At 50.0% G+C, this 283341-nt stretch overlaps 5 protein-coding genes, 1 non-coding gene and 1 pseudogene across 20 annotated transcripts; 4 read left to right on the top strand and 3 right to left on the bottom strand.

Moving 5' to 3' along the window:
• The first annotated feature begins 3600 nt into the window (after positions 1-3600).
• Positions 3601-7507, top strand: LOC100969563 (TIMELESS-interacting protein-like; annotated as a pseudogene).
• Positions 7508-52648: 45141 nt separating this feature from the next.
• On the bottom strand, positions 52649-73791 carry MMP15 (matrix metallopeptidase 15). Its single transcript, XM_003823712.6, has 10 exons — positions 73016-73791; positions 61939-62087; positions 61165-61293; positions 59359-59666; positions 58843-59004; positions 57671-57924; positions 57172-57310; positions 56181-56331; positions 55914-56029; positions 52649-54544 (listed from the first exon to the last, which is right to left on the bottom strand). The coding sequence occupies exons 1-10, from the start codon at positions 73175-73177 to the stop codon at positions 54105-54107; spliced, it is 2010 nt and encodes a 669-aa protein (XP_003823760.3). The 5' UTR covers positions 73178-73791; the 3' UTR covers positions 52649-54104.
• A 4174-nt stretch (positions 73792-77965) lies between these two features.
• USB1 (U6 snRNA biogenesis phosphodiesterase 1) lies at positions 77966-100776 on the bottom strand. 2 transcript variants are annotated; one of them, XM_063598028.1, is made up of 7 exons: positions 100600-100776; positions 99542-99708; positions 89387-89570; positions 85233-85286; positions 82133-82238; positions 80512-80595; positions 77966-79423 (listed from the first exon to the last, which is right to left on the bottom strand). In XM_063598028.1, exons 1-7 carry the CDS (start codon positions 100656-100658, stop codon positions 79319-79321), a joined length of 759 nt encoding a protein of 252 aa, XP_063454098.1. In that variant the 5' UTR covers positions 100659-100776; the 3' UTR covers positions 77966-79318. The 2 variants fall into 2 exon arrangements, with proteins under 2 accessions (XP_063454098.1, XP_003823762.4); XM_003823714.5 differs by having other exon boundaries at positions 100607-100746.
• Positions 100777-100789: 13 nt separating this feature from the next.
• ZNF319 (zinc finger protein 319) lies at positions 100790-107500 on the top strand. 4 transcript variants are annotated; one of them, XM_055100785.2, is made up of 3 exons: positions 100790-101057; positions 102525-102697; positions 103654-107500. In XM_055100785.2, exon 3 carries the CDS (start codon positions 103911-103913, stop codon positions 105657-105659), a length of 1749 nt encoding a protein of 582 aa, XP_054956760.1. In that variant the 5' UTR covers positions 100790-101057; positions 102525-102697; positions 103654-103910; the 3' UTR covers positions 105660-107500. The 4 variants fall into 4 exon arrangements, with proteins under 4 accessions (XP_054956760.1, XP_034796185.1, XP_034796184.1 ...); XM_034940294.4 differs by lacking the exon at positions 100790-101057 and adding an exon at positions 101514-101789; XM_034940293.3 differs by lacking the exon at positions 100790-101057 and adding an exon at positions 101518-101789 and having other exon boundaries at positions 102520-102697.
• A 5244-nt stretch (positions 107501-112744) lies between these two features.
• Positions 112745-125850, bottom strand: SPMIP8 (sperm microtubule inner protein 8). The gene is made up of 8 exons (XM_003823717.4): positions 125606-125850; positions 124197-124421; positions 117889-117950; positions 117443-117617; positions 117006-117067; positions 116726-116790; positions 116331-116363; positions 112745-114858 (listed from the first exon to the last, which is right to left on the bottom strand). The coding sequence occupies exons 1-8, from the start codon at positions 125766-125768 to the stop codon at positions 114828-114830; spliced, it is 816 nt and encodes a 271-aa protein (XP_003823765.1). The 5' UTR covers positions 125769-125850; the 3' UTR covers positions 112745-114827.
• Positions 125777-222687, top strand: CNGB1 (cyclic nucleotide gated channel subunit beta 1). 11 transcript variants are annotated; one of them, XM_055100784.2, is made up of 34 exons: positions 125777-126938; positions 127025-127181; positions 134941-135107; positions 137704-137761; positions 138046-138118; positions 139184-139274; positions 139376-139406; positions 139638-139683; positions 141313-141388; positions 141699-141747; positions 142164-142341; positions 143711-143786; positions 144882-144918; positions 151755-151914; positions 152858-152944; positions 161988-162075; positions 162721-162883; positions 170440-170602; positions 178960-179067; positions 181892-182049; positions 183181-183336; positions 184947-185155; positions 186244-186294; positions 187087-187173; positions 189431-189495; positions 190540-190662; positions 197557-197698; positions 198451-198610; positions 200815-200912; positions 201005-201088; positions 204554-204672; positions 204925-205071; positions 214383-214602; positions 218069-222687. In XM_055100784.2, exons 3-34 carry the CDS (start codon positions 134949-134951, stop codon positions 218360-218362), a joined length of 3756 nt encoding a protein of 1251 aa, XP_054956759.2. In that variant the 5' UTR covers positions 125777-126938; positions 127025-127181; positions 134941-134948; the 3' UTR covers positions 218363-222687. The 11 variants fall into 11 exon arrangements, with proteins under 11 accessions (XP_054956759.2, XP_054956751.2, XP_054956756.2 ...); XM_055100782.3 differs by lacking the exons at positions 151755-151914; positions 152858-152944; positions 161988-162075; ... (16 more) ...; positions 214383-214602; positions 218069-222687 and adding exons at positions 131061-131180; positions 146914-147607 and having other exon boundaries at positions 125824-126211; positions 126665-126938; XM_055100783.3 differs by lacking the exons at positions 151755-151914; positions 152858-152944; positions 161988-162075; ... (16 more) ...; positions 214383-214602; positions 218069-222687 and adding exons at positions 131061-131180; positions 146914-147607 and having other exon boundaries at positions 125835-126211; positions 126796-126938.
• A 48990-nt stretch (positions 222688-271677) lies between these two features.
• LOC112437497 (U6 spliceosomal RNA) lies at positions 271678-271784 on the top strand. The gene has a single exon (XR_003026095.1). It is a non-coding gene; the product is annotated as a U6 spliceosomal RNA (small nuclear RNA).
• The last annotated feature ends 11557 nt before the right edge of the window (positions 271785-283341 follow it).

The following is a 283341-nucleotide window of genomic DNA, read 5'->3' as shown; positions in this document are numbered from 1 at the left end:
TGGTAAAGTGGGCACAGCTCCCCTCACTGGCCCCTGTGCCACTGGCAACAGTGGAGAAGGAAAAGAGGTCCCTGAGACTGAGGCTGGGCTGCTGGGGGAGGGTAGTGTCTCTCCTCGTAAGGGGCTGGCTAGGCAAGGGTGGTGATTGTCCCCCTCTTCCAGGCAGGCCCTGCCCAACACCTTCTTCCGTCCAGAAGGCAGGCTTAGTGGAGGCCTTACACCTCTGATGGCGCAGGATCATTGCAGGGCAATGAACCAATGGATGTGCCCTTCTGAGTGGGAAAAACCAAGTGGCTCAGTGGCTCAGCCCTTCCTTTCAGGGCGTGATGACTTGGAATAAACCTGGCTCCAGTGCTTACCAACCTGAGCTCTGAGACCTGAGGATGTGACATGAACCTCACTGTGCTTTCCTGTTTCACAGAAATGGGAATAACAGCCACGTGCACCTTCCTAGGGCATGGCGGGGATTCACTGATAGCAGATGGAACAGGCTTGAGGCAGGAGTCAGTCCACAGTGAGTGTTGTCATGGTAACTGTAGTTGTCATTGTCTTAGGGTCCTCATGTGGTCCTTGTGGTTGGCCTCCTTCTTGGGCCCCCAACTGTGTCTCAGCTGCATAGAAGGGTTTTATGGCGAGGAGAGGAGAAATGAAGAAATCTTCACCAGGTGGGAAGACTGAGGCTCCTAGAAACGTGGGGAGGAGAGAAGAGTCTCCCTGGACTGTCTGCCCCGGGAGGGCAGGGCTGCATCTGTTTCTTCCCTGCTGGATCCCCTGCCCCCAGGACAGTGCCTGGCACAGGGATGAAAGAATGAGTGGATTTCTGAGTGAATCACCCTGGGGTGTGGACCTGCCCTGGGCTGCTGGCTGAAGACGATTGCATGATGATCTCCTGGGCTGGCCAGTGCCAGGCCATGGCTGTTGGATTCCTCTCTCTGGAATTTGAAGAGGAAAATAGAGATGAAGAAGAGGTGAGCCGCGGGGGCTCTGGAGCAGAAGTGAGAAAGAGTCTGATGAGCAGAGGGTGGAGTAGGCCTGTCCAAGGGGAGGCCACACACAGGGCGAGAGTGGCAGCTCCTGCCCCTCTCAGTCTCCCTTCCAGCTCCCCAGCACCTGGAGTGGCCAGAGGAGGGAGTGGGAGAGGAGGGAGTTGCACCTGCTCTCATCCTGGAGCCCCCCCACCGTGAGTGTCCATTCCTTGTTGTTCACTGGTCCCCTCAGTGAGCAAACAGTGAGCCACTGCTGTGTACTGGCTGTGCTGCTAGGATCTGGGGCTGAGCCATGGGCCCTGCAGAGTAGCTTTCCTGTTGAGTGGGAGTCCAGAGAGGGGCTTGTAACCCCACCTTCATGGGGGCAGGTGAGAGGAAAGAGGGAGCGCTTCTCGGAGGAAGCCATGTCTACTGTCTGCACTGAGAGCTGAGGGATGGGTACAAGCTGACCAGGGAAAGGAGATGAAACACATTTCTAGGCAAAAGAAACACCATGGACAAAGGCCTGGAGGAGCCGGGTGCTGTAGCTCGTGCCTTTAATCCCAACACTTTGGGAGGCCAAGGCAGGTGGATCACTTTAGCTCAGGAGTTCGAGACCAGCCTGGGCAACATGGTGAAACCCCATCTCTACAAAAAATAAAATAATTAGCTGGATGTGGTGGCATGCCTGTAGTCCCAGCTATTTGGGAGGCTGAGGCGGGAAGATCACTTGAGCCTGGGAGGTCAAGGCTGCATAAGCAGTGATCACGCCACTGCACTCCAGCCTTGGTGACAGAGCAAGACCCTGTCTCAAAAAAAAAAAAAAAAAAGAAAAGAAAAGAAAAGAAAAGAAAGAAAAAAGAAACGAAAAGGCCTGGACCTGGAGAGGCTGGAGACAGCCTGGCCAGTTTGAGGGAACTGCAAGAAGTTCCTGTGGCTGGAGCAACGGGTGGGTGGGGGCTGGTGAGAGCTCGGGTGAAACGGGGCAATGAATGGTGTCCCCACTCTGGGGTCAGAGCCTGCCTGTGCCAGAGGGTCCAACCCAACAGCACAAGGGGCGGATGCACCTGAGTGAGTTGTCTTCAGGGCAGAGCCAAGGGCCAGGCCCAGCTGGGCCCCATCTCCAGCCCTTCCACTAGCTGGCCGTGCAGCCCCTGGCCGCTCAGTGCTGCCCCCTGTGGCGATTTCCCCATCTGCACCGGGAAGGGGCTGCCTTGCTGTTCTCTGAAGCCCTGTTCTTGGCTCAGAGGGGCCCTTTGGGCACTGTGGGGGCTGCCGGGGGATGGGGGTGGCAGGATGGAGGGGGCCATGCCAAGTAGTCTGAGAGAAGGGGGTAGGTAGCCCCCAAGGGGGCACCAAGCTTGGCCTTTGTAAGGAAATCCCCTTTTCCAGGGGCCAGTGCAGTCCAGTCAGCTGCTGTCAGCATCACTCTAGACCCTTCCATGGGCTTGGGAGAGATGAATTCCACATGGCTCCTGGCCTGGGTGGCTTTGCTCTTCCCCAGGGAGACCCTCCCCACCCATGGAGGAGGACCTGGGCCCCCTGCCTGGCTTTTCAGGGGAGGCTGACTCATGGCCTTGGCGGCCCCTGGCTCAGCCTTTTCCTCCAGCTTTGGGGGAGTGGGGCAGGGGTGAGCTCTTTTCTGGCATTCCCATTCCTCACTTCCTGCCTGCTTCCAGCCTTGGCAGCGGGGCAGGGGTGACATTTATGCCTGCAGCTTTGCAGCTCAGGTCCTGGGAGCCCCTTCCTGTACACTCTCACCTGTTCCTCACAGATGCACCTGCTGGACAGGTGGTACTGTCCTTTTTGACAGATGAGGTGCTGAGGTTGCAGAGAGTCGAAGCCTGGCCTGCTGGTACGAAGCTTGGTAGTGTCAGGCTTGCAGGGGTGAGGTTGGGGAGGGATGCGGCTGCTCTCCTGTTCTCCTAGGAAGGGAAGGTTGCAGGCTGGGCTCTGCCTGAGGACCTGGGGTTGGGATCCTTTCACCCTGCAAGGGAGGGATTGGGTGGTCCTGAACTTCAGAGCTGCCTCTGATAGGCATCCTTGGGAACATTCCTTAAGGGACAAGCCCTTCTATCTTTGGAGCCTAGCCAGGCAGGGGGGCGTGGTGTGTGTGGGTGGCTGTCACCAGGGAGGTAGGAAGCACATTGGTGAAAGCCATGTGGGGTGGGGGGGCAGACAGCCCCATATCTGAATCCCAATTCTAGCTCTTCCTCACTGTGTAACTTGGGAAACATCCTTCAGTTCCCAGAGCCTTTGTCTGTAAATGAATCACTGTGCCTCCATCTCGGGGTGGGAGAAAGGATTAATTAAACAACATGATCTATTTGTTAATTCAGACAAATGTTCACTGGGAACCCACTGGATGTCAGGCCCTGGGACATGAAATAAGTGAATGGAGGTTCCCTCATTGAACTTCTAGATGGGGGATGAGCGGCTAGGCACGATCTATGATATGGTAGGCTGGAAGGTGATAGGGCAATGGAAAGAGCCAGGAGGGAGCATATGTTGGGGAGTGGGCTGAGCAGGCCCCTTTGAGAAGGTAATGAGCAACTCCAACATCTCAGAGAATAGTATTCTAAGTAGAAAAAACAGCATTTGCAAAGTCCCTGGGGGTGGGCATGTGCCAGCTGATTCAAGAAACAGAGAAAAAGTCCATTGCAGTGGCACATGCCTGTAGTCCCTGCTACTCAGGAGGCTGAGGTGGGAGGATCACTTGAGCCTGGGAATTCGAGGCTGCAGTGAGCTGTGATTGTGCCACTGCACTCCAGTAAGACTCTGTCTCTTAAAAACAAAAACAAAAACAAACAGCACGGATGAACGTGGTGGCTCATGCCTGTAATCCCAGCACTTTGGGAGGCTGAGGTGGGAGGATTGGTTGAGCTCAGGAGTTTAAGACCAGCCTGGGCAACATAGTGAGACACCATCTTTAGAAAAAAACACAAACAACGAAACATAGTGGGTGAGGGGAGCGTAGGTGAGAAGGAGGTGGGGTGGGCATCGCCTCCTGTGTGACCAGTTCTATAAGGAACTCACTCTGCAGTAGCTGCTGAGAGACCAGGGCCGGTTTGGACCCAGGCACAGGAAGTCTAACTCCACTACTACATGCTGCGGGGGGCGTGTCCTCTCTCATTTCCTGCTGTCAGATGGCCTCTTCCTCAGGTCTTAAGGCTCAGAGGCCTCCCCAGCCATGGCCTGTGACCTCACCCGGACAGAGTCCCCCCAGCTGTCTGCCACCACCCCCAACTTGGGGAGGGCTCTGTGTCAGCCCTGGCCAGACTCGGGGAGCCTTACAAAGAGTCCTTTCACCAGAGGTCATCCTGGGGGGACCAGGAGGCGAGTGGTGCCCTTCTGCCTGTGGGCATAAAGACCCCCTTTCTCTTCTGCAGCACCGGCTCCTTCTGGCAGGGGAAGCAACCGAGTGCAGGGAGATTATCGTCCTTCTCTTTCAGTGTATGGGCAAGATGGTCGAGACAACGGTGGAGACTACAGGCTACCAGCCTTGGACTGCCTGCGGGGTGGCCCAACCAGCAGCGGCGCTTCTGCCTCAGGGAGTGCCCCACAGCAAACAGCCCAGCACCCATGGGTCTAGGGGTGCCTGCCTAGGATCCTGGGACAGGAGATAAGCCTCCCCAGCCGGGGTGTGAAGGGGTTGGGCTTGTAATGTCAGAGACCTCCCCAGCTCTGCTCTTCTGGGGTTCCACATCGGTGGCCTCTTCTTGGCTCTGTTAGGGATTCCTCCTGGCCAGTCTTTACCTGGATTTTTAAATTATTATTTATTTATTTATTTTTAGAAACAGGGTCTCTCTCTGTTGCCCACGCTGGAGTACAATGATCATAGCTTACTGCAACCTCCACCTCCCGGGCTCAAGCGATCCTTCTACCTCACCCTCCCGAGAAGCTGGGACTACAGGTGTGCACCAGCACACACAGTTAATTTTTTTTTTCTTTTTTCTTTTTGGTAGGGATGAGGCTTGCTATGTTGCCCAGGCTGGACCCGAACTCCTGGCCTCAAGTGATCTTCCTGCCTCAGCCTCCCAAAGCACCGAGGTTGCAGGCATGAGTCACAGAGCCTGGCCTTTACTTGGATTTCTTACTTCTAACCTGGGCCAAGTCCCTCACACTGCAGTGTGACATTCTATGCTGGACAGGGACCTGCCCTTGGAGGGAAGCAGGCAGGAAACGGGGAGCACAGAGGGACAACCCAGTGGCTATTGAGAGGGGAAGCTCATGGTCCGCCGAGTTGCCTGGGACAGAGTGTGTGCCTATGACAGGGGTGAGAGGAGGGACAGGGCTTCCTAGGCAGAGCAGGCAGCATGTGCAGAGGCCCTGGGGAGGCCAGGCCCTACCACAGACATGCGGGAGTGATGAGGATGCTTGGCTGGGTGGGGAGGGGCCAACAGGTCTTCCTCCAGAGCAGGGGCTTTATCCAGAAAGCACCAAGCCCTCACCCAAGGTCCCATGTCGGCCCTTAGGAGGTGATTTTTGGGGAAGATGGGAGCCAGGAGCAGGGGCAGGAAGAAAGCAGCCAGCGGGGACCTGGGGAAGAGGAGGAGGTGGATGAGCCTGGCCAGTAATGGGTCCAAGGGTTGAGTCAAGTGACCAGCTCAGGATGAACCCTGGGTTCTGACTTGAGCAATGGAGGGGGCTGGAGGAGACACCAGTGGGGCTGGGAGCACTTGGGGAGGAGCAGGGTGGGTGGGGGGTAGTCTGAGGAGCTGGTGGAACAACTTGGGGAGATGCCCGCAGGATGGGTATAAGGCTACGAGTGCTGGAGAGCCTGGGGAGAGAATGGGATGAGGGTGGGAGGAAAGGAGGAGGAAAAGTAAGGGGAGTTGGAGGAAAGGAGAGAGAGAGAAGAGAGCAAGAAAGAAAAGGAGAGGTTGGGCGCAGTGGCTCATGTCTGTAATCCCAGCACTTTGGGAGGCTGAGGTGGGCAGATCACGAGGTCAGGAGTTTGAGACCAGCCTGCCCAACATAATGAAACCTCGTCTCTACTAAAACTACAAAACTTAGCCGGGCATGGTGGCGCACACCTGTAATCGCAGCTACTTGGAAGGCTAAGGCAGGAGAATCGCCTGAACCTGGGAGGCGGAGGTTGCAGTGAGCCGAGATTATGCCATTGCACTCCAGCCTGGGAGACGCAGCAAGACTCTGTCTCAAAAAAAAAAAAAAAAAAAAAAAGAAGCAATGGAGAAAGTGAAGGAAAGTGAGGCCAGGCGTAGTGGCTCAAGCCTGTAATCCCAGTACTTTGGGAGGCCAAGGCAGGCAGATTGCAAGGTCAGGAGTTTGAGACCAGCTTGGCTGATGTGGTGAAACCCTGTCTCTACTAAAAAATACAAAAATAAGCTGGGTGTGGCGGCGGCAGTCTGTAGTTCCAGCTACTCGGGAGGCTGAGGCAGGAAAATCGCTTGAACCTGGAAGGCGGAGGTTGCAGTGAGCCAAGATTGCACCATTGCACTCCAGCCTGGGCGACAGAGTGAGACACAAGACTCTGTCTCCAAAAAAACAAACAAACAAACAAACAAACAAACAAAAAAAACCAAAGGGGAAAGTGTGGTGAAAGTGAGAACCCTGGAGCTCTACACTGTGGCCCCTGCTTTCTGCGTGAGAGGAGAAGATGCTAGAACCACAGGAGAATGGCATGATTGACCTACCTGATTATGAGCATGTAGAAGATGAAACTTTTCCTCCATTCCCACCTCCAATCTCTCCAGAGAGACAAGATGTTGAAGGGGCTGAACCTGATGAAGAGTCAGGAAGCAGAGTCCCGTACCTCCAAAGAGAACAGTTAAAAGAAGTATACCCAAGCTGGATGCTCAGATATTAATTTCAGAGAGAGGACTTCCAGCCTTAAGGCATGTATTTGATAACGCAAAATTCAAAGGTAAAGGTCATGAGGCTGAAGATTTGAAGACTCTAATCAGACACATGGAGCACTGGGCACACAGGTTCTTCCCTAAACTGCAGTTTGAGGATTCTATTGACAGAGTTGAGTACCTGGGAAATGAAAAGGAAGTTCAGGCTTGTTTAAAACAAATTCGACTTGATCTCCCTATTTTACCTGAAGATTTTATTAGCAAGAATGATGAAGTTGTGGAAAATAATGGACATGATGTAACCGCTACTGAATTAGATCCCTTTCTGACAAACTCATCTGAAAGTGAGATATTTGCTTCTGAGTCAAGTAGAAGCCTAACAGAAGAGCAACAACAAAAAATTGAGAGAAATAAACAACTGGCTTTAGAAAGAAGGCAGGCAAAGCTGCTAAGTAATAGTCCCTAGGAAATGATACCTTAATGAATGCACCCAGGGCATAGACAGTTGAGGTTAATGCTGATGAGGATCAAAAGGAGGAATCAATTGCATTAAGGGAAAACATGCTAGACAATCCATGCAATGATGCTCCTGCTAATACTTTAAATGAAGCAGAGGAATTAAAATTAGAGGACACACTGCTGGATCAGTCTTTCACAAATGTGCAACAGTAACTTAAAGCTTCATCCAGAAATGTTACTGAATGCTACATGAGTTTCCATTAAGATAAGATGTATCTGTTAGCTCACCATCCTGCAAGCTTGGTGTTACTATGTTTTTTGGGGGGGGGGTTTGTTTTTTTGTTTTTTTGAGATGGAGTTTCCCTCTTGTTACCCAGGCTGGAGTGAAATGGTACCATCTCTGCTCACTGCAGCCGCCACCTCCCTGGTTCAAGCGATTCTCCTGCATCAGTCTCCTGAGTAGCTAGGATTACAGGCGTCTGCCACCATGCCTGGCTAATTTTTTATATTTTTAATAGAGATGGGGTTTCACTATGTTGGTCAAGCTGGTCTCAAACTCCTGACCTCAGGTGACCCACCTGCCTCAGCCTCCCAAAGTGCTGGGATTACAGGCGTGAACCACCGTGCCTGGCCATATTTTTTCTTCTTTGAGTGAAAATCCTTAGGTAGTAAAACTTTTACAGATTCTTGTTTAAAATCTGGTATTTGTTTATAATTATGCTTGTCACTTAAGTGAGATCTATTTATTCTCTTTAGTGTTTGTTTTTATATAGATATGACTTTATAAAATGATTAGGGCCAGGCGTGGTGGATCACGCCTGTAATCCCAGCACTTTGGGAGGCCAAGGCGGGCAGATCACTAGGTTAGGAGATCGAGACCATCCTGGCTAACACGGTGAAATCCCATCTCTACTAAAAATACAAAAAATTAGCCGGGCCCGGTGGTGGGTGTGGTGGCGGGTGCCTGTAGTCCCAGCTACTCAAGAGGCTGAGGCAGGAGAATGGTGTGAACCCAGGAGGCAGAGCTTGCAGCGAGCCGAGATCGCGCCACTGCACTTCAGACTGGGTGACAGAGCGAGACTCTGTCCCCCCTCCAAAAAATAAAAAATAAAAATAAAATGATTAGTAGGTAATAAGCAGTTTCTGCTGATGATTTATCATTGAATGCCTTGTTTTCACTAAGTCTGAGGTTTTGTTTGTTTGTTTGTTTGTTTAGATGGAGTCTCACTCTGTTGCCCAGGCTGGAGTGCAGTGGTGAAATCTCGGCTCACTGCAACCTCTGCCTCCGGGTTGAAGCGATTCTCCTGCCTCAGCCTCTCAAGTAGCTGGGATTATAGGCACGAGTCACCACGCCCAGCTACTTTTTTTTTTTTTGTATTTTTTTTATTATTATACTTTAAGTTCTAGGGTACATGTGCACAACGTGCAGATTTGTTACATATGTATACGTGTGCCATGTTGGTGTGCTGCACCCATTAACTCGTCATTTACATTAGGTATATCTCCTAATGCTATCCCTCCCCGCTACCCAACCCCACAACAGGCCCTGGTGTGTGATGTTCCCCATCTTGTGTCCAAGTGTTCTCATTGTTCAATTCCCACCTATGAATGAGAACATGCGGTGTTTGGTTTTCTGTCCTTGTGATAGTTTGCTCAGAATGATGGTTTCCAGGTTCATCCCTGTCCCTACAAAGGACATGAACTCATCTTTTTTTATGGTTGCATAGTATTCCATGGTGTATACGTGCCACATTTTCTTAATCCAGTCTACCATTGATGGACATTTGGGTTGGTTCCAAGTCTTTGCTATTGTGAATAGTGCTGCATTAAACATACATGTGCATGTGTCTTTATAGCAGCATGATTTATAATCCTTTGGGTATATACCCAGTAATGGGATGGCTGGGTCAAATGGTATTTTTGGTTCTAGATCCTTGAGGAATCGCCACACTGTCTTCCACAATGGTTGAACTAGTTTACAGTCCCACCAACAGTGTAAAAGTGTTCCTATTTCTCCACATCCTCTCCAGCAGTTGTCGTATCCTGAGTTTTTAATGATCACCATTCTAACTGGTGTGAGATGGTATCTCATTGTGGTTTTGATTTGCATTTCTCTGATGGCCAGTGATGATGAGCATTTTTTCATGTGTCTATTGGCTGCATAAATGTCTTCTTTTGAGAAGTGTCTGTTCATATACTTTGCCCACTTTTTGATGGGGTTGTTTGACTTTTTTATTGTAAATTTGTTTAAGTTCTTTGTAGATTCTGGATATTTGCCCTTTGTCAGATGGGTAGATTGCAAAAATTTTCTCCCATTCTGTAGGTTGCCTGTTCACTCTGATGGTAGTTTCTTTTGCTGTGCAGAAGCTCTTTAGTTTCATTAGATCCCATCTGTCAATTTTGGCTTTTGTTGCCATTGCTTTTGGTGTTTTAGTCATGAAGTCCTTGCCCATGCCTATGGCCTGAATGGTATTGCCTAGGTTTTCTTCTAGGGTTTTTTATGGCTTTAGGTCTAACATTTAAGTCTTTAATCCATCTTGAATTAATTTTTGTATAAGGTGTAAGGACAGGATCCAGTTTCAGCTTTCTACTTATGGCTTGCCAGTTTTCCCAGCACCATTTATTAAATAGGGAATCCTTTCCCCATTGCTTGTTTTTGTCAGGTTTGTCAAAGATCAGATGGTTGTAGATGTGTGGTATTATTTCTGAGTCCTCTGTTCTGTTCCATTGGTCTGTATCTCTGTTTTGGTACCAGTACCATGCTGTTTTGGTTACTGTAGCCTTGTAGTATAGTTTGAAGTCAGGTAGCGTGATGCCTCCAGCTTTGGTCTTTTGGCTTAGGATTGTCTTGGCAATGCACACGCCCAGCTAATTTTTGTATTTTTAGTAGACACGGGGTTTCGCCATGTTGGCTGGGCTAGTCTCGAACTCCTGACCTCAGGTGAGCCACCCGCCTCGGTCTCCCAAAGTGCTAGGATTACAGGCATGAGGCACTGTGCCCAGTGTTTTGGTTTTTACTGCTGCTTGCAGAGCAGGGTTAACCCATGGACAGTGTGCCCAGAGTAGCCTGGGTGAAGTTTTAAGATGTACATGTATATTAAATATTAATGGCTGGCACGGTGGCTCACACCTGCAATCCCAGCACTTTAGGAGGCTGAGGCGGTTGGATCATGAAATCAGGAGATCGAGACCATCCTGGGTAACACGGTGAAACCTCGTCTCTACTAAAAATACAAAAAATTAGCTGGGCGTGGTGGTGGGCGCCTGTAATCCCAGCTACTCAGGAGGCTGAGGCAGGAGAATGGCATGAACCCGGGAGGCGGAGCTTGCAGTGAGCCAAGATCGTGCCAATGTACTCCAGCCTGGGCAACAGGGTGAGACTCCGTCTCAAAAAAAAAGTGGGGATGAGCTACAGCCAGGAGACCTGGTTGGATACAGCAGGAAGTTCTCGATTAAACAGCAGAGCATGGGCTGGGTGCCGTGGCTCACGCCTGTACTCACACTCATCCCAGCACTTTGGGAGGTTGAGGCAGGAGGATTGCTTGAGCCCATGAGTTTAAGACCAGCTTGGGCAACATAATGAGATCCTGTCTCTACAAAAATAAAATAAAATAAGCAGCAGAACAGTCCCATAGGGAAGGGGCCTCCTCCTAGGAGCCCTGGCCTTACCCGAGGGAAGGGACTGGCCACCATGGCCTCTCAAAGGGCACAGGCTGCATGGTGTTTCTCGGGGTTGATGGAACCCCATGGGGAAGGTGGGTTTTCTGCTCTGCACCTCAGTTTCCCTCCATAAGGCAGAGTTGTGGTTAGTGGCCTGGGTTCAATGACAGGGCAGGGTGGGGGCTCTGTAGCCCAAGCGTGGCTGGCGATGTCGCGCGTGTCCATGTCCAGGTGGGCCCTGGGGCCTCCTCCTCCCCACCCCCAGCCTTTGTTCCAGGAAAGGCAGGAAAAGGCAGCTGGAGGAGAGGGGTGGAGGGCTGGAGCCCGCGGAATGTTTCCAGGGAAAAAGTGATCCTTCCACAGAACAGCCAGCCAGTGCCACCTCCCCTACTCCACCCCACTCCCACCCTTCCCCCTCCCGCCGCCGCCTCCATTTCTTCTTCCCTCACTTTCTGGCAGAAGGAGCCCAGCAGCTGGAAAAACCATGCTCTGCTCCCAGCTCCCATCCTTAGCACTGCCCAACCCCAGGTGCCTGCAGGCGGGGCGGGGGTGCGTGAGGGTGTATGTGTGCAAATGTATGAGTGTGTGTGTGTGAATGTGTGAGTATGTGTGTTTGAGAGTGTGTGTATGAGTGTGTGCATGCGTGAGAGTGAGTAAATGTGTGTGAGTGAATGTGTGTGTATGTGAGTGAATGTGTGTGGTGTGTGCATGATTGTGTGTGCATGTGTGTGAGAATGTGTGCATATGTGAGCATGTTTGTGTGTGCACGTGCAGTGTAGTTTGTGTGTGCAGTTGCGTGTGTGCATGGGTGTGACAGTATGAGCGTGCATGTGTGAACATGTTTGTGTGTACGTGTGTTCGAGTGAGGGTGCATATGTGTTCGAGTGTAAGTGCATGTGTTCGAGTATGTGCGTGTTCATGTGAGTGTGCATGTGTGTTTGAGTGTGCATGTGTGTTCGAGTGTGCACGTGTGTGTTCAAGTGTGATTATGCGTGTGTGTGAATGTTAGTGTGTGTGTATGTGTACCTGTGTGTGTGTGTTCAAATGCGAGGGTACGTGTGTGAGTGTGAATGTGTGTTAGGGTATGCATGTGTACGTGTTTGAGTGTGAATGTGTGTTAGAGTGAGTATGCATGTGCACGAGGTGTGAGTGCATGTGTTTGAGTGTGCATGTGTGTATGAGTGCGTGTGTGTTCAAGTGTGATTGTGCATTTGAGTGAATGTGTTAGTGTGTGTACGTGTGTTCAAGTGTTTGTGTTCGAGTGTGAGTGTGCATGTGGGTGTTTGAGTGTGAATGTGTGTTCGAGTGTGAGTATCCATGTGTAAGTGTGAGTGTGTTTGTGTGAATGTGTGTTCGAGTGAGTGTGCATGTTTGAGTGTGAGTGTGCGTGTGTGAATGTGTGTTCGAGTGTGAGTGCATTTATTTGAGTGTGAGTGTACATGTGTTTGTGAGTGTGTGTGAGTGTACGTGTGTTTGTGAGTGTGCATGTGTGTTTGAGTGTGAGTGTGCGTGTGTGAGTGTGCATGTGCACGCATGGCTGCCGCTGACGTAACCCAGGTGCATGTGAGGACATGGGAGTAGCGTGGCCATCACCTGTAGTCGTGGATGCTGGAGAGAAGCAGGGTGTATAAACGGGGAAAGAAACCGGCCTGAATCGACCCCCTGGAGCCTCAGTTTTGCCACCTGCATGTGGGGTGGCACTGGCCCTGCTTCCCTACGGCTGATGTGTCACAGAGAAGCCAACGTGGAAAGGGGCAGGAACATGTCTCGGTTCTCTTAGCTACCAATTGCGCTCATAGCAACCTTCGAGGCAGGTGCTGCTATTGTCCCCGCATCCCACGTGGGGAGCCCGAGGCTCAGGGGTGTAAAGTGGCTTGCAGCTGGCAAGTAGCTGACTTGAGACCAGAACCCAGGTCTGCCTCACTTCAGGGCATCTCCCCCAACCCTGTGCTGTTGCCCCACGTCACACCGAGGCCTGGCCCCCTCATCCTCCCTCCAGGCTCTGGGACTCAGTTCCTGTCCCCTGGGCAACTAGCTGCTCCTCCTCTGCCTGTAGGACCTGAGGCCCTTCCTTGCCTCAGGGATGTTCAGCAGGTTGTCCCAGGCCAAAGAATCCTATCAAGTCACCTGGTCCAACCCCTTGTCATTCATTTGGTGAGCCTGAGGCCCCAGGCCTAGTGCTTAAGGTTGCAAAGCACATCCGGCCAGAGCTGGGGCTCCAGCCCCCTGCCTGGTGGTCCAGGAATGGGCTGTTTTCCTCTCTTCCTTCTCCCAGGCAGATTGGCTCGTGGAGGGGCTATCAGCACAGACACACCCCTCTTCCTCTCTCTCCTCCGCCGTCCCCAAGCCCCACCGCCATTTCCCTGCCCTCCTTAAATGAGGGGCTCAGCTGCAAGGAGAAGCTGAGGTTTCCGGACATCCCTCCCTGCCCCTGGGCATGGATCCCTGTTCGGATTCATGGATCCCACAGGCTGCTCAGAGGGACTCAGGCCTTCCCCAGTGCTCATCTCTGCCCGCTCCTCCCAGTATAAACACCACGGTTAATAATGTATATTTGCCCAGGGGCACGCAGCCTCTCAACAGCAAGCCCATAACTTCCAACCAGCGCCACACGGAAGGTGTCAGAGGACCACCGGGACATTAGTGCCTGCGCCTGACACCGGCCTCACGGGCCAGCACGCCCCAGGTGGGCCAGCCTCACTGCCTCACACGGCCACAGCAGGTCCACCTACATTTATGGTGTATGGTTGTAAAAATGGGTGACCCAGAAAAACTCCTTTTAGACTATTTTGAAACTTCTAATGTTGAGGCTCCTGCATACACCGTCTTCTATCGTGTAAACCTAGGTACCTGAAACCAGCCCCCTGGTTGGTCTGGCTGGAGGCCAACCCAGCACCACTAGGGGTTGGGGGGATGCTGGGCCAGCAGGAAGTGGCAAGAACAGTGGTGCCCAAGGGCCAGGTGCGATGGCTAACGCCTGTAATCTCAGCACTTTGGGAGGCTGAGGCGGGCGGATCACGAGGTCAGGAGTTCGAGACCAGCCTGGCCAACAGAGCGAAACCCATCTCTACTAAAAATACAAAAAAAAAAAAAAAAAAAAAAATCAGCCAGACGTGGTGGCAGGTGCCTGTAATTCCAGCTACTCAGGAGGCTGAGGCAGAAAAATCGCTTGAACCTGGGAGGTGGAGGTTGCAGTGAGCCGAGATTGCTTCATTGCACTCCAGCCTGGCAACAGTGCGAGACTCGGTGCAAGCCCATATGACAACCGGCTAGCACCACACAGATTGTGTCAGAGGATGCTGGGCGGTTGCTGCCCCTGTCCGACACCGGCCTCACAGGCCAGCACGCCCCAGGTGGGCCGGCCTCACCACCTCGCGTGGCCACAGCAGGGCTATCTACCTTTGCAGTGTATGGTTGTAAAAATGGGTGACTCAGAAAAAAGCCTTTTAAACTATTTTGAAACTTCTAATATTGAGGCTCCTGCATCCACATAGTCTTCTATGGTGTAAACCCTAAAGCTGTCACTGGGGTGGGAAACGGAGCTGAGCAGTCCCAGGGCTGAGCCAGTCTGGGGAGGCTTCCAGGAGGAGGGGTTCTAGGGAGCTGTGTGCCAGTCTAGAGGTGACTTTTTTAGGGATGATGCCTAAGGCAGGGAGGGGAGTGGAAGGTGGCTGGGGCGGGGGAAAGATCCCAAACCAGAACATCTGCCCAGAGGCCCACCGCCTTCCCAGAGCCTGCTGGACACCCAGCCAGGCTGGCCAGCACAACCAAGGGCTGGGAGGATGGGACGCAGCCACAAGATGAGGCCCCAGGCTTGCTGGGAAGGTACTAGGGTGGAAGGGGGCCTCCACCAGCCACAGAGTCAGCCAATACTGTAACTGCCCAAGGGGTCCACCTTGCCTGCTGCCTAGACAGAGCTGACTGCAACAGAGAAAGAGTAATTCACGCAGAGCCAGCTGTGCGGGAGATCAGGGTTTTATTATTACTCAAATCAGTCTCCCCGAGCATTAGGGAAGCAGAGTTCTTAAGGATAACTTGGTGGGTGGGGGGAAGCCAGTGAGCCAGGAGTGCTGATTGGTCAGGGATGAAATCACAGCAATCAGATCAGATGAGCCAGTTTATTGATCTGGGTGGTGCCAATTGATCCATCAAGTGCAGAGTCTGCAAAATATCTCAAGCACTGAGCAGATTAGGGAAGGTCAGAATCTTGTCAGAATCTCCAGCTGCGTGACTCCTAAACCATAATTTCTAATCTTGTGGCTAATGTTAGTCCTACAAAGGCAATCTAGTCCCCAGGCGAGAAGGAGGTCTGTTTTGGGAAAGTGCTGTTACCGTCTTTGTTTAAACTATAAACTATGAACTAACTTTCTCCCAAAGTTAGTTCAGCCTACGCCCAGAAATGAACAAGGACAGCTTGGAGATTAGAAGCAAGATGGAGTCAGTTAAGTTGGATCTGTTTCACTGTCTCAGTCATAATTTTGCAAAGGTAGTTTCAATAGCAGCCCAGAAGCTGTTGCCCTCCCTGGACTCAGCTTAGCTTATCAGACGCTAAACTCTGTGCTTTCTGGTGCCCAGTCTGAGCTCTGCGGACACCATACCTGCCCTGGGGAGTTGACACTCGGTGGGGACATGGACACTGCCCCCATCTCCCCGGGTTGGTGCCGACTTCCCTTAGCCGCTGCAGCTGTGAGCTGCCAGGAGCTAGACGCTCTCCAGAGGACGCCTTTGGCTGATGGGATCCATGCTACTGGACCTGCCCAGGAGGTTATGAGCGATGGTTGAAGGCCAGCAGTGTGGGTTGGGTGGGGGTGCGGGGTGGGGGTGTAGAGCAACCCAGTCCCCTTGCCTCTTGATTTCACAGCCTCTTTGGTGCCATTGGTGCCCTGAAACTCCCCTTCATATCAGGCTGGGGCAAGATTTCTCCCAAAATCACATCTTGGCCCAGCCCTGCTCTGCTTCTCACTCTCACAGGTTTCTTGAGATCTCAGTAAAACTCCTACACAAGATTTCCCATCTCTGGCTCTGCTTCTGGGGAGCTTGATGCCCACAGACTTGGCAATCTCTCCCACTGAATGTACATCAGAGATGGGAGGGAGTGGCCGGGCGCGGTGGCTCATGCCTGTAATCCCAGCACTTTGGGAGGCCAAGGCGGGTGGATCACGAGGTCAGGAGATCGAGACCATCCTGGCTAACATGGTGAAACCCTGTCTCTACTAAAAATACAAAAAAAATTAGCTGGGCATGGTGGCGGGCGTCTGTAGTCCCAGCTACTCAGGAGGCTGAGGCACCAGGATGGCGTGAACCCGGGAGGCGGAGCTTGCAGTGAGCCAAAATCACGCCATTACACTCCAGCCTGGGTAACTGAGCAAGACTCGGTCTCAAAAAAAAAGAGATGCGGGGGGGCGGGGGAGTGTGGCCCAATCTTGAGGGCACAGGAAAGCCTCCCAGAAAAGGTGACATTTGAATTGGGGTCTTGAAGGTTCAGTAAGAATTGCCCAGTTGGCTGGTCCAAGTCCAGTGGTGTTTACAACTAATCGATCACAACCAGTAGCAGATTTCTTTTTCCTTCTCTACTCTCACTGCTTCACCTGACCAGCTTTAAAAAAAAAAAAAAAAAAAAAAAGGGCCAGGTGCGGTGGTTCACGCCTGTAATCCCAGCACTTTGGGAGGCTGAGGCGGGTGGATCACCTGAGGTTGGGAGTTCAAGACCAGTCTGACCAACATGAAGAAACCCCATCTCTACTAAAAATACAAAATTAGCTGGGCTTGGTGGCTCATGCCTGTAATCCCAGCTACTCAGGAGGCTGAGGCAGGAGAATCACTTGAACCCCAAAGGCGGAGGTTGCGGTGAGCCGAGATCGCACCATTGCACTCCAGCCTGGGCAACAAAAGCAAAACTCCAGCTCAAAAAAAAAAAAAAAAAAAAAAAAAAAAAAAAATGGAATTGCTCAGTTGAAAGTTGCCTGCTGCATTAGATAAAGCTGCCTGCTGTAATTGCTGAAGATGAGGGGAAGGAAGGTTAGGAAAAGGGGCAGCCTGAGCAAAGGGCCTGAGGCAGGGAGAGGCAGGGCACAGACAGGAAGAGATTGGACCTGTGGCTGGAGGGCAGGGATATGGAAGGGAGGCAGGAGATGAGATTAGAAAGGAATTTAGGCTGGGCACTGTGGCTCAAGCCAGTAATCCCAGCACTTTGGGAGGCTGAGGTGGGTGGATCACTTAAGGCCAAGAGTTGAGATGAGCTTGGTCAACATAGTGAAACCCTGTCTCTACTAAAAAATACAAAAATTAGACCGGGCATGGTGGCTCACACCTGTAATCCCAGCACTTTGGGAGGCTGAGGTGGGTGGATCACTTGAGGTCAGGAGTTTGAGACCAGCCTGGCCAACATGGCGAAACCCCATCTCTACTAAAAATACAAAAATCTGCCAGGTGTGTGTCAGCCTGTAGTCCTAGCTACTTGGGAGGCTAAGGCAGGAGAATTGCTTGAACCAGGGAGGTGGAGGTTGCAGTGAGCCAAGATCATGCCACTGCACTCCAGCCTGGGTGACAGAGCGAGACTCTGTCTCAAAAATAAGGAAAGAAAGGAATTTAGTGCCAGCACAGAGAGAGAATGCCTGTCACCATGTAAGCCAGGGGCTGTGAGTTCACACCACCCACCACCCCTCTGTCTTGCACACACAGACAGTCACGGCTGATGGACCGTCACACTCTTTCTTGTAGAGCCCAGACAGAGCCTCAGAAGCCTCAACGTTTCACCTTGGCAGGTTCTATCTACTGATGGAATTACCACATGAGGTGACACCCATTGACTATCCCTGCCCCGGGCCAAGCCCAGGCTGGACCTGTGAGATGTGGGCTGAGTCCTGAGGCCTCCTGAGTACAGTAGGGGTCTCCCTGGGGAAGCAACCATTGTGGCCCATAAATAGGTTAGGCGGTCAGGAAACGGGAAATCCTGAAACACAATAAGCCCTGCTGCGCAGGGGTTTCCTCCGGGCCGAGGGCCGGACTGAGGATGCTTCTTGGGCCAAAAGCCTTGCTGAAGCAAGACTCCTGTTTGCTGGCCCCAGGCACTGGCTCTTCCCGCGGCTCTCAGGGGGACTCAAGGCCCAGCCTCACCCCACCCAGCCCAGCGAGGGCAGCTCAGGACAGCTCAGGATGAGCCAGGACAGGCAGTGTTCCACTGAGGGGACAGCGATTATCCGCCCGGCTCCCAGCTGAGCCCTGGCACTAGGCGCTGGTGGGGGCTGCCGCCGTAGCCAGGTGGGGGCCAGGGAATGGATGAACCCCCTCCAGGGTCAGTGAGTGCTTCTGCCAGGCCTTCCAAGCCCAGGGGCCTGCACACCTCTAATATCTGTGTCTGTGGACCTGTCTCCAACCAGGGCTCCCCAAGGGCACAGTAAGCCCCAAGCTGACCCTCCCTGGACCCCAACAACAGAGACATAATGTAGTCCCTCTATAGAGAACCAGGTAGCCTGTAAAACTATGCTCTAGAAAAATTCTATTAAGTAGGCAAGTAATAAAACACAAAATCCTATAGGATCCCAATGCTGTTAAAATGCAAACAGCAGGCCGGGCGCGGTGGCTCACGCCTATAATCCCAGCACTTTGGGAGGCCGAGGTGGGCAGATCACAAGGTCAGGAGTTCAAGACCAGCCTGGCCAATATGGTGAAACCCTGACTGTACTAAAAAATACCAAAAAAATTAGCCGGGCTTGGTGGCAAATGCCTGTAATCCCAGCTATTCAGGAGGCTGAGGCAGAAGAATTGCTTGAATCTGGGAGGCAGAGGTTGCAATGAGCCGAGATGACGCCACTGCATTCCAGCCTGGATGACAGAGTGAGACTCCATCTCAAAAAAAGAAAAAAATAATACAAACAGCAATCTGTGTTCGTGTGTGTCCACATGCATGTGCATGGAAAAGGCAGGAAGGAGAAGCGTCACATGTCAAGGTGGTGGGGATTTTTATTTTCTTCTTTGTGCTTTTCTGGACTTCCTAAATTTTCTACAGTGAACTTTGTAATCATTTAAAAAAAGGGGGAAAAAAAAAGGCTGAGTGTGGTGAGGTGCGCCTGTAGTCCTGGCTACTTGGGAGGCTGAGGTGGGAGGATCACTTGAGCCCAGGAGATAGAGGCTGCAGTGAGCTACGATCATGCTACTGCATTCCAGCCTGAGCAACAGAGCAAGAGTGTCTCGTAAAAAAAAAAAAAAAAAAAAAAAATTAAGTTTTTAAAGAAAAAAAACAACACCCAGATCCTACAGTACCTGTTTTCTTTTAAGTACCACGTTTACAAAGAATTTTTAAAGCAGCAGGGAAATAAATACTGATAGAAACTGTAACACTGAGGGGAAAACAGGATGCGACATTGTATACATGGTATGTAAAGCAGGGGATGCTCAGGACAGGAGGGGACAGGAAGGAAGCGCACAAGATTAGAGCTGCTGACTTTAGTGGGGCTATCGCCACAGGCCCCGTCATCTATAGTATAGGACAATGCCCACACCCTTGCATACACTGCATACCACTAGTTTTTAACAGTTTTGGCAGTCCAGTGCATGGAACATAGTGTCTTGTAATTTGCACGTCCTTGATCACTGAGCCTCGTGTTTCTTCTCAATGCTTCATTATGAAAATTTTCAGCATATAGAAAAGTGGAAAGAATTGTACAATGGGCCAGGCGCAGTGGGTCACACCTGTAATCTCAGCACTTTGGGAGGCTGAGGCAGGTGGATTATGTGAGCCCACAAGTTCGAGACCAGCATGGGCAATGTGGCAAAGCCCTGTCTCTACTAAAAACACAAAAAATTAGCCAGGAGTGGTGGCGTGTGCCTGTAGTCCCAGCTACTAGGGAGGCTGCGGTAGGAGAATCATCTGAGCCTGGGGAGTCGAGGCTGCAGTGAGCTGTGATCACACCACTGCACTCCAGCCTGGGCGATGGGAGTGAGACTCTGTCTCAAAAAAAAAAAAAAAAATTGTACAGTGAACACCCATCTACCCACCATATGGGTTCTGCAATTAATATTTTACTAGACTTGCTTCAGCACATATCTATCTATCCATCCATGACTACTTTTTAAATGTATATTTCACTGTAAATTACAGACATCAGACACTTCATCCCTAAACACTTGGGCATGCGTATTATTCACTAGAATTGAATATTTGTTCATAGTTCTTCCCCCACCCCAGGTAAAATTTACATATGATAATATAACAATTTTTTTTCTTTTTTCTTTTTTTTTGAGACGGGCTCTCACTATGTTGCCCAGGTTGGTCTCGAACTCTTGGCCTCAAGCAATCCTCCCACCTTGGCTTCCCAAAGTGCTGGGATTACAGGCATGAGTCACCACACCTCGTCTGGTAATGTAACAATCTTAAGTGTGTTATTTGATTAGTGATGACAAATGCATACACCTGTGTAACCCAGTTCCCTATCATGATATAGAACGTGACCCCCAGAAAACTGCATCCCCATCACCTGCTACCTAGTCAATATCTAACCCTCCACTCTCCTGAGGCAAGCAGGAATGCCTGATTGCTCTTACGTTTTCATCATAGATTAGTTTTGCCTATTCTGAAACTTCCTATAAATGGAATCATGCCACTTGTGCCTGCTTGTGTCTGGCTTCTTTCATTCAACATTATGTCTGTGAGGTTTACCCATTTGTGATAGTCATTGCAATAATTAACTACTATTGTTAAACAGTGTTTCACTGTATAGATAGACCATTGTTTATTCATTCTCTTGTCGATGGACACCTAGTCTGCTTACATTTTTACTTATTATTAATAAAGCTGCTATAAGCACATTCATATACAAGTCTTTTTGTGAGCACGTTTTTGTATCTCTTGGAATGCAATTTCTCTAGGAATGTAATTGAGCCAGCCTCTTTTCTTTTTTTTTTTTTTTGAGACAGAGTCTCACTGTGTTGCCCAGGCTGGAGTGCAGTGGCGCGATCTCGGCTCACTGCAAGCTCCGCCTCCCGGGTTCACGCCATTCTCCTGCCTCAGCCTCCTGAGTAGCTGGGACCACAGGAACCTGCCACCACGCCCGGCTAATTTTTTTGTATTTTAATAGAGACGGGGTTTCACCGTGTTAGCCAGGATGGTCTCGATCTCCTGACCTCGTGATCTGCCCACCTCAGCCTCCCAAAGTGCTGGGATTACAGGCATGAACCACCGCGCCCAGCCGAGCCAGCCTCTTTTCATGTTTGTTAGACACTTGACTTTCTTTTTCTTTTACCTATTTTTTTTTCTTATTGATTTGTAGGAGCTCTTTGATTGTTAGTGTTGGACCGTAAGGATGCAAAAGAAAAAATCTTAAGGCATAGCCCCTGCCCTCGGGAGCATCCATGGTTTAGCAGGGTAGACAGACGGGGAAGTAACTGGGATGTGATGGGATGGCTGCTGTGTGCTCATTTATTCCTTTGTTTATTTAAGCTGAAAGTCCAACTGTGTCACTCATCTGCCGCACCTCACTCCAGGTAAAAGCCAACAAGGTTCTACAGGATCTCACATCATCTGGTCCCTGGCAGCCCCTCTGACCTCACTCCCGCCACTGTCCCCGTTCAATCAGCTCCAGCTGCTGTGGCTCCTTGCTTTTCCATAACTCACCAAGCACAATCCCTGCCTCAGGGCCTCTGGCCGTGCCAGTCCCTCTTCCTGGAACATTCCTCACCACAGAGCCACATTATTTTCTTCCTGTATTAGTCTCCCACGGCTGCCATAACAAATGACACAAACGTGGTGGCTCAAACAAAAGAATTTCATTCTCGTACAGTTCTGGAGGCCAGAGGTCCAAAATCACTCCCCTTCCAAAGGCTCCAAGGGAGAATTCCAGCATCTTCCAGCTTCTGGTGGCTCCATGTTCCTTGGCTTATGGCTGCCTCTGTCTTCACATGGCCCTCTCCTCTCCATCTGTCTTCCTTTGTGTGTTTCTTATAATGATACTTGTCGTTGGATTAGGGTCCACCCGGATAATCTACCATCTAGAGATCCTTAACTGCAAGAACTCTTTTCCCAAAGAAGGTTACATTCACAGATTTTGGGGACTAGGACACTGACATATCTTTTTGGGGGCCACCATCCAACCCACCACAGTCCATTCTCAAGTGCCCCCAAATTCATGAGTGAAATACATTGACCCCATCACAACATCCCCTAAGTCTCCATCCATTAGTTTGTTGTTGTTGTTGTTGTTTTCAGATGAAGTTTCACTCTTGTTTCCCAGGCTGGAGTGTGGTGGCATGATCTCAGCTCACTACAAACTCCACCTCCCAGGTTCGAGTGATTCTCCTGCCTCAGCCTCCTAAGTAGCTGAGATTACAGGCACGTGCCACCATACCCAGCTAATTTTTGTATTCATAGTAGTGACGGGGTTTCACCATGTTGGCCAGGCTGGTCTCAAACTTCTGACCTCAGGTGATCCACCAGCCTTGGCCTCCCAAACTGCTGGGATTACGGGCGTGAGCCACCACATGCGGGCCCATTACAGTATTAACTCAAAATCCAAAATTTCATCTAAAGATAATTATCTCAAAAAAGTCCCATATCTCATTAGGAAATTAGGAATGGGTGAGAACTGGGATATGTTCCATCCTAAGGCAAAATTCCTCTCCACCTATGGACGTATGAAACTAGGAAAAAAATTACATGCTTCCAAAATATCATGGGGGACAGGCATAGGACAGATATTTCCATTCCAAAATGGAGAAAGCAGAGGGATTATATGGGTTATGAGTCCCAAGCAAGTCCAAAATCCATCAGGTCCAATTCCGATAGGTTCCAAGGCCTGAGGATGATTCTCTTTGGCTCAATGATCCACTCTCAGCAGCCCTGTCCAGCCCAGTTGTTGTCTGTAGAATTTTGCAGGTCCGATAGCCTTCTTTCATTTTGTCTTGTCTCCATCCCTTTTGGTCTAAGCTGGCAGTGTTTCTGCTGGTATAATACTTTCAAAAACCTTGTGGGTCTCCCATGTATTTAACAGGGATTCATGCCATTAGACAAGAGGCACCTCCACGTATATTTCCTGGTTGAGTTCATCTCTATTTTATCCCTGGCTTCTGTGAAAATGATTGAGTAAATCCATGCATAAGTCACACACCTAATCTCTTCAGCACAAAGTTGTCTAGATATATTTTTGTTTCTCTCTCCACAGCATGCTTTTCCAACAGTAAATTTCCTCATTTTAACATCCTTTGCAATCTGGATAGGCCAAGAAAACTTTAAATCCACAAGCACTGGTTCCTTTTTGCTTAACAGTTCCTTCCTCAGTTTATTTCCTTCATCTCTTATTTTACTATAAGCCACAAAGAGAAATCAGGCCATACCTTTAACACTTTGCTTGGAATTCTCCTCACTAAATATCTAAGTTCATTGCTTAACAAGTTCTACTTTCCACACAACAGTGAAACACACTTCAGCCAAGTTTTCTGTCACCATATAACCAGGATCTCCTTTTCTCCAGTTTTCAATAACATGTTCCTCATTTCTTAGCTGGGCACAGTGGCTCTTGCCTGTAATCCCAGCACTTAGGGAGGCCAAGGTGGGAAGATTGCTTGAGGCCAGGAGTTCAAGACCAGCCTGGGCAAAATAGGGAGACTCCCTCTACAAAAAAAAAAAAAATTAGCCAGGCATGGTGGTTTGTGCCTGTAGTCCCAGCTACTCAGGAGGCCGAGGTGGGAGGATTGCTTGAGCCGAGGAGGTTGAGGCTGCAGTGAGCTGCGATTACACCACTGCACTCCAGCCTGGGCAACAGAGCAAGACTCTGTCTCAAAAATAAAACAAAACAAAACAGAACAAAACCATGTTCCTCTTTTCCTTCTGAACTCTCACCAGAAATGCCTTTAATGTTCATATTTCTACCAACATTCTGTTCATAACTATATATTATTTAAGTTTATGGAAGTTTTCTCTTCCATGCTCCTAATTTCCTTCTGAGCCCTTAACATCAGCATCTGTTTTTTTTTTTTTTTTTTTGAGATAGAGTCTAGCTCTGGCACCCAGGATGGAGTGTAGTGGCTCCATCTCAGCTCACTGCAACCTTCACCTCCCAGGTTCAAGTGATTCTCCTACCTCAGCCTCCCGAGTAGCTGGGATTACAGGCACCCACCACCATGCCCAGCTAATTTTTTGTATTTTTAGTAGAGACGGGGTTTCACCGTGTTGGTCAGGCTGGTCTTGAACTCCTGACCTTGTGGTCTGCCCACCTCGGCCTCCCAAAGTGCTGGGATTACAAGTGTGAGCCACTGCGCCCACCCAGCATCTTTATTTATTTATTTTTATTTTATTTTATTTTGGAGACAAAGTCTCACTCTGTCGCCCAGGCTGGAGTGCAGTGGCGCGATATCAGCCTCTGCCTCAGCCTCCCCAGTAGCTGGGATTACATGCGCCCCCACCATGCCTGGCTAATTTTTGTATTTTTAGTAGAGATGGGGTTTCACCATGTTGGCCAGGCTGGTCTCAAACTCCTGACCTCAAGTGATCCGCCCGCCTCAGGCTCCCACAGTGCTGAGATTATAGGCATGAGCCACCGCACCCAGCCAACATCAGCATCTTTAATATCTCTATCATCTATCTATCTATCTATCTATCTATCTATCTATCTATCTATCTATATTTTTTTTACCAACAGTCTACTCAAGGCAATGTAGGCTTTTTTCTATTATGTACCTCCAAATTCTTCCAGCCTCTACCCATTATCCAATTCCAAAGCTATTTCCTCATTTTAGGTATTTGTTACAGCAGCAACCCACGCCTAGTACCGAAATCCATATTTGTTTCCAGGACTGTGCTGTGGTTGGGTATGGTTTATTTGGCCCTGCCTAGTCTCATCTTGAAATCTGATCCCTAATGCTGGAGGTAGGGTCTGGTGGGAGGTGTTTGGATCACAGGGGTGGATCCCTCGTAAATGGCTTGGTGCCATTCTTTTTTTTTTTTTTTTTTTGAGACGGAGTCTTGCTCTGTTGCCCAGGCTGGAGTGCAGTAGCGCGATCTCGGCTCACTGCAAACTCCGCCTCCTGGGTTCATGCCATTCTCCCACCTCAGCCTCCTGAGTAGCTGGGACTACAGGTGCCCTCCACCACGCCCGGCTAATTTTTTTGTGTTTTTAATAGAGACGGGGTTTCACTGTGTTAACCAGGATGGTCTCGATCTCCTGACCTCGTGATCCTCTCATCTTGGCCTCCCAAAGTGCTGGGATTACAGGCGTGAGCCACTGCGCCCGGCCTGGCTTGGTGCCATTCTCATGGAAGTGGGTGAGTTCTCACTCAGTTCCCATGAGAAGCAGTTGTTGAGAAGAGCTGGGCACCTCCTCCTCTTTTTCTCCATTTCACTTTCACCATGTGATCGCTGTATGCTGGCTCCCCTTAGCCTTCTGCCATAAGTGGAAGCAGCACAAAGCTCTCCCCAGAAGCTGAGCAGAGGCCGGCGCCATGCTTCTGGTACAGCCTGCAGAACTGTCAGCCTAATAAAACTCTTTTCTCAATAAATTACCCAGCCTCAGGTAATCCCCTATGGCCACACAAAGGGACTAAGACAGGCTGCCATGTCAAACTACCACAAACTTGGTGACTTAAGAACAGAAATTTATTCTCAGTTTTGGAGCCCCAAATTCCTAGATCAAAGGACACACTTCCTCTGAAGTCTAGGGGAGAATAATTCCTTGTCCCTTCCAGCTTTAGGTGGCTCCAAGTGTTCCTTGGCTTGTGGCTGCATCACTTCAATCTCTGCCTCCATCTTCACCTGGTCTTCGCCTTTCTGTGTATCTCCGTGTGTGTGGTGGTTTTTTGTTTTGTTTTTGTTTTTGTTTTTAAAGACGCAGTCTTGCTCTGTTGCCCAGGCTGGAGTGCAGTGCTGTGATCTCAGCTCACTGCAACCTCCGCCTCCTGGGTTCAAGCGATTCTCATGCCTCAGCCTCCTGAGTAGCTGGGACTACAGGTGTGCACCACCATGCCTGGCTAATTTTTGTATTTTTAGTACAGTCGGGGTTTCACCATGTTGGCCACGCTGGTGTCGAACTCCTGACCTCAAGTGATCACCTGCCTCGGCCTCCTTACAGGCGTGAGCCACCATGCCCACCCCTCTGTGTGTTTTTCTTGTAAGATACTTGTCATTGGACTTAGGGCCCACTTGGATAATCCTGGATGATCTCATCTTGAGATCCTTAATGACATCTTCAAAGACCTTTTGTTAAATAAGGTTACATTCATAGGTTTTGGGTAATAGGATGTGGATGCATCTTTTCAGGGCCACCGTTCAACCCACTACACTTCCTAATCTCCTGCAGGCCTTTACTCAAAGATGACCTTCTAAGGAAGACTTTCCCTGATCACATTATTTATTTATTTATTTATTTATTTATTTATTTATTTATTTTGAGATGGAGTCTCACTCAGTCTGTTGTCCAGGCTGGAGCACAGTGACACGATCTTGGCTCACTGCGGCCTCTGTCTCCCAGGTTCAAATGATTCTGCCTCAGCCTCCCAAGTAGCTGGGATTACAGGCACCCACCACCATGACTGGCTAATTTTTTTTTTCTTTTTTTGAGATGGAGTCTTGCTCTGCTGCCCAGGCTGGAGTACAGTGGCACGATCTCAGCTCACTGCACCCCGGAGGCAACCTCCACCTCCTGGATTCATGCTATTCTCCTGCCTCAGCCTCTCGAGTAGCTGGGACTACAGGCATCAGCCACCACGCCCAGCTAATTTTTGTGTTTTTAGTAGAGATGGGGTTTCACCATGTTAGCCAGGCTGGCTTGAACTCCTGACCTCAGGCAATCCACCCACCTTGGCCTCCCAAACTGTTGGGCCTCCGAGTAGCTGGGACTACAGGTGTGCACCACCATGCCCAGCTAATTTTTGTATTTTTAGTAGAGATGGGGTTTCACCATGTTAGCCAGGCTGGTCTGGAACTCTTGACCTGAGGCAATCCACCTGAGGCAATCCTCCCAAAGTGTTGGGATTATTTTCAGTAGAGATTGAGTTTCACCATGTTGGCCAGGCTACTTGAAATCCTGAGCTCAAGTGACCTGCCCACCTCGGCCTTCCAAAGTGCTGGGATTACAGGCATGAGCCACTGTGTGGCCAACCACATTATTTCAAAGCATACCCTCCCTCCACATTCCAGCCCTCCCTGTCTATATTAGTTTGTTATCATGCTTCTAATAAAGACATACCTGAGGCTCGGTAATTTATAAAGGAAAGAGGTTTAATAGACTCACAGTTCCACATGGCTGGGGAGGCCTCACAATCATGGTGGAAGGTGATGGAAGAATAAAGGCACGTCTTACATGGTGGCAGGCAAAAAGAATGAGAAGCAAGTGAAAGGGGTTTCCCCTTATAAAACCATGAGACTTTGTGAGACTTATTCACTACCACGAGAACAGTATGGGGGAAACCGCCCCCATGATTCGATTATCTCCCACTGGATCCTTCCCACAACAGGTGGGAATTATAAGAGCTACAATTCAAGATGAGATTTGGGTGGGGACACAGCCAAACCATATCACTGTCCTCTCTCCTTGCTCGATTTTTCTCAGTAACACTTACTCTCAGGCACACCATGTGTAGTTCACTGATGTATTGATTTTTACGTCTGTTTCCCTACTAGAATATAAACTCCATGAAAATAGATTTTCTCTGTGTTGTTCTTTGCTGTATTCCCAATGCACAAAACAGTCCTGGGAACACAGAAGACATTCAGTAAATAAAAAGAAGCAAGAAATAAATGACTGATCATAGTGAGTGCCAAGTTCTGCGTTAAATAAAAGGATACAAACAATGCAGTAGGAACACAAAGGAGGGATCAGTGGTTCTGGTTCTGTTTGGGTGTCTTGTCTAGGTAGGCATCACAAAGAGGACATATCTGAGCTGAGTCAACTGGGAATGGGGAGTGTTGGGGCTCTCCAGAGGCAAGAAGAGCAGAACCAAGATCCAGAGTGTGTCTGGAGAGGATGAGGAGGCTGCTGCCACTGGCCAATGGCCTGTAGAGAAAGGAGAGAAAAGGGAAGGAATGGTGCAGGTAAGGTAGGGGCCTCTTTGGCCTATGGGCTGCCAGTCTCCCCAGGCTTTGCTGCTGTGAACCTCCATGATGGGGGAGAACATCCAAGTCTGGGCACCTCCCAGTAGGAGATGCAGTTTGGTGATTCTTCCTCAAAAATATCTGAAAAAGGGAAGCCCCACAATTACTCTCAGTGACCACATATGTCAAGGTGCCTTGGTGCACTGGTCAGCCCTCTATTGGTTGCAAGCAACTGAAGCCCAACTCAAACTGACTTAAGTTTAAAAGGGCACTTATTGGTCCTGGTATCTGAACAGTGGCGAGGTAGATCTCACTTTAGGCCTAAGTGCATCCAGGTTTCAGTGTCACCAGTAATCCATCTCACTTCCCCTGCAGGAACTCTCAGGCAGGCCACATCTCCAACATGCACACCGCTCAGCCAGGTGGGATGGCATCCAGCAGCTCTGAATCCACAAGCCCATCAGAAAACCACCTTTCTGGCTGGGCCCGGTGGCTCACGCCTGTAATCCCAGCACTTTGGGAGGCCTAGGCGGGTGGATCATCTGAGGTCAGGAGTTCGAGACCAGCCTGATCAACATGGTGAAACCCCATCTCTACTAAAAATACAAATATTAGCTGGGCATGGTGGTGGGCACCTGTAATCCCAGCTACTCAGGAGGCTGAGGCGGGAGAATCGCTTGAACCCAGGAGGTGGAGGTTGCAGTGAGCCAAGATTGCGCCATTGCAAAGTTAGCATTGATGGGGCACAGCAACCTTGGGTCATGCGGTCATCTCTGAACCAATCACTGTAGCCAGCAGGGTGGAATCTGCTGATTGGCCAGGCCTGGATCATGTGACCAGCCTTGCATCTGAGAGGTCAAGCCAACCCTTCCCCCACCCAAGGGGACTGAAAACTGAGCATGGCTTTGATTCCTCCAAGGAAAATCCAGGTACTGGTATGAGAAGAAGGCAGGATGGGTTCTGGAAAGCCATGAGCCAGAAACAGCTCTTGTCACTGGGCCTGTGGCTAATGTGAAATGATTTGCTGGAACACACTTTCCTATACCAGCTGGCTCTCTCATTCACTCAAGAAGACACACTGGGGAGACATGATTTTAGGGTGTGGCAGATGCAGTCAGGCCCCTGCCTTTACTGGCCCAGGTGTGCTGGCCCAACTCCCAAATGCCAGCTCCTGCATTTCTTTTTATTTATATTTATTTATTTAGAGACAGAGTTTCACTCTGTCACCCAGGCTGGAGTGCAGTGGCGTGATCTCGGCTCACTGCAACCTCCACCTCCCGGATTCAAGTGATTCTCTTGCCTCAGCCTCCTGGGTAGCTGGGACTACAGGCCTGTGACACCAAGGCCAGCTAATTTTTGTATTTTTTGTAGAGATGGAGGTTTGCTGTGTTGGCCAGGCTGGCCTTGAACTCCTGACCTCAAGTGATCTGCCTGCCTCAGACTCTCAGAGTGCTGGGATTACCGGCATGAGCCACCACGCCCAGCCACATATATACTTTAAAATCACATATTAGGTAAAACTTTAGAAATGTAGCTTTGTCCCCTCTGTCATATTCCATTAAATGAGTATGTCTACATTGTACATGACTCTCTGCACATGCATCTGCCTCTCTTCGTCATTGTCACTGTGCTCACTGTCTGAGTGTCTCTCAGCTTTCCAGTGTCACTGCCATCTAAATGTTTGTAACACCTAAGATGCTGTCCCTGGAAATTTAACACAAGTCACAATTATCTACTTGCAAAATATTACATCCTGCAGGTATATTTCATTTTTTTCATATATACAAACCATTTGATGAATTTTCACAAATAGAACCCATTCTGTGGGCGAGGTGGCTCACGCCTGTAATCTCAGCACTTTGGGAGGCCAAGACGGGTGGATCACCTGAGGTCAGAAGTTCAGGACCAGCCTGGCCAATATGATGAAACCCCGTCTCTATTAAAAATACAAAAATTAGCTGGGTGTGGTGGTGCACGCCTGTAATCCCAGCTACTTGGGAGGCTGAGGCAGGAGAATCGCTTGAACCCAGGAGGTGGAGATTGCAGTGAGCCGAGATCACCCCACTTCACTCCAGCCGGGATAACAAGAGCAAAACTCCGTCTCAAAAAACATACAAAAAAAAAAAAAAAAACAAACAACCAACCAAACAACCAACAAAAAAGAACCCATTCATTTGACCAGCACCCAGATCAAGAAACAGAACATGAGGCCAGGTGCGGTGGCTCACGCCTGTAATCCCAGCACTTTGGGAGGCCAAGGCAGGTGGATCACGAGGTCAGGAGATCGAGACCATCCTGGCTAATACAGTGAAACGCCGTCTCTGCTAAAAATACAAAAAAATTAGCCAGGCGTGGTGGCGGCGCCTGTAGTCCCAGCTACTCGGGAGGCTGAGGCAGGAGAATGGCGTGAACCCGGGAGGCGGAGCTTGCAGTGAGCTGAGACTGCGCCACTGCACTCCAGCCTGGGGGACAGTGTGAGACTCCTCCTCAAAAAAAAAAAAAAAAAAAAGAAACAGAACATGCCCAGTTCACCAGAATGCCCCTCATGCTCCTCCTGGTCACTATCCCCCACCACAAGGAGAAACACTGTCTTTACTTCCAACATCGCTGGTTGGTTTGGCCTGTTGTTGTTTTTCCATTTTGACTTCATTTCTTTCTCTTTCATTCTCCTTTCTGTCTTCCCCTTTCCTTCCTTCCTTCTTTCCTTCCTTCCTTCCCTCCCCTCCCTACCTCCCTCCCTTTCCTTCCTTCCTTCCTTCTCTCTTTCTATTTTTCTCTCTTTCTCTTTTTTTTGAGACAGGGCCTCACTCTGTTGCCCAGACTGGAGTGCAGTGGCGTGATCTCATCTCCAACTCCTGATCTCAGGTGATCCATCCACCTGGGTCCCACAAAGTGCTGGGATTATAGGTGTGAGCCACGCCCGGCCTTGACTTCATTTCTTTCTTTATGATATAAAGTTTTGTTTTGTTTCTTTTCTTTTCTTTCTTTTTTTTTTTTTTGAGACAGAGTCTTGCTCTGTCGCCCAGGCTGGAGGGCAGTGGTGCGATCTCGGCTCACTGCAAGCTCTGCGTCCCGGGTTCAGGCCATTCTCCTGCCTTAGCCTCCCGAGTAGCTGGGACTACAGGCGCCGCCACCACGCCCAGCTAATTTTTTGTATTTTTAGTACAGACGGGGTTTCACCATGTTAGCCAGGTTAGTCTCGATCTCCTGACCTCGTGATCCGCCCGCCTTGGCCTCCCAAAGTGCTGGGATTACAGGCGTGGGCCACCGTGCCCGTCCTTGTTTTTCTTTATTTTTTGTTTTTACATAGGTTTCTCTTAAAAGATGTTTTACATTGTGGTTTTTATATATTTTTAAAGTTGCAATTTTATCCATTTTTAGAGTGAATTTAGTGGTGTTAATTTCGTTCATAATGTTTTACAACCATCACCATTTCCAAAGCTTTAAATCACCCTAGAGACTCTAACCATAAAGCAATAACTCCTTATTTCTCCATAATCCCAACCCCTGGGAACTTCCAATCTCCTTTCTATCTCCATGAATTTTCCTATTCTAATTAATTTTTTTTTTTTTTTTTTTGTAGAGATATGGTTTCACCATGTTGCCCAGGCTGGTCTTGAACTCCTGGACTCAATTGATCCACCTGCCTCGGCCTCCCAAAGTGCTGAGATTACAGGCATGAGCCACCACACAGGCTGAATTCACCTATTCTAGGTAGTTCTCACAATATTTGTTCTTTTGTGTCTGGTGTATCTCCCTCAGCATAATGTTTTCAAGGTTCATCCATGTCGCAGCATGTATCAGAACTTCATCACTTTTATGGCTGAATCATATTCCATTGTATAGCTAGATCACATTTTATCTGTTCATCTGTTCATGGACACTTGGACTGTTTTTACCTTTTACCTAATTTAGTCTGTTTTTTGTTTGTTTGTTTTGAGTTTGTTTGTTTGTTTGCTCTGTCACCCAGGCTGGAGTGTAGTTGCATGATCTTGGCTCACTGCAACCTCCGCCTCCCAGGTTCAAGCGATTCTCCTGCCTCAGCCTCCTGAGTAGCTGGGATTACAGGAACCTGCCACCATGCCTGGCTAATTTTTGTATTTTTAGTAGAGATGGGGTTTCACCATGTTGGTCAAGCTGGTCTCGAACTCCTGGCCTGAAGTGATCCACCCGGCTTGGCCTCCCAAAGTGCTGGGATTGACAGGCGTGAGACACTATGCCTGGCCTAAAGTACCACTTTCAAAGTAATCTTGAAAGGACTTGTTTACAGTGTTGTTTAACACTTGGAATTGTGAAGTCATATCCCCAGGAAAAATTACTAAATCTGCATTAAATTTGCCTCTTTTTCACCCCAACTAATTCTTTTGGATGACTGCCATAAACATCCCAAATTAAAATTCTCTGAGGTCATTTCAGGCTATTGTGTCTTCCCCAAATAGTACTTCCTTGTTTAAAATGATCAGAAAACATCAGGTAATGCAAGACCTTTTATGAGAACTCGTACATACAGGGACTCTATCTTTTCTGAGTAATTATTTTGGAAGCGGAAAAAAAAGCATGCCTAATATTCAGGAATAGCGGGTCTGTACAGAAGTATTTGTTGTTCCATTGTTGTAATAGAAAACAATTGGAAATGCCCAAATATCCTAATTGAGTTATTTGATTCAATGGAATACTAAAGGGCAATTTAACAAAATCAAGGTGAATTTCTGCATAAGACTATAGACTTAAGAACTATGCATCTCTTTTTGTATATACACAATCTATTTGGAAGGAATTGTAGTCAGTGATGGGAAGGGGAGGGGTTGCTGTGGTGGGAGGGAGAGTTACCCAGCTTTGCAGATAATTTGGGGCTTTCAAAACATGTTTTTACCCACATACATTTATTATTTATTCCAAAAAAAAACTAATTTAAAATGTAAGACTGGACATGGTGGCTTATGCCTTAATCTCAGCACTTTGGGAGGTCAAGGCAGGAGGATCGCTTGAGCCCAGGAGTTTGAGACCAGCCTGGGCAAGAAAGTGAGCCCTCATCTCTACAAAAAAATTTTTAAAAATTAGCCAGGCATGGTGGCATGTGCCGGTAGTCCCAGCTTCCTGGGAGGCTGAGGTGGGAGGATCGACTGAGCCCAGGACTTCAAGACCACAGTGAGCTGTGATCATGCTGCTGCACCCTAGCCTGGGTTACACAGGGAGACCCTGTCTCAAAAGTTTTTTTTTTTTTAATTATGAAATGTAGGCATTTGAAAAAGAATTAAAATTTTCATCCCAAGAATTGTATGCAATCATTTTGTCTAAGCCCTTAATGGTTCCCCTCAAAGCTGTCAAAATTTTCCCCTGCCCCCTACTATTGGGATAAGGACTAAGGAGAGGGGGTAACCACAGTGGGTGTCTCCTTTGGGGGCTCTATTCTCAGCAATGGGAGGACCCCTGTGTGACAAACTCAGGGCTCACTTCTCCATGAGGCCCAGCAGGCCCAGTGCCTAGGGCCTACAATATTTCTAGGAACCCACAAACATGTTGTAATTTTTTTTTTTTTTTGGAGACTGAGTCTCGCTTTATCACCCAGGCTGGAGTGCAATGGTATGATCTCGGTTCACTGGAAACTCCGCCTCCCTGGCTCAAGCGATTCTCCTGCCAAGTGGCTGGAATTATAGGCACACATTACCATGCCTGGCTAATTTTTGTATTTTTAGTAGAGACAGGGTTTCACCATGTTGGCCAAGCTGGTCTCGAGTCCCTGACCCCAAGTGATCTGTCCACCTCGGCCTCCCAAAGGGCGGGGATTATAGGCATGAGCCACCACTGTGCCCAGCCTGTAAGTTTTTTTAGTCAGCTAAAAAAAAAATCCAGCCGGGCACAGTGGCACATGCCTGTAATCCCAGCACTTTGGGAGGCCGAGGCAGGCGGATTACGAGGTCAAGCAATCAAGACCATCCTGGCCAACATGGTGAAACCCCGTCTCTACTAAAAATAAAAAAATTAGCTGGGCATGGTGGCGCACGCCTGTAGTCCCAGTTACTCAGGAGGCTGAGGCAGGAGAATTGCTTGAACCCAGAAGGCGGAGGTTGCAGTGAGTGAACCAAGATTGCGCCACTGCACTCCAGCTTGGTGATAGAATGAGACTCTGTCTCAAAAAAAAAACAAAACAAAACAAGAAAGAATCCAATCCAGCCTGTAATTTTTTTTTTTTTTTTTGAGACAGAATGTCTTGTTCTGTCACCCAGGCTGGAGTGCAGTGGCACGATCTTGGCTCACTACAACTTTCGCCTCCCAGTTTCAAGCGATTATCCTGGTTCAGCCCCCTGGTAGCTGGGATTACAGGAACGCACCACCATGTCCAGAGAATTTTTGTATTTTTAGTAGAGACAAAGTTTCACCATGTTGGCCAAGCTGGTCTTGAACTCCTGACCTCAAATCATCCACCTGCCTTGGCTTCCCAAAGTGCTGGGATTACAGATGTGAGCCACTGTGCCTGGCCTGGGTTGTATTTGTTTTGATATCAACACAGTTATAACATATAATTTTGTTTGTATATGCATACAAAAATTATACAAATTGTAAATATGTATATATATATATATATTTTTTTTTTTAATTTGAGACAGAGTCTCGCTCTGTCACCCAGGCTAGAGTGCAGTGGCATGATCTTGGCTCACTGCAACCTCCACCTCCCAGGTTCAAGTGATTCTCCTGCCTCAGCCTTTCGGGTAGCTGGGACTACAAGGTGCCCACCACCACACCCGGCTAATTTTTTTTTGTATTTTTAGTAGAGACGGGGTTTCACCATGTTAGCCAGGATGGTCTCGATCTCCTGACCTCGTAATCTGCCCGCCTCGGCCTCCCAAAGTGCTGGGATTACAGGCGTGAGCCACCACGCCTGGCTGTAGATATTTATAATTTAAAAATTATACAATTATATATATAACATATATTACATATATTTGTAATTTTTTTTTCACAAAAAGGGCTCATGAAGACAAAATGGCCTAGAAAATCATAATGTGGTTCATGGGCAAATTTTTCTGCAAAGAGACAGATAATAAATTTTCAGACTTGGGAGCCAGATGGTCTCTGCTGCAACTCAGCTCTGCCCTTGTAGCAGAAAGCTGCTATAGACAATACACAAATGGGTGGGAGTGATTGTGCTTCAATAAAACTTTATAAAAGCAGACGACCGGTTGTGGTGACTCACGCCTGTAATCCCAGCACTTTGGGAGGCCGAGGTGGGCGGATCATGAGGTCAAGAGATTGAGACCAGCCTGGCCAACATGGTGAAACCCCGTCTTTACTAAAAATACAAAAATTAGCTGGGCGTGGTGGCGCGTGCCCGTATTCCCAGCTACTCGGGAGGCTGAGACAGGAGAATCGCTTGACCCGGGAGGCAGAGGTTGCAGTGAGCCGAGATCACACCACTGCACTCCAGCCTGGGTGACAGAGTGAGACTCCGTCTCAAAAAAAAAAAAAATTGATAAAATAAATTAATTAAAAATAAAAATAAAAAAATAAAAGCAGACAGTGGGCCCAGTTTGGTCAGAGGGCCATAGTTTGCAGCCTCTGCAGCTGGTACTCAGTAAATGCCAACACAGTATTTGCTGAATGCATGAAGGAACTGGAGAGAGGTTGATCCCTGTCCGGTGGCTGAGTTAGGGGAGGGAGGAGAATAACAGGGAGTGGCTACTGGGCTGGCGGTCAGTTTTCTTTGTGTTTCTTCAGCCCCTAATTTGCTCTGTGACCTTGGGCAAGCTGTCGCCCCTTGGTGGGCCTCAGCCTCTGTCTGTGGGATGAGGGCAGCACCTCTCATTTGCTGGACTGTGTGAAGGGGATGAAATGTCATGAGGATGTGGAAGTGCTTGGAATAGAAAGAGGAGATTCCCTGTCGGCAGCACAGGGCAGGAACTGCCCGCTTCCTGGAGGCCTGACAGCCTGGGGAATGTCAATTTGGCAGAGGAAAGAAGGGGGTGGGGGCAGCCAACACTGTGACCCGAAACGCAAACAGTCCCCAGAGAGGGGCCGAAACTCTCAGGTTGGTGAAAACACCCTTGTCAGGTTTCTATCCTGCCTCTGAGCAGGACAGGGGAAGGTGCCTGGTGCCCCAGTGTGAGGACTGTTGATTGGCCTGGACACCCGCTTAAAGCTGGAGTTTGCTTCTCAGCAGCCAGAGTCCCAGCCCCATGGAGGAAGGCCCATGTCCCCATCTCACCACAGGGCCACCAGATGACCTGGTCAGGCAAGCTGTATTGTGACCTGGACGGGCAATCTGGAAGCATGTATTGAAACTGACAACACACCAATGTCAGGTGTATTACTTAGATTCCTGGCAAGGTACACAATTCACTCCAGGTGGGCCAAATAAACAGTAGAGTTTTCATGACTTGTGTGGTGTAGACAGCGTCACCAGACCCTGCAAAGGTTGTCAAGGTACCCCCCCCCGCAATAAGCACAACGGGGTGCCATTGTCACCCCAGGCTTAGAGGGCAAGTGGAGGGGAGACCCCAGTGGGAGCTGCAGCTGGCTGTGGGCTAGGGTCTGCCTGCTTGGAGCTGTACTCATGGAAGGCACAGCCACTGCCAGACTCCACAGGGAAGCAGTGATGACCTCCCTCTCCAGCCTTCCAGTCTCCTGCCGGCACTTCCCACTGGTAGAACCCAACAGAAGCCAGAGGGCAAGGGAGCTGGCAGGAAAATGCAGCCTACAGGGGCCAGGCCTCCAGGATGGTGGAGCAGAGCGGAGATGCACGCAGGGATGTAAATGGAAAAAAAAACTAGAGAAAGGCGCTTAAGAATGCATGAGGAGGCGCAGACAGGAAGATTACTTGTACCACTGTCTGTAACGGTAACAGGAGCAACCAATCAGTGAAAGGAATTGTTTGAAAAAACGATTACACCCAAAACTGTGTCAGTCAGGATAGACAAGGTTAAACTGCAGAAACAACTTAACTCTGATATCTCCATGGTGTAACACACAAAGTTGTATTTAGCTCAGGCTATGTATCCAGCTCAGGCTGAGGCATTCTCTATCTCATAATGACCCACCATCTCAACAAGAGGCTTTAGGGATAAGGAGACGGAAAAAGCCTCAGGGGAAGAGGAGGGGCTTGAAACTCGCCTTTCTTTTGTGTGTGTGTGTGTGTGTGTGTGTGTGTGTGTGTGTGTGTGTGACGGAGTCTCGCTGTGTCGCCCAGGCTGCATGGAGTACAGTGGTGCAATCTGGGCTCACTACAAGCTCCACCTCCTGGGTTCACGCCATTCTCCTGCCTCAGCCTCCCAGTAACTGGGATTACAGGCACCCGCCACCACACCTGGCTAATTTATTTTTATTTTTATTTTTTTTTGAGACAGAGCCTCGCTGTGTCACCCAGGCTGGAGTGCAGTGGTGCAGTCTCAGCTCACTGCAAGCTCCGCCTTCCGGGCTCACGCCATTCTCCTGCCTCAGCCTCCTGAGTAGCTGGGACTACAGGCACCCGCCACCACGCCTGGCTTGTTTTTTGTATTTTTACTAGAGGCGGGGTTTCACCGTGTTAGCCAGGATGGTCTCAATCTCCTGACCTCATGATCCACCCGTCTCAGCCTCCCAAAGTGCTGGGATTACAGGTGTGAGCCACCGCACCCGGCCTAATTTTTTTGTATTTTTAGTAGAGACGGGGTTTCACCGTGTGTTAGCCAGGATGGTCTCGATCTCCTGATCTCGTGATCCACCTGCCTTGGCCTCCCAAAGTGCTGGGATTACAGGCATGAGCCACCGTGCCTGGCCATAAATTTGCCTTTCTTTTAACTGCCTTTCACTAGAAGCGACCCTTGTCACTTCTGCTAGTAGCCCATTGGCCAGATGTAGTCATTTAGCCCCCTACAAAGGAGGTGGGATGCCTTCCTGTGTACTCAGGGAGTACCTTTATCCCTTTGCTACCTTTATCCCTGGTAATCTATTGCACAAAACAGGTAGCAGCTAAAAACAATAAGGTAGGGGCTGGACATGGTGGCTCACCCTGTAATCACAACACTTTGGGAGGCCGAGGCAGGTAGATCTCCTGAGGTCAGGAGTTCAAGACCAGCCTGGCCAAGATGGTGAAACTCTGTCTCTACTAAAAGTATAAAAATTAGCTGGGTGTGGTGGTGCACACCTGTAATCCCAGCCACTCAGGAGGCTGAGGCAGGAGAATTGCTTGAACCCGGGAGGCGGAGGTTGCAGTAAGCCAAGATCATGCCACTGCACTCCAGCTTGGTGAGAGAGTGAGACTCTATCTCAAAACAAACAACAACAAATACAACGAGGTAGATCTTTAGGTGCTGACATAGAAAGATATCCAGAATAAAATATTGGGTGAAAAGATAAGTTGCAGAACACTGCACACGATGATAACATTTCTGTTAAGCAAAAAATTCAGTCACAAAACAAATGCTATGTACGTTATGAATATATAGATACATAATATTTAGTGAATAGACAGGGTCTGGAATGATGTATTGCAAACTGAAAAACGGGTTACTTCTGGTGAGTGAAAGGGGATCTGGGTTTCAGCCTTCTCTGTAATGTATTAACTTTATTTATTTTTATTTACTTTTATTTTTTTGAGACGGAGTCTCACTGTGTTGCCCAGACTGGTGTGCAGTGGCAAAATTTTGGCTCACTGCAACCTCTGTCTCCTGGGTTCAAGTGATTCTTCTGCATCATCCCCCTGCATAGCTGGGATTACAGGCGCCCACCACCAGGCCTGGCTAATATTTGTATTTTCACTAGAGACGGGGTTTCGCCATCTTGGCCAGGCTGGTCTCGAACTCCTGACCTCAAGTGATCCACCCGCCTCAGCCTCCCACAGTGCTGGGATTACAGGCATGAGCCACCGCATCCAGCCTCTGTAATGTCTTCACTTTAGACACACAGAATGTATGCATATACTGCACTTGAGTAAGGAAGAGTGGCAGGTGCACCCTCCTCGGGGCCAGAGACCAAGTCTGAATCTAACTCTGCCACTCACTTTCTGAGTGACCCTGGGAAAGTCATGGGCCCCTTTTGGATCTCAGTTTGCCCAATTAGGAAAGTGGACCAGGTGCTCTCGAAGGCCCCTTTCCACTTAGAGCCCCCATGGTGCTCATTTCCCATCTCCTCTCCCCTCTGTCCTCTGTTAGTCGCCAGCAGAGCCTTCCTGCCCTAGTGGCCACTTGGCATCACACACAGCCCAAGCACCAAGCACCACTGTAAGACTGTCTGGGATGGGCCTTCACCTGGCCCACTCCTGCAGGGCCCTGGAGTCTCCCTCCCTCCCAGTCTCTCTCCTTGGCTGTTCAGGGAGTCAGCCCCAATCAGGGCTGTGCTGCACGCTTCTGAAAATGCAGGTGGAGCCAGGCGCGGTGGCTCACGCCTGTAATCCCAGCACTTTGGGAGGCTGAGGCGAGCAGATCACAAGGTCAGGAGATCGAGACCATCCTGGCTAACACGGTGAAACCCTGTGTCTACTAAAAAATAAAAAAATTAGCCAGGCGTGGTGGCGGGCACCTGTAGTCCCAGCTACTCGGGAGGCTGAGGCAGGAGAATGGCGTGAACCCGGGAGGCGGAGTTTGCAGTGAGCCGAGATCGCGCCACTGCACTCCAGCCTGGGCGACAGAGCAAGACTTCGTCTCAAAAAAAAAAAAAAAAGAAAATGCAGGTGGGAGTGGCTGGGGGCTGGCACAGCCTTGAAGACCCTGAGTACTCTGGCCTAACTTTACATGTCCCAAAGTGCCTCTGATACACCCATAGCATGAGCACTGGGTCACATGCAGCCAGGCTGCAGATTCCCCATTTAGTCCTGCCGCCACGCACTGATGTGCGCCATTCTTCTACCCGTCTTGCTTTTCTCCTTAACCTTCCAGATCCTTCCACCCTGTAAGACTCAGGCCAACTTGACAGCCTGAAGCACAGATTGACTGCCCTGAAGCACAGATTGACTGCCCTGAGAACTTTGGTCTTCAGTTACATCTATACTTATCAGTCTTTTTGTTTTATTTAGATATATATATATATCAAAGTATTTATGCTGTCTCGTTCCATGAAAGAATTGAAGCATCATTTTGCTGATATGTCTGTATGAAAGGCCTAATTATAACTAAAAAATTGAAACAAGTGGACTTTTTCCGTAGTAAAAGCAGCAAAAGCACATTATTAATAGTTTGGAAAAGATCAAAGAGAGAAGAAAAGCCGCCCATTATCCCAGCGCATCTAATACAAAATCTAACGCTGCCAGCAATTTTTCTTCCCAATCTTTATCCTGCTCATTTGCACTTTAAAGACCACCATTGCTCAATTTCTAGCCTGCTTTTTTTGCTTAAAGTTGTATCAAATTTATTTCCATGTTGTTGCATGAACTAATTCCAGAATCACCATCTAAAAATTGTTGTATGGGGTCGGGCAAGGTGGCTCATGCCTGTAATCCCGGCACTTTGGGAGGCTGAGGCTGGTGGATCACCTGAGATCAGGAGTTCAAGACCAGCCTGGCCAATATGGTGAAACCCTGTTAATACAAAAATTAGCCGGGCATGATGGCAGGTGCCTATAATCCCAGCTACTTGGGAGGCTGAGGCGGGAGAATTGCTTGAACCTGAGAGGTGGGGGTTGCAGTGAGCCAAGATCATGCCATTGCACACAAGCCTAGGTGATAGAGTGAGTCTCCATCTCAAAAATAAATAAATAAATAAATATTATTGTATGGTATTTCTTCCCCCCCCCCTTTTTTTTTTGAGACAGGGTCTCACTCTGTTGCCCAGGCTGGAGTGCAGGTGGCACAGTCACGGCTCACTGCAGCCTCAACCTCCCAGGCTCAAGTAATCCTCCCACCTCAGCCTACTGAGTAGCTGGCACTACAGGCGTGAGCCACCACACCCAGCTAATTTTTGTAGAGATGAGGTTTCACCATGTTGCTGAAGCTGGTCTCTAACTCCTGGGCTCAAGTGATCTACCTGCCTCGGCCTCCCAAAGTGCTGGGATTACAGGGGTAAGCCACCGCACCCGACCTGTGGTATATTTCATCAAAGAATATGCTGCAACTTGTTTAGCCAGTGTCCCATTATTGGGCTGGTGGCTTCCAGTTACTGCCGTTGCAAATAAAGCTGAATGAACAGTTTGGTACACAAAGTTTTTCCCATGTTTTGGAAATATGCTTTCTTAATATTGATTTCTAAACTCTGCAGGATTGGCTTATGAAACTGAACAAGACGTGTTTGCAAAGCTGTTTGTTAACTTGCAAGTTCACATGGGTGCTGGGGAGAGTGGATGCAGTTGCATGTTGTGTAACTCGGCAGACCCCAGTGGGCAAGGCAATGTGGCTGGAATGGGAGTTTCTGCACTTCTAGAGCCCTAGCTCTGATGCTAACTTGCTATGTGACCTGGGACAGGTCTGTTGCCCTCCTTGAGCCTCAGACTTGGGTGACGAAATGCAAGGATCTGATTAAGTGACGATTGCATTTTGTATTTTTTTCAGTTACAAATTACAGAAATTCCAACTCAACCCTTTGGATTGACTAAAGAGATGGTATTTATTGGCTCTTGCAAATGTGTAAGGGATGTTGACTTCAGGTCTGGCTGTATCCAGGGGCTGAGACAATGTCATCTTTCTGTCTTGTGCCTCTGTTCTTTTGTGTGGTGCTCATTTTAAGATAGACAAAGGCCAGAGATGACTTGTACCACTGCCCACCCCTGGTAGGAATAGATTTGGGGATAGGGAACTGACTCCACCTGGGCCCCATCTGCCCCTGAGGCTGAGGAGAGAGGCAACCTTTCTGCAACTCATGAACTCAGAGTTGAAGGAGTGGCAGCTCCAAGAGTAAAATCAAGGTGTGTAGCCAAGAGATGGGAAGATGGGTGCTGGGCAGCCAGTGGAACCTCATGTCTGCACATACTTAAGCCCATCTTTTCACTGATTCTTAGCACCATTGGGATCCTCATCTTATACACAGGAAGCAGAGGCTGAAAGCTCAAGTAAGTTGCACAAACAGAGCTGGACTCTGACCCAGGATTTCTGAGACCTGATCCAGGACTTAGTCGGATTCACCCACTGCCTCTTCTCTGATGCTCCTTTAATGTCTGAAGCCTGCTCCTGCAGCCCTGCACCACCTTGAACTGACTGCTGGCATAGGCATGCGTGCATGCAGCAAGCCTCCTAATCACATTCTGTGCCCCCCTCCTGTTATCTGGGGACAAGGAGAGGACAGCTCATCCCCACCCCAGGAAACAAAGCTCTGCTTTCAGGAGCCCATTCCTCCACGGGAGGCATCTGCACACAGAGCCAGTTGTCTGCAGAATGCCTTCCCCTCCACTAGAAACTGAATAAGAGGCTGTGGTAGGAAATTGGGGGTAGGGGCAGAGAAAGAGCCCTATAGACACCAGGAGGGCATAGAGGAAGGGACAGGCTCTCTCACGTAATGAATGAAGTTGACAGAGGGTTCTCACTGGAGCCAGCATGGTTCCAGAGAACTGACCGAACTGACCAGAGCCAATACCCATTCTTGTCTGTGCCTCAGTTTCCCTATCTGTACATGTTGCACAAGCAGCCCAGAAGCTTGGCCTAAGAACTTTCTAGCCCTAAAATTCATTGAGTAATAAACGGTCAATTTCTTCACACTAGAGAGAATGCTTACAAATCAATAAGAAGAAACATCCCAAAAGGCAATTGGGCAATGGTGATGAGTAGGCCATTATCCCCTCCCCCTACCAAAAAACCCCCCAAAACCCTCAAACCGAAAAGGGTTAACAACGAACATAGGCAAAAATGTTCAGATTCAGTGGTAATCAAAGAACTGCAAATAAAGCCAACAAAGCATTATTTTTAGCAGTCTCACCAATTATGTTGATAAAGGTGATCTCACAGCTAGTGGAGAGGATAGGCACTCAGCCACTTCAGGGAGGAATAGAAACAGGTGCTATTTTCTTCCTGGGAGTAATTTGTTGGTATTAAGCCTTGGGACGCTGTGGGCTGGCAATTCCGCTTCTCGGACTCTCTCTGAAGGCAAGGATTGTGGGTGTTTGCAAAAGTCATTTAGCAAAACAAAAACAATGTATCCTTTTTTTTTTTTTTTGAGACCAATTCTTGCTCTGTCACCCAGGCTGGAGTGCAGTGGTGTGATCTCGGCTCACTGCAACCTCTGCCTCTGGAGTTCAAATGATTTTCGTGCCTCAGCCTCCCGAGTAGCTGGGATTACAGGTGTGTGCCCCCAAGCCCAGCTGATTTTTGTATTTTTAATAGAGACAGGGTTTCACCATGTTGGCCAGGATGGTCTCGAACTCCTGACCTCAAGTGATCCGCCCGCCGTGGCCTCCCAAAGTGTTGGGATTACAGGCGTGAGCCACCACACCTGGCCAGGATGTGCAGGATGTGTTATTAAAATTATGAATCAGGGCTGGGCGCGGTGGCTCACGCCTATAATCCCAGCACTTTGGGAGGCCAAGGTGGGCGGATCATGAGGTCAGGAGATTGAGACCATCCTGGCTAGGACAGTGAAACCCCGTCTCTACTAAAAATGCAAAAAATTAGCCGGGCGTGATGGCGGGCGCCTGTAGTCCCAGCTGATCCGGAGGCTGAGAGAGGAGAATGGCGTGGACCCAGGAGGCGGAGCTTGCAGTGATCTCACTGCCGAGATCATGCCACTGCACTCCAGCCTGCGCGACAGAGCGAGACTCCGTCTCAAAAAAAAAAAAAAATTATGAATCAAATCATGTCAGCTTCCCCCTGCCCCTTAGAATACTCCCAGGGTTTCTCTTCATCAGGCTTAGAACAACTCCGACTCTACCACATAGCCTGGTCCTGCTCCCTTCCTCCCACCTCCACCCCCTTCACCCACTGTCTGTCTCCTTTCTGGTCCTCAAACCAGAAAGGCCAGGCCTGGTCTAGCCTCAGGATCTTTGTGCTTGCTCCTCCCTCTGCCTGGAATGCTCACCTCCCTAGAATGTGACCTCAGTAAGGAGGGTCTCTATGTTTTTTGTTTTGTTTTGTTTTTTTCTGAGATGGAGTTTCACTCTTGTTGCCCAGGCTGGAGTGCAATGGCGCGATCTTGGCTCACCGCAACCTCCGCCTCCCGGGTTCAAGGGATTCTCCTGCCTCAGCCTCCCAAGTAGCTGGGATTATAGGCATGTGCCACCATGGCCAGCTAATTTCTGTATTTTTAATAGAGACGGGGTTTCGCCATGTTGGCCAGGCTGGTCTCGAGCTCCTGACCTCAGGTTATCCACCCATCTGAGCCTCCCAAAGTGCTGAGATTACAGGCGTGAGCCACTGCGCCTGGCCGAGGGTCTCTATGTTATTCACTGCTAGACCCCTGGTCTGACCCCCGACATCAGTAGATGTTCACTGAATACATGAAAGGTTAAGAGCATGAGCTTTGGGGTCAGAAGCAGGTGTGGGCTTGAGTCCCAGTTCCAGCACTGGTTAGCTGTGTGGCCTTGTGTAAGTTCCTTCACCTCTCTGAGCCTTGGGCTCCTCTGCTGTGAAGTACAAGCAGAAGAACTCCCTCAACGGGGATGTGCAAGCATATCAAGTCTGGTACAGTGTGACCCTGGAGGATCATTTGTGATAATTACAGGCCTCTCTGAATTTTATCTGTAATTGTGCTGCCATGGATTGAGGAACTCCAGGCATCCATAGAGTGCATCCACCAAAAGGATGTAGTAGGAAATGATCTACGGGCCGGGCGCGGTGGCTCAGCACTGTAGGAGGCCGAGGTGGGTGGATCCCTTGAGCCCAGGAGTTTGACACCAGCCTGGCCAACATGATGAAACCCTGTCTCTAAAAAAATTACAAAAATTAGCCAGGCATGTTGGCGTGCATCTGTAATCCCAGCTACTCAGGAGGCTGAGCTGAGAGGATCGCTTGAGCCCAGGAGGTGGAGGTTGCAGTCAGCCGAGATCGCACAACTGCACTCCAGCCTGGGAGACAGAGTTAAAGTATACAGTGAGTCCTTAACGTTGCCAATAGGTTCCTGGAAACTGAGACTTTAAGTGAAAGGAGGAACTACATGCTATAGGAACTTAACTCTTGTTTATACCAATTAACCTACGGTAAAATTGGTTTTGTTATACATTCTGTTGTTTCCGCTTAACAGTTGAAGTTTCCAAGAACCTATCAACGACGTTAAGTGAAGACTCACCACACTGTTTACTCGCGTATTTTATCATCATGGGCATATGATGCATGCTCATAAAAATTCAAGCAATGAATCAAATACAAAGTGAAAGTCTCCTACATCCCACAATTTCTCATCCAAATTTCATGCTATATTAAATGAAAAAGGCAGGTTAAAAAAACCCCAATATGCACAGTACAAACTGACATAAACAATAAAATATGGCTGGGCGCAGTGGCTCACGTCTGTAATCCCAGAACTTTGGGAGGCCGAGGTCAGGAGTTTGAGACCAGCCTGGCCAATATGGTGACACCCTGTCTCTACTAAAAATACAGAAATTAGCTGGGTGTGGTGACATGCACCTGTAGTCCCAGCTACTCAGGAGGCTGAGGCAGAAGAATCGCTTGAACCCAGGAGGCGGAGGTTGCAGTGAGCCGAGATGGTGCCACTGCATGCCAGCCTGGGTGACAGAGCGAGACTCTCTCTCTCTGTCTCTCTCTCTATATATATACATTAGTATATCCTCATAAGGAAAAGCCTGGAGGATTTACATTAAAGTGTCAAGGATGTTTGGTGGGAGAGTAGAGATTGCTCGCATTTTTCATGGTCTTTTTTGCCTTTTCTTTTTTGAGACGGGGGGTCTTGCTGTGTTGCCCAGGCTGGAGTGCAGTGGCGCAATCACAGCTCACCACAAACTCAAACTCCTGGACTCATGTGATTCTCCCACTGTGGCCTCCTGAGTAGCTGGGACTACAGACACATGCCATCATGCCCAGCTAATTTAAAATATTTTTTTTTTTGTAGAGATGGCGTTTTGCCATGTTGCTCAGGCTGGTCTCGAACACCTAGGCTCAAGGGTTCCTCCCGCCTCAGCCTCCCTTAGTGCTGGGATTACAGGCATGAGTCATGCCTGGCCATTTCTGGCTTTTTTGTGGCTTCCTCACTGTCTGTGGTGGCTGACCACGTATTTCTTTATGTAATCTGAAAAAGCCCATGTGGCCGGGCGCGGTGGCTCACGCCTGTAATCCCGGCACTTTGGGAGGCCGAGGCGGGCGGATCACGAGGTCAGGAGATCGAGACCACCCTGACTAACATGGTGAAACCCTGTCTCTACTGAAAATACAAAAAAATGAGCCTGGCGTGATGGCGGCAGGCGCCTGTAGTCCCAGCTACCCGGAGGCTGAGGCAGGAGAATGGCGTAAACCCGGGAGGCGGAGCTTGCAGTGAGCGGAGATCACACCACCACACTCCAGCCTGCGAGACAGAGCGAGACTCCGTCTCAAAACAAACAAACAAAAAAGCCCACGTAACAGTTAACTTGATGTCTCCTGCCTCGCCCCACCCCCTACCTTCCACCCTTTGTCTACTTGATCCCCAGGGCCTCTTGCGAAGAGCAACTGTGGGGTTGTGCCAGAGACCCCAGAGGGAACCCTGGTTCTCAGTATACTTTTGACGGATGAAGAGATGGGCGCCTTGTGGTCCTGGAGTTTGGCAAGCTCCTGAGGAGTCTTAGGTGGCCAATAAAAATGCCTGAAGGGAGGCATGAATTTGGAACTCAAGCTACCCTAGGACATCGTCAAGGCAAAAATTTAAAAACCAAACCAAACTGGGGCCAGGCATGGTGGCTCACACCTGTAATCCCAGCAATTTGGGAGGCTGAGGCGGGCAGATAACTTGAGGTCAGGAGGTCAAGACCAGTCTGGCCAACATGGTAAACCCCTGTCTCTACTAAAAATACAAAAAAAAAAAAAAAAAAAAAGAAACAAAGAAAATTAGCCAGGTGGGCATGGTGGCGTGTGACTGTAGTCACAGCTACGCGGGAGGCTGAGGCAGGATAATCACTCGAACCTGGGAGGTGGAGGCTGCAGTGAGCCGAGATCGTGCCACTGCACCCCAGCCTGGGCAATAGAGTGAGACTCCATCTCAAACAAACAAACAAAAAACAAACAAACAAACAAAAAAACTAACAAAAAAACTAAACCAAACCAGAACCTGACAGCTCACACTGGCTTCAGAAAGTGAGTTGATCAGTACATGAAACTGCAAAGTCGGGCCACGAGCCTTTAGGCACGGCTGGATCCAGGTGCTCAGATGATCCCTTTCCACAGCTCTGTGCCACTTCAAGGCTTAGTTTTCTTCTGTACTGGCTTCGCTCCGGGGCAGGCTCTCTCCCTGTGGGGGCAAGATGACCTGTCAAGGGCTCCAGGCTCACATCCCAGGAGCTCAGCAATCCCAGTGGACACAGGTTTCTCTCTCCCAGGGGCTCCAGGAAAAGTCCCAGGGAGGCCCTGATGGGCTAGGCTTGGGTTTCCTCCCTACCCCTGCACCAGGCACTCGGGGGCTGCTGGCTGGTCCTGGGGCACAAGCCCATCCAGCCACCACTGGGTGAGCAGTCAGCTCTGCCAGAGTCCATGCACTGAGAGGGAGGGGGGGGTTGTTCTTACAGGACAACGCAGGGGCCACTGGCAGAGGGAGGGGAGGCCAAGCAGAGCTCCTCCTCACTAGCCGCTGGAAACTCGTGCTCCAGGAAGCACAGGACTGCCCTTTATCAGGAAAGCTGAATTAATCACAACCCACTGCCCTTGGTTCTGCAGAAGAACAGATGAGGGGGGGTCCTCCATGGGGGGGGGGAGGTCGGGGGTGGGGGGGTAAGATAGGGGAGGGTGGGAGGAGAGTCCTGCCTGGGGATCAGAAGACACAGTTCAAACAGTAGGTGACTATGGCCTCATCAACCCCCTCTCCAGGCCTCAGTATCCCCATTTGTAAAGAGACATTGATTAGGCTGGAGTCTACAGGTTGTAGGATAGTGCTGCGTCACTGGCTCAGAGGAATTCCTTCCCTCCTTCCTTCCTTCCTTCCTTCCTTCTTCCTTCCCTCCCTCCGGCCTTCCTTCCTTCTTTATTCCCTCCCTCCCTCCCACCTTCCCTTCCTCCCTTCCTTCTTTCCTTCCTCCCTCCCTTTCTCCTTCTTTCCCTTCTTCCTTCTTTCCTTCCCTCTCTCTCTCCCTCCCTTTCTCCTTCTTTCCCTTCTTCCTTCTTTCCTTCCCTCTCTCTCTCCCTCCCTTCCTTTCTTCCTCCTTCCTTTCCTCTCTCTCTCCCTCCCTTCCTTTCTTCCTCCTTCCTTTCTTCCACCAAAAATGAAATTCTAAGCCCCCTCCCCCCAGTCATCTGAATGGGCTCCCTCCTTTTGGCCAAAGGCACTCCAAAGTTAACCTGAAAAACTGCTAGAGGCCATGATGGAAAGGGTGGGGGGGTCGGACATGCCTCCTTATACCCTTTTCCCTTTTGGAATTCAGGAAAAGCCAACCAGCATTTAGCATCAACACAGATCTCAAGTCTGATTAAAAAAAAAAAAGTTTACAATCCACTGTCTCGGAAAGCCTGCTACCTGGAGGCTTCATCTGCATGATGAAACCTTGGTTTCCACAACCATTTATTGCAACCCAGACATTCCTTTCTATAGATAATAACTCTTTCAACAAATTGCCAAGCAGTAAAATTTAAAATCTATGTATAACTTGGAAGCCCCCACTTTGAGCTGTCTTGCCTTTCTGGACCAAACTGACGTTTATCTTAACTGTATTTGATTGATGTTTCATGTCTCCCCAAAATGCATACAACTAAGCTGTGCCCTGACCACTTTGGGCACATGTTCTCAGGGTCTCCTGAGAGCTGTGTCACAGGCCATTGGTCACTCATATTTGGCTCAGAATAAATCTCTTTCAAATATTTTTAGTTTGACTTTTTTTTTTTTAAGACAGTCTTGCTCTGTCGCGTAGGCTGGAGTGCAGTGGTGAGATCTGGGCTAGCTGCAACCTCCGCCTCCTAGGTTCAAGCAATTCTCCTTGCCTCAGCCTCCTGAGCAGCTGGGATTACAGGCGCCTACCACCACACCCGGCTAATTTTTGTATTTTTAGTAGAGACTGGGTTTTACCACGTTGGCCAGACTGGTCTTGAACTCCTGACCTCAGGTGATCCACCTGCCTCGGCCTCCCAAAGTGCTGGGATTACAGGCGTGAGCCACCATGCCCAGCCTTTCTCTCTCTCTCTTTTTTTTTTTTTTTTTTTTAAGAGTCGAGGTCTTGCTCTGTCACTCAAGCTGGAGTGCAATGGCATGGTCATAGTTCACTGTAGCCTCGAATTCCTGCCTCAACCTCCTGAGTAGCTGGGACTACAGGCATGCACCACCTTGCCCTGTTTCTGAACAGTTTTAAATGGAATCCAGTTGATCCCATTAAGAAATCATGCTGTGACCCGTGTGGAGAGGGGAGTAATATTATTTGTCCAAGAGAGGCCTCTGAGCTTGACTGTCAGTGGAGGGGAGTTGCAAGGCTATTTCTGGCGAAGACTGGAGTGGGTGAAAGACGTGGGGATGGGAGGTGTCAGAGGTGCTTGGAGAGGAAACCTGAGCTTGGGGCTTGGAGCCCAGAGTCTGGGAAGAAGGGCAAGTGCTTCGGTGAGGGAGGAGCTGGGGCAGGGCAGCCCTGTCCCCAGGGCCCAGTGGGGTGAGGCCTCGGCAGCTGGGAGGGAAGCGGGTGGGACAGGAATGTCACTCTTCCCAGGCACCTGTCCTCAGGCTGGCCGACCTGTGACCCCATCCCACAGGCAGGAAACAGACACCACCCCAGTGCCTACCAGGTACCTGCACTTAGAGTAAGGATATTGGTAATGAACCATCGAGAGCCTTTCACAAGCCAGGAGCTGTTGTACGTGTTCCTAAGCATCAGCTCCACCAAGCCACATGATGGAATAGGCATGCCTGCGTGCCCATTGTACGGGTGGGGAATCAGCTTAGTGAGGTGGAGGTACTTGCCCAAGGACGCACCCCCACCCTGAGTGATGGAGCCATGGTCAGTGTCTGGGTGCCTGGAACAAGGGGCAGGCTGGGCTAGAGCTGAGGAGATCCATGTGCTGTGGAGCCAGAGGCAGAAGGAAACAACCGCCTTGAGGAAGGCAGGCAGGAAGCTGGGAGGCGGAAGCCACACACTGGGTCTTGAAGGGTCTATGCCATTTGCACAGGATGAGATGTACAGGGAAAAGTTTTCCAGGGGAGGGAACGGTGTAAGGAAAGGCATAGAGGCAGGCAAGTGCAGGGGACATTTGAGACAGGGCGAGAAGCCTGGCAGGGGCCTCTGCCAGCACTTTGTGGGTCATGAGGCCACTTGAGAAGTCAGCTGAGGGTGGAACTGCTGCGTCTTGAAAGTGCTGTGAGGCTTAAAATCCCCGGCATTTACCGAGGTAGCCGAGGGGGGCTGTCCCCTACCTCCCTGTGTGGTTCCTCAAATTGTCAAGGGTAAGGAAGAAAGTCTGGGAGCTGAAGTCCCCAGAGGCAGGGCTGGAGGGTGTGGAGGGGCTCCTCTGGGACCTACATGCAGGACCCCACTGTGGCCTGGGCACTGTGGATGCGCAGGAAGCCGGCATTCCTTCCCGTGAGCCGGAGGAGAATGGCCTCTGTGTGAGCCACAACAAAAAGGCTTTTCTGCCAAGTTGAAGGGGGAGAAAGCAGCCAATTCAGCCCCTGCCCCGGCCTGAAAGAAGGCTCTGTTGGTGGCCCTGGGGTCTTCGATGCATAGAATGTGCGGGGAGGAAGGCTGATGGGCAGGGGCCACCTTGCCCCTGTCCCGATGCTCCGGCAGCACCAGGGTCGGGTAGAGCTGGACTGTGGTGCAAGTTGGTCCAGCTGGGTCCTAATCCTGGCATGGCCATTTCCTAGCTGTGTGACCTTGGCCAAGTCACTTCACCTGAGCCTCTGTTCTCCTGAGTAAAATGTAGATGGGGAGCTTGTGAGCCTTGGGGTCACAATCACACATTTAGCACGTGCCCAGTGCCAGGCCCTTGCCTGCAAGGTTGCCAACACCTTGCAGCCACCCAGCAACCTCTGTCCACCTCCCACAGGCTGCAGCACCAGGGCTCAGGCACTGGATGTTTTAGACTCTAAAACTCCAAGCTTTGCAAATGCAGGAAAATAAAGTTGTAAGGAAACATGTCAAATTGTCAACACAGGCTGAGAGATTATGGCAACTGAGACTTTTCTTCTTTTTGCTTATCTTTAATGTCTTAGTTTTTGCAGCTGGGAATTAGTAAAAATGTAAAGGAAAAAAGGGTGCTGAGGGAATGGGGGCTGTGAGGGGCCCAAGGTGAGTTTAGGTTACAGTCACATTAAAAAACAAACAAACAAAAAAACGATTTAAAGGTGCAGGCTCCTGTTTAATCCTGGGGAGAAGGGACGGGGGTTAGGCCTCAGGCAGGCCTGGGATCTGGGCTCTCTGGACGTGGGGGAGTCAGGGCCTAGCTGCCCCGCCCACCCTTCCTCATGCAAAGCCCCCCCGCAAGGATAGATAGGGCTCTCGCAAGGATAGATAGGACTCTCGGATGGGCCGTGCCTTCAGCCACTGGGCCTCTGAGATTTTAGCAGCAAGCTTGGGGGAGGAAGCCTCTTTAGGCAGTTTCCTGAGGAGCTGAGGCCTCTGCCAACTCTCTCCCCTGGCCTTGGCTCTGAGGAAGGGCTTGACTCAAGGCCTTTCAAACTCTCCTCTCATCCCTGGGCCCCGACACTGCCCTCCACCTGCCCGGCGACCTCTGGGCTTTTGGGGGACCCTAGGGACTCAGGTAGGAGGCAGACCCGGGAGGGACCCCGTGGCTTCTGCCACAGGAAAGCTGACAAGATGGCGGCTGCTTGGAATCCCCCCTGCTGCCACCAAGGCCCCTGTGGTGGGGGAGCTCACCGGCTGTTTCCTAGATGAGCCTGAGAGGCCTTCGAGGTTTCCAAGGGCCAGCACTTCCTACTCTCCCCAGCCAGTTTCAACACAAAGAGAGGAAGGGGCGGGACGGGATGGGACTGGTTGTGGGAGTGGGAGCTGGGCCTGGAACAGGCGGAACGACCCTGCCTGAGGACTTGCAGAGGCCTGGCCTGCTCCGTGGTGGGGGTGCGACCCCTACTGCAGCAAATCATCACTTTCCTGAGGGCTCAGGCTAGTACCTAAGAGGCTTGGCCACGAGCATGGATGTGGGGGCTAAGGAGGACCTCCCGGGTCCACAGCCATGCTCAGACTCAAGGGACGGTGACACCTCAGTCTCCTGCCCTCCTGGGGTATCACTTGCACCCTGCACAGGCCTGGGTGGGATTTTCTGCTTCTCAAAGATGAAAGGGCAGGTCTTGGGTGCCTGCCACTCTGAGCAGCATGTGTGGGGAAGGGAACCTTTGGAATGAAAGTGCCACCATTTCCCATCTCTCTCTGTGCCTGGCTCTGGGCTCCCGTCAGTGCTCAGAACCCAGCCTGGGAGGACTGGCCTGGCTCTTCCTCCACTCCTAGACGGGGAGGGCTTGTGGCAAACTCAGTTGTCTTTTCTCAGCAGGAACAAACGGCAAACTAACTCCATGCTCCCTCCCTGCCCCACCCCGGCAGGGTGACCCCAGGTGCCCTGCCTCTCCCTCTTCTGGACTCTTGAGGGCAGCCCTAAGCTCTGCCCCTCCCAGGGCATAGTTTCCAAGAGCCATCGGGAAGGAGCCCCCATGGAATTGGAACAAGGTCTCCTTGGCATTGAGGTCAAGCCCCCTAACCCTAGCATGGGCTGGACCCCCACCACCTGCACGCCCTTCCAGCTGGAGGCTCCAGCCCAAGGCCTTACAAACAAGGACACATTTGCCGGCTGTACAATTTATTCAGTGCACATTATTTACAGAAATAAATGTATGGGGGTGGACACGGAACCCCCGCAGCCCCACCCCTTAGCTGGCTCTCCGGTTCTGCAGGGGGCAGAAGCTGCCGGACCCGCACTTGGTGCCAGTGCACAAGAAACCACTCGCAGAGGCCAGCAGAATCCTTCCCCCTCAAAGTGCCTTGGGGATCCTGGGTGGCAGACTCCACTCGCTCAGGGCCATGGGGAAGCAGAGCCAGCTGTACAGTACCATTTCCCACAGCAGCCACGGCCTCCTGCTTGCTTTGGGAAGGAAAAGAGGAAGGAGGCATCTGTCCTCAGGGCTGAGCGCAGGAGGGCAGCCTCTTAGGCCACAAAGGGCTCCTTCATGGGGTTCACAGTCTGATGCGCGGCTGGCCTATCCCCACCAGTGTCTCTCCTCCCAGGACCCTGGGGGCACAGGGAGCTGGAGGGGAGGAACCCCTCATGCCCAGTGCTGGACATTGTGGGCACCCATTCACGGCCATCCACTGCCCAGGCCTAGGCACCCACCAGCCCCCTCTCCCTGGGGCTCAGGACACTGGCAGCTGAAGCCCAAAGGAGCTGGAGCTCAGACCCCTGAGGCTAGTGGTGTGAGTCGGAGAGGGAGGGAGGAGGCACAGGGAAGGAACAGAGGGTTCTAGCTCAGGGAGGCATCTCTGCCAGGGGCGAGGCTGCTGCTTCCCTGGGGAGAGGGGCCCTGGCAGACTCCCTTTGGTCCGTGGTGAGGCAGGCCCAGGGCCCTTTCTCCAGAGAGGGAAGGAGGTGTGGGCCCAAGGGGAGGTGGGAGCTGGGAGCTGCTGCCGGGGGTGGGCTGGGTTCTCTGGCACAAGGAGCCAGGGTCACTGAGGCTGTCAGAAGTGGACTGGGAAGTCCACTGGATTGGGAAGGAACCAAGCCTCAACGGGGACTCAAGGGCCACGGCCCACCTCCCTTCCAAGGTCCCCTTTGGCCTGGGGCTGCCCCTGGGTGGAAGGCTCTTCCTAAGGCCCAGAGAGACTCACTTGGGAAGGAGGGGACCGGGGGGCCAGACAGTCTCCAACTGGGCAAAGAGAGCCTGGCAGTTACAGCCCTGGGGTTCAGGCTGAGGAGGTGCTGCTCTTCCAATGTGGGCCTCTGCCCCTCTGCTCCCCTGGCTGTGGCCAAGCCAGAGGACGATGGGGGCCTAATTCCCTGTCTGGAGCAGAACTACATTTAGAAAATTCTAAACACCCTGCCCCAGTCGGGGAAACAGAAACAAATGGTCAAGTAAGGTGCCAAAAACAAAACAAAACAAACACCTGGACATAAATAATGAGGGCGGGGCAGACAGGGTGTGTGAGGGCTGAGAGGGGCCCCTACCTGGGGGCGGAGGGAGCCCCTGGGAGCCATCTCAGAACCACAGGCGCCCCCTGAGCACCGTTAGCAGGAGCGCTGGGTGGTCAGACCCACTCCTGCAGCGAGCGCTTGCAGTAGAGCAGGACGCGTGGCGCACCCTTGCGCTGCATCTGCACCAGCGCGTAGGTGAGGCCCAGGACGCAGAGCAGCAGCAGCAGTGGCACCAGCACCATCACCACGTTCACCGTCCGTGCCACCTCCTCCATCTGCACCACCACGCGGCTGCCCCCGTCCTTGTTGACCCCGGCCCCAAAGTCCCCATCCCCATCCCCCACGTCACCCTCTGCGCTGTCCGCCCCGGGCTCTGCACCCCCGTGGGGGTTGAAGGGCGGCCGGGCCACGTCGGGCCATCGGGGGCCTGGCTCCACGTGCTCCTGGCAGCCCATGAAGTCCCGCAGGATGGACTTGGGGTAGCCGGGCTCCATCCGCAGGCGCTCATTGTCGAATTTCCAGTATTTGGTGCCCTTGTAGAAGTAGGTGTAGGCTGCAGGGGCAAGGAGGCCAGAGTGGCTTCAGGTTGAGCCGAACCACCAGTGAGAACCATCAAAGGCCAGGACATGCTGAGGGCTTCAAAACACCCTTCTTCTCATTTGCTTCCCTGAGTATTTTCAAATCTGCCCCTTCTCAACTTGCAGGAGCCAGACTGAGGCTCAGAGGGCTTTGGGCTAAGGGTACGACTAGAACCCTGGGCTTCCTGACCAGACTGACATTAGCTGGGGCAGGGCCTGGAAGGGTCCTATAGCCTGCTGGGTTGGGGGCTGCAGTCAGGGATCCTGCTGCCCCTTCCCAGAACTGGCTTCACCTCACACCACAGAGGTTCGGGGTCTTGCTCAAGGCCACACAGCACCCCGCAGTTGTTCTAGAGCGGAAGGAACCTGGTGCTGCCTTGGGCTGGCTCTCTGGCCTTGGGCACCTTGCCAGCATCCCATCAATACCAGGCAGGGCCAGGTTTCAATCAAGGGGTGAGCACAAGAGATCAGAGCGGCTGCAGAGTGCCAAGCTCACATACAGAAGCTGCGTAACTGGCCTGAGCACTGGCAAAGCAGGCAAGGTCCTCCCTGAGTCACCCAGGCTGGAGTATAGTGGCGCGATCACAGCTCACTGCAGCCTTGACCTCCCAGACTCAAGTAATCCTCCGACCGCAGCCTCCTAAATAACTGGGACTATAGGTGCAAGTCACCACACCTGGCTGATTTAAAATTGTTTTTGTAGAGATAGAGTCTCACTATGTTATTCAGGCTGGTCTCGAACTCCTGGACTCAAGCGATCCTCTCGCATCGGCCTCTCCAAGAGCTGGGATTACAGGCGTGAGCCACTACACCTGGCTGGTTTTTCTTAAATGCACTAGACACCTTGCTAGAGAAACAGAAGAGGCACAGCTCCCTGTCTCTTGGTTATAATGACAGAGACAGGGCTTTCCTTGTAGGTAGATGAGTGATGCCCTGGGAGGATTTTCACCCCTAACACTCTGAGCCAAGCCTGCCCCACTCAGGCTCAAGGCTCCCCTGGGATTGCCTGGACTCTGTGGGCATCAGGGCAGTTCCAAGCTCCAGCTCCGGACGCAGGCAGGACTGGCCTGGAATCCTGACTCCGCACCTTCCTGGCTGTGGAATTTGGGGCACTCTGCTCAAGCTCTCTGGTTTATTAGTTTGCCTGTCTGTAAAAAGGGAATTTTAACTATGCAGGAAGGACCAGGGTGTCAAGCTAGGTAAGCTCCCAGCCCAGAGCGTGACACAGCGTGTCACCCATACACACCATCACAGTGCTGGGTGACCTTGGGCAAGCCCTGCCCTGTGGTGTGTGTAGCAGGGGATATTAGGTGCTGGGCAAACTGGGAGGGGCTGGCCAGGTACCTGCGTCATTGCTCAGGAAGGCCCCTTTAGGGGAGGCAGGGATCCCCTGCCAGACACTGATGGGCTTGGGGTACCCAGGGTCTCCACGCTGTGTCTCCTCGTTGAAGCGCCAGTACCTGTGAACAAAAGCACCAGGCTGTGGACCTAGAGATCCTGCTTGGGCCAGGACCCATTCCCCACAGGCAGTGTATTCTTTCTGGGTAGGCCTGAGGTTGAGGGGGGCCTAGCTGGGGCCTTCTCCCCTTAGGGGAGGGATGCACTGCTCACCTGTCCTCTTGGAAGAAGAAGGTGTGGCCTGTGGGCTCCCACCAGATGGCCGTGTCAATGCGGTCATAGGGGATGCCCAGGCCATAGCTGGTCAGCGGCTGTGGGTAGCCGGGCTCCAGGTTCGCTTCTCGAAAGAGCCAGTAGCGGTCACCTACAGGAGGGGTGGCAGGCACAGTGAGGTCAGGCCTGGGGCTGAGGGGTGTGTGCGGGAAAAGAATGCTCTTCTGGGCCCACAAAATCACACTCACACCCCTCTACATATTCAAGACAACATACAATGAGGTCACCCGCGCATCACACGCTGCACTCATGGATACCTGAGGCACACTTGTTCCCATGAGCAAGAGTCACCCGCTCACACCCATACACGCCACATGCCACTCACAGCCCTCGCTTCCATGTGCACATCCACCCCCGCACATATAGTTCTTGTATGGGGAGGGGGCTGCCTGGCCTCTGGGTCTGGGGGCTGTGTCCCTGGAGCACACCTGCAGCCCTCACAGTGTGTGGCCCAGGGCTCCCTGCTTTTAGTTTGGGGCCAGCCCTGTCCTCAGGGAGCTCCTGCCTCACTGAAGCTCAGGACAGTGGGGTTAGAGCCCTGGTGGATCCATCACAGGGCGCTGCCCTGCAAGACCTCGTCTCTGCAGACAGACCACAGAAATCTGGCCCCGGAGTGGGCTGGGGGCACCCGTTCTTATGAGGATGGGGCTGCAGGAGGCAAAGAGGCAAGGACAGAGGGAAGCAGGGCTGAGCCCTGTGCTGCACAAGGTGGCCAGGCACTTCCGGGTTGCAGGTCCAACCCTGCCTCCAGCCTCTATCTTCCTCCCGTCCTGCCTTGCTGCCGTGTCCTCATCCTCCCAGAGTGAGCCCACAGTGGGGGCACAGGACCAGACATGCAATGCAACCCTTCACCTCCTCTTCTCTCAGATCCAGCAGGGTCAGAGGTCATGGCAGGAGGCGTGCCCAACCCTCTAACCCTACCTCTGCTCACCTTTGAAAAAGACAAAACGACCGTCTTGGCGCTCGTAGGCAGCACTGATGTCACCGGGCAGACCACGCCAGAAGTGCCCGATGGGCATGGGATAGTTGTCCAGGACGCGGTTGTGCCGGACTCGCCAGAACCAGCGGCCCTGGGGAGGGCATGGTATGAGCGGGCAGCGCAGGCAAGCTGCCTTGGCTGGGAGAGGTGCCATCCTCAAACCACCCCTTCCCAGGTGAGGGTGGGCCCAAGGGGAGGACACTGAGATACTGAGGCAGGCAGTGGCTTGGAAAGCCAGGGCTACACAGAAACAGAGCCCTGAGCTGGGGAGCTGGCACCAGGGCTTGCTGTGTGACCCTGGGCAAGTCCCTCAACCTCTTGGGCTGGATTCCTCGCCATCTAGAGCTGAGGGCTTAATGGCTCCCCCGGGCCTGCTGAGTGAGGGTGGGACAGGGGGCCCAGAGCAGCCAGGGAAAAGGCTCAGGGACAGGCATGGGAGGCGGGGCCAGACCTTGAACACGAACATCTCCCCGCGAAGCATGGCCACTGTGTCAAAGTCCCCGTCGCAGATGTTGGGGCCATACTGGTCGGGCCGCTCTGTGGCTCGGGGCTGGACTGGGGGGCCCGGCTTTGGGGGCCGCTCTGGCTTCCCACCTGGGGGTGGTGGCTGGGGAGGCCGGGGCGGCCGGTGGTCAGGCCGGCCTGGCCGCTGTGGCGTCACAGTGGGGAGAGGCTGGGTAGGCTGTGGCTGACCGTCTGGGGTACCTGCAGAGAGGCAGGGGTTCAGAAGTGAGGTCTGTGTTCCTACTCAGAACCCTGGGCCCCGGGGCCCCCAGCACAGGCCCACCCAGGCGGAAAGTAAAATCCTGTCCATCTACAGCAGACCCCTCCCCAACACCTGCCTCCATCCTCGGTGGGACCTGGGTCCTCCTCCTTCTAGCCCCTCCTCGACCTCCCCACACTGACCTTGGGTCACTGTGCTCCTGAGGGTGTCTGCCTGCATGTCCCCTTGGGGACATTCCCCTTGGGATGTCAGCCTGCTCCAGCAGAGGCTCCAGGCCCTGGCTTCAGGCGTTTTGGACTCTGCATTTCCAAGTTGCTGGGGATGCAGCAAGGGGTGCCCATCAAGTGCCCAGCACGGCAGGAGCTGCCAGCCCCGAGGAGGGCTCGGTGTGGGCACCGAGTGCAGGCCTTGGCCCACCGAACTGGCCCAGGGGACCTCACTGCTGGAGACTTTCTCGGGTGGGCCCTGGGTGGGGGGGTGGCACTTCCTCAAAGCCACTGGGAAGTGACAAACCAGCAGCACTGTGGACAGAGCTGTGACAGGCTCAGGCTGGGAGTGACGGTGGGAGGGGGCGGGTCCTGGGATCCCCCAGGCACTTGTGGTCTAGTAAGAATACTGCCAAGGGTGAGGAGGAGAGGAGGGTCATGAAGAACCTGTGTCCCTTCAAGGCCTCTAGCCTGCAGCCACAGCCTCGAGTGAGGCCCAGGCCCTGGAGGCAGCCTGCCCTGGGTTTCATTTCCAGTACCACCATTTATTCCCCAAATGATGTGGGCAAGTCACTAATCCTCACTGAGCCTTGGGTTCCTCATCTACAAAATGGGGATGGCAGCAATGCCTACTCCTCATTGGCCAGGGACTTGAGAGCGGCATGCAGAGCCCGCTGGTCACAGCCCACGCACCGTAGAGCTGCTGGATGCCACGGAGATCGTCCTCGGGCAGCTTGAAGTTGTCGATGTCCTTCCACTGGTAGAACGGCGCCATGATGGCATTGGGGTTGCTGGAGTGCTCCAGCCCCAGCGCGTGGCCCAGCTCATGCACTGCCACCAGGAAGAGGTTGTTTCCTTTTGGGGAGAGAAGGAGGGCAGCACAGTCAGCTGTGGCCAGTCCCAGGACCCAATCACCCTGGACCCTCCAGGCTGAGGCTGCCAGAGAGCCTGCCCTTGCTTCCCTCTTGGAAGAGGCTGAGCTCTTTCGGCCTACAACAACCCCATCTGAGAAATGGGTACAATCATCCTTTCTCGCCTCCCCTTGGAGATGGTGGGACAACAGACTGAAATTGAGTGTAGTGATCCGGAGACAAACACAGGGGAACTCTCTCCTCCCAGCCCCGCGGCTGCTGAACCCACTCAGCAGGGTGTTGTTGCCCAGCTCCGGGGCCACCTGCCCTGCCCCTCACCCTGGCCAGCTGTCCTCACCATGCAGGTCAGTGCTGGAGAAGGTCCAGGGCTCATCTGCGTCAAAATGGGTGTCCCCGCCTAGGCCGGGGCCAGGGAAATAGGCGTGGGCCAGAAAGCCACCGGTGCCATCAAACGGCGAGCTGTCGCCATGGAAGCCAGAGGCAAAGAGTACCATGATGTCGGCCTCCTTCTGTCGCCGCAGCCGGATGTCCTCATAGGGCACCTCCTGGAAGACCAGGGGCGTGGCCTGCTCCCACACGCGGAAGGCCCTGCGCACCGCCTCCATCGAGTGGTACCAGCCCAACTTTTCCGTGTAGTTCTGGATGCTGGGGGTGGGTGGGAGATGAGTGAGCGGATGCAGGGCCAAGGGCCTACTATCCTCTGCTGGCATGTTCCCAAGAGTGCACGCAAGGTCACCAACAAGCCCGTCATTATCAATTGGCAGTTTGCTTTGATGTAAATCATAATTTGAATTTGTCAAATCCAGGAGATCATGAAGATATCATTAAATTAAGATTGCATTGTGGCAAATAAACTGATTTTAAGTAAGAGAGACATTAAGTAAACTAAAATACAGGTGCTATGTGGCTGGGGGAAAGACCTAGAAAATGGGATGCAAATGAGTGGTTTGGGAAACAGGCTGAGCAGTTCTCAATGTTGAGCTCCAGGGTCAGGCAGACCTGAGTTCAAGGCCTGGCTCTAACAGTATCTGTGTGACCTTGGGTAAGTGACTCTCTGATTTCCAGTTTCTTTCTTTCTTTCTTTTTGAGATGGAGTCTTCCTCTGTCACCTGGGCTGGAGTGCAGTGGCGCAATCTCGGCTCACTGCAACCTCCACCTCCCGGGTTCAAGTGAGTCTCCTGCCTCGGCCTCCCAAGTAGCTGGGATTACAGGCATGCACCACCACACCTGGCTAACTTTGTATTTTTAGTAGAGACGGGGTTTTTCCATGTTGGTCAGGCTGGTTTCGAACTCTCGACCTCAGCTGATCCACCCACTTTGGCCTCCCAAAGTGCTGGGATTACAGGTGTGAGCCACTATGCCTGGCCGATTTCCAGTTTATCTGTTAAGTTAGAAAAGAGTGTGTGTGTGTGTGTGTGTGTGTGTGTGTGGTACTTTCTTCACAGGGTTCCAGTGAGGATTAGAGGAAGTAAGTTGTAGCCAGAGACTGCATTTGATGACGTATGGTGAGGCCTGCTCTTACCTATATAAATCAGATTCAGCTCTGTGTGCTAGACATTAAACCTGAAGGGAATATTTTAGCTGGTTGGACCTTGAATTCACTCTGGGGGCTTGAGGTCTAAGTGACCATGGGAACCACTCTTCCTTGGGAGATGGAGCTTGGAGTCAGGACAGAGCCAGACTGGAACAAGAAGGGGAGCCCTTGGGGACAACCACATGGCTCAAGGCACCCTTGGCTGGAGGGTTTTCTTGCTCAAGAACTCAGCAAAAAGGATGAGGGCCCCTGATCCAAGGATTCTGCAGGTGACTTGCTGTCTGTTCACTTGATGGATGCCTGGATTCCTGCACCCCAGCCATCCCCCATCCCTTGCCGCAGTCTGTGCTGGGGCAGTAGCCCAGCTGTGCCCAGTGAGGCCAGCCCCTGCCTGCAGGGAGGTGGGGGGTGGGGGAGGACAGGGTGGAAGTAGCTTGAAGTGTCCTGACCTTCCCTCGAGGGAGACTGCCTGGCGTGTGTGGCTGGTCTCATCAGCGTGAAAGCGGGCTGGACTGTTAAGGCTGGGCGCCGAGGTGGGCTCTGGGAAAGGAGGCCTGAGGCTCGGCCTGCCGAGGGGCAGATGCTTCCCTGGGCAGCTGAGCCCCCTACCTAAAGGTCAGATGGTGGTTGTTCCACTTCCTCCCGGTGAGGGCGTAGCGCTTCCGCCGCCGCCGCAGGTTGGCTTTCACTCGTACCCCGAACTGGTCTGGCACCCCACAGCGGGGCCGCTTCATCCACCTGGGACATGGACACAGAGGGGTGAGCACGGAGCCTCCCCTCCACACACCTGCCTGTTCTGGCACTGCCACTTCCGCCACTTCCGGGCTTCCCAGCCGCCCCTCCTATGACACAGTGGGGATGGGGGACTGTCAGCTTCAACTTCCAGTAAAATGGGCAAAATGCCTGTATTGGAAGACTGAGTGCCCAGGAGTGGTTCAGTCAAGGTGAGCCCTTCTCTCCTTATCACCCAGTAATGGAGGGTTCGCTCAAGGCCTTCTGTCCTGGATACGTTATGCTCTGTGCATTGTTTTCAGGGACATGGCTTTAGGTCATGTCACTTGTTAGATTCATAGCCATGCCTAGCTACGATTTCCCTTCCACAGCTCCTGTACTGTACCTCCACACTCCCCTGGCCATGTCAGACATCACTAATCAATCACTGTGCTTCTTACTGCTAAGACCTGGATTCTGCCCCTGGAGCTTTCTCAATACAAGGCTTTGGGCAGCCACTCCAACCAATCAGAAGTGACATGGAGGATCAAACCATTTGGCATCTCTTATCTAGGCCACTCTTTTCTGGAAACTCCACATGCTGAGCCCTCTTGAGAGCAGGCCAGATGGAAGGCAGGTGCCTGTGGGGTCTGGATGGTGGGGGGAACTCACTCCTTGGTCTCTTCGTCGAGCACACCAGTGACTGGGATCCCGTAGAAGCGCTGCATCTCTGCAAGGGCCGAGGCCAAGATCTGGGCGGAACGCATGGTGGACATATGGCGGCTGGGCTGGGGCAGGTAGCCATAAAGCCGCAGCCAGTTCTGCAAAGAAGCCGCAACTCTGTCAGTAGGTCCTGGCACTGCTACCTCCAAACATGCACAGCCTGTGCCGACCACTTCCCACCACCTCCACCACCGCTGCTCTATCTGAGCCGTCATCACCTCCTGCCCAGGTGACCGTGTGAGCCTCAGCACCCTCCTCACATAAGAGCCAGAACAAAGGCCAGGTCAGGTCTGGTCAATCCTCTGCTTAGAACCCTCTGAAGATTTCCCATTGCAAAGGAAAAGCCATTTGTACAAGAGCCACAAGGCCCTCACTGTCACCCCACCTTAGCTGGACCTCACCACCATCCACCCCAGCTGGGCATGCTCCTGCCGCAGGGCCTTTGCACTTCCTGCCTCTGCTGCCTGATGCACTCTCCCGCCAGACAACTGTGTGGCTTTCATCCTCATTTTCTTCAGGTCGCTGTTTCAATACCACCTTATCTAAGAGGTCTTCTCTGACACGTTAAAAAGGCCCCATCAGCTATACCCTGCACCCCCTCCTTCCTCCCATGCTTATCACCCATCTGATGCACTGTATATTTCAATTAGGTGTTTGCTATTTGTCTTCCCCCATTAGGACAGAAGCTGTGTCCACAGTAGCTGACAACTGCACTAGCCCCTCTGGGGTGGGCCCCTACCAGGCCAAGGACCCAAAAGGATTCAGGACCTCTTGAGGCCTCACTCTTTGGCACTGCTCCCCAAAGACCTTAAATCTCCTGGAAGGAGTGGACAGATGCAGGTACCCATCCAGGCTCAAGGGCAGGACAGAAGCCTGAAGCCCAGTCCCTGCTCTGCTACAAACTCTTTATTCTCCCTGGGCCCCAGCTTCCTCACCTATAGAATGGGGAACCATGGGCTGTTGAGGGGTGAGGTTTGAGGAAAACAGCCTTGGAAAAAGCTGGTACACAATGGGTGTGCCCTTCCCTTTCTAGGGCTTGCTTGGCAAGTCTTCTCATCCATCCACCACCCACCCTGCCAGATGTTTCTGAACACCCTCTGTGCCAGCTGGGGGCCATGGGAGGACTAGGCTGAGGCATCCTGGCCTTCAGGAACTTACAGTCTCCCTGGGAGACCCAACACACCTATAAAACAAGGAACCCACACCCCACAGGTTGCACGGCCAAGCCAGAGGGCAGAGCCAGGCCGAGCTGTGGTAGAGAGGGGATTCTGCCCTGCCTGCTTCATGTCCTCAAGCCCTCAAGAGCACGGTGACCGCCATGGGAGGCAGTGAGCAGAGGCCAGGGGCTGCCCTGGACCTTGGACACTGCAAGTGTCTGTGTCTGACTTGTCTGGGTCTCTGGGGGTCTCCAGAGTGAGAAGCCCTTAAGGCTGGCACTCTGAGTGCTCTGGGAGGTGAGGGCTGCACCCCGAGGGCCCAGGCAGCAGGGCAGTAGCTGGACACGGTGGTTGCTTTAGGCTGACAGCCATATTGGCTGGCCAGATCACACTCACATATCTGCCTGCCACCAGTGTTACATCTAATACCTCAGGCACCTGCTTTCTGGTACCATCCACCAGCCCAGCCCTGGCACCCGGCCAGGTCCCTGGTGTGGCTGGGCAGGCCAGCTCAGTGGTACCCAGGCTGCCAATAGACGGAGCAGCTGCTGACCCAAGGAGAGGCAGCATGGAGAAGCTGCCAGGGTCGCAGACTGGATGCGCAGCCACAGCTTTGAGGCCTCTCAGGACCCGGGAAACAGCCCCAGAGCAATGAGGTGGAAATGCAGAGCTGAGAAACCACCACCAGCTCTGGGGACAGGTGGAGCTAGGCAGACCCTGGCTTGGCTATTTCCGAGGTGTCACTCCACCTCCTTATCTCTCAGTCGGTCATCAGTAAAAGGGGGGTTGCACCACGACCTGCCTCATCTCCTGGGTTCCTGTGAGGAGGAATCGTAAAGTGCACGCTAGTGCCTGACACCACCCTGGGCAGCAGATGGTGCTCGACAAACATGCAAATGACAGAGACCAGAGGCCTGTGTGGTTGTCCCTGGGGCAGGCAGCCTTCGGCCTCCTTGACCCATCATTGACCAAGAGGGCTGATGGGTCTGGACTTCCCAAGACTGGTGATGGGCCAGGCTCCACCAGGACCCCAGAGTGGAGGGAGGCAGGAGGCCCCTAGGGCCCCTCCACTAGCACTCCGCACCTCTGGCCCAGGGCACATTCCCACAGCTCAATAAGATACTGGCAATGTCGTGGGTACCCTCCCTGTTCTTCCCAAGCACGGGAAACCTCTCCCAAGGCTCCTGTGCTGGAAGGTGTGGAGCAGCAGATCCACCATCCTTAAAGGACAATTTCCCTGAAGGTGCTTAGGGAGATCTAGAAGGCGAGGCCATGATGCTCAGCCAGCTCTAACGGCAAAGGGAATGCAGCTGGAGGCCGGGGGAGTGGCGGGGGACTGGCTGCCGGCAGATGAGGGCACCTCTACATCACCTATTTGCATAAGGTAAAAATATCTCTGGGAGCGCAATCATGGGCCATGGAGGGGCTGATTAGCGGTATCTGCGGAGCGACAGGAGGGGAGGGTGGGGGAGGATCAGGCTGGGGCCCTGGGGAGGAAAGCGAGGGAGCTGGCCTGTCTGCAGTGAAGAGCTCCAGAGACTGGCAGAGGGGCCCCTTCAACCCCGGGGCCAGCTCAGGGGCTGCCAGGAGGGTCCCAAGGGCACTATGGACCCTCCACACAGAGAAACAGTATTGAGTTCCAGGGAAGTCAAGAGCTTCCATCTCGCTATCAGCCAAGCTTGAACCCTCAGCCACCTGGGGTGAAGAGCCAGAGGCTGAGGATGGGGGCACCCCTTGGGCAGTGATTGGGGAAGCTGGGGGGTGGTAGGCAGAAACACGGCCTTGGCGCAGACCACCCAAACCTCTGGATAACAAGGCGAAGCTGACAGAGCGTGCCTGACCGGTGAAAGTGTGCTCAGGGTGGCTGAACGCCAAGTGCCCAAAAATCTGCCCGGGTGGCAGCAATACCACCCATAGGACTGTGAGCTTCCTCCTTTCCCCAGGGTCCAGGAAGAAGTTTCCTGGCACCTTCCTGCCACACTAAGTGGGACAAGCTCAGGGGAACACAGGAGGGAAGAGACAGCAGGGGGCGGGGACGCGGGGGTGGGCCAGAGGTGCTGCTGCCTCCAGGTGGGCAGCGTGGGGAGCTTGCTGAACTGCTCTGCTGCCACTGGGCAAAAGGCGCAGATGAGTCCCTAGGTCATGACTCGCAATCCCAGTGTTCAAGCCCTTGCTGCTCCTCCTGGTGACTGTAAAAACTGTCCCTAATACAAGGAATCTCTTCCTGTCACCTAGAGTCACAGGTGGGGTGAGCCAAGCGGGTGAAGCTTTGCTTCTCAAGTGAGGAAACTGAGGCTCAGAAAGTCTTGTAAGTGGCAGAGTAGGGCAGAATTTGAAGCAGGACTTGGTTTCTTCTGCCACCAAGGCCACTGTCCAATGGGAGGGAAGGAGGGCTCTGGGGCCATGAGGGCCCCTCCCTTCTGCAGCTTCAGGTGTGGGCTGCTGTGGGGGGCACCTGCCACTGTGGTTCTCTCAGCCATTTCTTTTCTTTTTTTGAGACGGAGTCTCGCTCTGTCACCCAGGATGGAGTGCAGTGGCATGATCTTGGTTCACTGCAACTTCTGCCTCCTGAGTTCAAGCAATTCTTCTGCCTCAGCCTCCTGAGTAGCTGGGACTGCAGGCATGCGCCACCATTCCCAGCTAATTTTTCTATTTTTGGTAGAGACACAGTTTCACTATAGTGGCCAGGCTGGTCTCGAACTCCTGACCTCAGGTGATCCGCCTGCCTTGGCCTCCCAAATTGCTGGGATTACAGGCGGAGCCACCACGCCTGGCCGATTTCTTTCTTGACTTCCAGACCCCATCCCATTAGTATTTATTGACACTTCAGGTAAGTGGCAAGGAGATATGGGCCACCAGGAGTCAGAAGGGGGGTTCCTGACCCCTGGCACACAGGAGAGGTCATAACCGCAGCACCTGAGTCTGGCATGGGCCAGCCACCCATTCCAGCCCCCACTGAATGCTCACAGCCACTCCTGAAGGGTAGATTTGTGACCATTCCCATAATACAGACGGCAAGGTTCAGAGATAGTGAGTGCCTCACCCAGGGTCCCAGAGCTGATCTGGGCTGGAGCTGGGGCTATCGGACCAGGCTGCTTCTGAAGTATCACCAGCTCCTCTTAGCCTCAGGCTGGGGACACTGGACCTTTCTCAGGAGCAGTGCCCAGCACAGCACGGGGAAGGGTGCCTAATCCTCCCCACACCCAACATCTCTGGCCGGGTCTGGGCGCTGGGCCATCTCAGTCCACCCTCCCCCACTGGCTGCCGAGAGGGTTGGTGTAAGAAGCCACTAGATCAATACTGTGCAGTGAGCAGCCGCCGCGGTGGGGGAGTGGGAGTGGGGTGGGGGAGGGGGCAAGCGTCTGCTGCAGCCGCCCCAGCCGGCCCTTCCAGCTCCTCCAGCACTCAGATCTGTGGAGCTGGCTGGCAGCCCCCTCCCCGGGGCCCTTATCAGACCCCAGGCGATAAGGACACTTTCTACTGGGCTCTGCTTTGTCTCTGTCACCCAGGTTCTGTCTGCAATCTGAGCAGACCCAGGCAGAGTTGCCCAGCCAGGCACAAAAGAAGCCTTGTCAAGGCTGCCAGCGATGGATCCGGCCCCCGGACCTTTTGTGGCCTTGTGAGGTCCTTACCATGCCCATCTCCCCTACCCTATAGTCTTGGTATGGAGGGCTCTAGGGAGCAGGCCAAGGCTGTGCCAAGCTCTGTACTCCCAGCCACTAGGCACAGAGCCTGTGCTGAATGGGACGAGTCCTGGAGGAGCCAGGGAGCTTGCAGAAGGCAGAGTGCACACTCCAGGCCCACAGGGCCCACCTGGATCAGCGGACCTGAGCCAAGAGTCCATTCACCAGCTGGGTGGCCCCAATACCACCAAGCCCAGCCACCCGCCAGGCCTCCACGGACTACAGCTGGCCAAAAACTCATCAGCCTGTATCCTGCAGACAGGGGGCGCTCACTGCCACTCAAGGCCCCCCATTCTCTCTCTGGACAGCAAGGACTGTTAGCTCTTCCTCAGGCTGAGCGGAAGTCAGCCCCCGAAGGCTGCCCCTTGGTCCTGACTGCTAGTCCACACAACAGGCCTCCCAGCAACGGAAGACGGCTAGGATAACTTTTCTGAGCCTTAGTTCCCTCCTCTGCAAAATAGGGCCAAGATCATCACTCCAACCCACCAAGCAGCGTTGAGAGCGCTGATGGCGCAACTACCCCCAAGGCCAGTAAAGAAAGGTGGCATGGGCAGGGCATGGCAGCTCACGCCTATAATTCCAGCACTTTGGGAGGCCGAGGCGGGCAGATCACGAGGTCAGGAGACTGAGACAATCTGGCTAACACAGTGAAACCCTGTCTCTACTAAAAATACAAAAAATTAGCCAGGTGTGGTGGCGGCGCCTGTAGTCCCAGCTACTCGGGTGGCTGAAGCAGGAGAATCGCCTGAACCCGGGAGGCGGAGGTTGCAGTGAGCCGAGATCACGCCACTGCACTCCAGCCTGGGCCACAAGAGCGAGACTCTGTCTCAAAAAAAAAAAAAAAAAAAAAAAAGGCGGCATCGAGCCAGGTCATCCTTGGTGGATTGCTCACTACCTTTAGAGGCAGCATGGTCCACATTTCAGCAGTTCTAGGACACACATGCTTAGTTTGGGATTAAATCTGCTCCCTCCCATGGGTCTTAAAGCGAGTTGCAGGTGGGGGCTGGGACTCTGGGTGGTGGGGAAGTCCAGCAGGAGAAGCAGGAAGGAGGAAGACGTCTTGAGGTCTGACCACTTCTTTACCCAGCAGCCTTCCAGCCTGCCCCACACTCCTTAACTTGGAGGAAAAAACAACCGGGTTCCCTGGCCAGTGGGCGGGGTGAAGAGGCCTCTGTTAGCCAGGAGTTTCGGGCCTGGCTGGGGGCCCGGCCTTGGGTCCTCACCTGGAAACCTCCCTGCAGGTGCTGCCTCCTAGACGGGGCTGTCCACAGGGCAGAGCTTGGGTGGCTGGACAGATGGGGACAAGGCTGGGTGGGCCGGGGGAGGGCTTTTGGCTCACACAGCTCAGGCAGCCCTGGCTCCACCTCAGAAACCTCTTTCCTACCTGGATCGGGCCCAGCAGAATTCTGCCTGGTGGAATTTCCACAGGATGGCACCCTAGGCTCTGACCTGTAGCCTTCAACCCCGCATGGGGGTTGGGAACTTGGGCTCCAGGCCAGACTGAGCTGGGTTCAAATCCAAGCTCTGCCACTCCCTGGCTATGGAATGCGGGGGTCATTTCTCTCAACTCACAGTATTAGTTTCCTCTTTTGTAGATTGAGTAATGACAGCATCTACACTTGAAGGGTTAATACAAGGATTAAATGTGAAAACGCTTACAAAACATCCCTAGTCTGTGTCCACAACAGACACAAGTATGTTGAAGGTGCTCAAAAATAACACCTGCGCCTCCTTAGGCCCCCTGTGCCAGGCATTGTGCATAGCGTTTAGTGTTTTGCACATAAATGCAATGAATCTCCCCGTAACTCCATCAAGCAGATAGACCATTGCTATTCCCTTTTTATAGAGATCCTGAAGTTCATACAGATTCAGCGACTTGCCCAACAGTAAATGCCATTCGCTTCTGTCACTGTTTTGCACTATTTTGCCAGGGAGGCTCTGGACACAGGGTGTAGGCCACCGTGTTGTGCACTATGTATCAAGTGCCATGCTCAGAAACACTGAACGTGGAGCTGGACTCTCACCCCTACAGGGTGACAGTCACTCCTAGGGGAAGGACAAGGCAGTGCCAGTGCCCTGGAGAGGTGATCTAGACCTTGGCCTGCATCACCATCGGCCGATGGCAGCAGGATGGGGGGCATCTCCAGGGGCTGGCTAATGGCTGGTACCAGGGGCTTATCCACCTGTCCTGACACTGGAGGCTGAGTTGGGTCTCTTCCCACTTTTTCTTCCATTCCCACGAGGGCCATGGGATTAGGGAAGAGGCATCCCTCTTTGCCTCTGGGATCCAGGCCCAGCTCCATGGCCTCTGGTCTCAGGAATCCCTGGAACCTGTGTCTGACTGTGGAGCAGCCCTATCTGAGCCGTCACTCAGGGCTGTCCAGCCAGATGGTGCCTACTGTGTCTCAGGTCTGGAGCATTCAGCCACCTTCAGGGTCCCGGTCCTCACACTCAATGGTGGGCTTCTCCCAGGACCCTCTTTGTAAAGGAGAAAGATAGCAGCAGAGTCCACAACCCCTCTCTGTCTTTGCTGACTCAGAAAACACATCTCCAGGACCAAAGCATTGCTCCTGCTGGAGTGTCCAAGACAGGGAGCCACCTAAGCCTTGGGATGATATGGAGGATACCCATTCTGATTTGATCTGGAAAGTAGTGGTTCTCATAGTGACCACCACAGCTAGCCTGAGGCAGAGGTCAAACTCCCAGCAGGGCAGAAGTGATGATGGAAGGGAACATCTGGACCAAACAACAAAAGGGCCACAGAGGGACAGCAGAACAAACCGCTCGGCAGGGAGGGGCTTTTCCACGCCTGCAGTGTAGCCATCCTGAATGGGCATAAGAGATAGCAGTGGGCACTGGGCTTTTGGGGAAAGTCTTCTTTTGGGGGTGGGGATAGCGTGTATTTCCATGTTGCTCCTCTCCACATTCATGGATATCTTTTAAGTATCAACATCCCTTGGGGTGGGGCAAAGGAGGTATTTATGTTCAGAGGTCACAATGGGAAGGTCAGGCCAATACACTGCTCAGACAAGGAGCTTACACTGGGCTGTTCTCTGCAAGGAGACAGATGACTGGCTGGACCCAAGGGCAGCCCCAACTTGGAAACATGGCAAGGGCTGGGTGTGAAGGGCATGGCCCAATGAGATCTAGGTCCCTGGCTGTGCCAATCAGACCAGTTCTCTCTGGGTCTTGACAGAGCATGGAGAGGAGTGATTTACTACTAGCAAGAAAACAGAGTAAAAAGCAGAGACAAGAGGGGAGGGGGAGAAGATTCAGCTTCTGCAGATTCCCAATGACAAGGCCCCGCTATTAACTCCCTTTTCTTAGCTGGTGGGCACAGATGGCATCTGTAGTTTTGCTCTGTTTAAAAGAAAGAGGGGACCAGTGGGGCCCCCCCGGAGCCAGGATGGAAGTGCTAGTAGAGACTGAAGCGCAGGAAGCCCAAGACTGTGGCTCACCTGAAGGTCAAAATGGTAATTCACGCTGACCCCCTCCCAACGCCCCCACCCCCGCTGCCTGATCTACTCAGTGGCTGGGTAGGGGCTAGGAAGATACTCGTGGGCCTGTTCAGGAAAGGCGGGTGGATCTGTTTTGGTGGTGGTGGCACCACCCCTGTGAACTCTGGCAGCCTGAGTCACCTCCACAGAGCAGGCTGAGGACCTGAATTGTGCCTGGGAGGAGGGGGTAGGGGGAGGCAGGTGAGGTAAGAGCTCCCCTGCTGAACCTGGAGACTCTCAGCCCTGCAGGGCAGGAACAACAGTGAGCACCTCAGCCAGGTGGGGATCTGGCCCGGAATGGCTACAGACTGGGATTGGACATCCAAGGGAGAATGTGGGATAGGACATGGCAGCTCAGTAGTGGGCTAGGGCCTGGCAGGTTGCAGGTGTTTGTCAGTTCCTAGCACATGCCAGGCTCCTTGATGTCTCAGCCTTGTGAAAGTCCTGTGGCTTCCACCCTGGGAGGGAAGAGAGGAAGTGGAGAGAGGCTGGCCTTGGCTCAACTGCCAAGCTGCTCTGAGAAGGTCCCAGCCGTGACCCTACTGGAGGCCTGAGGCTGTGTGGATGCTGGGGTGAGGATGAGAGAGCCAGCCCTTCTCCAAGGAAGGGAGGCTCAACACAGGGTGTAGGCCAGGCCCAGGAGTCTGAGGCCACAGCCCCCGGCAGATGGGCTGGCTGCTGAGGCCATTTGACTCTTTGGGCCCACATGTGGCCAGACCTGATGGGACCCTAGAAGCAGCCTGTACCCAAAGCCAACTGTAGGAGCTGGGACACTCCACCTGTCTCTAGCCCTCTATCTGCATGGCTGCCAACATTCAAGGCTCCTTAAACCTTCCGGGGTCTCTTCCAGTCACTGCCCAGGTCCAACCCAAGTGTTTCCCCAGGAGTAGGGCTCCAGGACAGTCACAACCTCCAGATCAGGAGCACGGTTTGTGATAATGCAACCATGGCTTCTTCCCTGGCGGCATCGAGCTGTGGGCACTCCCTGAGCTGGGGAGTTGGGGTAGGGGTGAGATGGAACTGGAAAAGCAGAAGAGAGAGAGAGTGAAGCCCCTCCAACTACAGGTCCCTGCACCCCTGAGCTCCTGGCCAGCTAGGATGCCATTAGCAATGCACGGCCATTGAATTCCATCACTGCTTCCTATGTATAGACGCCATCCCTAAGTAGATTAGAAACTCAATGGTGGGACTGTGACTTGAAATTCTTTGGCACTCCAGCCCAGAGTGGCAGGTGGGCCCAAATGGCACTCTCCGCCCAGTACTTGGGTCACAGGCTGAGGGATAATCCTCACCAACAGGAGCCCCCTAAAGCTCCTCCTGCCTGTGTGAATGGGGTGGGGGAGGGTGGCCAGACTGGGTCGGGGCGGGGCTCCTATCCTGCCTCCCACCAGGGCCTGGCTCCTCCTTCAGCTCTCCCTGGCCAGGCCAGGGAGGGAGGGCAGAGCAGGTGGGGAAATGGCTGGGAGGTGTAACTCGAGCCCAGGAGGAATTCCCTGCCCTTCCTCTATGCTTTTATTAAAGTAGGGCGGGGAAGGGCAAGCTTCCATCGGAAAAATCTCCCAGGCAGCCCGGAGAGGTGGGAAAGCCGCCGTGGGCCAGGGAGGGAGCACCAGCCCAGCTGCAAATAGAAACGGCGCTCAGGCCCGCAGCCCGGGCAGCCCAAGGGCACCAAGGCCTGAGCACCGTTCAGAAGCGGCTCCGGGGTGGTTCTTTCTCCCTACTCCCCGCCCAATTCCTCTCCCCGCCTATCTGGGGCAGGGCGCAGGTCTTAGAAGTCGGGGAAGAGTGGACCCTGCTCTTGCTCTGGGGCAAGAAAGCTGGCGCCTTCGGTGTCCTCGCTCGGGAGACACCATGGAGCTGGGGCGCTGGCTGGACTCGGCTCTAGCCGGGATGTCGCGCCTGGTCACCCGCGGGACCCATCCAGAGCGGGGCCCCAGGAGGGACGCCAAGCGGGCTCCTAGCGAAGAGAGGCGCGGGGTCCACCCTCTCCAATCCAGGGCTTCGGCGTAGGGGCGCTGTTGGGAGGAAGCGCTGTGGGAGGCAGGGTCCGTCCTTAGGACCCCGCCCGGGCGTGCCTAGGCTTCCTCGCAAGAGCGCAGAAAGTCGCCAAAGCGCCCCCGCAACCCGAGTCCGCTGCCTCAGCTGTTTGCACCCATCCCCCCGCCTCCATCCCGGCCCGCCGTGCGCGGCTCGGTATCACCCAGACGGGAGGCCACCTGGGCAGGAGCGCAGTTGCCCAGCCGCCCAGCTCCTGCTCCGCCTGTGGCTGTCCCCGAGAGCAGCCCCCTCCCCACTCGCAAAGAGCGCCACTGCGCGCCAGCCGGGCTCTCGAGGAATCGGCTGCCCTGGAGGGAAGGAAGGAGGGGAGGCAAGGGCTGGGGGCGGCGGAAGCGGCTCCCGGGACACAGGCTGAATGTAAGGGGGTCGGGGTGGGGGCTCAGTGCCCAGAACAGGGCTGTAGGAGTAGCGGGGAGGAGCGAGGCCCTGCGCCCTCCAGGGTTTGGGAAGAGGTGCGCTGCAGAGGGCGAGCTGGGGAGGGGCAGACTGCCAAGTCCGCTTTCTTCCCCGCCACGGCCCAGAACAGGGGGCGCGTCTCCGCTCCCTCCACCTCCAAGTCCCAGCCTGCGGACGTGGCGCCTCTCCCTCCAAGCCCCCAGCCCGCAGCCAAAGGGCAGGGCGGGGGTCTTACCTCGGCATGGACCTCCGCGTCTTCGGCCGCTACGCCAAGGCCCAGGCAGCCCAGAAGCACCAGGAGCAGCGGCAGCAGTCGCGGCCGCGCCGCCTCCTCCCGGTCGCCGAGGACGCTGCCCGTCCAGCCCGGCCGTCCGGGCGCGCTCCGGTCGCTGCCCATGCTCTCGGCGCCCAGCCCAGCTCGGAACACTGCACGCCGGATCCTCGCACGCGCCTTGGAAACTTGCGACGCTCCCTGGCTCCTGGCCCGGCAGGCGCGCCGCGGACCTCGGGCTCCCGGTCCCCGCCGGAGCCGCCTAGGTCGCCTCGGCAAATTCCCAAGCCCGAGGAGAAGCGGGCAGGTCAGGTCCAGGAGCTCGGAACCAGCCGGCGGGAAAGGGGGCCGGCCGGAGCTGCCCCCGGCGAGGTTCCGCAGCCTCGGCGCCCAGCGCCTGGGGCCCGGCTCCCGAGAGCGAGCGCAACTCCGGAGCCTTTGTCTGGCTCAGCGCTCCGGCCGCCCGGTCCCGCGGCGCCCCCTGCGCGCCCAGCTCCCTCTGTCCATGCCCGGGGCCGGGCGCTGCCCGGAGCGCGCGCCTCCTGCACGGGGATTCTGCTCGCCGCCGCGCCCGACCGGGCCCGGGTCCCCAAGCAGTCCCGGGAGGAGGCGCAGGGAGCCGACCTGAGAGAGCGAGCGAGAGAGCGAGCGAGAGAGCGAGCGAGCCAGCCAGCCAAGGAGCGGGCGCCCGACGTCCCCGGCGAGTTCAGCGCGGCTCCGGGCGCTCCCAGCCCTCCTCCCCGCGCGCCGCGGCCGCCGCGCTCTTAAAGGGCCAGTGTGCTCCCAGTGCGCGGACCCGGGCGGGGACCGGGGGCGGTGCCCCAGCCGCAGGCTTCTCACAAGCAGGTGCGGGCGGCCGAGGCCCGACAGGTGGGCGGTCCGTTTACGCTTCCCAGACGGCAGGAAACCTCTCCAGCCCACCCCGCGTCACTCCCAACCCAGCGCCTAGGGGGCGGGGGTGACCTCCAACGCGACCCCCCGCGGAGGGAGGAGGCAGGGAAGGCGTGGTCTCCCCGCCTGGGAAGAATGAAGACTCCTCCCTCTCATACCTGGTGGGGGATACCGAGGCCTAGGCGGACGGGAAGGAGGTCTTAGGGGAGGGATCAAAGAGTCGTTTTAGGCATATATATATATATATATATATATATATGTGTGTGTGTATATATATGTGTATATATATGGATATTTGTCAGCCTGAAACCTCTTTTCAAAAGCCGCAGGGTGTCTCTGGCCATTGAATAACTTTCCTCAGTAGCAAAGTGAGGGTTTTGTGCGCGTCGAGGGCGCGTTGCGGCGGACAAGGGGCAGGTTTAGGAGGGACACGGTTCAAGTTCCGCGTCCGCCCCTTAGCTGCCGCTTGCACGTGGGCAAATTAATCTCTCCGAGCCTCCATGTTCTTATCGGGAACGTGGGGCAAAGAGTTGGGGTGAGGGCGAGGTAAGGCTTCCGGTTCCTGGCCTGGCGCAATAGGTGCCCAAGCACTTTGGCCACTGGCTGGTGCGAGTGAAGTGCGACAGTGCGGCCGGAGTCGGCGCGGGGCGGGTGGACACACCTCCCCGCGAAGCTTAACGAGCTGGATTTCATTCTATTCCGGAAGCAGCTTGAGGTCGGGGCGGGGTGGATTCAGGAGGCCAGAGCTGGGAGGCCCGGGTCGAAGGTCCACCGAGACCCGGGGACCAGGCCAAGGGCAGCCCTGGCGCGGCGGACTGGCCGGCGTGGTCAGTGGGTGAGGGTTGCAGGCAGGAGGGCGGAGACCGAAGATAAACTATTCCTTATCTTCAGACCCGGAAATGGAAGCCGTCCTCACCTGAGGGCGGTTTTCTCTAGAGCAGGCCCTCGGGGCACCCTAGCCGGCCTCACCTCCCGGAAACTGGAAATCAGGAGACCTGGCAGAGTGCCTTAGAGAGGGCGCGTTTGAACCCTCCTGGGATGTCCTTGGGGAAAGGAAGTCGGAGTTTAGAGAAAGGAACCGGGCAATTTTATCATTTCCACGGACTCACTTCTCTGTGGGATCCTTCATCTGGGAAGTGGGTTTCTAAATTCTCCACTTCGAAATTTGCTTTTGGGAAATGTGCAGTGGTCTTCAGACACGGACAACGGGGTTGTCCTTGTTTAACCGACCACGTTGCACTCTTTCATGATATTTAGTCCCGATTAGCCTATTTTAAAAAGTTTGGGGCTAGGTAAAGTGGCTCAAGCCTGTAATCCCAGCACTTTGGGAGACCGAAGTGGGAGGATTGCTTTAGCCCAGGAGTTCAAGACCAGCCTGGGCAACATGACAAGACCCCATCTGTACAAAGAATACAAAAATTAGCCAGGTGTGGTGGTGTACGTCTGTAAGCCCAGCTACTTGGGAGGCTGAGGTGGGAGGATCACTTGAACCCAGGAGGTTGAGGATGCAGTGAGCTATGGTCATGCCGCTGCCCTTCAACCCGGCTGTCAGAGCGAGACACTGTCTCAGAAAAAAAGAAAAAAAGAAAAAAAAAGTTGGGGTTTAAGGGGCTAGCTGTTAGTGAGAGGAGCCCAGGAATGAGTGGAGCAACGTTCTTTGAGGCCTGGGTCGGTCAAGTCTGGTGATTTTCTCTCTGTTGGAGGTTCCTCTCTTGGGATCCAATAATGCCTTAAGGAAATGACATCCCCTGTGACCAGATCTTGAAGCTCCCAATTATTGGTTCTGGCTCCTATAGGTACTTTGGGAGTCCAAGGTGGATTTGCATCTACATCCAACCCAAGATAGCTGGGTTTCTACTGGGTCTGGACAGCACCCAAAGCCCGAAAGGACTAGTCAGTGGGACTGAGATGTGTGAACTGCAGCCCTGCCATCAAGTAGCTTTAAACCTTATCCATATTTTGCCAATACCGTTTCATCTATGCCCTGACACCCCCGCCCACCACCACACACCTTTTTTTCTTGGTCTTTTGAATGAAAGCCCAGACATGGTGTTTCAGAGCAGTTTCATTTAGAGGTCCCGATGTGGTGTGAGGGATTGTAAAAAGCTCTGGATCAGAAGCCAGGTCCCTGGGTTTTTTGCCTCAGCTGTAATTTACTGGGCAATCCGAGCAAGTTATTCCCCTCTTTGGGTTTGTTTCCTCATTTGCAAAAGGAGAGTTCTGAGGTCGTAGGGGAGGTCTCCTGTTCAGTGAAGGAAAGTAGCTGTGGGATGGAACTAGGCCCAGGACACCCCCTCCCCCAGCTCTCCCCTCCAGGGGCCCCTCGGGCGATGCACCCACCCGACCCACCATCAAAGGTGAAGCAGGCCTTGGGACTCTTGGTGCCAAGACAAGGAATAAACAAACAAGCCAAGGTAATTTCCCTCTCCCTTGGAAACAAAGCTGGGGTGGTCTGGAGAGGCGCTGGAGAGTGCCAGGTGGAAATCAGCCAAACAGGCGTGAGATGATTTCCCTGCCCTGCGGGGAACATCTGAGGACACCGAGGCCAGATGTGTTGATTTTGTACTCTCCCTGGTGTGATAAAATCCTCATCAAGAGCATTTCTTTGGGCCAGCCTGCCTGGGGGGGACCGCAGCCTTCTCTGGTCTTCCCTCTGTCTCCAGAGTTGTCTCCCATGTTTCTCCTCTTATGGAGAATCTCCTGTTATGGAAGAGCCCTGGCTGCTTCTGCACTGTCAGCGGGAGCGCTCGCTCAACGGGCTTACTCTGCTCCAGAGGCACACTCAGTGTCTGGGTGCCCGCCAAGCTCCTGCCGCCAGCCTCCTCCTCAGGCCCAGCCTGCCCACCCCTCCCCCTCAGCGAGACTCCTGCTTCCTTCCTCCATTGCCACCTTCCATTCTCCATTGAGGAGCCAGTTATTGATCTTGGCCCATTTCTCAAAGTTGCTGCACTCAAATTCCATCCTCAGCACAGACAGACTCCCCAGCCACATCCTCCCCCAGGGGAATGGCCCAGTCCCTCTTCCTGGGCTTGTTGATGGAGGCCCTACCTCACACCTGCCCCCCTCCCAATAGGAGCCAGTACCCAAGTCTGGGGAAGTACCATGTTGAGGATGGGGATTCTTCTCTGTGCTCCCTGCCTGCTCAGCCCTGCTGTGAGCACCCAGAGGGTAGACCTAGTCTGGTTCACCAAGTGCCCAGTTCAGGGCCTGGCACAGGGCAGGTGTCAGTTAAGTGCAGGCTGCACAGCCAGAGTTGCCATGTTGCTTGCAAGCCAGAAAGTATGCCCGGCATCCTCCTCCTCTCCAGAAGAACCAGACTAATGATGAGTCGGAGTCAGCAGATCAATGCAGTGGGGAGCAGGAACAAGGCACAGAATGTGCCTGTGTCTTTCAGTGCAGTGGCTGGGAGGCTGCCCCTTTCAGGAAAGGTGGGGTTGCAGGGGCCACCATGGGAGACTGGGCAACAGGCCCCTCTCCCCACACCTTTCCCTGAAGCCCTATGTCCCCACCCAGATGCCAGGCCTGACCACGAGGTGGTGTGCAGGGCTGGATCAGGGCCACCCCAGCACAGGACCTGAGGTTAGGGCTGAGTACGGCCCTATTTCTCATGCAAGCAAGTCACTTAACCTGTTCTTATAACAGAGGACTAGACATTCCCACCCTGTTTACCTTTCAGGGGATACTGGGAGGAAGACACGAGAAGGTTCTGGGAAGTGCTCAGTGTCACAGCAGTATAAGGCTTCAATGTCTGCCTATGTGGGTGAGGGATGAGGGTGGTGACCCCTGCCACCTAGCTCCAGGCTAGATGTGCTATGTGAGAACTCTGTGTGTACACCTGGCAGGCTGGGTGACCCCTCCCTACCCTTATTTTACTGAAGCATCATTAATGCCTCTCAAGGCCATCTTGGAAGTCACAGCAGAGACTTCCAAGAATCCTCCCAAACTGTGAGACACAGCTGGACAGGGTAGGGGAAGGTGACAGTCATCTTTTCACTGGGTTAAATACAAGTAGTCCAAAAAGGATCCAAAATAAAAAATGCAATTTTTATTTGTTGAACATAATTTAAAACTGTAAAAAGATTTCTCTGTCCATCACCAGAAATCCAGAAGACACCTGAAGAGGACTGACTGTTTCTTTGCCACGGGGAAGGTGTGATGAAAAAATTAAAATCCCATGCATCCCTGGCCCTTCCTCCACGTTGCCCCTCAGAATGCCTGCAGCTGCAGCAGGCAGGAGGCAGCAGGAGAACCCGGGCTGTGGAAGGCCCCTCTGCCTCTCTGGGAAAGCTGCTGGGGAAGCCAGAGGTCACAGTGCATTGGAGGCCTGGCTTTCAGCCACTGGCCAGGCCAAAATGAAACATCTGCTCAAGTCTCCCCAGGCACCTTGCTGGGGGTGAGTGGGAGAAAGAAGTGGAGAAAACTGATGCTGGACCACAAGTTATCACCCTGTACCTTGGCTTTGAAGTGGCCCCTGCTGGTACAGGAGCAGGGTGAGAGTAAAAGTAAATAAATAAAAGCAACATGCTTCAAGGAGAGAGGGTGACAGACCCACTGAAGCACCCCGTGTCCTGGCTTGACCAGGGATAAGCCAGGGCGTGATGATTTAAAACACTCTGATCTGAGGCCAATGGCATCAAAATACAAATTGCTGAAGTGGGAGAGGAAGTGAAGGGCTGTTTGTTAGGGGGACTACGGTGGAGATTCTGGTGAGTGTGGGTGGGCTCGCCAGTGACCCCAATATTTTCTTTGTGTAACAACCAGAGTAAGCATTAGGATGCCCAGGCTGCCCTCTACTGGCAGTTTCTGGGAAGGACCACAACAGCAGCGCCCAACCTGCAACCCACAACAGCCGAGACAGGAGAGAGAGAAGAAAGGAAGAGAGAGAGAGGAGAGGAAGAGAGAGAGGAGAGGAAGAGATAGAGGAGGGGAAGAGACAGAGGACAGGAAGAGAGAGAGGAGGGGAAGAGAGACAGGAAGGGAAGAGAGGAGAGGAAGAGAGAGGAGAGGAAGAGAGGAGGGGAGGAGAGACAGGAGGGGTAGAGAGAGGAGAGGAAGAGAGAGAGGAGAGGAAGAGAGAGGAGAGGAAGAGAGAGAGGAGGGGAGGAGAGACAGGAGGGGAAGAGAGAGGAGAGGAGAGGAAGAGAGGAGAGGAAGAGAGGAGAGAAAGAGAGGAGAAGAGAGAGAAAGAAGAGGAAGAGAAAGAGAGAGAGAATATCAGCACTCAGGGAGGATGAGGAGTGGCTACACCTCCTGCCAGGTTGAAGGCATGGCTGGGGCCTCCTACTGGGAGGCTAGAAGCATCTCCATCGATTTTAGCAGGTTCCTCCATCTCAGCCTGGTCTGCAGAGGGCCCTGGAGGAGGAAGGCCTCTGGTGCTCACTTCAAAGGCATCGAGAAGAACTTGTTCCCAGACTTGCAGCGGACTTGCTCAGTGTGCACGCGCAGCAGCACCTCAGCATCTTCAAACCCATCCACGATTGCCTTAAAACAGCAGCCAGGGGAGGACAGTCACATTAAGGGGCATCTGGGACCCACAGGGCACTGCAAACAAAACCAGCTCACCCAAATTCAGAGGCTGGGCGAGGCTGAGGCTGCAGGCTCCAGGCTCTGCATTGGTGATCTTGTCTGATCACTTCTGTAATCTCTGAGGTTGGTCCTATCATCTCAACTTTACAGATGAGGACACAGATGCTCAGAGCCCTGGATCACAGAAACCAATAAAACCAGGCCTGGGACCCAGGTCTGCCGGAGCCCAAACTAGAGCTCTTTGCCACCGCCAGCAACATCAGGCCAAGAGCAAGGTGGCTCCTTAACGAGGGACCACAGCTGCATCCAGCCTGCACATGTTTGGTTTGGCTTGCAAAATGTTTTTTAAACATCCAAATTAGTTGCTGACATTTGAAAACTGACAGATTACATGTAAAAATCTAGGTTTCTGGCTTCTCTTATGAAGCAGAAGTGCTGGCAAATCTAGGCCAATCTTCCCGCATGGCCACGCTCCCTACTGTCTCCCCATCCAGGGCTGGAGTATCAGCCGCCGCTTACCACTTCATGTAACTTGCTGGTTCTCCTCCAAGGGCGCAGACGGGAAAGTGGAATCTTTCAGCTACTTATCAAAATTTGATAGACTCTGGGGGCTGGATGTTCCTTACCCCTGGTACATTTCACCCATTTTCAGTGCCAGGCCCAAGCCTCTGACCTCTGGGCAAGTGGCTAGGACTTCAGGGAAAGCCTGCAGCCTCCTCGCAGATCAGTGTTCTAGGGCAGTGCTCCCTAGAACTGTAATGTGCACACAAATCCCCAGAGATCTTGTTAAAATGTAATTCTGATTTCTTAGGTCTTGGTGGGGGTGGGGGCAAAGATCTGTATTGTTAATAAGCTTCAGGTGACACTGAAGCTGCTGGTCCAGGGGCCACACCTTGAGTCACAAGGGAAGGGGTTGGGGTCTCCTGCCATGTCATTTGTTTCCCAGGGATTCAGGTTTGGGTGCCTCATCCTCCCCCTCTCCAGCATCTGTCCTGTCATTTCTGGAGTTCAGCGCCCTCTGTGCTCCCGCCCTGGAAATTTACCTGTAGTTCCTGCAGGCACTGCCCCTCCAGCTGGAGACGTGCATCACCCAAACACCAGGCCAGGCTGAGGTGGAAAGAAGGATCCTGGGGAGGGAAACGAGAGGCAGGCAGTCACCCGGACGCCTTGGCAGGCCCTGCCATCACAGCAGGTCTGTGACAGAGCTGTCGTGACATCCCTGCTGGATCCCTGGCCTGCCCAGTGGGAGACAAGATACTCAGTGTTGATCCCAAGCACCCTCCACAGACAGACAAAACAGCACAGGACTGGTCCTTGCTATGGACTGAATCGTGTCACCTCCCCCAAATTCATGTAGCCCTAACCCCCAATGTGATAGTATGTAAAGATGGGGCCTTTGAGGGGTAATTAGGGTTAGATGAGGCCACGAGGGCAGGACCCTCATGATTAGTGCCCTTTAATCACAGAGAGCTTGGGCACTGCTCTCTCTCTGTAGCCCCCAACCCCTGCCCCGCCATGTGAAGGTGGCCATCTATAAGCCAGGAAGAACCCTCACCAGAAACCAACCACGCTTGGCCGGGTGCAGTGGCTCACACCTGTAATCCTAGCACTTTGAGAGGCCAAGGCAGGCAGATCACCTGAGGTCAGGAGTTTGAGACCAGCCTGGCCAACATGGTGAAACCCCGTCTCTACTAAAAATACAAAAATTAGCTGGGCGTGGTGTTGTACACATGTGGTCCCAGCCACTTGGGAGACTGAGGCAGAATTGCTTGAACCTGGGAGGCGGAGGTTGCAGGGAGCTGAGATTGCACCACTGCACTCCAGCATGGGCGACAGAGTAAGACTCTGTCTCCAAAAAAAAAAAAAAAAAAAAAAAAGACATCAACCATGCTGTCACCTTGATCTTGGACTTCTAGCCTCCAGAACTGTGCAAAAATAAATTTCTGTTATTTAGGCCACCCAGTCCATGGTATTTTGTTATGACAGCCTGAGCTAAGACAGTCGTATTCACAGAGGCTTTCCCTGAAGTATCATAGAGGGTCATTACATCTGTGACGTGAAAGAAAATCCACCCTCTATTCTGATCTAGGACATTCCAGTATACACCATACTTTTCAGATGACATGAACAAAATCCCCAAAGTCTCAAGTTTTGAAGCAACAATAATTGTCTCCATTCAAATTCATACTTATCTCCCTCAGCACGGTTTAAAAACATATATCAAATAAAATGAATGGCCCTTCAAAGCCCTGATAGTCGACTTAGAGTCCAAGTGCCCTTGGAGGGCCTGGGCAAGGTGCAGGAAGGTGTGTGAAGCTACAACTCTTCTCTGAGGGTCAATCTGACCAAAAATTATTAGGGACATCTACTTAAAAAATGTGAAAACAACATGGGAACATTATGGAGCAGAAGGTACAAATCTTGGGCGTATTTAGGATATAAAGCAAGATTTCTAAGAAATGTTGGACTTTGGGTGGGCTGCATCTGACTACACCTCAAAGCCCTCACCTCCCGAGGTGTGCATCCTCAGAAGGCTGGCATTCGGAGCACTGACACGGGAGGTTCTGAAGGGTCTTCGGTTTGCCTCTTACGAGGGCTTCTTTAAAGACAGTTTTATTCTCGTTAGAAATGGGTCAATGGAGAAGCAGCAGCCCCATTCATTACCTGGTAGAAAGTGGTGAGGTTGAATTCCTCCATGACTCTGTCCACCTCTGAAACCAGGTCCAGGAACTGGGCATGCCCTGAAGTGACCTCAAGCCCAATAAAGGTCCTGGGGAGAGGAAGACAACGCAGGCATGAGATGTAGCCTCTGAGAACACAGCCATCTGCGCAGCCGAGCAGGAGCCAGGCAGAAGGCCAAGAGGCCTGGGCCGTGGGTCTCACCGTCTCCCTGGTACACTCGCTTTCCTGCTCCATGAGCCAACTCTCTCAGTCCTCAGATTCTCTGTCTGTAAATCTTCCTTTCCCAGTTCTCACCCACACAGCTCTCCTCCCTTCTCTGGATCTAATAACCCTTCCAGGAACGCCTTCACCCACCACTGCCAAGTCACAAACCCAGAAGCTTCTGCACCCCCATTCTCCATCATCATTCCAATTGCAAACGACTCCTGTCCTCAAGGAGGCCTCTTCTCGAGGACTTTGCTCCCAGGCATCTGCCACGCCTCCCACAAGCACTCAGGCATGCTCTCTCATCTTTAAAAACTCTCCCCTGAACCCACGGTTTCAGCACGTCCCCATCCCATTCTCAGTGAAACTTCTCAAAAAGACGATTTGTCCACCATCACTATCTCTTTCTCACCTCCCATCTTCAACCCACTTTGCTGGGAGTCCTCTTGTCAAAGTTGCCAACAACCTCCACATTACCAAATCCAAGGGACACTTCGCTGTCCGCCTTGTACGCACCCAGCAGTATCTCACACAGTGGACTCTTCCCTCCTTGAAACCCTTTTCTCTCTTGGCTCCCAAGACATCACCTGCCACGCAGTCCTGGTTTAATCCTGCCTCCTGTCTCCCGGTTCAGTGTCCTCTGCCACCCTCTCTCCTCTCCAGCCTCCCCGTGGTGAAGATCACTGGATCTTCTCCATCTGCACTCTCCAGGAGGCTGATCTCACCCAGCCCCACTTCCCACACAGGCCAACACTGCCCACATTTCTATCTCCAGCTGGTCCCTCTCCTGAACACCCAGTTGTATATGTGACATTTCCACCTAGGGGTCCAATAGACAGCAAAACCTAGCAGGTACAAACAAACAGGTACAAAGCAGAACTTTTGCTTTTCATCCCACCAGTGTCTCTTATCACAGAAAACGGGGCCAGTTGTTCTAGCCTCAAACCCAGGAATCAATGTTCGTCTTCCCCTTGCTTCACATAAATCCAACCCATTGGTAATTTGGTTGCTTCTGCCTCTAGTGTATCTCCAATGCGTCCACCTCTTGGTCTTCCATGGCCATCACCCTAATCTAGGCCACCAATGGTCCCTCACCTGGACAATGACACCTGGCTCCTCTCTGGTTTCCCTGCATCCACTTTTGCTCCCTTCTATCTTGCCCCCAGACTCCATGGCCACAGACACACCACTAGCCAGACTGACATCCCCAGATATAGATCAGGTCATGCCTCTCCTCTGTTGAAATCCCTCCAATGGCTTCCATTATACTGAAAATTCAAACTCCTTACTTGAGCTTGCAGCCCCTGGATGGGCTAACCCTACCCATCTCATCTCCTATCATTCTCCCTCGTGCTTTCTGGGGTCTGCCTCACTGGCCTCCTCAAACATGCTGAAATCTTCCCTGCCTCGGAGTCACTTAGTTTGCTATGTCCTCTGCTTGAAGCTCTTGCAACAGCTCTTCCCAAGGCTGGCTTCTCATTCTCAGGTCACCATCAAATGCCATCTCCCTGGCCACTTCCCTGGTACCCTCCTGGACTACCCACTCCTGACCATCATATCACACCACAGTTATTAACAAACACTCTCATTACTTGTTTATTATCTGTCTCCCCTCTGAATATGAGATTGAAAAGAGCAGGGGCTGTGTCTACCTCTTCACTGATGAATCCTTAGTGTACAGCAAATGCCTGGCACAAGTGGGTGCTTAACAAACTTGTGCAGCATGGAATAAATGAACGAATAAATGAGGCCCCTTTCAGAAGTGCTCAGAGAAGGTGGCCCAGTGAGTGCATCAGACAGGGAGGCTCGCTTTGAAGGCAGGATAATCATTTCTTCTTATGTTCATCTAACACTTTAATACTTTTAACTTTTCAAAGGCCTTGGGGCTCATTTGAGCCTTACAACTGCCCAACAGTGGATGTTGGGAGGCGTGTGCCAGTGTGAAAATGAAAGGTCACAGAGATGAAGACACGGACTAAACACCACAACTGGGATGGAGCTGGGCAGAAACAGGTTTTCTGACTTTCACAGGTTTTCACTAAACCAAGATGCTTCTCTCAATCTCTGGGCACCACCCCCCTACATGCTCCTCCAGTCATTATTTATTTATTTATTTATTTATTTTTGAGACAGAGTTTCACTCTTGTCACCCAGGATAGAGTGCAGTGGCGTGATCTTGGCTCACTGCAACCTCCACCTCTAGGGTTCAAGCGATTCTCCTGCCTCAGCCTCTCGAGTAGCTGGGATTACAGGCGCCTGCCACCACACCCAGCTAATTTTTTGTATTTTTAGTAGAGACGGGGTTTCGCCATGTCAGGCAGGCTGGTCTTGAACTCCTGACCTCAGGTGATCTGCCCACCTTGGCCTCTCAAAGTGCTGGGATTACAAGCGTGAGCCACTGCACCTGGCCTTTTATTTTTTTGAGACAGGGTCTCACTCTGTTGCCCAGGCTGGAGTGCAGTGGTGCAATCTTGGCTCACTGCAGCCTCGACCTCCAGGGCTCAAGCGATCCTCCCATCTCAGCCTCCCAAGTAGCTGGAACTACAGGCACACACTACCATGCTCAGCTAATTTTTGTATTTTTCACAGAGACAGGGTTTGGCCATGTTGCCCAGGCTGGTCTGGAACTCCTGAGCTCAAGCTATCCACCTGCTTCAGCCTCCCAAAGTGCTGGAATTACAGGCATGTGCTACTGTGCCTGGGATCTCCCAGTTATTTTTCTTAAAGAAAGGTTCAGATTTGGGGATAGCTGCCTTTATAGTCATAGAGTTGGTTAAAAGCAAACAAAAAATGGGACAAACAAGTCCAGAAACAAAGCACTCAATTTTTGCACCAAAGAATCTTCCTCTGATGGTGATTGGGGGTTGGGAGGACCCACCTGGTTTTCTCTTGATTGGTGTAAATCTTTACCTGGTTGGCAGTAAAGAAGAATCTGAAATTTAGAAGACCATATTTCAGGAAAAATCGTAAGAAAAAAAGCAGAAAAAATAGCTTATGTTAAAAAAAAACAGCACTTTGAAAATATAGTTAACTCATTTTGCACTTCATATTATCACCCCATTATGCAGGTGGTATACTGAACCTTAAACATTAGAGCTGGACAAGACCTTAAAATCACCCAGCCCGAGTAACACACAACATCATCCAGGTGCTAGTAAAAATTTTACTTTGTTAATAGCAGTTCATTTCGATAAACAATTTGAGACTATCTCAACTTCACTGATGGGAACTGAGGAAGCCTTATTGATCAAGTAGGTGATAATGGACCACTTAACAGCTGATTCATTTCTTGCAGTTTTTAAAATAGATGACTCCGATTTCATCTAAGCAATCACGACAACATTTCTTCGTGTGTCAGGGCTGAGCTCAAGCCTTTGCACACTCTGTTTCTCGAATCCTCACACAACTCTGTGAGCAGGCCTACAATTATGCCCATTTTACAGACAAAGAAACAGAGGCATGGTGAAGCTGAATTTGGTGAGCCAGGATTGGAACAGTCAGTCTGCCTGTTTCCAGAGTCCTTGTTGTCACCTATGACGCTTTCGTGAGGGGAATAGGTCTGTTGGTGTGAAGTCGAGACAGATGCCCCCACCCACCCACCCCTCAGATCAATAACACGGGAAGAGTCAGGCTCAGCTAGGTAAGTGCTTTGACTTGGACTGGTTCTGTCCTTTATTCTCTGAGACACTAGCAATCTCACCATGGAAAGTCTCCTCACAGAAACAGATCATTTTACAGCCCCAGGCCAAGGGTCTCACCCCCATCTGAGGGAACATAATATACCAGCATGCTGGGTAGAGCCTCACAATCTGCCCAAGGGCAAAAGTCAGTCAGCCAACTCTCTGCCTCTGGAGAAAACGTAAGGGATCACAGAACCACCAGGAGCTTGGTTAAGTGCAGCTTTTAGGAAGAGTTCTCAAGGTGTCTCCCAAACATCCTGGAGTGGACACTGGATGTCTGTGCCCAACCAAAACTCCTTCTCCTGGTAACCTCGTGTTGCAGGATGGCTCTCCACCCCTACTCCAGAGGCAGGCTGCCCAGGCCTGGCCAAACAGAGCTTAGCATTTCCTCAGTCACAGCAACAGAATCAGGGGTGCACCGCCCACTCTTGGTCACCTTAGGCTCAACCAGATGATCAAAGTTGAACAGACCACACCTGCCCGGGCTTCACTCATGACACAGATCCTTTCCTCAGAGGGAACCAGCCCAGGGGTCCAGGTGCTGTTTTCTAGTCTCTCAGTGAGCAAGGGAACCAGCCACATATACATCCCACAGGGATCAGTATTTCTTGCAATGGACTTTAGGCAGAGTTTTCCTAAGTCCCAGCAAGGGACTCGTGCCCAGTTAAGGAACCACTGTATGCAAGGGAGCCCAGGCCGTGACTTCCCTGGAGGGGTGCAGTTCATGCTGTCTTCCTAGCACAAGTGCAGTGTGCCAGTCATCAGCACTAACATAGCCGCTCTCCTCCTTTATCCAGGGGCAGAGCTTCCGCAGGATAAGGGAAGCACTCTCTGTGGAAGGGGGAAGGGCCTGTTAACTCTTTACTCCCAAAGAAAGCACACAGGAGACGGGTCAGACCAGGCAGTCATTCCTGTGACTTGTGCTGAAGCCAATCAGAGAGGGAGGCTGTCTTTCCAGGCTGGTACACCATTAGCCGGGAGATGCGGTGGCTTCGTCATTGTGACAAAGGAAGGGGACAGAGCTGAGATGGTGAACAGTCTGCCTGTGGTGGTGACAGTCAGGTGCCATCTGATATCTTGTCACCCCAGTCCACTCATGCATGAGCCAGTGCTACCTCTGAATCTTTTAGTTATACCAGCCTATAAATTTCTCTTTGGTTTAAGCCACTTTGGGTTGGGCTTCTGGCACCTGTGGTTAAGAGAGTCCTGATAATATACAATCAATCAACTTGATAATGACAATCCAAAGAGGGGGAGGGCTGGACTAGGTTGAGAGATGAGTTTCATTCCTTATTCCCTGGCCAAGTGTCTGGATTGGGACAAATCCTGTCCTCCTCTGGCCCTCAGAAGGGGTTCAGCTAACTGAGCAGTTTCCTAGTTGGGCAGTGACATCCTATGGAATTCCTGGGCCTATGGCCCCCTGAACTGTGGGAACGGGGCTTTGGCTAGAAGACTGTTTATTTCTGTGTTACACAGCCACACATCAGGCTTTTGTGCAACACCTCATTTGAAAAAAGGCTCTGGTAATAAAGGCAGGGTCAGAAAACCATCAGCTGGGTGGCTTCTTAGGCTCCTTCTAGTATCAACAGTAGAGGATCCAGAAAGCTATTCTCTGGGCTCCCTCATTCCCGCTCCATGACTCAACAAGCATCTATTTGATGTCTACTGTGAGCAGAGCACTTGGAAAAAAGCTGTGGGGCAATTCAGAGAGAAGCCACAGTCCTGGCCTGGAGGAACGTGGGCTCCAGGAAGGAAGATGGACACAGGAATGACTGCATATGAGGGTGAGTGAAATGACCACCAGGGGTAAAGAACCACAGGACCAACTGATCTCTGGACGGAGGGGTCACCTGTGAAACAACCACAGGACCGACTGATCTCTGGACAGAGGGGTCACCTGTGAAACAACCACAGGACCGACTGATCTCTGGACGGGGGGATTCTGCAGGATATGCCAACCGGGAGAGCCTCAGTGAAAGAGCAGGGTTTTGATCTGGACCAGTCTAGCAGGAGATGCATTTCTGGTAGGAAAAGAGTTATGAAATAATCCAATAGGTAAGGGGAAAAAAAAAGCCCCAGGCTGGCAGACTTAAAACCAGAAGTGGGGTCTGGTACTAACCCTTCACCCAAGTGGTGTGCTGAGGGCACCCATGATCTCCTTTCACCCCCATAGGCCCCCAGTGAGGTAGCTCCCACCATTACCATGACCTGTTTGACCTATCACTGTGAAATGATAACATATGTGTTGGTCTCAGCCTCCAGTTCCTGACACAGAGATCCTAAAACCTGTGTCATTTCCTAAGCAGCAGGGGTGCTAGGAGCATCTTTTGTTCTATTATCTGGTCTGTGATCCTGGCTCCTGACACAGAGCTCCTAAATCCTTTGGAATTTCCTGGGTGACAGGGGCATCTTTGGTTCCAATGAGGCAATGAGGTCCTGGATGGGGGCTGATCACAGAAAGAGCAAGGCATGATTAGAAGCTGGGAACTTTCAACCCCACCCCCTACCCTCCTGGTATGGGAGGGAAGCTAGAGACTGAGTTAATAATCCATCATGCCTATGTGATGAAGCCTCCGTAAAAATTTGGAACTACAGGGTTTGAGGAGCTTCCCTTGGTGAATAAGAACGCACCCATGTGCTGGGAGGGTGGCTCACTCCCAACTCCACAGGGTCAGAAGCTCCCATGCTCGGGACCCTTCCAGACCTCACCCTACCTATCTCTTCATCTGGCTGTTCATGTGTATCCTTTAACATATCCTTTGTAATAAACTGGCGACCTAGTAAGTGGACTGTTTGCCTGAATTCTGTGAGCCATTCTAGCAAATGATCAAACCTGAGGAGAGGGTCCACAGAACCTCTGATTTGTAGTGAAATCAGACAGATGTTGTGGGTAACCTGAGAGCTCAACACTGCAGATGGTGTCTGACATGGAGCACAGTCTTGTGGGACTGAGTCCTTAACCTATGAAGTCTGCACTAACCCTGGGTTATTAGTGTCAGAATTAAGTTCGATTATAGGACACCCAGTGGGTGTCTGGAGAGTTGGATAATTTGTTGGTGTGGAAAAAAACTCGACACATCTGGTCACAGAAGTGCTGGAAGTACTGAGCAAGAGCTTACAGAAAAACAGCTGGCTTTTCCTACAGAGCAGATACGGCATCAGGGGTGTCAAGAGCTTCCACGGCATGCCCAAGGTCACGGAGGATGAGAAGTAGAGCAGGCAGCCCCAGGAGAGGGGCCGTGTTCTATCTTTAGGTCTGCCTGCCTGCTGGGGTAATGCCCGCAGTAGCTCAGGAGAGGAGGAGAAGCCATGGAGGGGAGGGAGCGGAGAGGCAGAGGGAAGAAGCACTCACCTGTGGAAGGAGGTCATACGGGCTTTCAGAGCCTGCACGAAGGGGAGGATCCAGTGGTGGCGCAGAACCACACTCTGGGACAGGCTGAGGTGGAACGCCTCCATCCTTACCAGCCGGGGGACATATGTCTGGGCATGGGGCAGCAACACATCAAGCAGATCCAGGAACTCCTCCTTGGCTTCATCTGGAGGGGAGGAGTAAAGAGGGCGGGCCGTTCTCTCAGCCAAGGTGCCATGGCTGAATGAAGAAGCCCAGAAGGCAGAGGGAGGTCCTTATTACTCTGGGTTTGGGGAGAAAATTACTTGGACAGCAGCCTATGTCTATGTCTTCTAATATAATTTTATTTTCATTTATTTATTTATTTATTTATTTATTTATTATTATTATTTTTTTTTTGAGAAGGAGTCTTGCTCTGTCGCCCAGGCTGGAGTGCAGTGGTGCAATCTCGGCTCACTGCAAGCTCCGTTTCCCGGGTTCACGCCATTCTCCTGCCTCAGCCTCCCGAGTAGCTGGGACTACGGGCGCCCGCCATCACGCCTGGATAATATTTTTTTTTGTATTTTTAGTAGAGACGGGGTTTCACCGTGTTAGCCAGGATGGTCTCGATCTCCTGACCTCGTGATCCGCCCGCCTCGGCCTCCCAAAGTGCTGGGATTACAGGCGTGAGCCACTGCGCCCAGCCTCCAGTTTTTCTTAACAAGGTCTACCCTCAGGAGAAACTTACTGAATTACAGCCTAACCTGAAAGTGTTTTATCAGACTCTTAACTGACCTGGGGGAAGTGAAATACCAAACTGCAGCACCTTCTGGCCATCCTGTCCCACCTAGGAGGGGGAAAATTCTGAGAAGCGTGTGGGAAGTTCCCAGTCCAGAAGAACCGGCTCACCAAAAGATTGACACCCAATCATAGGACTACAGAAGGATTCTTGTCCCCCACCACCTCACCACCACATTCATACAGGCCTGTTTACCACAGTTCCTTTTACATAGTACTTCATGTCCAGCTATCGAGGAAAAATTACAAGACATACTAAAGGGCAAAAATACAATCTGAAGAAAAATAGTAAGCATCAGAACCCCTTAAATATAAAAGACTAGAAACCATACAATGTCTGATCTCAGGCCACAATGAAATTAGACTAAAAGTCTATAACAGAAATGTAGCTGGAAAATCCCCAAATACTTGGAGATTAAACAACACACTTCTAAATAACACACGGATCAAAGAAGAAATCTCCAGAAAACTTTATAAATATTTTGAACAAAATAAAAATGAAAACATAACTTATCAAAACTTGTGGAATGCAGCAAAAGGTGCTTAGAAGAATATTTATAGCATCAAATGCATATATTAGAAAAGAAGATCTAGGCCGGGTATGGTGGCTCATGCCTGTAATTCCAGCACTTTGGGAGGCTGAGGCAGGTGGATCACTGGAGGTCAGGAGTTCGAGACCAGCCTGACCAATATGGTGACACCCCGTCTCTACTAAAAATACAAAAATAACTGGGCACGGTGGTGCGTGCCTATAGTCCTAGCTACTTGGGAGGCTGAGACAGGAGAACCACTTGAACCTGGGAGGCGGAAGTTGCAGTGAGCTGAGATTGCGCCACTGTACTCCAGCTTGGGTGACAGATCGAGGCTCCCTCACAAAAAAAAAAGAAAAAGAAAAAGAAAAAGATCTAAAGTCAATCATCTGAGTTTCATCTTAGGAAAGTAGAAAAACAACAGCAAATTTAATCCAAAGTAAGCAGAAGTAAAGAAATAATTAAAATTAGAGCAGAAATCAATAAAATTGAAGACAAGAAATCAATAAAGAAAATCAATAAAACCAAAAGCTGGTTGTTTGAAAAGATCAGTAAATCAACAAGTTTCTAGCCAGGCTAAGAAAAATAGAGAGGGCACACAAATTACTAAAATCAGGAATGAAAGATGGGACATCATTACAGATCCCATGGATAATAAAAGGATAATCAAAGAATACTATGAATAACTTTATGTCCACAAATTTGATAACCTAGATGAACTGGAACAATTCCTTGAAAGACCCGATCTGCTAAAACTCACAAAAGAAGAAATAATCTAAATATGCCTAAATCTATTAAACAAATTGAATTATTATTATTATTTTTTTGAGACAGAGTCTCACTCTTTTGCCCAGGATGGAGTACGGTGGTGCAATCTCGGTTCACTGCAACCTCCACCTCCCAGGTTCAAGCGATTCTCCTGCCTCAGTCTCCCGAGTAGCTGGGATTAACAGGCACCCGCCACCAAGCATGGCTAATTTTTTTGTATTTTTTTAGTAAAGACAGGGTTTCACCATGTTGCCCAGGCTGGTCTCAAACTCAGGCAATCTGCCCGTGTTGGCCTCCCAAAGTGCTGGATGACAGGCGTGAGCCACTGCACCCAGCCTGAATAAATAAATAATTACCTTCCGGCTGGGCTCTGTGGCTCACACCTGTCATCCCAGCACTTTGGGAGGCCAAGGCGGGTGGTTCACCGGAGGTCAGGAGTTTGAGAACAGCCTGGCCAACATGGCGAAACTGTGTCTTTACTAAAAATACAAAAATTAGCCAGGCGTGGTGGTAGGTGCCTGTAATCCCAGCTACTCATGAGGCTGAGGCAGGAGAATAGCTTGAACCTGGGAGGCAGAGGTTGCAGTGAGCCGAGATCATGCCAGTGCACTCCATCCTGGGCAACAGAGTGAGACTCTGTCTCCGAAAAACAAACAAACAAACAAACAAACAAACAAAAATTACCTTCCAAAACAGAAGGCACCAGGCCCAGATGGGTTCGGTTCACTAGAGAATCCCACCAAACATTTAAGGAAAAAATTAAACCAATTATCTGTAATCTTTCAGAAGACAAAAGCAGAGAGAATACTTCCTGACTTATTCCACGAGGCCAGCATTATCCTCATACCAATACCAGAAAAAGACATTACGAGAAAACTACAGACCCATATCTCTCATGGACAGAGATGCAAGATTTTCAAGAAAATATTAGCAAATTGAATACAACAACATATAAAGAGAATAATGCTCCACAACTAAATGGGATTTATCCCAGGTATTCAAAGCAGGCTCAACATTCAAAAATCAATTAATGTAATCCATCCAATCAATAGGCTAAAGGAGAAAAATCAAATGATCCTATCAATAAATACAGAAAAAGTATTTGACAAAATCCAATGCCCATTCAAGATAAAAACTCTCAGAAAACTAGGAATAGAGGGGAACTTTGTTAACTTGATAGAGAATGTCTAAAAATACCTATAGCTAACTGATAGGAAACTCCAAAGCTTTCCCATTAAGATCAGGAACAAGGTAATGATGCCTCCTCTCACTATTGCTTTTCAACTCATACTGGAAGTCCTAGCTAATGCAATAAGACAAGAAAAGGAAATAAAAGGTATACAGATTGGCAAAGAAGAAATAAGCCTGTTTTTCTTTTTTTTTTCCCCAAGACAGAGTCTTGCTCTGTTGCCCAGGCTGGAGTGCAGTGGTGCACTCTCCGCTCACTGCAACCTCCACCTCCTGGGTTCAAGCAATTCTCCTGCCTCAGCCTTCTGAGTAGCTGGGATTACAGGCATGCGCCACCATGCCCAGCTAATTTTTGTATTTTTAGTAGAGATGGGGTTTCGCCATGTTGGCCAGGCTGGTCTTGAACTCCTGACCTTGTGATCTGCCCGCCTTGGCCTCCCAAAGTGCTGGGATTACAGGTGTGAGCCACTGTGTCCGTTTTTTTTTTTTTTTTTTTTGAAACGAGGTTTCGCTCTTGTTGACCAGGCTGGAGTGCAATGGTGCAATCTTGGCTCACTGCAACCATTGCCTCCTGGGTTCAAGTGATTCTCCTACCTCAGCCTCCCAAGTAGCTGGGACTACAGGCATGTCCCACCACGGCTGGCTAATTTTGTATTTTTAGTAGAAATGGGGTTTCTCCATGTTGGTCAGGCTGGTCTTGAACTCCCAACCTCAGGTAATCTGTCCACCTTGACCTCCCAAAGTGCTGGGATTACAGGTGTGAGCCACCACACCCAGAGTGTTTTTCTTCATAGATGACATGATTGTCTACAGAGAAAATCCAAAAGAACTAACAAAAAAAATTTCCTGGAAGTAATAAATGATATAGCAAGGTTGCAGTGTACAAAGTTAACATACAAAAGTCAACTTCTGTATATTTGCTTTCCTATACACCAGTAACGAACAAGTAGGATTTGAAATTAAAGATACAGGGTTTACCTTAGCACCACCAGCAAAATGAAATACTTAAGTATAAATCTAACAAAATAAGTATAAGATCTATATGAGGAAAACTATAAAACTCTGATGAAAGAAATCAAAGAAGAACTAAGTAAGTGGAGAGATGTTGTGGGTGGCAAGCCATCCAGGTGCCGAGGCAAGAGACCGAGGGCACGAGTTGTTCCAATATAATAAAATATATAAAACAACAAGAGTTATACTAGATCTAGATCATAGACATGATTATATATGAATATCATTAATCATTAGTTTGTAGCAATTACTCTTTATTCCAATATTATAATAATCCTCGCTCTATAATCATAACCTAGGAAAAACCAGGCCATACAGAGATAGGAGCTGAGGGGACACAGTGAGAAGTGACCAGAAGACAAGAGTGCGAGCCCTCTGTCATGCCCGGACAGGGCCACCAGAGGGCTCCTTGGTCTAGCAGTAATGCCAGCGTCTGGGAAGATGCCCGTTGCCAAGCGGACCGTGGTCTAGCAGTAGCGTCAGTGCCAAGGGAAAACACCCGCTACTTAGCAGACCGGGAAAGGGAGTCTCCCTTTCCCCAGGGTAGTTTAGAGAAGACTCTGCTCCTCCACCTCTTGTGGAGGGCCTAACATCAGTTAGGCCCGCCCGCAGTTATCCGGAGGCCTAACCATCTCCCTGTGATGCTGTGCTTCAGTGGTCATGCTCCTAGTCTGCCTTCACACCTGTACACCTGGCTCTGCCTTTTAGCTAGCAGTAGCAAAATTAGTGAAAGTACTAAAAGTCTCTGATATGCAGAAATAATGGCGTAAGCTGTCCTCTCTCTCTCCCTCTCTCTCTCTGCCTCAGCTGCCAGGCAGGCAAGGGCCCCCGTCCAAGTGGCGTGACTCACGTAACCTTGTCAATCATTGGAGATGGCTCACACTCCTTACCCTGACCCTTTGTCTTGTATCCAATAAATATCAGCGCAGCCTGGCATTCGAGGCCACTACCGGTCTCTGTGTCTTGGTGGTAGTGGTCCCCCGGGCCCAGCTGTCTTTTCTCTTATCTCTTTGTCTTGTGTCTTTATTTCTACAATCTCTCGTCTCCGCACACGGGGAGAAAACCCACCGACCCAGTGGGGCTGGACCCTACAAGATATTCTATGTTTATAGACAGAAAGATTCAATATTGTAAAGATGTCAGTTCCTCCCAATTTGATCTACAGATTCAATACAATCCCAGTCAAAATCTCAGCAAGTTATTTTGTGATACTGACAAACGGATTCTAAGGTGTACATGGAGAGGTAAAAAACCAAAACAGGCCAAGTGCTGTGGCTCATCCCTGTAATCCAAGCACTTTGGGAGGCTGAGGCCAGAGGATTGCTTGAGCTCAGGAATTCAAGACCAGCTTGGGCAATATAGTGAGACCCTATCTCTAAAAAAAACCAAAAAAACCCCCCAAAAAACCCAGAATAGTCAACACACTACTGAAGGAGAAGAACAAAGTTGGAGGACTGAAACTACCCAACTTCGAGACTTAACTATGTAAAGTTACAGCAATCAAAACAGTTCACCAATGGTATTGGTGAACAAATAGATGAATGGAACAGAATTGAGAACCCAGAAATAGACCCACATCAATACAGTCAACCGATCTTTGGCAAAGGAGCAAAAGCAATACAATGTGAAAAGGAGAGTCTTTTCAACCAATGGTGCTGGAATAACTGGATATCCATATATAAGAAAAGCAATCTAGACACAGACCTTCCACCTTTCACAAAAATTAACTCAAAATGGACACAGAACTAAATGTAAAATGCAAAACTGTAAGATTCCTGAAAGATAACATAGGAGAAAAATGTAGATGATCTTGGGTTTGGTGACAACTTTTTAGATATGACACCAAAGGCAAGATCCATGAAAGAAATAATTGATAAGCTGGACTTCATTAAACTTAAAAACTTCTGCTCTGTGAAGGAAAACGTCAAGAGAATGAAAAGACAAGCGACTGGCTGGGAAAAAAATGTATTTGCAAAAGACGTATCTGATAAAGGACTATTATTTCAAATATAAAGAACTCTTAAAACTCAATATTTTAAGACCCAATATTAGACCCACATCATAATATTAAATAAACAAAAATGATTAAAATTTATTAATAAACAAAAATGACTAATATTAATAAACAAAAATGATTAAAAAGTGGGCAAAAGACCTTAACAGACACCTCACTGAGGAAGATACACAGATGGCAAAAAGCATTGAAAAGATGATCTGGATCATATGTCATCAGGGAGATGCAAATTAGCAGACAACAGTGACATATTACTACACACCTATTAGAATGGCTAAACTCCAGAACACTGTCAATACCAAATGCTGGTGAGGATGTGGAGCAACAGGTACTCTTATTCTTTGCTGATGGGAAGCAAAATGGTACAACCACTGTTGAAGACAGTTTGGTGGCTTCTTACAAAACTAAACATACTCTTATCATAAAATCCAGCAATTACATTCCTTGGTTTTTGCCCAAAGGAGTTAATGTCCAGGCCAGGTGTGGTGGCTCACGCCTGTACTCTCAGCACTTTGGGAGGCCAAGGTGGGTGGATCACGAGGTCAGGAGTTCGAGACCAGCCTGGCCAATATGGTGAAACAGCATCTCTACTAAAAATACAAAAATTAGCCGGGCGTGGTGGTGCGCGCCTGTGGTCCCAGCTGCTCGGGAGGCTGAGGCAGAGGAGTTGCTTGAACCTGGGAGGCGGAGGTTGTGGTGAGCTGAGATCGTGCCACTGCACTCCAGCCTGGGCGACAGAGTGAGACTCCGTCTCAAACAAAACAAAACAAAACAAAAAAAACTTATGTCTATACAAAAACCCACACATGGATATCTGTATTATGATGTGGGTCTATTTCTGGGTTCTCAATTCTGTTCCATTCATCTATTTGTTCATCAATACCACACTGTTTTGATTGCTTTATTCATAATTTCCAAAATTTGGAAGCAATCAAAATGTCCTTCAGTAAGTGAATGAATAAACTGTGGTACTTCCAGACAATGGAATATTATTCAGCAATAAAAACAAGTGAGCTATCAAGCCATGACGAGACATGGAGGAACCTTAAATGCATCTTACTAAGTGAACGAAGCCAATCTGAAAATGCTACATACTGTATGCTTCTAAACATATGACATTCTGGAAAAGGCAAAACTGCCGCCACGGTAAACAGAGCAGTGGCTGCCACGAGTTAAAAGGAGGGAAGGATGAATAGGCAGGGCACAGAGGATTCTTAGGGCAGTGGAACTACTTTGCATGGTCCTATAATGGTGGACGCATGTCTTTATAGTATTGCCCAAACTCACAGAACATACAACACCAAGAGTGAATCCTAATGTAAACTATGGACTTTAGGTGATTATGATGTGTCAATGTAGGTTCATCAATTGTGACAAATGTACCAATCTGGTGGGGGGTAATTGATAAAAAGAGAGACTACACCTGTGTGGGGGCATGGGGTATAGAGGAAATCTCTGTACCTTCTGCTCAATTTTGCTGTGAATCTAAAACTACTTTAAAGAATAAGGTTGAGGCTGGGCACGATGGCTGATGCCTGTAATCCTAGCACTTTGGGAGGCTGAGGTGGGTAGATTGGCTGAACTCAGGAGTTTGAGACCAGCCTGGGCAACATGGTGAAACCCCATCTCCACTAAAATACAAAAAATTAGCTGGGCATGGTGGTGCGTGCCTGTAGTCCCAGCTACTCAGGAGGCTGAGGCAGGAGAATCGCTTGAACCTGGAAGGCAGAGATAGCAGTTAGCCAAGATTGTGCCACTGCACTCCAGCCTGGGCGACAGAGCAAGACTCTGTCTCAAACGAACAAATAAATTAAGTCTATTAAGACAAAAAAAAGTTTAAAAAAATGCAAAGGAAAAAGCAGAAGCCCCTGAAATTCTGTCACCTAAAGCAATGGTCTCTAAACTACTGTGATCACACAGCCCATTAGTAGAACAAGTTTGTACGTATATGCTAATAAAAATATATTTATAAATTACAAGTGTGTGCTACTCTGTAAAACTGTGTTATAAAATGTGCACTCTCAAAAACAGAAATCTAAAAAGATGAGATAAAAAGAAATACATTTAAAAGTTCTAACAATTTTCTCCTACATCCTAAAGTATGGGATCATCTTGACCTCTCCCCTAGGGGCATATACCCACTTTCAACACCAACTCCTCTAGAGATAAAGACTGTTAAACTTTGGTGCCTATTTCCATATGCATATACTAATTTATATATCTTATTTGTTTAAAAAAAAGAGAGAGTATACCATTTAAACAGTTCTGGAGCTAGTTTCTACATATAACATTACATGTTGGACATCTTTCCCCTCAGTATAGAGAGGTCAAGTTCATTATTATAGCTCCATAGTAATCTATTAATCAGAATAGATTAGCATTTCTCTAATCAGTCTACTATTGATAGACATTTAGCATGATTCCAATTTTTCACAAAGAACACCACAATGACCACCCTTGTATGTTCACATATTATTTGTTTTTTTACCAAATATGTGACTGCAGCTGCATGATTAACAGAGTCTTCTCAGCCGGGCGTGGTGGCTCACGCCTGTAATCCCAACACTTTGGGAGGCTGAAGCGGGTGGATCACCTAAGGTCAGCAGTTCGAGACCAGCCTGGCCAACATGGTTAAACACTGTCTCTACTAAAAATACAAAAATAAGCCAGGCGTGGTGGTGGGCACCTGTAATCCCAGCTATTTGGGAGGTTGAGGCAGGAGAATCGCTTGAACCCGGGAGGTGCAGGTTGCAGTGAGCCGAGATCGCGCCATTGCACTCCAGCTGGGCGACAAGAGCAAAATTCCGTCTCAAAAAACAGACAAACAAACAAAAAAACACCAGAGTCTTCTCACACCCAGCATCCTATTCAATTTGCCCAAATCCCCTGGTGGATAGGCAGCAGAGAGAATCATCTCATACTCCTTGTGCAGATGGGGAAATGGAGGTTTCAAGACCTAAACTTACTCTGTGTACTTTGCTAAGAACTTAACATAGATTATCTGATTTAATCTTCATGAAAGTCCTAGAAGACTGGTATTACTACTCTCCCCATTTTATCTATTTATTGATTTTTATTTTATTTTATTTGAGATGGAGTCTCACTCTGTCACCCAGGCTGGAGTGCAGTGGAGCGATCTTGGCACACCACAGTCTCTACCTCCCAGGGTCAGTCAATCCGCCTACCTCAGCCTCTCAAGTAGTGGGAACCATAGGCGTGTGCCACCACACCTGGCTAATTTTTTTGTATTTTTGGTAGAAACAGGGTTTCTACCTGTTGCCGAGGCTGGTCTCAAACGCCTGGGCTCAAGTGATCTGCCTGCCTCCGCTTCCCAAAGTGCTGGGACTATAGATGTGAGCCACCTGGCCTAGCCAGTGCTACCCCCATTTTAGATTTGAAGAAACTGAAGCTCTGAGAAGTCTAGTATCTTATAAAGGGCACCCAGAGTAGTGGGCAGCGGAGTGAGGTCTGACTCTGAAGCCTGGGCATTTTTTGTCTGCCACCTGCTGATCAGAGCTAGGGTGGGATTTGAACCTTGCACACCCAGCGTACCCAGGGCCCTCTCAGAAATAAAGTGCCTGGCATGACCTTGACACCCTGCTCCAGATTCTCCTTTAGTCACCTCCTCATGAACAGGGAGAATATTATACCCAGAGTTAATACATATTTTAGGCTACGAATTCAAAACCAAGACGACAGAAAAATCCCCAGTTCTTGAAACCTGCTCTTTCTCTGCTAAGTCAATGACTTTCCCACCACCAGTGTTAGAGGTTTCTGGTTTCTTCCTTCTAGTTGGGGCCAGATTCTGCCCTTCATGAGGCACCTACGGGTCTTTGGGTCTTGGCAACTTGCCTTTCACACATCACTCACATGGTACATAGATGTGGGTGGCCCAGTTGCCTCGCTCGTGGGGGAAGGTGCGCACCCGTCCCCCGTGTTTTGTGCTGTCATCTTCAGGCCCCTCCTCGGTGCCCGGGAACATGTTCAGCACACTGTCAGGTACTGGAAATCTCTGCCTGGGAAGGGGGCTCTGGCCACTGCAAAAGAAAAAAAGAAAAATGAGTACATTTATCCTGTTAGCATTCTCTACCTTTGTATATACCACAAAAGTTGTAACCCCTTATATATGGTGGCTCTGAGTGTGTGTTTCCAGCCTGGTGCTGGAAGCAGCTTCTAGATAGCGAAATTGTTTCTCCAGTATTGTCTCATGGGGGTCTCCAACTCTGGGGCACAAGGTCCCCATGGGAAACAACAGGGCATGCAACAATGTGGTTCAGGGGTCACATTTCCAAGCTGGACAGGCTGCAGCTGGAGTAGCACTTTCTAGCTCTATGACCTTGGGCAAGTCATGTCCCCTTTCTGGGCCTCAAATGCCTCATCTGAAAGTATATGTCTACCTGATAGAGCAATTGTGGGATCAACTGAGCTACTGCTTGTAAAGCACTCAGCAAAGATAAGGCCTAGCATTTAAGAATCTAAGCCCCAGGAAGTAAGGCCGACGGTTTTGTTCACCACTGAATTACCAGACCCCAGCCTGGCAGGGAGTGGGTGCTCAGTGAATATTTACTGGATGAATGAAAAGGCTCTCCCTACGCTTTAGCAAGTATTACTATCGCAATTGTATTCAAATCAGGAAACGGACCTAGGATGGTACAGGGATGTGTGCCAGGCGATAGAGTGGGCCAGCGCGAGGCTGGACCCGAACCCAGGTCTGACCTCCCAACTTGGCCCTAGCCAGGTGGGGCCACTCTGGAGCTTTGTCTGGGGTCGGGGGTGGGGGGTATATCTTCTGGATCCTCCTTTCTTCCTGCGTCCCCTTTTCCTTCCCAGAGCCGCCCCGCATCCTCCCTCCCCACTCCACCCCCAGACATTCGGGTCCCATCTGGCTCTAGGGTGAATGCGCGCGCCCTCCGGAGAGACTTCCTCACTCCTCACCGACGGTGGCTCCCATCCCCCGGCCTGGTCCGCATCCCGTCCTCGGACTCATCCTCGGAGCCGCTGCTGCTGTAGCCCACCAGGGGCGCCGCGCTCATGGGGCCTCATCCAAGACCACCAGAGCAGGTCCACCAGCAACCTCAACCGGCACCCGGAGTTCCGCTGTGCCGGAAGCGCCCTCCCAGGGGCGGGGCCTGGGCTGGCACCGCCTCCGGGCGGAGCCGGGAGGGGCGGAACCCGGCAGGACAGTGGTGAAGATTCAGCCCACCGACTCCACGCTGCCTGCCGGCTGCACACGCGGATCTGGTCACCTGCAGCCTCCCGGCACCCCGCTGGGACCTCCCCAGCCTTCGTGTACCCATTTCACATATCGCTCAGGGCCCTCACCTTTCTGCCCGCTGCTCTGTCTGCAGCCACCCGGGACCAGACATACCAGACACGACAGTCCCGGGTCAGCGCACTAGACCCAGCGGAGACCCCTGCCTGCCCCGAGCCCGGCCAGGATCAGAGGTCCTGGAGCCCCCTCCTCAAACCAGCCCAAAGTCCAAGCCCCTAAAAGCCAAGCTGAGCAGTTAGGGGCGGATCAATTGTGGCAGACCAGAGCCTCTAGGAGGCCCCTCCTCTCCTGCGCAGAGCCGGGCCGAGGGCGGTCACCCGGAGCCCCCTCCCCTAAGCCCGAGCGGGGTGGCCGGAAGCAGAGCGCCCTTCCTCGGTTAGTCGAGGCGCCCAGGCCTGGCGACTCGAAAACCGCCCGGAGCACCCGGCTTGTCCGACCTGGCCCGGCCACGGGGTCCCCGGCAGGGGGCGGCCTCGCTCCGCGCCGCCCGCTCCTCCCGCATTCGCCGCCGCCGCCCGGGATGCCGCTCCTCCCCCGGCCCCGCCTCCCTGGCCCCCGCGCCGCCCGCCCGTCCGCCCGTCTCCGCAAGGCCATCGGTCCGTCCGCCCGCCCTCCCGGCGCTCCTCGCCCCGGCCCCGCTACTCCGGCAGCGCGCGTCGCTTCCTCCGTTCCGGCCGCCGCTAGCCCGTCCCCCGCCCCCGGTCCGGCCGCAGCCGCTACGCGAGGCCGGGGATTGGCAGCGCGCGTAGGCCGCGCCGCCGCGGATGGAGCCGGAATAAAGGGGCGGCCGAGAGAGCAGCTGGTCGCCGCTCGCCCCGCGCCTGCCCTGCAGGCGGCCTGGAGCAGGTGAGCGGCGGGGCGCCCGGGGCCGCATCTGGGGGCCACCCCCGCGCCCGCCGCACCCCTTCCTCTGCCGGCCCGGCCGCCCCCCCGCGCCCCTCCGCCGCGACCTAGCGGCCTCTTGAGCTTCTGGGCGGCCCAGGCCGGGCCTCGAGGCGCAGCCGCGTCCTGGGCCCGGCCTGTAGCCCTGGGGCCTTTCTCCAGCCCGGCCGCCCTCGGGGCTCGCCCTCGGGTCGCAGCGCCCGGGCCATCCCGGACGAGGGCTGACAGGACGCAGCCCAGCTGGGCCTGCAGGCAGGGCCGGCGGGAGGTGATCGGCTTTCATTCGGTTTCTCAGGGAGGAGGAAGAGACGGGGTGGGGCGCAGGTGGGGGGCCTCCCCTGCCTCTCCTTGCCTCCTCTCTCCCCTTTGCGGAGTGATCACAGAGGCTTCCTGGCTGCACCTTGCTGCAGGAGGGCCAGGGTGGGCAGGGGGTGCTGCAGACCAAGCCAGGGGACACTGTCTGACAGCCATTCATGCCAGAAAAAGCAAACAAAACAGTGGGTTGGCACAGCGGACCTACAGGCGCTCAGAGAAGCCCACCTTCCCCCTCTCTGTCCCGAGAAGGCTTAGAGTGGTACCTGCTTGCTCAAGCAACCTGCTGCCTCCACCCAGAGCAGCCGCTCCTCTCCTCCCTCCCTTCCGGAAGATGCTGAGGATGACAGCTTTTAGCCTGACTCTTACATTTCTTTGGCAGAGCAGTTAGAGGCCAGACTGTCCTGTGAAGGCTTCTCCTTCCTTCTTCCTCTGCTCAGGAGAAAACTTACAAACTTTTAAATGTAAGAGGCAGATGAGCTGGGAACCTGGAAGTGGGTTGCATCTGACTCTGAAAGTTCCTCCCTCTCGCTGGCATTACCTTATGCTGCCACAAAGTGGTGAGTTAGAGATTTGCCTGGGCTGGGTGGGCTTTACCTTCCAACAATTACCCAGAACTTTATACGCTTGGAGTAAGGGAATGGAGTTGTCTCTAGAGAGGTGATGAGAAATGCTCTATGGTTAGCATGCTGCATCCTGCATTGCCAAGGCAGACCAGGGCAGTTTCTTACATTTTCCTGCAGGCCTTGACACTATGAGATTCAGAGGATTTAGGACTTTGTGTGTGTGTGTGTGTGTGAGTTCTGGGAGAGAACCAGAGTGAGGAAGTTCTGCTGTGTGGACATCAAGCCTGGGTGGTTCTGTGGCCCTCTCATCTAGCCCCCATCACCTATGGGCTCTGGTTCCCGTAGGGCCACCCATCCTGTCACGCGGAGAGAGAATGGGCCTGTGGTCAGGGATAGTTGAAGGGGTGTGGTCAGTCCCTCATAGGTGAGAGTTTTTGAAATGGTCCTTGATTCCACGTAGTTGTCCTAAATATTGACTGTCAGAGGCCATTTGCCACTGGGCTCTCAGACCTGGGAGGTCTGGCCTCCTTAGCTCTAAGTGGTGTGGCCCGTATTGAGACTCAGGGTAGCAACAAGAGAGGAGCCGTGGGCCTTAAGGAGGATTCTGTATTGTAGGCAGATAACCCCGGACTCTCACCTGTGAGTCTCAGCTAAAGGGTTGGCAGGAAGCTGGAGGGGACTTGTGGAGGCTGGGATGTCCTGGCCCAGGGGCGGGGCACTGAGGTGGGTGGGGGTGGAGGCCGCTGCCATTTCCTCTGCCTGGAGGAGCTGAGCTGGCTGCAGACCTCTCTGATTGCCTAAGAAGGGAGGAGTCCTGCAGCCCTGAGCACCTCTGCCTTCCCCGATGTGTGGTTTGTGATGGTGTGGTGAGTGCGGGCAGGACAGGGAGAGGGCCCAGGAAACTGCTGCTTGTTCCTTCCTCGAGCTCATACTTTCTCTCTTCTCTACAGAACGGATCACTGGGGAAGACAGAGTCTCCCCGGCACTGCTGGGACCCTCCCTTGAAGAGCCCCCATGTCCTGTAGGCAGAGCCTTGTAGTCTGTCCGCTTGGTTACTGACTCGGGCTGTCTGACCAGCCCCTCTTCTGTGCCTTGTCTGAGGTCCTTGTCCATCTCTGTGATCGGGCAGCTTCTCTCTCTGGATTGGGTCACGTGAAGCGGGAAACTGAAGCCATTACTCTCCAAACCCTGTTTCATCTTCCCAAGCATGTCGGAAAGCTGGCAACAGCCGCCACAGACGCAGCCGCAGCAGCCACAGCCACCGCAGCCTCAGCACCATGCAGAGCCACCGCCAGCCCTGGCAGAGCACACGCTGCCTCCGGGCACGGCGGAGAACCCCCTGGGCTGTGCCGTCTATGGCATCCTCCTGCAGCCAGACCCCGGCCTGCAGCCCCCACAACACGCACCCCTGCAGGCAGCAGGAGAGCCAGGCCCCAAATGTGGCGTGTGTGGTCACGACCTGGCGCACCTGTCCAGTCCGCATGAGCACCAGTGTCTGGCGGGCCATGACCGCTCATTCCAGTGCACACAGTGTCTCAAGATCTTCCACCAGGCCACTGACCTGCTGGAGCACCAGTGCGTGCAGGCTGAGCAGAAGCCCTTCGTCTGTGGGGTCTGCAAGATGGGCTTCTCACTACTCACCTCACTGGCACAGCACCACAGCTCCCACAGTGGCCTGGTGAAGTGTTCCATCTGTGAAAAGACCTACAAGCCAGCTGAGGCAGCGGAGCCGGCCACCACAGCCGCCCCGTCGCTTCCCGCAGCACCCGCGCCTTCCACTGTCACCCCTGCTGAACAGGCCGACAAGCCCTACAGCTGCCCCATCTGCCAAAAGCCCTTCAAGCACCTGTCGGAGCTCTCTCGGCATGAGCGGATCCACACCGGTGAGAAGCCCTACAAGTGCACGCTGTGTGACAAAAGCTTCAGCCAGTCGTCGCACCTGGTGCACCACAAGCGCACGCACAGCTCCGAGCGGCCCTACAAGTGCGCAGTCTGCGAGAAGACCTTCAAGCACCGCTCTCACCTGGTGCGCCACATGTACGCGCACTCGGGCGAGCACCACCTGTTCCGCTGCAACGTGTGCGAGTTGCATTTCAAGGAGTCGTCGGAGCTGCTGCAGCACCCGTGCACGCCAAGTGGGGAGCGGCCCTTCCGCTGCGGCGAGTGCCAGAAGGCCTTCAAGCGGCCCTCGGACCTGCGGCAGCATGAGCGCACACACAGCGCCGAGCGGCCCTTCAAGTGCGACCTGTGCCCCATGGGCTTCAAGCAGCAGTACGCACTGATGCGCCACCGGCGCACGCACAAGACCGAGGAGCCCTTCAAATGCGGCCTATGTGAGAAGGGCTTTGGGCAGCCCAGCCACCTGCTCTACCACCAGCACGTGCACACCCTCGAGACTCTCTTCAAGTGCCCCGTGTGCCAGAAAGGCTTTGACCAATCTGCCGAGCTGCTGCGGCACAAGTGCCTGCCCGGCGCGGCCGAGCGGCCCTTCAAGTGCCCTGTGTGCAACAAGGCCTACAAGCGCGCGTCGGCCCTGCAGAAGCACCAGCTGGCCCACTGTGCGGCGGCAGAGAAGCCCCTGCGCTGCACGCTTTGCGAACGCCGCTTCTTCTCCTCTTCCGAGTTCGTGCAGCACCGCTGCGATCCGGCCCGCGAGAAGCCACTAAAGTGCCCAGACTGCGAGAAACGCTTCAAGTACGCGTCAGACCTGCAGCGGCACCGGCGGGTACACACAGGCGAGAAGCCCTACAAGTGCCCCAACTGCGACAAGGCCTTCAAGCAGCGGGAGCATCTCAACAAGCACCAGGGCGTGCACGCCCGCGAGCAGCAGTTCAAGTGTGTATGGTGCGGGGAGCGCTTCCTAGACGTGGCCTTGTTGCAGGAGCACAGCGCGCAGCACAGTGCCGCCGCCGCGGCAGCGGAGGGCGCCTACCAGGTAGCCGCCTGCCTGCCCTGACTCCGCGGCTGTGGCCCCTACCAGCCTGACCTGAGTCGGCGCCGTGGGCCCAGCAGGCCTCGCGCAGCCTAGCTCCTCACAGCTGCCTTGCACCAAGGGCCCCACCCAGCTCGGTGTTCTGAGACCTCGGGAGTGAGGACGCAGGGGTATGAGGCAGGGAGAGGGTGTGCTGCTCGTACTCCTGGCACCAGCGGGCAGTGCGGGCAGCCAGATTGCTGTGGCCCATCCTGATTCCACAAACCTCTTTCCCATGACAAGATTCGCTTTCTTGAGAGCCATCAACCCCCCCCTTATTTCCGGGGCACTGGAGCCAGGCTGGAAGTCAAGTGGCTTCTCCCTGCCCTAAGGAGGGTGTGATGCCAGCCCAGCCTTCCCATATCTTTCAAGCTAGCAGCCACATAGGTTAGGAAAGCGGAGGCTCATGGTGGGGCTGGGGCCCCAGAGGTGGGCTAGGTGTAAGGCATCAATTGCCGTGTGGGGGAGAAGGCCAGCTTTAAGACGTAGTCCTGGGGACTGGGAGGGCAGAGGGTGAGTCACAGCCCTCTCTGTCTGCTCTAGCCAGGGGAGACGTGTCCCCAGGTTTCTGGCAGGGGAGATGTGCAGGGTGGGTCTTGGGGCTGGGTCTGCCTGGAGACCAGTGGGCCCAGGGGGAAGGGGGAAGCTGAGAAGTTTGTGTGACACCCTCAGCCAAGGGACAGTGCCATCCTTGGGGACAGGAGGAAAAGCAGCCTGTCTCTGCTAAGGGCAAATCCTCTGGTTTTGGAAGCGCCCCTCCCACCTTTGTAGTGGGGTTCCTAGGTGTGGTGGGGAATGTGCCGTGCTCTCAGCAGACAGAACTGCTGGTGTGAAAGGCAGGGATCGTTAGCCCACCTGAGGCTGGGAGGAAGCAGGACCAGGCCTAGGATCTCCCCAGCAGATGCAAACAAGTGTCCTCCCCTGAATTGTGTGAACCAAAGCGTCAGGGGCTTGGGGCACAGCCCCAGTCAGCTCACCCCAGTCCTGCTGCAGAGCCAAGACTAGGCCAGGGTGGGGACCCCCCCAGTACCCTCCCTACATCAATGTGGCTGCTGGCCTGGACCCCAGGGGTCTGGTACAGCCAAGATGTTCTGGACAACATCCAGCTACTTCAAAGGCTAGAGGGTCCTTTGGGTCCTCCTAGAGTCCCCCTAGGTCTCTGGCTGCCCATGAGGCTCATGAAGCAGAGGGTATCCCAGTCATAGGGAGCAGAAAGAGCAAGTGGGTTAAGGAAGCCTGCAGGGGACCTGGCGGATGGAGTTGACCAACATCGCTGGGTGGCTACAGCCCTCCTTAGGAAGCCCAGAAGGACCTTTATTATTAAAATAATCATTTTGAACCCTGCTCTATCCTCTGCCCTCTTCCAGCCCCACCCCTCCCTGGTCTTGAAAGAAGACTAATCAGTGGGCACACCAAGGGCCCCGAGGGGCAGGGAGATGCCACCATGCTTCTCTGTCACCGTAAGAAGGCTGACCAGCCACGCCCACCTCCTCTGTCTGACTGAGTTCCTTCCTGTGGCCACAGGGAGGGGCTGGTCCTTCCCCTCGGTGCTGGCTCTCTGTCACAATGCCTCAAAAGACATGGAACCCAGGCCTACAACCGTCCCAACTGCTAATTCTTTTCCTTTCATTTTGCTTTCTGAAAGCAGTTTGTTATACTATTCATAACATTGTAGAGTTTAATTTCATGTCATTTTGGATCTTATATAAAAATGTGAGGATTTGGATTTTTAAAAAGAATGACTCCATTTTAGGTAGCCACTTTTGATGTTAATATATAGTGAGTCCAATGTATGCTTTAGAAGTAAAGACATTGACCGTCACAGACCACTGCACTGCTTGTTCTGCTCCTTCTTCCACAGGGGAACGATGGACATGGAGAGGCAGAGAGGGGCACAGGCCCGAGTGGCGGCTTGGAGACTGGGGCATAGGGCTGGGTTTGAATCCTGAGCTTTGAACGTTCTGGCTGTGTGGCCTTGGGAACCTCTTTGGGACTCAGTTGCCTCATCTGTAAAATGGGGAGGTTCACCTTGCCTTGCTTGGTTGTTGTGAGAATTAAATAGAGCCCTATAGAGAGTCCCTGGTGGGGATGCTTGAAGATGCTGACAGTACCAACTCCAGGACACCTGGGACTTTCAGGAATGAGCCTGAGGCCTCCTCACTTCCATTGGCTTTAACCACAGCCCCCGAAGTGGGAGCTGACCTGTGAGAGAGCAGCAGCTCATGGAAGCCTGGAAGCCAGGCACTGGGCCTGGTGAGCATGAGAGCTTGCTCAGCCCCGATGGAAAACCAAGGGCCTGCCTGTAGCAGCAGCAGATGCAGCCAGCCCGGCCCTGCCCCAGAGGAGGGGGAGGACTTGCTGTCACCCCACGACCACCCACCCTGTCACACAGTGACCCTTCTGCATGGTCAGCCCAGCTGCCTCCCACCTGAGCCCCTCCAGCACACCTTTCCTCCTGCACCCCGTCTCTGCCCCCGTGGCCCAGCTGCAACTCAGGCTCTGTCTGTTGCTCAAAGGTGGGGATAGGGGTAGGGGAGAGAGAGGGAAAAACAGCCTCCCAGGCCCGGGCACCTGAGAGCCAGTGAAAGTGGTCAGCAGGGGCCCCTTGCCCTGAGTTAAAAGGACAAGGAGCTGCCCACACTGCAGGTGGCCCGAAAGCTGGGTACAGAAGGTGCGAAAAGCCAGGGGACCGAGATGTGACCCAGTCCCCATGCTCCTCTTCTTCCCTCTGGGTGGTCACGGGAGGAACCTGCCCTTGAGAAACCATGTGGTTCCTTCCCACAGGCTTCTACCTCCCAGGAAGAGGATGCCCGGGGCCTTGGTTCCGTGCCAGGCTCAAGTCCCAGCTTGCTTTCTCGCCATGTGACCTAGGCAAAACCCACCCATCCTGAGAGGCCCCTGGAAAGTGCTAGCGTGTGTGTGAGGCTTTATAATTACTGCCGCAGGTTGTCCCTTGTGAGTGAGTGACAGCATGCATGGGCCAGGGCAGGAGGGGCCCTGGCTGGACATGGCTGAGCTCACATGGAGCCTGCAGTGGCTTCTTCCTTTGTCCCCACCCCTACCCACCTCACAAAGCAGTGGGGTTCCTACACCTCCCACCAGGTCCTCAGCCTCTAGGCTCCAGCCTGGGCCTAAACCAGGGCAGCCAATGGGTCCCTGGTCTGGGAGCCCAGATGTTCGGGTTCAGGGCCGGGCCCTTTGGTAACACATGGCCTAAGGCCTCTGTCTGCCCCTCTCAGGCCTCAGTTCCCCATCTGAAGCAGGCCTGGTGCTCTGATTCTGGGAAGGCGCCAGGATCAACCCATGGCCCATTTTCCCTTCCCTGCCCCTCCTGGCCTCCAGCCTGCTCCCCTCTGGTATCTCCGACTAGCCTCTCTTGGTTGTAAGTGGCAGAAACAGCACAAACCGGCTTAAGCAGCTGCTCACTGCACCTGGTCATACAGGTACTTCTCCCACCAACCGGCCCAGGAATGCTGACCTACAGGATGGCCAATTTCCTGTGTCCCAAACCTGATGAGTGTCTCCTTCACTTACAGCATAGCATTTTTTTGTTTGCTTGTTTGAGACCGTGTCTCACTCTGTCACCCAGGCTGGAGTGCAGTGGCGCAATCTCAGCTCACTTCAACCTCCGCCTCCCAGGGTCAAGTGATTCTCCTGTCTCAGCCTCCTGAGTAGCTGGAACTACAGGCACATGCCACCATGCCTGGCTGATTTTTGTATTTTTAGTAGAGACAGGTTTTCACCATGTTGGCTGGGCTCGTCTTGAACTCCTGACCTCAAGTGATCCACCCGCCTCAGCCTCCCAAAGTGCTGGGATTACAGGCCACTGCACCCAGCCAAGCATAGCATCTTAAAGGGGAGCTTCAGATGTCGTAACTAGGAGTATAAACTAGTGTTAAATCTTTAGCCTCTGGCTAATCATTCCTTTTGGCTCAACCACTGGGAGGATGGGAAGTGTGGTGCTTTAGGATGAGGGTGACATCTGGATGAGGGCTAGGGCTGGGAAGAAGAAGGAAGGAGGAGGGAGAGACTGACACAGCCTCGTCTTTGGGAGGTAGTCATTCCCCCTGGCTAGTGAAAGAGACACCAGGGGTGGGAAGGGGAGGGGGCCATTCTCCTGGGTCCTAGAAGCTGGTGCCAGGGCAGGCTGGGCCCCCCAAAGGGGATGTTCCTAGGAAGCCCATCATCCTGACAGCTTTTCCAAACTCCCACCATGCACTGTTTCTGCTCTATGCTTGGCCCTGCAGGGGACGGGGGAGAGGATGCCGCTTTCTGGGGGTGGAACCTGTACTCGTGAACCATAGTAGACTGAGTGCGGTGTCCTGGTTCAGAGCACCACAGGCAGCCCTGGCTAGAGTCCCGCGTCTCCACTCACTGGTTCCATTGGAGCTCTCTGAACCTCAATGTCCTCATCGGTGGAATGGAGTCAATAGTGCTCTCTTCTGAGGTTTAGGGTAAGGGCACAGTGGAATGATCTGTGTGACATGTTTGGCATATAGTAACCACCCAGAAGGACTGTAGCGCTGGGAGGTCAGAGGCAAGAGCAAGCCAGCCCACCCCTCCCATCTGAGAGTCAGCCCTCCCACCTGCCTGCCATGCACTGTTCAGAAGCCTTTTCCCATCCGCCAGCAGGTCTGAGCCTCACTCCATACTTATAAGGGGGCGAGGCAGATGCTTAAGAGGTCCAGGGTTTGTTCACAGCCACCCAGTGACGAAAGCGGCCTGGAATTGTGGGGGTTAGCCAGGTGAGCCTGGTACCTGCACACGGGTGAAGGAGAGGTTCAAGCAATTCTTCCGCCTCAGCCTCCCGAGTAGCTGGGATGACAGGTGCCGGCCCTGGCTCAGGCAGTGGGGTCTGAGCCATGCAGAGCTCCTGCTCACTCTTTACTGGCCAGAAAGCCGGGAACAATGGCCTGGACCAGTCCAGGGCTGGGCAGGGCAGTAGGAAAGCTCTTCAGCAGCAGGCAGATGGCGTGGCCAACCCCTCTGGCCCCCTCTCAACTCCTTGAAGAATTAAAGCCCACTGTGCTCCATCTTCCCAGATGGACAGAAGCAGCGCCACAAAGGCCCTAGGCCCCCCAGCCTAAGGAGGGCCAGACTCTCCCATGAGCTCCACATCCGATCCTCAAGCAGGTGGCTTCTTGGTTCCTTGAAGGTGGTGCTTCCTAGAAAAGCCTTGGCCACTACTGATTTTCTCATCTACAAAGATTCCAGCCAGAATACACAGTCTTCCTCAGGGCCATGAAATGGAGCCAAGGGGAGGGCTCCTTCTTTATTGTGTGTCTCTCCATCCCCACCCTGGGTCTGCCTTCCTGCCTTTGTTCATCCACAAGCATTACTGAGCACCTACTGTTTGCCAGGCACTGAGCAGGTGCTACAGGGCACAAGGCACGAACTTCAGGTGAGACGGTTTTGAGGTTTTTGTGAATCAAAAGGTACAGTCAAAAAATGTCAAAACTGCTGATATCTAGTACAAAATATGATGTTCACGAGTTCTCCCTGACCCCTACCCCACCCCTGCCCGCAGCTTGGACCCTCACCCTATCCCTGAACCTCCCCATTGCCAGCCCCAGGCCCTGGGTTAGGACATCATTTTGCAGGTGACTTTGTAATCGACACTGCTATAACTCTGTAGTAGTTAATAATTTAGTCCTGATTGGTGTGTTGGTTCTGGAAGAGACCACAGGCCCCATTCCTGAGCCCCAGGTCCAGTTAGAATAAAAAGAGCCAGTGAATGAGCCCAGGGTGGGCCAGAGGGCATGAGTTAGCCCGTGAGAACAGCTATGGTCCTTGTTTTTGTGATTTGAGAGAAGAGTTGGGGGGAGAAGGGAGGACTTGAGAGTAGCCTGCCTGGAACGCAGGGTGGGATTTGGGTAGGAAGAGGTGGGGGAAAGTATTTCTGGTGAGAGGAAGGCTCTGAACAAAGGTTGGAGGCAGACAGAAGCCCAGAGCCTCTGGAACTGCAAGGAGGCTGTAGGGGGCTTCATGTTGGGATAAAGGGCCACCGTAGTGGATTGGGGTCAGGCCCCGGAAGGCCTAGAGGTGAGGCCATGGAGGCTGGACTGTCCCCAAGGCCATGGCTGCTGGGAAGATTTCTGATGTGATCTAGGACTCTAGCATCCCTGCTGTGAGCCCTGGGCAAGTCCAGCTCTTCTCTGAGTTGTCATTTGGAGGGGACACTGGGTGGCACAGAATGTGGCTCTGATACTCTGATGAGCCAAGAGTCCCTGGAGACTGAGAGGGGGTGTCAGCATGTTGGGACACAATGGCCCCATCTGGGAGGGGATGGGCTGCTTTCCATCTCTCAGCCTCTGGCCTTTGGCCTCCGGGTGGGATTCTCAACCTGCAGATTCTGCCACTGCCAGCAACTCCAAGAGAGCTTTCTTGTTTTTGTTTGTTTGTTTGTTTGTTTTTAGATGGAGTCTTGCTCTGTTGCCCAGGCTGGAGTGCAGTGGCTCGATCTCGGCTCACTGTAACCTCTGGCTCCTGGGTTCAAGTGATTCTCCTGCCTCAGCCTCTAGAGTAGCTGGGATTACAGGTGTGCACCACCACATCCAGCTAATTTTTGTATTTTTAGTAGAGATGGGGTTTTGCCATGTTGGCCAGGCTGGCCTCGAACTCCTGGTCTCAGGTGGTCCGCCCGCTTGGCCTCCCAAAGTGCTGGGATTACAGGTGTGAGCCAGCCTGCCCGGCCCCAAGAGAGCTTTCTGATGGGACGTCCTATCCTCCCTCTAAGCCCTGGTCAGATGCCCCCACCCCCAGGAAGCCCCCTTTGGTTTCTTCCCCATTCTTGGTTTGGATCTGTCCGGTAGCAGGCAGGCAGTAGAGCCTGGTGGCCACAGGCGGGGGATGGGGATGGGGGGCTTAGGCAGGCCAGCTTCAATTCTTAGCTCTGCCAATCACCAGATCTTGGGCCAGCCACTTAACCTTCCTGAGTCCATTTCATCACCTGTAAAATGGGTGTAAAATTACCCATCTCATGGGGCCTGCAAGCTGGTTAATGCATTGCCTTCCACTTAAAAATAGAAATTGTACGTGAAAGCAGACTCATTTATGCTTATCTACTCTGCATTTCCTTTATTCTTAGGCACACATTTTTTATATTTATATTTTATATAAATATATATTATTACATATATACATATACATATTTATATTTATATATTTTATAATATATTTATATTATTGAAACCAGGATTAAATTTACAATCAGTGGGCAAGAAGCTTTAATTAAATTGCTGGTGTGGGTTGCCATTCATGGGGTTTGGGCTGGGAGAACATGGTCTATGTGTGTACTCATGTGATCACCTCTACTTTCAGGTTCTGATTGGCTGGGCCTGCTGGGCTGGAAGCACTTCAAAGGCAGGGAGGGCATCTTGTCTGTGTCCTCCCAGCACCAGCAAAGGGCCTGGCCCAGGCAAAGCTCTTTAGTGTTCACTGGGCTGTATTCTGGCAGGGACTTGCCCAGTCATACAAGGAAGCAGGGCCAGGAAAAACACCCCAGTCACTTGATGCCATCTGGCAGGCTTCAGCATGTCTGCTGGGGTTCTCTGGCTGGCCCACCTCTCCCAGGCCAGGATTCTAGCATCCCTGCTGTGAGCCCTGGGCAAGTCCAGCTCTTCTCTGAGTTGTCATTTGGAGGGGACACTGGGTGGCACAGAATGTGGCTCTGACACTCCAGGCGGCTCTGCCAGTGGCTTCCCAAGTGCAGTCCCAAAGTGGACACATGATTCTGTACATGATTTCAGGAGGTCTGTGGGTCCCTGAAGCCCCAGGTTTCAGGACGAGAAGTCCTATGCAGGTAGATTTCTAGCTTGGTAGCTATTTATCCTGATCTGGGTCCATGCTTGCCAGCTGCCCACAGGTGGGATGGGAGTAGGGTATCTGAAAGGTCCTGGAGCTAAGCACAGATGCTAGCAGCCCTAACTCCCTGATATGGTTTGGCTGTGTCCCCACCCAAATCTCATCTTGAACTGTAGCTCTCATAATTCCTTCATGTTGTGGGAGGGGGCCAGTGGGAGATAATTGCATCACGGGGGCGGTTTCCCCCATACTGTTCTCGTGGTAGTGAATAAGTCTCATGAGATCTGATGGTCTTATAAGGGAAACGCTTTCGCTTGGCACTCATTCTCTCTTGCTGCCACCATGTAAGAAGTGCCTTTCACCTTCCACCATGATTATGAGGCCTCCCCAGCCATGTGGAACTGTGAGTCCATTAAACCTCTTTCTCTTCCCAGTCTTGGGTATGTCTTTATCAGCAGCATGAAAACAGACTAATACACCCCCTTACCATGCTGGAGATGCTCTTCCCTAGCCCCCTGGATGGCGTTATTCCAGACCTGGGCCAGGAGTCCCCACACTGTCCCCGGGACATCATACCTTCCTTTCACAGGAGTGGCTTGGAATGGATGGTTGGTGGGTAGACAAGGGCTAGTCCTGAAGCTTCATGGATAGAGCAGAGGACTTTTTGCTTAAATGACATGTTTATTGGTGGTGCTTTGGAGAGCGGGGAACTTTCTTCTCTGAGTGGCTTCATGCATCTCATGCAAGTTTAGACTCTACATTCTGTTGCGTCACAGTAATCAAGGCCATAGGCCTGGCCAGCTCCCCTTGCCCCAGCCTGCTCCCACACCTTCAGGGGGACCCCAGGCACAGGGAAGCCCCCCAGAGCACACCAGTATGACAAGAGCTTCAAAAAGGCACCTAAAAATAGCTTTCTAGCCCCTCCCTTTCTTCTTAGGGCTCAAATTCAGGATCTGAAATGGAGGGGGCTTGGGTGTGGGGCTGCAGGCAAGGGGCCGGAGCACACCTCTTGCTCTTGGACCTCAATTCTGTCTGGACCTTGCGGCTTACACCCTGACTCTCAAACCAGGTCACCAAACATTTTTCTCCAACCCCCCACTAGTCCTCCAGGAGTTGGCCGGGGATGGGCAAGGGTAAGATACTGTCATCCTGTGGCCCTGACCTTCTCCCAGGCTGTGCAACACACACAGACAGAGACAACTGCGTGTGTCTCTAAGGGAACATTAGGTTTATTTCTAGTTAGGCTGAACTCCTGGGGAGATGGCTGGTGCCACCATAAGTCCTCGGTCTGGCCAGGGGACCTGAGGTGGCACTGTCCGGCAGCCTGGGAGTCAGCCTCCTTTCCAAAGATTAATGCCAGGGGGTCAGGTAGTTGACACGACTGTGGAGAGAAGTAGGGGTGAGGTGGGGGTTTCCAGGGTGTCCTAGGGGAAAAATCAGGCTTTTCCCCTCTAGGATCTGAAAACACAGCTTCCAGCCAGCCTCTATGTGGCTCAGGAGACTTCAGTGGCTCCCTGTTTTCTGTATTTTCAGCTGTCCTCCTTAGCTTTCAAGCTAACCTCCCTCCTTTGACTGTGCCTCATCCTTCTCTCCCATTGATACCTAACTATGAACAGCTTCACCCATTTTTCAATCATTTAGTGAACCTACTCTGTTAGGCATCATATGGTAGCAAAACCCAGAAACGTTTCCCCGTGTGGGAGACGGGAAGGCTAGTTTCTGTCAATAATGACAGTGCAATAGTCTGAGTATTGCACTCAATACTCAGGGACACAAAGGTAGTGACCAATGGGAGGGAGTGTGAGCCGGTGGGGAGAGGCAGAGGGTGGGGGAAGACTTCAAGGAGGATGGCACATCTGGGCTGGGCTTTGAAGAGCATGAAGGAGGCCGGGCACCGTAGCTCACGCCTGTAATCCCAATACTTTGGGAGGCTGAGGTGGGTGGATCATGAGGTCAGGAGTTCGAGACCAGCCTGACCAACATGGTGAAACCTCATCTCTACTAAAAATACAAAAATTAGCCGAGCTTGGTCGCGCGAACCTGTAATCCCAGCTACTCAGAAAGCTGAGGCAGGAGAATTGCTTGAACCCGGGAGGCGGAGGTTGCAGTGAACTGAGATCAGGCCATTGCACTCTAGCCTGGGCGACAGAGTGAGACTCCGTCTCAATAATAATAATAATAATAATAATAATAATAATAATAATAATAATGGCACGAAGGAGTTTTCCAGGCAGAGGAGGAAGGGACATCTAGGCGCTGAAACAGCACAGGCAAAGGTGTGAAGAGTGCTTGGTCTGCTGGGTTTCGGGGGAGTCTAGTCTTGCTGGAGTGTACAAAGTGGGGCCGGGAGGGTGAGAGATGGCTTAGTTATGAAAATGTTTGAGTATCCTGCAACCTCTTGCAAGAGGTGCTTATCTTGGAGATAAGAACTCTTGTTCTTATCTTATCTCTTTACTTGTGGGGCGACCCTGCCGGGAAGACCACTTAGCCCCCTCCCTTAGGGCCTCTCCGCACCCTAAAAGGCAGATTCTTGGCTCTCTCCCTTGTGTTTCTTATTTGTCTGTTTTCTCTCCTTCTAGGTAACATCCTCGCCCTATCCTTTTGGCCTCCTCCAGTCAAACCTGGTGGGATGTGGACCCCCTCCCGCGTCCACCCCCACCCCAGTGGGCTGCACATTTGCCAGGGGCGGATCTCTCCAGAGCGAAGCAGCTCGCGCCCTCCCAGGAGGGCCCCTCCTCCTCGCCAGGCCTCGCTGGGGCAGGGGGGTTTCAGAGTCAGGGAGCCCCGAGGCTGTCCCCAGCAGTCGGATGGGAACGTGGTTGGCTGTGGGGCGGGACAGGACCGTTCCCCTACCTGTAGCTGGAGCCGAAGCTTCGGAAAGTGTTCCTGGGAAAGAACGGGGCGGGTGAGCACGAGATGGGAAGGGGCGACCCTCTCTGGGCGCCTCACTCGACCTCGGGAGCCACCCCCTCTCCCCGCCATCCCTCCTGAAGGGTTCCATGGCGCCTTCACCCAATGCGAACGCCTCCACTCCGCAAGGGTGGAGTTGTCAGGGAGGGCAAGGTGCTCCGTTTAGTAGGAATTACACATGTATTCATTTGAAATTGCAATTTGTTTCTGGTGTATTGGAGCCAATTTTTCCCAGTTCTCACGTTTTCAAGGGGCATTGCCTGTGCGCTAGGAAAGCGGCCCAGACCTCATCCTCCCTCCCCCAGATATGGGGTCCCCGGGCGCGTGGCGTCACTTACAGGGAGTCGAAAGGCAGGGGCTTCTGTCCGTAGCGGTCCAGGCTGGGGTTCTGGTTGAGGCAGTACTGAGACGGGCAGCAGGGATAGGGGCGCAGTGAGTCGGGGGAGCACGGACGCCCTGCCCACGCCCCACACAGGGCTTCCTGCTAGAGACCGTGGTCCTGAAGACTGGGAGGCCCTGCTCTGGGTCTCCTCCCCCCTCAACCCCCGGCTTAAGCCGCTCCCCACCAGGACCCCCCTCTCCCCGCTCAGGGACGGGTCTGCCCGCAGCGCTCCCTACCCGCCAGGTCTGGGTCACGTCGGGCTTCAAGTACCGCACCGCGTAGCCGCTGAGACCCTCCGCTGCGAACAGAAAGCCCCTCTCGAGCGCTCATCCGCCCCCCAGGACAAGCCCCGCCTCCTCATCTAAGCCCCGCCCACAATCCAGCCCCACCCACACGTGTTCGGAGAACAGGTCCCGCCTCCGCTGCCCCACCAGGGCAAAGCCCCCGCCCCGAAGGCTCCGCCTGGCTCCGCCCCCTCCCCAAGGGCAGTCCTGCCTCCAGATCCGCGCGCACGTCTCGGCTCCACCCACCGCAAGTGCCACAGCTTCATCTCAGCGGCCCCGCCCTGTTTCTGCCTGGCCCGCCGCCTGCGTTCCCGTCCGCAGTCCACGTTCCCTGCTCCAGCCCCGCGGCCCACCTGCCCGGTAGTTCCTTCAGCGGCCCGTAGACTGACCTCGCTTCCTCAGGCAAGGCAGCTTGAACTCCCCGGCCGAGGACACGAAGTGGGACCAGTCCTCGATGGCGCGCGTGAAGCAGGGCCAGTCCACTCGGTTGATGCCTGGCGCGATGGGCGCCAGCTTTCCCTCGTGGTACCTGTTGCGAAGCTTCTGGCCTGTCGCGGTGATGTCCTGACAGGGCCACGGGGGTCAGGCCCGCGCGGCCGTAGCCGCAGGAGCCTAGGGAAGCCATCCCAGTCCATCCCAAAGGCCTCAGTTGACAAGTGGCCCGGTGCATTGGACCGAGGGGGCGCCCGAAGTCTTGAACCCGGATGGGGTGATGTGGGGAGCGGGAGTCCCAAGCAGGCACCTGAGAAGGTGCGCGGGGTGTAGATCCCAGGACCAGAGGTGCTTGGGGCTGGTGCCCCTTAGCAAACCCAAGGGCAGGGCAAAGGACACTCACCAAACACTGCAGGGGTTTGTTGGGGACCCCAAGGAGTGTAAAATGGGCGTTGTCAAATTCATCTGTTGAAACAAGAGAAAGGGAGAAGAGGTGTCTCCTTCACCAGTGGTCAGAGGTCATAGGAGAACTTTGGCCCACACTGTACTTTAAAAATTTTTTGAGGCCGGGCACGATGGCTCACACCTGTAATCCCAGCACTTCAGGAGGCCGAGGCGGGTGGATCACTTAAGGTCAGGAGTTCCAGACCAGACTGGCCAACATGGTGAAAACCCATCTCTACTAAAAATGCAAAAATTAGCCAGGCATGGTGGCGAGCACCTGTAATCCCGGGTACTCGGGAGGCTAAGGCAGAAGGATCACTTGAGTCCAGGAGGTCGAAGCTTCAGTGGTCATGCCACTGCACTTCCACCTGGGTGACAGAGCAAGATCCTGTCTCAAAAAAAGAAAAAAAAGGCTGGGCACGGTAGCTCACACTTGTAATCCCAGCACTTTGGGAGGCCAAAGCGGGTGGATCACTTGAGCTCAGGAGTTCGAGACCAGCCTGGGCAACAAGGTGAAACCCTATCTCTACCAAAAATACGAAAAATTAGTTGAGCGTGGTGGCACGCGACTGTAGTCCCAGCTACTAGGGAGGCTAAGGCACGAGGATCACGGAATCCGGGAGGTGGAGGTTGCAGTGAGCTGAGATTGCGCCACTGCACTCCAGCATGGGCAACAGAGCGAGACTCTCTTAAAAAAATTTTTTTTAATTTGACAACTTAAAAAAATCTAAGATAAAATAGTATTCACATCTTACCCTTTGCAACAGAATAAAACTCCAAAGATTCCAATGTAAAAAGTGAACATGGGCAAATTCTTTTATAATCTTGGGATGGGAAAGGCCTTAATAATTTTAATTAAAAATCCAGAAGCTTTAAAGAAAAGATTGATAAGTTAAATACATAAAAATAAACTTCTACATGGCAAAAACAAATGTCAAAAAACAAATGGAAAAAATATTTCCACTTATTTTACAGATATTAATATTAATATTAATTAATATTCCTTAATATTGAAAGAGTGCCTAGAAATCAAGCAAAACAAAAAATGTCAGGTATGGTGGCTCGAGCCTGTAGTCTCAGCTACTCAGGAAGCTGAGGCAGGAGGATTGCTTGAGCCCAGGAGTTTAAGGCTGCAAGTGAGCTGTGATCATGCCACTGCCCTCCAGCCTGGGTGGCATAGCGAGACCTTGTTTTTAATAAATAAATTAACAAGTTGAGGAATTTCTCTATACAAGAACTCCAAGGTGCAGACGGGTATATACAATATGCTACCATTTGCTTTAAAAAAAATTTTTTTTTGAGACAGAGTCTCGCTCTGTCGCCCAGGCTGGAGTACAGTGGCGCGGTCTTGGCTCACTGCAACCTCCGCCACCCAGGTTCAAGCGATTCTCACGCCTCAGCCTCCCGAGTAGCTGGGATTACAGGTGCGTGCTACCATGCCTGGCTAATTTTTGTATTTTTAGTAGAGATGGGGTTTCACCATGTTGGCCAGGCTGGTCTCGAACTCCTGACCTCAAGTGATCTGTCCACCTCAGCCTCCCAAAGTGCTGGGATTACAGGCGTGAGCCACTGCGCCCGGCCTACTGTTTGCTTTAAAATGGTAGACTAAACATAGACTGTTGGAAACAGAGAATATATATTCAGGTCATCACCTTAACCAAATAATCAAACTTAGCATCACAAATAATGTGAAAATGAAATTCTGTGCCTCCTGCTGCAGCATTATGGCAAACACGGCATCTGTTGCCTGTGAAAGATTCTGGCCAGCAGTGTTTAACCTGGTGATTCAGGTCTCTACACCTAGCTGCTGGTTTACAGAAAATAGATTAACAAGATAAGAAACACCATGAAGAAACAGTGGCTCAAATTCACCATATGGGACTGTCTACAACACAACTGTTGGAGACTTTAAGAAGTCAGTATGATGGTGGGCAATGGAAACTGGGTGGACTGTTTTAGACTAAGACGAAAGACATAACAAGTAACTGAAATAAGTAATCCTAGATTGAATTCTTGTTCCAAAAAATCATTTTAAAGCCAGAAAAGACATCTTTGAGGGCAATTGGGGAGATTTTAATATGGTCTGGATATTAGATGTTGTAGAAGTATTGTTAGCTTTCCTAGGTGTGATAATGGTATTGTGTCATGTAGAAGGATGTTTTTGTCATTGGGAGCTGCTTGCTAAAGGGTGTCCAAGAATGTAAGAGAGAGGGCGAGAGAAACAAAAATATGGCAAAAATCAACTGAAGCAGGAGGAAGGTGGTGGGTACTCATAGTAGTATTCTTTCAACTTTTCTCCATTTGAAAATGTTTATCATGTAAACTAAAAATAAAATCCTGAGGTCTCCGCAATGTATTGACTGAGCGGACCCCCCTCTTGGCTAAGGGGATCCCCCAAAACCTTGAAAAACTGAGTTCCCAGCCATAATGGGACAGGAGGTCAGACATGCTTCATTCCACCCCTGCCTTTTTGCGGTTTAGACACAATAAATGACCAGCATTAATGTTAAACTAGCAATCACAAGGCCAGGTGCGGTGGCTACGCCTGTAATCCCAGTGGTTTTGGAGGCCAATCACTTGAGGTCAGGATTTTGAGACCAGCCTGGCCAACATGGTGAAACCCCATGTCTACTAAAAATACAAAAATCAGCTGGGCGTAGTGGCACACGCCTGTAGTCCCAGCTAGCTACTCAGGAGGCTGAGGCAGGAGAATCACTTGAACCGGGGAGGCGGAAGTTGCAGTGAGCCGAGATCGCGCCACTGCACTCCAGCCTGGGTGACAGAGTGAGACTCTGTCTCAAAAAAAAAAAAAAAAAAAAAAAAGAGAAAGAGAGAGAGAGAGATTACAAGACTAAGAGAACAGACTCTTTGTGGCAATAAGATACCAAATTATTATTATTATTATTATTATTATTATTATTATTATTGAGACGGAGTGTCACTCTGTTGCCCAGGCTGGAGTGCAATGGCGCGATCTCGGCTCACTGCAACCTCCGCCTCCTGGGTTCAAGCAATTCTCCTGTCTCAGTCTCCCAGTAGCTGGGATTACAAGCACACACTACCACACCCGGCTAATTTTTGTATTTTTAGTAGAGACAGGGTTTTACCATATTGGTCAGGCTGGTTTTGAACTCCTGACCTCAGGCGATCCACTTGCCTTGGCCCCCCAAAGTGCTGGAATTACAGGCGTGAGCCGCCGCGCCCGGCCAAGATACCAGATTATTAACAGGACCTAAGGCCATGCCAGGCAAGGGTTAAGTCACGCACCCCTACACTTAAAGAATAAACTACAGGCTGGTCGTGGTAGCTCACGCCTGTAATTCCAACACTTCGGGAGGCTGAAGCTGGAGGATCACTTGAGCCCAGAAGTTGGAGACCAGCCCTGGCAACATAGTGTAACCCTGTCTCCACACAAAACAAACAAACAACAACAACAGCAACAAAAATAGCCTGGCATAGTGGTGTGTGCCTGTAGTCCCAGCTACTCAGGAGGCTGAAGTGGCAGGATCACCTGAACCTGGGAGGTCGAGGCTGTAATGAGCCATGTTTTTGACATTGCACGCTAGCCTGGGTGATGGAGAGAAACTCTGTCTAAAAAAACAAAACAAAACAAAATGAAAAGCAAAACACAAAAATAAATAAGCTATGTTTTAATTGCCATGAGGTTTTTCTTTTTCTCTAGCCCTGGACTTGAGATAAGCAATATTAAAACAATTACATCTCATACAGCTCACAGATGCTGATGAACTGACCCCCTGATCCACCAGCCACAGCTATGCCTTTGATTGCATAAGAGGCTGATTTCAGTAACTTTCTCCAGGTAAGAAGACCACCAACCATGGACTGGTCCTGCCCAGCATACAGAGGCTGCTCACTTGCTGGGCTTCGCGTCCTGAAAAGAACTTTTGACGTATAGGGACTAATTGTAATACATTTAAAGGTTAAGTCTCCACCTCAAAGCGAACATGGGTTGTATGTTACATGCATGTTTGTTCAATATGCCCATGTCAGTACTATCTTCATGAATATTCATAGCTCCTCCTATAAACTATTGAATATGTATGTTTAGCCAACCCTTTGAACACAAAGCTCTTACCCAACCCCTCCTCCTTTGACATGCCTATCTTTGGGCTTAAGCTGGACGCACACTTTCCAGCCTGTAGGATGGCCACCTGGCAGCTATAACCCCTTGTAAGAAATAAAGTCTCCTTTTCTAAACTTATACATTTATTTTTATTTTTTGAAGATGGAGTCTCGCTCTGTCACCCAGGCTGGAGTGCAGTGGCTCCATCTCGGCTCATCGCAACCTCCACCTCCCAGGTTCAGGTGATTCTCCTGCCTCAGCCTGGGAGCTGGGATTATAGGCACCCGCCACCCCGCCAGGCTAATTTTTGTATTTTTAGTGAAGACGGGGTTTTACCATGTTGGCCAGGCTGGTCTCGAACTTCTGACCTCACGTGATCTGCCTGCCTTGGCCTCCCAAAGTGCTGAGATTGTGGGCGTGAGCCACCGTACCCTGCCTAAATTTACAAATTTCTGAGTTTTCAGTTAACAGTAATAAAAAGTTGGGGAGCAAAATAACATGTGTTTATATTCCCATTAGTAAACCAGGGAGAGACATCAGAAACTAAGAATGTTGGCGGGGGGTGGTTACCTGTATGCGGGGGCAGTGGGAGTGAGCCTTGTTGCTGTGCATATTGTTATAGCATTTTGAGCTTTGAAGTTCTGACTATTACTTTTACTTAAAGCATATGCTTACAATAAAATACATATCTACATCAGAGCTTTCCTTAAAAATCTAGATTCCTGGCTTCTCTCGGAAGCGGGAAATTGGAAGAACTGGTGACCTGGCTGGCCCCTCCAACATAGCACAGTCTGTGGGGAACCCCGTGGCTGCCATTTAAATAGGGCAGGTGTGGGTGCCCCTTTTCCCTGTGGAGTTTTCCTTCCCGACAGCCTCCTCACCCACTTCCCTCACTTGTGTTTCCCATCAGGGCCCGTGTGGCAACTCTGGGAATCTCCGTGCGGTCTCTGACACCCTCAGCCCACCTGTCACCCAAGCTGGAGCCTAGGTATGGGCCTGCACTCCCCCTGTTCGGCCTCCTACCCTGCCCCGCCTGCACCTACTCCTGTTGACTTTATCTGCTAAATACCTTCTAAATCCCTCCACACGCAAGCTCCTCAGTCCATGCGGGGTTATTCACTAGGCCCGTGGGGCTCTTTTGCCCTGAAGGCCCACACGTCCTCCTCTCCTGCATGGGGGCTGTGAGGAGAGGTCTTTCTCTCTCTTTTCCACATACAGAGATGCTTGGGCAGAAGTTGTTACTGTTATGACTCCTACCACTGCACCTGTCAACCTCTGTCCAGTTCTCTCTCCATTGATTACAACAGGCTAGGCACAGTGGCTCATGCCTGTAATCTCAGCACTTTGGGAGGCCAAGGCAGGAGGATCGTTTGAACCAGGAGTTGAGACCAGGCTAGGCAACATAGGGAGACCCTGTCTCTACAAATAATTTTTTAAAATTAGCAGGGCAGGATGGCACGTGTCTGTGGTCCCAGCTATTCGGGAGGCTGAGATGGGAGGATCATTTGAGCCTGGGAGGTCGAGGTTGCAGTGAGCTGTGATCATGCTACTGCACTCCAGCCTGGGCGACAGAGTAAGACACTGTCTTCAAAAAACAAAACAACAATAACAACAATGGCATCAGCAATACTTTTTGAACACCTATTATGTGCCAGGCACTACTCTAAGTGCTTTTTTTTTTTGAGACAGAGACTCACTCTTGTTGCCCAGGCTGGAGTGCAGTGGCGCGATCTCGGCTCACTGCAACCTCCACCTCCCAGGTTTAAGCAATTCTCATGCCTCAGCCTCCCAAGTAGCTGGGATTACAGGTGCCTGCCACCACGCCTGGTTAAGTTTTGTATTTTTAGTAGAGATGGGGTTTCACCATGTTGACCAGGCTGGTCTCAAACTCCTGACCTCAGGTTATCAGCCTGCCTTGGCCTCCCAAAGTGCTGGGACTGCGCCCAGCCTCTAAGTGTTTTTTGTGCCTTATCTCCTTCTAACCCCACAACAACACTTTGAGGCAGGCCTTGTCAATTATCCTCATTGTACTGAGCAGTAAACAGAGGCTCAGACCTGGCCAAAGTGTCCTGGGCAGGGAGCAGCAGAGCTGGGACTGGCCTCTTTCATCCTTGCATCTGTCTCCCTCTTTCCTGAAACCATCTGCCCCTTCCCCAAAGGGGATCCTACACTGGTGGCCTAACCTTTGCGGCAGTAGGTGGTGGACTGGCAGTGCTCATCAGGAAGGCAGGCCTTGACGGTGTCCCTGTCCATGTGGCGCAGGGTGGGCAGGGCTGGGTGGTAGAGCTGCTGCTTCACGCCCGCCAGCTGGTTGCGCTGCCGCTCCATGGGAAGCAGGATGGCCGGGGAGGCATACACATGTGTGGAGCCATCGTCCCAGGGCATCAGGTCGATGATGCGGGCCATAGCTGGGGGGCAGAGGGTTCTAAGGGGCTCACCCTGGGCTCATGCCGGCCAGACACCCTTCTCTGCATGAAAACAACCTTGGCCAGTGCCGATGTCTACTTGCCAAACATTTATTTAGCACCTACTGTGTGCCAGGCCATTTTTCTGGAGCTCAGCATGAGGTGGCAGGAACATTCAGATAACAGAAGATAACAGAGACAACCCTCCCACTCCCCTTCCAACACACACACACACACACACACACACACACACTCACACTCACATTGTGCCATGGCTGTGAGGGAGGTCAGTACAGAGTGTGTGTTTCTGGGGAGGCTGGGGTTGGGACATTCAAGGAATGGTCTAAAAGAGGTGGTATTTGAGTCTATTCGTTTTTTTTTCTTTCTTTCTTTTCTTTTTTTTTTTTTTGAGACAGTCTCACTCTCCTGCTCAGACTGAAGTACAGTGGCACCATCTTGGCTCAATGCAACCTCTGTCTCCTGGGTTCAAGTGATTCTCCTGCCTCAGCCTCCTGAGGAACTGGGATTATAGGCATCCACCACCACATGTGACTAGTTTTTGTATTTTTAGTAGAGACGGGGTTTCATCGTGTTGGCCAGGCTGGTCTCGAACTCCTGACCTCAAGTGATCCACCCGCCTCAGCCTCTCAAAGTGCTGGGATTACAGGTGTGAGCCACCTTGCCTGGCGAGTCTATTCTTAAATAATAAGCAGGAAAGTGCAGCAGCAAGTGGGTTCAGAATGTAGCTTAGTATGCCGTATACCTCTGGGTGAATAATTATGGACTTGCCCTAGCTAAGATATTTACCCAAAATTCTACAGATTGACTCAGAAAGATTTTCAGGAAGGGGAGCAACATGATATATTTAAACTAGAAAAGCATTACTGGATATCCAGTGCCTCCCTTTAAAAAGCAGATAGTCCCAGGAGCCTTTCAGTCATTTACACTTTAGTGAGAATTTGTTGAGACAGCTTGCTTTCTTCCTGACCCTGAGTTAGAGGTGAGAGGTGGAGGTGGGAGCTAGGGTGGCAGGAGGAGAGAGGACCTTAGATCATGGAGGAGCAGGGAGGGGGCATGGTGACAAGGCATGGGGAAGCTGCCTTAGGGGATGTGACTGCCTGGGGAGGGACAGGGAGGGGGATCACGGATATGGGGAAGAGAGCAAGGGCTCCCTGCTTCTGACTCACCAATAGCAGCTACCTTATCTGTAGGGCCCAGGCCCAGGTGCACAGGCTTATAAGGACTTTCAGTTCTTTGACTGCTCAATGGGCAGAAGAGGAAGGGAGGTGGACGAGCCCTTATTATGGACAGCAGCAGAATAAAGGAACATTGTGCACAGACAATGCCCATTGCAGCCTGATTCTGAGGCACCCACTCCTTAGCAACCCTGGCAACTACAGGCTCTAACAAGAGCCTGTGCCAGAATTCCTATGCTCTGGCCACTCCCTTCCAGCCTTCCTGAAGGCTGTGGTCTCCCAGGCCTCAGCACAGGCCAGGCATCTTGGGAAATGTCAGATGGGGAGCTGGGGTTCCCTGGAGGTAGTCAGGCCAAGGCAGGCCAGAAATGGCTACTGAGCCCACTGCAGGCTGTGTAATCCTGGGCTAATTACCGCCTCTCTCTGGGACTCAAGGCTCTCCTCTGTGTTAGGCAAGGACTCTAGGATCTGCCGTTAGGAGGATCTGGATGCTGAGAGGGATCTCCCCTCCCTGGAACCCTCAGGGAAGAGGGCACTGCACTGTCTGCCAGCCCTTGAGTCTCCAGGAGTGGAGATTAGCTGTGGCCAGTATCCAGGGTAAGCGTGAGGGGATCAGGGAGAGTGGTGGCCTCAGCAGGCCAGGGATTAGCAGATGATACTCCACCCTCAGCCCCTGCAGGACGGCAGGCTCCCAGAAAAGCCAGGCTGTGAGTGCCCAAGGCCAACACCCCAAAGCCCTGGGGCCTGCCCACCATCCTGGTCACAACCATTAGAGACAGACCCCCAAGGTGAGGAAACCCCAGGAGATCCTAACTTATTTGCATATATTGGCATGTGCTTTGCATATACCTGCCCAGGGGCTGAACCTGATGGGTCTTGGAGCCCCTCCTGTGAAATTCTTGTAGGATTTGTTTCCCCAGTTGCTCCTCCTCCAGTGCTCCATACAGCTTCCAGAACAGCATTCCTAACTGCTACCCCTTACAAAAAACCTTCCCAGAGTTGACTCCATTCACCACCCCACCCCCAATTTATTTCTTGACTCTTTTAAAGTTATAAAACAGAAGAAATACAGAAAGTGAATAAATATCTAATGTAACTAATAATTTACAAAATGAGACCCCGTATAACTACCACCCATCCTGGTCAAGACATGGAGTACTACTTTTAAAACAGTTTAGCAGTTTCTTAAAAAATGAAACAGAAATGTACCATATGATTGGGTCATCTGGAAGATTCTACCCCAGGAGGCTTCCCAAGAGAAATGAAAGTATATTGTGAGGCACGATGGCTCACACCTGTAATCCCAGCACTTTGGGAGGCTGAGGTGAGCCGATCACTTGAGGTTGGGAGTTTGAGACCAGCCTGGCCAACATGGTGAAAACCTGTCTCTACTGAAAATACAAAAATTAGCTGTGCGTGGTGGTGCAAGCCTGTAATCCCAGCTACTCAGGACGTTGAGGCAGGAGAATCGCTTGAACCTGGGAGGCGGAGGTTGCAGTGAGCCGAGATCGCAGCATCGCACTCCAGTCTGGGCGGCAAGAGCAAGACTCCGTCTCAAAAAAAAAAGGTATATATCTTCACAAAGACTTGCACACAAATGTTCATAGCAACATGATGTATCGCCAAAAAGTGGAAACAACCTGTGTCCACTGATGAGTGGATAAACTGGTGCGTCTATACCATGCAATACTCTTGGGCAATGAAAAGAAATGAAGTTCTGATACAAGCTATGAGGTGGATGAACCTCATAAAACATTACGCTACATCAAAGAAGCCAGATGTGAAAACTCACATATTGTATGACCCATTTATATAAAATGTCCAGGAAAGACAAATCTATAGACACAGAAAGCAGATGTGTGGTTGCCTGGGACTGGGGTGTACGAATGAAGAGTGGTTATCATCTGGCGTGAGGGGTCTTACTGGGGCAATGGGAATGTTCTAAAACCAGATGTGGTAAGAGTTGCACAGTTCAGTCAATGTGGTAAAAATCATGAGTTAGGCCGGGGCGGTGGCTCACGCCTGTAATTCCAGCCCTTTGGGAACCCCGAGTGGGTGGATTGCTTGAACCCGGGAGTTCGAGACCGGCCTGGGAAACATGGCGAAACCCTGTCTCTACAAAAAATATGAAAATTAAATGGGCATGGTGGCATGTGCCTGTGGTCACAGCTACTTGGGAGGCTGAGGTGGGATAATCACTTCAGCTCAGAAGGTCGAGGCTGCGGTGAGCTATGATCACGCCACTGCACTCCAGCCTGGGTGATAGAGTGACACCCTGTCTTAAATAAATAAATAAATAATAAGTAATATAAAAGTCATTGAGTTGTATACTTACCATGGGTGAACTTTATGGCATATATATTCCCATAAGCTTGTTTTGAAAAATAGATGCCAGCCAAGTTAGTAAAAGAAAGCAAGACATTGGCCCTGCCAGTCCCTAGAAGCTTCCACATATGCCTTCCCAATTACAACCCCCAACCCAGCAAGAAGGAACCACTCTCCCATCTTGTAGTACAACCTGTGCTTTTATTTATGGGCAACTATGGAAAACTTTATTTAACAACTCTAGGCTTTATAGAAAACTAGAGGTGGCAAATGTACTTGTGTGTGTAGCCATAGACAGGACAGACTAATTTTGCCTTTTGGAAATTTTGTATGCATGGATCACTGGGGTCTTCTTTTGAATCTGGCTTCTTTCTCTCCATATATATGCACATGAGATTCATCCAAACTTTAGCCACTGTGTGTGGCTGTGTTTTGCTCATTTTCCCCACCCTAGAGCCCACTACTGTTCCCTCAGGCTCATCTAATTTTCCCTCCTTCCCACTCTGCAGGGGCTCCAACTGCCTCTAAGTTGCCCAATCTCAGGACGCATTTCAAGTCTCAGCTCAGACAGTGGCCCCTTGGATCATTCCCTCACCCCAACACAGCCACTACTCTTGGCTTTCACCTCACCCCATGCTTCTGCTTCTCCATCCCCATCCCTGGCAGCTCCTTCAGGCTCCTTTACCAGCTCCTGCTCTTTTTGCATCCTCTGAGTGAGCCCAAGTGTTCCAGGTGCCACCTCTGGTCGTCTTTGTTTCCTTGGGTTTCCGAGGTGATATCAGTCAGTCCTGTGGCTTTAAGCATCATCTGCAAGCTGAGGCCTCCAAAATTTCTATGTCCTGTAGACCTCTCCCTAAGTCACACACACACACACACACACACACACACACACACACATTTCAACCTGGATGTCTCTCAGACTTTTTTTTTTTTTTTTTTTTGCTTAGGCTGGAGTGCAGTGGTGTGATCTTGGCTCACTGCAACATCCACCCGCCGGGTTCAGGCAATTCTCCTGCCTCAGCCTCCAGAGCAGCTGGGATTATAGGCACCTGCCACCACACCCGACTAATTTTTGTATTTTTAGTAGAGATGGAGTTTTGCCATGTTGGCCAGGCTGGTCTTGAACTCCTGACCTCAGGTGATCCACCTGCTTTGGCCTCCCAAAGTGCTAGGATTACAGGCGTGAGCCACTGCACCCAGCCTCTCTCAGACATCTTAACAAAGTAGTGCTCATGATTTTCCCTCCAAAATTCTTCCTCCAAACTTCCAGCCCCAGGCTTCTTCTTTTCAGTACATGTGTAAACCAGCCTGGGGTGGTTTACTGGTTCACCCACTAAACCAGCTACCCAGTTTCCCAGGGTGAGCCCCTCAATGCCCCCCTTTTTCCTCCCCTTTCCCTTCTATCTGTACTCCCACCAGCATAGTCCAAGCCCCATCATCCCTCCCGTCAGGCTGCAGGCAAGGGCGAATGTCACCTGTGTTACTCTCAGGCCCAAGCAGAGCAGAAGGGCTTGCTGCTGTTCCTTGGGGAGGAGCTCTGACCCCTGCAGCCTGGCATATTTGTAGGGAAGGGTCAGGGAGTACATTGAGCTTTACCGTTGGGGTCTGGCCTTGCTGGCAGAAAGAACTTTCTTGTGAATCACTTGCCATGTAGAGGTTGCATTATCAGAGGTCTTGAAGCCCAACACTGGAGGGGAAGCCAGGGGTCATCCAGTCACCAATCAGCTTGTCCCTCCGCAGCCTCCTGACCAGTTTCCTGTTTCCATGCTTGCCTGCTACACAGAGCCACACAGGTCATGCCCAGCCCCTGTTCAAAACCATCATCTAAAACTACACTCCTTCCTGTGGCCTACAGTCTCACAACATCTGCCCCTGCCCTCTGTCAACCTCATCTCCCACCACTCTCCCCTGCACCCGCTAAGCTCCAGGCTCCCCGGGTCCCATTCTGCTCCTCAAGGCTCATTCCAGCCTCAGAACCTTTCTCGTTGCAGTGTCCTTTGCCTGGAGCACCACTCACCCAGCTTTTTTCACAGCTGAGTCTTTCTTACTTTTCATGTCTCAGTTCAAATATACATCCACCTCGTCATAGGGGCCTGCCTACCTGCCCCCACTGCCCTCCACAACATGCTTCTGCCCTGTTTGTTTCTTTTATGGCACTTAGCATAATTTGCAATATTCTTTATTTGTCAGTAATCTCCTCCATTGGAATGTAAGCTCCATGAGGACAGGGCCTATGTCTGTCTTGCTCAGTGTGCCAAGGCTGGCACACTGCCAGGCACAAAGGAAGAGCTCTAGGCCAGGTGCAGGGGCTTACATCTGTAATCCCAATACTATGAGAGGCTGAGGCAGGAGGATTGCTTGCATCCAGGAGTTTGAGAGGTTGAGGCTGCAATGAGCTGTGATTGCACCACTTCACTTAGCCTGAGTGACAGAGAGAGACTGTGGCTTAAAAAAAAAAAAAAAAAAAAAAGGAAAGGAAAGGAAGAACTCTAGAAATGGTGCGGATAATTAAGTCAAGTCCTGCCCTTTGCCAAATATCTCTCAGGGCCACCACACTGAGCCCCTCTTCCTTGGGCCCTGTCCCTTGCACCCTCTCCTCCTAGATCTCTGTATCCCTTCAAGTGTCCAGCCTCAGTTCACAGGGCAGGTCAGATGCCTCAGTCATCTGCCGGGTCTTGGATCCATCCTCAAGGCCCAGGCCTGGGACACAGCCTTTCTGGCAGAGCCCAAGGCAGGGCTGCTGAGACCCTGCCCAGAGAAGACTCTAAGCCGGAAAGAACCTGCCTGCGTCCTGGCCTGGGGGCTGGAGAGTTGGGGTACACCTCTTGCCACTGCTGAGTGGGAGCTGACAAGCCCCTGCTACCATGAGGAGTCTCCAGGCATCACATGGGAACTCCAAGCTGTTATTCTCCCATCAGCCACTCCGTGTCTTGGCCAAGGTGTTTGGGAAGCCAGGCCCCTGGTAAGCCAGGCAGGTCCCCTGGCAACCCATGGTGCTCCAAACCTGGGCCATGCAGGAGCCCTTCCCTGGGGCCCACATCCTTGCTGGACCCTGGGAGTTGGGGGGTGCTGCTGATTTCCTGGGCATCAACAGCCTCTTTTCTCCCCCGCCCCCATTCAGCACCTGCTAATCCTTTGCACACGGCCCAGCTACTGCCAATTAATCTTCCTTGTGTCTGAGGGGCCAGCTACGAGTGGCAGCAAGAAGGCAATTCCTGGCTGGCGGTTGGCATCTAAGCAGGTAACTCAGGGTGAGGTGGAGGCTCGGTGGGACCCCGAGGGGATCCCCATGTTCTCCCTCTAGAAAGGCATTTAGGTAGGACCAAACTGGCACGGTGGGAAACCTGTGGCTTCCCTCTGTCTGGTGGAGCTCGGACTTTAGCGGGCATCAGAATTTTCAGGACAGCTTGTACAATGCAAATTCCTAGGTCCCCCAGGAGGACTTGGGGGACCTAGGAATCTATATTTTCACTAGCTCTCCAGAAGACTCTGGAAATGCTGGTGGTGCAACACCATGGCTCGCCGAGCTGCCACTCGTGGGTCCCCCTTCCCACCTGAGCCTCCCTCATCAAAGTGCAGTCAGCAGGGACACGGGTGAAAGATGGGAGGGACCTGCAAAAATTCTCATTTAGGAGGAAAAAGAAAAATGGGGGATCGGGGAGGCTTCCTTAGTCATTTCCAGAAGGTTTAGAAATGCAAGCGAGAATTGCTGCCTGCTGGGAAGGGTCTACAGGCCTGGCCCGCGGAAGAGGCCAACACTCGGCAAATGCCACGACTACCTGGGAATACATGTGGGGCAGCTGGAATCGGGCAGACCTGAGTGTAAACTCAAGTTGGCCACTGCTGGCTGTGCTGCTTCAGGCGATTCTGTTGACCTTTCTGTGCTACATAATGAAAATTCTTATTTTACTGAGTGCAGGGGCGGGGCGGGGCGTGGTGGTGAGAGCGAGGATGAGTATGATCATGGGTAGAATGCACTTAGCTCAGCTCTGGCTCTTGGGGCTGCCTGGGGCTGGCTGGGGTCAGTGAAATCTGCTATCCCAACATATGAACTCTGGCAGTCCCGACCTGGGAAAACATTGTGTCTGTGCCCCCACCTTCAGGGAAATGGAAGACCAGAGGGGTCATGTCTGGCCCAAGTTCATTTTTTGGGAGGCTGAGCCAGGGATCTGACACTTAGAGCTGTGTTCCCACCACAGCCTCTCGTGGGAGAGGCTGGGCTGCTGATGCCAGAGTGGGAACAGAGGTCAGGGCTGTAAGTAGAGGACAGGCAGCACAGCCGCGGGCTCTGGGGAGCTGGGCTTGGGGGCAAGGATCCTGGGCCTGGGCTGCTCTCTTCAGCTGGGGCCAGGGTCCCTGGCAGAAAGGGGCATACAGACCCTCTGCCAAAGCCCGGGTTGCCCATGGCTGGGAGAGGGGTGGGGCACACTCATGTGGGGCAAGAACACATCTAGGGCTAGGAGTTAGCACACACTGACCTGCACGCTGCGCACTGGCCAGGCCATCCTGCAGGGGTTCAGTCATAAGGGCTGGGGCTCCCCATTCCCCAAGGAGAAATCAACCAGAAACAACCTGTACTTAAGGTAGGACTGAAATAACACAGTATATCATGAAAAAAGGCTTACCTGGCATTTTATCTTTTTCTTTCTTTCTTTTTTTAAAATATAGCACTATAAGCATTTTATTTTAGTTTTGAGACAGGGTCTCACTCTGTCGACCAGGCTGGAGTGCAATGGTTGAGTGCAATCTCCACCTTTTGGGCTCCGGTGATTCTCGTGCCTCAGCCTCCCGAGTAAGTGGTACTACAGGCACGTGCCACCACGCTGGGCTAATTTTTTGTATTTTTGGTAGAGACAGGGTTTCATCATGTTGCCCAGGCTGGTCTCGAACTCCTGAGCTCAAGCGATCTGCCTGCCTCAGCCTCCTGAAGTGCTGGCATTGCAGGTGTGAGCCACACCATGCCCAGCCTTTTTGTTTGTCTGTTTGTTTTTGAGAAGGAGTCTTGCTCTGTCGCCCAGGCAGGCTGGAGTGCAGTGGCACGATCTCGGCTCACTGCAACCTCTGCCTCCCGGGTTCAAGTGATTCTCCCACCTCAGCCTCCGGAGTAGCTGGGATTACAAGTGCACACCACCACACCCAGCTAATTTTTGTATTTTTAGTGGAGATGGGGTTTCACCATGTTGGCTAGGCTGATCTCGAACTCCTGACCTCTGGTGATCTGCCTGCCTTCACTTCCCAAAGTGCTGGGATTACAGGCGTGAGCTACCACAACAGGCCCATTTTTTTTTCTTTTTTTGAGACAGGATCTTGCTTTGTTACCCAGGCAGAAGTGCAGTGGCGTGATCACTGAAGCCTCGACCCCTTGCCTCAGCCTCCTGAGTAGCTGGGACTACAGGCGCACACCACCATAACAGGCTTTTTTTTTTTTTTTAAATAGAGACAGGGTCTTGATATGTTGCCCACAGTGGTCTCGAACTCCTGAGCTCAAGTGATCCTCCCATCTTGGCCTCCCAAAGTGCTGGGATCACAGGCATGAGCCTCTGCACCCAGCCCATTTTATCTTAAAAATTAAAAAATGATGAACATAGGTTAAGTTTATCTTAAGACAGATTTTCCACTCATGTAATTACTCATAATGAATATTTTTACTTATAATGAGATTATGTAGTACATGCATATTACACAATTAGTGTTTTCATTTGATACCATGTAATAGTCATAGTCAACATTTATTAAGCCCTCGGCATGTGCCAGTCACTGTTCTGAGTATGTTACATTTATTATTATTATTATTTTTTTGAGACAGGATCTCACTCTGTCACCCAGGCTGGAGTGCAGTGGCACGATCTTGGTTCACTGCAACCTCTACCTCCTGGGTTCAAGAGATTCTCATGCCTCAGCCTCCTGAGTAGCTGGGATTACAGGTGCCTGCAACCATGCCCAGCTAATTTTTGTATTTTTAGTAGACAAGGGGCTTCCCCATGTTGCCAGGCTGGTCTGGATCTCCTGACCACAAGTGATCCACCCACCTCAGCCTCCCAAAGTGCTGGGATTATAGGTGTGAGCCACTGCCCTTGGCCTGAGTATGTTACACTTATCAATTAATTTTATCCTCACAATTAGCCCATGAGGTAGGTACTATTAATATCCCCATTTTACAGACAAGCAAACTGAGGCACAGAGACATTAACTGATCTGCTCATGACTTGACTTCAGAGCAGGCACATCTTCTTGCTAGCTCAATTAGACTGCTTCTTTCTTTTTAATGCCTCCATAATATTCTATTATTGGGTATAGTGTAACTTATTTAATACATGCCCCTCTTAGAGATGAATATTTAGTTACATGTAGGTACTTTCCAATAACCAGTCTCCTCTTGATGAATATTTGGGTGTTTTTCATCTTTTGCTATAACATTGTTGCAACCAGCTTCTTTGTACACATATATTTATGGCCTTGAGTAATTCTATAAGGTAAATACCTAGAGATATAATTGCAGAAATATATACACACACACATATCTGTGTGTATATATGTAATATGTATGTGTATATGTATATCAAATATATATATGTATGTGTATATATATTATATATTTTTTGAGACAGGGTCTCACTCTGTTGTGCAGGCTGGAGTACAGTGGTGCATTATGACCCACTGCTGCCTCGACCTCCTAGGCTCAAACGATCGTCCCACCTCAGCCTCCTGAGTAGCTGGGACTACAGGAGTGAGCCACTACACCTGGCTAATTTAAAAAATATTTTGTAGAGACGAGGGTCTTGCTGTCTTGCCCAGGCTGATCTCAAACTCCTGGATTCAAGCAATCGGCCCATCTCAGCCTCCCAAATTGCTGGGATTACAGGTGTGAGCCACTGCACCCAGTCAAAATGTTTTTAAAGTTGATGAAGGAAAAGGAAATGTACAACTCATAAGACTGGCCCATAACTGGCGGGAGCTACTGTGAGTGCTCCAGGGAGGGCTAAGGACTCTGTCTCCTGCAGGCATCAGGATGTTGGGCTGGGTCCAGAGGGTGCTGCCTCAGCCCCCAGGGACCCCTCGGAAGACCAAGATGCAGGAGGAAGAGAAAGTGGAACCAGAGCCAGAGACGGAGGCGGAGGTGGAATCAGAACTGAATCCTGAGGAGGCCGAGACAGAGTCCGAGTCCATGGTGAGAGGTAGAGCGGGAGGAGGGGCAGGCCGGCCTCGCTGCTCAGGGTCTTCCCAGTTTGGGCCATCTGCTCTCCAGGGACTTTCTACAGCAGAAAAGGTTGGCATCAGAAGGAAAAGTGGGGGTCACAGGGTCCCACACTTGTTCGAGTGAGAAAACTCAGGTTCAGACAGTGGGTAGGGCTTGCCCAAGGCTAACATTTTCTGTAAAAGGATAGATAGTAAATATTTTAGGCTTTGTGAGTGATGCTATCTCTGTTAATTACTCAACTCTGCCATTATAGTGTGAAAACAGTTATAGGTAATGCATGAATGAATGAGCATAGCTGGGTTCCAATAAAATTTTATTTATAAAAACAAGCAATAGCCTAGATTTGGCCCACAGGTCGTATTTTGCCAACCTCTAGAGTTCAGAACAGAGCTACTCACAGGAGCCAGTCCATGAACTGTTTATTACTAGTCCATGATGATTAAACAGTTTGTACCAGAATGTAAATCTACTCTGTAGCTAAGTACACTGATTAGTTTAGTTGCTATTTATTTTGTACCAAGACTTTCTCAATGAAGGAAGCAGTGCATTGATAAACATTCTGGTGCAAACTGCTTAATCATCATGGACCAGTAACAGTTTGCAGACTGGCACAGATCCATGGACCACACTGTGGAGTATTTCTCCAGAACTTTTCTTCTGCAACCCATCCATTCAGGAGCTGGATGACAACTAATTCAGCAGCTCAATTCGACACATTTGATTTAGCTTCTAATTGATGCCAGGCCCTGTGGTCAGTGCTGAAAGCATAAAGATGAATAGGCATTGCCCCAGGGACTCAGCAGACAAGAGCCCAGCCAGTTCATTCTGCCAAGAGACACAGGTGGAGAGGAGGGAATGTGGTGAGTCTCAACATTGGCCTCAACTCTCCCCTTCTTGGGGAGCCAAATAAGTGTGTCAGACCAAACTATGGGAGCTCAGAAGAGGGAGAGTCATCTTAACTTTGGAGATTGGAGGCTGATGGGGGAGAGCTTCTTAGACGCAGAGGGTGGAGCAGAATTTTAACTGAGGGAGATGGAGAGGCTGGGCATTCCTGGCAGAGGAAAGGCTGTTACTAGAGAAGAGCAGGGTGTGTTTAGGAACCAGGTATAGGGTGTGCGTATGCATGTGTATATGTTGCATGTATATACACATATATGTACATATATGTGTGTAGTGTGCCCTTGATATGTCTGTGTGTGCACACATGTATTTGCACAATGGGTATGCATGACAATGTATGTGAACATGTATATGTACATGAATGCATGTATATGTGTTTGCACATATGTTTATGTGCACATGTATTAGTATGTCTGTGGTTCCATGTGCTTGTGTGACATGCTAGTGTGTATGTGTATGTATGTGTCTACATATTTCTGAGTATGTGAGTGTACTCATGTATTTCTATGTATCTGCATGTTTGTGCATCTGTGAATGTGTCATGTGTATGTGTATATACACATATTTGCCTGTCTCCACATGTGTATATATACACATTTTGTGTCTGTGCATGGATGTTCATGTATATTTAGGTGCAGAAACCTGTGTGTATATGCATGTCCATATGGACATGCTTCTGTGTATGTGCAAACATGCACATGTGTGTGACTGAGCATATGTGTGTATACTCATATTTCTGCACCTGTATACATCTGCAATGTACCTATGCATATGTGCATGTTGTGTGTCTGTACACCGGCAGTTATACGCATGTATGTATCTGTATGAATGCATGCGTGTATATGCACGTTTGCGTATGACTGTATGCACATATATGTGTGTTGGGGCATGCATGCATATGTACATACACATGTATATGTACATATGTTTTTGCCTGTACGTGTGTGCACATGCACTTATTTTTGTGTCTGTGCATGTGTGTATATATGCATGTTGGTATTTGTGTGTCATTGTATACATGCATATGTATGTGTATATATGCTCACATTGTATGTCTGTTCATGTATGTATGTGCATGAGAGTGAGTATGCACACATTTATGTGTCTGTGTATGTATGTGCATGTATATTTGTTTGTACATACACATAAGTGCATGTAGTAGCAGGAGGTGTGGCTGCAGAGGCAGGTGAAAGGCAGATGGCAGAGGCCAAACTCCACCTAGCTACTAGGGAGGAATGGAAAGTTTGGGCCAGAAGGAGAGGGAGAGCACTGGCGGAGGATGAGGGGCATGGGCTCCTCTCACCTCCCTCTTCCCCTCAGCCAGCCCCAAGGCTTCATAACTATCTCTAAATGGTCCTTTCTCCTCTCAGGCCACTGAAGTGGGGCAGCCTCCTGGGGATGTTGTAGGCCTGGGAGGCTTGGAGGCCACCTTGGACCTTGGGGGATGTGAGGGCCCCCAGCCCCAGATGAGGGGTCCCTGGGGCTAGGAGGAAGGGAGTATCCCAGGTGGAAGGTAAGGCCACCAGGATTTACAGAGACGATCCTGAGGAAAGAGTCGTTCAGGTCTTTTGTGGGGCAGGGATCCCTTGAGGGAGAATCAGGCTGCCCCTGTACAAACCAGGCTGGTCTCACCTAGGACTTACATGATCCTGTTCGAACCCTCTAGCCCCCCGAAGAGTCATTCAAGGAGGAGGAAGTGGCTGTGGCAGACCCAAGCCCTCAGGGTGAGTGCGAGTGCTGAAGCCCAGGCTGGCATGGCAGGGGGGCCCGCATTCTCCCCTCGGAGCCGCAGAGCCCACGAGGCTGGCGGACCCATTTCACAGATGAGGAAACTGAGACTCAGAGAAGCTAAGGGTGGGCTCCCAGAGACTTCAGTTGAGCTGAGCTGGAGCCTGGCTTTCTGACCCCTGGGGGTCTCTCTCCTCTCCCCTGACTTGATCTCCCCAAGCAGGGTAGAAATGGGCCTGTCTGAGGCCCTAGATCTGAAGGATGAGCGATTCTTTTCCAGAGACCAAGGAGGCTGCCCTTACTTCCACCATATCCCTCCGGGCCCAGGGCGCTGAGATTTCTGAAATGAACAGGTACTGCACCACCCTCCCCTCTCTTCAGGGCCAGCCCGCCTCCCAACTCCCCTCCCAGCTAGGGAGCCCTGGGGATGGGGGTGGGGATGGGCACTGCCCTTAGCTCTGCTGTCATTCTGGGGAAAGCCCTGGGACATCCTGGGAATTGGCTGAAGTGAGCTTCAGGTGGAGGGCGGGCTCTCCCTAAGTAAGCCTGAAGCTCCCAGTTTGTAATTTCTGCTGGAAATCCAGTCATGCATTCATCTCCATTCACCCTATTCATTCATTCCTTCACTCATTCATTCATTAGACTGTTAATTCACTCATTCATTCATTAGACTGTTAGCCCCTTGAGGGCAGGGCAATGTGACCAAAAGAAACAGTGGGTCAGAGCTGCATAGTGAGCGCCCCTGTACAGGGGGCCGGACCTTACTCAGTGCTCGGGTGAGATGCAGGCCCAATGGGGTCAGAGCTTCTGCTTTTCTCAGAAAAGCCAGAAATCCAGGCTTTTGCATGGAATCTCCCAGTTGGCTCAGACATTTCAGACCATGGTGCTTGGGGCCTGAGCAGGGCTGGGGCTGGGCTGGCCTCAGGCAGGGAGGCTGTGACCTTCACATTTAGGCTGCTCAGCCTGTGCCACAGCATTACACCTGCAGCAAACCTTGGCCCTTTGGGAGCACAATGTGTGCTCAGAGCAGGACAGCAGGAGGCAGGAGGAGAGGGAAGTCAGCTGCTCTGTCCTAAGCATCCCATGGGGGGTGGGCTCTGAATGGCACCCGGTCTGCCTGGCCTCATGAAGCATCAGTATCCCCTATTTTTCAGAGAAGGACGTGGAGCTTTTTGGGGAGGTGATGGGTCTGAAGTCTCACAGTGGGGAGACAGTGGTTTAGGATTCAAGCCAAGTTCTTTTGGACACTGGACTGGCCTTGGGCCAGTGGTACATGTAGGTACTTTCCAATAACCACACAACACACATACAGATGACAGTGACACTCAGGGACAGAGACTCACCTAGTGTCTTGGGCCTCGAGGGCCTCATTGAGCTAGGGGAAGTTGAGGGCGGGCTGGTGTCTCTGTCCATCGCAGTCCCAGCCGCAGGGTACTGACCTGGCTCATGAAGGGCGTGGAGAAGGTGATCCCGCAGCCTGTTCACAGCATCACGGAGGACCCGGCTCAGGTACTGCTGGGGCTGGAGGCTGAAGGGGCCAGGTTGGAGAGGGGCTGTGGGGAGGCTGCCCTTGGGCTCCCTGCCCATGTCTGTCTGTCTGTCCCTGGCAGATCCTGGGGCATGGCAGCACTGGGGACACAGGTAAGAACAAGGGGCAGGATGGCTTTTCAGCAGCAGGGCTGAGGGGCTGAGGGGCTGCTGGGATGGGCCCTGCCCCTTGGGAGCCTCTGCCCAGGCTGGATCTTCTCACCTGACTGACCCTGCTTTGAACCTGGGGTTGAGCTGAGCTCTCGGTGCCCACTCCAGGCTGCCCAGGGGGCTGGGGCAGGTCTCCCGCTGCTGACTGCCTTTCTGTATTTTCTGACCCTGCAGGGTGCACAGATGAACCCAATGAGGCCCTTGAGGCCCAAGACACTAGGTGAGTCCCTATCCCTGAGTGTCACTGTTGTCTGTATGTGTGGGTGGGAGGAACAGGTCCTTGGTTTCAGGAGCAGGGTCTGTTACCACCTCAGGGTGTGACCTTGGACATGCCTCCCGTCTCTTCTGGGCCTGTTTCCAGCCATAGAATGGGGACAGTGGACCGTGTGCTGCTCATGGTTTGTGGTGGGATGTCCCTGGGTGTTCCCAGGGATGACTGAGAGGTCCCTGGGTGGGGCCACCCTCTGAGAATAGGGAGGGGCAGGGATGAGCTCCTCACAGGTGGGCTTCATGTAGGTAGGCTCCGTGTGGAGCCTGGAAGTAGGGCTTGGATCACTGTGGGGGACATCAGGGTGCCTGGGCTGGCCTCAGTGTCTGACTTCTCAGAGCTGACTCAGGGAGGGGTGGCTGCCCCATCAGTAAGGGTGGCAGACTGGCAGGGGGACTGTGGCGAAGAGGGTAGCCAGGGAGCTCCGAGAAGGGGCCCTGCTCGGTTTCAACTGCCTCTTCCTTGCTGGCGTTTAGGCCCTGTGTGGCCAGATCCTCCAGGTTTTCAAGAGAAGCTAGAAATCTAGCTTTTTATGTAAAACCCTCAATTTTTAGTCAAGAAGTTTTCAGGACACTGTAGACTTCCAAAGTAAGCTTGAAGCTCCCAGTTTGTAGTTTCTGCTGGAAATCCAGAGACATGCATTCATTTCCATTCACCCCATTCATTCGTTCCTTCACTCATTCATTCATTAGACTGCTGGCTCCTTGAGGGCAGGGGCTTTTGTCCTGGTCGCTACTGAACCCTTGGTGCCCAGCACAGCACCTGCCACAGAGTGAGGACTCAGCACACATGGGACAAATGAATGCATGAATGAACACACGTATAGATAATCACACACTTCATTCACTCATTCATTCATTCATTCATTCCTTCAGCTCTCTCTCTGTGCCTTTTGGTCCTCTACTTCCTTCTGAGACATATGCAGCTGATTCCTGGGACCACTAAAGCAATTTAGGATAAGGGCGCCTAGAGGACTCACCAGCCTTCTTTTGGGCCATACTTGGGGGAACCGGTTGTCCTGGGAACATGGTGCTTCTCTGAAGAGAGTGGGGCTTCCCAGAGGCCAGATGGATTTGGGATCCAATGCTTGATCTTAGGACCAGCCACATAATTTATGGGGCCCAGGGCAAAATGCAAATGCAGGCCCCTTAAAAATTTTTAAAAAATGTTTTCAGACTGTGACAGCAGAGTATGAAACCAAAACCAGGTCCTTCTAAGTCTAAGGCTTTGTGTGATGGCACAGGTCACACTCCTGTACAGCCAGCCAGCCCTGTCTGTTCCAGTACAGGGAGCCCCCAGGGCTGCATTCAGGTCCTCAAGCGGCTCTTGCCTCTCCCCTGCTGCCCCAGGAGGCCATGGCTGTGGTTCCAGAGCCTGGTCCAGCCCTGGCTCAGAAATGGAGGCTGACAGGATTTCCCCACCCGCTTGGGGCCCTTTGAGAGTTTCCAGGACAAGGCCCCCACTGTGCAGAACAGGATTGGAGGGCACGGAATGGCTGGTTGAGGCCTGGCCCCAAGGTGGGCTGTTAGTGCACTGGCCGGTTCCCTCAGGGCGCTCTGCTGATCACTGGCCCCTCTGCAGGCCTGGGCTGCGGCTGCTTCTGTGGCTGGAGCAGAATCTGGACAGAGTGCTTCCTCAGCCCCCCAAATCCTCTGAGGTGAGCCAAGGAAGGGAGAGGCAGGGAGTTGAGTAAATGGGGGGGGCTTCTGGGGCCCCAGGAGGGACTGCCTCCTCCAGCAGGCTGTCCCCACCCACCCCGGAACTCATGAGGGGGCGATGCCCCACTTTGGAGAGTCCTTTATGGGGAGGAGTGACTGTGAGAGGGGACCGGGATTCAGAAGGAGAGACACCCCCCACCCCCATCCCCGGCTCACCCGCTTTAGGCCAGGACACAGCTGGTAGTGGCGGTTGGGGAAGCGCACAGAGCTTGCTATGGCCCATGACCTTGCGCCCTGTTTGTTACCCAGGTCTGGAGAGATGAGCCTGCAGTTGCTACAGGTGCTGCCTCAGACCCAGGTACAGGGAGGGGAGCTCGGGAGGGGGCTGCCTGGGATGGTCACGGGCTGGGCTCAGGGATCAACTGGGCCCTGGAGGATCCCCCAGAGGCCCTTAGCCCCCACCCAGACTAGGACGGGGTTCAGGGCTTGCCAGGAGCAGGCTGTTGGGGGGGACACCAGAATCCCTTCCCCAGTCCAGGCTGGGAAGCCAGTGTCCTGGAACAGACTTGTGGGTCTTGGGTAAGTCTCTTCCCCTCCCTGGGTCTCAGTTCCCTTGTCTGTCTGGTCTGTTTGAGGATAGGGATGGGTGAGGTGGTCCCAAAGGGCTCCCCATTCAGTCCTGTTAGCGACTCGAATCTGGCCCTGTGCCCTTGAGGGGTTGGAGGAAGCCCTCAAGGGATGGCGTCTCTAGCTCCTGCTTTCCCCGCTGCTTAGCGCCTCCAGGACGCCCCCAGGAAATGGGGCCCAAGCTGCAGGCCCGGGAGACCCCCTCCCTGCCCACACCCATCCCCCTGCAGCCCAAGGAGGAACCCAAGGAGGCACCAGCTCCAGAGCCCCAGCCCGGCTCCCAGGTCCAGACCTCCTCCCTGCCACCACCCAGGGACCCTGCCAGGTGAGCCACCCTCAATGCAGCGCCTCCCACCAGGGAGCAGGATGAGCACCTTGTCCCCGCCTAACACCCAACCTCCTGGAAACCTGGAAGAAAATTCAACTGGATGTGTGCAGGCTCCTTCCCAAGGCAGCCACATCAGCTTCGTGCCCTTTCCCGCATTTTCTATGCACGTCCAAGCTTTCAAGCTTTGGGTACTTTTCTTTTCTTCAACACACACCTGACAGGAGCAAACTATACATACTCGTCTGCACTTTGCTTTTTTGTTTGTTTGTTTTTTTGAGACCGAGTCTCGCTCTGTCTCCTAGGCTGGAATGCAGTGGTGCAATCTCTGCTCACTGCAACCTCTGCCTCCCGGGTTCAAGCGATTCTCCTGCCTCAGCCTCCTGAGTAGCTGGGATTACAGGTGCCCGGCTAACTTTTGTATTTTTAGTAGAGACGGGGTTTTGCCATGTTGGCCATGCTAGTCTCAAACTCCTGACCTCAAGCAATCAAGAGAGCCTTGGCCTCTCAAAGTGCCAGGATTATAGGCATGAGCCACCCGGTCCGGCCTGCTGCTGCTTCTTTTTTTTTCTTAACCTGAAAAATGTGTCTTAGAAGTGCTTTTATTCACACAGGTCTTACTGCATTCTTTCTTGAACAGCTGCATTAAATGGATGCACCAGTTTTTATTTAACCACTCAGTGGACATTTACATTTGTTTTCACTCTTTTGCCACAGTCAATAACCTGTGCATGCATCATTGGGTTCACGCACAAGTAAATCTGGAGGATAAATAAGTGGAAATGGAGTTCCTGGGCCAAAGGATACATATATTTAAAATGGGATACAGGCTGGGTGCAGTGGCTCATGCTTGTAATCCTGGTACTTTGGGAAGCCATGGCAACAGGAGTTCGAGACCAGCCTGGGCAATATAGAAAGACTCCATCTCTAAAAAAAAAAAAAAAAAAAAAAAAAGCTGGGCATGATGGCATGTGCCTGTAGTCCCAGCTACTCAGGAGGCTGAGACAGGAGTGAGATATGATCACACCAGCCTGGGCCACCAAGTCAAGAAAGAAAGATGGGAGAAAAAAGAAGGGAAGGAGGGAAGGAAATCGGGACAGGTATTGCCACATTCCATGTGTGAGATGCCCAAAGTGCACTCCCTTCCGAGGATGGGTGGGAGGGTGGGGGGAGCCTGAACAATAGCCAGAGCACCGAGGGAGGGTGGAGAAGGGGGAGAATGGTTCAGGGCTGGAGACCTGGGCTCTGGCTCCTGGCAGGCTCTGCCTTTTGGCAGGCTTGTTTTCTGCCTTGGGAATGAGCTGACTCCAGCCTCAGTTTACCCATGACCCTTCCCACCTGGACACCTCACACTCTCTCCCACCTGCAGGCTGGTGGCGTGGGTCCTGCACAGGCTGGAGATGGCCTTGCCGCAGCCAGTGCTACATGGGAAAATAGGGGAACAGGTCAGTGCTGGGCGCATGGAGTGGTGGCCCTGGTGGTGGTGGGAGGGGTCTTGGGAACTTGGGTAAGGAGGAGGATGGTTGGCCTGTGTCCCTGGGGTGTGAAGGCACAGTAGGAAGAAGGGACCCTGTGGCAGAAGCCCAGCTCCCCCAGCCTTCCTGTCTGCATGGCCCACGTTCATTCCACCCACTCTCTGAGGCATGGTGGCCACAGGGCTGAGACATGCTGGCCCAGCCCCTCCTGCCAGGAGTTCACAGTCAGCGGGGGAGGTGCTTCCATGGGGGAGCAGAGAGGATATGGGGCACAGAAGTGGAGCCTCCTGGGAGCATCAAGAAGGGCTTCCCAGTGGAGGTGGCCTCCAAGCATGTGCAAAGGTCCAGAAATGAGAGATACCTAGATTCTGGGAAGAAGTAAGGCTCACAGGAGCCGGCAGCCCTATGTGCATTCCTGATAGCCTAGGGCTCCAACATGAGTGCCCAGGGGGAGCACTCATGAGCTCTGTCACCCCTTCTTTTCCTTCCTCAAGAATCAGGAACCTGGCCCTTTTTTCTTGGGTGCAATTGGACGTCTTTATAGAAGCACCTGGAACTGGGAGGTGGGAGGCCTAATCTCCCTCCTGGCTGTGTGGCCTCAGCTCTGGCCCTCTCAGAACCGCAGTTGTCCCAGCTGACCAATGGTCAGTTGTTTACAGAACTCTTTACCTGCATTCTCATACCCAGGGCTGTGAGAATGGAGGTAAAGAGTTCTGTAAACAAAGCTGTCTAGGCCCCAGAGAGAGGAAGGCCTGGCCAGGTCCTGGGCCTTTGTGTCACTCAAGAGCTCGGCCTGGCTCCTCTGAGCAGGTGCTGCTGCTGTGGCTGTCTGGGGTCACCCCCACCTTGCTTCACTTGAGCCAAGGCTCGAGCTCTCAAAGCCCCCTCCCCCCACCTCAAATCCTTCATTGGCCCTGGGCACAGCAGGGACTCTCTTCTCCATCCCATGGGACAACTAAGGCCCGGAGAGGTGGGTCAAGGTCACGTTCTAGAAGGTGTGGCTGAAACGGGGAGGCTGGTGAAGAGGCCATGGCAGGATTTTCCCTTTTTTCTCTCTCCATGCAGGAGCCTGACTCCCCTGGGATATGTGATGTGCAGACCAGTAAGTGACACATTACTGGGTCCCCATGTACATATTAGGAAGGGTTGCTTGGTGTCCTTGGGTCTGACTGTTTGTGGGCAGGGAGGCTGTCCCTGGCCAGACCTGGACTCACACAGGGGGCAGTTAGGGTCTCCTGGGCTGGAGCTGAGAGAGCCCCATGCTCTGCAGGCCCTACCTCTGTTCAGCCAGGTAGCCAGGTAGCCAGGTAGCCAGAGCCTGGCCCAGAGCCAGATGGTGGCTGGAGGCCCCCGGAGCCTGGCGTCCAGATTCTATCCAGGGAAAACAGTCCCAGGGCTAAGTCAGATGAGCTCTCCTTCCTGCTGGTAATGCCCAGAGAGCTTCCCCCATCCCCTGGCAAATGGGTTTGGCCAAGCTGAAGGGAGAGGGGTGGGGTCTCACTGGGAGAACCAGGCTCCACAGCCTCCAGCTCCCTTGAGCTGGAGGGGGTCCCTGTCACCTGCAGCTGGGTTGGGGAGGCATATGATGCCCTTTATCCCAGCCCTAAGCCAGGAATCGGGGACAGAGGACTGAGACCAGGAAGGGGCTGGAGGCAGGATCTGTTCTTTCTTCACTTCATGGCCTCTAGAGAGGCATGCGGTGGACAGGCATTCATTCATTCATTCATTCATTCATTCATTCAATACATAGTTAAGGACAGCCTACTATGTGCCAGGCCTGTGATGGGTTCTAGTTGTGAGCAGAGTTCAGGGTCTGTGGGTGGTGGCGTCCCCTGTTCCATCCTGAACACAAGCCCTCCAACCACAGGCCTCAGGCTGTCCCAGGGCTCTGAGCTCTGCCCTGTGTCTGCAAGGCTGTGTCCAGCCCCAGCCCCGCTAGTCTGATGGTGGTCTCCATGAGTGCCCTGAAGCCGGGGGTGGCCGCCGTGGCCTGGAGCACACACAGCCCAGCGGACTGTGGAGCTCAGGTCTGATGGAGAGGCGTGGGGGGCGTTAGGGTTGATGGTAATCATGGCGATGACATGAGGAGGAGGAGAGCTGGCCTGTCTCAGAGCAGGGCATAAGCAGTCTCTCATGGAAGCTCGTGGCCAACCTGGGGCAGCAGAGCAGAGACCCTCATGGCTGTTGGGGCAGGCAGTGGGCAGAGCTCAGAGAACCAAAAGCACCTGCCCAGGGTCACAGAGCAAATCGAGTCCACCTGGCCTGGCAGCCGCCGCTTAAAGGAACTAAAAATGTTTCCTTGGGGCAGAGAGCCTTCAGAGGGTCTGCATCTGAGGATGGAGCATCAGAACCCTCTGGAAGGAGGCAGGATTCCCCGCCAGCTGTGGCCAGGGCCTCCCTGCAATGCCTGGAGCATATGGGTTATGGGTGGACGCTGGGTGGCCATGGGGGCAGGCTCAAGGGGACAGGGAGAGGAGCTGGCTTGGTTTCATTTTCTAGGGCTGCCGTAACAGATGTGCGCACACTGGGCAGCTTAGAACAACAGACACTGATTCTCCCACAGTTCAGGAGCCAGAAGTCCAGGGTCAAGGCTTTGGCAGGGTCGGCTCCTCCTGGGGCTCTGAGCGAGACATGCCCATGCTGCTCTCCTTGCTCCTGGTGGCCACTTGCGGTCCTTGGCAAACCTTGGCTTCTGGCTGTCCTCCAGTGCCCGCCTCCGTCTCTACACGGCCTTTACCTCTGTGTCTGTGTGTGTCAAGCCTCCCTCTCCGTTCTTTAAAAAGGACATCAGTCACTGGATTTAGGGCCCACCCTAAATCCGGGATGATCTCACTTTGAGATCCTTAACTTAATCACACCTGCAAAGAAGCTATTTCCAAATAAGGTCACATTCACAAGTAATGGGGTTAGGACTTGCAATTATCTTTTTGGGAGACACCATTCCACTCACGTCCCATGTCATGGGGAGACTCTGAGAGGCTGGGGGATATGTGTCCCTTACCTTCCCCATTCATTCACTCATCCACTCACTCACTCACTCACTCATTCCCTCCGCCTGTCCACCCAGCCACCCACCCTATCTTCTCCTTTGTTTCAGGGGTGATGGGAGCTGGAGGTCTCTGAAATAAGGGAGAAGGGAATCTGGGAGAGCTCAGATGGACACATGGATGGAAGGAAAGAAGGATGCCCTGAAGAGAAGACCTTCCCGGGGGAGGTGGCCACTGACACCCCACCCTATTTGAACAGCGAACCCCTCCCTCTCCACACACTCCCAGGCAGGACAAGGGGAGTCAGAGTCACCTGCACCAGCCCCAGAGCCTCCCAGACCAGAACAAGGGGAAGGCCAGCCATGGGCAGCCTGCAAGATTTAGGCTAGACAGCAGGACTTACCCCCAGAGGGCTGTGGAAAAGGCCCATAGCCGGGCATGGTGGCTCACGCCTGTAATCCCAGCACTTTGGGAGGCTGAGGCAGGAGGATTGCTTGAGCCCCGAAGTTCGAGACCACCGTGGGCAACACAGTGAGACCCTGTCTCTAAAAAACCTTTTTTAAATTAATAAATTAAAAAGCCCCATGGATGGAGGACTCAGTATTGAGCATCTCTTTGAGAGGATGCGTGCACAGCCCCCAGTGTGGTACCTGGCACCGTCAGCACCTCGACAGGATACAGTTTTTCCCAGAAGAGGGTCTCCCTAGGCCTGGCCACACTCTCTCCTTCCAAGGCTTGGGGACACCAATGAGAAGCAACAAATGTTTTCATTAACATTAAAAGAGTGTAAATGAGCACATCAAACCTGTGATTGCATTGATATTATTGCTTAGGATAAAGCTAAAAGAAGGGTTTAGGTTTTAAAAGTGGGTGGACTGAATAGCCCTGGGCTTGGGGTGTTGGGTTGCAGGAGGAGAGGAATTAGCCAGGGGTCCTGAGCTGGGGGTCCTGGCTCCCAGCTGGCCCACACGTGTCTTTGTTTGGGCCATGGAGTGATTTTAAAAATTAGAATTGATTGCCAACATTTAAATATCAGGTAGCTTTACATGAAAAAATCTGGCTTCTCTTGAAAACTGGGTGGACTTGGCTGTCATGGGCCCACACTGTGCTTGTGAGGACAGTCTGGGCAGCTGCTGGCACCTGAAGGCAGGTGGCACCTGCCCCTTCATTTGTTCACATCATCACCCTGGCTGGGCAGGCCTTTGGATTTGAGATCCCTGAGGTCTCAAACTGGTGATGAGGTGGGGCAATCCCAGTAGAGGGAATAAAGTGTGGCATACAGGAGAGTGGTGGGACTTCAGCTAATCTGGAGCCCAGCATCCTTAATGCAGAAGATAAAACTAGAGAAGTTGGGGCCTGACTTTAGGAAACTAAGCTGTAGGCAATGGGGAGCCATTGAAGGTGATTGAGCAGGGGAGTGACTTCAGAAAGATGACTCTGAGGCTGAGCAAGCTTTGGAGACAGGGAAAGCAATCAAAGCAGGGACACTTCCAAAGCACCTGGGGCCAACTATGAAAAATGTCCTACCCCAGACTTTCTGATTCAAGAGTACCGGGAGCTGGGAATTTGGTTCTGTGTTGTTTTTTTCTTTCTTTCTTTCTTTTTTCTTTGATGACCAAGCAATGGTTATGGAAGAATCTGCTTTATTGAGAAGCACCTGCTTTCTCAGATGATTCTGATGACGGGGTAGAGGCTGGGACCATACTTTGAGAAACATCCAGTGAGAGGTTAGTGCTTCGCGGCCAGGTAGGAGGAGATGTGAGCCTGAGCCAGGGAGAGGCAGAGGAAGGAGGTATCATGACCCAGGCCTGCCAGAAAGGATGGAGGTTTAGAGTTAGGGCTCAGGCTTTGACAGAGACCCAGGGGTCCAGGTGGGGACCTTAGCCTAGAATTCATGTGCCCTGGCTCCTGCCTGCTGATCCTGGAAGCAGGGGCTCCTTCCTACATGAGGCTGTTGACTTTCTTTTTTTTTTTTTTTTTTTTTTTTTTTTTTTTTTTTTTTAAGATTGAGCCTTGCTCTATCACCAGGCTGGAGTGCAGTGGTGTGATCTCGGCTCACTGCAACCTCTACTTCCCGGGTTCAAGCAATTCTCCTGCCTCAGCCTCCCTAGTAGCTAGGACTGCAAGTGTGCACCACCATGCCCAGCTAATTTTTGTATTTTTAGTAGAGAAGGGTTTTCACCATGTTGGCCAGGATGGTCTCGATCTCTTGACCTCATGATCTGCCCACCTCGGCCTCCCAAAGTGCTGGGATTACAGGTGTGAGCCACTGCGTCCGACCGAGGCTGTTGACTTTCACTGGCCAGGGTCAGAACCTCATTTGATGGCCCTGAGGGCAGAGAGGCCACTGACCAGCAGGTGGTGTGCCAGGGTGGAGTGGCAGTTTCTATGGGAACTGGGGCACTCATAGCTCCTGAGCACCTGGGTAGGGCCACAAAGAAGCTGGGCGAGCTATGAATCAGACACCTGTAGAGAGGGGCAGTTGGAGCTCCAGGGGTGGGCCAGGGGCTCCTGCACCACGCCTCCTGGGGGCCTGCCCTGGGGGCTGTGTGGCAGCATACCCAATCCCTCCCCTTCCAGGTTGGTGATCTTGGGCACCGTCCTCCTCTCAGTGCTGCAGAATCTTTAGCTGTAAAATGGAAACAGTATAGGACACATCTTGCAGGCCTGCTGTGGAGATGGAAAGAGGAAATGAGGCCGGGCATGGTGGCTCATGCCTGTCATCCCAGCACTTTGGGAGGCCAAGGTGGGTGGATTGCCTGAGGTCAGGAGTTTGAGACCAGCCTGGCCAATGCGGTGAAACCCCATCTCTACTAAAAATACAAACATTAACCGGGTGTAGTGGTGCATGCCTGTAATCCCAGCCACTCGGCAAGCTGAGGCACGAGAATTGCTTGAATGGGAGGCGGAGGTTGCAGTGAGCCGAGATCATACCATTGCACTCGAGCCTGGGTGTCACAGTGAGACTCTGTCTCAAAAAAAAAAAAAAAAAAAAAAAAGGAAATGCTTGTAAAACACCCACGCACTAAATAGGACCTAAAAAGAAAATGTTAATGGAAAGGAAAGGAAAGGAAGTGTGGAAGCAAGGACAGCATCAATTCTTAAGGACAGCACCCCATAAGGAGTGGCCGCTGATGCCAGTGAGGCGCTCGTGGGGCACATTTATCACCTGGGATAGTGCACTGGGAAAACGGGAGTCAGGGGACCTGGCTCTGCCTCCACCTTCCTGTGTGGCCTGGGACAAGACACTCAGCCTCTCTGAGCTGGCTCTCTTTAAAAGGGGGAAAGTACTGTTTCTGCCCTTTGGGGCTGCTGTGAAAGCTCACGTGCTGTCAGGCAAGATGTTCTGTTCCCTGGATGTCCCCTGCTATGCCTAGGCAGGAACTGGCATCCCAAGGGGCTGCTTAGAGTGGAGACACTGCACTATTGCTGGACAGCAGCATAGACTGACACAGACAAAGCGTCCCACCACCGGATTCAGGGTCACACTTGGAGGAGCCTCCCTGGCCAAACCCCAGGGGCGTTTGCAGGGCCAGAGGAGCCGGAGCAACCATGGAAACAGCTAGTTCAGGATGCGGTTGGGGCTTCCCTAGAGGGCAGGCAGCACCTCATCTGTGAAACAGGGATAATATCTGTACCTAGAAGTGGGGAGCTCTGTGCCTGGCAATGGAAGCACCCCATAAAAGAAGGTATTTATGTGTGTCTCAGTTTGCTCATCTGTAAAATGGGGAGAAAAATATAAAAGAGGGAAAATAAAATGGGGATGCAAATTATAACCCCAAAATGTTGATGTGAGGACTAATTGAGTTATTCCATGTAAGCCACTCAGCACAGGGTCTGGAACATAGTAAGTGCTCAAAAATGCAGCTGCTGTTACTATTATTGTTGTTATGCAACATCATGAACAATAACAGCCAAAGTCTCAGGATAAGACTTGAGGCCGGCTTCCATTTAAAGTCATTGTTACTACTACCCAGGTATGGTGGTGCATGCCTGTAGTCCCAGTTACTCAGAAGGCTGAGTGAGGTGGGAGGATTGCTTAAGCCCAGGAGGTCGAGGCTGCGGTGAGCCATAATTGCACTAATGCGCTCCAGCCTGAGCGACAGAGCAAGACTCTGTCTCAACAACAAAAAAGTCACTATTACTAATTCATGTTTGGCTGAGGGCCACCAAGATCCCTGGAGCTTTTGGGGGACACCTAGTATTCAGGCATTGTCCTTTGTCCCTGACACCTGCCTGGGGGTAGGCTTAGGTTCCTGATGAGACTGCTCTGCACTCCCTTTGAGCATCTGCCAAGCTCACAGGCCCAGGGTGTTTTCGTTGTCAAGGACCAGCATACTTGAAGAAGTGTTGAAAATTAGACTCCCATCTGAAATTGGGACCACCTCCATGAGAAAGTTGAGTTTCCCTGGAAGGCAGAGCCTCTAGGCCCAGGAGGGAGGGAAGGACTCTCAGAAGCAAATGCCGAATGTATGGGCGTGCTGTCACCCGGGGGTGGCATCTACAGAGCAGGAAGCGGGCAAGCTCTCTCTGCATCCCCCAGGACAATCCAGTCCACCTGCACCTGGATGTGGCCAGGTGGACCCTGAACCTGGGCCTTTTGGCATCCCTGTGATGCTGTGATTGGAAGCATTGTTTCTGCCTCTGCACAAACCTTTAAGAAGGAATCCCCCGTGAGAAACAAACAGGATCAACCATAATCAAAGCTCTGTCTCAAGAGGAGAAGGGGGGAAAATAATGGAGACAGAGTGAATGAGCACAGGCTTCAACCTATCACCGGAACACCGATCTGGTCCCGCTGAAAATGGAAAGTGCCATTTCCCCACTGCATGACTAAGCACTGAGGCACTGCTGGCGACAGCCAGGGCTCCCTGCAGGCTCCCTGGGACTCAGAGGCCCAAGCCCACTCTCCTGCACATCCCATAAATGGCTCTTCCTGTGTTCCCTGCAGTCAGCATCCTTCCTGGAGGGCAAGTGGAGCCTGACCTTGTCCTAGAGGAGGTTGAACCGCCCTGGGAGGATGCCCACCAGGATATCAGTACCAGCCCACAGGGTACAGAGGTGGTTCCAGCTTATGAAGAAGAGAACAAAGCTGTGGAGAAGATGCCCAGGTGGGGAGTCTGAGAAGACCCTAAAAGATTAGTTATTGTTTGAGAAAGTGCCAAGCATGCAGTACCTTATCTCAAAGGTATGAAAAGGCACAGAGCAGGAACCAAGCCTGCTTCCCCCTGCCTTCATATAGCCATCCTTCTCCCATGGGTAGAACGGCTACCAGGTTCTTATGTGCCACTCCAGAGACAGTCTGGGTACATGCAAGCTCGCATCTCCCTCCTTTTTTCTTTTTGTACAGAAGATGGCATAGCACATGTACCTATCTGCACCTTCCTATATTTATTCAACAATATACCTTGAGGTCTTTCCACATTCAGGATATAGAGGGCATCTTCATTTTTCACTGCTGCATAGTATTCCATCATATGGCTGTACCATAATTTATTAAACCTCTTCACTATTGATGGACATTTAGGTTGGTTCCAAAATTTTGTTATTATGAACAATTCTGCATCAGGCACTCTTGTATGCATGTCTTTGCACATGTGTGAATACGTCTGCAGGAGATTTCTAGAGGGGAATTGCTGGGTCATTGGTCATGGGAATGTGGAATTGTGGTCATGATTGCCAAGTCGCCTTCCACAGGGATGTCGCAATCTTTGTTCCTACTAGAGATGCTTGGTGACAGTGGGAGGTCTCGGGTTCTGAAGCCCATAACTTACATAGCTAAGATGGGGAAACTGAGGCCCAGAGAGGATCAGAGGCTGACCTAGGGTCACCACCAGCACAGTGGCTGGGACAGTCCCCTCATGCAGAGGAGAGGGTTTGTTGCCAGAGAGAGTTCAGGGTTGCTCGGGTGGGGCTCCCCAGGTTGAGCCTTGGTTGGAAAGTCCAGGTCTGGGGTCAGGTGTCATGGGACATCCTACAGAAAATAGAGGCAGGAGGTAGACTCAGCGGGGCAGCTTCGGGTGGGCTCACCTCCTGCCTCTAACCCCAACTCAGAGAGCTGTCCCGGATTGAAGAGGAGAAAGAAGATGAGGAGGAGGAAGAGGAAGAGGAGGAGGAGGAGGAAGAGGAGGAGGTGACTGAGTAAGTCATTTGCTTACCCGTCTGGGAACGGCCCTGGGGCTGGGGTTGGCTGAGCTCCTGGGGTCTGGGCACTCTGCTGGTCATGGGAGCTCCTTTCTGTTGTTCTGTGCTGTGTAAGGCTGGGCTTTGACCAAAGAGGCTGTGAGAAGCTGGGGTTCCCCTGCTGTGCTCATCATGACCTGGGAATCATATTACCCACCTCTCCACATCCCCCCCCACACACACTAGAATGCAGCCTCCAAGAGGGCTGGGGCTTTTATCTGTTGCTTTCACTGCCATGTCCCTAGAGCCTAGAACAGTGCCTGGTACACAGTGGGCACCAAATAAATGTTAGTTGTCTGCAGGGACATATGCAGTGGGCTCCCAGTTCTCCCATTATTCACAAAGTCAAGGCTGCCTCCCCTCCATATCCACCCACCTTGGTTGCCTTTGATGCCTTCTAGGGCTGTCCTGGGTTCTGCTCTACTGCCCAGTAATGGTCGATCGTCCACCCACATCCATATATTTCAACGTTAAACACACAGAAGAGTTCAGTTAAAATAAAAATTAAACACTGGAGATCAGGAAACACTATGGAGGGTGAGTGGAAGGATGACTGGACAGGGGGATACGCATGGGGAAGAGCAGGCAGTTGGACACCTGTGCCTGGAGTTAGGAGCAGGAGAGGTGGGGCTGGAGATGTGACATCGGGATTCTGGGCATGTAGGTGGCATTGAAAGCTGTGGGGCTCAAGGAGATGCCCAGGGAGCGAGTGTGGATAGAGGAGAGGCTCATGGACAAGACCAGAGGTTGGGGAGATGAGGAACCAAAAAGGACTGAGGAGGAGGCACCAGTGAGCAGGGCAGAGACAAGAAGAGTGTGGGGCCCAGAAGCCAAGTTAGTGTTTCAGGAAGGTCGACCAGGCGTGGTGGCTCATGCCTGTAATCCCAGCACTCTGGGAGGCCGAGGCGGGTGGATCACTTGAACCCAGGAGTTCGAGACCAGCCTAGCCAACATAGCAAAACCCCATTTCTACTTAAAAAAAAAAAAAGAAGAAGAAGAAGAAGAAAGAAGGACTGCCTCAAAAGCAGGTTGTAAAGCCTTGAACTTGTTTTCCCAAAGGCAATGGGGAGCCATTGAAGGTTCATGAGCAGGAGAGTGGCATGATCTGGCAGCTGTGTTGGAGAAAGATTGAGTCAGGGAGAACAGTGAGGAGACTGTTATGGTGGGCCAGGTGACAGTAAGTTACTCTCTCCTTGCTCCAGTCCCCTGGCATTATGTCCCTGTGTCTCTGACCACCATGGTACCTCATGACCCACGTCCTTTCTCCCTGACCTGTCCCTCTGGCCATGGCCTGAGACAGGATAGCACTGTGAGTGTTAGGAGCACAGGCTTTGGCATCAGAAATGCCAACTCCACTTTGCTTCTGTTAGTGAAATGACCGGGGCAAGTGGTGTACCCGCTCAGAGCTTCTGCCTCCACATCTGTAAAATGGGGGATAATAAAAGGCTCCTGCAGAGGGGTCATCAGGGCCAGCGGTGATGATGGAAGTTGTAGGGGAGTAAGTGCCCCATCGATGGCCACTGATGTTCTCGTCCCCCAGTGGCCTCTTTTCGTTCCAGTCAGGAAATAGTTAAACAGGATTTCAGAGCTGGAAGCCTGTTCAGTGTCAGCTGCTTTTAGTCCATCCTTACTCAGTTCACATAGACTCTTTCCATCCTTGACAGGAGGCCACACAGCCTCTACTTGCTTACCTCCAATGACGGGGAGCTCACAACCTCTCAAAGGCTGTCCATGTCATCCATATGCCCCGCTGACTTGTGAAATTATTTCTTAGACCAAAACTAAGCCTGCTTCCCTATGGCTTCTGTCCCTTCCTGACTTGTCCTAATTCTGCCTTCTGAGCCACCCTGCAGTCCCAGCAAGATGAGGAACTTAGCTGCTGCCTGGTTTCATTAGAGCAGCTTGTTTGCCCTCTGCTTTCTGTGGAGCTGTGCTTCTGTGTGGGGTGTATAGCTACAAGTGGCTGCCTTGCTGAACTTGTACACCTAACACCCAGGCTGGAAAACCCCTGTATTTGCCACTGCTCTGGATCTGAGACACCCTTTGAAGGCCGGTGATCAACTATGCTCACATACATGCATGTGCAGATGTGTACTATCTATACACATGTTCTCAGAATGCAGTACACATGGGCACACACACACATATCTGCACTATACCCATATGCACCAGCACACCAACACAGACATACATGGTGGGTTATGCACACACTTACATGTACAGGCATGCACACACGTATACCCACACACATGCTTCATATATGCACAAGCACAGGCAGCACATTCATACATATTCATACATGTGTGTGCACACAGGCACACATGTACATACTTGCACACATCCACATGACAGCCTTGCACAAATGCACATGCATCCAGAGTTACCGGCAGATGCTGCAGGCGTGAACATCTTCATACAAATGTTTACCCAGAGTTTTGAACTCGGGGAACTTTTGGGCTCCAGGCCCAGGGAGGGACAAGGGAGTGACAGAGTGGGTGATCACAGGGCCAGGGCCAGAGGGTGTGAGGCCCAGGGCAAGAAAAACTGGGCTGTCAATGGCTGGGGAAGGATGCTCTTGGCCAGCTTTGCAGAGACACAGGTTACGGATGATGTTAGGGCCTGGTAACGGGCAGATGGTCGCCTAGAGACCCGGTCTCTACAGGCAACAGCTCAGCTTTCCCTAGCAACCGAGGCCTTTTGGTTCCACCTGGCCTCCCTGGGGATGCTTCTGCCGTTCCCTGCACATCTCCTCAATCTGATTAGAAGCAGGAAGGATTGCTGGCTCCTCTGCCACTGGAGCCACCCTGGCTCGGGAGCTGGGCTCCCACTTGCATGCACCGACCCAGGCTTGGGATGAACGCCACAGCCCCCAGCTGAACCCCTGCACCATGGGCATCCTGACTGGTCCCGACCGAGAGATCCAAGTAGGTGGCTGCCTCTCCCTAAGGCTCCCCTCCTTCCTGCTTTTGGGGCTGGGATTTCAGGTGGACAGTCTGCTGAAGGTGACAGTGAGGACCTTAATGTTGGGGCACGGCCTGCGGGATGGCACAAGGCGGGAGGAGTGGACGGGTAAGCTTTTGAGAGCTGGCTGCCACTGCTGCTCCCTGGATCTTAAACTTGGAAAGCCGGAGGGTGTCTCCAGGAAGCCAACCTCAGCCAATCTGTCTGTTCCTTTGCTTGGAAATCCCTGGGACTTGGGAACTTTCTGGAAGTTGATGGCTTGCTGCTTCTGGGCTGCACAAGAGGGGGCCTTGGCAGGCACTGGGCACCCTGTCAAGCAGGGGCCATACGGCTTTGGTAACATGGCCCCTAGACAGCCCCTGGTGATGCTGACAGCGCCACCACTGGGCTGTTTAGGTGTTTTGATAGCTGGGGATTTTTGTGCAAAAGGTTTCTCAATCCATGTGGGTGCTTTCATAACCCTGCAGATCACCACCTCCTCTGGGATTAATAATAATACTGACAAGAACAATAATAATGGCCTCCATTTGACTTACGATTTTTTTCCATGCCACTCACGGCTAAGGCAGCCTGAATGGCAGATTCTATTATTCTCTCATCCCATTTCACAGATGAGAGAACTGAGGTTCAGAGACAGGGCCCTGCCAGTAAGCGTAGAGCTGGGATTCTTGGCATTACAGACAAGGAAAGCTGCTCCCAATGTTTAGTGATGAAGAATCCAGAAGAATCACCAGAACAACATCTGGCAGTCTTTTTTTGACTTTTCTGTGAGATTCTCACTGGCCCTTCTGATCTTACTCAAATAGGACAGGCAGCACAGGCCAGGCAAATCCTGCCCATTTGACAGATGAGCAGACAGAGGCAGCCCAAGGGCTTCGAGGTGACTTGCCCAAGGCCATACAGGGGCTTCTGGTCTGATACTGGAATAAGCAGGACCCCAGGAAGCCTCTGGCTGGGCCTGTGGGCAGTTCATTTTCTGAGCCTTGTGCTGTAGGCAGAGAGCCGAGACAGACCCTGTATCTATTTCAGGAAAGTCATCCAGTCATCCCCCTTGCAGCCGGAGACCTGTCTTTAACCCATTTGTGCAAGGCTGACTTCTCCTTAGTGTAGAAGGCACAGTCTCCAAAATACTCAGAGGCGGGCAGTGAAACAGAGCATTAAGCACGTGGCCTTGGGGTCAGTGATGCAGTATCTTATCCAGGCCCACCTTGCACAGGCGGTATGACCGTGGATTGGCCATCGAAACTCTCTGAGCCTCTGTTTTCTCAGCTTGCATGTGAGCAGTAACAGTTACGATCTGTCAGGGTTATGTGAGATTTGAGTTTTTTTTTTCCTAGGCTCTTTTAAAAAGTTAATTATTTTTTCTTTTCTTGTTTTTTTTTTTTTTTTTTTTTTTTTTTAAAGACAGTCTCGCTCTGTTGCCCAGGGAGTGGAGTGGCATGATCCTGGCTCACTGCAATCTCTGCCTCCTGGGTTCAAGCGATTCTCCTGCCTCAGCCTCCCGAGTAGCTGGGATTACAGGCATGTACCACTGTGCCTGGCTAATTTTTGTATTTTTAGTAGAGGCGGGTTTTGCCAAATTGGCCAGGCTGGTCTCAAACTTCTGACCTCAAGTGATCCGCCCGCCTCGGCCTCCCGAAGTGCTGGGATTACAGGCATGAGCCACCGTGCCCAGCCTAATTATTTTTTCAATTGACATAAATTGTATATATTTTTGTATATAATTGTTGTTTTGAATTATGTATACATTGTGGAATGGCTAAATTGAGCTAATTAACATACACATTTCCTCATATGTTCATCATTTTTTGTGGTGAGAACAGTTTAGATCTACTCTTAACAATTTTTACAAATACATTGCTATTAACTAGAGTCACAGGCTGTATAATAGATCTCTCACATTTATGCTTCCTATCTAGCTGAATCTTTGTACCCTTTAACCAACATCTATCTCCCCACCTCTCACCCCTCCCCAGCCCCTGGTAACTACCATTCTATTCTCTCCTTCTGTGAGTTCAACTTTTTTACACTCCACATATAAGTGAGATCATATGGTATGTGTCTTTCTGTGTTTAGCTTATTTCACTTAACATAATGTCCTCAAGGTTCACAAATGACCAAATTTCCTTCATCTTAAAGGCTGAATTCTATTGTGTATATATAGGACATTTCCTTGATCCACTCATCTGTTGATAGACACTTGGGAGGCTGAGGCAGGTGGATCACCTGAGGTCAGGAGTTCAAGACCAGCCTGGCCAACATGGTGAAACCCTGCCTGTACTAAAAATACAAAAATTAGCCGGGTGTGGTAACATGGGCCTGTACTCCCAGCTACTCGGGAGGCTGAGGCAGGAGACTCACTTGAACCCGGGAGGCTGAGGTTGCAGTGAGCTGAGATCGCATCATTGCACTCCAGCCTGGGCAACACAGCGAGACTCTGTCTTGAAAAAAAAAAAATTAATGCTGCAATGATGGGAGTGCAGACACCTCTTCAACATACTGTTTTCATTTCCCTTGGATCTGTACCCAACAGCTGAATCATATGGTAGTTCCATTTTTAACTTTTGGTGGAACTTCCGTATTCTTTTCCATAATGGCTGTGTTAATTTACAATCCCACCAACAGTGTGTAAGTGTTCCCTTTCCACTGCATCCTCACCAACACTTGCTATCTTGTCTTTTTTTGGGTGGGGGCGGGGGACAGAGTCTCACTATGTCGCCCCAGCTGGAGTGCAATGGTGCAATCTCAGTTCACTGCAACTTCCGCCTTCTGGGTTCAAGCAATTCTCCTGCCTCAGCCTGCCAAGTAGCTGGGATTACAGAAGTGTGCTGCCATGCCCGCCTAATTTTTGTATTTTTAGTAGAGACAGGGTTTCACAATGTTGGCCAGGCTGGTCTCGAACTCCTGACCTCATGATCCACCCACCTCGGCCTCCCAAAGTGCTTGGATTACAGGTGTGAGCCACTGCACCCGGCCTATCTTGTTTTTTTGATAATTGCCATTCTAACAGGTGAGAAGTTAATATTTCATTGCGGTTTTGATTTGCATTTCTCTGATGATTAGTGATGTTAAGCATCTTTTCATATACCTGTTGGCCATTTGTATGTCATCTTTTGAGACACCGAGGAATGTGTATTCAGATTCTTCGCCCATTTTTTTAAATCAGTTTTTTTCCTTACAATTGAGTTGAGTTTCTTATATATTTTGGATATTAACCCCTTATCTGACTTACGGTTTGCAAGTATTTTCTCCCGTTCTGTAGGGTGTTTCTTCACTATGTTGATTGTTTCCTTGGCTGTGCAGAAGTTTTTTAGTTTGATGTAATCCCATTTTGTATATTTTTGCTTTCATTGCCTGTGCTCTTGGGTTCATATTTTTAAAAATCATTGCTTAGGCCAATATCATAGGGTTTTCCCCCTATATTTTATATATTGGTTTTATAGTTTCAGATTTTACATTTAAGTAGTGTTCAATCAATGTGGGTAGGGTTTTTTTTTTTTTTGCGACAGGGTCTTGCTCTGTTGCCCAGGCTGGAGTACAGTGGTGCAATCACGGCTCACTGCAGCCTCCACCTCCCAGGCTCAAGCAATCCTCCCACCTCAGCCTTCCAAGTAGCTTGGACCACAGGCACATGCCACCACACCCAGCTAGTTTTTGTATCTTATAGAGATGGGATTTTGCCGTGTTGTTCAGGCTGGTCTCGAACTCCTGCACTCAAGCAATCCTCCCGTCTCAGCCTCTCAAAATGCCGAGATTACAGGCATGAGCCACCACATCCAGCCATCTTCTTGAGTTTCTTTCATCGATGTTTTATAGTTTTCAGCATATGGTTCTGTCACCTTCTTGATTAAATTTATTCCTAAGCATTTTATTTTATTTTATAGCTATTGTAAATTGGGTTGTTTCATTTCTTTTTCAGATAGTTCATTGTTAATATATTGAAATGCTACTGAATTTTCTATGTTGATTTTATATCCTGCAACTTTACTGAATTGGCTTATCAGTTCTAACAGTTTTTTGGTGGAATCTTTAGGGATTTTTTTATATATAAGATCAAATTATCTGCAAAGAGGAACAATTTAATTTCTTCCCTTCCAATTTGGATGCCTTTCATTTCTTCCTCTTGCCTAATTGCTCTAGCCAGGACCTCTTATAGTACATTGAATAGAAGTGGTGAGAGTGGGCCAGGCGTGGTGGGTCACACCTATAATCCTAGCACTTTGGGAGACCAAGGTGGGAGGATCACTTGAGCCCAGGAGTTTGAGACCAGCCTGGGCAATGTAGCAAGAGCCTGTCTCTACTAAAAATACCAAACCAAACCAAACCAAACAAAACAAAAACAAAAATAGCCAGGAGTGGTGGAGCATGCCTGTAGTCCCAGCTACTCGGGAGGCTGAAGCAGGAGGATGGCTTGAGCCTGGGAGGTTGAGGTTGTAGTGAGCCATGATCATGCCATTGCACTCCAGCCTTGGTGACAGAGTAAGACCCTGTCTCAAAATAAATAAATAAATAAATAAATAAATAAATAAAAAGAAAAATAAAGAACTAGTGAGGGTGGGCATGCTTGTCTTGTTCTTGATCTTAAAGGAAAAGCTTTCAGCTTTTCAACATTAGGTATGATGTCAGCTGCGGGCTTGTCATATATGACCTTTATTGTATTGCGGTCCATTTCTTCTATATGTAATTTGTTGAAAGATTTGATCATGGAATGATGTTGAATGTTGTCAATTACTTTTTCTGCATCTATTGAGATGATCATATGATTTTGTTGCTGTGGTGTACCGCGTTTATAGATTTCTCAGGGTAATTTGGAGGAGGATCTGGGGAGACTTTTCATGCAGACTGCCTGGCACGCAGCCCAGGAGCCGCTGTGGCAATGTGATTACCGACTGATTTCTGCTGCCAAGCGGCTGGCTCCAGACCGACTAGGCAACAATCCCGTCTCCACCTTCCTGCCCCACCGTCCTTGCTCAGGAGGGCTGAGACTTGGCCCTCTGGGTAGAGAATGATGCATTCAAGTTTCCTGGGTGGCAGACACCCCAGAGCATCCTCTGTGAGCCCCTGGATGACAGGAGTCTGAGGGGTGGGGAGGGGGTGTTAGGAAGCAGGAACTAATCCTAACTACAAAAATCACATTAGTCCCTGGTCCTGAGTCATCATTTTAACCCAGAGGTCGCACACGGACATCTAATTTAGCCTGGAGACGGGTTCTTTTGGCTACTACATATTAATAAAGATATATTAATTTGAATTATCAGCATCTAAATATCAGACAACTTTACCTTAGAAAGATATATTTCAGGCTCTGTTTGAAAATGGAATGATCTGGCCACCTGGGCCCCCTTTTCCAGCGGAGTGGGGTTGCTGCCTTCAAATGGACGTGGGTTCACTAATTTGCCACAGCCCTCCCTGCCCACTGCACCCTCACCCCTGGCCCTATCACTTATGTATGCCTGCTGCCTGGGCCCGGCACCCATGAAAACTTCAGCAGTTGCAGTGGCTCTGATCTCATGGCATGGGAAGAACCAGGGCCTGGGTTTGAGGTTTGTGTGGTTTGGGACAATTTGCTGTGTGATTTCGCCAGGTCACTTCACCTCTCTGGGCCTCACTTTTGTCATGCTCTACCCATCACCAAGATTGCCTGGAGACTGGGAGACCCCAGATGACAGCTCCTCCAACCATCCTCCATGCATTTCTCACACATGTTGTTCCCATTTCCTGGGCAAGCTTTTCCTCCCCGCCATTCTTTGTGGTAAAATCATCATCCTGGAGGCTCAGCTTACAGGCCACCTCCTCTAGGAAGCCCTCCTTCCTAGCAGAGTTGTGGCATGTCCTTCACAGTGCCTTGCTGAGTGCATGTCTCAGATGGGGCGATTGTTAGCAGGACACTGCCCTGGAGGCTCCTGAGGTTGAGACTGGTTCTTGGGCATCTCTGTACCCTCCGCTCCTGGCACAGAGCGTGGCCCTCAGCAGGGCTGGGGAAACCTTTAACACCCCTAACCCAGTCCTTTTATCCTCCCCACCCCGCCCCGGGTCACAGGGTGCTGCTGGATAGCTGTGCGGTGTCGCAGGTGGGCGTGGGCCAGAGTGAAGAAGACGGGACCCGGCCCCAGAGCGCTTCAGACCAGGTATGAGAAGCACCAGGCACTGGCACCTCTGAGGCCTGGCTTGGCATTGGTGGAAGGATGGGGACCTTGTCCACTTTGCTTATGGGGGGGTTTTGGCTGGTAAGATGCCCTCAGGACAGAGGGAGCAGGGTGGCGGGTCCTGCGAGGCCCCCTCTTGGCAGGGGTCAGATAGTGGCCTAGGCCGTGGGTGGGGAGACGGGTGGACCCGGCTCGAGTCCTCCTGTGGGTGCCTGTCTTGGGGCAAGTCGCCTCCCCACTCTGGGTCCCAGTGGCCACCTGTGTACGAGGGGGCTACAGACGCCTCCCTTGGGCCTGTAGGAGGACCCAAAAGGGCTTGCACACTGTGAAGAGTGGTGCTGTCGATGCTTTGTTCCCCCATGTGCCAGGCTGCAAGGAGAGTGTCCCTCATCACAGGTGACACGTCCAGCTGTTAGGACCCGTAGGTCCTGGGTGCACTGCCCTCTACAGGTTGTAGGCTACTCCCAGGATGCCCAGAAGGTGGGCTGGCAGGACCTGACTGGCTGGGCAGGGCAAGAAGCAGAACTGGGCCCATGTGGACTTCTGAAGGCAGATCTAACAGGAGCTGCTGAGACTAGGGCTGGGGGCTGATGGTCACAGTTTCTGTTTTCACTTTATTCTCTGCAGAAGCTGTGGGAGGAAGTTGGGGAGGAGGCCGAGGAGGAGGCTGAAGAGAAGGCCAAGGAGGAGGCCGAGGAGGTGGCTGAAGAGGAGGCTGAAAAGGAGCCCCAGGACTGGGCGGAGACCAAGGAGGAGCCTGAGGCTGAGGCCGAGGCTGCCAGTTCAGGAGGTAGGTGTGGTGGTGGTGGTGATGGGTTGCGCAAGAATGTCTGAGGTCCTTTTAGGCTGGAGGCAGCCTTCGTGCAGGGGCAACCCCTCCTCCTCTCCCTCCATCTCCTTCCCCCCATTGCCCCCTCAGCCACCCTGTCTTCAGGAAAATCCCATCCTTGGTGTCTTGGGGCCACATTTTCAGAGCCTACTGATACATCTCAAAGGTTCTAAGGAATTTCACTGAGGCCCGGACTCCCAGTGGGGCCGGGGAAATCCCGATCCCAGCCAACTCCTTCCTTCCAGCCTCTCCCTGCCAGCGCCTCCTGCAGGCCCGTCCTAACCAGCCCCTCCCAGCCAGTCCCTCCTGCCAGCCTCTCCTGCCACTTCCGCTCAATGAGGATGCAGCTCTTGGGCTACTGCCCAGTGAGGGTTTGGCTCAGACATCACATAGCTGAGTGAAAACTGGAACCAGAACTTCCTAACAGAGTGTCCTGGACTTCATGTCTCTTTATGAGCTTTTCCTGATCTCCAGCTGTACCCAGCACATACATTTTGCTGTGATTTACCACCCTGCCCTCAATCCTGAGAACTCAAGCAATGGCGGAGAAAGAGTCCCAAGGAGTCCAGCAACAGCTGGACCCTGGAGCCGGGACAGGCGGGCCCCAACCCCTGGCCGGCAGGTGTTGCGTGCCTTACACTCCACATTCCCCACGCAATGGGTCTTCAGCCGCTCTGTGAGGCAGACAGGCCATTTTACAGATGAGAAAACTGAGGCTCTGTGTGTGCGGATTTGGCCAAGAGGTCAAGGCACAGACCTGCATTTCACTCCTGGCTCCTTTCTCTCTTCCTTGCTGTGTGACCCAGAGCCAGTTCTGTGACCTCTCTGAACCATGACTTCCAAATCAAGAAAAAAGGGGCAATAATAGTACCTAGCTCACAGGTTGCTGGGCAGAGTAGGGGAGACAATGTGTCCAAGGCACCCCAAACTGTGGCTGGCACTGAGGGAGGAGTCAATATTGGGACGAGGATGTGTCCCGGCCAGCGAATGGTTGAAATGGGACTGGACCCAGGTGTCCTAACCCTGGGTGTCCTGAGCTTGCTCCCTACTTGGTCTTTGAAAAGTGTTCTCTGTTAACTTCAACACATATTTATAGGAATTCCTACTAAGTCCAGGCCTGGGGCTGGGTCCCCACATGGATGAAAAAGACCAGGAGCAAACAGGTGCAGGCTTGGTTCAGTGGGGTGGGTTCTGCCCCTTCCCAGGTGATTTGGAAGCAGGTGGTCTGGGACCCACACTCTGAGAAATGCTGAGGCATAGCCATTTGCACTCAAAAGTATGGACCTAGACCCAGCAGCTTTGGTGTAACCCAGGAGCTGGTTAGAAATGAGTAACTTGGGCCGCGATCCAGACCTGCTAAATCAGACTCCTCATGGTAACAAGATCTCCTGGTGATTTGTCTGCACATTTGTGTTTGAGGGGCAATCGCCTTGAGCCCTGGTCCTCAAACCTGACAGCCCATTGGAATCACCTGGGGAGATTTAAAAATTCCTGCTGCCAGGCCTCATCCCAGCCATTAAGTCAGAATCTCTGGGAATGGGCCTGGGTAACAGAAATTGTCAAACCTTCCCAGGTGATTCCAATGCACAGCCCAGTTGGGGAACCAGGGCCGTAGGAAGAGTTACTGCTTCTGGTTGGAAGTGAAATTAGTTGACCTCCAGGGCTGCTTTGGACTGGAAAATTCTACCAGGCTAAGAATGTTCGAGTCCTGGGTTTCTTGGGTCTAAGAATCTGAGATTCTGTGAGTTCTGGGTTATTGGATTCTAATATTTTTGGGAAATGCTGCCGGTGGTTGGTAAGCGGAGGGAGCATGAGAAGTTGGGGGTCTCCTGGGCTGTCTCTCGGTGCTCCTGGGTGGGCCAGCCACATGACCTGATGATACATTAGACGTTGAACTCCAGGGACAAGAGTGATGCTTCTGGCTTTGGGTAGCACCGCTGAAAATGCAGGTAGGCACCAGGCTGGTTGTGTTAGGCTGGTGGGAGGACCCCCACCTATTGTCTCCCCCAACTCTGTGCTCCTAATTGCAGTCCCCAGGGTCACGCCTCTGCCTGAGACTCTGGCCCCAGCACCATGGCTACACCATGTCAGAACATGGAGCTGAATCGCCTAGTCCAGGACCAGCTACCTGGCCAGGTGGCCTCTGCCTCTGCCCTCCAAAACCTGGTAGAGCATCTCCCTAATGTGCCCAGCTACCGCGTCCCAATCACCCGCATCCCTGTCCTCACCTCCCGGAGAACCACCTTGTCCAACTCCAGCTTCGCCAAGGAGACCAGGAGCTCCATCCGCCAACTAGGTAGCCCGATCTTGCCCACCCAGCATTCTCATATCTGTGGCGTGTGCTTCTGCATGGCTGGGGCTGTCTTCCTGCCTGGGTGCTGTGGTCATAGTGTGGACCACTAGTTGCTTATGGAAAACCATCTCCTCTTCCTCTGCCAATCAATACCTTCATCCTGCTTTGTGGTAGTGACTTGAGGGGTTTTAGCCCCCTTCTCTTTATGCCTAAAATTCCACCACAATTAGCAATTCATTTATTTTTGTCTCTCTCTTTCTCTTCCTCTTTCTTTCTTTTCTTTTTTTTTTTTGTTTTTTGAGACAGAGTCTCTCTCTGTCACCCAGGCTGGAATGCAGTGACATGATCTCAGTTCACTGCAACCTCTGCCTCCCAGCAATTCTTGTGCCTCAGCCTCCCGAGTAGCTGGGATTACAGGCATATGCCATCACGCCTGACTACTTTTTGTATTTTAGTAGAGACGGGGTTTTGCTATGTTGGCCAGGCTGGTCTCAAACTCCTGATATCAAATGATCTGCCCACCTCGGCCTCCCAAAGTGCTGGGATTACAGGCATAAGCCACTGTGCCTGGCCAGCAATTCATTTCTTTGGGTTAAACATATATTCCTTTCTTTAGGCACATTGTTTTTATACAGGTAATCATTCACACCTTAGTTTAAACAAGTCACTTGCTCAGATCTCTAGGCCAAGAGGCTTGGACAGGGAGTCTGGGATCGGAGTGGAGGGGAGTGAAAGGAGGGAAATGGAATAGAAGAGTAATGTGGGTGCTGATTGCAGACAGAACCCACTGACCTTGACAGTTTGCTGCTCAGCAAATTCCATTTCAGGAAAGAAGCTCCAGGTGCAGATAGTCATCCTCAGAGGCTAGGGTGGAGGGAGGGCTGTCTGGATCCATTGATTGTGACAAGGTCCCCGTAGTGGCCTTTGGGCTGCTACTGCTCACTGCCTGATGACAAAGAGTTCAGGAACATACTGGCACCCTGGACTAACCCCTGTCACTTTCTGACTTAACCCAAGCCAGACATGCCTGCTTGCCCTTTTGATTGGCTTGTTTGTTTATTTGTGGTTGACACGGTGCAGAGCTGCCTCTGAGATCAGTCCAGCCAGGCAGGACAGAACATTTCACGGGAAGACGTCCACTGTTGTCCTTCTCTCCTCTCCCTGGCTTGAGGTGGGCACAGAGAGGAGATGAGGTGGCATGGAGGTCATCCAACAGTAAGGGGTGCCACCCCGGCCTCCATCTTCTGGTAGGCAAGCCTTGAATCTACTACTCCAAAGCAGCCCACCCCTATCATTGAGGATGCTGAATTGCTTAAAAAAAAAAAGAAAAAGGAAACAAAACAAAAAGACCCCAAAGCATCCCCCAGCTCCCACCGCCACAGGCCACTCCCTGATAACTGCTAAATCTGTACCAATTCTATTTTTTTTTTGCGGGGGGGGGAATGGAGTCTTGCTCTGTTGCTCGGGCTGGAGTGCGGTGGCACCATCTCGGCTCACTGCAACATCCGCCTCCCGAGTAGCTGGGACCACAGGTGTGTGCCACCTTTCCGGGCTAATTTTTGTATTTTTAGTAGAGACAGGGTTTTGCCATGTTGGTCAGGCTGGTCTTGAACTCCTGACCTCAGGTGATTTGCCCACCTCAGCCTCCCAAAGTGCTGGGATTACAGGCATGAGCCACTGTGCCCGGCCTCAACTCTAATTTTATTTGCTTACTATTTTTCTTTCAGTGGATTCTCTTTTTTATTTAATTAAGTATATTTAAATAGGAAAACTTTATTACTATTCAAATGGAAAACCAGCATTGCTTGCCATAAACAGAGGCATAAATAAAAATAACCTCAAATACACTGAAAACACAATGGTGTTGCTGTTTTCTAATGAGACGGATGGGCCTGCTGCAGGCTCGAAGCTGGGCCTGCTCTGTTAGCCACAAGTGGGATTAGGCTGTGTGAGAGAGGCTCTAAGGCCACAGTAGCACCGACCCGAGACTTCCTCTCTGGGTATTCACTAAAAGAGGGTGTAACTTTTTTTTTTTTTTTTTTGAGATGGAGTCTTGCTCTGTTGCCCAGGCTGGAGTGCAGTGGCGCGATCTTGGCTCACTGCAACCACTGCTGCTTTTTTTTTTTTTTTTTTTTTTTTTTTTTGAGACGGAATCTAGCTTTGCCACCCAGGCTGAAGTGCAGTGGCGCGACCTCAGCTCACTGCAAGCTCCGCCTCCCGGGTTCACGCCATTCTCCTGTCTCAGCCTCCTGAGCAGCTGGGATTATAGGCACATGCCTCCAGGCCTGGGGAATTTTTGTATTTTTAGTAGAGATGGAGTTTCTCCATGTTGGCCAGGCTGGCCTCAAACTCCTGACTTCAGGTCATCCTCCTGCCTCAGCCTCCCAAAGTGCTGGAATTACAGGCGTGAGCTGCTGTGCCCGACCAGGAGTAACATTCTTATTCTAGGTTATCCTTTGCCTTGTCTGTACCATCTGAGATCATCTCGTGTCCTCCCCAGTCTCTGGGAGCCCCACACTTGGGAAAATGTTCCCGGGGACACATTGACACAGGGGGCTGATCTAGCTGTGCTAGAGTACATGATGATTCTAGATGCTACAGACAAGGTAATGAGAAGCTGTAGTAAGAACATTACTTCCATTTTATTTTATTTTTTATTATTTTGTGAGACAGGGTCTCGCTCTTTTGCCGAGGCTGGAGTATAGTAGGCGTGATCTTGACTCATTGCAGGTTCTACCTCCCAGGTTCAACCTATCCTCCAACCTCAGCCTCCCAAGTAGCTGGAACACTGTGACCAGCCGATTTTTGAATTTTTTTGTAGAGGTGGGGTTTTGCTATGTTGCTCAGGCTGCTCTTGAACTTAGGGGATCCTTCCACCTCAGCCTTCCAAAGTGCTGGGATTACAGGCATGAGCAACTGTGCCTGGCCCCCTTTACATTTTTAACAACTTCTCCATTCCTGCTCATCCTCTTCTCCAGAGGATTTAGGGTTCACTCCATTAAACTATAGAGTAAGTGTAAGCAATTTAACAGAGTGCCGGCTTTTCTTATAAAGGCCATTTGAAAAAAAGCCCATATCGGCTGGGTGCGGTGGCTCATGCCTGTAATCCCAGCACTTTGGGAGGCCGAGGCCGGCAGATCACCTGAGATCAGGAGTTCAAGACCAGCCTGGACAACATGGTGAAACCCCGTCTCCACTAAAAATACAAAAATTAGCCAGGCGTGGTGTCAGGGGCCTGTAATCCCAGCTACTCAGGAGTCTGAGGCAGGAGAATGGCTTAAACCTGGGAGGCAGAGGTTGCAGTGAGCCGAGATCACACCACTATACTCCAGCCTAGGCGACAGAGCGAGACTCCATCTCAAAAAAAAAAAAAAAAAAAAAAAAGAAAAGAAAAGAAAGAAAAAGAAACAAAAAGCACATATATAATTATTTCAAAATCTCCCTGCTTCCCGCTTTTGGGGGGTGTATCCCTGCCTGCCTTGCTGGTGCCCACACCTGTGCCCAGCTGCTATTGGGTAGACCCCCCTAGGTGTAGGGGAGAAGGAGGAATACTATCCCAGCCTCTCAGTATCCTCTGAGCTTGGACTTGGGGCAGACCTGTCCCTGCAGTCCCTGAGGTGGGTGATGGAGCCCAAGGTAGGGCCACGTCCAGGCTCCCTGGAGAGGACCTGATTCTCAGAATGTGGGACACAGTACAGGGCCTGTCAGAGGTCCAGAGTCAGGCTAGCTGATGAATTTGGGGGCCCCTGGCATGTACAAGAACAAGGACATAACCAAGCAGTTATCCAAATAGGGAGTAGCACACACTACACAGTCTGTTACCCTTGATTGGAGGGACCCTGCAAATGTCTCCATTTGATGCTCTTCAAGAATGTGAGGCCAGCCGGGCCCAGTGGCTCACGCCTGTAATCCCAGCACTTTGGGAGGCCAAGGTAGGTGGATCACCTGAGCTCAGGAGTTCGAGACCAGCCTGGGCAACATGGTGAGACCTCATCTCTACACAAACACAAAAATTAGCCGAGCATGGTGGTGTGCGTCTGTGGTCCCAGCTACTTGGGAGGCTGCCGGGAAGATCACTTGAGCCTGGGAGGCAGAGGTTGCAGGAGGCAGAGGTTGCAGTGAGCTGCAATCGTGCCACTGCACTCCAGCCTGGGTGACAGAGTGAGACCCGCCCCCCCCTTCTCAAAAGCAAACAAAATAATTTTTAAAAAGAATGTGAGGACTTGGCTGGGTGCAGTGGCTCACACCTGTAATCCCAGCAACTTTGGGAGGCTGAGGCAGGTGGATCACAAGGTCAGGAGATCGAGACCATCCTGGCTAACACGGTGAAACCCGGTCTCTACTAAAAATACAAAAAATTAGCCAGGCGTGGTGGCAGGTGCCTGTATTCGCAGCTAATTGGGAGGCTGAGGCAGGAGAATGGCATGAACCCTGGGAGGCGGAGCTTGCAATGAGCCGAGACTGTGCCACTGCACTCCAACCTGGGTGACAGAGCAAGACTCTGTCTCAAAAAAACAAAACAAAACAAAACAAAAACTAGCCGGGCGTGGTGGCGGGAGCCTGTAGTCCCAGCTACTCGGGAGGCTGAGGCAGGAGAATGGCATGAACCCAGGAGAAGGAGCTTGGGGTGAACTGAGATTGCACCACTGCACTCCAGCCTGGGAGACAGAGCAAGACTCTGACTCAAAAAACAACAAAAAAAGAATCTTTAAGAATGTGAGTACTTGTGCCTTCTGGCTCCTCCCCACAGGCCTGGGAAGGCATGGTCACCCTAACTTGGGGTGGGGAAACTGAAGCTCAGAGAGGGGAAGCAGCTGACTCAGGCTGTGCTAGGCCAGGCGCCAGGACTCTGGCTCCCCTGTGTCCTCTCTGGGGGCTGCCACTGCCTCAGCTCTTGGAGCTTGCTCAAGTGCAGGGAAACCAAACTGGGCTTTGAGAGCTAGGAGAGCTGGGCTCCAGGCTGTGTAGGGGAGCTCCCGTGGTTTCTGTGGCTTTGTGGCTTCTTTCGTGGCTCCTGGGCTGGTGGCTGTGACCCTCAGAGGACCCCAGGCACCACGTTCCTGCACCCCCTGCATGGAGCTTTTCTGTGTGCACCATTGGGAAGTGAAGCTATCAGAGTCCCCTCCAAACATGCTTTCTCTGGTTTTCTTCAAGAACACAGCCGGACTCCTGGGACCCGGCTTTTGTCTCTCTCTGACTTTCTCCTCTCCTTCCTCTCCCCCAGTGCCTGCCACGAAACAGCACCCAGAAGTGCAGGTGGAAGATACCGATGCTGATAGCTGCCCCCTCATGGCAGAAGAGAATCCACCCTCAACCGTGTTGCCGCCACCATCTCCTGCCAAATCAGACACCCTCATAGTCCCAAGCTCAGCCTCGGGGACACACAGGTTACCTTTTATGCTTCTCTTGGGCTTTTCTCGGCACTGTGCCACCTGTTTATTTGGCAGATAAAGAGACTGAGGCCAGAGGGAGAAGCAGCTGGACTAAAATCACACAGCGAGTTGGTGTCAGAAGTGGGACTATGATGCCCCTTCCTCGTTTTCCTAACTCCTGAATTAGGTCTCTTATAAAAGCTCTCATGGGAGGCCCTGTCCCAAATGCCCTCAGCTATAAGTTAGAAGGAGTAATATAATAAATAATATAGTAATAGCGAGGCACGGTGGCTACTGCCTGTAATGCCAGCACTTTGTGAGGCTGAGGTGGGTGGATCATTTGAGGCCAGGAGTTTAAGACCAGCCTGGCCAACATAGCGAAACCCCGTCTTTCCTAAAAATACAAAAAAATTAGCTAGGCATAGTGGTGCACTCCTGTAATCCCAGCTACTCGGGAGGCTGAGGCATGAGAATTGCTTGAGCCTGGGATGTGGCAGTGAACTGAGATCGTGCCATTGCACTGCAGCCTGGGCAACAGAGCAAGACTCTGTCTCAAAAAATAAAAAAAAAAGCTTTTTAAATTTAAAATAAATAAATAATATAGTAATACATAATAAATGTTACAGAATTAATTTCTACCTCCACATTTTATTTTATTTCATTTTTGATAGGATGCTATTTATTAAAACTTGCATATGATTATAACTTACCAAGTCTTTATTTAAAAAAAACTCTTAAATTTTAAGTGTACAGTACAGTATTGTTACCTATATGCACATTATTTACAGCACATCTCTAGAATTTTTCGTCTTGCATGACTGAAGCTCTATACTCATTGAACAGCAACTCCCCATTCTTCCCTTCACCCCCACCCCAGCCCCGGCAGCCACCATTCTACTTTTTCATTCTACTTTCTGTTTCTATGAGCTTGACTACTTTAGATATCTCATATATGTGGAATCATGCAGTATTTATCTTTTTGGGACTGGCTTATTTCTCTTGGCACAATGTCCTTAAGATTCATCCACATTGTAGCATGTGACAGGATTTTCTTCCTTTTTTAAGGCTGAGTAATGTCCCATTGTATGGATAGGCCACATTTTCTTTTCTTTCTTCTTTTATTTTCTTTTCTTTTTTCCTTCCTTCCTTCCCCCTCCCCTTCCCCTCCTCCTTCCCCTATCTCTCCCCTCCCCTCTCTTCTCCTCCCCTTCCCTCCCCTCTCCTGCTTTCTTCCTTTCAGACAAGATCTCTCTCTGTCACCCAGGTTGGAGTGCAGTGGTGTGATATTGGTCCACTGCAGCCTCAACCTCCTGGGCTCAAGCATTTCCCCTTCTCAGCTTCTCGAGTAGCTGGGACTACAGGCACGTGCCACCACCCAGCTAATTTTTTATTTTTTGTAGAGATGGGGTCTTAGTTTGTTGCCAAAGGCTGGTCTCAAACTCCTGAGCTCGAGCAATCCACCTGCCTTAGCCTCCCAAAGTGCCGGAATTACAGGTGTGAGCTGCCAACACAGCCCACATTTTCTTTATTTATCCGTTGATGGACATTTATATTGTTTCCATCTCTTGGCCATTGTGAATAGTGTTACAATGAACATGGGAGTGCAAATATCTCTTTGAGATCCTGATTTTGATTATTTTGGATAAACAACCAGAAGAGGGACTGCTGGATCATATGGCAGTCCTATTTATAATATTTTGAGGAACCACCATTCTGTTTTCCACAGTGACTATACCATTTTTCCTGTTTCTCTACATACTTGTCAATGCTTGTTATTTTCTGTTTTATTTATTTATTTATTTTTGGATCATGGATATCTTAACAGGTGTGAGGGGGTATCTCAGTGTGGTTTTGATTTGCATTTCTCTGATTATATGGTTTGGCTCTGTGTCCCCACCCAAATCTCCTCTCGAATTTTAATCCCCATGTGTCAAGGGACGGACCTGGTGGGAGGTGAATGGATCATGGGGCTGGTTTTCCCCATGCTGTTCTCATGACAGTGAGTTCTCACGAGATCCAATGGTTTAAAACTGTGGCACTTCTGGCATTTAAAAGTGTGTGGCCCCTCCGCATTTGCTCTTTCTCTCTCTCCTGCTCTGTCATGGGAAGATGTACCTGTTTCCATCTGCCTTCCGCCATGATTGTTTGTTTCCTGAGGCCTCCCGGTTATATTTCCTGTTAAGCCTGTGGTACTGTGAGTCAATTAAACCTCTTTTCCTTATAAATTAAAAAGAAAAAGTCTCTCTCTCTCTCTCTCCCTCTCTCTCTTTCCCTCTCTCCCTCTCTCTCTCTCTCTCACTGCTGTGTAAGATGTGCCTTGCTTCCCCTTTGCCTTCCTCCATGATTGTAAGTTTCCTGAGGCTTCCCCAGCCACGTGGAACTGTGAGTCACTTAAACCTCTTTCCTTTGTAAATTATCCAGTCTCAGGTAGTCCTTTATAGCAGTGTGAAAATGGACTAATACACCCAACGATTAGTGATGTTGAGTAGCTTTTCATATTCCTGCCAGCCATTTGTATGTCTTCTTTGGAGAAATGTCTATTCGAGTTCTTTGCCTATTTTTTAGTTAGGTAATGTGTTTGTTTGTTTTCATATTGAGGTGTAGGAGTTTCTTTTATTTATCAAATATATAATTTTCAAAGATTTTCTCCCATTCTGCAGGCTTTCTTTTCACTGTTGTTTCCTTCTATGCAGAAGTTTTTAGATGGAGATAATCCCACTTGTCTATGTTTTGCTTTTGTTACCTGTGCTTTCAGTGTCATCTACCCATTGTATTATTAGACAATATAATGTGGGCTGGGCATAGTGGCTCATGCCTATAATCCCAGCACTTTGGGAGGCGGAGGCAGATGGATCACCTGAGGTCAGGGGTTTGAGACCAGCCTGGCCAACATGGAAAAACCCTGTCTCTACTAAAAAATACAAAAATTAGCTGGGCATGGTGGCACATGCCTATAGTCCCAGCTACTAAGGAGGCTGAGGCAGGAGAATCGTTTGAACCTGCGAGGCAGCGGTTGCAGTGAGCCAAGATCATGCCATTGCACTCCAGCCTGGGTGACAGAGTGAGACTCTGTCTGAAGAAAAAAAAAAGATAATAGATAATATAATGGAAACACCACAGAACACTAGAAAAATAATCATCTACAATCCCACCACCCAAGATGGTGTTTTTACTGCTCTGCATTCTCCTCTATGCCTTGGTTAGGCCCATGGTCTTGAATGGTTTTAATTGGAGGAGGGATCCAGTTTACGGTGCTGTCTCATTCCATGAACCCTTTTCCATATTGCTGGGCTGTCTCCTTAATGCTCACTTATGATGGCTGTTGGGTATTCCTCCCCCTCCATGTGCCGGAATGAACTTAACAAATCCCCTCTTGTTGGGCCCTATCCATAATGGCACCATGATCACGTGTTTGGTCTTCCGCTCTCTGCCCTTAGGCTCCTTTCTCAAGAGTGACACTCTTAGTCAAGGTGGTGCACATTTTTACACCTCTTCAGATAAATTTGTTGCTGAGTGGTTAGAGCTGCTTTTGGACAACTCAAGCCAGGTGCCTGGGAGAAGGCTGTGTGTACAGCTGGAGGCAAACTGCCAAGGGCAGGACACTGCTTTATAAGCTAAAGGAGGCTGTCTGTGCCTCTTCTGCACTGGCTGGATGTAGAGATGGTTCTTTCTTCTTAGTTAATTTTTGCTCTCATCCATGAGCTCCTGAGTAATTGCTCAGCTGAGGTCAGAAGGCTCAGAGTGGAGATGGCTAGGTGTAGCAAACTGAGGGCTGTGAGGTCTTAACACAGAGAACAGAGACACAGTTTCACTGAGCCTTGGGGTACAGCTCACAGCTTCATCAGTTCTTATGTTTAGTTCACTGAAGTATGTACAAAGCCCATTAGGGGATCCAGAAATGGCTCCACTTGTAGACATCTCTCCATTTACCCCTGTTCCCTTTATATGGGCAGGGAAACAATGCAGGCTGGGCTGGGTAGGGGGTGGCATATTTAGGGGAGGGAGGGGACCAAGATCATGTGTGGCTGGAATCTAAGCCTCTGGCTTTCTGCTTGTGAGCTGGGCCTGTGAGGCTCCTCTTGTCCCTGTCATTCATGCATTCGCAAGCATGTACTGAACATCTGTATGTGCTGGGCTCTGCCCTGGGTGCTGGGGATACATGAGGGAGAAGCCTGGCAGGGGCCTGCCCTCATGGGGCTAACATTCTAGAGGGGCCAAGATAGACAATGAACAAGTAACCAAATAAACAAGCAAGTGCCAGGTTGACTGTGACTATGAGAAACAGGGTTGGAAACCTCTACCTGAGCCCAGCCCTGAGAGGGGAGAATTCTGAGGCCTGCCTCTCTGTAGAGGCCGAGGGCGGTGGGGCTGACTGTGAGCAGGGACAGAATGAACATTGGGAGCCAAATAGCCACAGAGGAGCTTGAGCAAGGCCCTCTTTCCAGCTTAAGGCCATGGCTTGGAGTGAATCCCAGAGCACCACTTGTAAGACGTGGGTCTTAAGGCAGGTCATTTAACCTCCCTAGGCCTCCATTTTCCCCGTGTAAGACGAGGAAAGAAACACCACCTGGTTACTAGAATTGTGAGAATTTAACGAGCTACTGCACCCTAAGGTACTGAGCACAGGGCCAGACACAGGCAGTGCTGGGGGACCAGAAGCTGCCAGCTTAGGTCCTCATTCTGGCTTCTCTGGGGCAGCTTGACTTTCGTGGGTTTTGTTTTGTTTTATTTTGTTTTGTTTTGTTTTGTTTTGAGATGGAGTTGTGCTCTTGTTGCCTGTTGCCCAGGCAGGAATGCAATGGTCTCAGCTCACTGCAACCTCTGCCTCCCTGATTCAAGCGATTCTCCTACCTCAGCCTCCCAAGTAGCTGGGATTATAGGTGCCTGCCACCACACCCGGCTAATTTTAGTATTTTTAGTAGAGACGAGGTTTCACCATGTTGGGCAGGCTGGTCTTGAACTCCTGACCTCAAGTGATCTGCCCGCCTCAGCCTCCCAAAGTGTTGGGATTACAGGTGTGAGCCACAGCATCCAGCGGCAGTGTGCACTTTCTAGGCTCAGGAGAGTGCCCTGTGCTGGGTACAGGAGGATGGACTTTGGGTCCCAGCAATGGGGTTTTTGGCCCCAATCTTCTTGTGTGGGGCTGTTCTTGTTAATTACAGTGTGAAAAAAGTGAATCCATGAATTTTGCCGTCCTCGGCGAGTTGGCAGAAGGCAACAGGATCATTTCAGAGCCTTCTGGAATCAAGGTGGATGTCACACATCCCTCCCTCTGGATCCCCCTAGAAATCCTAGTGGTACAATCCTGAGTCAAGATGATGAGGCTGGGGAAGAGCGCTGGCCTAGAACCCTGGCAGACTCAGGTTTGGGTCCCAGTGGAGTGTTGCGTCTGCACTGTGATGGCCTTAGTGACCCCTGCCCCAGTGTCCTCCTGCCCAGCTCTCTGATTGGCCCTCAGGGGCTGGAGTAGAAACCTCTGCTGAGGTGAGCTTCTTGGGAAGATGTGCAGATGTCAGCAGGTTTGGGCAGCTTAGGGCTGGGCCCCAGGGTGTGTTCTCAGAGGCTCCTCCTCTGACACTCCAGCTGGGGAAAGGGTGGAATTTGGGGACTGGCTGGAGTTTTCAGCTTCTGCTGGGAATTGCAGATTAATCACTAAAGATCCTTGTCAGGCTTGGTCCCAAGGTGAAGCTCCCTGCCTGTGGATTCCATTTCTGATCAAACCTCACGGAAATGAAGGCCCTGGTAAAAAGTAATCATGGCCAGGGGCGGTGGCTCATGCCTGTAATCCCAGCACTTTGGGAGGCTGAGGTAGGCAGATCACCTGAGGTCAGGAGTTCGAGACCAGCCTGGCCAATATGGTGAAACCCTGTCTCTACTAAAAATACAAAAATTAGCTGGGCATGGTGGCACCTGCCTGTAATCTCAGCTACTCAAGAGGCTGAGGCAGGAGAATTGCTTGAACCCGGGAGGCAGAGGTTGCAGTGAGCTGAGCTTGCGCCACTGCATTCCAGCCAGGGCAACAGAGTGAGACTCCATCTCAAAAAAAAAAAAAAGTAATCATGAACTTCCCTTGGGAAACCAAGGTCCCAGGACCTATTTTCTGGAAGTCAGCTCCACCATTTTACTTTCACAGAGTCACAGCTAAAGACCGAAGCAAGGCTGCCCTGTGTTCACCAAGGCTGAGGAGAACCCTGCTGAGTGTAGCAATTGCAGCCTGACCTTCACAGCAGGTGCCCAGCCTCTAACCGTTTTCTAGTCCTACCACTCCCAACTTGCATTTTATTTTCATGTCCCCACAGCCAAGTTTCTCTTGCTGATTCAGCTGTGTGTATTACCATGTTATGCCCATTTTTGGTACACTCAGGTTCAATTCTGTATTAGTCTATTCTTGCATTGTTGTAAAGAAATACCTGAGACTGGGTAATTTATAAAGAAAAGAGAGAGGCCGGGTGTGGTGGCTCATGCCTGTTATCCCAGCACTTTGAGGATCCACCCAGCTGAGGCAGGTGGATCACCTGAGGTTGGGAGATCGAGACTAGCCTGGCCAACATGGTGAAACTCCGTCTCTACTAAAAAAAAAAAAAATTAGCTGGTGTGGTGGTGTACACCTATAATCCCAGCTACTTGGGAGGCTGAGGCATGAGAATTGCTTGAACCTGGGAGACGGAGGTTGCAGTGAGCCGAGATCGTGCCACTGCACTCCAGCCTGGGTGACAGAGCAAGACTCCATCTCAAATGAATAAATAAATAAAATACTAAAAAATAAAGAAAAGAGATTTAATTGGGTCATTGTTCCACAGACTGTACAGGCAGCATGGCAGTATCTACTTCTGGGGAGGCCTCAGGGAGCTTGTACTCATGGTGGAAGGCAAAAGAAACAGGCTCTCACATGGCAGGAGCAGGACTGAGAGAGAGTGGGGAGGTGCTACACACTTTTAAACAATCAGATTTCATGAGAATTCACTCACTATACAGTACCAAGGGGGGATGGTGCTAAACCATTATGAGAACTCCGCCCCCATGATCTAATCACCTCCACCAAGCCCCACCGCCAACACTGGGGATTACAATTCAACAAGAGATTTGGTGCGGTCACAGAGCCAAAACCACGTCAAGTCCTAAACTCTCATCTTCATGCTACTGACTGATCTGATGCTCATCCTGATGTGCTTTCATGTGTGACATGCATACCCATGTCCCCAGACTCTTGGTTTCATGTGCTAACACTCAGCCTTCTGTGTTTTAAATGCTAATGGAAATCATTAATAATGACCATTCTTCTCCACCAGGACTTCATTCATGGACATATGAAATGCTCTTCCTATTGGTAGATATTGGCCTGGGCGGAGTCCTCCAAACACAATCTTTGTGTTTCTGCATCAGTTAGTTCTACTCTATCTTAAAGAGGATTCTTTCTCTAACACTGGAGCTTGGTTTCTTGGTGGTATTAAGGAATTTCTCTCTCTTGATCTTTTTTCCTCTTTCCCAGGCTTTTGCGTTTCTCAGTAAACCAATTCATTCTCACTGCTGGGACAGAGGGTGGGAAAATCCAGAGAGTTAGCCCCTAAGATACCAACATAAAATAGTGTCAAAATCACCTCTTCCACCAAGTCAGACACCCAGGCTCCAACCTGCTGATGTCAGGCCAGAGGCAGGTTGGGCAAGAACCTTCTTGTCTCTGAAATTCAGGTGGATTTCAGATCTAGACACCATAAGCCAAGACACTAATGGCTCAAGAATGAGGTACTCCATGGCAGACTTGGACTTCCTGACTGATGGAGGACCCCAGGATCATTTAGTCCTCATTCTTCAGATAGGGAGCCTGGGGCTCAGGAGGGGATGGGACTTACCTAAGGTCACACGGTAAGGTGGAGACTGGATTCCATGGCTTCTCTGATAGCTGAAAAGGTGGTGTGATAGAGAGTAGAGGGGAATGAGGTGGGTGACTTTAGACAGGGAGCAGGAGAGGGGAAGGAAGTTGAAACTGAGAACTAAGTGATAAGTATCTCATTTACTTGGGTAGATTTAATCCCATTTTACAGAGGGGGAAACTGAAGTAACTCAGCATGTTTTGGTAATTTGCTGAGGCCACACACAGGTAAGAGGTAGGACTGGGGTGCAATACCAATGCTGTTACCTTTAGGCCAAGCCATTTAACAGATGGGAAGACTGAGGTCTAGAGAGTGGCTATGCCCCTCTCTTCTGCCGTTTTCCCTCCCTCCAGGCAAATGAGGACTCAGAAGTTCATGCTCCGCCCCCCATCCTCTATCTAGGAATTGGCTCTAGATGATCTTTAGGGATCAAAGTCATGACACTTCTCCCTGGGGCCTCTGCCTTTGCTGAAGGCCCCTTCCACATCTGTGTCTTTGCAGGAAGAAGCTGCCCTCTGAGGATGATGAGGCTGAAGAGCTCAAGGCGTTGTCACCAGCAGAGTCCCCAGTGGTTGCCTGGTCTGACCCCACCACCCCGAAGGACACTGAGTGAGACCCCTCTGGGGTCTCAGAAAGTTGAAAGACTAGGGGGAGGGTGGGGGATGTGGGGGGGCTAGTGTGGATGCTTTTAGAACCTTCTACCGCAAGGCAGACTTTGCCAGTGGCTTCCGAGCAGTAAGTCAGGATCGGTCTCCTGCCCAGGCTGCTTCTGGCTGGCCCAGGAGTCCTGTAAAATCCAGTGGGCTCAATCTCTGGGCCCAGCTGTGTCCACGGCCAGCAGTGCTCAGAGAGGGAGGGATCTCTAGGCAGAGGTCCCCTTGTGAAGGAGAGGCTGAGGGGAGCTGCCTGCAGGGCTCCTGCCGCTGAACTTCTGAAAGGTCAGTGGGGACAGGGAGGACCACCAGGATCTCCAGTGGGTTCTGCCCTGGGGAGTTTGTGAAAAAAGAAAAAAAAAAGATTCTCTGGCCCTACCTGGCTGCACTGGATCAGAGCTGCAGACAGTAGGCCTGGGGAGTTCACATTTTCCAAACTCCCCAGGGGATGTGGTGCAGCTGGCCTGCAGAACAATGTTTAGAAACCACTATGATGACGGCCAGGCGTGGTGGCTCACGCCTGTAATCCCAGCACTTTGGAAGGCTGGGGTGGGCAGATCACCTGATGTCAGGAGTTCGAGACTAGCCTGACCAACATGGTGAAACCCTGTCTCTAATAAAAATACAAAAATTAGCCGGGCGTGGTGGCACGTGCCTGTAATCCCAGCTACCTGGGAGGCTGAGACAGGAGAATCACTTGAACCTGGGAGGTAGAGGTTGCAGTGAGCTGAGATCACACCTCTGCACTCCAGCCTGGGTGACAAGAGCAATACCTCATCTCAAAAAAAAAAAAAAAAAGAAAAAGAGAGAAAGAAACCACTGTGATGGCATTGGGACCTGGGTCTCTGAGATCGAACTGTCCCCAGGGCTGGGCCAGTGGGAGGTTTCTTCCCGAATGATCTGAGAAGCTCTGGTGGATGGCGAATACCCCGGCCCTGGGCTCTGCCTGGAATCTCCAATTACAGTCCTTGGCTGTAGGAGTCATGACTCCTGGATGAGCCACAGGAGACAGTAGGCTTTCCTTCTTCCTTCCAGTCTTTTTTTCTATTCACAATTTTATGCAGTTTATGTGTAACAGAGCTGTGGAAAGTTAGAAAAGATAAGCAAGAAGAAGCCCCAACCCCACCCTCAGTCCAGTTGCCCACTGCAGCATGCAGTGGACTCACATTTTATGAGATAGGGTAGGGGTAGGGTTTAATATCAGAAACAAAGGCAGAAATGAGGTATAATGAGAAAACCTGTTCTTGAAAACTCTTAAGGAGGTCAACTTGGAGACCCATGTATTAGCTAGGCAGGCTAGGCTGCTGGACCTCAAATGGACCTCAAAAGCTGAGTGGCTTAAGGAACTGTATCATATACCATCATCATCTCAATAGTTGCATGCATCAGGTCAGCAGAAGGTTCTGCTCCATGCAATCATTTAGGGACCCAGATGACAGTGCTCTGCCCCTTTATCCATGTGCCTTCCCATGTCCCACTGGTCACCACTAGAAAGGGAGAACTCCAGGCCTGTCTTCAGCAAGGAGGCCCCTAGTTGCATGTATTGTGTCTGAGAGCTCACATTCCAATAGTGAGAGCCTGGCACGTGGTCCCTGGCTGGGTGGCTATATCCCAGTGAGTGTGCACCACAGGAGAGAATGAGTGTAGGGGAGCAGCTCATGTCCCCGCCACACCGGTATGCCAGCTCTCATTAGGAGCCCCACACTTGGCCGGGCACGGTGGCTCATGCCTGTAATCCCAGCACTTTCAGAGGCCGAAGCAGGTGGATCACCTGAGGTCGGGAGTTTGAGACCAGCCTGGCCAACTTGGTGAAACCGCCTCTCTACTAAAACTACAAAAATTAGCCAGGCGTGGTGGCGTGCACCTGTAATCCCAGCTACTCGGGAGGTTGAGGCAGGAGAATTGCTTGAACCCAGGAGGTGAATGTTGACTGAGCCGAGGTCATACCACTGCCACTCCAGCTGGGCGACAAGAGTGAAACTTCATCTCAAAAAAAAAAAAAAAAAAAAAAAAAGAGCCTCACACTTGTTTTCTCCAGCCCGGCTTCCTCAGTTGAGCTCAAAAAGAGAAGTCGACTGCAGTTTCTGTGTCCTAATGTATGAGAAAAAAAGATAAAAAAGATATTCAGCTCAGCAAGATGATCTCAGTGAGGCCACTCAGAGGAAAGAAAGCACATTCACAGGCCTGCTTCAACGCACCCAGGGCACACGCGCCACGCTAAGTTGAATGCTAGGCAGACTCATTCATTCTCTGTCTCTCTCTGTTTCTCTCTCTCTCTTGCTGACAGTGCAGAAACTTTAATTCCTGTAAGTTAAAGGGATATAGAATGTATCTGCACTGCTTTTTCCACCAGTTATATCCTAAGCCTAAAAAAGTAGGCCTGCTCCCTCTCTGTTCTGCCCCTGGACACATATCTCATGTGAACCCTGCACTGGGATGAACAGCCCAATTTTGCTGAACTCTAAACTGAGTTCCAAGAGTTTCCTCCTAAATTACAAGTGGAGTCATGCTTTTTCCAGAACTGCCCATCTGAATCAGAGCCTACGTGGTACATTTTCCAAAAGCTGGGCCAGAACACCTGGGCATTATTCCCGGACTGAATTTCCTTCTAGGCGATTACAGTAGGTCTGTGGTTTCTGATGTCAGAAGGAGATGGGGGCAGGACTTACCTCCTTCAGGCTCTGTCAGAAGGTGGGACACAGACGCTGCACAGCTCTGGCCTGGGGGCGCACGGGTCCCTCCCGGCTCAGCCTGCTCAGCTTTGGGTGATGTTCCCACAGCGGCCAGGACCGTGCGGCCTCCACGGCCAGCACAAATAGCGCCATCATCAACGACCGGCTCCAGGAGCTGGTGAAGCTCTTCAAGGAGCGGACAGAGAAAGTGAAGGAGAAACTCATTGACCCTGACGTCACCTCTGATGAGGAGAGCCCCAAGCCCTGTGAGTCTGGAGCTGGAGGGGGCCTACCTGGACGGGGATGGGGTGGGGCCTCCAAAGTTCCCTGTCAACTCATGGCAAGGGTGCCCCCAGGAAACGGTTGAGGTCCATGAGAGAAGCCCAGATCCCCACTCTCTGGATTTGGGATCCATATGTACAGGTTGAGATATGTACCCAAGGGTGGGAAGATCAAAGTTCTGACCAACAATCCACTTGCACTCGGCCCTCTCTCCCATGGGGCAAGTGCCTTCCTTGACCCTTCTGTCCCTTTCCTACTGGTAGGTGAGTGGTGCCACCCCAAAATGTATCTTATGGTCTTACACTCAGATTGTGTGCACAGCCTGCTCTGGAACTAGGCAGTCCTATTTTTCAGAGATGTCAGTGCCTTGAAAGTTCTTATTGAGGCTATCCAAATTTTTCTTTTCTTTCAAGGTATCAGGAGGAAATAAGACACATGATCTCTTGTCAGGGAGATTTTTTAGATCTTTCCAGAGGAAGGCCGTATCTTGGAAATCATGGTGCCCACAACAGGCCATGCAGAGCCTGATGTCCCAGTCTTGAAGCTGGAAAACATAGCCATATTGAACCTATAAGAGCCAATCCCTAGACCAGAAGTATCATCATAGATGCACAGGGAGGCTGTGATCCCATCTGGTCTCTGTTTTTAGAGATGAAAGAGTTGAGATTCCCTCTCAGAAACCCGGAGCAATACTTCCTTGATTTTGTTAGGCCCTTCAGCATTCCAGCCATGGGTACTGGGAACACTGGGTACAAAATGCCCCCATCCCATCAGAGGGAACAAAGGGGGTCTAAGCACAACACACAAGCAGACACTGAAACATCCAACTGGCCCAGAAACAACTCATTTGGGGCAGCTTCTGAGAAGCAGTTCCAGACTGTAATTGGTAAGAATTTCTGGGTGGGCACCCAGGTTGCTGTTGCTGTTGAGGAGGGTTGTGGAGTTCACTCCAGAAGAGCGCCTTGGGTTCTGCACACAGAGCTTGCAGTAGCTTGTATAATGGTGCCAGGGTCCTCTCAGATCTGGATCCAAGGTCTGCAGTTGGGACCCTTCTCTCTGCATCCTCTACCTGGGCCTCAGGGCTGGTTCAGATGGTCACCAATGTCATCCCACAGCCCCAGCCAAGAAAGCCCCAGAGCCAGCTCCAGACACAAAGCCCGCTGAAGCCAAGCCAGTGGAAGAGGAGCACTATTGCGACATGCTCTGCTGCAAGTTCAAACGCCGCCCCTGGAAGAAGTACCAGTTTCCCCAGAGCATTGACCCGCTGACCAGTGAGTCCTGGGGAATGGGTGTTCCCACTGTGTAAGATGAGAGAGCAGGAGAGTTGGAGCGGGATGGGGAGAGGGTCAGGGGATTCAAGAGGTGGGATGGGAGGCCACAGACAACCTGGGTTCATGATCTTTTATACTTTTCAAAACTATTCCACAGTTTCTTACCCGATTCTCAAAACAAACCCAGCCTGGCTAACATGACGAAACCCTGCCTCTATTAAAGATACAAAAATTAGCTGGGTGTGGTGTTGCACACCTGTAATCCCAGCTACTCGAGAGGCTGAAGCAGGAGAATCATTTGAATCCAGGAGGTGGAGATTGCACTGAGTCAAGATCACACCATTGCATTCCAACCTAGGTGACAGAGTGAGACTCTGTCTTAAAAACAACAACAAAAGTCCCCGGAATAGGAACATAAGATCACACCCATCTTACAGATGAGGAAACTAAGGCACAGATAAGTCAGCCAGGGTAAAGATGCAACTAGTTAGTGCGGACCCAGGACTCCTGACTCTTGGCCAAGTCCTTTTTCACTCTGGTCGTGCTGGCCTTTTCCTAGAGCTCCTGCTCTGAACAGAAAAAGAGCAGGAATGTGAATTCCTCTTGCTTCCCTTTAAGCCCACTTCATATTCCTCAGAAATAACCCACTTCATATGTGCATAGCACTTTAGAGTTTACAGAGGGCTCCCTGCCTTTCTTATCTGACCTTTTCCTGTGATTTCTCAGAAGAGGGCAGGTGCCAGAGAGGGACTTTCTCAAGGTCACACATTTGGGGGGCAGGACTTCAACCCTGGTGTCCACTGGATTCTTTAAATAACCTGGTGGGCTGGGTACATTGGCTCACACCTGTAATCCCAGCACTGTGAGAGGCTGTAGTGAAAGAATTGCTTGAGCCCAGGAGTTCAAGATCAGCCTGGGCAACATAGTGAGTCCTCATCTCTACAAAAATAGTAAATAAATAAATAAATAAATAAATAAATAACCAGATGATCTGGAATACCCATCTATTCATCCATCCATCCATCCATCCATCCATCCATCCATGCATTCACCTGTCTGTCCATTTATCTGTCCATCCTTCATGCATTATTTACTATTCTGTATTTACTGAGGAAGAAAATACATTTTGGGAAAAAATTAAAGAAGAATAAAAGCAAATGGGTTTTCCAGTTGGCTGCCTATTATCTTATAATACCAGCATAGTCCCTCCTGAGAGTACTCTGATTTATTAGGGATTAGCAGTAATTTATTTTTAAAACAGATAGTTGTTTTTTTTTTAAAGTAGAGATGGGGGTCTTGCTATGTTGTCCAGGCTGGTCTTAAACTCCTGGGCTCAAGCAATCCTCCCACCTAGGCCTCCCAAAGTGCTGGGATTACAGACATGAGCCACTGTGCCTGGCTCCTAAAGCAGAGAGTTGTGTGTGTGTGTATGTGTGTGTGTGTGTGTATATATATATATATATATATATATATATATATACACACACACTCTTACAAAAGTGCCACATGTAGTAGTTGAAGGAGTAGAAAGAACAAAACCCCACCTGATCCAACTGGTGAAGAGCCTTGCCTGGCTGATGCTCTAGCGTCCCCGTCCATCTTCCCCACAGACCTGATGTATGTCCTATGGCTGTTCTTCGTGGTGATGGCCTGGAATTGGAACTGTTGGCTGATTCCCGTGCGCTGGGCCTTCCCCTACCAGACCCCGGACAACATCCACCTCTGGCTGCTGATGGATTACCTATGCGACCTCATCTACTTCCTGGACATCACCGTGTTCCAGACACGCCTGCAGTTTGTCAGAGGCGGGGACATCATTGTGAGTCACAGGCAGGTGGTGTTGGGGTGACCGGGGGCAGACCGCTCAGCCAGAGCCTTCAGGGCACTGACCCCTGATGCTGTCATAGATGACAAAATAAGTGAATAAGGAAATCTCAAGAACGGCTGCTGTGCTTGTTCAATAGCATGGTTGTTTATTTTGCATGCCTTTGATACGTTCAAATTACGCACATCAGATATTGCTCACAGGTGAAATAGTTCCTGGACCACTTGACGGAATCAAAGATAGAGAAGTGGTCCAGGGAATGGTCTTTAGTGAGGATGTACCTGGTTTGAATCCCACTTCCACCACAACTAGCTGAATCGCCTCTGTTTCCTCATCTGTAGAATGGGGCTAGTAATAGCTTCCACCTCGCAGTGTTGCCATGAGGATTGGTTGAAACGATGCATGCAGGGCGCTCAGCACAGGTATCCACTGGCAGTTGACTTCTCCCAGGGGTCCTGCAAAAACACACTGATGCTCTCCTACTTGGGCCAATTTGAGACCCTGGCCTCTGGTCCAGCCCCGTGCACCACCCCTGCCTTACCAGGGAGGAAACTGAGGCCCTGACTGTGACTTCTCAGGAACAGGAGACACAGTCCCTGTCTCCCAGTGTGGGTCACTTTCCAAAATTCCACCCCGGCAGTGCCTGTTTTGCTGTGTGCAGACGAGCTCAGGTTTTGCCTCTATACAATTTTCCTTGGAGAGATTTAAAGAGAGTAAAGTAAAAAGTAAAGAGATTTCCTTGGAGAACCTCTTTTCTGGCCTGATCAGAGTGGTTACCAATTCCTTAGTAAACAGATGTGCAAATGGTCCAGGTAAGACCAATGGGCAGAAAGGATAAGCTTAATGTCCTTGCTTTCCACCCAAGAAATCAGGATCTAGCTGGGTGACCAGAACAAATCCCTCCTCCCTGGGGGCCGGGCCTCTCCACCCATAAAACTCAAGGCTTTCACTAAGGCTCAGATGGTCCTTGGGCTGTTATGCTCGTTTGAGGGTGGGGTTCTTGGGGAAGTTTCACAATTGCTCCACAGGGTCAGAGATTAAGCTGTAAGGTCATTTCACCATCATTATTCCCTTTCTTTCAGACGGACAAAAAGGACATGCGAAATAACTACCTGAAGTCTCGCCGCTTCAAGGTGTGTGCCGGGCATGCAAGTTTTAGCATCTGCGGGGTTTCAGAAGGGGGTGCCTCAGAGGGCCCTTGGTGCCTGGGGGGTTCATGAGATGTGGTTTCTGCCACACGGAGGGATGCTGGTCCCTGTGGGAGTGTCCTCCAAACCACAAGCCCCAGGAGACCAGCACAGGCTGGGTAGCCCCCAGAAGTTATCTTTCTTCTTTTTCTTTTCTTTTCTTTTCTTTTTTTTTTTTGAGACAGGGTCTAACTCTGTCTCCCAGGCTGGAGTTCAGTGGTGTGATCTCGGCTCACTGCAACCTCTGCCTCCTCGTTCAAGCACTCCTCCTGCCTCAGCCTCCCTAGTAGCTGGGATTACAAGTGTGCATCACCACACCCAGCTAATTTTTGTATTTTTAGAAGAGAGGGTTTCACCATGTTGGGCAGTCTGGTCTCGAACTCCTGACATCAAGTGATCTGCCTGCCTTGGCCTCCCAAACTGCTGGGATTACAGGCATAAGCCACCGTGCCTGGCCAGAAGGCACCTTTCATTGTGTCTGTACCACTCCCGCCCCTTACTGTATGGCACAGCAGCCACTATCGGGGATAATGAAGCTGCCCTTGGGGCTGGCAACACGGGCTTTGAAGCCAAACAAGGGCTTGTTGGTGGGACACCTTCTGCCCTCTAGTTTTAAGCTCTACTGGGGCATTCTGACCTCACCTTTCCATGGAAGGGAGAGACTCCGCCTCTCACTCCCCTCACCTTCCACCCTGGAGTCATCCGTTTTACCCCCATGGTGTCCCATTGGGATTTCAGATGGACCTGCTCAGCCTCCTGCCCTTGGATTTTCTCTATTTGAAAGTCGGTGTGAACCCCCTCCTCCGCCTGCCCCGCTGTTTAAAGGTAGGACTGCTGGGCCCACCACCCCAGGCCTTCAGCTCATCCCTGCTCTGCACCGACACTGGCATCTTCGTGTCTGCCCCCAGCAGCACTGGGGAGGGGAGTTCCTCAAGGGATGGCCCGAGGGGAGATGCATTTATTCCACGTGTGTCTTAGTGGAAAGTTCATTACAATTTGCTAGTGCTTCTGTGGTGCTGCATGTTAGGTAGTATTATTGCCAGCATTTTACAAATGAAGGACTGGGGCACAGAGAGGTTAATTAATTTGCCCAAAGTCACACAGCCAGGAGGCAGTGGAGCCCAGATATGAATGCAGGTCATCCGTCTCCACTGTTTATGCTCTCAGTGATTATAGAGACTCTCAAGAGGGGATCTTCTGCTTTATGATGGTCTCTGTCTAAAAGATGGGGACATTGGTGCTTGGAGAGACTGGGGGACTTGCCCTAGGTCGCAGGAGCAAGGAAGTGCCAGGGATGGATTTGAATGCACAGCCAGACACCCGTTTCATCACTGGCCAGGCCTCAGTGTCATTCCAGCCATTCCTTCTGGCACTCACTGGGCAGAGCGAAAGTCTCCAGGATGGTCTGGCTGCCACAGCTGGCCATGGTCCTGTCACGTGATCAGGGTGGATAGCCACTCAGAGCATTCAGGATCCCCCAAATGGATTTTGATGGCCAACCAATCACATTCATCTCTCTCCTGAAATGAAGACTGGTGCCTTTTTCTGAAAACAGTACTGAGGGAATTTACAAAAAATGCAAATGCAATAACATGAACAACCCAGAGAAACAGGGCAGAGAAAACTAGGGGGCGTGCAAGTGCCCTGATGAGAAGAAAGCACACCTATGTGGAATCGAGCATGGAAGCTGCCTCTGAGCTTCCTGGCTGCCAAGAGGAAGGGGGAAAGTGGAATTGGCACCATTCTTATTTGACACATACCAGCCTCCCAGGGGCTGCAGAGGTTGCTTTAGAGCCAAACATCAGAGTGAGGAAGGTTGGGTCCACAGGCCAAGTTTCACCCCAGACGCAGAGGTGAGATCCATACCTTGGTTCACATGGTAGCCCCAGTGAGGGGGCAAAACTCACAGGCCTAACATTGAACACCGTTCAGTGGACAAAACTCTTTGAGTGAGCCATCCAAGCCCCTGTTCTTTCTGCCTCCAGTTTAAACTGTGGCTGGAATTAGAATGAACACATGGATGATAACTGGAATATCCCTTAGAGAATCTTCATAAATACTGTTTTCAAATATCAAAAAATAAATCCAAAGATCTAGAGGTGGTATAGCATAAGGAGAGAGCTTGCAGCTCTGAGTCTGGCCTGGGTTGGAATGCTGACTCTCTCACATACCAGCTGTGTGCTTTGGACAAGTTACTGGACTTCCCTGAGCACCAATTTCTGTCAAAGGAGAATGATAATACATACTTCATATGTAAATAAGGAATAAGGTAATGTATATAAATGTATGTGCTGGCTGGGTGTGGCGGCTCATGCTTGTAATACCAGCACTTTAAGAGGCTGAGGCAGGAGGATCACTTGAGCCTAGAAATGTGAGACCAACCTGGGTAACACAGTGAGACCCTGTCTCTACAAAAAATTTAAAAATTACCCAAGAGTGTTGATGTGTGCCTGTAGTCCCAGCTACTTAGGAGGCTGAGGCTGAAAAATCGCTTGAGCCCAGAAGTTCGAGGCTGCAGTTATCTATGATTGCACCACTGCACTCCAGCCTGAGTGACAGAGTGAGACTCTGTCTCTGAAAAAACAAAACAAAACAAAAAGGCATATGCCAGTCATATAATAGGTGCTCAATAAAGAAAAGTAGTTATTAATATACTTTTATTCTTATAAATAAACCTTTGAAGGATATAAGAGTGGGGTGTTAGGGATGCTGTCTCTTTATTAAATTGTTTTCTTTATAAGAAACATTAAAAACAGCAGCTTTAACCTGGATGCATGTACCCCTAAAAGTCTCATGATAGGGTTCAGAGGGTCCAGGAGTCCCCTGAAATTATATGCAAATTGTGAGAACAAGATTACATGTCATTTCCAAGGGAAGACGGGCTATGACTTTCTTCAGATTCCTAAATGGAGTTTCTGGCCCCTACCCGTCAAGGGGCTGAGGACTTCTGATATTGAATGCTCACCGTCCTGTTCCCTCCTGGGGGCTGCAGGAAGAGCCCTGAGTCCCGGCGCCCGTGGGCGTGGGAGCAGCATGCTACCTGTGGCCGGTGGGCTGCTCTCACGCCCTCCTCTCCCTCCAGTACATGGCCTTCTTCGAGTTTAACAGCCGCCTGGAATCCATCCTCAGCAAAGCCTACGTGTACAGGTGAGACTCCCCCTGCATGTGCATGCATGCACACACACGACACTCACAAACACACAACACACGCAATACACACACAACACAGATGACACACACACAACACACACACGACACACAACACACACACAACATACACACATACACGCACACACAACATTCAACATACACACACCCAACACACAATGCACACACACAACACACAACACATACATACGTGCACAACACACACACAACAGAGATATAACACAAAACAACACACAAACACACACAACACACAACACATGCAGTGCACACACAACACACAATGCACACACGACACAAATGACACACAATGCACACACACACACACACAAAACACAGGAAGTTTGCACCTAGAACAGACAGCAAGACATTGTCTACCCCCACTGACCTCCAGGCCCCGTCTCCACTGGAAGCCAGGCATCTTCCTGGTCCCGCCTCCTCTTTCCCAGAGAAATGTTTGTTATTTAGAGAACCAGGAATATCCGATGCCCCTCATTGTGATGAGGGTGCACATCAGCTGACACGAGGGGCTTACCAGCATTGCAGTGAACCAGGCCTCATTTTGGCCTCAGCTCAGGGAACTGGAGCCCCCAGCCAGCTCTAACAGAATGGGAGCAGGGGTAAGGTGGCGGTGGCTGTTTCACAGATGTCTGAGCATGAGGTGCAAGACCAGCCAGGCCATGCTAGGGAGCAAGGCTCCTGTCCACATCTCTCCTGGGGCGACATGGCCCCATCTTCAACTCAACTCCTCTGCACACATCAGTCCCTCCCTGCTCCTCCACACACACACATTTCCCCTCTGGCCCCTCCATCCCCCAGTGCACAGTCAGCTCTGCTACCTCTGTGCCGATCCTAGCCCCAGGTCGTGACAACGCCCCATTCAAGCACCACCCTTCCTAACTGGTGCAATCTCAACAAAGCATCCAGTCGGGCCAGCCCAGCCATGGGTTGGCTCTCACTGTCCAGGTGTCTATCCCTCACCTCCCCCTTCCGCCGCTGTGTTCATGCGCTGCGTTCCTTCTGCAGGGTCATCAGGACCACAGCCTACCTTCTCTACAGCCTGCATTTGAATTCCTGTCTTTATTACTGGGCATCGGCCTATCAGGGCCTCGGCTCCACTCACTGGGTTTACGATGGCGTGGGAAACAGGTGAGCCACAGTCCTCCCCCTGGGGCCATGCCTGGGTGACCTTCCTGTTCTTTATAATTCGCAGCACAGAGACTCCAGGAAGGAGTCTTATTGCTGCTGTATTGCCAAGGCCACTTTGCTCCTAAGCAATCACTGGCATGACAAGGCTCAAGAGCCACATCTTGGGCCGGGTGTGGTGGCTCACACCTTTAACCCCAGCACTTTGGGAGGCCGAGGCAGGCGGATCACCTGATATCAGGAGTTAGAGACCAGCCTGGCCAACATGGTAAAACCCCATCTCTACTAAAAATATAAAAATTAGCTAGGTGTGGTGATGCACACCTGTAATCCCAGCTACTGGGAAGGCTGAGGCAGGAGAATCTCTTGAACCCAGGAGGCGGAGGTTGCAATGAGCTGAGATCGTGCCATTGCATTCCAGCCTGGACAACAAGAGCAAAACTCCATCTCAAAAAATAAAAATAGAAAAAGAGCCAGGTTACCACGTCTTCCCCAAGCTAAGGTTTCCTGAGCACCTGCATGTGTCAGGCCGGAGGTACTGGTGTGAACAAGACTTGCTTGGATCCTTTCTGCATCCGAAGTCTATTAGGGTGTGCAAATACGCTGTATTTGTGCATCTACTCCTGCTTCCCTGGGCACGGCCAAGAGGGAATGAGGCCAGAGAATACTCCCCAGCACAGCTCCCCAGGCACTGCTACCATGGAGGTGCTGGCGAATGAGGTGAGACCCACTTGCCAATCAGAGAGCCACCATCCATTATGAGACTTGCCAAAGGGATGATGATGACATGTGAACCAAAAAGTATCTGGCACAAGTTTCAATCAATTTAGAAAGTTTATTTTGCCAAAGTTAAGGACACGCCCGTGGTACAGCCTCAGGGGTTCCTGATGACATGTGCCCAAGGTGGTTGGGGTGCAGCTTGCTTTTATACATTTTAGGGGGAGAGGATACATCAGTCAATACATGTAAGGTTTATATTGGTTAGATCTGGAAGGGTGGGACAACTCAAAGGGAGGAGTGGCTTCCAGGTCATAGGTAGATTTAAAAAGTCTCTGCTTGGGAAAAAAAAAAAAAAAAAAAAGGCCGGGCTTGGTGGCTCACGCCTGTAATCCCAACACTTTGGGAGGTCGAGGCGGGCAGATCACCTGAGGTCAGGAGTTCGAGACCAACCTGGCCAACACAGCGAAATCCCATCTGTACTAAAAATACAAAAATTAGCCAGGCGTGGTGGCAGCGCCTGTAGTCTCAGTTATTCGGGAGGCTGAGGCACAAGAATCACTTGAACCCGGGAGGTGGAGGTTGTGGTGAGATGAAATTGTGCCATTACACTCCAGCCTGGGTGACAGAGCAAGACTCTGTCTCAAAATAATCATAACAATAATAAATAAAAATTCCCTGCTTGGCAATTGGTTGAAAGAGTTATCAGTAGAAAGAAATGTCTGGGTTATGATAAGGGGTTGTGGTGACTAGGTATTTTCATGCAGATGAAGCCTCTAAATAGCGGGCTTTAGAGAAAAGAGACTGTGATGTTTCTTACCAGACTTAAGGTCTGTGTTGATGTTAACGCTGGAGGGGTACAATGAGGCGTGTCCGACCCCCTCTTCCTTCATGGCCTGAATTAGGTTTTCAGGTAACTCGGGAAAGCCCTTGGCCAAGAGGAGGGGTCCGTTCCAATGGTTGGGGGCCTTATAATTTATTTTTGGTTTACAATGGTGATGATGGTGACAATGATGATGATAATAGCAGCAATGCTTGTAGGATACCTATTTTGTGCCAGCCCTGCTTAAAGCACTGAACACAGTAATTCACAACCATCACATCAGATAGTACTGCCCCATCCCCATTTTACAGCTGAGGTAGCAGATGGGAGTTCCCAAGGTTACACGGTTCATGAGTTACAGAGCTGGGATTTGAACCCAGGTGTCGTGGCCACAGAGTCCTAACTGCCTCGATGAAAAGGAAAAGTGCCAACCTGGTGGCCAGAGGGAGTGGGGGAGGTGGGCATGAGCACTGTTGATTCCACCAAAAGTCACCAAAAGTTATTAACATTTAAAAAAATTTTTTTTAGCCAGATACAGTGACTCATGCTTGCAATCTCAGCACTTTGGGAGGCCAAGGTGGGCAGATCACTTGAGGCCAAGAGTTTGAGACCAGCCTAGTCGACATGGCGAAACCACATCTCTACTAAAAATATAAAAATTAGCCAGGCGTGGTGATGCACGCCTGTAATCCCAGCTACTTGGGAGGCTGAAGCAGGAGAAGTATCGCTGCAACCCGGAAGGGGGAGGTTGCAGTGAGCCAAAATTGTGCCACTGTACTCCAGCCTGGGCAACAGAGAGCAAGAAAAAAAAGTTTAGAAAATTATTTTAATGAACAGACTTAATTTATTTAAAAGTGGTTTGAAGTTTATAGAGAGGTCCATTGGAAAGTAGAGAGAGTTCCCATATATATGCCACCTCCATTATTATTATTATTGTTACTATTTTTTGAGACAGGGACTTGCTCTCTGTTGCCCAGACTGGAGTACAGCAGCATGATCTCGGCTCATTGCAACCTACACCTCATGGGCTCAAGTGATCCCCCCACCTCAGTCTCCCGAGTAGCTGGGACCACAGGCACACGCCACTGCACCTAGCTAATTTTGTATTTTTTGGGTATATGGAGTTTTGCCGTGTGGCCCAGGCTGGTCTCGGCTTCCTGAGCTCAAGCTATCTGCCTGTGATTGGCCTCCCAAAGTGCTAGAGTTACAGGTGTGCACCTCATATTAAGGCTGGATGGTGTTGAAGGCGACACTCTCTCCCCTGCCCTGTCAAAAGCCTTAAGCAGGAGAGTGAGCAGAGGGAGGGCTCAGCCCTTGTGCTGATGGAAGAGTGCACTGGGAGTGAGGGCAGGCAGCAGACAGCCAGCAAGGGGCCCTGCTGTGTCAGAGAGAGCAGCAAACCCTCCAGGCCAACGGGTGGCTTGACCTAGGGGAGGGAGGGCAGTGTGGGCAGGAGGGATGCGCACAGGATTGGGGCTGGGCCTGCAGAGTCAGAGCGGAGGCTTGAGGGACGAGGGATGAGGAGTCCCAAGTGTGACTCCTAGAGCTGCCCCCTGGCAGTGGAGACAGGTCACTTCTCTTTTCTGGGCCTCAGTTCCCTCACCTGCAAAATGGGGCTGCAAATGGGACTCCCACCCTAAAGAGGTGACTGAGGAGTAGATGCCTCTGAGCCCCTGCCTCAGTGCCTGGGCACAGTGGGCGCTCAGTCAGCCATAGTGAGGATGAGAAGGTGGAAGAAGGAAAGGTCCAGCGGGGAGTTACTCACCGAAGGGTGCCCGCCTCACCCTGGGCTGTGCCCACTAGTGACACAAAATGCCCGTGGTCCAGCCGTCTACCCCCAGGCCCTTGCTCCCAGTGGGAACAGGTGGGATGCTTGCATCCAAGGTGGCGGCTTTGTAGAGAGGTTAATTGTTCAGAACGTCCCCTCGCAGTATAGATGCCCCAACCTTAGCCATCATGGCTATGGCCATCGCCCTCTGCCATGAGCCCTGCACCGAGGGGGAGCCACACCTTACCTTTACAGAGATGTCCCAGGCTGGTTTTGGTGGCTCATGTCTGTAATCCCGGCACTTTTGGAGGCTGAGGCAGGCAGACTGCTTGAGCTCACAAGTTCGAGACCAGCCTAGGTAATATGGCGAAACCCCCTCTCTACAAAAAAAATACAAAACTTAGTTGGGCATGGTGGTGCAAGCTCGTAATTCCAGCTACTCAAGAGGCTGAGATGGGAAGATCTCTGGAACCTGGGAGGTGGAGGTTGCAGTGAGCCCAGATCGCTGCACTCCAGCCTGGGTGACAGAGTGAGACCTTGTCTCGAAAGAGATGTGCCAGAGGCCAGGGCAGCCCAGGCAAGCAGGAGAGGAGTCCCTGAGAGCCACTGTGGGGTGGAGAATATCAGGGATGGGGTCAAGATCTAATGCTTCCCCACGTCACCAGTGGCCCTGTTACCCATTCCCATTCACAGCCCTGCTCCTGAGCCCTGGCTAAACCATGCATTCATTCACTTCCTTATTCATTTAACCCATCACAAGGAGGCAGAGGGGGACTTGAAGCCCCTTTCTATGCAAAGGGGAGAATGCAATTTCTGCATGGAATTGAACTCTGTGAGCTTACCCTTTCTGAGACCCAGTGTTCCCACAGCACAATGTGGGTAACTTACATCCAGATTTCTTATGAGAAATAATAAATTAATATGTGTAGCATGTCTAGCCTGGGCCTGAACAGGAGTCAGTGGCCCCTGTGCCTAGCTATGGCTATTGTTAGGGGGAAGCCAGCATGGCAGGAAAGGAGTTAATAACCTGGGGTATAGAGATTTTAGGGGGTCACAAACCCCCCAGACATTGGAGCTAAAATTTGAGCATATGTTGGCTTTTCTAGGGAAAGAGAGCTGGCTTTCTCTAGATTCTCAAAGGGGCTTGTGCCCCAGTAAACTAAGAACTCTCCTCCCTGGGGCTAAGCCTGGCACATCCGTCACTGGGCAGCTCAGGGAAGGGAGAGTAAGCAGAGCAGGGCGGGGGTGGGGCAGGGGGACAGCTGTCTGGGACCTCCTTCTGCAGGGCCCTCTGCGGGAGGAGCTCGAGCTGCCCAGCAGTGGGAAGGGCACGCTTCCTTGGCAGCAATACTCCTTCCCAAATGTCGTCCTGCAGGGAACCCCAACATGTGAACCGAGTACGAGTAATGAAGGAGGATTCTTAAGAAATTCCAATAGCATGAAGAATAACAACTTTTACAAAGTGAACATTTGTGGAGTGCTTGCTGTGTGCCAGGGGCTCAGGGTCCCGAGCTCCTACAAATGCTAGGCCCTGCATCCCGCCCCAGTGCTCTCCTGCCCCGGTTCTGCCCATCCTGAAGCACAGAGGGTCCCCACAGACCCAATAGCGTGGAGGACAAGGAGACTTCAGGGAGGCCCCTAAGATGTGGCATGTCATTGGAAGATTCCTCCAGCTAGGAAGGGTTTGGGGTAAAGCCAGAGCTTTGTGGACATCGTGCCTATGTCCTCTCTCTGTTGGTGGCCCAGCGGCATAAGCACCCAGCTCCCAGACAGCCAAGGGGTCTGCAGAGTTGGGGGTGCTGCTCCGTCCCGCTAAACGCTGCTTCGCGCGCCCTCTGATGGCCAGAACCAGTATGACGGGGGCTTGACAGGCCCGTTTTGGGTTCTGAAACTTGCAGGCAACAGGTGATGTGGAGGTGCAGGGCGGCCCGCAGCCCTGCCCAAGGCCCCGCAGCTATCAGAGGCAGAGCCCCTACCACACTTCCCAGCAACCTCTGCTTCCTCCTTCCTGCACGCATTGCACGTTACCTGCCTGTCCCCTCACTGGACCACGAGCTTCTTGAGGATATGGGCGAATCTGTTCAGTTCCCCAGGGCAGGCAACAGTGGTTGTGAAGGCTTTGACAGCTCCCTTGCTGAGAGTCCACCACATGCCAGGCTTCTTCTAGCACCTCATTTTGTCTTCATGGTCTTCTGTAAGGGACATTCTATTGCCATCCCCATCTTATGGAGAAGGAAACTGAGGCTTGGAGAGAGAGAGAGAAATTTGTCCAAGTTATGCAGCCAGAAGGTGGCTGAGCCGAATGGCTGAGCCCAGCCAGCCTGGTCCAGAGCCCATGTTCTATCTAGGACACTGCATAAATAGCTGCTGCAGGAAAGCTGGCAGGGACTGCCCAGTCTCTAGGCCCTTCTGACCTCACCTTTGCTGACCCAGGGGAGGGCTCAGCCTGAGGTGTGGACAGGTGTCAGAGGGACCCTTGCTGCTCTGTGATAATCACACACAAACTTGGTGTCTTCATGCCTTTTGAGCTGCTGTAGTAAAATACATGAGACTGGGTAACTTATAAAGAACAGAAACTTATTTTTCACTGTGCTGGAAGCTGGGAAGTCCAAGATCAAGGTGCTGGCATCTGGTGAGGGCTGCTCTCTGCTTCCAAGACAGTGTCTTGAAGGCCACAGTGTCCACTAGAGGAGAGGAATGCTGTCCTCGTATGGAAGAAGGCAGAAGGGCCAAAGGAAGTGGAAACCCTCCACCAGAACCTTTTGTAACAGCTTTAATCTATTCATGAGGGCAAAGCCCTCGCAGCCTAAACGGCGCCTGAAGGCCCTACCTCCTGACACCACTGCATTGGGAATTAAGTTTCCAACGCCTGAATTTCGGGGGACACATTCAGACTAGAGCACTTGGGGCATTTCCTATGCCTTTTACCACACAGTAGGACACCCTCCCCCATACCTCCCTTCCAGAAGGTTCACAAGCCGACGTCAGAGGGTTACTGCTGGTGGATGACATCTCAGAGAAGCAGACAGCGCCCAGCTCTTGTACTTACCAACTAGTGACCATGGGTGTGCCCTTTCCCTTTGGGGGCCTCAGTTTCACTATCTGGAAAATGGATGGGCCGGGGAGGGGTGGGTCAGAAAAAGTCATCCTCAAGATACCGTCCAAACTTGATGTTGCTTTTGCTTTTCATAAGCCAATATGGCTGCAGATGGCAAATGAAAAGACTGAAAATTGAAGGAACACTGAAGAAAATTGAGGGAGCGCGGTCATTAGGAGTTGGAAGACCCTGGTCTGGCCTCCTGCCAACTCTTCCTGGAAATCCCCTGGAGCCTCAGTTTCCACATCTGTAAATGGGGATGGCAACATGTCTCTAGAGACACAACCATACCCGATAGCATTTGTGAACCTGCTCTGCAAACGGCAACGTGCTCTACACGTGCAGGAGGTGGTTTTCCTTGCATAGATGAGCTGTAAAGGGTTTCTGTCTTTTGCACAACATGCATCTATCAGAGGCGTCTGAGCCAGACTGCTCAGGGGCGGCAGAGTGGGGCCTGTGATGACCCATGTTCCCTTTCTCCTCTCTCTCCAGTTATATTCGCTGTTACTACTTTGCTGTGAAGACCCTCATCACCATCGGGGGGCTGCCTGACCCCAAGACACTCTTTGAAATTGTCTTCCAGCTGCTGAATTATTTCACGGGCGTCTTTGCTTTCTCTGTGATGATCGGACAGGTATTGGGGCACCAGCCCAGCTTCCCACCCCACCTGACTGCAGAGCCCCCTCCCACTGTTGCCAGAAATGTCACCCTCTGTGCCCGTTGCTTTTGGATTAAGCCTGGGAAAGAGCACTAGACTGAGAATCAGGAGCCTGGAGCACTGGTCCCTGCGCGGTGAAGGGGGTGGTGGTGAACTCGGCCCTATTCCCTCTCTGAGGTCATTATCATTTGAAATGTCAGTTCCTCTGGGTGCACTGGGCTGAATGGTTTTCTTCAGAGACCGAGGGAGAAACCCCTGGTGTTTCTGGTGTGCCAGGGCAGCATCTTACATTCTGGTCGAGACATGAGGTGACAGTCAGAGGTTCTCAAATTTATATTTGAAGGGCCCCGCCCCGAGGAACAGCACACTGGCTTCCTATTTCCTCCAGCATGGAGTCAGACAACGTGGCCGCCGTCACCGAGGAACTGTATTGTACCAGAATCAGCCCAGCCCAAGGAGCTTTCCCCCATGGTGTGGTCCCAGGGACCTGAGGCCACCAAGGGGCTGGCAGTCTCCCTCCCTTCCTCTTCCCCACATCCATGCTGGAGGCAGAACTTCCCGTCAGTAAAACTTTCTCTGTGTGAGGACATCTGCCTACCCCCCTCCCAACGCCCTGCCAGGAGCACATGCCCGTGGTCTGTGTGAAGTGACACATCCCAAATCCATGGAATAGCGCCCACCCCCAATGACCCAGTGGCTTCCTTGACCTCCCATAACCTTTCCCCCAGATGAGAGATGTGGTAGGGGCCGCCACCGCGGGACAGACCTACTACCGCAGCTGCATGGACAGCACGGTGAAGTACATGAACTTCTACAAGATCCCCAAGTCCGTGCAGAACCGCGTCAAGACCTGGTACGAGTACACCTGGCACTCGCAAGGCATGCTGGGTAAGATGGTCACGCCCTGGCAGCCACCAGCTCCCAGTCAACTCCTGTCGCCTGGTGCCCGGTGCCCTGCCTTCGGGGCGCCTCCCTCGTCCTCTGTGTCTCTGAGGTCCCAAGTACTGGGGCCTGTCTTGGCTGTGTCCCCAACATTGGTGTGAGAGGTGCCCAGTGGGGCCCCTGAAGTGCCTCTAGCAGGGCTGTCATGAGATCCCTGGAGACGGGGGGCTTGTCTTCTGTGTGCCTGCCCCCCTCACTTTACCTACCTTGAAATGCATCCCCATCCAAGAGCGAAGTGTAGTTTGTTTGTGTGTTTGTTTATTTATTTATTTATTTGACATGGAGTCTCGTTCTGTCACCCAGGCTGGAGTGCAGTGGAGCAATCTTGGCTCACTGCAACCTCCATCTCCCGGGTTCAAGCGATTCTCCTACCTCAGCCTCCCAAATAGCTGGGATTACAGGCATGTGCCACCATGCCTGGCTCATTTTTATATTATTAGTAGAGACGAGGTTTCACCATGTTGGCCAGGCTGGTCTCGGACTCCTGACCTCAGGTGATTAGCCAGCCTCGGGCTCCCAAAGTGCTGGGATTACAGGTGTGAGGCCGAAGTGCAGTTTAAATTGAAAAAAAAGAAAAAAAAAAAAAGGAAGAAGGACTTTCTGTCCCTTCCTCCCTCCCTTCCTCTCTCTCCCTCCTTCCCTCTCTCTCTCCTCTCTCCTCGCTTTCTCTCAGGGCATTGCACACCCCATGATGGGTGCAGCAGGCTTAGCCCTGGATCTCCTGGGGCAGCTCTAGAGCTCCACAGCCAGGTTGGGGTCCTGAGTTTATCCCCCGAGCTACAAGACTACGGGCATGTCACTGCCATTTGCTCATCTATAAAGTCGATATTATAGTAGGGCACCTCTTGGGTTGCTTAGGGGATTTAGTAAAATAGTTTTGCCGTTAATCCCAGCACTTTGGGAGGCTGAGGCAGGAGGATCACTTGAGCCCAGGAGTTCAAGACCAGCCTGGGCTACATGGCAAAACCCCATCTCTACAAAAAGTCAAAAAATTTAGCTGGGCATGTTGGTGTGTCCCTGTGAGTCCCAGCTACTCAGGAGGCTGAGGCTGGAGGATCGCTTGAGCCTGAGGAAGTTGAGGCTGCAGTGAGTTGTGATTGTGCCACTGCACTGCACTCTAGCCTGAGTGACAGAACAAGACCCTGTCTCAGAAAAGTAAAAATAAGTACCCGTGCGGTGGCTCATGCCTGTAATCCCAGCACTTTGGGAGGCTGAGGCAGGTGGATTGCTTGAGCCCAGGAGTTTTCAGACCAACTTGGGCAACATAGTGAGACCTTGTCTCTAAAAGAAAAAAATTTTTTTTAGCTTTTCAGGGTTCAAAGTATTTTAAAAATTTTATTTTAATAAAAACTAAAACTAAGATAATCTTTATAAAACATTCTATTAAAAAGTGCCTGGCTTGGCTGGGTGCGGTGGCTCACTCCTGTAATCCCAGCACTTTGGGAGGCTCAGGTGGGTGGATCAAATGAGGTCAGGAGTTTGAGACCAGCCTGGCCAACATGGTGAAACCCCGTTTCTACTAAAAATACAAAAAATTAGCCAGCGTGGTGGTGGGCACCTGTAGTCCCAGCAACTCGGGAAGCTGAGGCAGGAGGGTCACTTGTACTAGGGAGGTGGAGGTTGCAGTGAACCAAAATCATGCCACTGCACTCCAGCCTGGGTGACAGAGCGAGACTGTCTAAAACAACAACAACAACAACAACAACAAAAACATAAACAACAACAACAACAAAAAACAGGTGCCTGGCTCATAGAAGTGCTCCAGAGACTTTAGTTCTTGCTGATGTTGTCCTTCCAGGGAAGTGGGAACACAGGTGACCAATAATTGCAACAGCGCAGGGGCTACTAACATAGTAGCTGAGTGGAGGATGTCAAGGGAAGGCAGGGAAGGCTTCCTGGAGGAGGTGATATTAGTGCTGGGTTCTGAAGAATGAGTAGGAGTTTGGGAAATGCACAGGGGTGCTCCTGGCAGAGGAAACGGTATTGGCAAACGCCTGGAGGTGAGAGAGGGTGCACTACAAATCCAGAGTGGTTCCATGCGGCAGGGCAATGGTGTGCCCTGGTGAGCCGGTAGGTGGGCACTTGGCCCGTATGTATGTCTGGGGTGGGGCCCGGCCTTGCCTCTGACCCTTGCCAGGCCTTGTTCACAGATGAGTCAGAGCTGATGGTGCAGCTTCCAGACAAGATGCGGCTGGACCTCGCCATCGACGTGAACTACAACATCGTTAGCAAAGTTGCACTCTTTCAGGTACACCTTTTGGTGCCCTCACGCTCAGGGCTGTGGGAGGCTCCAAGCCCAATCTTCTCTAAAAAGTTCCTTTCCCTTCCTCACCGGGACAGGGCTGTGACCGGCAGATGATCTTTGACATGCTGAAGAGGCTTCGCTCTGTTGTCTACCTGCCCAACGACTATGTGTGCAAGAAGGTGAGCTGGCCCGGCAGCCACCACGGGATCTGGGGTTCACCATCCCCCTGGCTTTCAAGGAACTGAGCTGGAGGGGTGCCTGCCAGCCCAGGGCAGAGCGAGATTGTTGGGGAGGGAGAAGAGCGTCTGTGGCTTCATGCTGCAGTGACCTGACCAGACCCAAGAGCAGGAGCGGATTAGGAGGCTTTGCCGACTCTATGCAGTCAACACACATGTGCCTCGGGCTTTGCAAAGCATTTTCTCAGCTCCATTGACACAGGACCATGGGGGCCAGGACAAAGACCCCCCCCACTCTACCTTACAGAAAGGGAAACTGTGGAGCCTGAAGAGAGGCAGGGCCTTGACTGTGTAGCTGGAACTGCTTCTGGGGTCTCCATCTTCCCATCAGGAAAATGGGGCAGGAGAAGGGATGGGCTTAGGTCAGAGGTTGCAAACTGGTGGCCTTTGGATAAGATCCAGCACACAGGTATTCTGTGGGTTTTTTTTTTCTAATTTTTAAAAAATGTTGAATTGGTCCCCAACCTTTAAAAATTTGGAGATTTTGTATAAAAATTCAGATTTCTGGCTGAAAACAGAAAATCTGCCAGCGCTGGGTCCACTTTCCCAAATGGCAAGAGGCAGCTGGGGTGGGGGAAAGGTTGCCCCAAAGGGGGACATCGTGTCCCTTCCTGATGCCACAGCCCCCACCACTCCCCACTGCCCCACCCTAGAACCCCCTCCCTGCTCAGCTTCACCCTCTGATCCCAGAAAACATCTGGAGTTGAATCCTGGGGCCTGACAATGTCTAGAGCCCTTTCTGCTCCCTGTCCTTGGGGTTCAAGGTGAGACCAAGGTCACTTGGTGAGTGACGGGAGGGGTCAGGAACCCAGGTTTCAGTCCTCTTGCACAGAGCCGTTAATAAGTTAATAATAAGCCATTAATAAGCATACGGGGGGAAACATTACCCAAGCAGGCTCTGCAAGACTTGGGAACCCCCATCCCCAAGAAAGTCCCTGTCTCCAGGTTATATGCTGTGCAGCAGTGAAATTTCTGGAAGCAGAGAGCCGGGGTGAAGAGGGGAGAAGTATGCTTCAGAGACCTGAGAATTTAAAGCTGCAACCTTAGGGGCAAAGAGGGGTTTGGGAGCAATAGAGTGGCCTGCCTGACATTGGAGCCACTTCCTGGCTGTGCAGCCTTGGGCAAGTGGCTTGCCCTCTCTGAGTCCTGCTCATCTTATGGATAAAGTGGGGGATGTTGATAGTACCTCCCTCATGGGGTGGTTGTGAGGGCTGAATAAGATGTGCATACAGAGCTTAACATTGTTCCTGGCACACAGCAGCTGCCAGTACTGTTGCTGTTGTCTTCGTGGGTGATGCAGAGTTTGCTTTAAATGAGAAAAAGTGAATCTAGAGTCTGATTGCAAATTAAATTGAGCACTTGGTGAGCACGTGTGAAGGGCGCCCTCTGCTGTCTGGTTTTGCTCGGCAGCGATCTCTCTGAGACACCCCGGGGACTGGTTACTGAGGTGAGGGTCCCTTCACCCTTTCACTCTTGTCAAACTAAACAGAAACATGGAGGCAAACCTCTCTTCCTTTTTGTTAAGGGGGTCATGCATGTGTGAAATGCACAGGAAAATTTTGTCAAATAAGTCAAAAGTGTGACAGTTACTGTCCTTGGTCACTCCCCCCACCCCTTATTTATTTATTTGTTTGTTTGTTTGTTTATTTGAGACCAAGTCCCACTCTCTCTCCCAGGGTGGAGTGCAGTGGCACTATCTCGGCTCACTGCAACCTCCGCCTCTTGGGTTCAAGCATTTCACCTACCTCAGCCTCCCAAGTAGCTGGGATTACAGGCATATGACACCATGCCTGGCTCATTTTTTTATTTTTAGTCAAGACAGGGTTTTGCCATGTTGGCTAGGCTGGTCTCGAACTCCTGACCTCAGGTGATGTGCCCGCCTCGGCCTCCCAAAGTACTGGGATTACAGGCATGAGCCACTGCACCGGCCCCCTTTTTAATTATTATTATTATTATTATTTTCTGTAGACCTCCTCTTCCCCTTTTAAACACATGTGACTCACAGGTAGCTGGCCAGGACAAGGGCCGGTGAAGGCAGGAGGATTGGAAGGCGCGTGGCAGACTAGGTGTTTCTAATTGCAGTCCAAAGCAAGCTATTCATTCATGCATGCATTCGGTTTAACTTGGGATTAAGGCCATTGTATTCATTTTCCAGGCTGCCGCGGGACACTGTGCAACTCCACCACAAGCTGGGTGGCCTCTCTCCTCAGCTTGTAGGTGGTCATCTAGTTTTTTTTTGTGTCTCCTCACATCCTCTGGTCTCTATGCCTGTCTTTGTGTCCACATTTCCCTTTTTTTAGGACACCAGTCATATTGGATTAGGTCTAGAAGGACCTCATCTTTAGGAATTACATCTGCAATGACCCTATTCCCAAATAAGGTCACATTCTGAGATGCTGGGGATGAGGATTTCAATATATGAATTTGGGAGGGAGTACATAATTCAACCCATAACAACCATGAACTCTGGAACCAGACTGTCTGGGTTCAGATCCCAGCTCTTGGGCAAAGAGTGATCTCGACTCCGAGGGTTGTTGAGGATAAGTAGTACACTGCATAAAGCAATTTGGGGCTGGGCACAGTGGCTCATGCCTGTAATCCCAGCACTTTGGGAGGCTAAGGCAGGCAGATCACTTGAGGCCAGGAGTTCGAGACCAGCCTGGCCAACGTGGCAAAACCCTGTCTCTTCTAAAAATACAAAACTTAGCCGGACGTGGTGGCACATGCTTGTAATCCCAGCTACTCGGGAGGCTGAAGCATGATGCCTGTAATCGCAGCTGTTTGGGAGGCTGAAGCACAAGAATTGCTTGAACCCAGGAGGCAGAGGTTGCAGTGAGCTGAGATCATGCCACTGCACTCCAGCCTGGGCGACAAAGCGAGACTCCATTTCAAAAAAAAAAAAAGGCAATTTGAATATTATCGTTATTGTTGTTCCCATTCCTGTTGCATATTATTGTTATTGTTGTTCCCATTCCTGTTGCAGTTAGCAAATTCTTCCCGAGCCCCTGAGATGTGCCAGGTGTAGACATCATTTGATGGTGGGAGCTGCTATCTGATTTGCCCTGCCTCCATCAGTGAGTCTAACTGGAAATTTGCAGAATTCCATTATACCTGCACCTCCCAGGTTAGCTGGCACTTCCCATTCCATGACATCACTAACTCCCCCACCGCAACCCTGTCAGTTACGGAGGGCATGGGGTAGTCACTCCTCCAAGTCTACAGATGGGGAGACTGAGGCCTGAGAGGGAAGTGACTGCCCCCACACAACACCCCAAGTTGTGGTGGCAGGGCTGGACCACAGTGCCTAGGTTCCTCCTTGCCGGACCTCCAGCCTCTGGATCCAGCCCTGGCTGCTTCTCTGGTGACTTTGGGGGATGGACAGAGGGACTTGTCACTTCTCTGTTTCAGGGGGAGATCGGCCGTGAGATGTACATCATCCAGGCAGGGCAAGTGCAGGTCTTGGGCGGCCCTGATGGGAAATCTGTGCTGGTGACACTGAAAGCTGGATCTGTGTTTGGGGAAATAAGGTCAGAGGCAGCTGGGGTAAAGTGAGGGGCCTGGGGCAAGGGCTGGGAAAGAAGGCGGCCAGCGGGCAGTGCGAGTGTCTACGGCTTGGTAGATGCAGCACTGGCACCTGCTGATGTATACGGGGATGGGGGCGGGGGAAGGTTCTCATCTGTGTGGGGCCACCACTGTCCTCCACACATGGGAAATGAAGATCTGAATGTGACCAAAACCGCAGTCTCTGAAGGGTCTCCTTCCTCCCTTCTCTGCCCCAGCTTGCTGGCTGTTGGGGGCGGGAACCGGCGCACGGCCAACGTGGTGGCCCACGGGTTTACCAACCTCTTCATCCTGGATAAGAAGGACCTGAATGAGATTTTGGTGCATTATCCTGAGTCTCAGAAGTTACTCCGGAAGAAAGCCAGGTATGTAACTTTTCTTTCATTTAATAAAAAATTGCTAAGGACAATGAATTTCTCTTACATAACCACAGTACCTTTATCTTTTTTTTTTTTTTTTTTTGAGATGACATCTTGCTCTGTCACCCAGTCTGGAGTGCAGTGGAGTGATCATGACTCACTACAGTCTCAACCTCCTAGGTTCAAGTGATCCTCCTGCCTCAGCCTCCCATGTAGCTGGGACTATAGGCACGTACCACCATTCCCAGCTAATTTTTAAAATTTTTTTCTAGAGCTGGGGTCTCACTATGTTGCCTAGGCTGGTATCAAACTCCTGGGCTCACATGATCTGCTCTGACCTCCCAAAGTGCTGGGATTACAGGTGTGAGCCACTGCGCCTGGCCTAGTACCTTCATTAAAATAAGGAAATTTCGTATTGAAACAACACTATTATCTCATTCACAATCCATCTTCAGATTTTGCTAATTCTTTAAGAGTATCCTTTGTACCTTTTCTTCTTTTCCATTCCTGAATCAGGTCTAGGATCACATATTGTAATTAAGGTGCAGAGTATTCTTAGTCTTCCTTGATCTGGGATAGTTCCTCAGGCTTTTCCAGCCTTTAGTGACTTGGACTTCTTTTAAGCATATAGGCCAGTTATTTTTTTTATTTATTTATTTATTTATTTATTTATTTATTTATTTATTTATTTATTTATTTTGAGACCGAGTCTTGCTCTGTCACCCAGGCTGGAGTGCTGTGGCACAATCTTGGCTCACTGCAACCTCTGCCTCCTGGATTCAAGCAATTCTCCTGCCTCAGCCTCCTGAGTAGCTGGGATTACAGGTGCACACCACCACGCCCGGCTAAATTTTTGTATTTTTAGTAGAGACGAGGTTTCACCATGTTGGTCAGGCTGGTCTCAAACTCCTGACATCGTGATCCACCCCCCTCGGCCTCCCAAAGTGCTGGGATTACAGGCGTGAGCCATTGCACCCAGCCTATACAGGCCAGTTATTTTATAGAATGCCCCTCAGTTGGGGTTTGTCTGATGTTTTCTCGTGATTACCATTAGAGTGTGCATTTTTGGCAGGAAGAACTCAGAAGTGAGTCGCTTCTGCAGCAAATGTATCGAGAGGCGCACGATGCCATTTACTCCCAATATCGATGATTTTTACTTTGATTACTTGGTTAAGGTTTCTGTATTGTAAACCTATTTTCCCTTAAACCTAATTCCTAAGTAATTAGTGGGTAGTCACCTTCAGACTATGAGGATATCCTGTTCCCTGTCAAACTTTTACCCACTGCTTTTAGCATCCTTTGATGGTTCTTCCCTATGATAGTTACAAAGAGATTGCTATGATAGTTGTAAAATGGAAATTTTGTAACTCCACTCCCTCCTTGATTATTAGCTGGCAGTCAGCTGTGTGGAAGAGCTTTCTCTTCTCTCCCATTTGTTTATTCATTTCTCAATGTATATAGGCATGGATTTACTTGATTCCATGAATACTCTGTTAACAATCATTATTTTGATGCTCAAATTGGTCCAGTTTGGCCAGTGGGCACTTTTTCAAGGTGGCTCATTTGTGACCTTCGTGATATCCCTGTCATATTTTAGCACTTCCTTGCTTACTCAAGGAGCAGTAAGCCACAACCAGATGCCCTGGTTCATCTTGTACTTCCCTTGCAGTATCCTGGAAATGGCCATTTCTCCAAGGAGCCTTGATTCCTTTTACTGGGGGATGGTTTTTAGAAACCACGATCTGAGTCCTAGGAGCAGTCATTGCTACTGGAGTGCTACTAGGCCTCTGCAGCAGACAGAACCAAGAAACACACCCACATACACACCAAGATGTATAAGTACAAATATATATATATAAAATACATATATAATATATTATGTATATATAAAATACATACACACACATATACATGTATATGCCAACTTAAATTTTTCTGTCTATTCTACTGATTATCTATAAAACAATTTCAATCCAGCACCACAGAATTCATTCTTTTTTTTTTTTTGAGACGGAGTTTCACTCTTGTCACCCAGGCTGGAGTGCAGTGGCGCCATCTCAGCTCACTGCAACCTCTGCTGGAATTACAGGCGTGTGCCACCACACCTGGCTAATTTTTGTATTTTCAGCAGAGATGGGGTTTCACCATGTTGGCTAGACTGGTCTCAAACTCCTGACCTCAGGTGATCTGCCTGCCTTGGCTTCCCAGAGTTGCTGGGATTACAGGTGTGAGCCACCGTGCCCTGCCACCACATATTAGAATTCATTCTAATATTCTCCCTTTCCATACTTGTAAATCTCTCCTCCAACACTGAGCAATACAGGGAAGTTCATTTCAGAATTTCCAGCCCATGTCACTGTAAAAACAAAAAGTAAGCCTTCTAGGTAGAGTTCAGTACTGGATGCAGTTCTTTTGTGTTTAGCCCGAGTATATATGATGGAAGTGTTATGTTCAAAGTTATCTGGAGTCGTTCCCTTCCTCCCCTACCCTTTAATGTGGTTACTTTATTCATTTGAAATACAGGTAGGTTCACTTGTTTCAGTTTACATTCCATTTAGGGCTCCTGCCACCCTGATCTTTGTTGACTTTTTCTTGTTTTAAGTATGTAGAACATTAACATGTTCCTGAAGGTCAACACTCTGCAAAATGGGGCACTCAGAAAAGCGTCCCAACTCTCCGTGTCCCCATTGCCCCCTGACTGCAACTCCCATTATTACGTGGCTCGTCGCATCAATTTCTGCCTTTTCTTTCCTCTGCTTACTTTTGCGAAAATGGACAAGTCCACAGACATTTTCTTTTTTTCTTTTTTGAGATGAAGTCTCTTTCTGTAGCCTGGGCTGGAGTGCAGTGGTTAGGTCTTGGCTCACTGCAACCTCCACCTTCTGGGTTCAGGCGATTCTCCTGCCTCAGCCTCCTGAGTAGCTGGGATTACAGGCATCTGCCACCATTCCCAGCTAATTTTTGTATTTTTAGTAGAGATGGGGCTTTGCCGTGTTGGCCAGGCTTGTTTTGAACTTCTCACCTCAAGTGATCTGCCCGCTTCTGCCTCCCAAAATTCTGGGATTACAGGTGTGAGCCACCACACCCAGCCCAAACATTTTCTTATTTCTTCTTCTTTCTTACACAAAATATGGCATGCTGTAGATTCTTGTACTTTGCTTTGTTTCCACATGACGACAAAACCCGGAAATCATTGTCTATCAGTGCAGAGTCAGCTTCCTCATTCCTTTCCACAGTGGCAGAACATTCCTGTAAATGGACATTTAGGGTATTTCCACAATTTTGCAATTACAAACAGTGGTGCGACGAATAACCTTGTGCATCTGTATTTTGCATTGTTGGGGAACAGGTCATTCTTTTTAGAAAAGCCGGTTTTTGTTTTCAAACCCTTAAGATCAGGTTTCAAATTGAGCGACAGGCAACGTAGTGTGTCAGGAACCCCACAATAGGTCTGGGAGGCTGGCGGGGCTCAGATCCCTTCCATGTGAGGTGCTGGCTGTGTGACTTTGAGGAAGTTGTTTAACTTTTCTGGTCTCAGTTGTCTCCTATGTAAAATAAAGGTCATAACCCCTACTTTGCTGCTGTAAATTTTTTTTGTTTTTTTGAGATGGAGTCTTGCTTTGTCGCCAAGGCTGGAGTGCAGTGGCGCAATCCTGGCTCACTGTAACCTCTGCCTCCTGGGTTCAAACAATTAGATTCTCCTGCCTCAGCCACCCCAATAGCTGGGACTGCAGGCACATGCCACCACACCCGGCTAATTTTTGTATTTTAAGTAGAGACGGGGTTTCACCATGTTGACCAGGCTGGTCTGGGACTCCTGACCTCAGGCGATCTGCCCGCCTTGGCCTCCCAAAGTGCTGGGATTACAGGTGTGAGCCACTGTGCCTGGCCTGCTGCTGTGAAAATTAAATAGTGTGCAGGAATGTCTCCGGTGGGGTGCCTGTCATACAAGAGAGCTCAGTGCATGTTAATAATGATCACTTCAGGCCGGGCGCAATGGTGCATGATTGTAATCCCAGCACTTTAGGAGGCTGAGGCGGGAGGATCATTTCAGCCCAAATATTTAAGGTTACAGTGAGTTATGATCGTGCCACTGCACTCCAGCCTGGGTGACAGAGCAAGACCCTGTCTCTCAGATAAATAAGCAATTGTTCCTCTGTAGCCATCAAATTCACCCTATAATTTTTCAATTGGGTAAAACCTTTTTAATCCACATATCTGGGTTTTCCTCCTTGTCTTGTATCACACATTCTTATTTTCCCCTTCATTCTATACAATGACACCATAAATAAACTGCACAGAGAGCTGTCATAATAGAGGGAAGAAACTCACCAGCATCCATTCCTACAGCACAGTGATGTATCGAGTACACAGTGCTGAGTTCTGGGGACACAGGAGGGACCAAACAAAACTCACATTCTAGTCAGGGAACCGGCAATGGAAAGATGAGTGATGATGTGATGTGTCTGGCTATGAGGAAACACAAAGCCACGGGAGGAGCGGGAAGTGACGGAGAGCTGCCTAAGATAAGCTGGTTGGGGAAGCTGCTCTGAGCAGGTGGCATTTCAACGAGACCTGCACAAAGCAAAGGAGTGAGCTGGGGGACTGATGGCTGGGTACAGCATTCTGGGAAGAGGGAACAGCATGTGCAGAGGCCCTGGGGAGGAGCAGGCTTAGTGTGTGGGTGGCACAACAGCAAGAAAATTAGCATAGCTTGGTATGGGATCAGAGGAGTCTAGGGGAAGAGATTGGGTCGGACCTCAGAGGAAGATGGGAGCCATGGAGAGTTTTACACAGAGGAGTGACTTGAAGTGCCTTAGGTTTTCACAGGAGCCCTTTGGCAGCTTCGAGGTAAAAGGATGTAGTGTTGATGTCCAAGCATCATGCACACAAGACACTGAGGTCCCCTGGGGAAGGAAGCTGCCCCCAAACTCACCTTACCTGGTTGCTCTCAAGGGACCCACTGGGCCCTTCCAAAACCCAGTCTATCTGAATTTCTCCCAGAAAATCTCCCCACGTTCCCCACCACATCAGTGGTGCGTGCCAGTGCCTCCTCTCCCCAGGGACAGGGAGGTAGAGTGGACCCTTGTGATTCATGGACTCCATATTTGCAAATTCGCCTCCTCACTGAAATGGACTCGTAACGCCAAGATCAATACTAATAGGCTTTTGTGGTCATTCAAGGACATGCCCAGAGCAGCAAAATACACGAGTCACCCCAAGCGCACGCTCCCCGCCGAAGTCCCAGTTCTGTCTTGTGGTTTTAGCTCTTGTACTGCGAAGAGGTGTCTTTTTATGGTCCATTTAATGCTACTCTTTTTTTTTCTTTTTTGCATTTTTGTGCTTTTTGTTGGCGATTGCACTGTTTAAAATGGCCCCCCAGCATAGTGCTGAAGTGCCGTCTCATGTTCCTAAGCACAAGAAGTCTGCAATGTGCCTTACACAGAAAATATGTGTTAGATAAGCTTCATTCAGGCATGAATTACAGTGCTGTTGGCTGTGCGTTCAATGTTAATAAAACAATAATCTATATTTAATAAGATGTCTTTAGCCGGCACAGTGGCTCATGCCTGTAATCCCAGCACTTTGGGAGGCTGAGGCGGGCGGATCACCTGAGGTCAGGAGTTCAAGATCAGCCTGGCCAACATGGTGAAACCCCATCTCTACTAAAAATACAAAAATTAGCCAGGCGTGGTCGTGGGCACCTATCATCCCAGCTACCCGGGAGGCTGAGGCAGGAGAATGGCTTGACCCTGGGAGGCAGAGGTTGCAGTGAGCCAAGATCACACCACTGTAATGCAGCCTGGGCAACAAAGTGAGACTCTGTCTCAAAATAATAATAATAATAATGTCTTTAAAAAGAAACACACATAAGACAAGTTTATTATTATTAATTTTAGAGACAGGGTCGTGCTCTTTCACCCAGGCTGGAGTGCAGTGACACGATCATAGCTCACTGCAGCCTCGAACTCCTGGGCTCAAGAAATCTCCCGCCTTGGCCTCCCAGTGTTCTGGGACTGTGTGTGAGCCACCACGCCTGGCCAAGTTTATGTATTATGGTTGATGAATGTTGTGATGGGAGATTTGTAGGAATCTAGCCTTGTATTTCCCCTAGGAACAATGTTTCCGTTTTTGCTAATTCAGTGTTCGCAGAGATCTTATAGGACATAATTACTACAAATCATGAGATTCAACTGCTTATGACTGAAAACTGGTACCAGGTCTCCCCACCCTCTCTTCTTGCCCCCACCCCCACCAGGAGGAGCAAAGCTCAGGAAAGCCATGCTTTTAGCTGTTACCCATCCCGCTGGGTGGGTTAGGCAAGAGTTTGGCAAATCAGATGGGACCCCAAAGGCACCTCCCAAGAGCCGTGCAGAGGCCCCCATTCCTGACAATGCCTATGCACCTGTGTCCACACTGAGAAGCCTGAGGTGTGGGTGGGAGGCAGCCAGGCGAAGGAATGGGGCTAACAGGCCTCACAGCAACATGGGGGGGCGTGGGAATGGGGGTCTCAGCCATGAGTCATCAGAGTGGTTGTTTGCTGGCCAGGCCAGCTTGACCAGAGAGGCAGGGGATTGTGTATGAGCTCTGCTCATCAGGGGAGATACACTGTCTGAGAACCATAGTCCCGGGGACATCTGAGTTGGTGAGGGCCACGTGTGGGATTCTGTCCAAGCTCCCTGCTTTGCAGATGGGGGACCTGGGTCCCCAAAGAAGTGAAGTGCTGAGATCTCCGGCTTGACCACTCCAAGAAAGAGGATGAAGAGGTGTTATGTGGGTCACTTGCTCCAGGCTGATTGCTCAATCTCAGTTACAGGGAAGCATACATCATCAGAAAATGAGGACAAATTTCCCTAATCTGGAAATGCCCCAGAAGCCAGCTCAATGTTTCCAAACAGAGACAGCTATTAGCAATCAGCAAAGGTCCTATAAATAGTTATTTTGTTAGAAAGAAAAAGATAGTTCATTTTCACAGTACCCTCAGCCTTCCTGTGGGCTGTCACATCATGAATTATGGACTCAAATAACATGGGGGACAGTGCCGAGCTGGCGCATGTCAGAGGCGTCTGGTGAATTATCATGTTTGTCTTCTCCTGGGGGATCTCCAGCTAGAAATGCAAATCTTGGGCAATTAATATCAACATGCACAATTTAAACCCATTGCCTCTGATTAGATAAGCAGCCAGTAATGGCCTCATTTTTAAACAAACAAGTTTTGCTGGAGCCTCGATGAATGAATTTGCCAATTCATTGTCTAGGCCCGCTGGTTGCAGGCAGAATTCATTTGTTCTTGAGACAAACTGCTCACCGCATGTTTGTAGTGTGAAAAATTGCCGATAAAAAGCTAGGGCTCTCTTTGATGGAAAAATCTACCCTTATCTAGAGAAACAGGGTGGTACATGCCATTAGATGTGGGTGGCAATTCTGCTTCTGCCACTTCCTGGTAACCTTGGGCACGTCACTCCCCCTGCTCTGAGCCTCAATTTCCCCAACTGTCAGAGGCACAATAATCTCAGCCCTTTCCATGTCACAGGGGTATTTGTCAGTGCCCAGGAAGATAATGATGTAATGTCGTTTCGTAATCATTACTATCTGGGGCACTGGGGTCAGAAGTGTGGGTTTGAATTCTAGCTTTGCCGCTTCTTAGCTGTGTGGCCTTGGGAAAGTTACTCACCCCCTCTGAACTTCTATACCCTCATTTGGAAATGAGGATGAATAATAAGACCTACTTATGGGGATTGTTGTGAGACTTAAATGAGAGTATGTATTAGCATAACAGTATTACCACAAATTTAGCTGTTTAAAATCACACATTTGCGATCTCAGTTTCTGTGGGTTAGAAGTCCGGACATGGCTTAGCTAGGTCCTCTGCAAGATTGTCATCAAGATGTCTTCCAGAGCAGGCTCTCATCTCAAGTCTGGATGGGGGAAGGACCCACTTCCAGGATCACATGGTTGTTGGTGTAATTCAGTTCCTTGGGGTTGTAGGACTGGGGCCCCAGCTCCCACTAGCAATTGGCCAGTGGCTGGCCTCAGGTCCTTGCCATGTGGGCCTTCTCCAACACAGCTGGCTGCTCCCTACATCAAAGTCATCAAGGGAGGCCAGGCACTGTGGCTCGTGCCTGTAATCCCAGCACTTTGCAAGGCCATGGCAGGAGGATTGCTTGAGCCCAGGAGTTCAAGACCAGCCTGAGCAACATAGGGAGACCCCGTCTCTATTACTTAAAATAAAAATCAAATAAAAAATAAATAAAGTCAGCAAGGGAGAGTCCCCTTGCAAGACAGAGATCACAATCCTGTGTGACATATTCTACCAGTGATAGCCCTTGTTGTATTCGATTGTTTAAAAGCAAGACACATACCCCACCCATCCTCAAGGGAAGGGGACCACACAGAGGCGTGAACACCAGGAAGGGGGTAATAGGGGCCACTGAAGGGTGCCTGCAAAGGATGGAGCAGAGGGCCTGGCATATATAGACACTCAATAAATGCTGATAATTGTGATGGTGACGAGGGGGAGGTGACAGTGAAGCAGAAGGAGAAGGAAAGAGCTTTGGTTCCTTTTCCACCTGGGCATCATATTCCCAATTCCCTATGTGAAAGTGTCCTTCAGGATTTCCTAACTCTTCTGCTGGTTAAAAAAAAAGAAAGAGGCCAGGCGCGGTGCCTCACACCTGTAATTTCAACACTTTGGGAGGCCAAGGCGGGTAGATCGCTTGAGCCCAGGAGTTTGAGACCAGCCTGGGCAACATGGCAAAACCCTGTCTCTACAAAAAGATAGAAAATTGTGGTGGTGCATACCTGTAGTTCCAGCTACTCAGGTGGGAGGATTGCTTGAGCCATGGAGGTCAAGGCTGCAGTAAGCCATGATCACGCCACTACACTCCTGCCTGGGCGACAGAGCCAGACCCTGTGAGAGAGACAGAGAGACAGAGACAGAGAGGAAGAGAAGAGGAAAGGAGAGAGGAGAGAAGACGGAAGAGAGAGGAGAGAGAGAGAGACAGAAAGGAAGGAAAGAGAAGAATTTCGTAGCTGTGTGACCTCAGACAAGTTATTCAACCTCTCTGAGCGTCATTTTCCTCATCTCTAAGGTACAACAGATAGTAAGACCCACCTCATTACAGTTGCTCTGATCCTTTGGTGAGATGCAATGCATAAAGTACTTAACACGACGCTTGGCCCAGAAAAAAGTCTCTACAATCACCAGCCAAAATCACCACCACTACACAGCTCCAGCTTAAAGGAGGCTGCACAAGCGAGTCTTTCTTTTCCCCCAGAGTGCGTCTGTGATGTAAATGGATGCTGCTTTCTTCCAGGCGCATGCTGAGAAACAACAATAAGCCCAAGGAGGAGAAGAGCGTGCTGATCCTTCCACCCCGGGCGGGCACCCCAAAGCTCTTCAACGCTGCCCTCGCTATGACAGGAAAGATGGGTGGCAAGGGGGCAAAAGGCGGCAAACTTGCTCACCTCCGGGCCCGGCTCAAAGAACTGGCTGTGCTGGAGGCGGCTGCAAAGCAGCAAGAGTTGGTGGAACAGGTAATGTGGTTGGGAACCCAGCCACCACGTCCATTTCAATATGTGTCAGGGAGAAGGCCAAGGGGTCTCCAAGAGTGGGCCACACATTTAGTTTTAGGGTCTTCCCCCTCCTTTTTCTATCAGTCAGGGCTCATTTGGTTACCAGTGACAGAGTGCAAGCTCAAATTAGCTTGAGAAAAACGGGAATTAGGGGTCACGTAATCGAAAAGTTCAGGCAAGCCTGGATCCAAAAGCCCGAAAGATGCCAACAGGACGAGTTTTCCCATTGTGTCATCTCTGCTTTATTCAGTGATGGTTTTATCTCCAGACAGGTTCTCAAGAGTTCTATCTAGGATGACATCCCCCTGGCATAGCAACTCCAACAGAAAGAAAGCACCTCTTTCCCAGGGATTCTAGCAAAAGTTCCAGGACTCACTGTCATTGGACAGAATTGGGTCACATGCCAATTCTTGAGCCATTCGGTGTGGCCAGGGCACTATGGTGCTCTAAAGAGGCCTGGGTCACATACCCGCCCCTGGACTGAGAGTAGGCTGGGAGCAGGATCTCTAAAAGGCAGTCTTGATACTGTTGCAGAGGTTAGAGGAGAGGGTATGAGAAGCAAATGTCCGGCCCCAGAAGACAGTGTGTCCTCATATTTAACACCGTGTCTGTGACAATTTAAGATATTTGGGTCAGGCATGGTAGCTCACACTTGTAATCCCAGCACTTTGAAAGGCCAAGGCAGGAGGATCTCTTCAGGCCAGGATTTCAAGACCAGCCTGGGCAACATAGCGAGAACTTGTCTCTACAAATTTTTTCTTTTTTTCTTTTTAATTAGCCAGGCTTAGTGGCACATGCCTGTGGTCCTAGCTACTTGGGAGGCTGAGTTGGGAGCATCACTTGAGCCCAGGAAGTCGAGACTGCAGTGAGCTATGATTGCACCATTGCACTCCAGCCTGGGTGACAGAGTGAGACCCTGTCTCAAAAAATGAAAAATAAAAATTTGAAAGTAAAAACCTCTCACACAGGCAAAATGCCAAATGTCCCCACCCCCATAAATCTATGGGGGACATTAAAATTAGTTCTGGGACTTTTTTCTGTGACCAAAGCCAAGAATACCAAGTGGAATGATTACATTAATTATGTCTGTTCACGGCTGTCCTTTAGCAAGTCTGCTGGGGATCTGGAGAGGGACTGGGGTTAGGCAGACTGGGCTTAACAGTCTACACAGCAGAGTTCAAAGGAGCCCAGTGAACTAAGTCTCAATCCAGCCTGGTGTCAGAGTCCAGGAGACCCATCCAGATGTTGTTTGACAGTAGAAGTCTGGTGAGTGACATCAAAGCCATTTGGGGTACCAAGACATTCTCCAGATACAGCCACCAATGGCCCCAGACTGAGGAAAGATGTGATTGCCTGGCTCACAAACTGTCAAGGTCAAGGTGGAGCTGGCAAGTGGGGGTCTTCAGTGCTGGCTGCTGTGAGGGCTGACTAGACAGGAACTCCAAGGGTGCTCCCAGTACACCAAGAGCTTCAGCTGGGGTGGGCTTGTGGCTCCTAAGTGGTAGCTCTTCAGCAAGGGGGCTTTAAGATGGGAATTAAATTTGCATGAGTGTTCCATTAAAAGGCACTTCCCTTCCAAATCAGAACAACCAGGGCAGAATGGCAGAGTACAGGGAGCTCTTAACTAGACATTCAGAGACACAAATCCAAATCCCAGCTCTGTCACCCACTAGCTCCATGACCCAGGAAGCCCCTCAAGCTTTCCGAGACTTGGATTACTGAGGGTTGCCTCATGAGGTCATAAAGATCAGGCAGGATTACCTTGGAGGCCTTTTAGAAAAGCATGTTGAACACAGCAAAGCACTTTTCTAACTTCCCATGAGCTGCTGATTCCAGCCATAGCACCATGCTTCAGGAAGTTCCACGATGCTCACCATCTAAGCATCCTGCCCTGGAAATGTGTTGTCAAGAGTTTAGGTTGGGCTGGGCACAGGTGGCTCACCCCTGTCATCCCAGCACTTTGGGAGGCCAAGGTGGGCAGATCACTTGAGGTCAGGAGTTCAAGACCAGCCTAACCAACATGTAAAACCCCATCTCTACTAAAGATACAAAACCTTAGCCAGGCATGGTGGCACACACCTGTAATCCCAGCTACTCGGGAGGCTGAGGCAGAAGAATCGCTTGAACCTGGGAGGCAGAGGTTGCAGTGAGCTGAGATCACACCACTGCACTCCATCCCGGGTAGCAGAGCAAGACTCCGTCAAAGAAAGAAAGAAAGAAAGAAAGAAAGAAAGAAAGAAAGAGAGAGAGAGAGAGAGAGAGAGAGAGAGAAAGAAAGAAAGAAAGAAAGAAAGAAAAGAAAGAGAGAGAGAGAGAGAGAAAGGAAGGAAAGAAGGAAGGAAGGAAGGAAGGAAGGAAAAAAGGAAGGAAGGAAGGAAAGAAGGAAAGAAAGAAAGAAGACAAAAAAAATAGAGTGTAGGGTGGACAGGGGAGGGTGGGACAGGGGCACCAAAACATAGGGAAACACTGAGACAGAGGGAGAAGCATGTCCCAAGAGAGGCCTTGGGTTCTTGGAGCATTTTGGCTGCCCCCTCTCCATTCCTCCTTTCCTTCAATATCCTATGACTTGAGCAAATGGCGCAGGTCTCTCTGCACAAGCACATTGACTGCTCTCACTTGAAACTCACAAACACCACTTCACACGGGTCTTGGGCAGCTGAGGACCATCCTGGCCTCCTCTGGGGGCTACTCCCTCTCCAGTTTCCTTCCGTGCAGAGATGGGGTCAGGCAGAGTGGGAGGGGCCACAGGTATCCACAAAGGCTTGATTTAATTACCCAGTCCCCTACTGATGTGAAGACCATGGCCATCGTTTGTGGGAGGCAGCACAGGCTGGAGGCTGGAGGTATCCATCAGGTCCCCACACATGGGGTCAGCGCAGCCCAATAGCAGGGGTACCCAGCCCCAGGGTATCCCTGAGGATCTCAACCTTTGAGACTTCCCAGAAAGGGGGCCCAGCCCCAGCAGCCTCTCCCTTCATCACTTTTTACCCTGTTTGCTTGGAGTTTTTCTCATCCACTCCAGGAGTGCCCACCCCTGGTAACAGATGGTTGGTTCAGCCTTTGCAGAGGCCTTGCTGGTACTCCCTCAGAGTCACTGCCTGGCTTGCTTCAATAGCTCGGGGGAGGGGCCCTGAACTTGAAACAACAGCCTCATCCCAGCTTCCAGCCCCACAGCCTAGATCTAAGACATCCCAAGACTTTCCACGAAATCCAACCGGGACTTTTAATCTGTACACTTCCCCATAATGTATTTTGTTTCTCCTAAATAACCCCGATGCGGCTCCACCCCACCCACTAGATTTCACCCGCTGTGTATTCCGCTGTCCTCTTTGGGGGTCCAAAAAGGCTGGAACAGGGAGGTGTCCAAGACCCTTCCAAGACCCCTCCCAGAGTCTGTGCCTCACGAGTCACCCTTTCTGGATTCCAGGCCAAGAGCTCGCAAGACGTCAAGGGAGAGGAAGGCTCCGCCGCCCCAGACCAGCACACGCCCCCAAAGGAGGCCGCCACCGACCCACCCGCGCCCCGGACGCCCCCCGAGCCCCCGGGGTCTCCACCGAGCTCTCCACCGCCTGCCTCCCTTGGGAGGCCGGAGGGAGAGGAGGAGGGGCCGGCCGAGCCCGAAGAGCACTCGGTGAGGATCTGCATGAGCCCGGGCCCGGAGCCGGGAGAGCAGATCCTGTCGGTGGAGATGCCGGAGGAAAGGGAGGAGAAGGCGGAGTAAGGTGGGGTGAGGCGGATCCCGCGCGCAGTTCCAGCAGGTGTGTCCCCAGCGCCCGCTGCGCCCCTGCGCCCCAGCGCCCCATCTTCCCCCACGGCTCAAGAGGAGATGCTTTTCCGTAGTCGTGACCTTAGTGGCTGCAGCTCTGACCGCCCCGCCAGCACGCCAGCCCCGACTCAGCTCCTCGTGGGGCTGGGCCTGAGCTCGACAAGTTGCATCAAGTGTTCGAGTCCCTGAGCTCTCACTATCATTTGAGAGCCCTACCTTTTCCTGACTGTTCCTCTTTTTAAGAACAAAATGATTTTCCACTTTTAAAGTTCATGGGTGAGGGATAGAATGAGGCTCCAATACATGGGAAGCTTTGTTGAAAAAGTAAAGTGTTATTGAATGTGTGGGGTTTCCCCTCAGGAATTTGTCTAACACATTTCAAGGATAGAAAATACTTCACTGCCGGGCATGGTGGCTCATGCCTATAATCCCAGTGCTTTGGGAAGCCGAAGCAGGAGGATCACTGGAGGCCAAGAGTTGGAGAGCAGACTGGGCAACATAGCGAGACCCCATCTCAAACAAAAACAAAAACAAACAAAAAAACAATAGCCAGGCGTGATGGTGTGCACCTGTAGTCTCAGCTACTGGAGAGGTTGAGGCAGGAGGATGGCTTGAGCCCAGGAGTTTCTGGCTGCAGTGAGCTGGACAGTGAGACCCTGTCTCAAAAAAAACTAAAAGATAGCCCTGCACAGTGGTTCACATCTGCAATCCCAGCAGTTTGGGAAGCTGAGATGGGAGGATTGTTTGAGACCAGGAGTTCAAGATCAGCCTGGGCAACATGTTGAGACCCCATCTCTACAAAACAGCAGCAGAAACAAAAGCAAACAACAACAACAACGTACACAAACAAAAAAACGAAGAAAGGAGGGCAGCCGAGCTGTTCAACTGAGAATTGCCACGGTTCTGAGCTGAGCTTGGGATGCTGTTTTCCTTTGCGGGCAATCACAGTAGGGGGCTAGATGCCCATTAAGGTAGTTAGTGCTTATCTTCCCCAGACTCTATTCAATTCCAGTGCAAGGCCATTATCTCAGAACAGATAGAAGGGAAATGGACTTACTGGCCAGGGGCTGCTAGCGTTTCTGCCTCTGCCAGGAGGGACAGCCCGGTAGGAGCATCCTCTGCCTGTCATCCAGAGAAACCCCATTCGCCAGCAGGGATCAGTCCGTTACTCACTTTTGACACTCTCGCTGTAGAGATGGTGGCAGCAACTTCAATTAATCCTAGAAAATGAAATCTCCCAGCTGATGACAGCACTTACATTCCCTAAAGCTTTCCAGATCGTGTCATGTTGCTTTTATGATTCAGACAAAAAAAAAAAAAAAGAAAAGAAAAGAAAAGAAAAAAGGGTCATTCAGGGAATGAATATTTATCAAGAGGATTTTATTTGCATACCGAATGGCTCTTGGGGGAGTGAGTGATTAAAAACAAAATCTAGTATTCTAGTATTAGGCCATTTGTTTCCACCTGCAACAGTGAACATAAAGGACCTGGAATTCCAATAGGTCCTGCCCATTTTATATAAAATTATAGGAAAATGTGAGCTGCTCAGAGGCCTTTGAAGGTTTGCAAATGTCTGTATGTATTTGTCCATCCACTAAAAACAACATTCATTTCCACTGTGGAAAAATGAAAGAATGTGGGAGTCCCCAGGCTGGTCTAAGCATTTCCAAACCCCAGAGTCAGAAACAGATTTGTCTAGTTGATGGCTTGTCATGTGATCCGGGTAATCATCACATTGAATATAGTGATGATTGACCTTATTATTTTACCCTTTTTTTTTTTTAAAAAAAAAGCTTTTAAAATGTATTTTAATAGGCAATAACATATTTACATGGGTACAAAAGGATATCCAATAAAAATTCTTCATCCTACCCCAGTACCCAGCTTCCTTGGTTCCCTCTCTGGAAGCAACCACTATTAACAGTTTCTCCTGTATCATTTCAGAGTTATTTTATGCTTATACAAGGAAATATGTAACTGCTTCTTCCCTTCCTTTTAAATTTTAACAGAAGTGGTAACACATATTAGAGCCACTGTTATTTTTCACTTAGTTTACTTTGGAGATTGTTCCCTATCCTTAAAGAGCATGCTTATTTTTTCATGACGGCAATCTAGTTTGTTGTATGGATGTATGATAACATTTAAACGACTCTCCCATTGATGGGCATTTGCGTTGTTTCCAATCTTACGCTGTTAAAAATAATGCTGCACTAAAACAATCTTGTGCAGACATCATTTCACTGGTAAACATTTTTTAAATGGGGGAACTCTGCGAGTTTAGGCAGTTATTTTTCCTTCGTCTCCATTTACTGTTTGTATATTTGTACCACATAGTCTAAGATCAAAGCATAGAGAATGCTTCCACCATTAGCAAGTATTTCAGATATGCTAATAAACACATTGCTTTTCAGTAAATGGCAAAATGCTTCAACAGCACCTTATCTGTGAGATCCTATTTTATAAGGAATCTTTTTTATACGAATGTACTTATTCTTTTAGATATCAGTTCTTGAATGTATACTCCTTATGATATAAAGCAAGAGATTCTTGAGGTTCCCAAGAATTGTCCTGGAAAGAAAATTGATTTTGAAATGAGATTAGCAGTGTTTTAATTTCGCTGAGATAACTCCTTTAACTCAGCACTTTCACAAAACTTAAATATTAAATAAATTGAATTTGAGGCTGGCATTCTTCTCTAAATTGAATTGGACTGGTTGTTTGCTGAGGTATGAATGGAACAGCACAGAAGTATTATAATTCCGTAGCTGAAACAGGATGCTTATTTATGTATGTTCAATCTCTGCTCATTTAAAATGTCTCAGCATTTCCTGCATTTAGATAGAAAATAAATAGTCAATTATTTTTTTTAACTACATAAATATTTTAAATAGAATGAAAACCAAGAAGCTGTTTCAAATTTTATTATCAAAGTGTGTTCAGCTACCTGGAATATCTTAGTCTGTTTTCTTAGTAAACATGAACACTTTATTTACACTCTGCCTTTCATATTACAATGCATTTAATTAAAGTATTTAGACAAATGTTCCTGGCTTGTGGATTCATTTCAGAAATCAGCCATGGGTGACAGACAACTTTGTGAGAAAAACTAAGTAAATGTCCTGGCCCAGGCACTCTAGCAAATGTCCTACGGACATCCTTGTGGCTCTAATCCACCCTGTATTCCTATTGCTGGAATGATATTCTTATCAAACCTCTATGGCCACTTTGGGAAGCTGAGGTGGGAGGATTGCTTGAGCCCAGGAGTTCAAGACCAGCCTGGGCAACATAGTAAGACTCCATCTCTATTAAAAGAAAAAATAGTCTGGGTGCAGTGGCTCACGCCTGAAATCCCAGCACTTTGGGAAGCTGAGGCAGGCAGATCACCTGAGGTCAGCAGTTCGAGACCAGACTGGCCAACATGGTAAAACCCCGTCTCTACTAAAAATACAAAAAAATTAGCCAGGTGTGGTGGCGGGTGTCTGTAATCCCAGCTACTTGGGAGGCTGAGGCAGGAGAATCACTGAAACCCAGGAGGCAGAGGCTGCAGTGAGCTGAGATCATGCCACTGCACTCCAGCCTGGGCGACAGAGCAAGACTCCGTCTCAAAAAAAAAGAAAAAAGAAAAAGAAAAGAAAAAATAGGGTCAGGTGTGGTGGCTCACGCCTGTAATCCCAGCACTTTGGGAAGCCAAGATGAGTGGATCACCTGAGGTCAGGAGTTCAAGACCAGCCTGGCCAACATGGTGAAACCCCTGTCTCTACTAAAAATACAAAAAAATTAGCCAGGCGTGTTGGCACATGCCTGTAATCCCACCTACTCAGGAGGCTGAGGCAGGAGAATTGCTTGAACCCAGAAGGCGGAGGTTGCAGCGAGCCAAGATCACGCCACTGCACTCTAGCCTGGGCAACAGAGTGAGACTCTGTCTCAAAAAAAAAAAAAAAAAAACCAAAAAACATAGGACCACGTGTGGTGGCTCATACCTGTAATCCCAGCACTTTGGGAAGCCGAGATGGGTGGATCACCTGAGGTCAGGAGTTTGAGACCAGCCTGGTCAACATGATGAAACCCCATCATTACTAAAAATACAAAAATTAGCCAGGTGTGGTGGCTCATGCCTGTAGTCCCAGCTGCTCTGGAGACTGAGGCATGAGAATTGCTTGAACCCAGGAGGCAGAGGTTGTAGTGAGCTGAGATCATGCCACTGCACTCCAGCCTGGGCAACAGAGTGAGACTCAATCTCAAAAAAAAAAAAAAAAAAAAAACAGAAAGAAAGAAAGAAAGAGAACAACAACAACAACAACAAAAAAAAACAAAAAACTTCCCATGGGCTCTAGGACTCTAAGCCCTTCAAGTTAAAACCCCTTTTATGTCTGTGTCATCTCATCTATTATAAGACAACTTCTTACAATTTCCCCAGCCCTGTTAGATTTGTTCAATGACACACAGTGCTGATAAACATGGACGCGAGGATTCAGACTGCCTGGCTTCCAGTCCCAGTTTGATCATATACCATGGATGATCACGGACCTCTCTGAGCGCCAGTGACCTCATCTATAATATGGATATAATACTTCGAGCCACACAGGGCCACTGTGATGATTAAGTAATAGACTGAAATTGCCAAGTTTGAATGGGCATGAGGAAGAAAACCAACTCACCATCCCCCTTACTCTGATAGCTGGAGTAGACTGGAAGCCTCTGGATAGCTCTGTCTTCTCGGAACCCTGCCTCTGCCTAGGGTTATACACACAGAGGGCTTTGACCCACTCTTTTCTCGACCCTTTAACAGTGTTTGTACAAAGGGCTGGACACATGTTAATTATAACAATATAAATCTCAGCTTTCTTACCATCAATTAATGATTTAACCCAATTTTATAACAAAACAGACCCTGAAACACCCTAGCAAGACTTACTCTCCTTGGGGCAATCACTCCAGTTCTGGTCTAGGCCCAGGGCTGGCTTCATGGGCTTGTGACCTGTGCAGTCACACAGGACTCTGTGTCCAGAAGGGCTCTGTGCTTGAAATTCTTAACTTTTGAACCATGGGTCCTGCATTTTATTTGCACTGGTTCCCACAAATGATATAACCTGTCCTGGCTAGGTTGCGATACTCCCCAATATCTGAAATGACCACTGGTTGAAGGAGGAAAAGATGTCTTTTCTGCACTCAGCTTCTGTCTCTCTTCTTCTTCTAGCCCCAGAATTCTGCTTCCCCTTTTGCAACATAACCTTTCAGTCATGCATGGTGACTCCAACACGGTGACCTAAGCCAGGCCCATTGACTCTCTTTGCTGGGAAGGTGAATCTTAAGAAGATGGCCCACTTCTTCCTTGCTAACAAAGCCCTGATTTAGCTTTGGGCAGCAGCATGCCCATCCCCAGGAGATGAAGCCCCTGGTATAAGCCAATCACTGCTCTCTGTTCTTTTTTGCTGAATTCTTGCCTTTCCAGCCTTTTTTGTAGCTAGGTGTGACCCAGTTCCAACCAATGAATTAATCAGGTATGGAAAGCGCTCTGTTGCTGTTGTCCTTCTCTTCTCCTGCCTGGGATACTGAAGTGAGAATGTATTTGGAGCTGCAGCAGCCATCTCATGACTGAAGAGCCAAAAGTTGGAGAGATGCAGCCTGTGACATGTTTGAGCTGCCAAATCAACCCTGAAACCATGCGTGTTCAGACTACTCATTTTATGAGATAATGAAATATCTTTATTATTTAAAGCCATTCATAGGGTCTCTGTTACCTGCAGCTGAAAACATCCTGATGTAGGAGCAGTGAAATGGGCTAGGCATGGTGGCTCATGCCTATAATTTCAGCACTTTGGGAGGGTGAGGCAGAAGGATCACTTGAGCCCAGCAGTTTGAGGCCAGCCTGGGTAACATAGCAAGACCCCGTCTCTACAAAAAAAAGATTAAAAAAAATAGCTGGGCATGGTGGTGCACTCTTCTAGTCCCAGTTACTTGGGAGGCTGAGGCAGGAGAATTGCTTCAGCTCAGAAGTTTGAGGCTGTAGTGAACTATGATTGCACCACTGCACTCCAGCCTAGGTGACAGAGTCAGACCCTGTCTCTAAAAAAAGGCCAGGTGCGGCTGGGCATGGTAGCTCATGCCTGTAATCCCAGCACTTTGGGAAGCTGAGACAGGTGGATCACAAGGTCAGGAGATCGAGACCATCCTGACCAACATGGTGAAACCCCATCTCCACTAAAATACAAAAAAATTACCCGGGTGTGGTGGTGCATGCCTGTAGTCCCAGCTACTTGAGAGGCTGAGGCAGGGGAGTCACTTGAACCTGGGAGGCAGAGGTTGCAGTGAGCAGAGATGGCACCACTGCACTCCAGCCTGGTGACAGAGCAAGACTCTGTCGAAACAAAAACAAAAATAAAACAAAACAAAAAGTCCAGGTGTGGTGGCTCACACCTGTAATTCCAACACTTTGGGAGGCCAAGGTGGGCAGATTGCTTGAGCCCAGCAGTTCAACACCAGCCTAGGCAACAAGGCGAAACCCTGTCTCTACAAAAAATACAAAAATTAGCCAGGCTTTGTGGTGCTCCCAGCTACTAGGGAGGCTGAGGTGAGAGGACTGCTTGACCCGAAGAGATAGAGGCTGCAGTGAGCCATGAGCCGTGAGTGTGTCACTGCACTCCAGCTTGGGTGACAGAGTGATACCCCGTCTCAAACATAAATACATTAAAAACAATTTTTTTAAAAAATTATTTTTAAAAATTTAAAAGGAGCAATGAATTGGAGAAGGAAAGGAAGAAAATGAGGCTGGGTGCAGTGGCTCATGCCTGTAATTCTAGCACTTTGGGAGGCTGAGGCTGATCTTGAACTCCTAATCACTTGAGGTCAGGAATTTGAGATCAGCCTGGCTAACATGGTGAAACCTCATCTCTACTTTGTTTTTAGTTTTTTTTTTTTTTTTTTTTTTTTTTTATGGAGTTTCATTCCTGTTTTCCAGGCTGGAGTGCAATGGCATGATCTTGGCTCACCACAACCTCCACTTCCTGGGTTCAAGCGATTCTCCTGCCTCAGCCTCCTGAGTAGCTGGGATTACAGGCATGCACCACCACGCCTGGCTAATATTTTGTATTTTTAGTAGAGATGGGTTTTCTCCATGTTGGTCAGGCTGGTCTTGAACTCTTGACCTCAGGTGATCCGCCGCCTCGGCCTCCCAAAGTGCTGGGATTACAGGCATGAACTACCATGCCCTGCTCGTCTCTACTTAAAATACAAAAATTAGCCGGATGTCGTATCTCACACTTGTAATTCCATCTGCTCTGGAGGCTGAGGCATGAGAATTGCTTGAACCCAGGAGATAGAGGTTGCAGGGAGCTAAGATTGTGCCACTGCACTCTAGCCTAGGTAACAGAATGAGACCCTGTCTCAAAAAAAAAAAAAAAAAAAAAGAGAGAGAAGAAAATGGGAGCAGACGCATCACAACTTCAACCCCGTCATCACACTGGACATGAGTTCCTGCTGCTCAGGTTCTTGTTACTACCTGTGTTCTTGCCCTTCCTGGGCTAGTAGACTTTCCTTCAATGACACAAGCTATCTTGTGTATCTTCCTTCTGCTTAAGTTGGTCGGAGATGGTTTCTGTTGTTCACAATGAAAGAAGCCTAGCCGATGCAGACAAAAGTACTTCTGGGAGTTTCTTGATTATTTAAAACTCAAGATCTAGGCCACACATTCTGGGTGTGACTTTTGCTCTAGCACAGGCACTTGTGGTTTCTAAATCCAGACCTCAGGAAGATCCCCTCAGAAAAGAGATTAGAGGAGAGAGGGGGCTGTTTTTTGTTTGTTTGTTTGTTTTTTGAGACAGAGTCTTGCTCTGTTGCCCAGGCTGGAGTGCAGTGGCGCAATCTCAGCTCACTGAAACCTCTGCCTCCCAGGTTGAAGTGATTCTTCTGCCTCAGTCTCCTGAATAGCTGGGATTACAGGCGTCCACCACCATGCCCAGCTAATTTTTGTATTTTTAGTAGAGACAGGGTTTCACCACATTGGCCAGGCTGGTCTCAAACTCCTGACCTCAGGTGATGTGCCCACTGTGGCCTCCCAAAGTGCTGGGATCACAGGCATGTGCCACCATGCCTGGCTGAGGGGGCTGTTTTGACCAAGATGAAATTCAAACACCTGTCTGTGGATGGCCAGCCCAATGCGAGAGAGTGATTCACCAGCAAGGAGAACTGGAGCATCAAGCCTCATGCCCCCTAGGTACTTCCCAGCTCCCTCACTGTCCTGACACCACAGCAAAGCCCCCTGGGACAGAAACCTCCTCATCAATAACCCTTTGGACGCCCTGCCTCATTGCTGCCTTTTACTACTGGACCGAGAACAAAGGTGATGGTGCTTTAGGGCTTTGGAAACTTTTTCCCCATTCAGATAGTCTTGTCCACGCTGCTGCGTGATCAAGAAGCAAATGAGCAGACCCAAATAATAGATGAGGAAATTCAAACTTAAGACAGCAAAGGGATTTATTCTCAGGGAATCAGCACTTGGCTAGAGACAGAAACAGCCATGAGAAAAGAACCCAAAGGCCACTGTTCTGCTGCCACCAACCTGCAGTGAAATCACACCTGGGTAACTTTCATTCATTCAATAAATATTTTTAAAAATTCTTTCTTTGTGCCAAACACTGTTCTAGTTGCTTTCTGGCCTCAGGTGTTTCATCCCTAAGGTGGGAGGAAGAAAATAATCCTTCCAGGTTGTTATGAGAAGATTCAGGGCCAGGCACAGTAATCCCAGCACTTTGGGAGGCTGAGACGGGTGGATCACAAGGTCAGGAGTTCAAGACCAGCCTGGCCAAGATGCTGACACCCCTACTCTACTAAAAATACAAAAAGTAGCCGGGCGTGGTGGCACGCGTGTGTGGTCCCAGATGCTCGGGAGGCTGAGGCAGGAGAGTTGCTTGAACCCGAGAGGTGGAGGTTGTGGTGAGCCGAGATCACACCACTGCACTACTCCAGCCTGGGTGACAGAGCAAGACTCTGTAAAAAAAAAAAAAAAAAAAAAGGAAGAAGATTCAAAGGATGTTTGATAAACTCATTGTAACCAAAAAATTGTAGAGTAACATTTCCTAGATTCAATTTCCTGAGCACTATCTCCTTCGATATCTCTTCTGAAATGAAAAGAAAGACGGCCTGAGTGCCCTTATTTAATTAATTTATTTTTTGAGACGGAGTATTGTTCTGTTGCCCAGGCTGGAGTGCAATGGCGTGATCTCAGCTTACTACAACCTCTGCCTCCCGAGTTCAAGTGATTTCCGGCTAAGTTTTGTATTTTTGGTAGAGATGCGGTTTCACCATGATGGCCAGGCTGGTTTCGAACTCCTGACCTCAAGTGATCCTGCCACCTTGGGCTCCCAAAGTACTGGGATTACAGGTGTGAGCCATTGCTCCTAGCCCTTGTATTATTCTTTCAATGGGCATAAGGTGTTGGCATCTCCAGGGGGTCCTCTTCCCTGGTCACCATGGTTGAGTTCCAGATTTAGCAAGTAAAAATACAGAAAGCCCAGGTAAATTTGAATTTCAGATAAACAATGAAGGTTTTTTTTTTAAGCTTAAGTATATCTCATGCAATACTTGGGATATACTTATGCTAAAAAAAATGGTTATTTATCCAAAATTCAAATTCAACTTGGCGCCCTGTATTTTATCTGGCAATTCTGCAAGGTGAGGATGAGTGTCTCTCCTGCCCAGAGCAATTAGGGCTGCAGCCTCTAGGGCCAACCTTGGGCCAGAGCCATCCTGGCACCCTCCTTCTCCAGAGCCAATCATGATTGGTGGAGGAAGAGGGAAAGCACCCACCCCAGGCTGCTGTTAGTGGTTTTTGTTTTTTACAGAGATGGGGTATCATTATGTTGCCCAGACTGGTCTAGAACTCCATGCCTCAAGCAATCCTTATGCCTCCTTGCTGGGATTACAGGCATGTACGACCACATCCAGCCTGTCCTGTCAGTGTTTCATTGTTCTTGTTTTTGAGACAGGGTCTTGCTCTGTCACCCACGCTGGAGTACAGTGGTTCAATCACAGCTCACTGCAGCCTCGACCTCCAGGACTCAGGTGATCCTCCTGCCACAGACATGCACCTCCACACCTGGCTATTTTTTTTTTAACTATTTGTAGAGACGGGGGATAGGGGGTGGTGGGGACAAGTCAGGGGTCTCCCTATGTTGCCCAGGCTGGTCTCGAACTCCCTAACTCAAACAATCCTTTCATCTTGGCCTCCCAAAGTGTTGAGATTACAGATGTGAGCCACCACGTCTGGCCTGCCAGTGGTTTTTTAATATTTATCTTTATTAATTTTATCCTGAATGCACACACACAGGTGTTTGGGATCAGAGACAGATTTTATATTAATTACCTTTTAGCAAATAATAAGTACATAGCCTCCGCTCCCAGCCTCCCCTTAAGCCTTACTCCTGGCCAGGAAATGTCCCGTGCAAGTAGCCCGACACTCCATAGATGAAGGACAAGTTTTCTCTGCTTATAAAGGCGAAGGAGGTAGCTATTCCCCTCCCTTTTTGAAAGGGTCTCCTTGGAAACTTAATGGGCCCGAAACCTAACCCCAGCCCTTTGATATGTAAATAAAGCCTCACCCGGAACGAGATAGCCCCAGGTGTCTCAGCTTTAACCACCTAGCGGGGTCTTCAAGTTCTGGGACTTTCTCCCTTTGACATATAAATACCTAGTGAGAGAGCGCCGGAGTCTTCCCGGCATTTTGGAGCTAGCCAAGAGACCTAGGACCGGCTGTGGCCATTTGGCCGTCTCCCGGAGGGAGGTGAGAGAAGCTTTAGGATCCTTTCTGATGAAGGCAGTTAACTAGACAAATGGCTCCAAAGCGCATTATCAAGAATCTGGGGAGACTGGGTCCCCACCTTTCACATTTCCAAATTTCTTCCTTTTCTTTCCTTCCTTCCTTCCTTTCTTTTTTTCTTTTTTTTTTTTTTGGCAGAGTCTCGCTCTGTCGCCCAGGCTTGAGTGCAGTGGTGCAATCTTGGCTCACCGCAACCTCCGCCTCCCAGACTAAAGCAATTCTCCTGCCTCAGCCTCCAGAGTGTCTAGGAATACAGGTGCGCGCCACTACCGCCCGGCTAATCTTTGTATTTTTAGTGGAGACAGTGTTTCACCATGCTGGCTAGGCTGGTCTTGAACTCCTGACCTCAAATGATTCACCGCACCCAGCCACATTTCCAAATTTCTGAAATCAAGTGTTTTGTTCCTTAATGAAAAGTGGGTAGAGGAGAGGGTCACGTGAAGTGTTTCCAGGCAGGTTCAAAAGAATAATTCAGATACCATGGAAAACTTCCACATATAAGTCAAATATAAGTAATAAGTTTTAAAATCAGGGCCAGGTGCGCTGGCTCACGCCTGTAACCACAGCAGTTTGAGAGGCCGAGGCAGCAGGATCACTTGAGCCCAGGAGTTCAATACCAGTCTAGGTAACATGGCGAAAACCCGACTCCACCAAATATATATATATAATAAAAATTAGCCAGGGGTGGTGGCACATGCCTATAGTCCCAGCTAGTCAGAAGGCTGAGGTGTGAGGATTGCTTGAGCCCAGGAAGTCGAGGCTGCAGTGAACTGTGATGGTACCACTGCATTCCAGTTTGGGGGACAGAGAGAGACCCTATCTCAAAAAAAAAAAAAAAAAAAATTAGATTGGCCTCAATTCAATGAAGGATAATATGATAATATATTGGATGACTTTTGGCAAATTAGTCATGAACAGCACCCACAAAACAAAACAAACAAACAACAACAACAACAAAAAACAAGCTGCCAGGAGGAAGTATGAGCCACAAAATTCGCACCAGAGATAATACTTTGCATTCCACCTGAATCTAAATTTACTTGAAAGGATAGAACTGAGAGTGTTTGTAGGTCTTTTATTTCTAATTACTCCGCAAGAGCATTGCACAATGACCATGGAAAATCACTTTTTGGGCCAGGCTCGGTGGCTCACACCTGTAATCCCAGCACTTTGGGAGGCTGAGGCGGGTGGATCACATGAGGTCAGGAGCTCGAGACCAGCCTGGCCAACATGGTGAAACCCCGTCTCTACTAAAAATACGAAACTTAGCCGGGAATGGTGGCATGCGCCTGTAGTCCCAGCTACTTTGGAAGCTAAGGCAGCAGAATCACTTGAACCCAGGAGGTGGAGATTGTAGTGAGCCAAGATCACGCCACTGCACTCCAGCCTAAGAGACAGAGTAAGACTCTGTCTCAAAAAAAAAAAAAAAAAAGAAGAAGAAGATTAAGAAAAAAGAAAAGCACTATTTGAAGATGAGAAAAGGGGATTAGAACCTTGGTATGATTCAGATTTGAATTATTCATTGCAGTCTGGGATGATTCTTCCAGATATGAGTAATGCCTGTAAACACAGAAACAAAGAAAAATGCTTGTTGAATCATAGAATTTCTCAGATTTGCTTAAAGGGAAGTCAAAGGGCATCTACCCAGTTCTAATGAGCAGGACCCTAAAAATATCTGCTTGAGATTGTTAATATGAAAAAATGAGGCTATCTTATTAATTTCTCAGCAAATTGATATGACATTGAATGAGACAACTAACAGCGCTCAGTTATGCATGCTTGAGGATTTAGAATTGTTCTACTTAACAATGTCTTTCTTTTTTTTTCTTAATTCTATCAACAGATTTCATTAGTAATTTCTTTATAATGTTTGTTTAATACCTAGCAGAAGATTCACTGTAGAATGATTAGAGACAATTACTCTTTTAGGACAATATAACAAAACGAGGAAGTGGTCAGCTATAGAGACTGCATTTCTTTAATGTTTTGTTGTATTATAAACTTTGGTTTCTTCTGAAAGCTTGCCTAAATCTTTTTTTCTTTTTTTCTTTTTTTGGAACAGGGTCTCACTCTGTTGTCCAAGCTAGAGTGCAGTGGGGTGATCTCAGCTCACTACAACCTCTGACTCCCGGGCTCAAGTGATCCTTCCACCACCCACTTCCCAAATAGCTGGAACTATAAGCATGTGCCGCCATGCCCAGCTAATTAATGCCTGGCTAATTTTTGTATTTTTTTGTAGTGATGGGGTCTCACTATGTTGCCCAGGCTGGTCTCAAACTCCTAGGCTCAAGTGATCTGCCTGTCTCTGCCTCCTAAAGTGCTGGGACTACAGGCATGAGCCAACAAGGCTGGCTGGCTTAAATCCTATATTCCATGCATTAGGAAGCTGCATGTCTGTGGTGTCTTCAACCGGCTTTCTCATACTACATTCAATTGAGTGTCTTATTACTTATGCTTACTGCATGCTGTTGTTCTCATTGCCATTGGAATGTTTGTGAATGATATCGTCAACATCTTATATGTTTTTTTTTTTTAACTCCCTCTAATAATTTATCTTAGTCATTGTTTTGTTTTGTTTTGAGGTGGAGTTTCGCTCTCGTTGCCCAGGCTGGAGTGCAGTAGCATGATCTCGGCTCACTGCAATCTCTGCCTCCCGGATTCAAGTGATTCTCCTACTTCAGCCTCCTGAGTAGATGGGATTACAGGCGCCTGCCACCACACTCAGCTAGCTAATTTTTTGTATTTTTAGTAGAGATGGGGTTTCACCATGTTGGCTAGGCTGGTTTCAAACTCCTGACCTCGGGTGATCCACCTACCTTGGCCTCCCAAAGTGCTGAGTGCTGGGATGACAGGCGTGAGCCACCACACCCGGCCGACTGCTTTTTTAAATTGGATTTCGGCCATTTAGTCTTGACGTTGGTCAAGTTTGGTATGTATGGGACCTGGATGTCCTCACTTCTCTCTTAGCCTTCTGGTCCTTGTGTTTGGCCGCGCTGATGTACCTCTGCCAGCCCTGGAAGAGCTCAGAGCCTCCTCTCCATTGGATGCTGTGTCTAGCTATCTTGGCTCTGGGCTTATGTTCCCTTTCTTTTATTTCTTTTTCTTTTTCTTTTTTTTTTTTGAGACAAGATCTCACTCAGTTGCCCAGGCTGGAGTGCAATGGCACAATCTCAGCTCACTGCAACCTCCGCCTTCCAGGTTCAAGCAATTCTCCTGTCTCAGCCTCCCGAATAGCTGGCATTACAAGTGTGGGCTACCATGCCCGGCTAATTCTTACATTTTTAGTAGAGATGGGGTTCCACCATGGTGACCAGGCTGGTCTCGAACTCCTGTCCTCAAGTGATCTGTCTGTCTCTGCCTCCCAAAGTGCTGGGATTACAGGTGTGAGCCACCTCGCCTGGCCCACCCTTTCTTATAATTTTATTACATTTTAGATTTGTGTGGTTATGGAAATTATGTACTCATGTACTCATGCTCTACTCTTTGTTTCTTTTGAGGCCTATATTTTGCATATCCCCCCAGGCATTGAAAGAAGTGGGTTTTTTTGTTTTTTTTTTTTAACTTCTTTTATTTGGGCCCCAGCGTGGTATTTTGTGCTTACATAAGTACTTTCCTTTATTCAAATTGTGGAATACATTTTTGGGGGCAGTCCCATTGTTTTATAACTTTGGGATCATTAGTCTTCATAATCCCCTTGAAATTTATTCTGCTCCATGGTTACTTTATTTATGTATTTATTTATTTTAGAGACAGGGTCTCACTCTGTTGCCCAGACTGGAGCTCAGTGGCACGATCATGGCTCACTGCAACCTTGACCTCCTGGGCTCAAACGATCACTTCAGTCTTCCAATTGGCTGGGACCATAGACACGCATTTCACAATGCCTGGCTAATATTGAAAATTTTGGTAGAGACAGGGGTTTCCTTATGTGGCCCAGGCCGGGCTTGAACTTCTGGGCTCAAGCAATCCTCCGGCCTCAGCCTCCCAAGGTGCTGGGATTGCAGGTGTGAACCGCTGCGCCTGGCCCTGCATAATTTCTTAAGAATGTTTTATTCAGAAGCTTGGAGTAGCACGTAATTTTGCCTATTTACAGTCTGAGAGTTAGGGTTCTTCTACTGAAAAAGAATCTGTCCGGGCACGGTGGCTCATGCCTGTAATACCAGCAATTTAGGAGGCCAAGGCGGGTGGATTACCTGAGATCAGGAGTTTGAGACCAGCCTGACCAACATGGGGAAACCCCGTCTCTACTAAAAATACAAAAATTGGTTAGGCATGGTGGCGGGTGCCCATAATCCCAGCTACTCTGGAGGCTGAGGCAGGAGAATCGCTTGGACCTGGGAGGCGGAGGTTACAGTGAGCCGAGATCGTGCCATTGCACTCCAGCCTGGGCAACAGAGTGAAACTCCGTCTCAAAAGAAAAAAAAAAAGAAATGGAATCTTATCAACAACATAAAAAGTACATTCAGCAGCCATCTTAGGCCATAATAATGATAAATAAAAAGTGCATGCACCTGGAGCTGGAGCCTGTACTTGTAGTCCCAGCTACTTGGGAGGCTGAGGTGGGAGGATCACTTGAGCCCAGGAGTTCAAGGGTATAGTGTGTCATGAGCATGCCCATGAATAGCCACTGCACTCCAGCCTGGGCAACATAGTGAAGGCCTGTCTCCAAAAAACAAACAAACAAGAAAACAAACAAAAAACCGAAGTACACAACTTTTTTTTCGAGACAGAGTTTCACTCTTGTTGCCCAGGCTGGAGTGCAATGGCACAATCTCAGCTCACCGCAACCTCTATCTCCCAGGTTCAAGCAATTCTCCTGCCTCAGCCTCCCGAGTAGCTGGGATTAGAGGCGTGTGCCACCATGCCTGGCTAATTTTGTATTTTTAGTAGAGACGGGGTTTCCCCATGTTGGTCAGGCTGGTCTCGAACTCCCAACCTCAGGTGATCTGCCTGCCTTGGCCTCCCAAAGTTCTGGGATTACAGGCGTGAGCCACCGTGCCCAGCCATAACTTTAACTTTTAACTAGGGATTCCATGTCTTTGTCTTATTAAAGCAAAATATATATTTTTTAGGCCGGGTGTAGTGGCTCATGCCTGCAATCCCAGCACTTTGCCAGGCCAAGATGGGTGAATTGCTTGAGCCCACAAGTTTGAGACCAGCCTGGGCAACATACTGAGACCCCCATCTCTACTAAAAATACAAAAATTTGAGCCAGGCATGGTGGCAGGCACCTGTAATCCCAGCTACTTGGGAAGCTGAGGCAGGAGAATCGATTGAACCCGGGAGGTGGAGGTTGCAGTGAGCCGAGATCACGCCACTGCACTCCAGCCTGGGCAACATAGTAAGACCCTGTCTCTATAAAAAAAAGTACAAGCAAAATTTGCTACCAAAGTTCACAACTTTAACTTTTAACTAGGGTTTCCATGTCTTTGTCTTATTAAAGCACATTTTAAAAAAAGCAAAATGTTTTTATTTGAGGACTTTTTTTTTTCCTTCTCAAACAATTCTTATTGTAAGCCTTTCTCTCCAGGCAGAAAAAATAATGTTGTTTGTATTGACCTATACATTGACTTAAATGGTTAAGTAGCAGTTTAGCTGACAGGAATGAAAAATAGAAAAAAAAAAAAGTGTATCATATGAAGCACATTATTTGAACAAAAGAAATTATTTCTACTGCATTAAATAATCCAATTACCTGCTTTCATGTTACTTGCCTTCTTATTAACAAAACCCAAAATGAAATACTAGGCACATCTGGGAGGCACACAAAGCTCATAAAACAGAAGTGCTTGGGCAACCAGGATAAGAGGTGACATTTTCTAGGCTGAGCCTTTGTTGGTGTGGTATCACCTCATCGAGTTGGCAGGTCCATTAATCAAGGGACACTAGCATCCAGCCAGCTGAAAAGATGGGCCTGAATTGCTGAGTATTCATTACAGGAAAAATAACTCTTATAAAAACCTCTAGGCAGAGAAGACTTATCAACAAAAAACGAGGTAATGACTATGGCATCTGTGGATGTACAGAATTTACAAATGGAATTTCAGGATGAAATGGGGAAGTGGCGGGGGCCGGGGGGGAAGGAGAGCACATTTACACTTCAATGAGTGCGAGTTCAGAAGGTAATTTTTCACATTAATGTAATATACTTTAAATCACGAGGCATGAAATGAATTGCAGGTGTTTTAAATTTGCCAAGGTTTTATTATGAAGCTGATGGCTTTGCGCTGGGCTAATGGATCATCTCCTGAAGTACTTTGGTTACCTATTTAAGCATTATTATAATTAAAAATTATTATTTGTTTAAAGTTTGTTTTTTGGTCAAGTGCGGTGGCTCATGCCTGTAATCCCAACACTTTGGGAAGCTAAGGCGGGCAGATTGCTCGAGCCCACAAGTTTGAGACCAGCCTGGGCAACACATACTAGGACTCCATCTCTACAAAACATACAAAAATTAGCCAGGCTTGTTGACACACGCCTGTAGTCCCAGCTACTCAGGAGGCTGAGCTAGGAGGATATCTTGAGCCCTTGAGCCTGGGAGGTGAAGGCTGTAGTGAGCTGCGATCACGAGACTACTCTCCAGCCTGCATAACAGAGTAAATCCCTGTCTCAAAAAAAAAAAAAAAAAAAAAAAAGTTTGTCTTTCAACTCTGTATGTTTGAAATGCTTTTGGATTTTTCAGATAAAATTGAGTTTATCCAAATGAAACGTATCATCCTTTATGTAACTGTATCAGCCATAAAAGAAATACGTCTGTAAGCTTACAGGTTGAGGCATATAGTTAATAGCAGGCAAAATAGAAAAATCAGGCACAGACCTGTCTCATGAGTCCATCACCCATAACTCCCTACATTCTTTTATGTTTGTTAGTGTCTGAAACGCACCTGCCCAGCGAGTCATCGTTTTCCTTCAAAGCAGTCTCCAAAACCCAACCATTGGATTCCAACTCCAGGCAAAAAAAACGCTGACTTGCTTTTTCCCTCTGCAGTTTCTTCCTTTTTCAAACACTTCTAGGTTATAAATGTGCCAAGAGGGAAGTCACCTGGAGGTGCTGTGTGTTATCAGACCTCGTTTTCCTTTTGTCATGTGCACATTCTTGTCAGTACAAGTGGCCTTATTTTGGGTTTGGAAAATATGGCACTGCAGTGAAATGGTCCAGTTTCAGATTTGTACTCTCTGTGTTCTTGGGGTTATGCAATAATCATTACTGCGTATATAATGTATCAGTCAATAAATGGTTACACAGGTTCCATTAGACTCCAAATGGATGAGTAAGAACAGGTTTATAAGGTAATGTACATGCAGACATAGGTTATTACGACTTGCAAATGTAATTATGCATTACAATGGAATCTCACTTTAGAAATGGCCTAAATGTAGGACTGATTTCACTTGCTCCCCACTCACAGGCCCTTATTTTATTATTATGATTATTTGAGATGGAGTCTTGCTCTGTCGCTCAGGCTGGAGTGCGATGGCATGATATTGGCTCGCTGCAACCTCTGCCTCCCGGGTTCAAGCAATTCTCCTGTCTCAGCCTCCTTAGTAGCTGGGACAACAGGCACGTGCCACCCATGCCCAGCTAATTTTTGTATTTTTAGTAGAGATGGGGTTTCATCATATTGGTCAGGCTGGTCTTGAACTCCTGACCTCAGGTGACCCACCCACCTCAGCCTCCCAAAGTGCTGGGATTACAGGCGTGAGCCACCGCACCCAGCCTATTTTATTATTATTATTTTGAGATAGTATCTTATTCTGTCACCCAGGCTGGAGTGCAATGGTGCAATCATAGCTCACTGCAGCCTCACCCTCCTGCACTGAAGCGATCTTCCCACCTTAGCCTTCTGAGTAGCTGGAACTACAGGTGCACACCACCATGCCTGGCTAATTAAAAAAAAATATTATAGAAATGTGGTCTTGCTTTGTTGTCCAGGCTGGTCTCAAACTCCTGGCTTCAAGCGATCCTCCCACCTGAGCCTCTCAAAGTTCTGGGATTACAGGCGTGAGCCACCATACCTGGCCTAAAGGCCCTTATTGCTCAAAGTATCTATAAAGTACCTACCCCTTTACATGTGTGCTTTGTCCAGAAGATGGTCTCAGGACAGCCCTGGGGACAGATTATAGCAAAATCTCAACATAGTTTTCTGTTACTCAATGCTCAATTGTTTCTTTATATTTTGTCATTTGTTCAGTTGATTTGTTTATTCTTGTTTTTTGGCAACTAGAAAGTCATTTAGCAAACAAATACTAGGTTAATAAAAATGTGTAGGTCAGTAGGTTTTAAAGAAAAGAATGTAGACACTAGTATTTTGTTATTGTTTCGCTGCTTCTCTCAGAATTATCCTTATTTCCTATAGTGTTAATTAGTCATATTTTGGTCTTATCACACTCCAATAAAGGTAAAGAGGTTGGGCTTGGGGCTCACACCTGTAATCCCAGTACTTTGGGAGGCCAAGGTGGGAGAATCACTTGAGCCCAGGAGTTCAAGACAAGCCTGGGCAAAACACAGTGAGACCTCCCCGGCCCCAATCTCTACTGGAATTTTTTTTTTTTTGAGACAGAGTCTCGCTCTGTCACCCAGGCTGGAGTACAGTGGTGCGATCTCGGCTCACTGCAACCTCCATTTCCCGGGGTAAGATTCTCCTACCTCAGCCTCCTGAGTAGGTGGGATTACAGGCACGCACCACCATGCCTAGCTAATTTTTGTATTTTTAGTAGAGACGGGGTTTCACCATGCTGGCCAGGCTGGTCTCAAACTCCTGACCTTGTGATCCACCCACCTTGGCCTCCCAAAGTGCTGAGATTTACAGGCGTGAGCCACTGTGCCTAGCTGAAAAATCTAAAATTAGCTGGGCATGGTGGTACATCCCCGTAGTCCTTGCTACTCAGGAGGCTGAGATGGGAGAATCACCTGAGCCCAGGGATTCGAGATTGCGATGAGCTGTGATCATGCCACTGCACTCCAGCCTGGGCCACAGAGCAAGACCCTGTCTCAGATAAATAAATAAATAAATAAATAGTAAGGAAGAAACTTGAAAATACATATATATTCTTAATAAATACTTAATTTGTGGTTTTATTGAGTTATTGGAGTCCCATGCCATAGGCCCTTCAAAAGTACATGTCCTCCCAATAAAAATATTTAATTACAGTAACAAGCAGTAAATTGATAAAAGAACAAGAGGGCCAGGGTACACAGGAATTGTTTTATTGCCTTTTCCATGTCTCAGGCATTCTATAATTGTCTACTTCATCCATGTTCTGAAGCTAATTAGTTATTCCATCCCCAGGATAAAGTTAGGTCTCTTGGTTTAACTTTGTATTTGCAGGTTTGACCTAATTCCTTGCCGGCTCATAATATAATTAAAGTTGGCATTTCCTTCTCTTATCCGCCCTCCCCACTCCCCGGCTTTCCCTCCCCGCTGTGTGCCTGTTTATCACTAGATGGTGCTAAGACTTGGGTTATAGCTGCCAGAGACTCTAGGAAAGTTGTTCAGGAGCCAAGCAGGCTGGAATTTGAGAACTGGAAGATGCCTTCAGAGCTCATCCGGACAGCACTTTTGTTTTACAAATGAGGAAACAGAAACTCAGTGAAAATAAGTAATTTGTCAGAGACCCAGAGATCTCTCCCCTCCTTTTTTTTTTTTTCTCTCTTTCTTATCTGTTAATAGCTTCCAGTGTTACCTCATCACCCAGGAAGGAGCACAGCTCAGAGAGCAACAAGGTCAGAGTTGCTTTGCAGAAAGCACTTTGGCAGCTTGCATGGTACCATTCATTGATTCATTTATTCATTCCAAAAGCAGTTATTGGGTACCTACTTTTTGCTTTGCATAGTGCTAGACGTTGGGAATAAAAATTCCTAGAATCCTAGGAATTCATATTCTCTTAGGAAATACAGAAACGCAAAAAAAAAAAAAAAAAAGAAAAAGAAAAACAAACAAAAAAACCAAAAATCACCCCCTAAATCAAAGATGCTATAATAGACGTGATTATAGGACACTCTGGTCACTTGGAGGAGTTTGCAGCCACCTGCATTCATAATTCAAAGGGAAGATTTTGGTGAGCTAACATTGGAGGCTGAAGCACATATCGGATCTTGTAGGCAGAGGAATGGGAGGGAGGGCAGTCCAGGCAGACAGCATCATGGGTGAAGGCTTGGAGAGCTGGTGAGGCTTGGTGGAGACAGCAGCTGATTGTGGCTGATGACCAAAGGGCAGGGTCAAAGGGGCAGGTGGTAATCTGGGAAGGAGGGGACGGACTTCATCCGAGGTGTCATGCTCAGGAATTTGTACTTTATCCTGAACAGGACAACCCAGTAAAGCGTATTGCTCGGAAAATGGCACAGATGGAGTTTCTTTTCAGGAAGAACACTCTGACAGCTGCATGGAAGCCCAGACACCAGGAAACCCTCAGATTGGAGGTTGGTGTCCCGGAGCAGTGCAAGGTAAGGGCCTGGCTGGGTTGGGGCAGTGGGAATGGGAGGAGGAGGCCTGTTGGAGAGAAATTTCAGAAGCAGGACTGACAACATCTTTTTGAAAAACAGTGATTGGGATTGTAGCTAATATTCTTAGAAGATGGTTACCACTCTGGTATTTGAATTACTTATAAAACATTGAAGGGATGAAATTTTAATTGAATACACATATTACTTGAATACAATTTTTGAAATTATTTTTAAAATACAACTTAATGGCAATATAGTAATCCTCCCTTATCCACAGTTTTGCTTTCTGAGGTTTCAGTAACCCTCGGTCAACCAAGGTCCAAAAATATTAAATGGAAAATTCCAGAAATAAACAATTCATGAATTCTAAGTTGCACGATGTTCTAAGTAGCTTGATGAAATCTCAGCCAGGCAAGGTGGCTCACACCTATAATCCCAGCACTTTGAGAGGCTGAGGCGGGAGGATCACTTGAGCTCAAGAGTTTGAGACCAGCCTGGGAAAGACCCTGTCTGTACTAAAAACAACAACAACAACAACAACAAAAAAAGCCAGATGTAGTGGTAAGCACCTGTAGCCCCAGCTACTCAGGACAGAAAATTAAATAATAATAATAATAAGGACGTCAAAAAGCTCCCAGGGAGTAGCAGATAAGCCCAGCTGCCAGAATTCGCTTCCAGAAGCTCATCCTTGTTCTTTGATGATCTATACATATGACTAGCCAGTACTTCCACTCCTTCAGCTTGAAAATATTTTACCTGTCGGAAAGATTATTATTATTACTATTATTATTTTGAGGCAGAGTTTCACTTTGTTGCCCAGGCTGGAGTGCAGTGGCACAATCTTGGCTCACTGCAAACTCCGCCTCCCAGGTTCAAGTGATTCTCGTGCCACAGCCTCCCAAGTAGCTGGGATTACAGGTGCACACCATCACGCCCGGCTAATTTTTGTATTTTTAGTAGAGACAGGGTTTTGTTAGGCTGGTCTTGAACTCCTGGCCTCAAGTGATCCACCAGCCTTGGCCTCCCAAAATGCTGGGATTACAGGTGTGAGCTACCGCGCCTGGCCTAGGAAAGATTATTTTGATCACATGGCTCCCTTTTGCCCTTCTGGCCTTCTGGCACCCAGTACCATGGTGCAAATTGTTTTACGATCGACCCCTGGGAAAGTGGACGCTGGGTCCACGGTCCTTCCTGCCACCTTGGGAACATCCAGACCAGCCATTTGCCCTGATCAGCTTTGTTTCATTTATGAGATTGATAATTAACAAATTAATTATCTAATTAATTAATTAATTATTAATTAATTAATTAATTGAGATAGAAAGTTAATAGTGTCAGAGATGTCCTAACCAGAGTGACTCCATCTTGAATAAAGGCTGGGTAAAGCCAGTCCTGCTGGGTAGCATTCCCCATTCCCAGGGGGTTGGTACTGTTGGTCACAAGATATTTATGGCTGAGGGGATGAGTTAATGATGCTAACTTACCAAATAAAGACCCAGAACTTATGGAAACGTCCCAATATTTCAAGAACAAAATGCATTCTTAGTTTAAGAATAGGTTTTGCTTTAAAGATAATAGTACACGTATAAATTCTTGTGGAAATCAGTAGTAGCATAGGAAAATAACAATACTAATAGCCCGTCACAAGCTGATCAAAAGTCTTTGTAATGAAGTACGCTATTCTTAACAACCTATATAAGCAAGCACTATGTTTAAGGTGAGGCATTCTTGGCCAGGCATGGTGGCTCATGCCTGTAATCCCAGCACTTTGGGAGGCTGAGATGGATGGATCTCTTCAGCTCAGGAGTTGAAGACCAGCCTGGCCAACATGAAAAAACCCTGTCTTTACAAAAGATATAAAAATTAGCCAGGCGTGGTGGTATGTACCTCTAGCTCAGCTGCTTGGGAGGCTAAAGTGGAAGGATCAATGGAGCCTGGGAGGTTGAGACTATAGTAAGCCATGACAGTGCCACTGTACTCCAGCCTGGGTGACAGAGGGAGATATTGTATCTAAATAAATAAATAAATAAAAAGTTTAAAGTAGGGGCATTCCTCCTCTTGCTTTCTGAGGAAGCCCTACTCCGTAATAGTCTCTAACAAACTATCTTAACTTCGCTATACTCTGCAACTTGCCCTGAATTCTTTCCCAAGAAAGTGAGATCTAAGAGCCCACTCTTGGGGTCTGGGACAAGACCCATTTTCTGGTAACAGCAATGGTAATGAATGAACATATGTAAGTTAATTATCATTTGGATGTCCAGTTTGATTTTCTTCTTTTAAATTTTTTTGAGACAGAGTTTCACTCTTGTTGCCCAGGCTGGAGTGCAATGCATGATCTTTGGCTCACTGCAACCTCCTCTTCCCAAGTTCAAGCGATTCTCCTGCCTTAGCCTCCTGAGTAGCTGGGATTACAGGCATGTGCCACCATGCCCAGCTAATTTTGTATTTTTAGTAGAGACGGGGTTTCACCATGTTGGTCAGGCTGGTCTTGAACTCCTGACTTCAGGTTATCCACCTGCTTCGGCCTCCCGAAGTGCTGGGATTACAGGCGTGAGCCAGAGCCCCAGTTTGATTTTCTAAATTGTACTCTGCCTTTATAGAATTTCCTAGGGAGGAATTAAGGGAGCTTCACCTGCCCCACTTGTTTTTATTTTATTTTATTTTATTTTATTTTATTTTATTTTTGAGACAGAGTCTCACTCTGTTGCCCAGGCTGGAGTGCAGTGGCATGATCTCAACTCTCTGTAACCTCTGCCTCCTGGGTTCAAGCCATCCTTCCTCCTCAGCCTCCTGAATAGCTGGGACTACAGGCATGCGCCACCACACCTGGCTAATTTTTGTATTTTTAGTAGAGACAAGGTTTCACCATGTTGGCCAGGCTGGTCTCAAACTCCTGACCTCAAGTGGTCTGCCCGCCTCAGCCTCCCAAAGTGCTGGGATTACAAGTGAGTCACTGCACCCGGCCTTGATTTTATTTTAAATGTTTGTGGGGAATGTGGAGATGAAACTAACAGTTCCCTTTGTAGTGACCTACACAGTTGCCCTCCCACTGTAACTGGTGTATGACTTCGGCGGGTGTGGGAGGAGTGTTGCTTGTGGGAAATTTCTAAGGCTGATGTAGACAACATAATCTTAGGGTCTGTAGCAGCTCAGCAGGAATGAATGAGCCCCCTGCTGGAGTTTCTGAGAGCTTCGTGAAAACAGCTATAATTAGTATCTCCTTAGTGAGACTCTTTTGACGCTTTAACTAAAGTCATTCATTCCATTTTAACTGCATGAAGCAAGTGCTGGAGGAAGGAGGGTGAGGAACGTAGCCTTATCTTAAGTCTAGAAGTGGAAGCAGACAAAATACTCAAGCTGAGAATATAGATTAGTAAACTCCTTATTTTTGGTGTGTGTCTTTAGCGTAGACATTTCTGGAAAGGCTTGTGTCTCCTCTTTGTGATCAGGCACAATATTATCTTTGCTGCCCATCACAGTATAAAGTTGTAGAGTAGTCATGGCTTCAAGGAAATCTCTAATCCTCCAGAATAGAAACTGTTCAAATACTTTCTGAAATAAAGAGGTGGATATGGTCCTATGTATTATATTAAGATAAGAACAAGGTAAAGTAAAACTGTCTGTTTGCCTTTTTTGTTATAAAACCAAAGAATACGTCACAGAATATTTTTCCATGCATTTGTCTGTCTTCTTATACATAGCAATTAAATTTGTTTTGTGAATTCAATTATGTATTTTCTTTTCTTTTTTTTATTTTTTGAGACAGTCTTGCTCTGTTGCCCAGGTTGGAAAGCAGTGGTGTGATCTCAGCTCACTGCAGCATTGATTTCCCCGGTTCAAGCTATTCTCGTGCCTCAGCCTCCTGAGTAGCTGAGATTACAGGCATGTGCCACCACGCTCAGCTAATCTTTTTTGTACTTTTAGTAGAAACAGTGTTTTACCGTGTTGGCCAGGCTGGTCTTGACCTCCTGACCTCAAGTGATCCGTCCACCTCAGCCTCCCAAAGTGCTGGGATGACAGGTGTGAGCCACTGCACCCGGCCTCAATTATGTAAATTTAAATTTGTTAAGGGAGGGGATGGTTAAAAAAAAAAGCTATGTTTGTGAATTGGTGAGCTATAGAAAGTTAATGACATGCAATTATACACCTGGAGCAGAACTCCAGAGAAAGACAATGCTGGCTGTCATGATGTGCACTGACTGTCATGAGGTGCACTTTAATTTTCTATAAATGGTTCACGGACCTTATATTGGATATCTTTCTGCTATTACTGAAATGAGACAGGAAGGAAAAATCAAAACAAAACAAAAAGCAAAAATAAAACAAAAAACTAAAATTGGCTTCAGCTATTTCTGTGTTCCGGGGAAGGGAAGGCTTCTTCTCCTAGGGGCGAAGTGCTCTGTGCCTGGGAAGACATATAATGGACATTTGGGTTGCAATGAGGCTCTGAGACTAAAAGAAGCTAAATTTCTTTGCTCATTCAGTATCAGGAAAGCTAAAAAAAGAAAGCTATTGCAGCACTATTCATAGTAGCAAAGACTTGGAAACAACCCAAATGCCCATCAATGATAGACTGGATAAAGAAAATGTGGGGCCAGGCACGGTGGCTCACGCCTGTAATCCCAGCACTTTTGGAGGCCAAGGCAGGTGGATCACAAGGTCAGGAGATCGAGACCAGCCTGGCCAACATGGTGAAACTCCATCTCTACTAAAAAATACAAAAATTAGTTGGGCGGGGTGGCATGTGCCAGCTACTCGGGAGGCTGAGGCAGGAGAATCACTTGAACCCAGGAGGCGGAAGTTGCAGTGAGCCGAGATCGTGCCACTGCACTCCAGCCTGGGTGACAGAGAGAGACTCTGTCTCAAAAAAAAAAAAAAAAAGAAAAGAAAGAAAAGAAAGAAAAAAAAAAGAAAAAGAAAATATGGCACATATACACCATGGAATACTATGTAGCCATAAAAAAGGATGAATTCATGTCCTTTGCAGGGACATGGATGAAGCTGGAAACCATCATTCTCAGCAAACTAACACAGGAACAGAAAACCAAACACTGAACATACTCACTCATAAGTGGGAGTTGAACAATGAGAACACATAGACACAGGGAGGGGAACGTCACACACTGGGGCATGTTAGGGGGTGGGAGGCTAGAAGAGGGATAGCATTAGGAGAAATACCTAATGGAGATGATGGGTTGACGGGTACAGCAAACCACCATGACATGTGTATACCTATGTAACAAACCTGCATGTTCTGCACATGTATCCCAGAACTTAAAGTATAATAAAAAAAAAAAAAGAAAGGTTTTAGGGGGTTCTGGGAGACTTACGAAAGTCAGAAATGGGCTAAGAGTCTCAGAAGGCCAAGCTGAAGTCAGGGGACGTGGAACAAGATTTGGAAATAGTCTGTGCTAAGGAAGAAGAAGCCAGTATCTTAGGTATGGCGATTCCTGACCTTCACGTTTACTCTTTCCTGAGAATGTTGGCAGAAACCAGAAGAATATATCCTTCTCTGAAGATCCTTGGAAGACACGCAGCACACAGGGAGAGTGGGCCTGTGCTGCTCTGCCTAGGAATTAAAGCACTGCTGTATCTTTTGCAGGTGGATTTTGTGGTATGTAGTCAGTTGTAGGCATTACTAATAAATAGCAATCCATCAAATTCATTGGTATCGGGGTAATGCTGGGCTCACAAAATTAGTTAGGAAGTGTTCTACTGGTGTTATATCTTCTTGAAATGTTTGGTAGAATTCACCAGTAAAACCATCTGGACCTAAGTTTTCTTTTCTGGAAGGATTTTAGCTATGAAGTCAATTTCTTCTAACAGATATAGGACTATTTAGTCTGTCTATTTCTTCTTGGGTGGGTTTGGTAGTTTGTGGCTTTAAGAAATTGGTCCATTTCATCTAAATTGTCAAACTTATGTGCACAGAGTTGTTTGTAATATTTCCTTATTATCCTTTTAACATCTGTGAGGTCTTTATTATATACATGCTTTCCTTCTGATATTGGTAATTTCTGTCTTCCCTCTTTTTCTTTGTCAGTTTAGCTAGCAGTTTTAATTGATTGTTTCAAAGAACCAGCTTTTGGGTTTATTGGTTTTTCTCTATTCTTTTTACACTTTTCTTTTCTTTCTTTCTTTCTTTTTTCTTTCTTTCTTTCTTTCTTTCTTCTTTCTTTTTTCCCTCCCTTCCTTCCTTCCTCTCTCCCTCCCTCCCTCCCTCCCTTCCTTCCTTTTTTTAAACACAGTCTCTGTCACCCAGGCTGAAATGCACTGCAACTTCCACCTCCCAGCTCAAGCGATCATCGCACCTCACCCTCCTGAATAGCTGGGACCTCAGGGGTGTGCTGCCATGCCAGCTAATTTTTGTATTTTTTGGTAGAGCCAGGGTTTCACCATATTGCCTAGGGTGGTCTCAAACTCCTGAGCTCAAGCAATTCATCCATTCTGGCTTCCCAAAGTGCTGGGATTACAGGCATGAGCCACTGTGCCCAGCCTTTTTTTTTCTTTTTTTTTAAATTTAAATTTTAATTATATACAGACAGGGTCTTGCTATGTTGCCCAGGCTGGTCTCAAATGCCTGGGCTCAAGTGATCCTCCCACCTCCACTTCCCAAAGTGCTGGGATTAGTGGTGTGAGCCCCCTGCGTCCAGCCTTATTTCCATTTCCATTTATTAATTTCTGCTCTTAATGTTTTTGTTTTTTGTTGTTATTGTTTGTTTTTGGTTTTGGTTTTTTTTTTTTTTTTGAGATGTAGTCTCACTCTGTCACCCAGGCTGGAGTACAGTGGCATGATCTTGGCTCACTGCAACCTCTGCCTCCCGGGTTCAAGTGATTCTTCTGCCTCAGCCTCCCTAGTAGCTGGGACTATAGGTGTGTGCCACCACGCTGAGCTAATTTTCGTATTTTTAGTAGAGACGTGGTTTTGCCATGTTGGCCAGGCTGGTCTCGAACTCCTGACCTCAAGTGATCCACCTGCCTTGGTCTCCCACAGTGCTGAGATTACGGGCCTGAGCCACCACACCTGGCCAAATTCTGCTCTTAATGTTGTTATTTCTTTGCTTCTGCTTGCTTTGAATTTATTTTGTTCTTATGGTAGTTTCTTAGGTTGGAAGCTTAGCTTTTTTTTCTCTGCTAAGATAAGAATTTGATGTTATAAATTTTCCACTAAGTACTTTTTACCTGCATCTCACAAATTTTTATATGTTGTACTTTTGCTTTCATTCAGTTTAAATATTTCCCAATTTCTATCCAAACTTTCACCTTTTTGGCTGGGTGCGGTGGCTCATGCCTGTAATTCCAACACTTTGAGAGGCCAAGGCGGGTAGATCACATGAGGCCCAGAGTTTGAGACCAGCCTGGCCAATATGGTGAAATCCCATTTCTATTAAAAATACAAAAATTAGCTGGGTGTGGTGGGGCATGCCTGTAATCCCAGCTACTTGGGAGGCTGAGGCATGAGAGTCACTTGAACCTGGGAGGTGGAGGTTTCAGTGAGCCAAGATCACACCATTGCACTCCAGCCTGGGCAACAGAGCAAGACCATGTCTAAACAAAAAAAAAAAAAAAAAAGAAAGGGGGAGGAGGAACCCCTTTCACCTTTTTTATTTTGTTTTTAATTTTTATTCTTTGTAGAGATGGCATCTTGCTATGTTGCCCAGGCTCATCTCAAACTCCAAGCCTCAAATGATTCTCCCGCCTTGACCTCCCAAAGTGCTGGGATTACAGGTGTCAGCCACTGTGCCCAGCCAAAACTTCCACTTTGATTCATGGATTATTTAGAAGTGTGTTGTGTAACTTTCAAGCACTTGGAGATTTTCCAGATATTTTTCTATTGATTTCTAGTTTAATTCCTTTGTGGTCAGGGAATAACTTTATGTGATTTAATTTCTTTTAAATTTGTTGAGATTTGGTTTATGACCCAGGGCACTTGAAAAGAATATATTCTGTTGTTCTTGGGTAGAGTATTCCAGGAATGTCAATTAGATCTAGTTGGTTGATGGTGTTGCTCACGTTTCTATCTGTGGTAATTTTCTTTTTTTTTTCTGTTTTTTTTTCTGAGACGGAGTCTTGCTCTGTCACCCAGGCTGTAGTGGAGTGGCGCGATCTCAACTCACTGCAACCTCCACCTCCCAGGTTCAAGCAATTCTCCTGCCTCGGCCTCCCAAGTAGCTGGGACTACAGGTGCATGCCACCATGGCTGGCTAATTTTTGTATTTTTAGTAGAGACAGGGTTTTACCATGTTGAGCAGGCTGGTCTCGAACTCCTGACCTGAAGTGATTTGCCCGCCTTGGCCTCCCAAAGTGCTGGGATTATAGGCATAAGCCACCGCACCTGGCCCCATCTTTATACTTTTAACATACCTATATCATTATATATAAAGTGGGTTTTCTTTTAGACATCACGTAGTTGAGTTTTTTCAAAAATTCAATTTAACAATTTCCAGCTGGGCATGGTGGCTCACACCTGTAATCCCAGCACTTTGGGAGGGTGAGGCAGGTGAATCGCTTGAACTCAAGAGTTTGAGACCAGCCTGAGCAACATGGTGAAACCCCATTTCTAGCAAAAATACAAAAATTAGCTGGGTGTGATGGTGTGCACCTGTGGTCTCAGCTCCTCAGGAGGCTGAGGTGGCAGAATTGCTGGAGCCTGGGAAGTCGAGGCTACATTGAACCATGATCACACCACTGCACTCCAGCCTGGGTGACAGAACGAGACCCAGTCTCAACAAATAATAATCAAATAAAAATTAAGGCCAGGTGCAGTGGCTCACATCTATAATCCCAACACTTTGGGAGGCCGAGGTGGGCGGATCACTTCAGATCAGGAGTTCGAGACCAGCCTGGACAACAGGGTGAAACCCCATCTCTACTAAAAATACAAAAAATTATCCGGGTATGGTGGCACACGCCTGTAATCCCAGCTACTCAGGAGGCTGAGACAGGAGAATCGCTTGAATCTGGGAGGTGGAGGTTGCAGTGAGCCGAGATTGTGCCATTGCACTCCAACCAGGGTGACAGAGTGAGACTTTGTCTCAAAAATAAATAAATAAGCAAAATTAAAAACTAAAATTAAAATTAAAAAATTCTGTCTTTTAATTGGTGTATTTAGACTATTTACACTTAATGTGATTATTAATATGCTAGAATTTAGGTTCACCAATGAATTGTTTTCTGTTTGTTCCCTCTATTTTTTGTTTCTGTTTGCCCTTTCTTATCCTCTCTTAGATAATTTGAATACTATTTTATTTTATTTTATTTTATTTTATTTTATTTTATTTTATTTTATTTTGAGATGGAGTCTTGTTCTGTCACCCAGGCTGGAGTGCAGTGGCACAGTCTCAGCTCACTACAACCTCTGCCTCTTGGGTTCAAGTGATTCTCCTGCCCCAGCCTTCCAGGTAGCTGGGACTACAGGCATGTACCACCATGCCCAGCTAATATTTGTATTTTTAGTAGTGACAGGGTTTCACCATGTTGGCCAGGCTGGTCTCAAAATCCTGACCTCAGGTGATCCGCCCACCTCATCTTCCCAAAGTGCTGGGATTACAGGAGTGAGCCACCGTGCCCGGGCAGATTATTTGAATACTTTTAGTATACCATTTTAATTTATCTATTGGGTTTTGATGATATTTCTTATTTTAAAATTGTTTTAACATTTTTTCCTTGTCTTCAGGATTTTCTAGGTATATATTTCTTTATATAGTGCTTCTGTACAAAGAAATATACTATAGCATACTAATTTTAGTTCTGTACAAAAAAATTTCTATCTCTTCTATACAAAAAAGAAATTCTACAAAGAAAGTTTTAAAATTGCTCTAGGAATTACAATATACATATTTAGCTTTTGACAGTCTACTTAGAATTGCTATTCGATCCCTTTAAGTGGAATATAGAATCTTTTCGCTAGATAGGTTCCTTTAGTCTCCCCTAGTTTGGCTCACTGGAGCTTCCAGAACAATTTTTACTCCTAATCTAAATGTGCTTTGAACTAAACCTCTTGAAGTCAAATATTAATGTATAGGACTTCTAGTTGAAGACGGAATATTTGCATTCATTTCCAACCCTTCCTGAACCCAAATGAAATGATTGTAAAGGATTTAAAAAGTAAAAATCCATAAGGATAAAGATAATAGAAGAGGAAAAAAACAGTAGACGAAAGGTGTTAAGGAATCTGGATTTTGGAACACCTGGCCCAGAGGTGAGAGCTGAGGAAGCGCCACACCCGAAACCCAGGGATGATGTGAAACTCACTCAGAACACTGAGACCTCTGGCCTCCTGCCTTCTCTTAGGCCTCAGAATATTGGCAGCCAGGGTTACAGCTGATGATGAGGCAGGAGGTGGGGTGATTCACTTCTGGGGAAACAAATCAGCTCTGGAGAAAGGAACTAATAAAACTGACAATGAGGACCCTCCAATGAGTGCTCCAAGGCCCCGGTCCATCACCCTGCAGCAAAGTCCTCCAGTCACAAGCTCCACCCCCACATACAGGTCCGACTGACTGTTAGTGTCTCGTCTTAAATATGAACAGAAAGCCAAGGATAATCTCACAGTTTGTCTCTAACATAAAAGTGAGACCAAAATAAAATAAGCAGGAAAAAAGAGACAAAGAAAATAGACAATCTAGGGAAAGAAAGAAAGGAAGAAATAAAAAAAGAAAGAATGAGCTGGGTGTGGTGGCTTACACTTGTAATCCCAGAATTTTGGGAGGCTGAGGCGAGAGGATCACTTGTGGTCAGGGGTTTGAGACCAGCCTGGCCAACATGGAGAAACCCCGTCTCTACTAAAAATACAAAAAAATTAGCCAGTGTGGTGGTGTGTGCCTGTAATCCCAGCTACTCAGGAGGCTGAGGCAGGAGAATCGCGTGAACCTGGGAGGTAGAGGTTGCAGTGAGCCAAGATTGCACCATTGCACTCCAGTCCAGGCGACAGTGCGAGACTACCATCTCGAAAACAACAACAACAACAAAAATTAGCCAGTGTGGTGGGGCATGCCTATAATCCCAGATACTCAGGAGGCTGAGGCAGGAGAATCACTTGAACCTGGAAGGCAGAGGTTGCAGTGAGTCGGGATTGTGACACTGCACTCCAGCCTTGGCAACAGAGCGAGACTCTGTCTCAAAAAAAAAAAAAAAGAAAGAACGAATATTATAATAGTTCCAGAGACAAGAGGCAATTACACTCTTGAAATGCTATTGAATAAATGAATATTCAAAACCAAGACAATCTCCAGATATTACCAGGGATAAGGAAAAATAAAATAAACACAAGAAAAATCTATGTGTTTTTAATATGAGGGGAAAAATCAGTAAGTGGATTGGAAGATGAAGCTGAGGAAATTTTCCAGGAACTAGAAAAAATGGAGAGAGATGAAAAATAATAGGCCATGCATGGTGGCTCACACTGGTCATCCTAACACTTTGGAAGGCCAAGGCAGGAGGATCACTTGAGACCAGGAGTTCGAGACCAGCCTGGGCAACATAATGAGACCCCCGTCTCTACAAAACATTAAAAAAACATTAGCCAGGTGTGGTGACACACTCCTGTAATCCTGGCTACTCAGGAGGCTGAGGTGGGAGGATGCCTTGAGCCCAGGAGCTTGAGGCTGCAGTGAGCTGTGATAACACAACTACACTCCAGTCTGGGCAACAAAGCAAGATCGTGTCAAGAAAAGGAAGGAAGGAAAGGAGGGAGGGAGGGAAGGAAAGGAAGGAAAGGAAGGAAGGAAGGAAGGAAGGAAGGAAAGAAGTTGAAATCAAATCAGCAATTTCAAAGAATTCCAGAGAGAACAAAGAAAGGGCAGAGAATATCAATGAAATAACACAGGAAAACTTCCCACAGCTGAAGCACTGGAAGGGCCTGCAGAGAACTCCGTACAATGTATGAAAAAGACCCATTTTTGTGGCTGGGCACAGCGGCTCACTCCTGTAATACTAGCACTTTGGGAGGCCGAGGCAGGTGGGTCACCTGAGGTCAGGAGTTCGAGACCAGCCTGGCCAACATGGCAAGACCCCATCTCTACTAAAAATACAAAAATTAGCCGGGCATGGTGGCAGGCGCCTGTAATCCCAGCTATTTGGGAGGCTGAGGCAGGAGAATCGCTTGAACCTGGTGGATGGAGGTTTTAGTGAGCCGAGATAGGGCCACTTCATTCCAGCCTGGGCAAAAGAGTGAGTGAGACTCCATCTCAAAAAAAAAAAAAAAAAAAAAAAAAAAAAGACCCTTTTTAAAATTTATATTTATTTATTATTATTATTGTATTATATTATTTTGTTTGTGTGTGACAGGGTCTCACTCTCTCCCCCAGGCTGGAGTCCAGTGGCTCAATCATGGCTCACTGCAGCCTCAAATTCCTGGGCTCAAGCAATCCTCCTGTCTCAGCCTCCTGAATAGCTGGGACTACAGGTGCATGCCACCATGCCCGGCTAATTTTTCAATTTTTTGTAGAGACAGGGTCTCGCTATGTTGCCCAGGCTGGTGGTCTGGAACTCCTGGGCTCAAGCAATTCTCCCGCCTCAGCCTCTCAAGGTGTTAAGATTATAGGCATGAGCCACCACACCTCGCTTTTATTATTACTATTTATTTTTTAGAGAAAGGGTCTTGCTCTGTCACCCAGGCTGAAGTGTAATGGCACGATTATAGCTCACTGCAGCCTCAAACTCCTGGCCTCAAGTGATTCCCCTACTTTTCGAGGCTGATTCCCCTCAAGCCTCCCAAATTACTAGGATTACAGGTGGAAGCCTCTGCACCCGGCCCATTAACTATTTTTTGTTGTTGTTGAGATGGAGTTTTGCTCCTGTTGCCCAGGCTGGAGTGCAGTGGCATGATCTTGGCTTACTGCAACCTCCACATTCCAGGTGCAAGTGATTCTCCTGCCTCAGCCTCCCAAGTAGCTGGGATTACAGGCACACACCACCACACCCGGCTAATTTTTGTATTTTTAGTAGAGATGGGGTTTTATCATGCTGGCCAGGCTGGTCTTGAACTCCTGACCTCAGATGATCTGCCTGCCTCAGCCTCCCAAAGTGCTGGAATTACAGGCATCAGCCACCACACCTGGCCCCATTAACTATTTTCTAAACACCTCTACCCCTATCTTCTAGAGGCAGTGAGTTTACGTTCTCCTTCCCTTCATAAGACAAAGGGCACCAACTCTGTAGTTTAAAAGACTATATTGACTTTCAGATTTTTAGAGAAGTGCCACTATGAACCCACAGAGCACTTAATAAAGGTTTTAAAATAATTAAATCAGTAATAACAAAGTAAAGGCCGTCACAGATACACACACACAGCAGTTTGTCTCAATCGATCTGATGTGTGTTAAGTTTGCATTGTCATTATCTACAAGGTAATTTATCTCCATTAAACTGGTCTGTAGGGGATACATTGATGAATGAAATCTGGGTTTCATTGCTTTGTTTATTTACAACGTACCCTTTCTACTGAGATCACCAATTATCAAGAAACTGTGATGGTAGTTGCCTTAAATTGGTTAACTGGGTTTCTGTCCCCAAAAAGGCTTAAATTTAGATGAGAAGAGCCACAGATACAAACCTCTAAAGCTTATTACTAACTCCTCTGCTAATCTCTGTACTGTCTGATCACTCAGCTACTATTGTTCTCTGCTTATGGAAAAGCACAGAAAAAGTGTGGTACTTACCATGACATCTACAGGAAGAACAGTTTTAGGATTCTAGGATTAGTGTTTAAGTGGAACCGGGGAAGAGAGAAGAAATTAAATCATCATAGAAATGTTCTCATAAAGCTTAATTTTATGTGAATATTTTTCACCTTGAAAATAAAGTTTAAGGTCACAGTTGCCAGAGAATCTAAATTCCTTATTTTTATGTATTTATTTAGAGAAAACCTCTAGTTTTTTGTTATGGCTGCCTGAAGGTGGCACATGCATTAAGTCCTAAGACATGCTAAATCTTTTTGTTAAAAACCCTGTGTAGCCATTCTTAGGGCTTCCTTTTAGCAAGAGAGACATTTTAGTAGTCTGCACACAGAATTGGAGATTAGCTTCCTATGGGCGTCTTTTAATTTTAATTTTTTCAGACAGGTCTTATTCTGTCTATCAGGCTGGAGTGGCAGTGGCTCAGTCACAACTCACTGCAGCCTCAAACTCATGGGCTCAAGGGATCCTCTGGATTCAGCCTTCCCAATAGCTAGGACTACAGGCATGCACCACAAGGCCCAGCTAATTTTTAGAATTTTTTGTAGAGATGGGATCTCGCTATGCTGTGCAGGCTGGTCTGGAACTCCTGACCTCAAGCAATCCTCCTGCCTTGGCCTCCCAAAGTTCTGGGATGAGCCACCACATGGGGCCTCCATGCTGGCATCTCAATGCTGGTCCTGAATTTCGGCTTTCTGTATGGTCCTTCTTAAGCCAGTTAAACCACTCTCTGTTTGCTTGATCATAAAAACAAATGAATGTTCATCTGAACAAAATGAGCTTATAGCTTTAATAGAATCTCCAAAATGTATGGCAACTTCAAGGCATTAGACAGAAAATAACAATAATAAAACTTTGGCTTCTTTACAAAGTATTTAAAAGTATTTAAAAATTGTTTTGCAAATAACTCTTCTGGCATCCAGGCCAAGCATGGTGGCCCACACCTGTAATGCCAGTACTTTAGAAGGCTGCAGCAGGTGGATCACTTGAGGTCAGGATTTCAAGACACACCTGGCCAACATGGTGAAACCCCATCTCTACCAAAATTACAAAAATTAGCCAGATGTGGTGGGGTGCACCTGTGTCCCCAGCTACTTGGGAGGCTGAGGCACAAGAATTGCTTGAATCTCGGAGGCAGAGGTTGCAGCGAGCTGAGATTGTGCCACTGCATTCCAGCCTGGGCAATAGAGTGAGACTCGGTCTCACACACACACACACACAAATTCATCTGGCATCTGGACTTAATCTAAAAATATATTCTTGAACAATAAGGCCAAAGGGAAAGAAGAGTCTCAATGTTCTCTTACGCATTTATATCATCTGCAAATCTCTTTCAGGACTCCCCTCCCCTGCTTATAACAGAAAATTGGGCAGCCCTGTGTGTTTGTGTCAATTCCACAAATTGACAGAATCAATTTGTGGAATCTCTAATCTTTTTCTATCCATGGAACACTCCTAACACCAAATGTGTGTTGTTTTTTCCCCACACCAATAAATTCTCTGTGACACCAGCTGCATGTCCTACAATTTTTTCAAAATTACTTTTTATTTTTTATAGACACAGGATTTTTACTGTGTTGCCCAGGCTGGTCTCGAACTCCTGGGCTCAAGCAAGCCTTCCACCTCAGCCTCCCAAAGTGCTGGGATTACAGGTGTGAGCCATCCCTCCCTCCCTCCCTCCCTCCCTCCCTTCCTTCCTTCCTTCCTTCCTTCCTTCCTTCCTTCCTTCCTTCCTTCCTTCCTTCCTTCCTTCCTTCCTTCCTTCCTTCCTTCTTTCCCTCCCTCCCTCCCTCCTTCACAGATTCATTGCTCTGTCACCTCAGGCTGGAATGCAGTGGTGCCATCTGGTTCACTGTAACCTCCGCCTCTCGTGTTCAAGAGATTCTCATGCCTCAGCCCCCGGAGTAGCTGAGATTACAGGTGTTCGCCAGCACACCTGGCTAATTTTTGCATTTTTAGTAGAGATGGGGTTTCACCTTGTTGGCTAGGCTGGTCTTGAAATCCTGGCCTCAAGTGGTCTGCCCACCTTGGCCTCCTGAAGTGTTGGGATTACAGGCGTGGGCCACTGCACCAGGCCTAAATATATTTCTTATGCCACAGAATCACAAAGGAAAACAAACTTCTCTTTATAGGTCATTTCTTTGTTTTGCTCATAAAAGACTTATCCCAGGTCACAGTCAAGCTCATGAAATTCATATAAGTAGAAGGTTTCTCAAAACCCAATACGTGAGTGTTTGTTTGGGAAAGAAATTGTACCTATCAGAATGAAACGAAAGTGGATCGGTTGTACAGCCTTGAACCAGCTGCAGGGGTGACACTTCTAATCTGCTTTTCTCATTCTCGTTAACAACCAGATGGAGTGGGGGAGAAAGGAGGGAGGATGGGCTGTCTGCGAGCAGCTTCCTTAAAGGGTTTGACATGAGTATTTGCACCTGCTGGGCTGAACAGCGCCTTCCAGGCATCTCTGCCCAGGTGGCTGGGTTTCCCAGCAGAACATCGCATTCCAGTGTCTGCCGCAAGCCCTCTTCTGTTAGGTCACCCTCCACCATCCGCCTTCTTCAGCCATCAGGATTCTCATTTAGAAAGACTGCAAAACCCTGTGTCCAGGTTGGAGGCAGCCGGGAGGCCACAGGTAGGGAAAGGATGTGTATCTCATGGCTTTGTCTGCTTCTCCCGGCCTGGCTTTAGGTCTGGAACCAGGAGCCTCTGGTTTGCTCTCTGGGCAGCAAAGGACCCAGGGTGTGGTCCTCTACTGCCCAGCCCCACCCAGGGAGAGGGGTGGAGTTCTCCCTCCACCAGGCCATCACCGGCCCCTGGAGGTCCAGCCTTTTCCTGCTCTGGTGGGGAGGGAGTGGGCACAGGCTTATAAGTGTCTTGGCATGAAAGGGTTAAGTCTCCAGGCCCCTCACCTTGTCTACTCTTCCCTCATCTCATCTCCTGAGGGGCAGGGAAGTCAAATGCATTTCCTCTGTTCTCTTTCTCAGCTTTGTTTTGACAAAAACCCCACAGCTCTGGGGCAGCCCCTTCCTTTCACAAATCTTAAAGAACCCCCTGTAAGTTTAAACTCTACCAGTGCCCAGGAGACACTGGCAAACAATGTAGAAAAAGATCTCCACCTCTCAAAGGTGACTCTCCCTCACAGAGGAAAACAGGGAATAAATAATAGGCACAAAAATACATCAACATTTTGTCTGTTGGAAGGTGTTAAGTGCGAAGACTAAAAAACAAAAACCAATCAACCAATCCAACAGCAGAGTAAGGGGTGCAAAGGGCTTGGGGCAGAGGTGGAAGATGAGGAGTGAGTTGTGATTTTAACTAAGGAGATCAGGGAGAGTCTCCTTAAGGAACACCTGCCTGAGCAGGTGTGGAGGGAGGGAGAGAGCCCTGTGGATATTTGGGGAAAGAGTGTCCAAGGTGGAAGAACCCATGCAAAGGCCCTGAGGCTGTCTGGCAGATTTTAGGAGCAGAGCAAAGGTGTCGGGAAGGATAGGAGGTTTGGAGCAGAGAGGGCTTGAGGGCCACTGCAGAACCTTGGTTTTTACTTGAAGCGATATGGGGGCCACAGACGGCTTTGAGCAGATGAGTGACGTGATTGGCTTCGGTTTTAACAAGATCAGTCAGGCCGCTGAGTTGAGAGGTGATTGCAGCTGGTCAAGGACTATCGCAAGAGTCCAGGGAGGGATGGTGGGGGCACTGGCGGTGGTGAGAAGTGGGCAGATTCTGGATAATATTTGAAGGTAGAGCCAGCAGGAGTTGTAACATGAAGGCTGCACCTGCAGAGTTTGCGCGGAGTCACTGAAAGGATGCAGTTGCTATTAGCTGGGATGAGAAGGCTGAAGGAGAAACCAGATTTGTGGGGAATGAAAATCAAAGTTCCAGCGTGGACATCTTGAATGCCCACTTGGATATCAGGAGCCTAGGTCACTTAATTTTTGTCTCCCTGCTATAAAAATTCTAATTCTTCTCAAGACCATATGGGCTGCAGAGGAGATGCACTGGCTAAAGAACCCAAAGGGTAACATTTCAAGAACCTTGCTGGTGACCTGGGTCAGTTCCTGGAAGCTGAAGATCCTGTCCTCTAAGCCTTTTAATTGCTGAACTAATGACTGAATGCCTGCCTTGTTCAACACCACAGCCGCTGCAGGGTCTGGCTAGGAATTGGTGAACCAAGCAGAAAATTCCAGGGCACAGGCTGCTGTGGGCTCCAGCGTAGAAGACTGTGCTCCCATAGACTGTCAGAGTGAGACGGGCTGCAGACTGCCATGTTTGTAGTTCCAGCCCTGGTATGGCTCTGTTCAAACACCTGGGGCCTGCGGAGGGGGCGGCGGGGAGAGTGGGACAGAGACCCCAGCACAGGCCAGGAGGAGGCCCCCGGCTGGCACTGGCGCAGCTCCAGCACCTCCAACAAAGATATTCTTGCTGAACTCCAATCGCCCTCCCCAGGGAGCATCCTGATCTCAGAGACACGAGGCTATGGCTTTCAGGTAAGGGTCCTTCACCAGACCTTGCCAATAGGTTTACGCTGCCTTTTTTTTTTTCCCCTGAGACTGAGTCTTGCTCTGTCGCCCAAAGCTGGAGTGCAATGGCAAGATCTCGGCTCACTGCAACCTCCGCCTCCCGGGTTCAAGCAATTTTCCTGGCTCAGCCTCCCAAGTAGCTGGGATTACAGGTGCCTGCCACCATGCCCAGCTAATTTTTGTATTTTTAGTAGAGATGGGGCTTCCCCATGTTGGCCAGGCTGGTCTTGAACTCCTGACCTCATGATCCTCCTGTCTCAGCCTCCCAAAGTGCTGGGATTACAGGCATGAGCCACCGCGTCCAGCCTACGCTGCCTTTAGATCAAGGAAAGAAACTTCTTTTTTTTTTTTGAGATGGATTCTCACTCTGTCGCCCAGGCTGGAGTGCAGTGGTGCAATCTTTGCTCACAGCAACCTTCATCTCTCAAGTTCAAGCAATTCTCCTGCCTCAGCCTCCCAAGTAGCTGGGATTACAGGCGTGCACCACCATGCCCAACTAATTATTGTATTTTTAGTAGAGACAGGGTTTTACCATGTTGGCCAGGCTGGTCTGGAACTCCTGACCTCAAGTGATCTGCCCACCTTGGCCTCCCAAAGTGCTGGGATTATGAGCGTGAGCCACCATGCCCGGCCAAGGAAAGAAACATCTCCAGGGTGGAGTATAGATGTTTTTCTTTAGGCCTTGCAAACATGTCTGAAGGTATTCAATTTAGGTGTTTCCAGTATTTTCTATACCCTCAGAAGCTCCTACCAACTGCCCAGATCTGACTCACTGAGCGCCAGGGATTTTGTTTGTTTGTGTCTTATTTTGGTAGAGACGGGATCTTGCTGTGTTGCCCAGGCTAGTCTTGAACTCCTGGGCTCAAGTGATCCTCCTGTCTCAGCCTCCTAAGGTTCTGGGATTATAGGCTGAGCACCCCATTTTTCTAATGATGAGTGTCTATGCAGCCAGGGCACCAGGGCATCAGAACCCACCCAGCACCATCAGTTCCTGGCAAGGGCCTTGAGCAAGTCACTGGACCAGCCTGTATCTCAGTTTCCTCCTTTGTGAAATGGGCCAACAGTAAGTAGTGATGAGGCAAAGCAGGTGAAGTGTGCGGCCCAAGGCCTTGTTGGCAGGAAGTACCCAATAAAGGCGGTCAGTGTTCACATTCTCACTGTCTCATGGTTGAATCTCTGTCAAGTGGTTCAGAATTAATTGAAAATCCTTTTATCTGAAATATTTTGCCCTGATTTGCCTGTGAGATTCTTTTATACACAGTTCCTGGCACAGAGTAGGTGCTGTATGATATTTATTTATTTACATTTATATTTATATATATATTTTTTTGAGACAGAATTTCACTCTTATTGCCCAGGCTAGAGTGCAATGGTGTGATCTCGGCTCACTGTAACCTTTGCCTCCTGGGTTCAAACAATTCTCATGCCTCAGCCTCCCGAGTAGCTGGGATTACAGGCTTGCACCACCATGCCTGGCTAATTTTTATATTTTTAGTAGAGACGGGGTTTCACCTTGTTGGCCAAGCTGGTCTCAAACTCCTGTCCCTCAGGCGATCTTCCTGCCCCGGCCTCCCAAAGTGCTGGGATTGCAGGCATGAGCCACTGTGCCCGGCTGCTCTGTGATATTTATTTAGAGGAATTTGAACATAATTGTGTGGCCTAGTGTTGGGACCTGAACTCTCTCTGTACTGGCTGTGTGATCTCAGCCACAAAACATCTCCTAAACCTCAGTTTTTGGACCTGTTAAAATGAGAATAATGGGCTATTATTAGGATGTTATAATAAGATAATATAATAATGGGTTGTTATGGGATGAAAAGAGAAAGCAAACGACAGATGCTTCGAGTCAATGCCCAAGTTGTTAGTCTGACTGAACAGTGTTACTGAATTATGAAATTGAATTATTGAATTATTATTGAATTATTTTTGCTGCTGTTGTTGTTCTCATTGTTGATAAAATGGTGGATCCCGAGGCTGGCATTGGATGTGAGTTTTTGAGTGATTCCCGCTCTGCTGCACTGGACTGCATGAATTATTTACAAGTTTGTTATCCAGTTCTACTTGATGGATTGATTTCTTCACTCCATAAATATGCAGTGAATGTCCACTCCATACCGTTCCAGACACAGGGGGCTCTGACCCTGGCCCAGCAAGCACATTTCTGACCCCCTGGAGCTTGCATTCCAGGTGGGGGAGGCAGTTAGTGAACAAGATCATTTCAGACAGCGCTAAGAAGCATGAGGAGATTTTTTTTTTTTTTTGAGACGGAGTCTCGCTCTGTTGCCCAGGCTGGAGTGCAGTGGCACGATCTCAGCTCACGGCAACCTCCACCTCCCAGGTTCAAGCAATTCTCCTGCCTCAGCCTCTCGAGTAGCTGGGACCTATTACAGGTGCGCGTCACCATGCCTGGCTAAGGAAGCATGAGGAGATTCAAACGCAGGGAGAACGCAGGAGATGGCCGGTGGGGATGGTCAGGGAAGGCCTCTCCAAGGAAGTGACATTTTTAAGGCCTAAGAGTAGAAAGACAGGAGGAGCCACCCTTGAGAAGAGGGGAGGAGGTGGGGATGGGGTGTGTGGGGGGTGGATGGGGTGTCCCAGACAGGGGGACAGCCAGAGCCAAGACCTTGAAATGGGGAGAGCCTGGCATGGTGACAGACACAAGAGACTCATGCAGCTGGAGAGCTGGAACTGAGGGCAACGCGCATTTGAGAGGCCCTTGGCAAATGCTATAAGGTCTCATGGGCGATGGGAAAGAGTTTGGGTTTCATTCTGGGTTTTGTTGTTATTGTTTTCGTTTTTGAGACAGTCTCGCTCTGTCCCCCAGGCTGGAGTGCAGTGGCACGATCTCAGATCACTGCAACCTCCACCTCCCGGCTTCAAACAATTCTCCTGCCTCGGCCTCCCAAGCAGCTGGGTTTACAGGCACATGCCACCAGTCCTGGCTAATTTTTTGTATTTTTAATGGAGATGGGGTTTCACCATGTTGCCCAGGCTGGTCTCAAACTCCTGGCCTCAAGTGATCTACCCACCTCAACCTCCCAAAGTGCTGGGATTACAGGCGTGAGCCACTGCGCCTGGCCTGGGTTTCATTTTAATGTAATAGGGAACTTTAGGAGGGTGGCAGCTCTTCTGGGTGTTTTGTGGATCACTTCCCTACCTCCTTCAGGTCTCAGATGCCCCTTTCAGTGGGGCCTTCCTTGACCACCCGACTAGAAATTACAACTCCCTACTTAAAGAGCTGGAAAAAATTTAGCCACCCATCCCTCCATGTCCTCCTTTGAATTATTTCTCTCCACCACTCTTATGGTCCTCTATCACACTCTAAATTTCACTCTTTGATTTTCGTCTATTGTTCTCTCTCTGCTGATAATGCAAGGTCCAGCAAGGGCTAGAACAGCACTGCCCAGAGTAGGTGTGCAAATATTTGCTGAAGGAGAGACTGCAGAACGTGACAGGGTTGAAGCTGTGCCTTCACAAGGTCCCTCTGGCTGCCTGGTGGAGGAGGATCGCCAGAAAGCCGGAGTGTGGACACAGGAAGCCTAGTATCTGCTGGTGAGGCTTCCAAAGACATCTGGGACAAAGGTGGGAGGTGGCCAGGTTTGACATTGTCTTGCATGTAGAACCCATTTGACTTGGTGACAGCTGGGGTGAGGAGGGAGAGAACCTGTGCTAGGTTTATTTTAACTTTTTTTTTTTTTTTTTTTGAGACAGAGTTTCGCTCTTGTTGCCCAGGCTGGAGTGCAGTGGCGAGATCTCGGCTAGCTACAACCTCTGCCTCCCGGGTTCAAGCGATTCTCCTGCCTCAGCCTCCCGAGTAGCTGGATTACAGCCATGCGCCACCATGCCCGGCTAATTTTGTATTTTTAGTAGAGATGGGGTTTCCCCATGTTGGCCAGGCTGGTCTCGAACTCCCGACCTCAGGTGATCTGCCCACCTTGGCCTCCCAAAGTGCTGGGATTACAGGCATGAGCCACCGTGCTCAGCCTTTAACTTTTATTTTTTTAGAGACAGGGTCTTGCTATGTTGCCCTGGCTAGTCTTGACTCCTGGGCTCAAGGATCCTTCCTAGTAGCTGGAATTATAGGATGAGCCACTGTGTCTGGCAAGCTAGGTTTTTGTTTGTTTTCGAGACAGAGTCTCGCTCTGTCACTCAGGCTGGAGTGCAGTGGCTCGATCTCAGCTCCCTGCAACCTCCACCTCCCGGGTTCAAGCAATATTTCCACCTCAGCCTCCTGAGTAGCTGGAATTACAGGTGTGTACCACCACACCTGGTTAATTTTTGTATTGTTAGTAGAGACGAGGTTTTGCTATGTTGGCCAGGCTGGTCTTGAACTGCTGACCTCAGGTGATCCGCCTACCTTGGCCTCTCAAAGTGCTGGGATTATAGGTGTGAGCCACCTTGGCTGGCTAAGCTAGGTTTTTTGACTAGAGCAACTGTGGCCATTTACTGAGACTGGGAAGGCTGGGGAGGAATGGGCCAGCAAGGGGACAATCCAATTTGAGGCGTCAGTTCCAGGAGTCTGTTAGGCAGTGGAGAGTGGAGTTGTTAATGGAAATGGATGGTGATGAAAAGGAAAATGCTTAAAATAGTGGAGAAGCTGTCAAATTGACAAATATATGAGTTGCTCAAGAATGATGGAATTTTAGATCCAGGGGGGAAAAAAATCACTAAAACTTAGATTTAAGTTCAGATAAATAAACCTGACACGTTTATTACATTCAAATGTAAAGAAATGAATAATAATGTTAGCCAAAATGCCTGCATTTTCAAGTCACAGGAAGTGCTTTAGGATAAATTTCAATGAAATTTAAAATAAAATGAAGGGAACGATGATGGGTGAGGTCTCCAATTTATAGGATTTTTTTGAGGGGGTGTTTCAGTTACAGAGACATTTATAAATAATCTTTTTATTATTATTATTATTGAGACATGGTCTTGCTCTGTCACCCAGGCTGGAGTGCAGTGGCATGATCATGGCTCACCATAGCCTCCACCTCCCAATCCCAAGTGATCCTCCCACTTTAGCCTCCCAAGTAGCTGGGACCACAGGTGTGCACCACCATACCTGAAATTTTTTTTTTCCTTTTTGTAGAGACGGGGTCTCCCCATGTTGCCCAGGCTAGTCTTGAACTCCTGAGCTCAAGGGATCCTCCTGCCTTGGCCTCCCCGAAGTGCTGGGATTACAAGCTTGAGTCACTGTGCCCAGCTAATCTTTATTATTTTAAGGGACGGATATCATCACCCCAAATATGGTTTCTTTTTAATTTTTTTAGAGACAGGGTCTCCCTCTGTCACTCAGGCTGAAGTGCAGTGGATTGATCATAACTCACTGCAGCCTTGACCTCCTGGCCTCAAGTAATCCTCCCACTTCGGCCTCCCCAAGTGCTGATGTTACAGGCGTGAGCCACTGTGCCCAGCCTCAAAATAAGGGTTCTTCAACAGAATGCTATTCTCAGTTTTAGTAAGAGGCCCTGTGTATCTCCCCACTAATCCCCCACTCTGCACCTTGCTAGTCAGGCCTCCCCAGCGTTTCCCAGGGGCCATTTCATCCATGTCATCTTTCCACCAAAAGCGTAACGCAGCTACACATGGCGGTGCCTTTTTGTTGTTTGATTTCCACACACAGAGACGCCACAGATTTTTATGGGATGGGATTTGCGGTGACTGTAAGGTGCAGGAGTGGTTCAGGAAGCAAAGATGACAAGGGAAAAACCCGTGAAGAAATGGGTTAAGCAAAGCTATGATCAAGCATAACCCTGATAGTCTTAAAAGCATTTTGCTTTTTGGAAAATGGAAGCTGCAACACCATCAATTTCAGCTCGTTCTTTCCTCCCGGGGAAGTCCCAAAGCAATATTTTCCACGTAAAGATTTTCCTGTTCCTGTGAAAATGATTTGCTGACAGCTCCTGTTTCCCACTCGGGGCTGTGCTTTCCGAACACCGTCTTGTCTACGTGTGCTTGGTGATAGATATGCATGAAGCCGCACCTTTGAGAAAAATTGCTGCAGACAAGAGCAGGCTGGGCTGTAACTAGGTGGCTGTGTCTGGAACTCCCGGGATGTGTTTAGTATTCCATGTGTGTCATCCTCAAAAATTGCGTGGCTGCGAGGACCCAGCCAGGGCTGCCACTAGTATATGCTGTGTAGTTCGCAGGGCGCATGAATTCTGAATCTCAGAGGCTGCTTGGAGGCGGTTTGTAGCTGAACCATCAGCTGCTCTTGCAGGTGAATTTGAATTTAATTCTATCCCTGGCTGCGAGGCTTGGGATGCTGCTTGTTCCCTGCATTTTTCTCTTTGTTCTTTGGCAGCAGATTTGCTTGCATTGTGTGGTTTGGTACAGAAAACAATTGCTCCTTCAGAAGATGAAAGGTGATTCTGCACTCTCGATGGATTTAAGCTGTGCTATGCTTCTTCCTCGTCTTATATTTTTTCCCCTAACCCCGGCTACTTGACCCTAGTTCAGCAAGCCAGTGTGGCTTCAAGCCAGTGTGGCCCACCAGGAGTTAGCAGACCTGGGTCTGGGCTGCGCTATGCCAAGGCCACTCTGTATGGCCCTCCACTTGAGCCTCAGCATCCCATCCACGCAGCAAGCAAGTTCACCATCACCTCCACTGCCTTTACACGGTGAGGCTGGCTCTGCCTGCTGTGGATGTTCTGAGACAGGGGGTTTTCTGTGCACTGTTAAAGTCCCGATTCCCAAGGCCTTGTCTAGGAGCAGTACCAACCCCTTCAATTATGAAGACTAATGGGGGAAACAGACACACCCTCATCCTTGCACATCCCTGAGGACACATGTCTGCCCACACCTGCCCAGAACAAATGCGGGGAAAATGAAAATGTCAATTAAATGGTTGCTATGGCAACCTAGTCTCATGTTTACTGCTACTCTTTCTTTTTCTTTTTCTTTCTTTCTCTTTCTTTCTTTCTCTTTCTTTCTTTCTTTCTCCTTCCTTCCTTCTTTCTCTCTCTCTCTCTCTTTCTTTCTTTCTTTTTTGACTGAGTCTCACTCTGTCACCTATGTTGGAGTGTAGTGGCATGATCTTGGCTCACTGCAACCTCTGCCTTCCAGGTTCAAGCAATTCTCCTGCCTCAGCCTCCTGAATAGCTGGGATTATAGGCTTGCACCACCATGCCTGGCTAATTTCTGTGTTTTTAGTAGAGACGGGGTTTCGCCATGTTGCCCAGACTGGTCTCAAACTCCTAGGCTCAAGCAATCCACCCGTCTCGGCCTCCCAATGTGCTGGGATTATAGGCAAGAGCCACCACCTGGCCCTGCTGCTACATTGCCAGTGATGTAATGTTTTTCTCTATTGAGTTGATTGAATTCCTTGGTTGTTGCCCTCACTCGCCAACTCTGTCACCCTTACAAAACACATACACACACATAAACAAACACACACACACTATATACACTGGTTTCTAATGACTAGCAGAGCCTCCGGTGCATCTTTAAAGGACTGAGATGAGGCAGGGTACAGTGGCTTACACCTGTAATCTCAACACTTTGGGAGACCAAAGCAGAAGTATCACTTTATATCAGGAGTTTGAGACCAGCCTGGGCTATACCACAAGACCCTATCTCTACAACAAAATTTTAAAACTTAGCAGGTTATGATGGTGTGTGCCTGTAGTCTCAGCTACTCAGGAGGCTGAGGTGGGAGGATTGTATGAGCCCAGGACTTCGAGGCTGCAGTGAGCTATGATGGCACCACTATACACCAGCCTGCGCAACAGAGCAAGACCCTGTCTCAAAAAAATAAGAACAAAAATACATAAAGGGCTGAGATGTCCCATAAAGGGCTGAGAAAGCCAGGAGAATGGTTTTGGAGCAAGAGGGTACATTTTTGTTTTCTTTTTGTGCCTTTTGGGGTAGTTCGATTAGACAGAAGGAATTTGCAGCCTGAGACCAGAAAATCTACCATTCATTCCCTTCTTGACCTTGCCTGGGCTGCTCAACTTCTGCCCAGAGGCTTAGCTCTTCATCAGGAGAAAATAATGCTCTTAGCTCCACCAAGCTGATAAGGGCCAAGGAGAAAATGCCTGCACTGGCCAGGCACAGTGGCTCAAACCTGTAATGCCAGCACTGTGGGAGGCTGAGGTGGGAGGATCTTTTGAGCCCAGGAGTTCAAGACCAGACTGGGCAACATGGTGAAATCCTGTTTCTACCAAAAATACAAAAATTAGCCAGGTGTAGTGGAATGCCTGTAGTCCCACCTACTTGGGAGCCTGAGGTGGAAGGATCGCTAGACCCCAGGAAGGTCAAGGCTGCAGTGAGCCCATGATCTTGCTACTGCATTCTGGCCTGGGCGACAGAGGCCCTGACCCAAAACAAGCAAAACAGAGAAAATTCCTGTGTCAACCTTTGAGTTCCCTGAGAAGGGCAACCTGAATGCCAGCTTCAGGCTGGCGACTGGGTTTCCCTCTGGAATCTAGTGTGTTCTGGGTTGGAAGTGAGGGCCTGGAGAGAGGCGCCCAGGCTGGAATGGAGTTTTTGTTTGTTTTTTGTTTCTGAGATGTAGTCTCACTCTGTCATCTAGGCTAGAGTGCAGTGGCGCAATCTCAGCTTACTGCAACCTCTGCCTCCTGGGTTCAAGCCATTTTCACGCCTTAGCCTCCTGAGTAGCTAGGGTTACAGGCACATGCCACCATATCTGGCTAATTTTTATGTTTTTAGTAGAGACAGGGTTTCTCCATTGTTGGCCAGGCTGGTCTTGAACTCCTGACCTCAAGTGATCTGCCTGCCTTGGCCTCCCAAAGTGTTGGGATTACAGGCATGAGCCACTGTGCCTGGGTTGGAATGGAGTTTTATTAGCCACAAAACTTTGGGTGAATCACTCAAAACTTTGGGTGAATCACGGTTCCTCTGTTCCTAGTCTATGAAACAGGGCTGACAAGAGTTACTACTCTTGTCATTGGGTTGTTCTGTAACCTAATAAAATACCATAGAAAATGCTAATATGTAATAAGTACCCAGTAGATGTTCACTTCTATTATATTAATATTGGTCACTACAGGAAATCCACAAAGGAAAATTGTACTATCAAATTATCATAGTGCTTTAATATTCCATACTCACATCTTGTTGCTTTCTGAAACACATTCCAGTTTCATATTTTAGAGCAGGCTGAGTACAAGAGACACATGTTCATTTTTTTTCTCCCTGGTGATCAATGAGCTGATTGGATTTTAATATTTTCCATTTTGTTTTGTTTTTAAAATAAGTCGTTTGCTAGTTTCTGTTGCCAGAACCTTCTGATGAAATCGTCTATCACTGACTCTTCAAATATCGGTGCTATTGTGCCTTCGGGGAAGAGGCAGTATCTCTCCCATGACTGTACCTACAACAAAAGAGAGAACCCGCCTCCGTTCTTACTCACGGAAGGAGGGGCCTGCAGGGAGCCAGTCTTAGCAAAGAGGAAAGCACAAGAAAGCAGCTTTTCTGTTGCATTTTTTTTTCCTCCTGAATTTTACCACCATGTCCAAGGATCTCCCTCTGTTTCTCAGATCTACCTCCTTGGGAAAGGCTATTGGCAGCAGTGATGACAAAGGTTTGAGCATAGCTCATGAATTGCTTCCTCTGCAGAGTGGCATGCAGTAGAGACACCAATAGGTAACAATCTAGATGGCACCTAAAGGTATTTTTGCAGGGCACAGTGGCTCATGCCTGTAATCCCAACACTTTGGGAGGCTGAGGCAAGGGGATTGCTTGAGGTCAGGAGTTTAAGACCAACCTGGGCAATATAGTGAGACCCGGTCTCTATAAAAATAAAAAATAAAAAAATTAGCTGGACTTGCGACAAGTGCCTATAATCCCAGCTACTCAGGAGGCTGAGGTGGGAGGATTGCTTGAGTCCAGGGGTTGAGGCTACAGTGAGCCATAATGGTACCACTGCACTGCAGCCCGGGCAACAGAGCGAGAACCTGTCTCTAAAAATAATAAAATAATAAATAAATAAAAATTTAAAGGTATTTTTATTTTACAGAGACTTCAGAATTTTAACACTTTGAAAAAAGGATCAAGGTGAAGAGTTTACTGAATAATGAATGAATTGTATAATGTGTAAAACTTTTGTGATAATTTTTTTAATGTTCAAAAAATGTCAGGGAGTGCAGTTTGCTCAGGGACAAACCAATGTTTCCCAGCCTAGAATAGTTAAGACCAGGAGAGGTCCACTAAGAAACAATACTGGGAGATTATTTTCACAGATGGTAACTTTTGCAATTTTCCATCAAATAATTTATTTGATAATGTGTTGCTAAGCTATAGTATGTATATTACTTTAAAAGTAAATGCATTCCTGGGGCGCGGTGGCTCACGCCTGTAATCCCAGCACTTTGGGAGGTCGAGCGGGCAGATCATGAGGTCAGGAGGTGGAGACCATCCTGGCTAACACGGTGAAACCCTGTCTCTACTAAAAATACAAAAAATTAGCCGGGCGTGGTGGCACGCACCTGTAATCCCAGCTACTCAGGAGGCTGAGGCAGGAGAATTGCTTGAACCCGGGAGGTGGAACTTGAGCCTAGATCATGCCATTGCACTCCAGCCTGGTGACAGAGCAAGACTCAGACTCAAAAAAAAAAAAAAAGCAACTGCATTCCTAAATATTGAATATCATTAAGTGTATGCAGGAGGTATGATACCACTTTTAAAAATGCTACTGATAACTCCCTAGGTCTGACCCCAAGCTCCCTTAGAGACAGGTGGCCATAAATTCCTCTTCAGTAATTTTAGGGTCCCTCCCCCTCCCAGGTTTCATGTCACCACGATGGGAAACTCACCCAAAGTCAGGGGTAGGGGCCCTGCATTTCCATGCCATAGTCTCTGATACTGACACCATGGGAGTCCCGATCTCTGGGTCCTGGGAATCTGTGGGGGCTGCTTCCAGGAAGAGTGTGCTTGGGACAGGAGCCTGGGTGCAGCCGGAAGACCTTCTGAGCTCAGCCCTGCCCAGATGCCTCAATGGAGAGCACACCTCTGCTCCCCAGTGCAGGGCTCATTCCTGTGGGAGGGAATCTCCCCTCGGGCGCTGAGATCCACATCTCCAGAGTGTTGTGGTTAGCTGTGCTCAGGAATTAGGGGAAGGGATCCTGGTGAAGTTAATGGGGAGACTGAAGGCCCCCAAGCTTCCCTTTGGTGCCATCACTATTTACCTCCACCCTGCAACTACATCTTACACAAGATAGGAAGCGGTAGCCACTGTCCCCTCTGCCCTCCTGGCATCCTGGGCATATGTATGTGTATGTATGTGTGTATATATATATATATATATATATTTGAGACAGAGTCTTGCTTTGCCACCCAGGCTGCAATGCAGTGGTGTGATCTCGGCTCACTGCAACCTCTACCTCCCAGGTTCAAGCGATTCTTCTGCCTTAGACTCCGGAGTAGCTGGGATTACAGGCACCTGCCACCACACCTGGCTAATTTGTGTATTTTTAGTAGAGATGGGGTTTCCATGTTGGCCAGGATGGTCTTGAACTCCTGACCTCAGGTGATCCACCTGCTTCAGCCTCCCAAAGTGCTGGGATTACAGGCATGAGCCACCGAGCCTGGCCGGCTTATATATTTTTAATAAAAGAAAGGAAGAGCCAGTCCAACACGATCCTGCAAACATCTCTCTTTTAAAATACCTTTGCCTAAATATCCGTAGGGATGTCTGAAGCTGTGAGTGAGGAGTAGGGGTGATGGGAGAGGATGGACTTTACCCGGAGCCCTCCGTTTTTAAAGGAAAGTGCCTGACTTCTGAAATTAGTTGAAATTTAAAAATCTCTGTGGCAAGAAGCCATCAAAGGGTCTTGCTACCTGAAAAGGGTGTCTGTGTGTTGGGGAAAGGGCAGTATGTTGGGAGAAAAAAAATTCACCTTGCGGCCAGGCGCGGTGGCTCACGCCTATAATCCTAGCACTTTGGGAAGCCAAGGTGGGCGGATCACCTGAGGTTAGGAGTTCTAGACCAGCCTAGCCAACATTGTGAAACCTTGTCCTTACTAAAAATACAAAAATTAGCCAGGTATGATGGCACATCCCAGCTACTTGGGAGGCTCAGGCAGGAGAATCACTTGAACCTGGGAGGTAGAGATTGCAGTGAGCCAAGATTGCGCTAATGCGTTCTAGCTTGGGCGAGACTTTGTCTAAAAAAAAAAAAAAAAAGGGCCTGGCGCCGTGGCTCATGGCTGTAATCCCAGCACTCTGGGAGGCCAAGGCAGGAGGATCACCTGAGTTCAGGAGTTCGAGTCCAGCCTGGACAACACGGTGAAACCCCGTCTCTACCAAAAATACAAAAATTAGACGGGCATGGTGGTGCATTCCTGTAGTCCCAGCTACTTGGGAGGCTGAGGCAAGAGAATGGCTTGAACCCAGGAGGTGGATGTTGCAGTGAGCCAAGATTGCGCCACTGTACTCCAGCCTGGGTGACAGAACGAGACTCTGTCTTAAAAAAAACAAAAACAAAACAAAACAAAACAAAAAATTCACCTTGCAATAAATTATCCTGCCACAAATGTTTATGTTTAATTCATTTTGTATCCTATCCCTTTCCCCTCAACCCCCAAAGAAATCATGAGGGATCCAGTTTATAGTTGTGCTGTTAGTTGCTTGAATCCTAAATCTTGGAGTACAAACTGATCAGGGTTCCCAGGTCTACCTGGTGAAGGGCAACCCAAGGTGTCTGTGGGGCCCAAGGAAAGTCTAGGCCCTCATTGTTCACCAGCTGTATCCATGGAGAGCTTGTCAGACATGTGGAATCTGAAGACCCACTAAAGCTTAAGCTGTATTTCTTTCTTTTCCTTTTTTCCTGTTGCCGAGGTTGGAGTGCAGTGGTATGATCACAGCTCACAGTAGCCTGGATCTCCTGGGTTCAAGCGATCCTCCTGCTTCAGGCTCCTGAGTAGCTGGGACTACAGGCACACACCACCATGCCTGGCTAATTAAAAACAGTATTTCTGTATAGAGACCGGGGTCTTGTGCCCACATCACCCAGGTTGGTCTCAAACTCCTAGCCTCAAGTGATCCTCCCTCCTTGGCCTCCTAAAATGTTGGTATTACAGGCATGAGCCGCTGCCTTAAGATGCGTTCTAATAACATCCCAGCTGATTCATGTGCACAGTGCGGTTTGAGAAGCACTGCTCTTGGAGAGAAGGCGCTGGGTGGGAGTTGCTATTATTGGAAGAGTCACAAGAGCTTTTGGCTGTGAGAACCCCCCGTGGGGTTAGCAGGGTTCAGGCCCCTGGTGTGAGCAGATGTGGTTCTCACTCTAGCGCTGAGTCTCCATGGCGGGGCAGGCTCACCTGCTGAGCAACAGCCCTGCTCACCTGAATGGAACTCCCAGGTCTGCTTATTACTTAGACCTTTGTTCTAATTTCATGGTTTCTGCCTTGGGTTGTGTCATCCTGGACTTGCAAGGCTCAAGTGTGGCGTAAGTCACCATCACCAGGGCTGATGAATTTCCCACTCTAGTGACGCCTTAATTGAAGGTGAGGCTCTCCTTTCATTAGCAAGATTCCTACCTCCTGTCTAAACTGTCACCTCAAAGACCTGGGGGGGAAAAGAGGCTGACCTCATAGTGTGGCCTCAGTTACTGTGGCTTTGGTGGCTTCTCTAAATTTATCAGTGTTTCAGGCAAGCCCATGGCATAATTACTCAAGGCCCCGGGAATGTTGGCATCAATGATTTTGTTTCTCAAACCGATGAATAAATATTCTTCTGGCTTTTACTCCTTGCAACGGCTTTACTATAGAAGAAAGCATTTTATTTCAGCCAATTCTCACTACCATCCTTTGGGGGAAGGGCATTGCTATTATTCCCAGTTTACAGAAAGGAAAACAGTGCTCGCTTTGGCAGTACATATACTAAAATTGGAACGATACAGAGAAGATTAGCATGGCCCCTGCACAAGGATGACACGCAAATTCGTGAAGCGTTCCATATTTTTGCCGGGTGCGGTGGCTCATGCCTGTAATCTCAGCACTTTGGGAGGCTGAGGTGGGTAGATCATGAGGTCCGGAGTTCGAGACCAGCCTGGCCAACATAGTGAAACCCTGTATCTACTAAAAATACAAAAAATTAGCCGGGCGTGGTGGCGGGTGCCTGTAATCTCAGCTACTCTAGAGGCTGAGGCAGGAGAATTGCTGGAACCCGGGAGGGGGAGGCTGCAGAGAGCCGAGATTACACCATTGCACTCCAGCTTGGGCAACAGTGTAAGACTCCATCTCAAAAAAAAAAAAGAAAGAAAGAAAAAAGAAAGGAAAACAGAGAGGTAAGGTCACTTTTTCAAGGTCACATAGCAAATTAAATGGCTGAGTGGGGACCCAAACCCAGATCTGCCTGTCACCAAAGCCAGTGCTCTCTGTCCTCCTGGGCTATACCTGGCCTTTCGAGGACAGAATTCCCTGGTAGAGGCTGTCAATTGTTTTCTTTCAGGCAAAGAAGAAAAGCTGGAATATTCTTTTGGATGATCTTGGTCATCTTCTCTTGCCTCTCCCAGTTGAGGGGCAAGCATGTTTCCCGGCTTGCCTTGTTCCTCTTCTCTTATGAATGACTTGGCCCCAGAAATGTAGCTCCTCTGCTCCAGTGGCTTCTTGGAAGGCCAAAAATTGAGCCTGGGACACTTGCCCACAGGGATTGTGGCCAGCTGGGCAAATGCCTGTGGCTGAGTGGCCGTCTGGCCATGACCCTTCCAAGGACAGGCGTCAACTCTGCAGCTCCGTGAGATTACCCTGAGTGGTTGCTTTGATACTGGGGAAGAGGCTGAAGGATTCTTTGATGGACATGACCCTGGGAGGGAAACAGATCTGAGTTCAAGGTCTACCTATTCAGGGCTGCATGGTGACTTTCCTGAGCCCTAGGTACTTTTGCCTTGGTGAGTTCGTTTTGCTGCTAAAAAGAACATTTAAAAAATAGATTTTTGGCCAGGCATGGTGGCTCACGCCTGTAATCCCAGCACTTTGGGAGGCTGAGGCAGAAGGATCACTGGAGCCCAGGAGTTCAAGACCAGCCTGGGCAACATAGCAAGACCTCATCTCTACTACATCTTTTAAAAATTAGCTAGATATGGTGGCACATGCCTGTGGTTTCAGCTACTCAGGGGACTGAGGTGGGAGGATTGCTTGAGCCCAGGAGGTCGAGGCTGCAGTGAGCTCTGATTGTGCCACTGCACTCCAGCCTGGGCAACAGAGTGAGACCCTGTCTCCAAAAAACAAACAAACAAACAAACAAACAAACAGAGGTTATTCTTAATTTTAAAAAATAAAATAAAAAATAAAAATAGATTTTCCTGCTATATTGGTATAAAGGTGAATATGTTAATTTTATATATGAAATCATTCTCTTTACCCTAAAAGTTCATTTTTTCCCCTTCTGATTTTAAGTGAAATTAAAACGTTTTTATGGGTCCTTAAAAGTATTATGGTCTGTAATCACTGTGCCTATTGTACCTGCTGGGGAAGTTGGCCTAGTGTTTGGGTCTGTGGTGACCTTGAGTGAGCTGACTGACTTTTTGGGCCTCAGTTTTCTCATCTGTAAAATGGGTATAGCAACAGCATCTGTTTTAATCCGTAGCAAGTGACTAGCAGAGAGGCAGCTTTGTGGCTGTTAGTATCTAGTTAGGGCTCAATCAGTAAAGCTATCTACACTACCCTCTGCTAGGGGGTGAGGGGCTTGTGCGTGGAGGGGGCTGGGCTTGTAGTGGAGAGGGGCTGAGTGCCTCCTGTAGGGAGTGGGCTGTTACTCAGGCACTTAACTAAAAGGCCACTAGGGGCCAAGGTTTCTGCTGTCAGCCCTGCTTCCTGCTCCAGCATCATAAAGCATTAGGGCCTGAAGGGTCCTCAGGGCCTGTCCTCTGCCCAGGTCTGCCAGAGACGGGATCCATCAGGGTAGAGCTGGGACAAGAACCCAGGCTGGGACCCTGGTCCAATGCCGCGGGGCCCCACCCAGGCTGTCTTCTGAGGTGCCACCCTCAGGTAGATGATGACAAGCAGCTCTCCTTGGCAAGCTCTCCCTCCCGCCACCCACGTTGGCTTCTTGGCCTTTTTGCCACTCACACCATTTCCTCATGGCCACATCTGCACACGGGCCTCCATGTGCAGCACCCAGAGAGGGCCTGGGTTTCAATGGCGGCACAGCCTTGGGCTGAGTCCCGGTCTACCATTGCCTTACCGGGCAGGTGGCCTCACGTTGGCATCCTCACCTGAGAAAGGGACCTAAGCACGCTTCCTACCTCACAGGGCATTTGCAAAGGTGACATTAGATGATGCAGGTAAAGCACTTGCACAGGCAGGGGCTCCCTCATGAGGAGGAAGGAGAGGAGGAGGAGGAGCGCAGAGTGGCTTCTTCCATTCTCTCCTCTGGAGACTGCTCAGGGAAGAGCCTCCAAGAGGGCCAGGGGCCACGTGGCAGGCTGCCTGGGTTACAAATCCCAGCCTGCTCCTTACTGGTGGCGTGACTTTGTGGAAGCACTTCACTTTTCTGTGCCTCAGTTTCTTCACCTGAAAAGAGGGTACAACAATAGAACTTCCCTCAAGGGGTTGTTGGGAGAAATAAGTAAGTGAACATACCTCAGAGGCTTCAATAGGCACCTGGTGTGTAGTTAGTGCTCAGTACAAAGTGAGGTATTTTTCTCTTCTTGGGACACACCACAGATGACAAATCAGCTTTCGTCTTCAGGATGAAGACCCCATGCCTTCTAGAACTGGCATGGGGTTCCAGAAATGGGAGTTCTCAGTTCCTTTCTCTCCAAAGTGTGAGAGACACGTTCTGTGCCCACTGGAGGGTTTGTGGAGTGCAGCCCAGGGAAATTTCTGACCATCCATGGCCTCGTGGTTGCTTAAACCCAAGGGGGGTGACTTCTAGACCTCAGAAAACGGCCATGGGACAGGGAGGTTGTGGTCCTGAAAATGGTCGTGATGTGTCGCATGGGCAGCATGAGTCCCAGCAGAACGGAAGATCCAGGAACTCTGAGGGACAGGGAGGAGAAGGGAAGGGATGACAGGTGTTGAGCGTCTCCTCTGTGCCAGGCACGGGCCGGCTCTCTGGTTCTGCTCCGGATTTGTGGAAACTGCCCTGGGTGAACCTTGTTCAGGTGAATGGGCCAGCGGGTCAGCCAGGGCCCTCAGCTGTCTGGCCTCAGCTCTCACCACGTCTCCACAGCCGGCAGTGGCCTTGGACGTAGAGCCAACCAGACACTGAGATGTGGCCTGTGGCCATGGCCCAAGGGAAGCTACTGGCTGCCAAGTCACTGAAGTGAGACCCTGAGCTCGCTGACGCCAGGCTCCCACCAGCCACAGGCTGTTCACGGCTCTGCTTCCTTTTAGCTTTTCTCTTGTGGGATCGCTTTAGTCTGATGCGGACCCTGAATGAGAGATGACGGGGTCCATGCTTTCTGCACGCTCCTTTCCTGAAGTGACTCTTGTCACCTGAGTCCTTATTGGCAGCTGGCATAAAATATTAAAGCCTAACTGAGCGTGTGAGCTGCAGAGCCTTCCTAGCAGGCTCTGGTTTCACAGTCCCAAGGCAGCAGCTGCAGGGAGGGTCTGCAGCAGGCCCCAGTGTCCCAGCGCAGCACCATGTGGAGCAGCCCCAGACGCACTTCTGCTCAGCAGCCACATTCTGGGAGTCCGAGGTCCAGAGTATGACCACGGTGAGAGGTATGTACTCTAGTGGCAGAATATGATCAGGAATCTGACTTTTGGAATCAGAACTGAACTCCACTGTGTGTCTCAGCAGAACAAACTGGCAGCTTCCTCTGTGATGACCGAATCAAAACACTTACGCACACAGGGAAGTGATGGTCGGATACAATTTGCCTGCACCTGTTCTCTTCCTCTCTACCAAGACTTCTTAATGTGCCATCTATGAGCCTCCCTCTAGTAACTGAATGCAAAATCATCACATAGTTTATTTTGTTTTGTTTTGTTTGTTTCTCGAGAAAGAACTGGTATTTTACATGAAATTTTCAAAAGAGTGGTGGTTCCTAACCCAATATTTTTTAATGTTTAAATTTAAATTTAAACATTTAAAAACACTAGCAGTTCCACTTTTAGGAATAGTCACTACCACCTTTAATGAGATAAAAGATCTAGGTACAAGGACATTCTTGGAAGTATGGTGGTCACAAAAGACTAGAAATAACTCGATTACCTGTTAATAGGGAACTGGTTCAATCAGTTGGGTCCACTCTTTGAAAAAAGTACAACCATAGAAGGACAAGTGTGTATGCATGATGTGGAGAGCTTTCCAACAGGGTGAAGTGTGAAAAGCAAAGCACAGGATGGCATGTGAACTGTGCTCTGGACTCCCATGGTGGGGGAAGCGGGCATTTTGGGGTGTGGGCTTATATGTGGGGACTATTCTGGGGAAGGACCCTCCAGCCACTGGTGGCAATGATTCCCTCAGAGGAGGGAGGCAGAGGACGGAGGTTAAGGGTGAGAGGGAGACTTACTTTTCACCATAGTTTGCACTGTTTGAACATATATGGCTTAAAAACAGTTAAACAAGAAAACAAGCCAGGTGCAATGGCTCATGCCTGTAATCCCAGCACTTTGGGAGACCAAGGTGGGTGGATTGATAGCTTGAGTCCAGGAGTTCGAGACCAGCCTGAGCAACATGGCAAAACTTTTCTCTACAAAAATTGAAAAAATTAGCCAGTCATGGTGGTGCACACCTGTACTCCCCCAGCTACTCAGGAGGCTGAGAGGTGGAAGGATTGTTTGAGACTGGGAGGTCAAGGCTGCAGTGAGCTGAGATCATGTCACTGCACTCCAGCCTGGGCGACAGAGTGAGACCTTGTCTCAAAACAAAACAAAAACAAACAAACAAAAAACAAAAAAGAAAAGAAAACAACCTCAGAATTGTTTTCCAAAGAACCTAAGTAGATAGAGGCATTTGAACAGCAGAGCTGAGGCTGAACCTGGGGCAGCTAATTTGGGTGGGCAGCTGCCACTCTAAATTAGGAAGGCGGCCAAGGTCAAAGCCTGACTCACAGCTGGCCCCACAGTGGCTTCAGGGGTTAAATGGAGTGGCGTCCTCCTGGCATGGTGTTTAACAGCCTGCTGCATCCAAGCTTATATCCTTGTTATAATCACACGTATCTATGCTTTCATGAATGGAGCCGAAAGTCCATGTGCAAACCCCATTTTCCCTTCGAGGCTGGGGTCAAGCCAGAGTCTTGCTTTAGCGCAGATGCTTGGCATTTGTTGGGGAGGGACAAAGAGAAGGAGCCTGGCCAGTGACTCATGAGGACTGATGGTGGTGCGTCTCCTCCACCTCACTTAGGTGTGGGACTCGCTGCTCAGCAGGTAACAGGAGGCAAGTCCCTCAAGAGGTCATCTGTGTTGCAGAGCAGCCTGGGATTGCCCAAGGGCTGGGCAATCTACCTGCTAGGAGGGCTGGGCTGGGGTGAGTTGTGCTGTAGGCCACATTCCTTGGTTGTGAAGTGCCCTGTTGACATCCATCCATCCATCTCATTGGTTCTGGCCGCAGTGATATCTGAGTAGGCTTGGGAGGCAGGTTAACTATTTGATGAGAGAGGGCCTGGTCGAGAGGTGCCAATGGTGCTGGCTCACATTGGTCATCCCAGCACTTAGAGAGGCCAAGATGGGAGGATCGCTTGAGGCCAGGAGATCGAGACCAACCTGGGAATAGAGCGAGACCCCATCTCTACAAAAAATGCTTAGAAAAAGGTACCGGGGGTGCAGGGCTGGCCTCCCCACCTTGTTCATTGCACCTACAGGGCCTCAGTAGTGATTCAGGCAAAGGGCTACATGGAATCTTTTGTTTTTCTGTTTTTGTTTTTGTTTTTCTTTGAGACAGGGTCTTGCTCTGTCATCCAGGGTAGAGTGCAGGGACACCATCTTGGTTCACTGCAACCTCCGCCTCCTGTGCTCAGGCAATCTTCCCATCTCAGTCTCCCAAGTAGCTTGAACTACAGGCATGCACCACCACGCCTGGCTAATTTTTGTATTTTTTGTAGGGACAGGGTTTCATTATGTAGGGACAGGCTGGTTATGGACTCCTGACCTGAAGTGATCCACCTGCCTTGGCCTCCCAAAGTGCTGGGATTACAGGTGTGAGCCACTGCACCCAGCCCTACTTGGAATCTTGTTCTCTGCAGTGAACATCTCATTTTGCCAGAAAGCCACTGGCCCAGCTCTTGCTGGGTGGGCTGAGATGTCCAGTCTGCCCTCAGCCTACCCACTACAAGCCTGCCTCTGGCTGGTGGTGCAGACTCAGTGGCTCCCCCAAGGCAGGGAGCCTCGCTGGACCAACAGAGGTTCTTATGCACCCAGATCTCCACCTACAAAGCTTGCCTGCAATTAGGCTGACCGACCATCCTGGGAGTTTTCCAGCATGCAGGACTTTCAGTGCCAAAACCAGGACAACCTCAGGCAAACCTGGACGGTTGATCACCCTCCCTGGAAGCCTGCCACCAGCAAGACGTGCTCTCCCTGACAGGACTCTACAAGGGCAGGAACCATGCATTTCTTTCTTTCTTTTTTCTTTCATAATTGCAGACTTTATTCTCGCAATTTTTCTATAGATTCCTCAAGTATTAGTAGTTTAGGCTGGGCGTGGTGGCTCACACCTGTAATCCCAGCACTTTGCAAGGCCCAGGCGGGCAGATCATTTGAGGTCAGGAGTTTGAGGCCAGCCTGGCCAACGTGGTGAAACACCGTCTCTACTAAAAAAACACACACACACACACAAAGTAGCCGGGTGTGGTGGTGCACACCTGTAACCCCAGCTACTCAGGAGGCTGAGACAGGAGAATTGCTGGAACCTAGGGGGTGGAGGTTGCAGTGAGCCAAGACCACACCACTGCACTCCAGCCTGGGCAACAGAGCGAGACTCTTGCCTCTGAAATTGTTTAAGAGTACAGTACATACATAATGCCTCTTAACCTGTGAATACTTCACTGTATGTTTCCTAAAAACAAGAAATTCTCTTTTATAACTGTGAACCCAAAGTATCTGAGACAGGTCTCAATCGATTTAGAAAGTTTATTTTGCCAAGGTTAAGGACATGCCCATGACACAGCCTCAGGAGGTCCTGAGGAGAAGTGCCCAAGGTAGTCAGGGCACAGCTTGCTCGTATACATTTTAGGGAGACATAATATATCAATCCATACATATAAGATTTACGTTGGTTCCATCTGGAAGAGTGGTGCCACTCAAAGCAGGGGCTTCCAGGTCATAGGTTGATTTAAAATTTTTCTGCTTGGTAATTGGTTGAAAGAGTTATTATCAATAGGAAGAAATGTCTGGGTTATGATAAGGGGTTGTAGAGACCATGGTTTTATCATGCAGATGAAGAATAGATTGTAAATATTTCTTATCAGACTTAAGGTCTGTGTTGATGTTAATGCTGGTCGACTTTTGAATTCCAAAAGGGAGGAAGGTATAATGATGAGGCTTGTCCAAACCCTCGTCCATCATAGTCTAAACCAGTTTTTCAAGTTAACGTTAGAATGCCCTTGGCCGAGAGGAGGGGTTTATTCAGATGGTTGGGGGGACCTTAGAATTTAATTTTTGGTTTACATAACCAATATACAATGATCACAGTCAGGAAATTAACATTGAAACAACACTGCTACCTAATAATCTACAGACTGTATTGGGATTTTGTCGATTGCTCCAAGAATGTCTTTCATGGCAAAAGGAAATCCAAGCTCTGTGTTGCCTTCAATCTGGAACAGTCTCTGAGTTTTTCTTTGTATTTCATGACACTGGCATTTTATTTATTTTATTATTTTATTTTATTTTATTTTATTTATTTTTTTGAGATGGAGTCTTGCTCTGTCGCCCAGGCTGGAGTGCAATGGTGTGATCTCGGCTCACTGCAACCTCCACCTCCTGGGTTCAAGCCATTCTCCTGCCTCAGCCTCCTGAGTAGCTGGGATTACAGGTGCCCGCTGCCACACCCGGCTACTTTTTGTATTTTTAGCAGGGACAGGGTTTCACCATGTTGGGCAGGCTGGTCTCGAACTCCTCAAGTGATCCGCCCGCCTCAGCCTCCCAAAGTGTTAGGATTACAGGTGTGAGCCACCGCGTCCAGCCACATTGGCATTTTAAAAGAGGACAGGCCAGTTGTTTTGTAGAATGAAAGGCCCTCCAGCAGGGAGTGCGCCCATGTATTGAGCAGCTACTGTGTTCCAGGATCTTCCTGTACATGATCTCATTCATCTCTTCAACAACCCTTTGAGGGACAAGTGATTACTTTTGCACAGAAGGAAACAGGCTCAGAGAGGTTAAGAGGCTTGCCTGAGGGTGCTCAGCCCCGAGAGGTGCTCCAAGCTTAACTCCAGATCCCATTTTCTTAACCACATGGCCATTGTATCTTGGGGAATTTTCTTGTTTTACTTGCAGTTTTTTGTTTTTGTTTTTGTTTTTATTTTTGAGACAGGGTCTCACTCTGTCACCCAGGCTGAGTGCAGTGGCTCCATCACAGCTCACTGCAGCCTTGATCTCCCAGGCTCAAGTGATCCTTTCACCTCAGCCTCCTGAATGGTTGGGACCACAGGCATACACCACCATGCCAGGCTAATCTTTATTTTTGGTAGAGACGGGTCTCACTCTGTCATGTAGACTGGAGTGCAGTGGTGGGAACAAGACTCACTGCCACCTCGTACTCCTGGGCTCAAGTCATCCTCCCACCTCAGCCTCCCGAAGTGCTGGGACTATAGGCATGAGCCACCATGCCCACACAGATTTTTTTTCTTTTTTTAACTTCTGGAATTCTGAGGTCAACGAAGTGTTGTCATGGTGCTCAGCTATCTCCTACCTATAATAGCACCCCTCCCCGACTATGTACCAGTAGAGATAAGAAGGTTGACCTTTATACTTTCCCCAGGCCTACAAGAAACAGCGGGGGGCAATTAGTCTTCAGCACTTAGGAAAGATTGCCAGCAAATGGGCACAGAGGATTGTAGGATGAAAGTTCACCTTTGAGTCTAGAAATCACTGCCTCCTAATTCAAGTCCTCGTTATAGGTTGGGGCAGAAGATGGACTAATAAACTCTTCCCTGTTCTGGTCTCTGTGGTGGTAGCTGTAGCTAAAGCAGCAGAGAGTTACCTGGTTTTCCTTCTTGCTTCCTGTCCCTGCGCAAAGCTACAGCCAGAGACAGAACATCCTTTTGCAAGGTCTGGTCATTCTCCTCCAGGAAGTCCTCTTGGCTTGATGCCCAGCCACCCCTCTTTGCTCTCCCAATATTTCCCCAGCTTCTACCTGGGTCTGCATCTCCCAGGCCACTCTTCTTGTCATACCCAATGGTCAGCCCAGTCTTTTGCCAGGCTTTGGGTTATTTATCTGTGACTCTGTGGTCCTCCCTTTTTTTTTTTTTTTTTTTCTAAATACAGAGGCTTGCTGTGTCACTCAGGCTGGAGTGCAATGGTGTAATCTTCGCTCACTGCAGCCTCGAACTTCTGCTTCAAGGGATCCTCCTGCCTCAGTCTCCTGAGTAGCTGGGACTATAGGTGTGTGCTACCTCACCTGGCTAATTTTTTAAATAAACATTTTTTTTTGTAGATGCAGAGTCTTGCTGTGTTGTCCAGGCTGGTCTCAAACTTCTGGGCTCAAGTAATACTGCTGCCTCAGCCTCCCATAGTGCTGGGATAATAGGCATGAGCCACTGCACCTTACCTGTATTCTCTATTGAATTCATTCATTTATTCATTCAACAAATATCCACTGAAGACCTATGTGGAAGCACTGTGCTAAGCGCTGGAGTCAGCAGGGAACAAGACAAAGTCCTTGCCTCTTGTCTTCATGAGAGAAAGACGATTAAGAAGCAAATGATAAATAAACAGGGTAATCATAGGTTTTGCTAAGTGCAATGAAGGAAATAAACCAGGAGGTTAAGGTAGAGAATAACTGAGAGCCATCAACTCTAAGATCACTCTGGGCTGGGCACAGCAGTTCACACCCATAATGCCAGCACTTGGGAGGCTGAGGTGGGAGGATCACTTGAGTTCAGGAGTTCAAGACAAGCCTGGGCAACAAAACACAGTGAGGCCTCATCTCTACGAAGAATAAAAAAATTAGCTCAGTGTTATGGCGTGCACCTATAGCCCCAGCTACTCAGAAGGCTTAGGTGGGGGAATTGCTTGAGCCCAGGGATTCGAGGCTGCAGTGAGCTATGATCACACCACTGCACTGCACTCCAGCCTGGGTGACAAAGTGAGATCTTGTCTCTCAAAAAATAAAAAATAAAGTCACTTTGAAAAGTGGACAGCTGAGCTGCATGGAGTTCAAGGAATGGCATCCCAGGCAGAGGAAATAGCGAGTGCAAAGGCCTGGTGCCACATTTTAAAGTCAGAAGGTAGCCGGGTGCAATGGCTCATGCCTGTAATTCCAGCACTTTGGCAGGCAAATCACTTGAGGTCAGGAGTTCGAGACCAGCCTGGCCAACATAGTGAAACCCCATCTCTACTAAAAATACAAAAAATTAGCCGGGCATGGTGCTGGCGCCTGTAATCCCAGCTACTCAGGAGACTGAGGCAGGAATATCGTTTGAACCCAGGAGGTGGAGGTTGGAGTGAGCCGAGATCGTGCCATTGCACTCTAGCCTGGGCAACAAGAATGAAACTCCATCTCAATAAATAAATAAAATAAAAATAAAAGGGCCGGGCGTGGTGGCTCACGCCTGTAATCCCAGCACTTTGGGAGGCTGAGGCAGGCGGATCACGAGGTCAGGAGTTCGAGACCAGCCTGACCAACATGTTGAAACCCTGTCTCTACTAAAAATACAAAAATTTGCCGGGTGCAGTGGCAGGTGTCTGCAATCCCAGCTACTCAGGAGGCTGAGGCAGGAGAATCGCTTGAACCTGGGAGGCGGAGGCTGCAGTGAGCGGAGATCATGCCATTGCACTCCAGCCTGGGTGACAGAGTGAGACTCCATCTCAAAAAATAAATAAATAAATAAAATTAAAAAAAATACAAATAAAATAAAGTTTGAAGGTGACAATCTCTCCTTTATATGTTAAGACTTCTCTGGCTGCTGTGTGCTGGTGTCCAAACAGGAGATATCTTGGAGTCCAATCCTCCTGCTTGCGCCAAGTCATGTACCCCACTCTTAGGCTCAAGCCGTCCTCTCTCCTCAGCCTCCCAGGTAGCTAGCACTACAGGCACATGCTACTGTGCCTGGCCAATATTTTAATTTTTTGTAGAGACAGGGTCTCCCTGTGTTTCCCAGGCTGGTCTTGAGCTCCTAGGCTCAAGTGATCCTCCTGTCTCGGCCTCCCAAAGTACTGGGAGTACATGCGTGAGCCACCATGCCCAGCCAATAGTATGGATTTTGTGGGACCCTTGTGAGCATTCAATGTGAAGACACTGGACCGTTCTGGAGCTACGTCTGGGGTGGGGCTGACAGTGGGGCTGTGCCTGTATCTCGTCCCTTCTTGGCTGGGAGCAACTGGAGGAACAGCACCTGCCACGCCTGCTACTGTCTCCCCAGACTCCGTGGCTCAGCTGTGAGCTGTGAGGGCCCCCTGGATTCTTGG

The sequence above is a fragment of the Pan paniscus genome, chromosome 18 (genome assembly GCF_029289425.2).
Source record: "Pan paniscus chromosome 18, NHGRI_mPanPan1-v2.0_pri, whole genome shotgun sequence".
NCBI lineage: Eukaryota > Metazoa > Chordata > Mammalia > Primates > Hominidae > Pan > Pan paniscus.
This window is presented reverse-complemented; position numbering and strand designations above follow the sequence as displayed.

What these genes read in the sequence shown, in the direction of transcription:
- ZNF319 (XM_055100785.2), top strand. Translation starts at nt 103,911, where the DNA reads ATGTCGGAAAGCTGGCAACAGCCGCCACAGACGCAGCCGCAGCAGCCA.
- MMP15 (XM_003823712.6), bottom strand. Translation starts at nt 73,177, where the DNA reads ATGGGCAGCGACCGGAGCGCGCCCGGACGGCCGGGCTGGACGGGCAGC. An exon ending in AACCACCATCTGACCTTTAG is followed by an intron (nt 59,667 to 61,164) that starts GTAGGGGGCTCA and finishes ACCCACCCCCAG; the next exon opens with CATCCAGAACTACACGGAAA. An exon ending in GGGAGATGTTCGTGTTCAAG is followed by an intron (nt 57,311 to 57,670) that starts GTCTGGCCCCGC and finishes TGCCCTCCCCAG; the next exon opens with GGCCGCTGGTTCTGGCGAGT.
- USB1 (XM_003823714.5), bottom strand. Translation starts at nt 100,704, where the DNA reads ATGAGCGCGGCGCCCCTGGTGGGCTACAGCAGCAGCGGCTCCGAGGAT. An exon ending in CGTATGACCTCCTTCCACAG is followed by an intron (nt 85,287 to 89,386) that starts GTGAGTGCTTCT and finishes TCTAAATTTCAG; the next exon opens with ATTCTTCTTTACTGCCAACC. An exon ending in ACCTCACCACTTTCTACCAG is followed by an intron (nt 80,596 to 82,132) that starts GTAATGAATGGG and finishes TTCCCTCCCCAG; the next exon opens with GATCCTTCTTTCCACCTCAG.
- SPMIP8 (XM_003823717.4), bottom strand. Translation starts at nt 125,768, where the DNA reads ATGGGCATTGTCTGTGCACAATGTTCCTTTATTCTGCTGCTGTCCATA. An exon ending in CACCACCTACTGCCGCAAAG is followed by an intron (nt 117,951 to 124,196) that starts GTTAGGCCACCA and finishes TTGTTTCAACAG; the next exon opens with ATGAATTTGACAACGCCCAT. An exon ending in CCCCTGCCTTTCGACTCCCT is followed by an intron (nt 116,364 to 116,725) that starts GTAAGTGACGCC and finishes GTTCTTTCCCAG; the next exon opens with GAACACTTTCCGAAGCTTCG.
- CNGB1 (XM_055100784.2), top strand. Translation starts at nt 134,949, where the DNA reads ATGTTGGGCTGGGTCCAGAGGGTGCTGCCTCAGCCCCCAGGGACCCCT. An exon ending in AGCCCCCCAAATCCTCTGAG is followed by an intron (nt 141,389 to 141,698) that starts GTGAGCCAAGGA and finishes TTTGTTACCCAG; the next exon opens with GTCTGGAGAGATGAGCCTGC. An exon ending in TGAAGTCTCGCCGCTTCAAG is followed by an intron (nt 186,295 to 187,086) that starts GTGTGTGCCGGG and finishes TTGGGATTTCAG; the next exon opens with ATGGACCTGCTCAGCCTCCT.